A 249,126-nucleotide genomic window follows, 5' to 3' on the forward strand; every position below is an offset into this window, starting at 1 on the left:
TGCATTATATTTGTATTACTTTTATTTTTTGATGTTACTGTTCCTTTAAACAACCTCCACAGATTGACACATTTGTAGTAGAATTACGTTTTATGGTCCACATTCCATTGGCTGCCTCCCCCTTTCCAGTTCAGACAGAAAGGTAGTATACTCCATTGTTCAACATGAGTTTGAGGAGTAGGGCTTGCACTAAACATACTTTTGCCTGATGTAATGTAAAAAATAAATGGATTTTGCTGTGCTAAACAGTGCAAGTTTTGAGATGCTGATTTCAGTGCTTTGGATGTACCTTTCTGCGCTGACTAGATGTTCTTTTCCAACAATGAAAATAATTTGGCAAATGACCATTAATTCATTGTTCATATTTACATTTCTTTTGAGGAGTACTTACATCCTGCAATCCACCAAACCACATACAGTCTATTCAGCTATGTGCTGTGAGAACTGGAATAAAAGGCATTCAGGAAAGCACTGTTTAAGGAAGGAGCAGCTAAGGCTTTCGTGGCTTTCACCAATGTGTGAACCGAAATAGCAACCAGTAACTATATTCATCTAGGACAATGGAGACCATTTAACACAACAGTGCCAGATGCATACAGAGAGGCTGGACAGGGTGACATCAGACATGCATGCATTTGTTACATATGAATTCATTCTCAATGCTAAAAAAAGAATATGTCTTATACTGTTTTAAACCATTATTTTGTACTCTTGTGGATTTAAGGAATCAAAATACACCATAGTTTAGTTTATTTGTACACAGCAGATTCATTTCCTGGCACAAGGGCCTGAAATAAAGCATTTTTCCATTTAGATGACTGGGAACAAGATGACTCAAGCATTTTGATTGTCACGGGTCTTCCTGAGAGGACTGTGGCCTGAGTAGTGTACCACTATTGGATAACTAATGACATGTTACCACCACCTGCATTTAAGCAGGTGTTAGTCATTGTATCCCACAGGAACTTTATTTGACGTATATGAAATATATACTACAAAACAGTTTTCACTTGGAGAATTGTGCAGTCCAATAGACATACTAGAATGTTTCATTTCATACAAGAAACAAATTACATTAACACTTTGATGTTTGATAAAACTTTTTGGAATGAAATTAATTTTATTAATGTGAGGGAAGGAAAGAAGCAATTTTCATCCATTAGAGCATGAGGTGCTCAAACAGTTTTTGGGGAAAGTGATTTATTATGGTTTGAAAATGTTACAGTCACTGTTATGCTTAAAGTGATACTGACACTAAGTACATTTTAAAATATGAATGTACATTAGGTGGCCGATTCACCAAGGGTCCAATATCGAGGGTTAATTAACCCTCGATATTCGACTGGGAATTAAAATCCTTCGACTTCGATATTCCCAGGATTTTAGCGCAAATAGTTCGATCGAACGATCGAAGGAATAATCCTTCAATCGAACGATTAAATCCTTCGAATTGAAAGATTTTAATCCAACGATCGAAGGATTATCCTTCGACCAAAAAAACTTAGGAAAGCCTATGGGGACCTTCCCCATAGGCTAACATTGAGTTCGGTAGGTTTTAGATGGCGAACTAGGGGGGGTCGAAGTTTTTTCTTAAAGAGACAGTACTTTGATCAAATGGTCGAATAGTCGAAAGATTTTTAGTTCGAATCCTTCGAAGTCGAAGTCGTGGTCGAAGTAGCCCAAAAAACACTTCGAAATTCGAAGTTATATTACTTTGAATCCTTCACTCGAGCTTGGTGAATTGGCCCCTAAAAGTTACCTATAGGTTATGTTGATCGTTTTTTGCTGAAAGGTTTGTTTTTGTAAGCAATTGTTAGTTGAATTTTCTAAAGCTGACTGTTTTGCCAAACTGACTGTCCCATCTCAGCCTGTCAGTTAAAGTAATGCTAATGGACTCCTGCTGCACAAATATGGCAGCCCCTCATACAGGAACATGGGGCATCAGACAGGTAATATAAAAGCATTGTGAATACTTTATCTCAAAGGTTTAAGTAGCTTTCAAAGGCACTATTACGATAGATGTAAAAAAAAGAGTTTAATTTCTGGTGTCAGTATACATTTGAGGGGTAATTTATATAACCTCCAGACCAGACAGAAGTAAAAGTGCACCCCTTAGTGCTCATTCAAAGAGGATTTCTTTCAGGCCTCTTGTTGCACTCTACATCTCACGCCAGACAGAAAATCCTGCTTGAGGTATTGAGTACAGTTGAGTACAGCTTGAGTACAGCACCAGTGGGTACAAGGCAGTGCTTTTGATATCACCTGCCATAGGGCCAGTGCCAGGGGCGTAACTACAGAGGAAGCAGACCCTGTGGCTGCAGGGGGGCCTAGGAGGTATGGGGGCCCCATGAGACCCTAACTAAAGAGCAATTTCAATATATATTGGTAAAACAGGACAACCTCTGGATATGTTGGGGGCCCTCAAATTAATTTACTGTGGGGCCCAGTAACATCTAGTTATGCCACTGGCCAGTGCACCTCAATTAGTGTGCCTGAAAGATGTTCTCTTCTTCAAGACAGCTCTATAGAAGGAAGGCAGTGCTATATTTCATGGGGGGGGGGGGCAGAAGGTCTCTGCACTCATTTTTGTAGCACAAATACTTGCAGCAATATTCTGCATGCAGGTCAGGGTGCAAAGTACAAAAACCATGACAGGTTGTAAATTACCATTATGGTGTTGTTGAACTTTTTTATGGTATTTTATGCTATTCGATTTACTTCAGCCACTATGCATTCTAGACTGGCTGCAATCATTACACATACATTTTAAGATAATTCTGTTGACTTTAAATAATATGTGAAATCAAAATGAATTATATATGATATTTAATATAATTAACCTCTAATATATTCCCCTTGACTTTACAAACCATTCTAAAGAGATGATGCTTACCCTGGGATACTCCAAGGCCTGATTCTTCTCTCCAATTATGTGGATATTTTAAGCTGCTAGAAAAATTTCATGGAAATTCTTTTATTCAAAGGCATGCACATGCAAACCTATCTGCATTGGCTAATACCCATGACAATCACAGCAGGAACTTGGTGGACAGCAGGCAACAGTGAAAGAAACTAAGCTGCAAACCACGAGAAACTTTGTTGGGGAACATTTTTTTGAAATTGCTGTGTATGATGTATACAGAATCCTTTCTGGATACAAGCCTATCTATTCATACCTAAGAGATAGAGAGCGTGGTAAATAATCTTTGCTATATTCATGTGACATGTTTAAATGTAATTAACTGGTGTGGAGTCAACATAAAACTCAAAACTGTATTTGCTGGAATAGACTTTGCCTTACTTTCTAACACTGCTATTTGTATAAATAATTATAGCTCTTTAAAGCAGCATGACATGCAAGATAAAACATTACTTTCTCCTTTTACTAAAGATACTTTTAATTGTATTGCCTTTGGCAAATGCCTAACCAAGAAAACCACTTTTTATTAACAAATCGTTTTTATGCTGCATAATGGTCTAAGGATTCTGGCTTTTTATGCTTCAGAATTGCTGTTAGATTTTCAACTTTTACAAAACTGAATCAGAACAGTCCAAACCAATGTATGTAAGGAACACTTTACATAACCTTCATGTTGAATAATGAAGTTTTAGGGGTTCCAGACCACAAGCTACTATAACCATAAAATACCTGCCAGTGACACTCTCAACCATGTGCCACAGATAACTCACTCTGGTTGCTGCCCTTTTTATGGGTAGATAGCTTTTCAAACCTGAAACAATGTCATGTGCACAAATGCCTAATAACTTTCTATGGGTTTCATTAAAATTGACTAACTATTTAGCATTAACCTCTCTGAATCAATTTTGACTCACTAGCCAACCAATAAAGGGTGCAAATTCAGCCATTATAGTTTTTCATTTAGACTTGCTATTATTAGGCTTCCCCAGTCAGTCTGATCTCTGACAGGTTGAATAAGTGCAGGCTGTCTCTCATGCTCCCTCTCAGAAACTGAAAAATCTCCTTCCATCTCCTACCACCTTTGAAGCTTGCTAGGTGTGCCTGTTGATTGTGCTGCATTTCCTGACATTATTGGGGCATACAACTGGATCAGGTCAACTGGTTCAGATGCAATTTTATTCACAAATAAATTGCACCTGGTAAAGGTAACCTCAAAATGAGATTTTTGCAAAAACTGAGCCAATAAATACAGGTCAAGTTCTGCTTATGACATTGTGGGAGTCATGTAAGATGGCCATGGGATAACATGCCTTTCTATTGCACTGGGTATTGCATGGGTAAAAAAGAGCAAGCACAATTGCAATGTGCTAAGGGAGGTTGCACTAATTACATGGCTGATGACAGATAAAGAAAATATGGCTCCCTTTTGGCTATACATGCTGCACACTGCATTTGCATTAAGAGAACAGTGGTGCTAGGTACAAAAAAATGCAGGTGTTGGATAGATACAGACAAGCAAAATTTCACACAAAACAAGTCAATGAATGTGTCCCATCACACATCACTAGTGTTGGAACCACAGAGACCACGAGAAGTTTGCAATCTGGCTCAGAAAGCTGATGGGGAAAGGCATGCATACAACCACTTTATAATGGGGTTAGTGTTGAGTCAGTGTAATGTGTAGTGAGTGTTTTTATACAAATACAATGCAAATTCCAGTGTGAAGTATATATATATTTAACCCCTCTTCCTCAAAAACCATAGCAATCATTAGATTTGTGCTTTTATTTTTCTTACTGTAAAAACTGTGTTGGCTATGGGCAATGTTGCACTGAACCTACTACCTAATGATATGCCACAAGAGTATAATTACTAGCTTCGGTTGTGTTTGTGTATTCTAGACTGATTTAGAACATTAATTGCTTTCTGACCCTGGCAGATATTCTGCTTCTTTAGATACAGTTTCATGCTGTTACATTTGCAGCAACAAAAATTTCATGATACAAAGTTCAAAGTACAGGTTGTCCCTTTGAAATTAGAAAAAAGTTGGCAGCTAGATATAGTATATATTTGCATATAAACCAGGATATATACATATATATATATATATATACTGTATATATATATATATATTTGTATATTATATATCTGTGCCACCATATGTTGGACAGCACTGATGTATAATATTATGAATATATGTGGCTGCATTATTACCACTGTGTTCAGGGAATGACGCACAGTGGATATTATACAATCACCAATTTAATGGAGCATGCTGACCTGGGCCATAACCTATCTCTTGGCAATATATACATGTGACATCACAGGCTCTACCAACCAGGAAGTGACTCAGACCACTGAAAGCTGCTTAAAAAAGTCAAGCTGTCTGGAATCACAGTGCTGTAGATTGTGTGGCTATGGGGATGTCTCTTATTGTGATTCTGTTCACCAGATGCTCATTGCTTTTAACACATCATAACAATTTGCATTCATAAAGGGTCCTTCTCCCAGGACGGATAACAAATAACATCTGCTTGTCAGACACACCAATCACTTACAGACAGAACAGAAACGTAGACAGTCATTTAACCCTTCTGGTTCTGTACTTTTGCAGTGTTTGACTCTAATAACATAGAGTTATATTGTGCTACACTTTTCTTTTCTAGGAAAGTAACACACTCTGAACAGCAATTCTATAATTTAAAACATGTTCCCCCTCAGGTTGACTCTTTCTATGTTGTGAAGTGTAAAAAAATGTTTGAGTTGGATGTACTAAGGCACAAATGTTGACGCCTAGCTATAGAACTTGGCAATAGTAATCACCAACATTATGTCAGGTGGCCTATTAATCATTCTGGTTAGTGATATATTATATATATAAATATATAAATAAATATATATATATATATATATATATATATATATATATCATTTAAGGCATGTGTTTAATGACTGGATCAGGGCCTTATTTATCTGAGGGGGCCCCTCCAAATGCTGTGCTTTGCTTTTTTGTTTTTATGGGATAGAATATTTTAACGTAAGTGTTGTATAAATAAAATGGTATTATATTTTATGATTTCGCTGCACATAGTCACTTAATTACAATACTAGATACTCAACCAGAATATAGTTTTTAGCTGATGTGGTTGATATATTCCATGTATTAGACACTGAGCAGGCCCCAAATTTCTAAGATGGTACTTGTAGTTCATCTTTATTGTTGATAATGGATCTGGACTTTAGCTACACATTTTCATGGCCAAAATGGCGAAGAATCTGCCTTTTTGGCTGTTATGATGAATGGCAGATCTGCTCAACTGTAGTAAACGTAAAGCCTTTTCATAGAGTACTTCACAGAGTAGAACCAGTGTGTTTAGGAGCAGCAATAAGTCTGTTTCTACTAGTTTGTACATAAGAAAGATTTCACTTTATATTGGTTACTTTCGCTGTAATTCGGTTGTTTTTTTTTGACAATTTGCATAAAATAACATGATCTTTGGGATCATATCTAACGTTGTTGCCAGAAGGTAGTGGAAAGTAGCAGCATTATGCTTGTATATACAAACCACTTGAGAAGCGACTAGGCTGGTGCACTTTGTCTGCCACTTGATTCTGCCAACCTCCTCTTTCATATCCAGCTTAGCAGCACAAAGGACCCTCTGTTCAGCACATAACACATTGCCTTAGGCTTGTCACTAGACACAAGTTAGGCACAAAACTAGTTAAAACCAGGCAATTTCATCTTATGTTCACTGATTTCTCTGGAAGTCAGACATGTTTTTCTTGTGAGGCACCAGTTTGCTGCCTTGTTTTTCTGCCTAAGGCAAGGCACTCAATTTACCTTGTGGCAGGCCTCCCCCTGGTTCTTTGCCTTCTTCACCAACTTCTGTTCTTTTGTTATTGTCTGAAGAGAAAATGCTTTTTGAATGGAAATTTATTTTTCAACGTTTAAGCTTCTTTGATAGCACATTTTGACATTTTGGAAAATAAATGCTGTGACCTTTATTAAACAATATTGGTTTTCTTAGATTCAGGACTTGTGCTGTTTATATGACTATTTTATCACTTGACTAAAGCAAATGGACACCCAGAGAATGTTTTCTGCAAACACTACAGAGCAGTACAAACAGATCCAGAGTATGTGTAAACGCACAAGCTTCTATACTCTGGCAGTAGGTGCCACAATCCACCAGTGTATTTGCAGAATGTAGTTATCTCACATGCTTGCAAATACACGTATTACTTTCTGTGGGCCTGTTTATTAAAAGGGGCAACAAAGTAATTCTCTGATGTATCTTTAATATGAGCACTATACAGTTGGTATGAGACTTTTTATCCACAAAAACGAGAAAGAAACCCTGTACCTGTATGTATCTGAACATCATGCAGGACTTTCAAGTGTATCCAGGAGAGCAAATGGCCATTCTCCACAATTCTCACTATACCAGCCAGCCCCACAGTTTGGGAACCACTGCTCTAAATGCATGAACTTGAAGAATTATCAAGAGGTACTGTTCCTGATACTGGTCCTGTATGTTACAACAAACCATAAGCATTCGTCATGGTCATTTTTGGTTTTAAAGATTAAATCCTATACTGGATTATGAGTATTCCAGATGCGATAATTACATTGTTTTTACAACAATCTTAAAAATAAGTGTTGGTTTTTGTACCTTTGAACACAGATGGTAAACCAACATTAGTTGTAAAACTTGCTTTAATACTATACAGCAGGTCATAACATTTTTAACACTTCTTACATTTTACTGAAATATTGGCCTAAGTTCACAAAAAACTTGTTTCTCCAAGTAATTTAAAACAGTCAAAGGTCAACCAAAGCTCTTACACATTTTTCATACATGCCTTTAAGCATACGGGGGTTGTTCTACATGTTCTCAGCACAAGCCTAACACTGGTGGGTTGTTGTGTAAAAGACCTGCCCATAGAGGAGACCCCAGTGATAATGTGCATATGTGAAAAGGAAATAGTAGCAAGGACAGCCAAAGTATCATGCCTGCTCCAGTGAATAAATAACGCAGCACAGATATCACTCTCTAAATAAATATTCATTATATTAAGTTCTACTTCTTTAGATCCCTCAGGAGGACTTTATATTAATGTATCCTACTCATCACCACATTGTATCACCATCCTGCCTCCTAGTGGAAAGACAGTTCAACTGCATAATACAGTATTTAAAGTGCACAGCAAATTATCTGAGGGCAGAATCAGCCTGACTTATTTGGTTTTGATTAAAGGGGTTGTTCACCTTCCAAACACTTTTTTTTAGTTGAGTTGTGATTGTTCACTAGAAATGTTGCATTACATCTTTTATTTTTTACAGATTTTGCAATATTTAAGTTTAAAGTTCCTTTAAACATTCCTCCCTCTGGTGTTTCAGTCTGGCAGCTCAGTGATCCAGGAGCATTCTGAATTGTTACAATTTGCTACATTTAGTTGTTAGATTAGGTGATACATTTCTCAGCAGTATGTATGGATTATTATCAATAATTGTATCAATTCTAACAGCTTTGAATTTAAGACAAACCATACATTGAAAGGTAATGTTTATTTCATACTTTCCAGACATCAGTATCATAACTAGAAGTTACTGGGCTCACAAAATCATTTTACCATTATTAGCTTAGTTAGTCTTCACTTGAATATGTGTATTATAGGCTCCTTGCTAATTCTCCCAATCTGTATACATTTTAATACAAGAGAGCATGCTGGTGCCCTGTGCTGCTGCTGTTGGCTGGCATTGCTTCCTACAGCATTGTTATCCACAAGTGCCCATGGGTAAATATTCTTCAAGGATTGACTTTGTCCTATTATATATACCCAAGGGTTAAAAAAATGAATTTTGTATTAAATAAACATATATGTTCATACATGGGTGTACATTAAGCATGTTACCATGCACTGGAGACATTATATGTGAGATAGGGTGCTCTCTGTGTGTTTGATTATATACAGTAAATATATATATACACACGTATTGTGTATGTCCTATAGTATTCTGTAGTATTATAGATTAAATTTATGATGTAATGCATACTTGACATAGGGTGACATTTAGGCTCGTATGAAATACGCTAAATATAAATCTTTATATCTATCAATGTGGATACTGGAAAAAACTTTATGGCTGCGTTGTGCGTAAAACACAATTCACAGGCCAGTGGCGAAACTATCAGGGGAGCAGGGGGTGCGATTGCACCAGGGCCTGCACTCCCTCAGGGCCCACTGGCGGGAGTACACCTGCATTGCCAGCAAGAAAATCGCTGTTGGAGGTGGGGGGGGGGCCCGGCTGCATGGCCTGCACCTGGGCCTGGCTTTGGCTAGTTACATTACTGTCGCAGGCAACTAGATTTTTTTGCTATTGGATAAGAATTGCTTATTCATCAACTGGAGTTTTCATTTCTCTCTCTGTTAAATACATGTATGGATAAATGGGGATTTTATATTAGTAGCTATTTATGCCTTAAAAAATGTTGCCCCAAATACCTTTTTTTTTAATCTTGTTAATGATACAATGCATGAAAAGTATTTAGCTGTCAGACAGAGAGATAGCTAGATAATAATGTATATAATATAAATAATAATTAATCCAAAGAATGTATTTCATATGGATCACCACCTCCAGTACCACGGGCATACTTTTTTTCTTCTTTCAATAATTCAATAGTGAATGCTACCGAGAGTTATCTTATGCGCATGTGCAGGATCATGGCACGCCATATATTATTCGCTTATTTTCACATAATAATATGAGCAGGAAAAGTATGATACACATTTGCAAGTCACATAAATAGACATTGATAAATAAGCGACTAAAATATTTAATCACCATTAGAGAATTCAGTCGGAATGAGGCGTGCAAATGCGTATTTATGTCCGGAAAAGCTTGCAAACCTACAAGTTTCATGCCTCAAACCAGCGTGAAGACCATAAAAAGGATGTAAGCTCATTTGTGAAGTATAAAGGTTGTTCAGATTGTTCAAGTATATCATTGATTTAAGTTTTTTGTTTTCACAATGACATATACTTGTACCTGAAGGAAAACACAAGTAGCAACAAAATTGTAACCATTAATATTAAAAAAATAATATTCATAGGATAATGCTACCTGCACCCACAGGAAAACAGTCAAAATCAGCAAAAAAGAAGGAATAGTAGATAAGGGCAGCCAAACTGGTCTGCAGGTTGCTACGTACTAGTAACAAATATTTAGTGGGGATGAGTGCATTGTAGCCTTCAGGTGTGGATGTCCCTAAAACTGTTCAGGGTGTTGAAATGGAATGCACAGGGTTATATTCATCACAGAAGCAAGTGGGTTAAGCCCTTTGAAGTTGCACTCAGAATGTTGTTTTTTAAGAAAAATAATAACCAAAAAGAATTTTGTTCCCTCTTTACACAGGGCCAAAATTGTCCCTCCAAGAGATTTCTTATCTTGTCAAAATATTTCAGCCAAATTTACTTTTAAAAGCATTCTTCAGACAGGACAGTGTCTAATTACTGTATGGCAGCTAATGAGAAAGCGTTATTATCATCTTTGTGTCATGGTAGAAGTAGCATAAAGATAAGCTACTGCAAGTGCAGGCAGCACAAGGAAGAAAAATTATTTGGTTTTGTGACAATGTGAGACCTCTGTGCCTGGGTTGCAGACCCTCCAATTAGCAGCTGCAAAGTGCTCTGCACACCCCATTTCAAAGCTGTGCTTGGGTCCCAATATCAATAATGGTCAGTATTGCCTTAGAATAGTGCAGGTGACAAAAACAGTGTGTGCCATTTTCCTAACAATAGATTGCAGATGTTTTTAAATTTTGTATTTAAATATTTGTTTATTAAACACCTGCTACAGTTTAATGAGTTTTTAGTAGGTCTCTTACACATTACACCCTATATTCCCCTGCGGCGGATCTCTCCTGAGTTCCACTGTAAGGGCTCTTACACACGGGTGTTTTTTTCTGCATTTAACATGCATAAAAACGCAGAAAATGGTGCATGTAAGACGCAAACCTGGGTGAAACACAGCATGTTGTGCTCCACCTGCTTTCAAAGCTTACATGCATCAGTGTGAGGATGTCCCATTAAAGAAGAATTGCCTGCTTTTGGACCTGCTCTCCCCTGTGGTTGAACGCTTTTTACCAGAACGGACCGGAGGTGTATACAAGTCCTGAGGCAATGCAGGAAGAAAAACAGACCATTCTTCTGGATTACTCTGTACTCTGTATTCACTGCAGGGAAATGCAGGATGAGGCGCCTGTGTTAGATCCTCTCTTGTAAATCATAATGTATATCTGGCTCAGAATCTTTACTATTTCCTCAATTTATTGCCAATTCCAGGCACTGCCTTTTTACAGCATTATCTTTATTTTTATAACTGCTATATAAACGCATTCTTAAATTGAAGATTCTGTTGGCACATTTCTGAGACAGGATTAAAATACGTTTCTACAGAAAAAGTATTTGAAGCTAAAAAAAAATAAGCATACTTCTGACAAGATTTTACAAAGAGTATTGCAGCATTAAAGGAAAAATAACACCAAAAAATTAAAGTGTTTTGAAGTAATGAAATTATAATGTACTGTTGTGCTGCAGTGGAACGGCTGGTGAATTTGCTTCAAATACTTAACACAGCTGCTGTGTAGCCATGAGGCAGCCATTCAAAGCACAGGATAAACAGCAGATAAACAATAAGCTTGGTAGTAATACAATGGCATCCTTCATAACTTATCTGTTACCACTTTGGTTTTCCGAAGTTGCCTCATGAGTAAACTTTGGGCGACTTCGGAATACAAAGTGATACGTATGCCATCCCATCGGCGATTCGCATTCTTGCTGACGGAAAAGGCATTTGAGGAGATTAGTCACTCACATTAGAGAAGATTTGTCACTTGGCGAATAATCTCCCCATATGCCACTACCCTTAAAGTATATAATCTGAAACTAATGGCCTCCTACCCAAATCAGCAGGGTGTAGAAATAAATATATGCAGATAATGCAGTTTAGTGAGATTTTCAATTAAAGGCAATGCCAGGCTGTCAGCATTTATGGCTCTGAATTCAGAGACTATGCTTCTGAAGAACTGATAAAATGTCCTCTAGGACAGTGCTGTCCAACTTCTGTGATACTGAGGGCTGGAATTTTTCTAGCCATGTGGTGGAGGGCCAATAATGTAAGCCAGTTTTGACCACTCCCCCTTTTAAACCACACCTATTCAAACCACACCCATGTTATCTCAAGAACTTTTAAGACCATGTCCACAGGTGATAACATACCAAAAAACGAAATGGTTGGTGTTTTCACTCATATGTGAAAAATGTAAGTCATGCCCTTAAATATACCATAAAAATATCCTTAAATCCATATGCTGCCTTCTCCCTTGTGGATAACACATCACCCCATCCGCTTCTTGTGCGCCCGCTGCTGCCGCCTCATGGTCCTGGCGCCGGCCCCACAGGGTCCTAGTGCCGGCACTGCCCGGACCCTCCCCGCACGAGAGCGAGCAAGTTTGCTCTCATGCATCTGAGCACTGGGAAGCTTCGAGTCCCCAGTGCTCCTTAGGGAAGCGGCTGGCCGGCATACCACCCCTAAAGTTTTGCCGCCCTAGGCTCAGGACTTTGTGGCCTCCCCACAAATCCAGCCTGCTCAATATTAAACACCTTAGGGGTCCCTAACAACAATTTCTAAATGCTAACAAACCCCCAATACAAATAGTACTAAGCTCACGTCTCACAGGGTACAGTACAGAGTAGGGCAGGCAGAGTATGGTACACACAGGGAGCATAGGACAGGCAGAGGATGGCACACACAGGGAGCATAGAACAGGCAGAGTATGGCACACAGGTAGCATAGGGCAGACAGAGTATGTCACACAGGTAGCATAGGGCAGGCAGATTATGGTACACACGCAGAGCGTAGGGAAGGCAGAGTATGGCACACACAGGGTGCATAGGGCAGGCAGAGTATGGGTACACACGCGGAGCATAGGGAAGGCAAAGTATGGCACACAGGGTGCATAGGGCAGGCAGAGTATGGCACACATTCAGATGCAGGGGACCACAGTAAGAAACACAACCTATTGATTTATAGGGGCCTGTACTGGCACATGTGCTGACACGACTGATGTACTGACACACACAAACAAGGATCTGGTCCCTTCAAATAGTGTGCTGTTGCGCATTTAAGGCCAGGTTATGCAATCCACTACGACAAGGCTACCCATCAGTCATCACCTCTCAGCTGTCTTTGGCACTGAATGGCCTTGAAGTGAAATGTTAAGTAATACACATGCAGAGAAGGATTGGCCATGTAAACTGACCTATAAATGGATGAGTCCCAGGGGATGTTTGGTCAACCCACTGGACATACAAAGCCAGATAACAGTAGGTCATATAGATTACAAGAAATGTATTATTACCACCTATAGATTACAAGAAATCTAGAATTCCCACCTGCTTTTAAAAAATGAGAAGGTTTTATACATCGTGACGTAACTAGCCACCCATAATTTCCAAGATGGCAACAAATTGCTTGTAACACACTGAATAACCATAATAACTGAGCATCGTTTGCCAAATATATAGACATGTGGTCTAATATACTGAGGTGAGTTCATACAATTATATTATTTGAATGATGGCAGTGCACACATCTATTTTAAGTTTACATTACCCCAATTTTAATGGGCGGTGCGTGAGATAAATTTAATTAATTGGAAATTGATAAAAAGTAATTCTTTTTTCGCAGTGAGTTAATGCAATCTATCCCATTACCACAAGATGGCGGTACCCCCTTTGGAAAATAACTAAAAAGACTCCCTTTTGGTCCCTATTGAGGTTTTTTAAATTCCCCATAAGAAAGACTGTAGAGGCATAAAAGGGTGTAATCTGTAAAGGAAAGATGGCAACAGTGGTGGTGGATTAGTTTGTATAATATGCAATAAAATATAAGCAAACACACACATTTCAGTGGGAAATTATATCCCTTCTATTAAAATATGTTATTATACTGTGCGGGAAATGTTATGCATGCAGCCAGCCTACAATTACTGCATATATCTGCATATATCTCAACATTTAAAGGGTTCCAACCCTTTGTTTTTATAGCACAATGTTTCTAAGGGTATTCAGTGTGGCAAGCCCCCTCACAGGGTCCACACTGTTGCTTGTATCCACCTCCTTACTTTTGAAGTTGACTCTGTTAGGGCAGAGACACACGGTCAGATTTGGGGAGATTGGTCAGGGGCAAATTTCCTCTTCTACGGGATGACTATTCTCCCAGAACTGCCTTCCCGCCGGCTAGAATGAAAATTGGAGCGATTCACTCGGAGCGATTCGTTTTCCGAAGTCGCCTGAAGTTGCCTCACAAGGAAACATTCAATGTCCAAGCTCCCTCCGGAGCACTGGAGATTAGGTGGGCAGCAGTGCATCCCTACTGCTTCCGAGAAAACTGGAATTCAACTAGGCAACATGCTGCCCCTAAAATCTTAACGCCCTTGGTCCGGGCCTTTGTGGCCTTGCCATAAACCCAGGCCTATGAATTAATTAATATTTATATTGAATGAATCAGAATAATTAACTTCCCACTCATCCTGGCACTAGTCTATGTACCCAAAAACAAATTCTCAATGCACCAGCTTAATAAATGCTCAATAAATGAGCATACTGTATGCTACTGTATCTGACTTTGGCAAGTGATATATGTGAATTAGAAAGAACACAGAAATGATGAGTAAAAAAAGCACAACAGTCAAGCTTGCTGGAGGACAAGCAAAGAGGAAAGTGTCAGAAATAAAAAAAAATATATACAAAACAATACTAGAAGACAGAATTGACTCTCACCACTGTGAACCTACAGTAGAGGCCAAGGCGTCTTTATAAACAGAGCCATTTTTAAGTAGATTTAGTGATGTGCAGACAAACAAAATCAGCAGCATCAATAAAAGTCTTGAACAGGTGGTACAGAATGACATCAAGACATTTCTGCATTGCTAAAGCCCTGTAGCAATCTCATTTGAGAACCCTTAACTGACACGGAACAGTAATGTAATTTAACAGTAAAATGCAAAACTGAAATGTGGCTCTTGTTTTTCTTCAGTTCGATGCTTTGCTTCTCTTACCCCTCCCTATTCAGGAGGCCATAAAGGTGTTACAAACATATCAAATATTTGTGTAGTAATGCAAATTTGAAAAAAAAAAACATTATTATATGCACACGAATGGGGCACAAATGGGTCACAGGCAGCACTTCATTTTAATCAAAAGTCTTTATTTTCATATTAAGGACAGTAGGGAACAAAGGGCCCAGTAGCAAGTTCCGATCATTGGCCTTATTTTTTAGTGTATGAAGAATGGTCTTAAACATCAGATGTAATATTCCTATATTGGACACTCATGCACATTTATATATAATATGACGAACAACCCAAGTCAAAATGGATTTGTCAATAGAATATTATAGACATAGTATTAGAAGGGACAACTCTTAAAGTGCTATCATACATACATGGGCACACTTGTGCAGGGCAAGAGGTCTTTCCCCAAACCATCATGGTCTCATATAAAGTGCTTGTTGCATAAAGAAGGGCACAGAATTTATAAAAAAAAATAAACATAAAAAAAATTGTGAACCCTCTATATAGTGTGTGAAGAATATATGAACTTACTAACCTATTTGATTAATGTTTTTGTTTGATTATTTTGTGACATATTACACTGAGGCTGATTCTGTATTTGAAGTTTGCCTATGAAATGTGCTTCTTCTGTTGCAATTACAATAGTAGGCAGCATTTTCAAAAGGGATCATATGGGAAGGCAGTGTGCAAAGTGCAAAAATCAGGCACCATCTGGCATTTTTTGCACATTGCACTCTGCCTTTCTACAAAATTTAATTTTCACAGATCTCTGTAGACATCCCCTACAACCCCCTATGTGTCCTCTAACTTGTGAGAAATTCAGATGTGCAAGTTAAGGAACAGTGGAGTGAAGTGCACAAAAGTGGGGTCTAAAGGAAAATTAAATAACTGCAGGAGAGATGATACCCGGGTGCACTGCCCTGAGCCTTCAGCTAGAGTGGATCCATCAATATTGTAGTTGAGCAGGCACAAAAAGGACCAAACTTTCCAACAGGCATGTAAAAAGTATATTGAAATTTATTTTTTAGCACAGACAATGCTGCCTGCTCAACCACAAAATGAATGAGGCCACAACAGGGACCCTGTCTTTACTGCCTGTCTGCAGTAAGTCCTAGTCTTACCAATAGTGCACTTTTTACCTGTTAATGGATTTTATTTTTGGCATGAGGTGCAGAGCACTCTCATTCCCAGGTCAGAAGTGCTCTGTGCATTAGCACTGCTTGACAAAGGGGCGGAGCCCCGAAACGTTGCACCACCGCAGTAAAAACTTTTGCAAGGGCTCGCCCTGCAGATACAAGTCTCGTGTGCCGGTGTGTTCTTTTGTTCTCATTAGCACTATAGGACACACTTTTGCATCCATTAGTGGCCTTGCACTTCAGCACAAGGGCATGGCAAATGCCCCCAAAAGCTTGGGGAAAATGGTGGGTGAAAAACTAAGCTTAATCAAAGTGACCAGTGGACACTGAAAAGCAGTGATCCCCAACCAGTAGCTTGTGAGCAACATGTTGCTCTCCAATCCCTTGGTTGTTGCTCCCAGTGGCCTCAAAGGAGGTGCTTATTTTTGAATTCCTGGCTTGGAGGCAAGTTTTGGTTGTATAAAAACCAGGTGTACTGACAAACAGAGCCTCAATGTAGGTTGACAATCCAAATAGGGGCTACCAAATGGCCAATTACAGCACTCATGTGGCACCCCAAGAACATTTTTCATGCTAGTGTTGCTCCCCAACTCCTTTTACTTCTGAATGTTGCTCACGTGTTCAAAAGGTTAGGGATCCCTGCTGAAAAATATAATTTTCTTAAAATTTTTTAACTGCTTCCTCTTAGGTAATTAAAATATTAATTTAAATTATGTAAAGTGTGACATGAGCTCATTTAGGTGGGTTCATGTAAAAAAAAGTTCCATATTTGCTTTCTGAACTTTCAAAAATAAATATAAATGTATTTTTTCTATTGCACAGACATACCTAATTTGACAGATTGGAAAGAAAGTCTGTAAACTTACTTGGACCAGTCCCCCAGCCCTTTTAATTAGCGTAATACAACACCTCCCTTACCTTGACCCATTGTGAGGTGATGGTAAAAGACATATCAGGGGTAATTTACAAAGAAAGCAGCATCAGGAGGTGCAACTAGCTCTGTCCTTAGCCTTTGACTGTGAGACCATGGCCCTGATGTGTGCTGTGTCTCCTGCAGCTCTTTACATTGCACCGTTGAATGGTGTCCAAGGTACAGGGCGGGTAGGAAGCAGGAGAAGGGATGCCTACGTGCCTCCACAGTCAGCTCTGCATTAGGGAAGGGAGCCTATGGCTGTTTGCACAATGCCCCATACAATGTGCAAAAAAAGTTTACCTCTTTTTGCACTTCACACACCTTGTGGGACATTGTAAATGAGCCCTATTGTGTTTATATTAACACATACTATGCAATTCAAATGTTTAGTGACTCTCCTTTGATAAACTGAAGCCAGAGATATCCTCAGGTAACCTACAAATAAACAAAATAGAAAATGATGGTGAAATGGCACCATGTGGTACAGAATTCAACTATTTTATCTTACTTTACTGATGCATATTTTTTTGATGATAAATGAAGTGAAGTACACATTCACTTTAAGGTGTTGCGAAATCACAAATTCTTCTTTTGAAAGATTTTTATAGGTGGAGAAAAATGAAGATTTAGAGAGGGTCAACCTAATGAAAATAAAAAGAAATCATGAAGTATGCCACAATATGGACCATGGATGAAGCAGAACTCAGCTTGAACTTGAATTCTGGGAAGGCGCCCAGTGGAGCGATAAACTCACTGTTATTATACTGTACAAGGACACCATATTACAGGGCAGTTTGCCATGTTTAATCCAGGATAGTTCTTTCCATGGTTATCATTTCATCCATTGCTTTCTATCTTGCCTGGACCATTACAGATGATTAATCCTGTGGAGGATCATCAATTTGGCCTTAAATAAAGCTTTGGCAATAAATATTTTAGTGACTTTATCCAGTGATATATCTGAGTCTATTGTCAGGAGGTAGATTCTGAAATTCTTTTCTAATTCTGCTGTTGGTATTGCTATAGGCAAGGACAGCTCCCAAGAGTATGGAGCAAGTTAACAGTATCACTGTTACATCTCATACAAATTAGTTTGCAACTTTCATGGTATTGAGTCTATGAATATTAAAAAGCTTTATATATGAATTCCTTAAAGGAACAAAGGCAAAGTCTGAGGTAAGATCCGAAGCAACGAAGGAAGATGCAGTGGAAAGACCCGAAGCAACGGCAGCGGAAAGACCCGAAGTGGCAGCAAGACCTGAAGCCAAAGGAGCCAAACAAAGCTGAAGAATCTGCCAGTGCCAGAGGACAAGGAAGAAGAACCTAAGGTAAGTTCCACTGAACCCCAATGTTTTTTTTTCATTAAACCCCTGACACCAATGTTTTTTTAAATTTTATATAGGGCCACTGACTACCAATGTTTTGTTTTTCCTATGAGGGCCCCTGACCACCAATAGCATTTCTAACTTGTAGGGGGGGCTTGGCCACCAATTTTTTTTTAAAAAAACCTTCTATGGGGCTCTTTTTTAAAAACTTTTATTGGGGGCCCTAGCAACAATGTTTTGTTTAACTTATAGGGGGGCCCTGACCACCAATGCTTTTTTTGAAAAAACTTTGATGGTGGACCCTGGCTGCCAACGCCAAAACTTTTGTGGGGGCCCTGATGCCAATGTTTTTTTTTTTGTAACTTATAGGGGGGCCCTGAACACCAATGTTTTTTTTCTAACTTGTATGTGGGCCCTGACCACCGCTGATATATGGACTTTTTACTGTGGTGTGGGTGGGATCTGGGGGTGGGGCTTTGGAGCCAGGCTGGGGTGGGTGGGGACCAGGGGGCCCAAAAAATGTTGGTGTACGGGGCCCCGTCATTTCTAATGGCGGCCCTAGACATAACTGTTCAGTGAGCTCACAATTGATTCTTAGCATTCAGCTCAGATTCAAAAGCAACAGTTATGACCCATGCCCCCCTCCTTCAAGTGATTGATTGATTACTGCCTGGTAACCAACAGTGGAAACCAAGAAAGCAGAAAAGCAGGAAGTATAGTTCTGGCTATTATGTTAGACATTCAGTCACTCCAGCCTTTATACATTAGATTTTTGGCTAACTAACTATATTAGAAACATTTTTTATTTTGCACAGCCTAATCTATTTAACCATGTTTTATTTTTATACTGAACAATTCCTTTAAATCAGTGCCTAATGAAAGTATAGTAAGTAAGTGTACCACAGCACATGGAATAGTTTTTTAAGTGCTCAAGTGTTTATTGGCTCCATGTGAACATAATAATGGCAATGTTTTAGGCCTTCTTCAAAACAATTTAGTGTGCTGCAGTATACTTTGTGCAGTTCTATTCAGGTGTAGTTTAGGGGGACAGCTACATTCACCTGACACTATATAAAGTGCATTGTACACTTGGGTCACTCTCCATCATTAAGTAGGAACTGAATAACAAATGTCCAGAGGGGACCTTAGAATTAGACCCTATCATCAACTTCCCAGGCCATGTGCATGCACCAATTTCCTCTTCCAAGTATCTGGCTCTGCGCAGGCCAGGGTCAGCCAACAGAGCCACCGGGTTTTTCCCAGGGTGTGCTGTCCCAGTATCACCCTGCTCTCCTATATCATAAGCTTTAACAATGCCAAAGTAAATCACATCCACTTCTGCCCTGAGGTCTTGGTTTCTGCTCACCCCTCACAAAAGGCAATTACATCTATGTAATTAATCTACCACACACGGACAAAACACGAAGAACCTTTATTTTCCCTATTTGCACTATTTAGCTCAAACAAATAGGAAAAATTAAGCAGCTCAATGTTTGGGCCTTGCAGTGTGGATAATTATTTTACAATACAGTTACAACAAAGTGGAAAAAGAAGGGGTAGTAAAGTGGTAGTCTGAAAAAGTTGATGTTTTACTTTTTGTGACCCCATAGATGCAAAATTTGTGGTTTTAGAATGGATATTAATAAAGGGATGTGAGACATATGGGTGTCCAGTGACATGCCCCTGTCTATCAATCTACCCAAGCCAGGACATATAAGGTGCTAGGGATCTCTAGTCTTACTCTCTGTGCATGTGCATTAATCATCCTGCACTGGGATGGCTGGCAGCATCCTTTCATTCTAGCACATATTGGCTTTTTTCCAGATCTAGAAAGAGAGCTGGTTACTAACAACTAACAGAACCTGCAGGTCAACATTCCTCATGCAATAACTGTTGGCATTACCACACTCCCCAGATCAAGGAGTTTAAAGAAGTAAGAGATATGCTGGCAAAGAAAAACACAACTTGTTCAACAGATATAAGGCAGAGGTATGTGTGGGTTTGTTATGAACTCTCCATATTTCATATCATTTGAAATATAAACCATAATTTATTAAAACTAAAAATATATCTATATTGTATATTTACCACAGCATTCATAGGCTATGTGCCATCAATGTGCCAGTAATTAACTAAACTATTATTCATGCATAATCATTACTGTCGATAAACAGAGAAATATATAGAATCATAGAAATATTTATTGTGATATTTTTATATTACATTGGTAACTGCATCAAACATCTGCTTGGCTTGTTGCCCCATCATTTGTTAGAATTAAATATAGTTTATAAGCAGGCATTATGATTCAATCTGTCCCTTGCTAGCAGTTGCAGCCAAGCTTCCTATGCAGAGGTGAGTGCATAAGAGGAAGGGTGGGGGATAAGTGGTGGGTGAAACTGAAAAACATGAGTGGCAATGTTCCCTAAGTTGTGTATGCATATATATGTACATAAATTGTAAGTCTGCCGCACAAACTAAATTGTGCTGCACTCAAGGAAAATGTGCACAAAAGATGATATATGCACACACAGCCAACATAAATTAGAGGGAAGACTGATGGGTAGAACACTGAGCATTATATTTGTGACTGAAGAAAACTTAAAAAGCCATCATAAGATGAGTGACAATAGGGGGGAAATGTATCAAGGATTATCCTTCGACCAAAAAAAGATAGCCAAGCCTATGGGGACCTTCCCCATAGGCTAACATTGACTTCGGTAGCTTTTAGGTGGCGAACTAGGGGGTCGAAGTTTTTTCTTAAAGAGACAGTACTTCGACTATCGAATGGTCGAAAAGTCGAACGATTCTTAGTTCGAATCATTTGTTTCGAAGTCGAAGTCGTAGTCGAAGGTCAAAGTAGCCCATTCGATGGTCGAAGTAGCCAAAAAAACACTTCGAAATTCAAAGTTTTTTTTCTTCTATTCCTTCACTTAAACTTAATGAATGGGCCCCTAGTGTCAGATAAAATAAAATTTAAAGGAAAGGTAGCCTACCACAAACCTGGATGGACAAATATTTATCCTCCAAAAATAATGACAAAGTCCTTTTTTGTGGCAAAAAAAGGTTGCTTTATTTAGTTTTCAACATTTCAAACAAAGGATTCCCAAACCCCCAAATGCATTCCTCAGCTACACTAAGCCAGTTGGTCAAAGTGCCTAGGCCAGATGCACCTGCACAACATCTAGCCTCAAATGGTTGAGCATTTGAACAATCCCTTTTACCAAATGTCGATGTCAGCCATAGATGAACAGGTAACATTCAAGTTTATGTATGAAAATGCAGGATCTTATTATATTTACTTTATTTATTATAGCAAACTTGCCTTTCATATAAAGGATGACCACTAACGATTTTACTGAGGTTGTGTTTATTCGGATAAAGTTGCACTATATCAATGCATCCTTATCTTGCTTGTGTGTCTTCTAGCAGTCCTTGCCAGATTCCCATCTCAGGCCATACTTACCCAACCAGTGCACATGCAACCCATGGAGGTTCCCAGCTGAATGTCAAAGTGCCTTTTTATGGACTCTTCATTTAAGCATACATTGGATCTGTAACTTCAAGTTTTATTCAGGAGATCTGATAACCTGAGAAGGACGGCTATATTATTTTTGTATTATTTTGGCACTGAATGAACCGCCCACCCCCAATACTTTTCTATAAAAAGCTATTATGGATTTAGAGCTGGCTTGTTTCACTTCTAGCTTTTCACTATTGTATTCTAACTACCTTCTTATACACATACCTAGATTTTATCAGGCAGTTTGGATCATTTAGTTTGCTCACACAACACTATTCAACATGGATCAAAGAGCCAAACACAGCATTAAGTTTTTACTAGCTATAGGTCTTGTCCTCACCCTTAGTATCTGAATCACTAGAAAAACCAGAGTCATCATCAACAGACAGAACAATGGTATGCTTACTATGCAAATTTAATGACTTGCATGATTCTTCAGATCTCAGGTTTTCATGACTTCTTTGTTCTCCTCTTATATTCATGCTGCAGCATCACTCACTTTGTTGGGCCTACTCCTCAGATGTTACCTTACACTGTGCCCTCCTCTTCTTTCACTTCAACCACAGAGTTGTTAACTTTGTCTGGTTCTGTGGCTTCCTTGCATTACTGCAGCCTTCCTTGCCATACCAGCAGGCCTTTTAAGACAATGGACCTTCTTCTGAGTCCCCTGCCTCATCATCTACTCCTTGCTGTCCCATACATAGACTGCACTGGAGATGTCAAGGTAAATGAGCAAGCCAAGAACAACACCAAAAATTAAATCTAATTTTTTTGCCTCCATGCAGTGATCAAAGTGCAATTTTGTTTTTTAGCACAGTGCAGCATTTATTCCCAGGATTTCTAAATCATTGCAGATGTAAATGGGGGATTCACTAGGCAAAAGGGATGCAGCTGTGCATGTGCTTCATTGCAATTTGAGTGCAGTTGTTCCCTATTCTTTAGCTGCAAATGTGCTGCGCCTATTGATGCAGGGCGTTAAGGGCAGTGTCGACCTGGCCCACCAAGACACCAGGAAAAATCCTGGTGGGCCCAGGTGTTAGTGAGTCCAATTGCTTCTACCTATTTAGCCTATTTCTTGGCCATTCCATATTTCTGTATGAGAACAAAGAGATGGAAGGATAGATTATAGTATGTAAAGCAAAGAGACTAGGAGAATAAAGAGATTGAGCGAGGAGAGGAGCAAAAGTATTTTGGAGAGTGGGCCTGTGGTCTAGGTTTTCTGATGCGCTTCAGCTTCCCAGTCTGACACTGGTAAAGAGAACCGCCTGGTCAGGAGGTGCCCATAGCTACAGGGCTCTTTGCCCTCCTAACAAGGTGTCTATGGCAATATTCTCTTGCTTTGAAAGAGTTAGGGAAATGTTTTTATTTTTCTGTTTTGTGCCAGCCACCTTACTCGCCACCAAATTTAAATCCTGTCACTATCTCATGGGCTGTGTGATCTTTATAGATGTTTTCCCAAATTGCTCAACTCCCTGCTCTCTAGCATGATGGCCTCTCATTATCTAGTATCCTGGCTCTTTTATTCCAGAGAGGATCAATGCTTGCAACAAAGCACAAACCATTTTATTCTGGCTATCTGAGAGTTGTTGTGGATTTAAAAACAATATCCCTCCCTTGCATTTTCCTCCTCTTGCCTGAAGCCCGCCTCCCTTTACCTTGCTCTTCTGTCTGGGGAGGGCGAAGGCCACAGTACAGCCTTCCACAACTCTGAGCCAAGGCTCACCCCCTCCTCCTCCTCCTCCTCTGTCACACCCAGCCCCTGTCCCTTATCCATGCTCACTTTTAGCCGCCTTTGCTGGATTTCTTGAAAGGTCTACAACCTGGGAGGGAAGAGCTGGAGACAGTCCCTTTTCTAGGGGGCAAGGTAAGAAATGTGATGAACACTAGGACAGATGTCTTGAGGCATTAGACTTAGCAACTGACTCACAGCTGCACAACAAAAGGCAGGCACAGTGCTGAGTGTGGGCAGATGAAAGTCTGTGGCTGGCTGGGTGCAGGGTATTACTTGCTAAATTAATCAGCATTAATTACTCTAATTCATTTGAAAAATATAATTCAGATGGAACAGTGTGTAGAGGGAGAGGCAGAATATCCTCATAGAACAAGTACTTGATTTTCATTAGCAAGGCAAGCAAACAGAGTTTCTCCCAAATGCTTTACATCCTTAACCTGACAAGTTCTGGATGGAGCAGATCTATGAAATCCGCTAACGCCATATGTACTGGGGGCATAAACTGTGGGAGCATAGACGTGTGACAGGGAAGTAAACTATGTCAATTAGATATTTGTTTCCATGTTTTTCACTACATTAGGTATGTCACTGCAAATTCCTCAGTGGTTGCTATTGGTTACTGCACAGTAAAAATTTACACAATTTTAGTACATTATCCCAGGAACTGATGCAAAATTGTCATAAATATTTTAAGAAAATCATGTGAATTATCACACTTCTTAGTCCATCAGTTACAGATTATATATTTAAAGCATTGTGTTGTGAGTTCTGATATGCATGTGGCCACTTTGTATTCAGCTTCAGGGATCTGTATTGCGTGAGTAGCAAATATTCATATGTTAATAAATACATTACCTTATTATTATTACTATTAAATAAATATGTTTTATAAATACCAATGAAATAATGCAACACTAGACATGTATTTATTATTATTTTTATTACTATTATTATTGTTATTATCATTATTATTATTATTATTGATAATAATAATACATACAGTATGTGTCTAGTGGGGAACTATTTCATTGGAATTTATTAATCATATTTAATTTTACCAGCATTATGGCATCTCCTACTTATATTGGTGTATAGAAATATATAATGTTCTCTGCACTGAATGTCCTATAGGCTCTACTGATAATTTATAGTAAAAGAGGGACAAAGTAAATATATATTAACAGGCTAGTGTTCCCTTTAACCCCTTCCCTACTGGTTCTCTAGTCCTGCTACGCCACATGTTAATAGAAAATGCACAAAGCTTCATAGATCTAATAGGAAACCAGGAGACATAAAATCTACATTGATGGCAGTGTGGTATTTGACAAACAGTGTTACAGATTTTACAGTCTATGGCAGGTAAGCCGTTAACAAAGTTGATTTTCTGATACTTCCATGTCATCACCACAGATTCTAGTATATATAGCACTTAAAGAAAAACTATTCCCCAAAATGAATACTTGAGCCACAGATAGTTTATATCAAATTATGTGGCATATTAAAGAATCTTATCAAACTGGAATATATATTTAAGTAAATATTGCCTAATATTATAATAATCTCTTGCCTTGAACCACCATTTCGTGATAGTCTGTGTGCTGCCTCAGAGATCACCTGACCAGAAATACTACAACTCTAACTGTAACAGGAAGAAGTGAGGAAGCAAAAGGCAGAACTCTGTCTGTTAATTGGCTCATGTGACCTAACATGTATGGTTTGTTTGGTTTGTTTGTGTGCACTGTGAATCATATGATCCCAGGGGGGCTGTGCTTATTTTTTAAAATGCCAATTTTCTATTAATGATTACCCAATACCATTAAAAAAGTATATTATTATGAAAATGGTTGATTTACACAGGGTCGGACTGGGGGGCCTGGGGCCCACCGGGACTGCTGTCCAGGGGGCCCCCCTCCGGCCCCCTGCACCCCTACTAAAATGCGTCCGCCCAGCAAACACCGCCGCTTGGCGCGAATGCGCAAGAGCGCCGTTCGGCGCGCATGCGCAAGAGCGCCGTTCGGCGCGCATGCGCAAGAACGCCGTTCTGCGTGCATGCGCTGGCGGCGCTGCGCATCGTCGGAAATTTTTTTTTTTAGCTAGAAATATCTAGAGAAGGGTTCTGGCCCGGCGGGGGCCCACGAGGGTCGGGGCCCACCGGGTTTTTTCCCGGTTTCCCGCCGGGCCAGTCCGACACTGGATTTACATGAAGCAGGGTTTTACATATGAGCTGTTTTATGCAATACATTTTTATAGAGACCCACATTTGTTTGAGGAGTATAGAAGGGTTTAAATTGAAACTATACATACATTTTGTGCCATAAGCCACCCATTCTGACTTTCAGGATACAGGGGAATCGAGGCTGGGGCTGCTGCTGCATGATGCCACCCCCTTTCCCACTACGCACTTAAAACATCAATCGGAGTGGGTCAAAGGGGGGCTGCATCGCTATTTCAAATTCTAATTGGCCAAGCTGCATTTGCAGTTTTTGTATGGCAACCCAGATTTACTTTACCAACAAGTTGTTTATTTAATGTTAGTGACTGAAACCAAGCATGTTGGTAAAAAATCAGGTTAATATGCACTTGTTTGGTGACATAGCCAAATGAGCAGATCTTAAAGTGAATGTCCACTAAACTGTGTACAGTTTATGCTCTGACTACTTGCTGTAGACCTTGAGATTCTACTGCTCTGATTGGTTGCAGCTCTGTTGACAGTACCAATGCATAACATATTGGGTTAAAAAAAACCTTTTACATGCAATAAAAAGACACATAAAAATCTATGTCATATACGTTTTTAATAAGAGTATACTTAATTTGGTTTTTAAAAAAAAGCTGTCATAGCATTGAAAATTCAGCATTAATCGTCACCGAGTAATAAAGCTTAGAGTTTATTCAGAGCTGTGATCACCCCAGCCTGTAAATTCTGGATGCAGGAAGAAGCCATTCCCTCAGAGCATCACACTTAGTGCCGAGCTGTTTATCTGGGCTCCATGGAGATATCCTTCTCTTAGTAACCCATATTTAACCCCCGAATAAGAAAACATTCCAAGAAATTGGCAGTTCTTCTTAACAAAACATCATTTTAAAATATAATGGCAAAAATAGACTTTTTTACATTACTTTTTACTTTCCTTCTCCTCTCACGAAAAAACTCTGTAAGTTAACGTTCTAAACTGTTAAATGTTAATTTGATACATTTTTCAGAATAAAAAAAATACAGCAATTAAAGTATGTGTTTTGTTACAGATTTTAGTAAAGTTTGGGGAACATGCTCACTAGGGGCTGAAAATTCTGCTGTTTCTCATGTGTCAAATTGGCATTGTTTATAATATCAGCAATCTGACTTACTGAGCTGCTGCTGCTGCCAAACACAAGAAGGGGCAATTAACAATTTTAGAAATAAAGTAAAAACAATTAGAAAATAGAAAGCAACTGAAAAAAGCCATTTTTTTGTGGACTATTTAAAAACAGTTTAAATGATGGACTGCCTCTTTAGAGCTGGATACATACATCACTAATGTAATTTGTTGTTTCTGTAGTGCAAGCACCAGGGTGCAGTGCATCACTACAAGGGGTTAATATAGCAATAGACATGATTTGTATGCAACATATTTTAAATCCAACACCATTTGTAAGCATTAAGTGGCATCCACTTATATTTTCCCCAATTACTTACTGTTCCTTTGAAAGTTTTTAAAAACATTTTCTAAACACAATTTTGTGGAACATTTTAAAATGATTCTATAAAATGTTAAATATTTTATATTTTTGGTGATGCAATGGAGATTGTGATTTGGCACCCTGAATATGTATTTTGTGGCAGTGTCCACATTTTCTGAGCCATGGCATGGCTAGGGGTGACCATCTTACAGCACTATTATCCCAATGTGCAGACCTGCAGACTGTAACCTACAGTACTTAATATCCCCCAATTTGAGTGTGTAAATTACCCTTCCATTTAGAGTAGAATGTAAGCTCTATGGAGCAGGGACCTCCATACTTTTGTCTCCTTGACACTAAGCACTTGATCTGTATTGTAACTGTACTTTATATTTATGTGTATTGTATTTTTGTACTTATTTGTATTTAATATTGACTCCCTGTTAGTTCTACTAATTTATAATTCTGCTGTACAGTGTTCTGCCCTCAAGGGGTTCTGCACAAATAAAAATTATACCTTCAGAGGGGACCTTCCCTCTGGTGGCAGTAATTTAATATTTTCAGTGGAAATGCAGCTTCTCTAGTGCAGAGAGCACTGTTATGGAAGCAGCACAAATCACAGATTCTGAAATTCAGCCTGTATAGGTAATTCCTCAACATGTGGACTGATGCTATTTTTCCAAGAAATGAATCTCATCCCTAGAAGCGGTAATGTGCATGGGTAACGACTGACGTGACTAAATTGCTTTGAAGTATTGCATTGAGTAGGACTAATTGCTGCCATTATGTCCCCTAGCTTAACAACTGGGCAGTTTGAGTGCTGCAACCCTATTATCATGTCTAATTAGCAACACATTTAGTGCAAATGACTCTTTTTAAGTTAGCATGCAAAGAGATCTAATAGAAGAGAATGGTGGTGGCTATAATTGCCTTTGTTGCTTTCTGTATGCTGTTTACTTTTAACATATGCTAATAGGGGAATTGGCTGATGAAGTCCCCAAGAACAAATAAAAGAAGGTGACCCAGCTATAAATAAGGTGGGCGCCGCATTGATTTGGCAGAAGATTAGAAGCAGTTATATGTTCTTGTCAAGCTGGTAGTTAACAATTAAGCTAAATATTGTGGCCAGTGTCCAACACTAAGCAGGTGAAAATGGCAATCAGTAAGGCAAAATAATGCACTTCTAGTCCTGTACAATATTTTGATACATTGTCACAATGGCATATCATTGATACAGTTCATGCAGTAAATTTGTGAGGAGGTGGTGGATTCTGCAGAATACTGGTATAAGACACAGTTATACATGAACTCATAAAAACATCCTCAAAAATCACCTATATGAATCTTTGCCCTATTTTCTCACTGTTCTTGTTCCTATTCATGTTCCTCCAATCCTATCTCCATTCAGATTTTCCAGTTCACCCTGTACTATGCCCTTAGCAATTTCCTATTGTTTTTCCCTCTACATAGACATATTTCCTGTTGTTTTGATCATTCTTCCTTTACTTTGTTCAACACTATTAAATAAATTGACATTGGTTTCTACCTTTTTGTCATGAAACGGAAATCATGGCTTCCTTCTTTGCTGTAACTGTCCAATTTGTTATGCTACATTTCATTAGAATTAAATTCATTAATTTAACACATCAGCATATTGTACAGTTGACTTTTCTGAATCTATTTTGTGTGTTTGTTTAATTAAGCATTGACTGAACCAATAAAGGATTCTGGGGAATACGTATGCCGCAAAAAGATTCAACTGAATCCCCAAACCTTCATTCAGCATATAACTAGATAAGAGCAAGTGTCAGTGTAACTTTACCCACTTGTAAGCTTGCCAAGCAAGCAGCATGAGTCATAAATTGTCTGTTAATATTGTAGCAACCAGTCCCAATATGGCTGCCCACAACACCTTTTCCCCTGTAGTCAGCCTGTCTGACTCTTTATTTTAAACCAGTTCTGCAACTTTAGTAGTACTGTATTAGAAACAGACATTGACAGACATGCTGAGAGCATAACTTTATTAAATAAATCTTTTCTTGCTTTTGACATAACTAAACTTCAGTTTAGTTATGTCAAACAACATTAATATATTAAACTAAACTATTAAACTAAACTATTAAACTAAACTGGAATATTATTTATTGGTGTGACCTAAGAACACGAGACATGCTAGCTGATGCCATAAAGCTGGCACATACAGAACAAAAAGCAGTAAAAAGCAGCCCTGGGAAAAAATCAAAGCAGCCCACATATAAATGTGAGACTTTTTCAGCCAACCCCCACCATCAAATTAAAAAATAAAAATTAGTGGTCAGGCCCCCATAAAACTAAGAAAAACATGGTGGCCAGGGAAAAAAAGACCATTGGTGTTCAGTGAAAATTACCTTTAAAATTTGTCAGGCAGTCTTTTTCCTCCTAGGTGACAGCAGCTTCTTTTTTGTCTCTAATGCGGAAGCTTTGGGTTTGACTCCCATTCGGCAGCTTTGTCTCCCATTTGACGCCTATTGCTGTGCAGTGGCAGATTATCACCTGGCATGAGTCATTGTTTGGGGCCCAAAGTTCCTAGGGGGCCTAGTTCCAATTCCAAATTTTCAATCTGGACAAGGCACCGCAGCTTCAAAGTAGGGATGAGGTTCAGCAAAGGGCCAAACAGGAGAGCCTTTGTTTTAGGTTGTGCTATCATCATTGGATGATAGCATAACGTAGGGCAAATACACTCCTGGTACTGTATCTGGCACTCTAGTCTATCTAGTCCCCAAACTAAGGATCTCACTGCAAATACCCTTATAGTAATAAATATATGTGCAGTTTCTAAAAGAGCCATTCAGAGCTGTAGCACTTTTGACATTCATCATCAAATTCCAACCTGTTCAGTGTCGGACTGGGACACCAGGGGCCCACCAATTAATCTTAGACCAGGGGCCCACTCTACCTCTCCTTTCTTCCTCTCCTCACTCAACCTCTATTTCCTAGTCTCTTTTCTTTACATACTATACTATATTTTTCCAACTATTTAGCCTCTTCGTTCTCATAAAAATAGGGAATGGCCATAAAATAGGCCAAATGTTTAGCAGCATGAGGGCCCACTGACACCTGGGCCCACCGGGACTTTTCCTGGTATCCTGGTGGGCCAGTCCGACACTGAACCTGTTAACATTTATATGGGATAATTATATGAGATGATGCAGAGGTGCAGATTTTCCTGTGCAAGTAAATCAGTTCCATGCTTTTCTGAAGCCTGAATTTCTATCTATGCATCCCAATATTACAGAATGGACTAGCTCCTGGTTGCTGAAAGTTATCTTTTTACACTGAGTCTGGCAGGACTTTCCGATTGAGTATATTGTGGTGTAGGGGGTCTGGGTAGAATCAGTAAAATAATGCATTTACTATAAATTATTGTCTTTTAAAACTGTAGTCTTTGCACTTTTGTAGTTTAACTACACCCAGGGTGCCAGTACCTTTTCCAGCTGAGTTTCCCTCATCTTCGGGTTTCACTCCCGTTTTGCGGCTTTGGCTCCCTGTCGGTGGCTCACGGTGTCGGCTCCCAGTCCCAGCTTTGTCTCTCAATCAGCGACTCTTGGCTTCTATTCGTCGGCTCCCCAGCCCACTTTACTCTAAGTGGAGAGGCCCACTGGGCATTCACCCGATGGACAAATTACCTGGGAGCTATTTTTTTTTTATTTATTATGGGGTTCAGCTGTGGTGTGTTTACACTAGAGTCTTCACAGCAAAAATAATGGTTTGGGGGTTATATGCACATCTTTATTGCAGCTTCTCTCTACCTGTATATCTTTGATTTATTTTGTTCTGTCTCTACCTGTCTGTCTTCTACTATATTCATGGAGAGATGCTGTAGACATCTCAGGCAACTCTGGTTGCATGGTTTCTTATCTTTCACAAGGAGTAGGTTTGTTAATGGTGGGGATTGTGGATCTAGTAATTTATTCAATGGGAGCCAATAGTGCATTATTTTATATGTTCCTTTATTTGGTACAACAGATACATAAGAGTACCAACCTGGAGTTTTGATGCAGGAAGCTGTGTAGCAAATCTGAGGCTATGCAAACTTTTTGATATCACTAAAATAACCAATGCAGGACATGCTGCTTCCTGTACCAGTTCATAGAGAGAGAGTGCTAAAGGCAAAATATACATGGTTGTTACTCATCCTTCTGTATTTTTCAGTGAGCGTTGTAAGTACAGATCATCATAGCTTTATAAACAAGTAATACATACATACGTTTATGTCATCCTTACACATTGACATCTTCTCTCCGTCTTAGTGACCCTTTAAAATCCTGGCACTCCTCATGGCTGTTTTTTTTATAGTACGACACCTTAAACAAATGGGAAACTGCTCATGAACAGTAACAGGTTCAAGGTGCATCAACAAAGCCTTGCAGTTGTGAAGCACAGTATATTCATCCATTCAATAATTACCTGGGCTGGTGAACGAGGTCTGAAGGGAACACTCAGCTCACATTACATCTGTCCAATCTCTGACAAGCTACCCTTTGCCTGTAACATGCATTGCTGTGTAGCAATGACCAAGTCTGGAATCCTGGACACTGGATAACCATCCCATGTTGGTTATTCTCCCAGGGCAGTCCAAAGGAGAGTCAACATGTTATATTCTGTTCTTGATATATGTACACTGTCAACTTTTAATACACCATAGCCAGTGTGTAGCACTGTTTTTCTATTCTCTAGTTTCACTCTGTGAACAAGAACTAGCATTGGAAAAACATGTTTTGGGTTATTGAATATACTAAACTACTTTACAGTCACTGTACCTTTTTAACTGTGACAGAACATATAAGGGTATTAATGTAACAGACATATACTTGTACCAAAGCACAGGTATATGTGTTTATTTATCAAAATCTTATTTATCAAAATCTGAAATTTTCTCACTATTTTCTGAAAACCACTCCAACCAAATCCATAAAGACTTCCCCCCTTATTTATCAAAACATTTTCACTAACATTTCATGTTGGAAAAAGACTTGATAAAATCGGAAAAAAAACCCCAAATCATATACATTTTTCGGATTTGTCGCCAAAAACTGCGGATTTGATGCCTGAAACCTGCAACTTTTTTGGATTATCGCCTGAAAACCAAAAAAAATCTTTGGATTGTTGAACAAAACCCTGTGCAGATCAGGATATCTTCCAATTGTAAATGGGAAGACTGCCATTGACTTCGACATGAACTCGGCAGGTCTGAGATGGGGTACTTTTGTATTCTGACTTTTAAAACCATCGGGCTATATTTTCACAATAAATGTGTAATCTATACCCTTGTGTATTATATTCAGAAATAGAATTTCCAGATCCTAACAAAAACAAATGAAAATCAGGAATATAGGGGATTTCTGTGCATCAATGATGGTTGGGTTTATTATTTTGTATTGCTACCTTAGAAATAAGTTGCTCATTGTTTATATGTCATTTTATATGCATTTTAAGGCATTCCATAGGCACTCCAAAAATTCAAGAAATGCTCCAGAAGTGTGGACTTTTACTGCTTAAAGGGATCCTGTCATCGGAAAACATGTTTTTTTCAAAACGCATCAGTTAATAGTGCTACTCCAGCAGAATTCTGCACTGAAATCCATTTCTCAAAAGAGCAAACAGATTTTTTTATATTCAATTTTGAAATCTGACATGGGGCTAGACATTTTGTCAATTTCCCAGCTGCCCCTGGTCATGTGACTTGTGCCTGCACTTTAGGAGAGAAATGCTTTCTGGCAGGCTGCTGTTTTTCCTTCTCAATGTAACTGAATGTGTCTCAGTGAGACATGGGTTTTTACTATTGAGTGTTGTTCTTAGATCTACCAGGCAGCTGTTATCTTGTGTTAGGGAGCTGTTATCTGGTTACCTTCCCATTGTTCTTTTGTTTGGCTGCTGGGGGAGGGAAAGGGAGGGGGGTGATACCAGTCCAACTTGCAGTATAGCAGTAAAGAGTGATTGAAGTTTATTAGAGCACAAGTCACATGACTTGGGGCAGCTGGGAAATTGACAATATATCTAGCCCCATGTCAGATTTCAAAATTGAATATAAAAAAAATCTGTTTGCTCTTTTGAGAAATGGATTTCAGTGCATAATTCAGCACTATTAACTGATTCATTTTGAAAAATGTTTTTTTTCCCATGACAGTATCCCTTTAAGCAACTTTGTGGCTGAGTAGCAAGTGGAGGGAGTGACCTGTAATTCACTCTGCTACCTTCCAAACTCCCATAGGATCTAGAGTTGTGAACTTTATATACCCACACATAGCAAGAATTCTGTTCTTACCTTTGGTCACATATTGAGACACACCTTACATTCTGTATAATAATCAACTGGCTCCCACACACTTTCATTACCAATTTTGTAAGTGCCGCAGAGGTAATGCTGTAATATTGTTCACTACTATTTTTGTTAATGGGATAAATAAGAGAAATATATTTTATTTTAAAGGCAATGTACATTTTATTTATAAGTATTGCTTAACTTAACTTTTTTCTAAATGTTCTGTTAAATAAAAACAGCATAAATTCCCCTCCCTAATGGCAGCACGCTGTACCAGTGGGTGAGTAACACACAGGAATGCAGAAATCTGTTATCAGTACAGGAGATATCAACTCCTGTGTCAAATAAAAAAAATGAATTTTCTGTTCTCTCGTTTTTCAGGAACAACCCTACCCTATTCACAATGCCAAATATACCGATCAACTGGAGGCCTTTTTTTCAGTGCAACCATTACTAATGACCTAGGCATATCCACACTACAGATACTGGTGGTCACCAATTTACCCGATATGTCTGGTAAGTATATGTACAGGTTGAATTATTGAAAAACAGATGCACACAGAAATTTCTGCAACAATTTCAACATAGTTATGAAATCAGATGGACACACAACTGTAGTGAAGCACAGTATATTTATGGAACAGGATGACAATATAGATGCAATACAGGATATTTGTCTGCAGGCTAATTTTACACCAGAGTAAAAGTCAATTAAATAAAACAGGTTGATTACTTGTGTGGCACACACTCTCATTAGTGAACCTAGTTTGCTGTTAACACCTTGAAAGACTTATTTAAGACAAAAAGTAATTATTACGGATGCACTAAACACAGGATCTAATGCGATTAAGATTCAGTCAAGGACGTATTGCTAAGCAAAACCCAAACCCAAGCTTTAAAAACTATGTAACTTCAAAGCAATGATCAATTGAAAATTAAGTTGATTTGGAGAGGAGTGACTTTAGTTAATATTAAGGGGCATATTTATGATTTGAAAAAACTTCGAGATTTGAATTAAAAAAGACCAACCGAAATTAAGTCTTCAGTTTTTTTTGGTCGAATAGGTACATTTTCGATCGAATAGATCCATATTTGGCCAAATTCGAATCATACGAATCGAAGGAATAGCGCATTCAATCGAATTCGTTTAAAGTTTTCCCCCCAAAATACTTACATTTTTCCACCAATTGACTCCACCAAAAGTTCACCAATTGACTCCAAATAGGTTCTAGGAGGTCCCCCATAGGCTAAAACAGCAATTTGTTAGTTTTAGATGGAGAATGGTCAAATTTTTAAAGAGACAAATCGATAAATTTCGATATTCGAATTTTCTTATTTTTTTTAAATGTGAAATAAATTTGGTCTATTCCCTAGTCGAAGTACACAAAAAATAGCTTGAAATTCAAATTTTTTTCATTCGAAAATTCACCTTGACCATTGATAAATCTGCCCCTAAATATGCAAATTAGGATTTGGATTGGGTTTTGTATACAGGTACAATATGTGGTGGATTCTGCCTTTGGCCAAATTTAAAAATAGTATGCCAGTAATGGTATCTAAGTGGGGGCTTTAGTTACAATGAGAAGTCAACAAGAAGGTGAATTTTTATTTTATTTAAGGTGTTTTTAGCTCTGCAATATTATGTACATCTTGTTACAGAAGCTCCTTTTTACTACTCTTCAACTATTATAGGAAAAAAATGGCTTCCATGCTTCAAATTTCTTTCCAAACCTACAATTGGACAGCATCTTAGATAGGCAGAGGCATAGCTGGTGAGGGTTCCCCAATCTAAAATAGAATGCGAAATGAAGCACACGTATAGGGGCATATTTATCAAGGGTTGAATTTAAAGTTTATGGGAGTTTTATAAAAACTCCCATAAACTCGAAATCTGAAAAAAAAAAAAATGACCAATCGAAATTTATTAAAAAATTAAAAAATGTTACATTCGGGTGAATAGGATTGACCTGCAAACTCTAATCGAATTCGATTAGAGTTTTTTCACCCAAAAATTATTTTTTTCTTTAAAAAAAAATCCGATTTTCAAAAGTCCACCAAACGGCTATCCAAATTGATTGTAGGAGGTCCCCCATAGGCTAAAACACCAATTCTGCAGGTTTTAGATGGTCAATAGTTGAATTTGAATTCTTAAAGGGATAGTACATGATAAATATTGAAATTCAGATTTTTAATTTTTTAAAACTCGAATCAAATTTGGATTATTCCCTAGTCTAAATAAACTCGGAATTCGAATTTAAAAATTTAAATTTTCAATTCGATCCTTGATAAATTTGCCCCATACAGCAGTATTGTCTTAATTAACAAAGATAAGTAAAAAAGCCCATAGTACCACACAGTGTTTAAAAATGGTGCCTGGAGAGCTACTGTATATTGCAGAAGATCCACCACTGTGATACTCTTCAAGATTCCCCCTTTCTTGTGACTTTTGGTGCATAAAATAATGTCAGTCCATTTTACCAAAGCAAGTGTCTAATTGTCTCAAAACAAAAAACAGATAGAAGGTGGAATGTGAAACCAGTATCATAAAAATACAATGTATTACTTATATAATCTCTAAAACACTGGCTGGCCAGGAATCACAATGAATAATTTAAGAATAAATATATACAAAACCAATAATATATTCAATCCAGGTGGGTAATCACTTTTCCTGTAAAGAAAATTCAAATAACTGTTCCTTGGTTGTGGTGTATGCTTGTAATTTAAAGGACAAGAAAAAGTTGTGAGTTGTAGTTCAGCAAGACTGAAAAATTATTTCACTTGGGATTATGGCCAAGATTTTCCCAATATGGTGAAGCAATGAAGTATGCAGAGTGCTTTACTGAGTAAATTAACAGGCAGATGGATGAATGGCTAAATATAGAGAGCAGATTTTTTAAGGGATGTATTGAGGCATCCCCCACTCCCTACTCCTTGCCAGCTGTAGAAGCCCCCCAAAAAGAAGTTGGAATGGTCTCACAGTCGGGTTTGAACTCTCAGCAGCCTCAAGCCTGTTTCACGAATTCGCTTCTCTCCTTTTCACGAGGATCCAAGGTGGTGCACCGTCTGTTTTAGTGCGTGAGCTCCACAGCGGAACGCAAACGGAGCGCACGCACTAAAATAGACGGTGCGCCATGATTGTAAATTACAAGCATACACCACAAACAAGGAACAGTTATTTGAATTTTCTTACAGGAAAAGTAATTACCCACCTGGATTGAATATATTATTGGTTTTATGTATATTTATTCTTAAATTATTCATTGTGCTTCCTAGCCGGTCAGTGTTTTAGAGATTATATAAGTAACAAATTGTATTTTTAACATACTAGTTTCGCAATCCACCTTCTATCTGTTTTTTGTATATTGAATTTTATCCCCAATAGGACCTTGGGGGTTGAAGGTGTACAGTCTTGACAAGTATAATAACTTTTCCCTCCCTGTCACAAGACTCTTATTTGTTTTTAATTGTCTCTAGGGATGGGTGAATTTGACCCGTTTCGTTTCGCCAAAAATTCGCCGCCATCGAAATGTCGTCGACACCCATTAAAGTCTATGGGCGTCAATTTTGTCGCGCAGCGAAATTTTTTTGACGCACGTCTTTTTATTTTGACGCACAATGCCATACAAGTCTATGGGCGCCATTTTTTCAGTGAAACAAGGCGAAAAAATTCGCCCATCCCTAGAGTGTCTCAAAACACCTTCACTTTCTCAGTCAACAATAGATCCCTGACTGGTACATGTCAGTTTTCACAGTAGTACCACTTTAATAAAAATCCTTAGTTAATTTGATTCCTGTGTATCACATTGCACTGCATACAATATAACATTTATATAAATGAATTCTTCTATTTAAGGTCACCAATGTGCAAGAACTGGGTTTCTTTGGCTGTTAGTGGTGGGAACACTTGCTAAAGGAATTGCAGACAGCTCATGTAACTGCATTATCCTGGAAAGTTTATCTGACTGGCCTGATCTGGATTCTGAGCCTTGTTGCCTGAACCTCAGCCTTTCTGTGGACACAATTGACTGGAATAATTTTACTACAATATCTAACTTGCAGATTCTTGACCTTTCTTACTCTGGCATTAAACAGATCAAAGATTTAGAAGAAGGGAGAAAGTTAACAAACATTGAGAAGCTGTATATAAATCACAACCATCTAAAAGAGCTACCTGATGGATTTTTGAGCAATGCCCCCAACCTGAGGGTTTTGAATCTTGGATATAATCAGCTTGGCCATCTTCCAACAAACTTTCTGCTAGTTTCTAACAACATAGAGGAGATAGATCTCAGCTACAACAACTTAACTTCATTCCCACCTATCATTATTAGACCTTCCCTCTCTGTGCTAGGTTTCCACAATAACAGCTTGGAATGTACCTGTGCCCTTTATGACCAAATTGAACCAACTTTCCATGGCAACAATGGCAGTAGAGTTCTAGAGGACCTGATTTGTTCCTCTCCAAGAGATGTTACTGGATTACAGATTATAAATGTTCAAAGAAATAACATCTGCAGGTCCCACAGCCTAACTGTCGTGCTAATATGCATCCCTCTCCTACTTGTCTTAGGATTCATGTGTTGGTATGTCTGCTGTCGTAGACATAAAGGCAGTTACTCTAAAACAAGGAGAGAATGTAGTCTGGCTACTGTTGATCGCAATGGAGCTGGTAACATAGGAGAATATCACCATTATGAGTCTCGCCAGCAATTCATCAAGGACAGACGAGAGATTGATGTCAACCAGTTGAATGACCCAATACTTTTAAAGCCCTCTGCTGCATTACTTGGCAGCAGCAGAGATCTTTACGAAGAAGTGGAGATAAAACTGGGTATCTCTTCAGAATCCTTAGTGGAAGGAGAAGGTCATATTAACAGAGACGGTCAAGGATTAATGCTGGCCGTGGAGGGGGAAGATGATATAGATATAAAAGCAGGAGATGAACTTGAAGTTGAAACTGTAAGTGTAACAGAAGTTATGAAGGACTCAACAGATCGTGAAAAGCTTTATCTGAACCAGGCTACAGACTACTATAGCCTTGTTCCAGGAATTGAGTTGGAAGACTCAGATCATTGTGAATATGAGAGTGTTGACCTCTCTTGAGAGGACCTTTTTGATACTACTGAAATGGGAGCTAGCTCATGTGACTATTAGTAAAAAGGTAAAATGCCTTGAGGTCTAAAAGTGCACCAAGAGCAACTGTCTTCTCTATTCCTGTGACTACTACTAGACAAAGGAAAATACTGACGATTTTTTGTTTATTATGAAAACGTACAAGTATTATGTATTTCCATGATCTTATAAATGTTTGCAAAGATATTTATTTTGAAACATTTCTTTATGGTTAAAGCTGAACAGACCCAAGGGGTTATTGTGGGGCATTTTGCTTAGGTTTATTTCAATGTGCAACCCATATACAGTAAGCCTCATGAAGACAGTGAAGCTCTGTTTAAGCAGATATGTCATTAAATAAAAGTTGTTAATCATAAAGGTTTCTTTAGTTGCAGGACCTTTCAATTTCACAGGCTATGTTGTAATACAAAAACAAATGTTGTAATGCTTTAAGCTGGCCATAGATGCAAAGATCCGATCGTACGAATCCTTGATTCGTATGATATTCGGACCGTGTGTGGAGAGTCCCGACATTTTTCACCCCATGGAGATCGGTCGTTCAGTCGATCAGACAGGTTAAAAGACTTCTGTTGGCTGCCGATAATATCTCTGAATGTATTGCCGATCAGATGATTTTCAGTGGGAGACTGTCACTAGCTTTTGTTGGACTTAACTTTCGTACATTTGCTGTAGGGGCAGAACATCGGCTGATCTGTTCTTTCACTACTTTATTTGATCTGAAAGGTTAGTGGCAGGTCTGGAGATGGGGGAAGTCTGATTGTTCAAGGATACGAACGATTGGATCTTTGCGTCTATGGCCTGCTTTAGACTATACTTGGAAGCGCCATAGATACTTATGACATAATAAGCACAAATGAACCAAAGATTACACTTCAAAAGAAGGGATAGCTACCAGCTTTCCTTTGAGCCACAATCTGCATTACAATTTATAAAATGCTCTCTTTTTGGTGTCTGTAGGTGTGAAGGTACACATAGATATGGAAGCATGTATTGAACTGGATAAAAAAGAAGTTAAATCTAGCTGACAGAGGGTGATTATGTGTCATTCATTGGGAAGATGATGGGACCATATGCTCCAAGTACTTTAAGGACCAATAACACCAGAAAATAAAATTCACTAAATGCAGTAACTGTCTTACAGTACTGTGGTACTTTCAAAGCTTCACACTGTATCCAGTGTCGTAACTAGATATCACTGGGCCCCACAGCAAATAATTTTTCAGGCCCCCAAAATGTCTAGGGGTTGACCTGTTTTACCAATATTTATTGAAATAGCATATGAATGAAGGATTCATGGGGCCCCTATACATCCCGGACCAACCTGCAGACGCAGGGTCGGCTTTCTCTGTAGTTACGCCTCTGACTGTATCTAGAAAGAATGACATTTGTAGCCATTAAACCATTAAGGTGCCAGGGGATTGTAAAATCTACAACACTGGTATAAAGTACCTCTACCACCTGTTAGTGCCTTAGATTCTAGTTTATGGTTTAGTGGCAACATGCAATTTTACATTAACAGAATGCTTTGAAGCGAAAAGGGAAAATATTTTCCATATTGAATTCATGCTTTTTTTTTCTGAATCAACCACAGGTAGGGGGTATTAACTGTAAATTTGTGCCTGTATGTCTGTTCCTTTTCAGTGCTAGATGAACTAATAAAGGGAGGGGATTGTTTTGTTATTGGTGGTGTTTGTTTTATGCTGTTTGTTTATCAACAACATCAAAAGGAAACAAGCAAAAATCTAATAAAAAGCCCCCTCCCCACTCTGTGAATATTACATGCAAATTCAGTAAACGAGGAAACAAGGTTATTAAGCTGATCTCATTGCCTAATTTGCCTAACATCTTTCTTGCTGGAGACAATATGTTGTCTTGCTGCTGATATTATTTGCCTGACTGTGGAGATTTTTTTTTATCAGTAATCACAAGTATGGCAAAGTCTGTAGCACTGGCACCTAGGTGGCCTAGGGAATTTACGTTGGGCATATTTTATTTTTGATGAATGAGGTGGGATACACTGACCTTCCCTGGATGGGGGTGGGAACTCACAAGTATTATTACAATTACAATAATTTTGGCAATATATAACAGTAATGTGGTATATCATGTGCTTTTGTTTGTTACAATTCCCTGCACCAAAAGCCAGTCAAATGTGTAGCTTCAGTACTGCCTCTGTATGCAAAGTACAGCTCATCATACGCAGCATTCCATTAGCTCTTTCTTCAGTATGTAGGTATCACTGTTGAAACATCACACTCTGTTATCCCTCTGTGTTATTGTTCTTGTGTCTATGATGCAGAAGTTGCAAATGATTATTAATTACTGTGGGAAATGCATGAATATAGGAAATCTGATTAAGTAACAAATGTTACTGGAGTAACGACTGTGTTAACAATATATCTTTTCCACCATTGGCTGCTTTTGTGCAGTTTTTAGCTAACCCATGGTCTGGTAATTGTCCTGGGTATATCTGCTTCACTATTCCTGGCTTTTCCCTATCACAGTTCCCTGCCTCTGACCTTCTTTTGATACTATGTTTGTATCCAGAGACAGTAGCTTGATTTAATTCAGCCTATAAATGTCTACTCCCAAGGATAAGACGGGTTATAAAAACAGAGAGGATGTTTTTTTATCATTATGAATATAAAGGTGTGAGAAGAATTGGTGTAGGAGACACAAAGCATTTTGGAAAGGACAACTATATAACTATAGACAGACATGTCATGGGGACTTAGGGATTCTGTCACGGAAAAGCATGTTTGTTTTTTCAAATGCATCAGGATCCTGCACTGAATTACATTTAAATATGACATGGGGTTAGACATATCTTAGTTTCCCAGGTGCCTCAGCCATGTCATCGCTGTATGGAAAGTTGGAGTGATAGCACCCCCCTCCCTTCGCCCCCTCCAGCAGTATATCAACAAAACAATGGGAAGGTAACCAGCTCCCTGACACCTTCATTTCTATAAAAAATGTTCCTATCCCACACCAATGGCAAAGTGGACTCCTTCTCTTGCTGAAACAAAATGCTGGAGTGCCACTAGGGTTGCCAACTGACCAGTATTTTACCGGCCTGGCCAGTAAAAATGATGGCTGATCCCAATGTTATTAACAGGGAAAAGAGATAAATATATAGGAAGGCTTGTATTTTTTTCCAGAAAAGGTGGCAACTCTAAGTGCCACGTGTAATACTGGTTTGGTGCTAGTGTCTGGAAAGCACACTCTGCTACCTGCCCTCTGAGTTTAGCAAGTCAGAGGGATGTCTGGGTTTAAAGTTGCCACTTTTTTCACCACTATACTGGCCTTCAGGTTGGGGGCGTGATGTCATTTGAGGGCAAGGTCATGACGTATCAGGGCAGGAAAGGGTGTAAGGGGTTGGAAGTGAGCAGGGCAGTATAGGAGGTGACATTGACAGGTCTGCAACTAGGAGATTAATCTGGCATTTGAGGAGTTAAGAGATGGGAGGAATTGATAGTTTTAACTATATTGTCAGTATATTTGTAATACAGGTGCTGGCCCTAGCTACTGATTTACCATCTGGGGAGTTTTCTGAATGATGCCTAAGGTAGAAAGAATCTGCTACGCATTTCATTTCCCTGTATGCAGTGTTGCTGACTAAGGTACAACTTTTTACCCTCTTTTTACCCAGTTCAAAGACTGCACACAAGAGGGTACCTTGCCCCACATTAATGAAGCTGCCAGTGTCCAAATTACTCACTTGGATCAGCTGGGTAAATGAGTGCACACAGATGCATAATATTTATATTGTTGTGCTTCGTTACTCACAAATATTTAAGCTACATCCAATAGTAGATTGTAAAATGTTTATATTAAGAACCCTTTAGCCAGAAACCACATTTCGTTGTAAAAACAAAGTCATTGTTTTCAGAGCTGGAGTCAAGCCAGAAAGGGAAATAGTTGTTCTGGGTTGGACCCTTTCGCTCACAAACACCGGGACTCATTTAAAGTGGGAGTAGCTGCTTCCCTTTTCCTGAACGTCTCAGGCAACTTTGAATCCTGTAACTCCTTTTATCCTGGATTGGACACCAATGAATATTTAAGAATGTTGTGTCAACACTGCTGCAAGTGGAAGTAATTTGTAATTCCTCACTAAGCTTCGTATTGAATCCTACTGAATGAGTATGTGTTTTGTGCTACAATACGGCTGTGAGGCTGAATTATATTGATGGCTTGCAGCATTTTGCTTCTGCATTCTCTGCTCCCCCAGCTTCCCTTTCCATGTCTATTGTTTGAGTGATTTATTAGAGGACATATTTTTCCACCACAGAGACAGACCAAATCATTCAGTTTCTTTAGTTCCATATGATCATCTAAACCAGTATTTCTTTTTTTGTTTTTTTTTTAATGTGACCCAAACTCAGTCTGTCATCTGTCCTAAGGACCCACAATTCAGTGTAAAATTAATTTTCTCTCTCCTTTTAATTATTATAATCTGTTGCAAAAGTACATTTTTATTGTACTAAAGTGGATTATGGGGACTCTAAACAACATAGCAACAAACTATGGGACCCTACCCACAGGTTTAGAATCACTGTTCTAAGCCTTCTAGAGAACTAGAGACTCTTCCAGTTATGAACTTAAGTTAAACTGCATTTTTGTATTTGAGTGTAAAAAAAATTAACTCATTTTGCAAATGTATTAACTAATTTTGCAAAGGGCCAAATACTTGCTGTGGGTCCTAATTAGCTTCTAGTTATGTCACTGCTAATATGCTTTGATGTAACTACCAGGGGCCACCATAAGCCTTATTGTAAGAGGCAGAGCAGGGGGGAATTATTCTGCTCACGCCGGAAGTGCACCACTGAACTATTCTGTAAGAGAGGGACTTGGTTGGGGGGCCCAGGTGGTGGCTAGTTATACCTCTGAATGTATGACCTCTTCATACTTATCGAAGAGCTGCAAGACTTAGGGCAATGACACACTGGGTGATTATTTTTAAAAACCTGATCAAAGTGACTAATTGCCATAGCGCTAGTAAAGTTGAATTGTACTGGCGACTTACCAACAACTATATATACCTAGTGTTCAGCAGTAAGGTTTATACACACAGCAAGTTGCAGCAGGTCCTATTGCTGTCCCAATAGTGCTCCGTCCAGGCACCCAATAAATCAATATAAATTCAAATTGTGGATTTAACTGCAGATTTAGCTGCTAAAGTGCAAATTTATTATGGTCCACACGACATGTTTCAGGCACATCTGCCCTTTTTCAAGTGTGTTATAGATTTTGTGATTTGGAGCTACAGGACTAGAACTGTGTATTTTACATATGGCGACTTATATGTTTGTGTATGGAAAGGGAACTGTGACAATTATTTGCTGCAATCAGGGTTTTTGTCATTGCCCTTAGCAACAAGTAAAAAATACAGTGGTGCAATCAAATACTTAAATTTCACCAAAAGTTATATTGTTATTATTTAAATAGTGTCAATATGATGTACAGTGTGATTTATAATGTATGTCGGTTCCTGCTTCAAAGCTCCAGGGTGCTCTGTGGAAGACGTTTATCTATTAAAGGGCAACCTTTACCCAAAAAAATGATTCATAATCCTATTTTATCACATCAGTCAAGCAAAATGAACTTTAATTACACTATATAAATTATTTGAATCTTGTTTCCTTCAGTCTGGGAATTCATAATTATAGCAAGCAGGCGGGAGCCATTTTGTGGACACGGTTATTAAGGCAAGTCTTGCATCAGCTCAGAATCTTGTTTGTGTATCAGAATGGGGGACCCGATGTCCATCCCCATGCCTTGGCTACACAATTAAACGGTGAAGAGAACGGGGGAATGTGGGGAGAGCAGCGATTTCTAGGAAGTGCTGAATGGAAAGTAAAAGTAATTGTCAGACAATATTTGATTGACAGCTGAGATGTTTAAATGAGCTTACAACAGCTATGAATGCTTTAATAAAAAATAATAATTGGATTCCATGTTTAATTTGAAAAGGAATTTTATTATAAATGAAAACAGCAATATTACAACTGTTAAAATAATACTGTCACCATAAAATGACATCTTAATTTCTGTGTAAGCTACTGAAACAGAAGAATTACAGCTGTCAAGCAGCTGAATTGACTACTCATCTCCTACCAAAATGTTTTTTAGTCTGTAGGTGCAAAACCATCTGGTGTCAATTGAAATTCATGGTCACACATAAAGATTTAATTCCATCTCCACTCACTCATTATTTTCATGTGCAAAACATTCTTTTGCAGTGACCAAGCATTTTCAGGTTCACCAATATAACAAGTCAAAAACAATGTGGTAACTATTTAACAGTTTCTTAGCTCTGGAAGCCGTGTCACACATCACTCACATGTTGCCACTAACAGTACATTAAAACAATAATATCAGGTTCCCCTTCACATGTTGCTATTTAGGCTCAAGGCACACACATTGAATTCTCCATTTCAATATACCACACTCTTAGTTGACATTTCAGATATCCAGATCTATCAGTATACAGCCAGCAAAACAAGTATTGCATTTGTAATTGACTTACTTACATTTTTAACTCTCCCGGTCTATATTCTTTAGCAGACTGGTAAATTTAACAATATAATTGAATTTTGAAGGAGAAATATGGGATTTCACCAGAATACAATGCCGTAAAAAGGTATTTGCAAAATCCTTCTCGCGAGTTGAAATTACTCAGCGCAAAGTGTATTTCCAATCCTGCAGATCCCATATTCAATTATATGTAATTTCCTCGGCGTATTGGCGTTTCTACTTAAAAACGCAAATACTGGTGTCTTGTGGCGGATGTTGGCTCGCAAGTGCCCCGTGGGAATTGCTATAGTGCGTATTCCATTATTTTCATTAGGGCTTTATTTTGTGCATATTTACTCTCGACTGCATGTTTTTTTTAAAACGTAATGTAAAAACGTCATGTGTGACCTTGACCTAAGGCTGGGTGGTCATTTTGTAGTCAAAAAGGTACATGCCCAGAGGCTCACATGCACAAGCACAAACACGGGAAAACATTTCAAGTGTTTAGGAAAGCAATAGATATAGAAAGGCGCACACAAGCAGCTCTAGTTAATCACACACGTCATTACTGTAATGCATCCTTTTAGTGAAGGTTCATGGTCTTCTGACACAAAAACTTACAGTAGTACATATTTGTGAATTATATGGTCAATCAAATACTTTTTTACTGTTATAGGCTAGATACTTAATGGGCTAGCAGTTTGCTACGGTACAAAGTTGTTCCAATTCATAGCAACTAATTAGCACTTAGCTAACAGTCGGAAATATTCCATTGAATGCCAGATTGGTTTCTATGTGTTTGAGACTGATAGTGTCAATACTCTGACTAAGGATTTCTTTAAAAATGAAAAAGAGTGAAAAGTTCTCGTGCAGCTGAACTGCCCGTTACTCTGGGTAGCTGTGGAGATAATCTGCACATTTAGTAGATGGATGCAAATGGGCAAGAGCAACTGAGTGCAGGTGTGTAAGCATCTGGCATCAAAAAAAGAAACAGCTCCTGTTTTACCCAGATTCTTCTCAATGGCTCACATTCAGAGCAGCCCATGAATGGGTCAAGAGTTCTCCCCCTCTCCCAAATAATACAAGACCTCCTTGTTCCCGCTGACTTTAGTTCAAGCAAAAATGCCAAGCACAGATATTGCTAAACAAAGCAGCTGCCACTCTAGAGCATTATAGGTGCCCCTTGTACAGTGGGGTCTCTAATAGCCCTATATACAGACTTAATTTGGGTCAGACAACTGAATGCTGAATATTCAGCAAGAATAATTCTAAAATAGATTTACTGTACAACCAGCTTTTCATTTTGCTTTTGCCTAATATACTGAAAAATGTGTACTTTGAATTGAATCCTTTCTCAATCAGCCACTGGAATGCACTGTACTGCTCCTCTGGACCACGGTTCATGCAGTATCTTTAAACTATTTTTTTTCCTAGCACAATTTGTATTTAAAATACATGTTGTTGCTCAGTGCAGTGTATTGATAAACTTGGTAACAGGGCCTGAACTAGGGGTAAGCAGCAGATGTACTTGCCTAGTACAAATACTCTGGGACTGTTTTTTTTTCACAAATGTAATTGTAGGAAAACCTAAGAGTGTGTGCAGATACAGCGCTAATCCCTGAAGATGTCTGGCAAGGCAGAAACTGATGAATTATAATATATATATTATATATATGTTGCTTATTGTCTTTTTGATATTGCACATTCTAAATTTTGTCATAAATTTCTTGCAAAATGTGAGTTTGACTGTATGAATATATATATATATATATATATACTAGATGTCTTCTTTGGGGTCCTGTCACCACCAAGCACTGCTCCACCTCTATCATTCCCCTGACATTGGTACCTTGAACGCAACCTTTTTACTTGTTTCTGGTCCCATCACACATCCCTTTGATCTTGATAGTTTATAATGACAGCCAGGAACTCTACATGAACATCATTGGCTTGTTGCTGATTATTTTTCATTACCACACGTGGTCTAAAAAAAATAGGCACATTGAGGCACATTTTCATCTGTACCACACCTCCCAAACAAGAACTAAGAAAAATGTTGGCCTGACCCCAAAAGTGTCCAAAACAGATACTCCCAGAAGCCTAAACTAAAAACTAAAAGTGATTCTGTTGTTAAAAACATTTTATTTTGTTTTTAAACACATCAGTTAATAGTGCTGCTCCAGCAGAATTCTGCACTGAAATATTTTTAAAACAGCAAACTGATTTTTTTTTTATATTTAAAGGGATTGTTCACCTTCAAACATGTTTTTCAGTTCAGTTGGTTTCAGATTTCACCAGAAATAAAGACTTTCTCCAATTACTTTCCATTTTCTATTTGAGACAGTTTTTCTAATATTGAAGTGTAAAGTTTCATTTTTCACCTTGTAAGGCAGCTCTAGAACGGGGTTCACTGACTCTTTTAATGATACATTTAGTTGATACATTTGTTATCTCTGGCCATGCTGAGAAGAATCCTTGAGTTCCATTAAAGGCAGCTGTTAGAATTGATACAATAGTTACTAATATTCCACAGATACTGCTGAGAAATGTATCAATTAATAGTATCAACTAATGTGGCAAATTGTAACAGTTCAGAATGCTCCTGGATCACTGAGCTGCCAAACTGAAACACTAGCGACACGAACATTAACTTTAAATCTAAATTTGGGGAAAACAGTTAAAAAATAAAAAATAAATAAATAAATAAAAGATGGAATGCAATTGAAAAAAAGTATTTGCTTATGGTGAACAATCTGAAAACAAGTCAACTAGAAAACGTGTTTGGAAGGTTAACAACCCCTCTTGAAATCTGACATGGGGCAATTTTTTCAGGTACCCTCAGTTATGTGACTGATAAACTTTAGTCACTCTTTACTGCTGCACTGCAAGTTGGAGTGATACCCCCTTTCCCCCAGCAGCCTATCAACACAACAATGAGAAGGGGGAACAGCCTGACACCTGCACTGCTAAAAATTCTCCCATGCCCAACTTAATGGTAGATGTGAGAACAGTGTCCAATATTAAAATGTCCAATCCCCACCACAATTCCTCCAGTTACACCTAGAAGCAGAAACAATAGCATATCTGAAAGTATTTTCATTAAGTATTTGCTCATTCTGACAATTCAGAATCAGGCACAATGACCTGAGATGCCTGCCTACACACCAATATCACAGCTTAAAATACATTTAGGGGTTTAAGAATAAAAGTTTAAATGATAGAGTGAATCATTTGTAATGTAAACCGTGTAATTTTGAAATAAAAACGACACCATAAAAATCATGACAGGATCCCTGTGACCTTTTTTGTTTTTTTCTTGTCTTTTCTTCTCTTGTCTGCCCTATCCTTCTTTCCCCTTTGCTGTCCTACATATCATTCATTCTCTTCTTTTCAACTGCCATTTTCCTTTATACTTTTCCTGCTAATTCTATGTTTTTCTATCCCCTTTCACACTTACAAAATATTTTCCTTGGACCTTTGCTCCTTTTTTGTGAGTCCATTCAACTGCTTTTGCTGAGTTCAGTCAGTGTTTTTGTGCAGTGTCTCCAGTCTTTGTATAGCTATATCCAGATATGTGCATACAGTGGCCGGATATGCAGTCAGTCTCCAATATCTGCATTCCAGTGCAGGGAAAACTGAACAAGTTATATTAAATTAACATCACAATGTCCCCAAAAATGCACCACAGTGACCCCTAAACATATATTATAATAATACAAAATAATGCAGAATAATTCTCAAATCAACACAGGTCCCCCAACTCACTTTTACCTTGCATAAAGTAATATTATTTTGCATGGATATTCTAAGTGATAGGAAAAAGTAGACATGTTTTCTGTAAATTCCCTGGATTGGAAAGTACCCTTATGCAATATTTTCAATATTTCATTATTAAATTAAGAAACCTGAGGTATTTAAAGGCTGTGATCAGCAGGAAATGCATCTACAGGCTGTCTGTTTTTTTCTTTTTTTCTTTTTCTAGAATGCATCCAATGGGCCACCAGTTCAGCTCTGGACTATGAGAAAAAAATGGCAGCTTCTACTCAGTCTCATGGGAAATCCTACATGTGCTGTGCTTTTTCCTGTTCAGAGAAAATTAGATCCTTTTCCCTGCCTTTCACACATGCACAACAAACCCTGTGCTATAAATTACAGATATCAGTTTCCGGGAAATTTCAACCATTAATAAACATACGCCAACTATGACAAATTATGCCCTAACCATAGAAAGTTACATAGTAACATAGTAAATTAGGTTGAAATTAGTTTGAAAAAAGACACACGTCCATCAAGTTCAACCTTTAAGGTCTTACATGCCTAACTGCTAGTTGATCCAGAGGAAGCAAAAAATCTAAATTGAAGCCACTTCAATTTGCCTCAGAGGAAAAATTCCTTCCTGACTCCAAAATGGCAATTGGACCAGTCCCTGGATCAACTTGTACTATGAGTTATCTCCCATAACCCTGTATTCCCTCACTTGTTAAAAAGCAATCAAACCCCTTCTTAAAGCTATCTAATGTATCAGCCTGTACAACTGATTCAGAGAGAATTCCACATCTTCACAGCTCTCACACTGTAAAAACACCTTCCGAATATTTAGATGGAACCTCCTTTCTTCTTCAGAATGGATGCCCACGTGTCAGCTGGAAAGACCTACTTATATATTTATACATAGTTAATAATGTCCAGTTTGAGATCTGGAGACCAAAACTGTATGGCATATTCTAGATGGGCCTTACCAGTGCTCTATACAGTGGAAGAGTGAACCCCTCCTCCTGTGACTCTATGCCCCTTTTAATACAGTACAAGACCTTGTTTGCCCTTACAACTGCTGTAGCATTGCTTACTACAGCCAGTACAGCTACAACCTAGTGCAGTCCCATTATATGTGTCTTGCATATTTTTACATCCCAGGTGCATGACTTTACATTTATCAACATTGAATCTCATTTGCCACTTAGCTGCCCAGATTGCCAGTTTGTCAAGATCCTGTTGCAAGGATGCCACATCCTGGATGGAATTAATTAGGTTGCATTGTATTGTGTCATCTGCAAACACTGATACATTACTTACAATACCCTCCCCTAAGTTATTAATGAACGAGTTAAAAAAAAGTGGACCCAATACTGAGCCCTGAGGGACACACACCACAAAAAAATCTTTCTCCAAGTAGTGCATATACCATTAATAACCACACTCAAGCAGTTGTTTTGGGGCACGGTATCAAATGCTTTGGCAAAATTTAAATAGATCACATCTACTGCTCCCCCACTGTCCAGCATCTTAATTTCCTCTTTATAAAAAGCAATCAAATTTGTCTGACATGACCTATCCTTCATAAAGCCATGCTGGTTGCTGCTCATAATGCCATTCACTAGGACAAAATTTGTTTTTACTGTTAATATACTCAAATTAGGGAGTCTATAGTATACTCCTATAATTAATTTGCTGGACTTTTTACAATCAGTGAAGAGCTCCATCCATAAGACTTCACCTCCCTTATTTTTTTAACATCACCTCCTCCTTTATATTTGCTTTTAAATCCCGCATAACTAACAGACATACCCCTACTTCTTTTCTATTGTCCCTCCGAAGCAAAGTATAGTTGCTGATATATTAACTGCCCAACAATGCAACTCATTCAGAGCCATGTTTTAGCCACACCAATCACATCATATTTTCCCTCAAGCACCAGCACCTCCAGCTCTCTCATTTTACCAGTCAGACTCCTTGCATTTGAAAACACAAGCAATTAAACTATGACCCTTGCTCCACTTAAGCCTCGTGTTTAAATATGGGAGAGTTGACAGCTCTAAACAAAGAAGCTCTGACTAGCTTGTGTTGTAGTGCCACCTAGTGGAAACGTTTCCACCTGCAGTAGACTTTTGTTGATTAATTGATATTTTTATTTAAGCAATTTCTTACTTATACATAGATAAAAGCAGACACATTAGGTTATGGGATGGTGTTCCAGGCCTAAGATGTTTAACATGGAGTTCCATAAATAATTGCTTGCCAACATTTTTAAAAATATATTGTCTAAGGCAAATTTAATTGTGATTGGCGTTTCCACCCAAAGTTCTTCTGTTATTTTAAAAACTCAGAAAGTGTTATAGGTGATGGGGACTTATATAAGTATGAAGGCCATAATGTGCTTTTACTTTAGTCTGTAGTCTCAAGGCAATCTAGATCAAAAGCCAGCACAACAGGTGGCTTTTCATCCTGTGCCAGGCTAAAGCTAGTATTTTTTTTTTGTTTGCCATTGATATATCTCTTCTTCCTTTCTGGAGAGCATGTGACTTGCATAGACCATACAGAGTGCCTTCCAAACAGTGGCGGAGCAAAAGTCAAACCATCTCCCCCCCACCCCAAAGAAATGTTAATTGACCAAGAAAAGCCAAACTTTTCCTATATTTCCAACTCTCTTTTTACCACGTGAGTCCCTTAAAATGTACCCACACATTGCATCAGTGGTAATTCTGGGCATGCTTCAATAATAATTCCTGTATCTGACTCCAGAACCAGAGGAAGCCAGCAACTGGTCAAGTAAGAGAAAGAGACAGACATTTCTGCTCTGGGACTGGTTGCCTTCTGCAGAGCCAACGCACCAATGATAAACAAATTAGCGGATAGTTATGGGGTGCGACATCAATGTGCCAAAATGGTTATTCATCTAGGCTGGAAGACCTGGTACAAAGTGCAAAAACATGGTGGATTGTACCTGTGTATGCCCAGCATTCCAATCATAAATTATCCTATGGTATTACTCAAAACTTGCCAAAGTATCATCTACTGACTGTAAGACATAACCGACAATCTTAAGCCAGTAAATGCTATTGGTGAGGCAGCAGCCCCAATGCTGCCCCCCTCTCGCTCTGAACTTTTAGGGTCAGAGTGGGTCCAGGAGGGGTTGCATCGCAAGTGTAGTGAGTGCTATTGCGCTTGCTGCACTAGCAGAGCCAAATTTCTGTGTTAAAAAATGGAAATTTGCCTCTTAAAGTTACCAGAGGTGGCCCTGGGTGGAGGTCATTTTTGTAAGATGATGCCGCGTAGAGCAATATCCAGAGAATGGGTGGCAAGGTTGATAATCAATTCTTAAGGATGCAGATAATGGAGGTGAGTATTTTTCTTATGTTAATAGAGCAAGAAATATTAATGCAATCTGCAGTATCACAGATGAATAAAAAGATATGTTTGCTTTTTTAGTTCTGTCATATAGACATTGTATGCAGGTAAATAGAATGGCCAAAATGACTGCAATTTCACCTAGCGATAAAAGTGTAATCTCCACACTTAACTACCTTTTAATGCAAAAAGAGGGTATGTGGAAGCACTCTAAGGCTAAGTAAAAATATATGAATACAATGGAGGTGCTACTGATCTGGCCCAAATAACTACAAGCATATGGGGTTAACCTTGACGTGTTATGGTGGCTTAACAATTTTATGATCATAAACTTGAATAGATACAAGATTACTTATGAGACAGGGGACCAGGGAATGTGCATTGATCAATGTTTACCTACCTTTTAATTGCTAACGTGGTACAACCCTCTAATAATCACTCTAAAACACTAACCAAAAGTGGTTCTAAGTCATGGCAGATGTTTCCATTGCCCATTATTTTTGTTACAGAGAAAAGGCAAGACAGAAAGGCATTTTCCCTAGTCCCCTAGATTCAGAGGGTGTCCCATGGCCAGAATATGTCTTTGACCAACTGTAAATTGCATATTATATTGTGTAATTACTGAGGTTATTAGTATATGTGTGATCCCTGATTTCCCTAACTCCCAGGAAGAGTCCAATTCAGAGGTGTGCAAATTTGCGTGGGAGTTTCTAAAAGAGGAACAATCTCAGAGAATAAACTGCCACCAACTTCCTCATAATAAAAGCTTAATCTGTCTTCTCAGAACCCTCAGGAGACCAGAGAAAGATTTACTACTCATGTACAGTGCGGGTGACCAGCTATAAACTAAAGCAATGAACTAAATATAGCATTAGAAGTCCTGGGAAATATGTAGAAATATAGTTAATCTCATATCTAATAATACAAGTAAAACACAAACACAAGTAATACACAAATACAGGGCAAGGCAATATCTAGAGTAGTAATATAGCTTATGTGAAAGATAATAACAATTATTAATTACTTTTTTGTCTGTACGTTTTCTTCAGATGAACAAATAGGAACAGTGGGGTGGAGACAATATCACTGAGGGCTCATGGTATAATACAATGATCTGTAATCCCCCCTCCCCCTTCTTCAGTAAATCAAAATTATAGTATTACCCCAACTTTGGGCCCAGTACCCTCTAAATTATTTGACCCAGTGTCACTACATTGGCCTTACTTGGATCACTCATACCTTAGTATCAGCAAAGAAAAACTTGAACTGTCTGTAAATAAAAGTCTTTCTTTCATCATTGTGACCCTTAAGAATCTGATTTTTTCCCATGAACTTTCTGGCAATCCAATAATTCAAATATTTGATTCCTTATTTACTGTACGATCTTTCTATGTCCCATTGCATGCTCAAAAAAGCTCTCCTTGCCTAAAATTTGGGGGCTCTAAAAAAGATTTGTATGGACAAACAGAAATTCAGTCTTTGGTTATAAGTACTTTAATTTTTGTGGGCAGACTGCCGAGAACAGCAGAATATCTCAAGGTGCTGAGGGACTTTCTATCATAATAGAATACAAAAAAAAATACAAATCTAAAGATGCCAATAGAACCAGTCCAGACCCAGTCCAGAGCAACAACATAAATGGACATTAAAGGGGTTGTTCACATTTAAATGAACGTTTAGCATAATGTAGAAAATGATTTTAATTTTTATTATTTGTGGTTTTTGAGTTATTTAGTTTTTTATTCAGCAACTCTCCAGTTGCAATTTCAACAATCTGGCCAAAATGAATCTAGTAACCATTCACTGTTTTCAATAACAGACTGGAATATGAATAGAAAGGGGCCTGATTACAAATGTATTTTTGCTACTGATTTTTCTAGTCTTACAGAGCATTTGTTGTTAAATGGGGTCAGTGAGTCCATTTACAACGCTTGAAAGAGTCAGAAGAAGAAGGCAAAAAATTAAAAATCTATAAAAAAGAAAAAATGAAGACCAATTGAAAAGTTGCTTAGAATTAGCCATTTTATAACATACTAAAACTTAACTTAAAGGTGAACCAATGCCAAGCCCATCATGTAACTGAACAAGAAACGAAAACGCAAATGCTGAAATAGAAAATAGCTGCATTTGTTGTTAAATGGGGTCAGTGAGTCCATTTACAACGCTTGAAAGAGTCAGAAGAAGAAGGCAAAAAATTAAAAATCTATAAAAAAGAAAAAATGAAGACCAATTGAAAAGTTGCTTAGAATTAGCCATTTTATAACATACTAAAACTTAACTTAAAGGTGAACCAATGCCAAGCCCATCATGTAACTGAACAAGAAACGAAAATGCAAATGCTGAAATAGAAAATAGCTGCATTTGTTTTACTAAGTTCTTCTATTCACTTAAAGTGTCTCATTATTGAATACCCCACTCACATATGTGGATGCTAAAACATGATTTTACAATAATACCTTGTCAAAACATCTGAGAAAACTTGCAAAGAAGAAAAAACATGACAGAAGAAAATGGACCATGTGCGTGCAAACGCAGAGATGAAAGTGCAAAACACACAAAACCTGCATGGATGCCGCAATCTCTATGGCCAACAGCATAGGAGAGGGCTTTATTTGTCATATCAATGTGTGTGGGAACAACCTTCTAGACACCAGTCTAAATGGCTGCCTGTTGCAATGCAGTGATTTATGGATTCATGCCTGATGTGATTATATCATTAAAAGTGTTCTGCCAAGGACATAAACCACATTTTCTGATCACATATTCCAAAAGTACCGCCCCCCCCTCCCCATTATTCTGTTTCATTTAAACAAGTAATCACAAGGGGCACCTAATATAAATTGGAAGCTCAGTTTTTAACAGTAGTATTACAAACAACAAGGTGGTGTTGTAAGTAGAGGTTGCTGGGCTCCACAGCTTAATTTTTTCAGGAAATAGCAAATCTTGGGGAAATCATTTATTTTATACACATATAGGTGCAGTAAGGGTACTCACAAGCAATATTTAGTGATTGTAAACTGCACGACCATCACCAAGCACTTGTTTTATTATCTGGGTACAAATAGTTAAAAAAAAAAAATATATATATATATATATATATATATATATATATATATATATATATATATATATATATATATATATATATATATAGATAGATAGATAGATAGATATTTGCTGCAAGGTATAGTGTTTGACACACTGCAGTGGCTTATATACACAGCATTGAAATATTTTAGAAGATTTTACTGTTGTCTGTATATGTGGATTTGGCAGATATCAAAGAGTTTAATGGGAATATCCACAAGGCTCAATTTGCAGTTATCACGGCTAGGTAGTAAATCAAAAGGCTGGCACATCCCTATCCATAGTATATAAACCTGAGGGCTGTCAGCAGGTTTTTCTCTGTTTACCAGAGGCACAGGTAAGAGCCCTTGCATGCTGCAGCCTGAGTAATTGTAAATTAGTGCTAAAGATGTCACTGCACAATTAGGAATTAGAACGGTGTTTTAAAAGAGTTAATAATGCATTTGGAAGGAAAATGAAATGGCTTTGTTTAGTTGTTGTACATTTTCATTTTAGATACTGTGGCTAAGTTCCAAACACTGGGAAGACTTGCCTGCAGTAACCCCCTAGAAAAATAATAGAATAGGAATTTTAATTGGTTGCCATGGGTAACTGTGCTGGTGCAAATGTTCCTAGTGTTAGAAAATGAGTTTCACTTTTTTAAGATTCACTGTATTATGATGATGATACGGACATTACCGTCAACTAGTAAATATTAATAATTTGATGTGGGGCCTATTTTTTAAAAGTCAATATTGCTTTTTTTTCCTGCAAATTGAGAAAATCAATGTGAAAACATTTGATTGCAAATGTTTGGAATTTAAATGTTGAAGATTTATCTGTTGAAAAAATCTCAGAAATTCAAATGAAAAGATATCTGCCAGCTAAAACTTTGCAAGCCTTTCTAGAAGTTAATGGGAGGTGTGTTTTCAACATCCATGCCATTTTATATTGCAAGCTTCTTTTAAACAGCTGAATTTGTAAAAATCAATGGTGAAATGCAATGTGATCATGTTTTTTTAATGCAACTAACTGCAACCGAGTTGGCCTCTGTGTTTTTGTGTGAGGTTTTGGATTTAAAATGCAATAAAAACTATGGGCCTATTTACTAGCATTCAAATTTTTTTTTACGAATCTCTAAAAATGTGTGTTTTTTCTGAATTCCTTTAAAACTCCAAATATTCAAGATTTATTAAGTGTAAAAATAATGGAAAACTTAAATACAATAATTTGCCATGTAAAAGTGGTCAAAGGCTCATGGAAGTCAATGAAAGTTGCTCTGATCCTATTGGACCATTTTTAATCAATTCTGACTTTTAGAGATTTTTGGGGGGGGGTTTTCACTAGTAATTGAACGAAAAACTAAAATTCTTTAGAGGTATTTGTATTTTTTTAAGATTGTTCAGTACTTTTTTTTTGTTAGTGCTTTTTAAATTCGGAAAATTGCATGGCATACATGGTTTTATCGAATGTGAGTTTATTTGTGGTTTCAAAAAGCTCTAAAATCACTAAAATGAGAATGTTGAAAAAGCTGGACCTAATTCCTAACCTGTTCTGAGAAGTAAAATCAAAGTATTTTTGAGCAATTTTTTACTGTGTTCATTTTGACTAATGGAAACAAGCTGTGAAAACTGAGAAACAGAGGTCTGGTCTGCTTTATGTAATGACTAATCCCATTGTTATCTTATGTTTTCTATGTATAGTTCCTCTGTATACCTCCCTTATTATCTTGCTGATTTGTGACTTTTCCTGCCAGGATTCAAAATGACTGTGTCCTACACGTTAAAAGTAGCCAATGCCAGCTTTGGGTGCTTCTTCAAGTTGCTCTTCAGGTGGAAAGGGAGTATCTATAAGTTGCTATACAAAGAATTTATTGTCTTTTGTTGTCTCTATGCCATGCTGAGTGTTACATACAGGTAAGCTGTTTATTTATTCTCTGAGTTAATAATATGCCATGGATTTTTTTAAGAAAGCTCAGACATTTTTAGGACACTTTTCTAGACATGTAAAATATATTGAAAAATGTATGTAATTAAATGTATTCCAGATTCCAGTGATCTTGAATTTTATTCTTCTTTCCTGAAATGATGAATAACCATTATGGCATAAATGTATATAAATGTATATAAGTAAAATGGAGGCCCTGTGTTTTGTTAAATTTTTTCCCCCAGGCCAGAGCATTTTTTGAAATTTTCTGAAAAGGAGCATCATGCCTAGAGAAAAAAATAAATGATTGTAATGACTGGGGGTGGTATAATTCAGGTCAAGGATTTAAAGCCAAAAATACAATTTTGCCTTATGAAAGACAAGACATAATTTCAGTGCCTTGTATGCTTCTTCACAGGGTAGCTGACTTTTATTGAAGGCACTTACATGTGAATGGTCTTGTGGTTACCCTTGTGGTGGCTACCCATTGGCTGGACTCCGTTCCAGCCAAAGTCTGCTACGTCCCAATAGAAAGTAGACTGACGGGAGCCTTTACAACCACGGGTGAAAATCAATGAAAAAACTTTATTACCAAGTAATCATTAAAAAACAAGAACAGGTATCACTTTAGAGACCTTTAACTAAACCATGCTGTGTCTAGTCACCACAGCATGGTTTAGTTAAAGGTCTAGATAAAGTTTTTTCATTGATTTTCACCCGTAGTTGTAAAGGCTCCCGTCAATCTACTTTCTATTGGGACGTAGCTGACTTTTATTACTTTGTTTTAATAGTTATAACCAGCAGTGCAAAGAAAAAAGCAAACACGGAAATACTGTTTTTAAAAAGAAAATATCTAGAAACCTCTGACTAGTACATATACCTTGTACAGATACTATATATTCCGCATTTGCCTTTTTGACCTTAAGATTCGCATTGTAAAAGACGACCAAAATATGTTTCATGTCAAGATTCATGATTATTTCGAATTCCTGCATTTTTATTCATAGGTTTATTCATAAAAGGAAAAGCAGAATATTAATTGTAGTTTTGCTTATAGGTGCCTATTAAATGAAAAGCAGAAGAGTGAGTTTGCGCAGCTGGCCCGATACTGTAACCAATACACAAACTTGATCCCTGTTTCATTTGTGCTGGGTTTCTATGTTACTCTGATTGTGAACCGTTGGTGGGCTCAGTACACAAATATTCCCCTCCCTGATCAGCTCATGTGCGTGGTCTCCAGCAATGTCCATGGTGGGGATGAAAGAGGGCGCATGCTGAGACGTACCATGATGAGATATGCTAATCTATCATCAGTTCTTATTCTGAGGTCCGTCAGTACGCGGGTGCTCAAGAGATTTCCAACCATGGAGCATATAGTTGAAGCAGGTAAAACACCCTTTATTCCTATATATATTATGGCTGCACCAAATCCAGGATTTGGTTTGGGAATACTAGCATGTGTTCAACTGAACCAAAATGTTATGTCATAAAAGGCACAAAGTTTGCCCAGGAGCAGTAACTAATAACAACCAGTCAGCAGGAAGCCCTTACTGGTCACCTGTTTAAAAGCAGCATCTTATTGGTTACTATGGGTTACTGCTCCTGTGCAAATGTGGAAGCTTATTTGCTAATTTTTGAGGTACAGAAAGAAAGAACGCCAGCACGAAGAAAAAAAAACTGCAACAAAACTCGTGTGACTTTTTTTCCCCGAATGCTAACGTAAGAAAAAAGGTGCAGAATATTCCAATGTTTTTTTCTCATAAAAAAGGTTGCACAGCAGCGAGAATCACATTGTTCTATTCATTTTTAATGAGGCTAAAAACTCAAATATTTTAATGAACCTGGGAAATAAATATATAATTAAAGCTGTTAGAGACAATTCCCATTGACTCCTATTGAACCTCTCCAGCTTTTACGTGCCAAGTTTTTTCTGGCAATTTTTCGTGATTTAATCGAAGTTCCAAAGAATATTCTTGAGTTGAATATATTTGCATATTTTGACCCTACCTGCTATAACACCAAAGAAAACCAGACCATCCACTGATGCAATTTAATCCATGTATTGGCTAACTGTGCAGCAGCCAGAAGGAAAGTCTAAATCATTGTGGGTGCCAAATATTATGCACACCTAGTGATACCCTGGGGTCTTGCTTTTGTTAGCAGAAATCTGCACCAGCCTGGGGTTCTTCTCAATAAGCACCGCGGAGCAATCTTTAAGGCACTGTGCATACAACTTGATTATATGTGATTATTTTTTAATGAAATGTACCACAGTTTGGTTCAGCATTAAACACGTGTAACTTTATGGCTAGCCTATTTCTAGTTTCTAAATGAAAATTATTCTAAATTAAAATGAACTGAAATTAAGCAAGAGAAAATATGACAGATTTATGTACCTTTACCATGACTTTAGTCAAGCAAAGTTGACATTGAATCAATCTGTTCCTCTCTAATGAACAACAAGGGCCTTTAATAAGACACCTCAATCATTCTATATTATTTTGGTTCTGTCTTTGTTTCTCCTTTCTGGCTTAGGTTTTATGACCCATGAGGAGCTAAAGAAATACGAGTGTCTCTTCTCAGATTATAACAAGTACTGGATCCCCTGTGTGTGGTTTACCAACCTGGCAGCCCAAGCTAGAAGAGATGGTCGAGTGAGGGATGATGTGGCACTGAAATTACTTATGGATGTATGTTATTATTCTTGTTAATGTAATTAATAACCTTTATATACAGCTGGCATGTTATATAACATTGTATATAGATTGCTTATTATTCGCATTGACTCCTTCCCAAAGCAACTTGCATCTAACATCCCTACTGTCACAGTCACACTGGGATCAGTTTAATCAGGATCCACATAGCATAGAGAGTTCAGTGTTCCCAGGGTCTCTATCTTTCTCTCCTTGCTGGCTCATTCTCCTCCATGTATACATATGCCATTGTCTCCAATTCTAAAGTAAGAGCCAGCGAGTTTAAATGGCCCAGGAGAAGACAAATAGGAAAAACTAAAATATAGTATTTTTCTATGCAGTGGTACACCCTTTGTCAGAGCATGACTTATAACCACCATGCCCACACTTTCATTTAAATTACAGGTATGGGGCCTGTTATCCAGAATTCTTGGGACATGGGGTTTGCCAGATAATGGATCTTTCCATAATTTGGATCTTCATACAGTATCTGAAGTCTACTAGAAATTCATGTAAACATTAAATAAACCCAATAGGCTGGTTTTACTTCTGATAAGCAATAATGATATATTAGTTTGAATCAATTGCAAAGTACTGATTTATTATTTCATAATAATAATAAAAACCAGGACGGCCTTTCTGTAATTTGGAGCTTTCTGGATAATGGTTATCTGGTTAAGGAGCCCATACTTGTAAAGGAATGTCATAAGTGACTCTCACAACACCAACATTTATCCAGGAGGTGGTTAATATTCCCTTTAAGACAATGTACAATATATTTACACCATGTGGGGTAACAGGAGGGTACTCACAAATGTTTGAAATTCAGACATTGCGTTAAGAAACAACTTTCTTTATAGTTCCAGGCTGCAGCTCCACCAAGATTATGGAACAGAAGTACTAATAGTGTCAAAACTTAATCCACACGTAATAATCCACAAGCAGCACCTTTAATGCCGACACCAAAGAGATACATTGAATAAGGAGATTTTAATGGCACAACTATGTGTATGTAACTTTTATGTACACATATTGTTTAGTAAAGGTTATTACATTAATAGCGCTTCTGTTTTATATTCTTGGTGGTGCTGCAACCTGGAACTAAAAGAATGTTATCACTTAAAATGATACTGACACTACAAATTTTCTTTTCAAAATATTAATGTACATTAAAAGTTACCTATAGGGCATGTTGATTGTTTTTTGCTGATAGTTCTGCTTGTTCTTACTTTAAGTTCCTAAACCTGACTGTTTTGCCAACCTGACTGTCCCATCTCAGTCTGTCAGTTAGAGTTTCTAATGCTAACAGACTCCTGCTGCACAAATATGGCAGCCTCCTCATAGAGGAACATGGGGGTAAGAAGGGAAATGTAAAAGCATCAGGCAAATCCTTTTAAGGCAAAATTAAAAATAGCATTTAAAGATAATGTCATCATGGATATAAAAAAAGTTATTTTCTGGTGTCAGTAGCTCTTCAAGGCAATCTGAGCATGAGCGAGCAGGGAGAGACTTAGGAAGTGATGTCACACCAAGCTAATATGGCAGCTGCTATCCTAAACAAACAGAGAGCTTCTAGAGCTGTTTACTGGGGTATGGTAAAGAATTCTACAGCATTAATATATATTGTTCTAGCTTGCATTATTCTGGTTAATCTATTGGTGATATACTTCCTTAGTAGCTTTCCTTCTCCTTTAAAGGAAATATTAACCACCTATATTTTTTTGTGGGTTGAAAGTGAAAACCCCATCCAAAAACAGGGAGAATAACCAATCTCCATATAGTATCTTTTGGGTTAGATTAACTTATGTAGTACATAGCATGAGATCTCTTATGTGATATAATTAAAGCTCTGAATTAAGGTAAGGCCATTTCCCGTAAAGTCCATTTAAAAAAAAAAAAAAGTTTTAAAATGCTCCCTTTTGTCTATAAAAATACGGCAATTGTACTTGAGCCTGGCTAAGATAGAATACATCAATATTGGCAGCAAAACAATCCTATTGGGTTTATTTAATGTGTAAATGTTTTAGTAGATTGAGGCATGGCGATTCATATTATGAGCATTCCAGATAATAGATAACTCATCAACATAGCAATATTTCTTACGCATATTTCTTGGTTGATCTCTTGATATTGCTCTTTATGTTTCAAAAGCTCAGTTGCAATTGTTTGGCAGACTCTTGATGTATTTAGCTCTGTCACCCATACTTGCAAAACTCTGATGAGCTTTGTCCCATCTATATATGGAAATTTATATTTACATTGTTTTTTAATGTTTAGGAAACACATGTTTCCAGCATTGTCTAAGCTGTACCTTCTCTAATTCAGGAACTAATTAATGATGTAACAAAGGCAAAACCATTCTGTGTAGAGTTGTAACACAATAGGTATTATTTGCAGTTCTAACATATTATAAGAAAGGAAAAGGCACATTACCCATTAATCTAACACTGGAAAAGGCCACCTTAAAGGAGAAATCAACCTGTTCTGAAAAAAACCCGTACCCCCCACCCCAGGTAGACCCCCCTCCCTCCTCCTCCCAGGTTAACTACCCACCCCAGGGAGATGCCCCATACTCCATACTTACCCATCGCCACAGATTCTTCCAGCGAAGTTCCACGCGTCCATCTTCTGCGTCCTCTGTAAGCTGACTGCGAGATTGGTATTTCTGCACATGCGCTGTTGGAACAGTTTGCGCAACTGTGCATGCGCTACATTGCATGGAAATTGCCAATCTCTCAGTGAGCTTAACGAGGATGCAGAAGATGGGGGGAGGAGGGAGGGGGTCTACCTGGGGTGGGGGTACGGGTTTTTTTCAGAACAGGTTGAATTCTCCTTTAAAGGAACAGTAGCATCAAAAAATGTAAGTGTCTTTGAGTAATTAAAATATAATGTACTGTTGTCCTGTACAAGTAAAAGTTGTGTGCTTGTTTTGGAATATATAATTAAGTTTATACAAACAAACTGCTGGGTTGCTGTGGGGACAGCCATTCAAAGCTGAAAAAGGCACATGATACATAGCAGATAAACAGTAGTAGTAGACAGTGCTTTTCTGTTATCTACTATGTGTCCTGTGCTTGAGTTATCTTCTTGGGGTTTTTTGTATGAAAAACTTGTGCTATGTGATATTTCTCTTGCAGGGCCATCGGTTTGTGGGACGGAAATAAATAATAATAATATAATAAAATATGACTGTTGTCTATTTCTAAATAGTGTGACAGTTTTATAAGACACCAGACCACCTTTCTGGTGTCTGCACAACTCTGTGTACATTTTATTAAGAGCTTCTTTGTTTCATCTCTTTGCAGGAGTTGAATAAGTACCGTGGAAAGTGCAGCATGCTCTTTCACTATGACTGGATCAGCGTCCCACTAGTATATACTCAGGTCAAGTCATTTTAACTTTATTTATATGTATAGCATTACGAGGATGGGAAGTTTGCTATATGTTCAGGATGCATATAAACTTACTTCTACAATGATTTGCAAAAAAATGTAGATGCACCTTTTGGCCTGCATTTATTCTACAGCATGCTTGAGTTCATTTTTATAGGCATGGGCATTGCATACAGCTATCAGGGTGATCTTTCTATGCTTTCACTATTAAATGTATTGTAATAAGGAAGCATTTATGCACGAAGCTGCCCTCAGGAATCACTGGGCCCCATACCACTTTTAGCAGGGTTTCCCCCGGAGCCTCAATTATAAAAGGAACAGTAACATCAAAAAATTAAAGTGTTTAAAAGCAATAAAAAAATAATGCAGCGTTGGCCTGCACTGGTAAAACTGGTATGTTTGCTTCTGAAACACTACTATTGTTTATATAAATAAGCTTCTGTGTAGCAATTGGAGCAACCAAGCTCTGTAGAACATAATAGTGTTATATGTTATCCATTAGTTAACCTGTGGCATATAGCCTTTTTTTCAATTTTCGCCATTGCTACACAGCAGCTTGTTTATATAAACTATAGTAGTGTTTCTGAATCAAACACACCAGTTTTAACAGTGCAGGGCAACACTACATGATATTTTCATTACTTTAAAACACTTTCATTTTTTGTTTTTACTGTTCCTTTAAGTCATGGGTTACATGTGTCCTGGGAAAACAGGGCCCCAATGATAAAAAGGCCTGTTTGACAGCAGAAGAAATAGTTTATGTAAATAGTGTTATTTTGGTTCAAGTCACTAGATGGTGCTGTTAGATAGGAGATACCCAAAGGAGGTTCTTCACTTTGAGAAAATGTCTCGGGAGAGGCTATATAAGGGAGAGATTAGTGTGCTTGGGAGCCTGAAGCTTGCCACCTCAGTTTGGTACCATTGGGAGTTGATGAAAAAACAAATTACACGTGTGGCCTAATAAGAGGAGTAAATGTGCTGCATTAAAAAGACTATTCTATAAGGGTGATTTACTATGATCACAGACAGGGCTGCCATCAAATCATGGGGCCCCGTACAACAAAAATGTCTAGGCCCCCATGGGTCCCGACCCCCCCCCCCCGCACCACAGTAAAAAAGCCACACAAAAATGGGCGCCAAAAAACCCATGGGTGGCCAGGGTCCCCCCCACAAGGTAAAAAAAAACATTGGTGGCCAGGTGGTCAGGGCCCCTCCCCCCTTACAAGTTAAAAAAAATTGGTGGCCAGGGGCCTATAGTGTATTAAAATAATACATTGGTGGCCAGGGGTTTGATAATATTTAAAAAAAAAACACATTGGTGTTCAGTGGAACTTACCTCAGGTTCTTCTTCCTTGTCCTTGGCGATGACCAATTCTTCTGCTCCTTTCATGGCTTTGGGTGTTTGGGACTTCAGGTCTTGAGGACTTTAGGTCTTCGGGTTTTTGGCGCTTCGGGACTTCGGGTTAAACTCACAAGGGGTTAAAGAGCAGCACAGCCAGGCCCCCTTTTAGGCGATGGCAGCTTGTTCAGCTCCTTTCGTGGCTTCGGATTTCGGGTCTTTAGGTTTTCGGCACTTAAGGTCTTCGGGTTTTTGGGACTTTGGGTTCAGCTCACGAGGGGGGCCTGACTAATTCAGAAAGAGCAACACAGCCCCCCCCCACACCTTAGGCCCTGGCCAACTGTACCCTCTGTGCCCCCCTGATGGCGGCCATTATCACAGACATTCAAAACATTAATATGGGCAGTACTGTATTCGGGGGGGGGGGCACAAGTGTCTGTCTGTGCTCCGCAACAGAGCAGGGTGCAAACAGCAAAAAAATTGTAAATTGCATTTTTTTTAATATATAAATTTATATTGTGAATAATGTACTCTCTATTATAAGGTTATTAGAAGTCACCAAGTAGTTCAGCCTCATGTTTACATAAAAGATCACAGTATTTATAGATGATATCTAATAGCATTACAATTTTATTAGGAAGATACATTAATTCCCAAGAAACATGACTTAGACGTTTAGTAAAGTAATGGCTATTTTGCACTATTTTATGAACGATAATGAATTTCATGCAAAACTCACAGCATCTTCACTTTTATATACAAACCCCAGTGCAACTGACTTCTTTTGTTCCCCCACAAGTTTCACTTCTTGCTCTGCACCTTCCTCTGCATCCCAATAATTGCCTATCTATCACCTTATCTGGATTTGTAAGTAGCCTCTGTAAGAACACCTTTATACCTGTGAACAAGTCTTCTACTTCCCCAGCACCAGCCCCCCATATACAGTAAATGTTATTTATATACAGTAGCATACTCCAAGCATGTGCAAATTTTAGCTTTGGATCCCAAATCTGCAAAGTAGCAGTGCTAACCACAAAGCTACTATGCTACACAACTCTTTTAGGGCTCTGACATACACATGGACATTCCCTCATACAACCCCCTGCAGTGGATTTTTTATGAGATCCACCACAAGGGAACACATGAGTTAAAGGAGCCAAAAAGAGGCTCTTCTGACTGGACCATATAGAACTGCCAAATGTAAGCGAGATACATGCTATCAGATTTGTACTTTAATTTCCATCTAAACTTTTGCTTGACATTTTTCTTCTGATTTGTCTCTGACACTACAGGTAGTTACCATTGCAGTTTATTCATTCTTTGGTGTTTGCATCATTGGAAGACAGTTTCTGGAGCCTGAATTTGGAGAAGAAAAACCAAATTTAGATTTGTACGTCCCTATCTTCACATTGCTGCAGTTCTTCTTTTATTCTGGTTGGTTGAAGGTTAGCATTACTTACTGTACATCTGTATACCATGGACTCAACTAACTAGTGAAACTAACTTGCTCTTAAGTTTTCAGTTCACATAAAAAATGTCTAATCCTCCAGCAAAATGTTCACCTGTTTCGTGCAAAATTCTGTGTAATAAAAACCCTGACAATTAGCCTGTCTTACTAGCGCAATTTAATTATTGGGCTAGGTATATCGCACCGGGGGGGGGGGGTACTGCAAATCTTCCCTTGTGATCAAAGACAGTTAGCTACACTAGATATGTCCACATTGTGTGACCTGAATACATTTGTGGCCCCAACTTTAAGTGCTTAAAAATGCTGCTGTGTTAGGATGTGACAAAAGTCTCTAGTTTCTCTTATAAATATAGTTCATGTCAGCCATAATGCTCCTTTATGACTGAAAGGAACAAGATTTAACCTTTAAAGAACTCTACTTATGCATGCGCCAAAGTCGCTTTATAAAAATATAAGAATACAATTTCACTAAAAATAATGCTATTTACTGCACATTACACAGAAATCAATTGTTAATAGAATTGTTAATAGAATCCGCATAATGATTATTCCAATCTAGTGTAAAGTTAAAATAGGTGGCCATGCTGTTGGCTGGCATTTGCTGCTGATCCAGCTACTATAGACCAAATCAGCAGTTTATTGGCCTGTTTATGACACCAACAGAGCAGCCTGCCAAACCATTATCTGGCCAGGTCTATTCCTACCTGATGAAATGTAATGACCCTATCAGATGAGAAACATATCTGGTTGTCGTACTTTCACTAATTCTATCACTTTGCACAAATTCCAGGTCGCCCAACAAATCATTAATCCTTTTGGAGAGGATGACGATGATTTTGAAACCAACAGATTAATAGACAGGAACTTGCAGGTAAGAAATCCCTGTAGCTCTCAAAGAGGATTTCCAAAATGTAATTATAAAGGATTTAAGGACCTCCTTATAGTAGGAGTACGTTCCTATTGGTCCATGAGGGGTTGTGGATGCTTATAGAGATCCTGATTCATGAGGCCACAACAGGAGCCCGAGATATAAAAGTAGACCAGACCTTATTGGAAGACTGGGGAACCCTATGAATGAGGGTTTGTTGTAAGTGATAGCTTAAGAACTGTCATAACATAGTTACATAGTTAAATAGTTAAATTGGGTTGAAAAAAGACAAAGTCCATCAAGTTCAACCCCTCCAAATGAAAACCCAGCATCCATACACACACCCCTCCCTACTTTTAATTAAAATTCTATATACCCATACCTATATTAACTATAGAGTTTAGTATCACAATAGCCTTTAATATTATGTCTGTCCAAAAAATCATCCAAGCCATTCTTAAAGGCATTAACTGAATCAGCCATCACAACATCACCCGGCAGTGCATTCCACAACCTCACTGTCCTGACTGTGAAGAACCCCCTACGTTGCTTCAAATGAAAGTTCTTTTCTTCTAGTCTAAAGGGGTGGCCTCTGGTACGGTGATCCACTTTATGGGTAAAAAGGTCCCCTGCCATTTGTCTATAATGTCCTCTAATGTACTTGTAAAGTGTAATCATGTCCCCTCGCAAGCGCCTTTTTTCCAGAGAAAACAACCCCAACCTTGACAGTCTACCCTCATAATTTAAGTCTTCCGTCCCTCTAACCAATTTAGTTGCACGTCTCTGCACTCTCTCCAGCTCATTTATATCCCTCTTAAGGACTGGAGTCCAAAACTGAACTGCATACTCCAGATGAGGCCTTACCAGGGACCTATAAAGAGGCATAATTATGTTTTCATCCCTTGAGTTAATGCCCTTTTTTATGCAAGACAGAACTTTATTTGCTTTAGTAGCCACAGAATGACACTGCCCAGAATTAGACAACGTGTTATCTACAAAGACCCCTAGATCCTTTTCATTTAAGGAAACTCCCAACACATTGCCATTTAGTGTATAACTTGCATTTATATTATTTTTGCCAAAGTGCATAACCTTGCATTTATTAACATTGAACCTCATTTTCCAGTTTGCTGCCCAGTTTTCCAGTTTAGACAGATCACTTTGCAAAGTGGCAGCATCCTGCATGGAACCTATAGTTCTGCACAATTTAGTATCATCTGCAAAAATAGAAACAGTACTTTCAATGCCCACCTCCAGGTCATTAATAAACAAGTTGAAAAGCAAGGGACCTAGTACAGAGCCCTGTGGTACTCCACTAACAACACTGGTCCAATTAGAAAATGTTCCATTTACCACCACTCTTTGTAGTCTATCTTTTAGCCAGTTCGCTATCCAGGTACAAATACTATGTTCCAGGCCAACATTCCTTAATTTAACCAGTAACCTTTTGTGTGGCACTGTATCAAATGTTCTGTAACATGCTCTAGGCTAGGGTGTGAAATAGGATTAGCTAATTAAAGTGCTTTGTGCTCCAACAAGCAGATTGTAGTGTGGGTTAGGTCACTGTCTAAATTTATTGGATGCAGTCACAAACATCCTGGGTTGTGGGGAGCAGACACCTGTTAGTGTATGAGATAACTATATGTTTAGCAACTACTGTGATGACATGTGGATGATCTGTTATTAATGTAAAGTGTACAAACTGAAGTACCTTATTTTCTTCCTTTTGTTTTTTTAATAATTATGCTGTTTTTGTTCAAGAGCCACTGGTGCCCAAAATGTCTTTTCACAGTATAAGTGGAGTTGTAGTTCAGCATGGGGACTTAAAAATACATTGGCTAAACTATTCCTGTAAGGGGCCATCTGAGAGACAGTATTACAGTATGTATCTACCTGGAAGTCGCAATGTAAATATACCTCCATTTCTATAGTCACACATACATTTATTCACAAAGGCTTGTGAAAAATACCAAAAGAAACCTCACCAACACCCTGAACACCTTGAATAAGCAAATCTAAAATTTAAAAATAATTAGTCTGGAAACTGCTTTTTTAAACAACACGGGGTGAATTTACAACGTAAAGACACATAAAAGAATCTATGTATTAAATAATCTTGTCCAAAGTAACTCTTGCAGAAAAATAAAAATGAACATTAGCTTTGTCTCTTTGAATCTCTAAGAAACATTCTACGTAGAATCATTTTAAAGTTCTGTACTGTTTCTGGAGTTTTCAGGGTAATCTTCAGTACTGTCTGTTCCTTTAAGGAATTTGTTTGTCTTCATGCAGTTTCTTGTCCGAGTAGGTTATTTTGAAAAACAGTTAGCTTATACATTGTCTAAGCAAATAATGTGTATGACCTGTACATTCAGACAATGGGTGTAGCTTACACAATATATATGTAGAAAATAATGTACCCCCTTTAATCTATTATAAGTCATGCGGAGTCCCATAACATATAAAAACACAGGGCCAAAGATAGAATGTGCTATACTTTTTGTTGATATATAGATATATATATACACATATATATATATATATATATATATATATATATATATACACAGTATAAAAGTCTTGTATATACTGTATGAACATTATTCCTTGCCTATCACTTATCCCAAAATAATTTTCTTTAATAGGTCTCCTTGCTATCTGTAGATGACATGTATCAGAATCTTCCCCCCTTAGAAAAGGACAGATACTGGGATGATCAGACTGCAGCTCCCCCCTACACCTTGGCAACTGCAGCTGAAACTCTGAAACCATCATTCATGGGATCTGCTTTCGACATGCGGTAAGAAAATTCTTGATTTCTGCTCATTAAGGAACATTATTCATATTAAAACATAAATAATTATCTGAAAGCATACTGGTCATGTCTCACGCTGCTAATTGATAATAACTTTATTATACTTCATAACCTTTGCGAGCCAAGCACATTACTTCACTACAGACAAGTCCAAACACACTCTTGCCTTCAGTGGCTACTGAAATTTGTTCTTTAAACGTATTATTCAACAGTAGGTCCTTGCAACAAAAGTAAGGTAATCCATTTAGATTCCATTTACAGAAAGAAGTGGGAAGATCTGTAATCCTCCTGGTGAAGCAGTAGTTGTATTGGCACATATATTAGATCCAAGAAGAGGTTGTAATCTCTAATGTTTACTGCTGGCTATATTAACCCTTTACATGCCTCAGAATGAAGAAACCATGTTCTGTGGATAAAAGTACCAAAGTGTCACAGAACATAGATTCTGCAGCACATCCGAGCAGGGGTGCGGCTTTTAAAGCCGCGGCCTCCATTCCCACACGCTCAGAAGCCCCTAGGCAAAGATCTGAGCGGTCAGAAAAGGGCCCCCAGCAGCACAATCGCCCTAGGGCCCCAGATGCACATGCAGACATGTGCATCTGCTGCAATAACTTCTGCCCCACCCCCAGCCTGGATCTTTGTGGTACAACTTCCTGCAGCGCTTCCAGCCAGTCCAACATCTCAGAGGACAGACCTGTTGCCTGCGACCCCATGTTAAGTGTTAACACACTTTTTTTACACTATTACACACACTCACATACATTTTTTGGGGAATCAGGGGAGTTTCACAACACATACTTGTATACACACACACATGCACACAACACATTTTGCCAAGTGTGCACACACATTTACAGAAATTTGAAGCTTTTTTTTCTAACTGCATCATGTGTTGTTTTGTCTGAAAATAATTTTTTATTGCCATTAGAGTATTTGCTAACCACACTGCGCAATACCTTTTGTGTTATTTCAGCGATTATATTAAATTTTCTGAGATTTTGTTGCATTTTTAGCCGTTATTGCATTTTGGACATCTTATTGTTTTGTTTGATTGTTTCTGTCCGTAAAATGTATTTGGCCAAGTTAAAATTCATCCAAACGATGTTTCTGACTGTTGACTACACAAAAGGAATTGACTTTAGTGGTTTTATTGAATTCTAGCAGTTTTATTGCATTCCGCATTATTCTTTGATACTTGATTTTGTTCATGGAAATTTTGTCTGCTGTATATCCATTTGGTGGTCTCTGTATACCGCGTAGTTTGGCAAATCTTTTCATATCAAGCATCAAACTGTTCAGTAGACCCCTGGCGTTCATATTTAGGATGCCTTTTGCTGGTACATTATGAAATGTGGGGTATATAATTCTCTAAAATGCAAGCTTTGTGACAATTTCCAGAAATTTCATAAAAAGTGTTATGTTTAGCATTGCTTTGCAGTTTGGTAGTTTGCAGTAGAAAGACATCTACGCATTTTAGATTCGTCAGAATGTGTACTTTCAGAAAATACATGGATATCTGGTATTGGCACAATTGAGAGACACAAGGCTTTCCATATCATTTGGATATACATGCATAAAATGAAACATTTTTCTGGTATAAATTCATATATTATGAAAAAAAAAAAAAAAAAAAAAATATATATATATATATATATATATAGGTATTTAGCGCTATTAATCTTTTTGCAGGAGTAGAAATACACAAAAACTTATGTAGATTTAGAAAGCTCAGGTTCTACCAAAAAAAAAAAAAAAAAAAACATTGCATAGTTTTCCTTGCTAAACTAAAGGTTTCCCCTCAGAAAATGCCCCTAAATTGGGAGATCACAAAATGTTCCTAAAACATCTGGATGCAAATGAAATTTGAAATCCTGCTTGGTTAACCCTTTAAATGCCACAGATCGTAGAATCTACGTTCTGTGGCAAAGGTACTTGAAATGCCACAGAACGTAGATTCTACGTTCTGCAGCACTTCCGGGTTCAGAAGCGGAGGAGCGGCTGTTAGAGCCGCTCGCTCCGTTCCTGCTCGATCCCCTGCCCCTAGGCAACGAGCAGAGCAGGGGATCGAGTGGCCCCTGGGGCGCGATCGCCCAGGGGCCCAAAAACAGCAGCAGGCACGTGTTACTTACGTGTCCTGCTGCTGCAGCCTGCACCGGATCGTCGATCTCCGCCCCCACAGCACACAGACAGGAACCACGAGGCAGATGTCTTCCAGGGGCTCTTCCTGATCGCCTGCAACTGTCTTCAGCGATTTTTTCAGGTTAGTGCAACAATTACACACACAAACACACCAACACACACTTATTACAGTAATACACACTTAGATTCACACTTACACACACTTACACATACATTTTTGGGGATTGGGGGGGTCACTTACACTCACTGCACTTACACACATGTGCACACGCACACAAGCACACATAACATGTAATTTACCATTTGTACACACGCACACGCACATACATGGCATTGTGGCTTTTTTTTTTTTTTCTTATCGCATCGTCTCTTTTTTTGGCTGAAAAAAATGTTTTATTGCCATTACGAATAGCGTATTCGCTAACCGTACTGTGCAATACCTTTTGTATGTTATTTCGGTGATTATATTGCAGTTTTGGGTATTTTGGTGCATTTTTAGCCATTTTATTGAATTTTTAGCCATTTTATTGCATTTTCAGCTCTGCATATGTTGTGTTCACTTGTTTCTAGCCGTAGAACCTGTTTGGCCCAGCTAAAATATTCAAACTGTGATTCTGACGGCCGATAACACTAGTCTGGAAAAAAAAACATTGATTTTTGTGGTTTTATTGGATTTTTTTGCATTTCACTCTTTACTGCCTTATTTTGTTTTGCCTTGTAAATTTTATATACTATATATCCATTTGGGGGTCTCTGTGCACCACATAGTTTGGTATATCTATGCATATTGGGCATCAAAGTGTTCAGTAGACACCAGGTGTTCATATTTAGGATGTTTTATGCTGATACGTTACGAAATGTGGGGCATATAATGGGGTAAAAGTCAAGCTTTCTGCCAATTTTCAGAAATTTGATAAAAACCGTTATGTTCAGGATTGCTTTGCAGTTTGGCAGTTTGCAGTAGAAACACATATTTACCCATATTGGATTCGTCAGAATGTGTACTTTCTGAAAATATATGGTTTTCTGGGGTCTCTGTACTGTTAGGGGGGTCTAATGTCGCATAATACACACACCAGGTGCTTATATTGCAGCAGCCAGCGCGTCAGCCGTGAAAATGTATATACACTATTGTCATTTGGTGGTCTCTGTGCGCCACATAGTTTGGTATATCTATGCATATTGGGCATCAAAGTGTTCAGTAGACCCTTGGCGTTCATATTTAGGATGTTTTATGCTGATACGTTACGAAATGTGGGGCATATAATGGGGTAAAATTCAATCTTTCTGACGATTTTCAGAAATTTGATAAAAACCGTTATGTTCAGCATTGCTTTGCAGTTTGGCAGTTTGCAGTAGAAACACATATTTACCCATATTGGATTCGTCAGAATGTGTACTTTCTGAAAATATATGGTTTTCTGGGGTCTCTGTACTGTTAGGGGGGTCTAATGTCGCATAATACACACACCAGGTGCTTATATTGCAGCAGCCAGCGCGTCAGCCGTGAAAATGTATATACACTATTGTCATTTGGTGGTCTCTGTGCGCCACATAGTTTGGTATATCTATGCGTATTGGGCATCAAAGTGTTCAGTAGACCCTTGGCGTTCATATTTAGGATGTTTTATGCTGATACGTTACGAAATGTGGGGCATATAATGGGGTAAAATTCAAGCTTTGTGACAATTTTCAGAAATTTGATAAAAACCGTTATGTTCAGCATTGCTTTGCAGTTTGGCAGTTTGCAGTAGAAACACTTATTTACCCATATTGGATTCGTCCGAATGTGTACTTTCTGAAAATATATGGTTTTCTGGGGTCTCTGTACTGTTAGGTGGTCTAATGTCGCATAATACACACACCGGGTGGTTATATTGCAGCAGCCAGCGCGTCAGCCGTGAAAATGTCTATACATATTGTCATTTGGGGGTCTCTGTGCGCCACATAGTTTGGTATATCTATGCACATTGGGCATCAAACTGTTTAGTAGACCCCTATGTTTATTTTTAGGATGCTTTATGCTGGTAATGATACATGGACAATACGATGCTGGAAAGTTGAAGCTTTGAGGCAATTTCCAGATATTTCACCCAAACCGCCAAATTTGGCAAAGCCTTGCGACTCAGTAGTTTGGAGCAGAAAGGCATGGGTACCCATTTTAGATTCTGTAGAATGTGTACTTTCCAAAAATATATGGGGTTGGGGGGTAAACATATATTTCTGTGTTTTTACCCCACAAAAATGCAGTCAATGTGTTGATTTTTCATTAGCTGAAGTTACCCACGGGACTGTTTGTATGCGCTAACTTCATTTTGGGGCCTCTAAATGCCAGATACTTTGGTAAACTTATGAACAATGGCCACCAAAATGTTCAGAGGAACCCTGGCAATAATATTTAGGGTGCTTTTTCTTAGTACGCAATGACACATGGGTGATATGGTGCTGGGAAGTTGAAGCTTTGAGGCAATTTTCAGATATTTCACCAAAACCGACAACTTTGGGAAAGCCTTGCGACTCAGTAGTTTGGAGCAATAAGACATGGGTACCCATTTTAGATTCTGTAGAATGTGTACTTTCCAAAAATGTATGGGTTTGGGGGGTAAACATATATTTCTGTGTTTTTACCCCACAAAAATGCAGTCAATGTGTTGATTTTTCATTAGCTGAAGTTACCCACGGGACTGTTTGTATGCGCTAACTTCATTTTGGGGCCTCTAAATGCCAGATACTTTGGTAAACTTATGAACAATGGCCACCAAAATGTTCAGAGGAACCCTGGCAATCATATTTAGGGTGCTTTTTCTTAGTACGTAATGACACATGGGTGATATGGTGCTGGGAAGTTGAAGCTTTGAGGCAATTTTCAGATATTTCACCAAAACCGACAACTTTGGGAAAGCCTTGCGACTCAGTAGTTTGGAGCAGAAAGGCATGGGTACCCATTTTAGATTCAGTAGAATGTGTACTTTCCAAAAATATATGGTTTTGGGGGGTAAACATATATTTCTGTGTTTTTACCCCACAAAAATGCAGTCAATGTGTTGATTTTTCATTAGATGAAGTTACCCACAAGACTATTTGTATGCGCTAACTTCATTTTGGGGCCTCTAAATGCCAGATACTTTGGTAAACCTATGAACAATGGCCACCAAACTGTTTGGAGGAACCCTGGCAATCATATTTAGGATGCTTTTTCTTGGTGCGTAACGATACATGGGTGATATGGTGCTGAGAAGTTGAAGCTTTGAGGCAATTTTCAGATATTTCACCAAAACCGACAATTGTGGGAAAGCCTTGCGACTCAGTAGTTTGGAGCAGAAAGGCATGGGTACCCATTTTAGATTCAGTAGAATGTGTACTTTCCAAAAATATATGGGTTTTGGGGGTAAACATATATTTCTGTGTTTTTACCCCACAAAAATGCAGTCAATATGTTGATCTTTCATTTGCTGAAGTTACCCATGGGACTGTTTGTATGCGCTAACTTCATTTTGGGGCCTCTAAATGCCAGATACTTTGGTAAACTTATGAACAATGACTACTAAAATGTTCAGAGGAACCCTGGCAATCATATTTAGGGTGCTTTTTCTTAGTACGTAATGATACATGGGCGATATGGTGCTGGGAAGCTGAAGGTTTGAGGCAATTTTCAGATATTTCACCAAAACCGACAATTTTGGGAAAGCCTTGCGACTCAGTAGTTTGGAGCAGAAAGGCATGGGTACCCATTTTAGCTTCAGTAGAATGTGTACTTTCCAAAAATATATGGGTTTTGGGGGGTAAACTTATATTTCTGTGTTTTTACCCCACAAAAAATGCAGTCAATGTGTTGATTTCTCAGTAGCTGAAGTAAAGTCCTGAACAATTTGGATGTGCTAACTTCATATTGGTGTCTCTAAATGCCAGATACTTTGGTAAACCTATGCATAATGGGTATCAAACTGTTCAGTGGACCCCTGGCAATCATATTTCAGGTGCTTTTTCTTGGTACCTAATATAGTTTGGGATATGCGGAGCAGCAAAATAAAACCTTTGAAATGATTTTTCAGAATTTTGAATTTTTTGTTGAAAAACCGCTATGTTCAGACAAGCTTTTATGTTTGGTAGTTGGGAGTAGAGAGACATAGTTACCCATTTTGTAATCGGCAGAATGTGTACTTTTCAAAAATGTATGGTTTTCTGGGGTAAACCTACGGTTTCAGGATTTTTTGCCTTGGAATCTAAAGCATGCCGTTTTCTGCCTTAGTGCTTTCAAAATTCGTTAATATACTGCAGGGAGTTTTTGAGGTACAGAAGTCCTAAATCTCCCTAAAACTATACATATCTGGTATTGGCACGTTCGAGAGACATAAGGCTTTCCAAATCAGTTGGATTTTCCTCCGTAAAATGAAATATTTTTCTGGTATAAATTGATATACGATGAAAAATGGTAATTTTTCTTTTTTTTGGTATTTAGCACTATAAATTTAGATTTAGAAAGCTCAGTTTCTACCGAAAAAAACAATGTATAGTTTTCCTAGGTAAACTATAGGTTTCCCCTCAGAAAATGCCCCTAAAGTGAGAGAGCACAAAATGTTTCAAAAACGGCTGGCATTTCGCGTAACCAAAATGTGAAATTCTGCTGGCACTTAAAAGGTTAAGGATGCTTTGTCATTGTATACATAAATATTTTATAAAAACAAACAATTTCTGCAATGCTTTGCATCCTGGAAATTTGACATATAAAGACATGCTTATTTTGTATTTGCCAAAATGCATAGTTTTAAAATTATATGGTTTACCGGAGTCTTATTAGAGGTTTTTAATACGCAAGCAGGGTACTGGTTTATCAGCATATTGGCCATCAAACTGTTCATAAACCATAAATTAATAGAATGTATAATAAAATGTAGATTCAGAGGTGCTTTTACTTTTCAAAAAATAAACCTGTTTTTGTGTAATTATTTTTCAGTTTTGTAGTCGATTCAGATCAGAGCCAACAAGTGGCTGCTACCCCCAATATGAGAAGGGCTCAGACTCCAATGCTAAGCCGGTTCCTCTCCTCCGCCCCATCACCTGCTGTAAGCTTGAAGAACTTTATGGGTCGTGGGGCGCGAGGTCACAATCTGGTACGATTCAGAGGAGATGGCTACCCCTCTCCTTATCCCAACTCCCGCAACAGTGATCTGGAACATGATTCTGTGGGTCGCATTGATGAGGAAGAAACAACAGAGGATGAAAAGGAAAGCCGGGCAAGCGAACCTCCTACTCCAAAGGTAACACTGAGGGTACCTCGCAGGCTAGAGGCCTCGGAGAAACAGAAAAAGAGGGAGCAGCCCAAACCTCCTCTGGTAATTATAGTTGACGAGCCATCAGATGAGAGCCTAGATACAGAGCCATCTGAGTGCTAACTTTGACAGTTGCATGGGACGGAAGAGCAGTTTGTAAAAGAGCATCAGTGAAGAATAAAACATATTTACATATACGTGTTCAGGTCTGTGACTGAAAATAAAAGTGGATGTTCCTAGTCCAGGAACAAAAAACCAAGAGCAATTTTTATATTCACCTATTCCAACAAATGTTCTGATGCAGATTTAGCAACTGATCGATTTGTATTGCAATGTATACCATGTGGGAGGTTTCTGGTACAGTATTTTGATCACGGCTTCCTTGTGTTGATAAAAACAACTAATGTGCAGTGGTTCTAATTTTAGGACCAAAACCAAAGGCCTATAAACTGAGCAGGGTTTTATGCATTTTTATGTACCAAAGGCAGGGCTATGCCACCAGCTTAAAAAAAAGTTTACTGGCTGAGCTAGAGTATTTTTAAGGACAAACAATTTGTGTTAAATCAATTCATCCAGCATACATTTTATTTGCAACAAAAAGTTAATTTATATGAAAAACTAGTTTATCTTCGTGGGAAACCACTGAATTTTATATACTTATCTGCTATCACCTATGGAAACATGTCCATTTATCTTATTCAACATGAACATGCCTACACAGAAACTTGTCTATATAAACAACATTAGTGATCCTGAAGTAAACCAACTCTAAACAATTTTTTGGTGTTTCTGGCCCTTGAAGAGGGCATGTAATTATAGTATGCAGTGTTGTCACTGATGGACATGATCAACAAAAGAGCAATCATTTTCTAGAAATGTTCCCCAAACTTTTACCCCAAAGACAACACACCCTAGGCAGGTGCTTCTGCCTACACTAGTTGTGGTCTTGAGATGCACAAATTTAAATGTGGGTAGATTAGAATGTTCATGGATTCCCTTAGAACAGTGGTCCCAAACCAGCAGCTCGTGAGCAACATGTTGCTCTCCAACCCCTTGGATGTTGCTCCCAGTGGCCTCAAAGCAGGAGCTTATTTTTGAATTCTAGGCTTGGAGACAAGTTTTGGATGCATAAAAACTAGGTGCACTGCCAAACAGTCTCTTTGTAGGTTGACAATCCGCATAGGGGCAACCAAATGGCCAATCACAGCACTTATTTGGCACCCCAAGAACATTTTTCATGGTAGTGTTGCTCCCCAACTCCTTTTACTTCTGAATGTTGCTCGCAGGTTCAAAAGGTTGGGGATCCCTGCCTTAGAACGTGAAGCCATAGCATACTCTATACACAAGACATTTACCTCTATATTTAAAGGGTTGGTTCACCTTTAAGTAAACTTTTTAAGTAGGTTATATTATGGCGAGTTTCAAGCAACTTTTCAATTAGTCTATTTCAGTTTTTTTTATTTTTTTCAGATTTTTCTTTGTTCTTTCCTGCTTGCAAATGGGGGTCACTGACCCCATCTAAAAAACAAGTGCTCTGTAATGTATTGATATTGCTACTTATTACTCGTCTTTCTATTCAAGTGACTCTCCTACTAATATTCCAGTCTCTTATTCAAATCAATGCATGGTTGGTAAGGTAATTTGGACCGGAGCAACCAGATTGCTGATATAGCAAACAGGAGAGCTGCTGCATAAAAAGCTAAAGATTTCAAAATAAAAATAATTTGCAAATAGCCTCAGACTATCACTATCTACATCATACTTAACGTTAACTCAAACAACTCCTTTAAACATCTGGATAGAAGTCACTGAACCATTTATGTAAAGCACTTCATATGAGGGTATCATTAATTACTGCATCTTTGCATTAAACCATATCAATGAAAAATGCCACTGTATACGGAGATTTTATGCAGATGCTGTATGCATAGATTCTATGTAGTCTCATTCATTCTATCTCCATTACCACAGATCCCCAATCAGAAACTTGTGTATTTCTCAGGGGCCACAAGCGTGACAGTGGCATCCCCTTATCCCCCCCGTCTAGCAGAAAGAATCAGGCCACAGCAAGAATTTGCTGGAAGGGGCACACCATACCAGAACTAGATTTCTCTTGTTAACCTTTGCCATTTATTTTTGAATACTTTAACAATTGTTCACCAACTTTTTGCAGACAAACCTAAAATGCTGTCTCTAGAACACAGCATTTGTATCTAGAACACTGCTGGATAGAAGTTAAAGAGCTAGAATTGGATTTTGTATAAAATGTTACTCAAAAAATAAAAAGTTGGGATAAAATGGGAGATGGCCTTTACATGACTCACACGTATAGAAACGGATCCGCACACACGAGTTTATGCAGTCGGAGGAGTGGACCCCTTTTATTTTGCTACCAAACACAAACGTTTTTTTTTGGGGGGGGGAACACCCTGATGAAAATGATGCGTTTGGTGGCAAAATAAAAGGGGTCCGCTCCCCGACTGCATAAACTCAAGTGTTTGCGGATCAGTTTCTATACGTGTACGTTGCCAGGGGACCAGGCAGGGTCAATGGAAGAACACACCACCATTGCAGGACTGGTGAACTACAGGTGTGCGGTAGGAAAATTACATTGTAAGCAAGCTTTACATGACTCTGCTTTTCAGATAACAGATCCAGAACCTGGATTATCTGATGTATAGCCTAAACTGGAGACTAGGATTAACATACATTCAGAAACTCCCATAGTGAAGTGTCATTATGTCACTATACCCCCTACACCTTGATAAAAATAAATGCATCTTTGCAAGTAATCTGCTTATGACTCGCACAGAGCAAACATGCTGCCACATGAAAATGTGTGATAAATGGGTAAAGGTAATACCAACAGCCAATACTTATTTTCATTAGTAATGATAGGTGGCCCACACCAATACATGGCATTCTTAACCACCACACATTACTAACAGACAGCTGCATCATTGTGATGGCACTAATGTATACATTTCTACATCTTCCATCAAGAAGACCACACAAACAGAAGAGGTAAACCATCATTTTATTTTATAATCAATATAAAGATTCCTGGAGAAGACATACCCGTGATGTGGGCACTTTGATAACGCACGCAAAGTTCATATTAGAATTTCAGTAAAAATTTTGGCAGCATAATACTGGCTCGAGTGTTTCTTTAGCAAACGACTCAACCAGCCCACATTCATTGGATGGCAGCGGCTGGGACCCATCGCCAGCAAGTTATTAGCCATAAAATTTTATTTATATCTGTGAAAAATTGTTATGCGGTTCTTCGATACATAACAGCCCCACTAACTAATGGATTAAATATATAATGCATAACAGAGGAACAGAACTAAGAAAACCAGCAGACTGAGTAGTGCAGCAGCTCACCTGCAGGAGAGAACAGGCAAAAGTCCAAAGAATGTACCCAACTCTCGGAAAGGTCAGGCTATAGTATACCTGATCTTTCTGCAAGAAGGAATATTATTCTTGCACTGGAATGAGACTCCAAGATCAAGGAAAGGACCATGAAGACACTTATCAGTGCACCTTTATACGAAAAAAAAGTAGCAGTACCAGGCACCCAGCAGAGCAATACAGAGGGCAGACATTACACACAAGCAGTTTACCCCCTCAACATGGAAGGATATAGACCACACACAGTAAAATTGGTTTATGCATTATTTATTGCAAATTAAAAACATAGCATAGCAGCATAGTCACCACAGGAGCACTTCTCTTGTTTGGTTGGTTACCTGGAGGGAGGTGGAAAAAAATGTTATACAGAGCAAACCCTAGTAAAAATTAACATTTATGATCAAGTTGTCTTCTTCAGATTGAGTAATATCATCTTAGTTTCAGTAGCAGAACTGGACAAAGTTATCATCAGCAGAAGGCAGTGTCCACATATTAGATACATGGCAATTAAACCCAATTCAACAATTCATCATTTACAGGAAGCTCAGCAGAGATAATTAAAATCCTCACCTGATTAAAAGTATGGTGCAAATTCGCAGACAATGGTTAATTCAATGGTCCGTCATGTTTTTAACTGGTTCAGTAAAAAAAAAAAAAAAAAAGCAGAAATGTAATTATAAACCATTAAACTGATTGTCAAGACTGATAGAGTTTAACTTAAACTCTATCTTGAAATCTAAACTTGAAATCACTTAAAAAATCTAAAAGCTACACTGCCATTTGCAATGTGTTTTGATATGATGTTCCAAGCAAGACTCACAAAGGCACATCAATTCTTCCTTTGATGTTGAACATGTATGCAAGGGTCAATATTTTGATATATAGGGGGGGTAAGGAACATATTGGTAACAAACATTTAACATCTAACTGCCCCTCCCAAACAAGTAGCACAGGCATCTATCCTGTATTTGACCAAAATCAATAAAGTAGCAATTGGCAAATTAAGTCTTCTTCAGTACCAAAGGTTTCATCGCTTGCCATTCAGTAGCAGAACTGGACAGAGGTTTCATCATAAGAAGACTACAAAAATTAGCAAAAAACAAATGAATACACGAAAGACATATTCAAACACTGTTTGACCCTGCCACCTGCAAGAGGATTTTCTACCTGTGTGTCTTCATCTCTTTGGTTCAGATTAAATTCTGTAGCACAACTAGGCTAGGAAAACGTAGTGGATTCCATGTCTTTCAAGGACAGATGTATATCTAAAACAGCCCCTGGCTCCTCTTATAAGTTTATTGTAAGTCTCGTTATGCAAGAATGACGCAACTGCACACTGCAGGTGAATCTAATGATACAGCAGTCACCTATGTCAGGGGTCCCTTAGCAGACAGATTGCACATTTAGGGGCAAATTTAAGATTGGAGAGAAAAAAAAAAAAAAGCAACTGAGGTTGTTGATTAGATTTTTGCTTGTGTGTTCCCACTTGTAGGTGACAAAATCAAATTGCTTGGAATGAGCAATATGACCAGCAATGTAGCAATGTTAATCATGGGTGAATCAAAGACTTCACAAAGGATGCTAGGGGTAAAAAAATATTCACTATGGGGGAAGGGGTTGCTAAGGGAGAAACATGTAACATATTGGTACCCTCCAATGAATAAGTTTCCTTTAAAGGGGAACTATTGTGAAAATGAAAATAACATATGCTTCATCAAAAATTCAATAATGTATAACTTTCGAAACACAATCAATTAAATTCTGTACCATTTCTGAAATCAAGTTTAGCTTTACTATATCAGCATTTGCTTCACTTCATTCTGTCTTCTTGCAGCAATTGGGTGTCAGATATTCGTTGACGTTAGATCCAATATATCTCATGGGGGAGGGAGGCTCCCTTTCCTACCAAATGTATTGGAGCTCATTCAAATAACCAATTCCAGTATAAACAAAATCTAAAAATAACTGCCTTTTGCACAAGTTCTACATGTAGAGAGGATGTCTCGTGATTTTAGGCAAAATGTGCCCCCTATAAGATATATTGGATCTAACTGTCAATGATTATCTGACATTAACTCCTGCATCAAGAATATTGCAGTGAAAAAGTCCAGGAATCCCCCTTCCATACCCACACATTGGCATTTATTTGACAGTAGTGTACTCAGCGTTTGCAATGGGCAATTTTGTGCTGTACAATCAACCCGAGTTGTGAGTAGGGTGTTCCTGCTCATCAAACCAATGACAATGCGCAGACATGTAGGGGTAACTGTTGGTGAATATGCGAGATTCATGATAGCATCATCAATCCCACGCTACAATTAGACCTTGGGATCTACAAGATAAATAGGAATATTTAAGAATAGCATCTTTGGCCAGGCACCATCATCCACATGCAAATAACCGGAGTGCTCAGTTCTCCAAGGTTGTTTTCAACACAGCAAGTTAAGAATTTTCATTTGTAAATACAGCCAGGGCCAAACTTAAAGATGGTTTGCCAATTTGTTTGTAAGCCCTCAGTCATTAGCCCTTTATTTCTCCTTTAAACACAGCATACTCACCTCACAGAAGAAGAGACCAATAAGTAGGTGTTCTCCACTTGTTTAGTTACTTTTCTGGAGGGATACAAATACAAAAAAAAGGTGTTATACCGAAGGACGAAAATCTTTTTAACTTATGATCAGGCTGTCTTTTTCAGATTGAGAAATATCATCGCATAGTTTCAGTAGCAGAACTGGACAAGGTTATCATCAACAGAAGACTTATCTCCACTATTTAGATTTAAAGGCACTTCAAATTAAACAAATAGTCATTTATGCATTACACTTATTGATACTCACACAATTGGACAAAAGACTAGGGAGCAGGTGTTCACCGATTTGGTTGTTCTGACAGGAAGAAGAGGGGAAACATGAGCATTATGGAGTTGCATAAAAAATGGCTAAATAAACTAAAGCTACAGGTCCAAAACCTTACACCATTATTTATGATCAAGCTGTCTTCTTCAGATTAAGAAATATCATCGCATAGTTTCAGTAGCAGAACTGGACAAAGTTATCATCAGCAGAAGACACTACAAGCTATATACAATTGCAATTAAACCTACTACAATATATCATACTAAAATGATATTACCACAATAGGTGGCTCTGTAGAAAGAAAAAACAATAAGCATTTGACTCAAGTGTTCCATGTAGGGTTTTTACATATATTCATGGTTTTAGTTTTTTTTTTAATTCATCTTTATTCTGCCCCCCCCCCCCCGGCTAGATGTATAGCTCCCATAGTGCTTTTTAACTGGTTATTTGTTAGAAGAAACTAGCAGAGAGACTTTTGTGCACTTTTAAATGGTGCATACTGTAGAGATAGTAGTCACTTAAGTGAGATTCAGTATTTTGAGGCAAATTCCTATTTTTATTGAACACCAAGTAAATTAAATATGGAATGAATAAGCCACTCAAATACCATGCTGGAATCTAAATTAAGAAGATTTTATGCTCTACAGTGCAGAGACTTCCTGTTAGGGGTCAAATGTTTGAAACAACAAAATGGATGGAAGAGCGATCTCATTGATTGCTGCTCAACAGCTTATTATTAAAGACAGCCCAAAGTCCTCATCAACAATAATCTGAACACACCTCTATGTGCCCACCTTTGCTTGTCCAAGTTGCTCCCATCATGCTGGTTGTGTGAATTCAAGAAGCTGTCCATCAAAACAATATGCATACAAGGGAAGGGGGCTGGCTGGGCTGTGTTGTAAGTTGTTTCATGATGACTTGCTCTTGCCCACACTAGAAACAAATCTACAAAGTGTACAAAAACATTTAAAAATAGTACTTTTTGGCAGACACCAACCATTCGTTAAAAACAGAGTGCTCAGTTCTCCAAGGTTGTTTTCGACACAGTAAGTTAAGCTTTAGCAGCATTTTACATCATTAACACTCTGGATGAGAAGAGAATACAAAAACTAAGCTAAAGATAATGAACTGACACTATAGGTATTTTGTATTGACCATTAGTTTTTCTATGCACCCATAAATTGGAAACTATCAGGCTAACAGGAGATAGCCCTCTGTTAGGACATCCTTGAACATTTCTTAAATATCCAACATACCGTATATACTCGAGTATAAGCCGACCCGAGTATAAGCCGAGGTACCTAATTTTACCTACGAAAACTTTGACTCTAGTATAAGCCTAGACACAACTACAGCCCTGTCTCCCAGCAGCGCACATTCTGCCAAAGCGACCCCCACAGCGATCAACCGGACTTCTTTGCAAAGTTGATGGTGACAGAGAATTGCCAAACGGATTACTGTGCGCATTGTCCCACTGTCCCACTACCATGTGCAGAGGGTGCTGTTTGATATTGCCATCACTGTTAATCTTTCGTATAACCAACAGAGGGCGCTGTGTGATATTGCAGTCACTGTTATTCTTTCATATAACCAACAGAGGGCGCTGTGTGATATTGCAGTCACTGTTATTCTTTCATACAACCAACAGATGGCGCTGTGTGATATTGCAGTCACTGTTAATCTTTCATATAACCAACAGAGGGCGCTGTGTGATATTGCAGTCACTGTTATTCTTTCATATAACCAACAGAGGGCGCTGTGTGATATTGCAGTCACTGTTATTCTTTCATACAACCAACAGATGGCGCTGTGTGATATTGCAGTCACTGTTAATCTTTCATATAACCAACAGAGGGCGCTGTGTGATATTGCAGTCACTGTTATTCTTTCATACAACCAACAGATGGCGCTGTGTGATATTGCAGTCAGCGTTATTCTTTCATACAACCAACAGAGGGCGCGGTGATATTGTAGTCACTTATTCTTTCATACAACCAACAGATGGCGCTGTGTGATATTGCAGTCACTGTTATTCTTTCATACAAACAGATGGCGCTGTGTGATATTGCAGTCACTGTTATTCTTTCATACAACCAACAGATGGCGCTGTGTGATATTGCAGTCACTGTTAATCTTTCATATAACCAACAGAGGGCGCTGTGATATTGCAGTCACTGTTCTTTCATACAACCAACAGATGGCACTGTGTGATATTGCAGTCACTGTTAATCTTTCATATAACCAACAGAGGGCGCTGTGATATTGCAGTCACTGTTATTCTTTCATACAAACAGATGGCGCTGTGTGATATTGCAGTCACTGTTATTCTTTCATACAACCAACAGATGGCGCTGTGTGATATTGCAGTCACTGTTATTCTTTCATACAACCAACAGATGGCGCTGTGTGATATTGCAGTCACTGTTATTCTTTCATATAACCAACAGAGGGCGCACTGTTATTCTTTCATGTAACCAACAGAGGGCATTGTGGGATATTGCAGTCTCTCCCCAAGTGTACTGTTGGTATAGGAATGATTAAAAGTGACTGCAATCTCAGCTACTCTGGTACCGCTGACCCGAGTATAAGGAGGTAGACTTTTTCAGCACATTTTGGATGCTGAAAAACTCTGCTTATACACTGGTATATACAGTAAGCAAAGAAAACAATATCCCCGATTTGTTTTCAGCCTGCCTCTACTCAAGCAACCTTCACTTAAGTCTCAAAATCTAAGTGGACTAAATGGGAAGACAACACACACTCACCAGCAGCCTTGTGAACTCCACCATATCAAATAGTTATAAAACGTACTTAGCAGGAATTTGAACTTGGTGCATATTTACTTCACGCAGTTGTCCCGCTCTGAATCAAAAAAAAAAAAAAAAGTTGTAAGCAGACATTTTGGTCACGAAAATCCATGAAACATGCTTTCACCATGTGTTAGTTTAATTTGACTGAGCCACCACGTTTTACTGGATGCAAAATTCTGTGAAGGTGGCTCATTGTAAGGATTTGACAGAAATAGAAATCTATTTTTATTACTAAAAAATTACAAGAAATTTTGTGCACATATATATTTTAAGTTAGTCTTCCATCTCCAAATTATTCCTTGCATGCTGGGGGTGGGAACCATCCCTAGTGAATACAAGAATAAAATCAAAATTCCATTTACATGCCCTGTACACTATTGCCCATCTTTTGTTCACATGCCGTGCGCTGACTGATTACAAGTACAAGGTATTACAAAATGTACCCAACTCTCGGAAAGGTCAGGCTACTTTACAACCTGATCTTTCTGCAAGAAGGAATTGTTCTTGCACTGAAACAAGACTCCAAAGTCAAGGCAAGGACCAGAAGACATTTATCAGTGCACACTTGGTAGTGGCACATGGGATTAGTTTGCCATGCTTAACTGCAATTGCCAAAAAAAAAAAAAAAAAAAAAAAAAAAATGCATTAGCCTGCTTATACCAACAACATAACGATTCATAGGTTTCAGTATCGGAGGTAGCAAATGGCAACCTATGCAAAGGTATTTTGGGGGGGGGGGGGGATTTGTAACCCATGGGTAGGAAGATTTCCCACAGGACACAAATTCCCCAGTATGCCATAGCACCACATATTAGTAGCACCAGGATGATGTAGATGTAAACAATTGGTTATGTACTAAAAGCAGCCACCACCCTGCACTATTACTCCATCTAAGCAGACTGCAAGAGAACAAACAAGTAGTCTAGCAAATTAAAACACTGCATACTCACTCTGTAGCATAATGAGCGATGTGTTCACAGATTGTTACGTTATCTGAAGAAAGGAAGAGGGGGAAAAAATAAAAAGTAAAAAAACAATTCAAAGCATTGAGTTGAATACAAAAAAGACAAATAGTCAGACCCCCAAACTAGCTCTTATGATCAACTTTTCTTCAGATTAAGAAATATCAAATAGCTGCAGTAGCAGAACTGGACAGTTAACAGAAGACATCACAAATTACAAAAAGAAGTTAAACATAATGCAATATATCATTACATTTTCATAGGGGACTCACCTGGTTAAAAGGAAGAACCATGGTGTAAATCTGCAGTGCCTGGATACTAATTCAATGGTTCATGTCTTCATCTGAATACATCAGACATACTGCTAAAAATAGGAACATGGTGTCCAGAAATGGAAGCATAAACAATTAAGTGTTGTCAAAAGTATACTTATCTTAAAGGAGCGATGTGTGATCACAATAAAAGTCTCCTCTGCAATTCATCTTGAGTGTTCCAGGTACACCAGCTTCCTTATCCTTCCATATATATTCAAATGTCAAGTAAGCAACTACCAGAGATGGGTTTTCAAGTAAATAGGATTTTTTTGCCCCGCTAAATGGCGCATATGCATTTTTAGTCAGAATTAGTGTAAAGACAGCCTTAATGCAATTTGCTCCTTCATATTCTAGTTCATCTATAGATAAGAGAAGGGCCATAACGCTCTAAAAATCCCTTAGCCCACTGATGAACTTTTGGCTAAATCTGGAGGCAGAACAGAGAGAAGGGGTTAACCTCCCCCCACAATTGATATGCATACAGATTTGTGAAGATGGGGATGCAGCTGCCAGCCTAATGCTTAGGGAATCCCTTAACCAAAATTCCTCCTTGCATAAGAACACAGGACAGGTTTTGTTGTCTGGAGAAGTTTTTAGCAATACCATTTTCAAATGTAGTTGAAACCTTTTCTGACCTAGCAACAAGAAAAAATCTAAAGTTTGTAATTAAAAAAAAAAATTAAGTACAAGTGTGAGTATTATGTCATGGGCTATAACGGCAAAATAGTAGCAACTGCTTCCACATGTATCATTTAGAAAGATCACAAAAACAGGTAACTTTTTCAAGGTAAGGAAAAGCCAACAGGCATCCATGGAAAAAGTGTGCCGTCAGGATCACCACCTCACTCAAAGTTGTACTGTATCTATTCATGCTATTTTGCTGAAGTGAACATTTATACCTGCAACTTGCAAATTGCAATGTGGGGGAAAAAAAAAAGTGCACATAAAAGGCAAAAAGGTTTTATATAGTACCAGGCAAACTTCCTTACATTGCATGGCAGTATATGATCTCTTGAGAGTGGGACAAATGAAATAAGAAAATCTTGTGGCCAAAAAAATGCAAGGCAAATTAGCCAGAAGTCCTGTTCTAAAACATGCTTTATAGCACTGTCTAGTCCTCAGGCTACAGTAATTTCTCTGTAAAAATTAAGACCAGAACAAATGCAAATAGTTTTATCAATCCCCAATGTGGAGAACACAAGAACAAAAAATGCCTACACGAGTAAATTCACACATGTTTAGTCAGTACATAACGAGCCCTCTTTGTTTAAAGTCTGACATGTTGACAGTGTGTTACGGTATTGTACAGAAAATAAAGATACACAATGTAAAAAACTTGTTTTAATAACATTTATTTGATGATAAGGGTGTTAACATGTTTATTTGCCCTTTTTAGCCTTGATCTTTCTCAGGTAGAACTCCAACTCCTTCCCTTCCAGTACATAACCATCAGCTCTACCACATTGACCTGGTCTGGATGCTATGCATGCTGCAAAACAAACAAAACCAAGTGGTTATAGAAGCAAATATAGGCATACCAAGCATGTACAAGGTAAGCATTATATCCACTTAAAGACCACCGCTGTGTTTAAAAGGAGTTCAAAGAATAAGGCTTGCATTGATTAAGTTTCTTGACATTTAAGGCATGCATGACTAAGTGAGGAGTATCCCACCCTTGAATAATAGGATATGAAGCACACCATCCTCAGGCTTTGCCTTTAAAACATTTTATTCCAGCGGAATTCACACAAGCTTTGGGGGGAAAACCCCTTCCTCAGGTGTGTATCCCACCAGTCACCTACTCACAAATGTCCACAAGTGGGCTGGGTAGGAGCAGGGGGGAGGGGTTTACAATCTCTGATAAATATATATTCCTAGGTGTGAGCCCCTATATGGAGAGGCACACTGCAATACAGAACTGGAAATTTTATTGTACATTGATACATCTATTTCTGATTAACCTAAGCTGCTTGGAAATAAATAATAAGACAAAGATACTGAAGTTCTTGCCTGGGTCTGTCAACATTATATTGGAAGGTATACAATTGTCTGCCAGTTTTACCAGGATAACTTATGATATGCGCACATTAACCCCTCTACTCTTGTAAAAGGAGCTTGCATGCTAACTGGAGTGTGCTTTTTGTAAATCATCACTACAAAAATAAAATGTAGCTTTGAGCTTCTGCACTAAAAATGTTACACAATTGCATTTGATATTCAGTAGTAAGAAACCAGTGAAGATTTTGTTTTTTCTTTGGTGCCAAACAAGGTGCACATGTTAGATCTTGGATAATATATCCTTGAAAAATTAATCTGCATAGACCTTAAGAGGCCAGCTTGCAGCATTGAGGAGGACTGTGAATAGCAAAACCTAACCAGTTTAAAGGAAAACTAAAACCTTAAAATGAATACTGTGCGCTCAGGTCTGAATACAAAATTTGAGTTTTCACACAATTCTTTGTAAGGCAACTTCGGAAAACGAAGCACCACTGGAGATTTTTCATTATAGCCGACGGGAAGGTAGAGAAAAGCAGGTCGGGGAGATTGTCGCCCCGAAGAAAAGGCGATTAGTTGCCGGGGCGACTAATCTCCCCAAATCTGCCAGTGTGTCCTTACCCTAAACGAGTTATCAGGAAAATAAAGAAAAGACAAGGAAAATGTGTACTCAAGCACTTTAGAATACCCTCAGATTTGGTTAATTCGGATCAACGAGGGAGGAAGTGGTGCAGAAGGGTCAGGGGATAAATGCCAATGGTGCATGTGCAGTACACATAGAACATAAATGTCACAATATAAAGTGGATTAGTAATACAGATAATTGCTACATGGCAGCATCAGAATTTAACAATCAGCCCTGTAGCATCAGCTTATATTACAGTAAACAAATTAATTTTCTGCTTGATATTTTGCGACGACCCCTAAGCTTGGCTTCTCAACAGCTGCTCAGAACCAACTGAGTGTCGCAGACACTTTTCCAAGATGGTGACCCCCTGTGACAAGTTTGAACTCCAGGACCATTGCTGCTATTGAGGAGCTGAAACTTTAGGCTGGTGCAATCAGTTCAGAATATAAAATATGGTGTTTAGCCACATTTATCTTTAGGGTGTAGTTCTCCTTTAAGGGGTTGTTCACCGTTAAACTTCGTATGACAGAGCATGATATTTGAGACAATTTGCAATTGCGGTATATATTTGCGAAATGGGGTCATTTTAACCTTTTAAAAGCTCTGGTGTGCAGTGCTTTATAGTATCTAGACTTTAAAAAGCATATTACTGAAATAGAAAAGGTCCAAAACAGCAGCTATGGCAATAAAGTTTACAGCTGACTAAGTTGGTTGGGAATGTTTACACTGGAAAAAAAAGGTGTTCAAGGTGGATAGGATAGCTATATATAAATATATTAGAGGGCTATACATTAACTGTTGAGATTTTATTTATCAGTGGACCCTTCCAGCAAACAGCAGATGCTGAGATTAGAAGAAATGAGGTTCCATATGCAATATAGATTTTATTCCAGGAGATGTAAAGTTGTGGTATTATAATCCTGAAGTGGCTATGCTGCAGGTATCTTCAAGGAAGGGTTTAATTTTTTTTTTTAGTAAGGAAGAAAATGCAGGGTTACCGAAATTGGCTCTTGGCACAATGATTGTTGAGGAACTGCTATTTTGGAGTCAGATTTTTTTTGCATTCTTGATTAACTAGTCGTTAGGATAGGTTCAAATAGGTTGAACAAAGACTTATTTCACCTAAATTACTGTACAGGTATGGGATCAGTTATCCGGAAAATATTAATCCAGAAAACTAATTACGGAAAGGCCACCTTTATAAAATAATCCAAATTTTTAAAATTTCCTTTTTCTCTAATAAAATACATCGATCCTGATCAAATAGATATAATTATATCCTTAATGGAAGCAAAAGCAGACTATTGGGTTAATTTAACATTGACATGATTTTCTAGTCCACAGATGTCTGAACATTCAGAAACAAAGATCAGTTATCCAGAAATATCAGGTCCCAAGCATTCTGGAGAACAGATCCAATACTTGGGATTACCTTCTATTAACTCCACTGGAGCATGGACTGATGGCAATATACAGATGTCACCATTGGGAAAAAAAAAAAAAAACACTGCATTTCACCAAGGAGAAGGTTTTAGAAAGTTACTGATGGATTAAAAAGGAAGTTTGTCTGACCTTTACACAAATAACTATGCTCAAATATAAACACAAAAAGTAACTAAGGCAAATATGAACCTTATACAAATTCTGATATTATGCCAAGCATGCCAACACAACTGTTGGAACTTACAGGACAAGCAGGGGGTAGTAGCAGTTTGTATTTGTTAACCGCACATCACAGTTCAGCCAATCCTCAGATGAAAAAAATATACTTGTGCAAGATACTAATCGACCGAGTGCCACCCCACCATCTTCTCACTTGTCAGATATCCCTAGCAGCTGCCCTGAGACGTATACATGAACAGTAGATAAGTGGTTCTAGGTCACATTTTTGCTCTATTTCACTTATAATCACTGAAGACTTCCAAATAAATTTTCATTTGTCTTAAGGCTACTGCATACTAGATATTATAACTGTGGGCTCCTCTGAATCATTTAACTATCAAGATAATGATAGACGAATGCAGATCTTACTGCACTGATCCAACTTAATAGCAGAAAATGCACGATTCCACGCTTTTTGGATGCAAAGTGTTTTACGTGTGGCTATTTCCATTCTTCTAGATTAAATGTTGGATGCAGTCACCCATGGGACAAGTGATCAATAGGCAACAAAGCACTACATGCAACACTGCCCCTAACAGTGGAAGCGATATATGGCAATCCCAGCTATTTTCTACAATTACCAATAATGCAGAGCACAACAAGCAAATATTTATCACACAGAGTCACAGCCTCATTGCACCCCACCTAATGGTTTTAAAAATTAGTGGTGAGCACAAATTTCCCTTGTTTGTTATAAATATATATTATAGTTTTGTACAACAAATGAAAGCCCTAACATGGATTCAGAAGCTCTGCACACAAATTTAACAAATGGCTCAGGTGCATCATGTCCTGAGCCCCTCACATAGAGGTGAGCCACAAGGAACAAACTTTGGCACTTGTGCACTGCTTTAACCCAAATCACTGCTTCTACAGAGAAGCTATAACTCACGATTTAGACCTAAGGTGCCAAGCCCTGAAACCCATTAACTTAAGCAGAAAAAGGTCCCGCTTCTTTCAAAGAAATTCTGCACTCTGGAACTCTACTTCGATGCAGTAAATTTAATTGCTTATTTTATATTCCTTTAGTTTAGATGCATTTTGCACCTACTAGTGATACCTATCAATATGCACCAGAAGGTGCAAAACAATTCTAATGGATTAGGACATAAAAAATCCCTTACTAAATCTTGCATCCAAGTGGATTTCTGGATTGTGCGATTTCACTGAAACAAGCTTGAAGATTGAAACATTCTGTATGCGATTAGAAGAAATTACATTCAGTTGTACCTTACTCAAAATTTTAAAACTCACCAAGCAGTTTGCCTTGCTGGAACTGTTCTTCCAAAAGTGGGCTTATTTTTGCGGTCTTTTTCCTCTCCTCATATTTCTTCTGCGTTTTCTTGGATCGTTTCTTGTTCAGGATTTCTTCCTCTTCGGGGGTCTAAAATGTAAGATGTTAAGTATAGCAAACATCAAAAAATGTATAATTTGTAGCAAAATTTATACTCAATGTACCATACTATAGATACATAAAGAAATGCAATCACAGCTATCTGGAGGCTTTTACATAGGGAAGTTATCAGGTAGACTTCTTGTCTAATGAACTGGGCATAAAGTGGAAGCCTACCATAGTTAAACACTTATCAAAGAATTTACTAGCATGAGCTCAGTAAAATGAATGTTGCTCAAAAACCTAAACAGCAAATTGTAAGACAAAGCTGTGTTAAACACTCACAAGTTTGGCTCCTTTCTTGCGTCCTAGTGGCAAAGCATAGTGGGCCTCAAACCACTGTCTGAAAGGAGTGCTGTCAACCAGGAGAATGCAGTTCTTCACAAGGGTTTTGGTTCGAACCAGCTCATTGTTAGAAGCATTGTACACCACATCGATGATTCTAGTTTTACGTGTGCAACCTGAAGATATATATTTCACAGAGGTCATTACATGTATTATATGTACATGAAGTAAAAGTCAGATATAAGGATGAAAGGTTTTAGTAGGAGCATGTTGATTCTGCTTGCAACATTCAGAATTTTGTAGCTACCTGTAAATCTCTGCATAATAAAAGGGTGTAATACCCTCTCTAAAGTAGTTGAGGGGATTGGTTTAAATCCACACACAGGGATTTTTGCTCAGGCCCCCTTAACCCAGCTCCAAAGTACCTTAAAAACGCAGTGCAGTCAGAGTAACTATGTCTTTTCCTAACACAGAGAGATCCAAGATCAAAAGATCATCGAAAGCTCCCATAAAGCTAAAGTTGTCATTTGCACTGCTGACATATAAACATATGCCAAACACTTGTTGGGAAGCATGGGGGGGTAACATAAGGTCAAGTTGGCTGCCAAAGATAAGGGAAGATATGGTGATGCTAAACATTTAGCAACAGATATTTGACACCTGATGTACTCCATTCCACACAGCTATTCATGCTTACATTGCTCATCCTAGTCAAAACAGAAATTAATCTGTTCTTGTGACAAGTAAAATGTTTTGGCGAAAAACTACACCCAACGGGTGAAAAAAAATTGTTGCATCGAGCAACAAAAAACAATTTGACGCCCAAAGATGTCAATGCATTTTGGAGAAGCGAGTCACATTCGCCCATCACTAATCAGTTATAATTTAACTTAGTGACTCCCTGAGAGGGGACTTTATAAGCCTGTGCCTTGTACACAGATCCTGATGACAGCCAAGTTCACATAGAGGGGATATACAAATCTCCATACATGTCTCGGGTGCTGCATCTGGCTCTTATGCCTTCAGTTTAAATGCTGCTGCAAATTATAATGAAGCTAGTAAGATTTTTATATTTCCCCTCTTAAAGGGATTGTTCACCTTTAAGTTAACTTTTACCAGGTTTAAGAATGTCATTCTATGCAACTTTTCAACTGGTCTTCATTTTGTGCAGGTTATAAATTGATTAGCATTCTTCTTTTTCCAGTTTTCACGTGGGGGTCACCGACACCAGCAGGCAATAAACTGCTCTGAGGATGCAATGTTATTGTTACTTTTCAATTACCTTTTTTTCATCCACTACTCATCTTCCAGTCTATTATTCACACAATTACCTGGTTGAAAGGGTAAACTGGAGCCTAGCAACCAGATAACTGCTGAAATTCAAAACTGGAGAGCTACTGAACAAAAAATTAAAAGCCCTAAAATAAAAAAAAAAATCGTTACAAATTGACTCAGAATATCAGTCTACATCATTTAAAAGTTTAGCAGAAGGTGAACAAACCCTATAAGGATTCTACTTCACTAACTACCCACTGGACCATGCTTTTTGGGAAAAATGCACCTGCCATGGGATCTTCTGGTATGATTGTGCAGCATTAGTGCCATGTTTGCTAATGTGATGAAAATCATTTGCATAAACAAAATACAGGTACATTAAGTAATCGCTTCATTCTAATATGCCTATAAAGTCAAAAGTTCAGGCTAATCAAATTGGTAAATGCATACTTTATATCACTAGCACTTTAAGGAAAGCCTTAAAATCTATTGCTTAACACTAAAGATTTGAACTTACACTCTGAGCCCCATGAAAAATTGCCAGCATCCAACCTCAGAGCACGATACTTTTTGTTACCACCACGGACTCTCACAGTGTGGATACGGCGAGGACCGATCTAAAATATTTTGACAGCAGAAAGTGTTAAGAGAATGTTGACCCACAGCAGCTTTTTTTGTATAGATCTAAAAGCAATTCATCAGTGTAACTATGACAGGCCTATCACTGGCAGGCAGCAAAAAATGGGCCAAGACGGCCCTAACTGCAAGCCTAAGGACAGTGTTTCATCACAGATTGCCGTAAACATGAGGAGCTTTATAAATACCCATGCAAAGAGTCGCTTAGTTTTATTATAAGCAAAAGCCATGAATATCTTGTAAATGATATCCTTCTAAATGGTGACGTGATTTCATCAGTTGTAAATGGTGAGTAGTGATGTCATTTGTCACATGACTCACTAAAACTTATTTTAATAAAGTACCCCTTGTTGGAAAATATAAGGTTATTAAGAGTAACCTCAGAGTTCCATGACCTGTACAAAATTATTCCACTCCACACATGGAACTACTCGGTGACTTAAAATATCCTTATATTTTACAATTGGGCTACTTTATGCACTATATACGCTATTATACTAGAATTGCTGCATTGCAGACAATAATATGGCTGATGTTATTCTGTTGGCAAGGCACAGGTTGCCAGCACTTCATGTATAGCTAAACACACTATACATCACCAGTAATGTGCCCTACAACAAGATGAAACCAAGTTAGTGCCATTCTTGTAAAAAAAAAAGTGCTTTTTGTGTATTTTAAATCTAACCTTGGTGTTAGCGGCAGGACGGCCAAGTTCATACTTTCTCTTTTTGTGGTATGGCTTCCTTTTGCCTCCAGTCTTGCGGCGCTTGTGCCAGTTGTCCCTTGAGATACCTGTTTAAGGATTCGAATGAAATCTTGCATTAAAAAGGAAAATAATTAAAAAAAAAAACAAAAAAAAAAACAGTCTAGTGTCAATCCCAGGAGAAGCCGCCATCACTATGGGCTCAATTCTGCACCAGAACTATAAAGTAAAATAGCCAGTACTTGGCATGGTCTACAGATAGACCGTTTGACTAAACTAAAAGCTGAATATTTGTAAGAAACAGAAACAAAGGAACTGAAAAAATGCTAAAAACACAGCATGTGATTAAAGGATTTAATTGCAACGTAAAGGCCTTACAAACGTCTTGCGTGTCACATTAGCAGTTCGGACAGACGCTAGAAATATTTAAAAGTCTCCTTTCTATTTCACTGTGTAACTTGACTCAGCGCGGCCCACCATGACAAATATCCACAGCGCCAATCTCTCGCAAAGGTTTATTAAGACAAGGCTCGGCGATAACATTTTGATCCAATTTGCACGGCCCTGGGTTTCCGTAAATCCCAACTATAAAACCCCACGACGAACGACCAGCTGATGTTCGACAACCGGGGAGATGGATGCAGATTGTAACTAAAGCTTTCGCAGACAGCACAGCGGCCATGACTTACCCATTCTCAGGCGCTGGCTGGAAAGAGGAAACGCAATGGATTTCGGGACGGTTTGTTACTTCTACAATCTCGCGAGAGTGCATGCAGTATACGTCATAAAAGTGTTGCGCTTAGTTCGAGACTGTTTTGTTTTGGGTTGAAGTGATGTTGTCAGTGTTCCAACGTTGCTGCTGCGCGCCCTTACCTGATAACAAAATTAAACATGTGTGAAACGTTACTGTATTAGCCATACAACAATATTTTTGTCGTATCTAGAGTATTAAATAAATGTTCGCCCCAAATTTCACGCTAAACTTTACGCAGGACTGACTAGAAAAGTTACTTCACAATTTAGGCATCAATTTTGGGGATCGTTTATGCTTTAATTAGACGTACTTTTAAGCACCTTTTAACAAGGTTTCATTGGCTTTTCGTAGCACGCTACAAACACGGCTATTCAGTCCCCTTTAAATGAGTAAAGGGTAAGATAATTGTTGGACATTGGCTATTAGATTTACAGCTAATGTTCATGTAGGGACCCCTACTGGGTAATCTGCCCTGCAGCTTTAAGGCCCCCACCTTTTTTTCTTAGAGTGATCTGCCAGGAGAGAATGACACTCCCCTGCTACACTGCTATATAGTGTGTGTAGGGAGTGGCCACTTCCTCTTTGGCCTGTGGATGGTGATCCAGCTGGGTGTGCTCAGGAGAGCCTGGGCACAGCTAGGCCCAGAAAGGCCCATGTGCTTTGGAAGAAGAAGTCGGGGACCAGGTAACCCCGTGAATGAGGAATAGTTGCACTAGGGCAGACTTGTTATAGTCTCTCTAGGAGAGAAAGGCAGAGAGGTGAGAGAGAAAGAGCAGCTGAAGCTCCAACAAGGATTTGCAGTAAGGGAGTAGCTTCCCAGAGGCTTTATGTGTTGCCTCCAGTCAGGGACCTCAGTGAAGAGGGACTGTAGGGTACAAGCTGCTTTCCTGACAACTTCCAGGAGGGAATGTGTGTGAATACTGCAAATGCCTAATGGAGACCTTTCCTCTGTGAGAAATGCCTAATGTCTGCAGCTCTGTGTGAGAAATGTGCTATTGCCTCAGCTCCTGTGTGAGTACTAAACCTGTGGTCACTTGCCTCGTGCATAGTTAAATAAACCGTTTTCTGTTTTACTGCAAGAACCTCCTGGCGCCCATCTTTTGTTGTATGCACAGTAGCCTGGGGGGATGTAGTTGCACTACACCATAGAGGGAACACTTCCACATGGCGAAGGCCCTGACCCTGTTGTGTGAAGTCGCGTGTAACCCATGCTTCTACTGCTAGCTGGACAGTTTAACTATTTGCGTGCTATGCAGCCCAAATAGGTGTTACATTTTGGCTGCCCAACGTGGGGCTCGATTCCCTAAATCCAGGCTGTGCATTGTTTTGTTCGAATCGTACGAATGGATGTACGAATTTGTCGGAGTGTACGAATGGATCGTACGAATTTTTCGAAGTGGATAAACGGAACGTACGAATTCTTCGAATCGTATGGATTTCCTTCGAAGTATTTGGCCGTGGGTTCGGGCTTGGAGGTTCGCCCCGAATTTCACGAAGGCCTGCGGATGTCAGTTGGATGGGAGGAAGATGGATGTCCCGGATGGAGCCATTTCCTGCTCATGTGTGATCCCGGATCATGGATCTGGAAGAGGAGAACCTGGAGGATGGATTCTTCTGATGTTTGCTACAGCTCTTCTATGGACTCCTGCAGAGTGAGATGCCTAGAGTGTTGCTTGCTTGTTTTTTGTGGCTGGAAGGACTGCTGGACTAAGTGGGTTCTAATTCAGGACTATTGATCCCCACCACCATTTCTTCTGCCTTCACCTACTCGCTGAGTAGTGTTTCTGCACCCAAGGACTGGCCTGTGTGGACCCTTGGGAGGGGGAGAAGTATTTTTGCTGATGTGTAATAAAGTTGACCAACTGCAATGTTTATTATGCAATTGAAAATGTTTGATACAGTATTGTGCATGCTGTGTTTCCTTTACAGTGACCATTGTTACCAGGTATGCCTTAGGAGAGGATACCAGAAGTGGATGTGATGGTACTGTAAGTTGATATATGTTGGGGATGTTTAAACCATTGTCGGGACGAAATGGGTTTTTCCCCCGGGTGTATGTAGGGACCCCTACTGGGTAATCTGCCCTGCAGCTTTAAGGCCCCCACCTTTTTTTCTTAGAGTGATCTGCCAGGAGAGAATGACAACAGAAAATCAATACATACTTACCGAGATTTTCGTTTCCTGTACTGGAACATGGCAGTGGGCACTGTAGGGTTAATCCCTCCTGTCGCAGACGGAACAGGAACTTCCTAATGAATAAATTAACCTCCCTTCCCCCGCGCCGCCATCTTTTGATTTCTTGACTCCCCCAAAACGAGGGTTGGGAAGCTTTGCCCACTGCCATGTTCCAGTACAGGAAACGAAAATCTCGGTAAGTATGTATTGATTTTCTGTTTTCCTGTTACTTACACATGGCAGTGGGCACTGTAGGGACATACAGAAGCAGACAATACATGGGTGGGTTATGCCAAAGAAATTTTAATTATTTAGAGCACAGTTAAGAACTGCAGAGCCAAAATTAGAAAGACTCTTTGAGTAAACATCAAATTTGTAGTGTTTTATAAAGGTGTCCCACGAACTCCATACTGCTGCTTTGCAGATGTCTTCTGAAGTTACCTGGGCCCGGAGTGCCCAGGATGCAGCTGTACCTCTGGTTGAGTGTGCCTTCAGCTGAGAGGGTACTGTGTGGGACTGGTGTGAATATGCCATTCTGATGCATTCCTTTATCCAGTTAGACACCGTTTTTTTGGTAGGTTGATTACCTAGTCTTGTACCTTGAGTAATGATTAGCAACGAGTTAGTTTTCCTGATTTCCTTGGTTCTTCCAAGGTAGATTTTGAGGCATCTGACAATATCTAGAGAATGCCACTTCTCCTCTTCCAAGGAACTAGGGTTCTCAAAAAAGGTAGGTAGTATAATGTCTTGAGACATGTGAAACTTTGACACCACTTTTGGTGTAAATTCATCCAAAGTTCTTAATATCACTTTATCATTATAAAAAGTGATTTTGTCTGGTTCTGCTGATATAGCGTGAATTTCACTCACTCTTCTGGCAGATGTTATGGCAAGAAGAAACGCCAGCTTAATGTTAACCATTTTAAGAGGTACCTTGTCCAGAGGTTCAAAAGGAGTCTCTGTTAGGGCTTTCAGGACCAGACTTAAATCCCATGGGGGAACTTTGGTTTTAGATAAGGGTCTCGTTCTTTTTAGGGCTTGAACAAACCTTTTGATTAGTGGTCTGGAACTCCAGTTTATGCCTGAGAAATGCGAAATGGCCGTAATCTGGCCTTTGAGGGTCGAATTGCTCAATTTTAATTCCACTCCACTTTGTAAGAATTCCACTATTTGTAATTCGGAGTTCTGTGTGGGGAGTGTATTCCTGGTGGAACACCATTCTGAGAATTTTTCCCAGGTCTTGTAATATTTTTCAGTTGTAGAGTGTTTTTGGCCGCTAGCAAGGTGGTGATTGAGCCTTCTGAAAGGCCTAGGGATCTCAGTTTCTCACTTTCAAACGCCAAGCCGTTAAAGCGAGTTTTTCTGGATAGGGATGGACCCGTGTCTGCTGAGTGAGGAGATCCTTTCTTCCTGGCAGTTTCCAGAAATTGCCTTTGGCCAGTCTGAGAAGTTGAGGGAACCACACTCGTCTTGGCCACCAGGGAGCAATCAGGATTACATTGGCTTGATCGTCCAGTATTTTCCTGATAACTTTCGGGATCAGTACTATTGGAGGGAATATGTACAACGGCCCCCAGTTCCAGGTTATTGATAAAGCATCCGTCAAGGTGGCCTCTGGATCTTGTTTCCAAGAGCAAAATGTTTGCATTTTCTTGTTGAACCTGGACGCCATCAAGTCCATCTTGAAAGGACCCCATTTCTTCCAAATTGTTCTGAAAACTTGGTTGTTTAGTTCCCATTCTCCTTCCATTGGGGGAGATCTGCTTAATTTGTCTGCAATCTCGTTGTTTTTCCCCGGGATATGGATTGCTTTCAGATATAGTAAATTCTTTTCTACCCATGTAAGTATGGTCATGGTCAGGGATAAGAGGCTCCAGCATTTTGTTCCTCCTTGTTTCATGAGGTATCTGACCGCTGTTGTATTGTCTGATTTGATCAGAACTGCCTTCGATGATATTAGAGGAGTGAAGGCTAAGAGGCTCAGGTGGATTGCTTTTAACTCCCGCCAGTTGGATGATTTCTGACTCTCTTCTTTGTTCCACCAACCTTGTACTTTGTGTTCCCCCAGGTGGGCTCCCCATCCTGTACTGCTGGCATCTGTGGTAATTGTGATCCCATAATCTACCAAGAGGGGCATGGGGACTGACAGGTTCTCTGCTTGCGTCCACCAAGTTAGACTCTTCAATGTTTCTTTCCCCAAATAGATGAGTTGATCCTGCTCTTGCTTCCTGTTCCATTGGGACAGGAAATCGAACTGGAGAATCCTGGAGTGTAGCTGTGACCATTTGACACAGTCTATTGTGGAGATCATTTTCCCCCAGTAACTTCTGGCAAATTATTGTTGTTGTAATAGGGTGGCGAATGAGTTGGTGTGTTTGTGAGATTAAGTCCTTCATTCTCACCTCTGGAAGGCTCAAGAGCATCTTTTTGGTATCCAAAATCGTGCCCAAATATTCCAGTCTCTGACTGGGGATGAGTATGGACTTTTCCTTGTTTATTTTCCAACCTAACTGTTCCAGGTAGCTTTGTACTATTATTAGATGAGTCTTCAAAGTTGCCACCGTCTGTGCTTTGAGAAGGATGTCGTCTAAATAGGCATAAATTTGGATTCCCTTGAGCCTCAGGTTTTCTAGTACTGGGGCTAGGATTTTTGTGAAAATCCTTGGAGCGGTTGCCAGCCCGAAAGGCATTGCTGCATACTGATAATGTTCTCCAAGAATTTTGAACCTTAGGAATCTTCTGTGAGCTTTCCAAATGGGTATATGTAAATAGGCGTCCCTTAGATCCAGCTTGACCATCCAATCTCCTTTGGATAGGGCTGCAGTGATTGATCTTAGGGTTTCCATTCTGAATGTAGGAATCTTCAGGTTTTTGTTGAGGTTTTTTAAGTTCAAAATAACTCTGTATTCGCCATTTACCTTTCTTCGTAGGAAAAGATGGGAGTAAATTCCCTTGAATCTTTGATCTGGGTGGACTTTTGAGATCACTTTGTTCCGCCATAAGTCTCTTATTATGAGTCGGAGATGTTTTGTGGCTTCTTTTGTTCTTGGTCTGTCTGATGAGATGAAAGAGTTGTGGGGTTTCCTTACAAATTCCATTTGATATCCTTTTGATACGACCTCCACCGCCCATTTGTCTCTTATGTTTTGAGCCCAAACTGTCTTGAAACTGTTCAATCTTCCTCCTAGATAAGACAGCTGGACTCTCGCACCTTCATGCTTTTTTGTCTGTTTTGGGCTCTCTTTTGTAACCCTGTGATTGGAAATTTTGGCTTCTGGATTTCCATTGCTTAGGGTTGTACTTTCCTGGTCTATATTGCCTTGCATCTCGAAAGGAGTTACGCTGATTTTTGTAGTTGAACCTTTTATCTCTTCTTTCTTGAGGTAGGAATGCAGATTTTCCAGCTGAGGCTTTAGAGATGATTTGATCCAAACTGGTTCCAAACAATAAGTCTCCCTTAAACGGTAAAGAGCACAAGTTGTGCTTTGATTGGGAATCTGCGTTCCAATGCCTCAGCCAGAGGGATCTTCTTGCCGCCACCGCGAGACCCATTGATCTGGCTGCCAATTTGACATTACTGAGTGAGGCTTCCGCAGAATAATCATTGCCTATTTTGATATCATGGAGCATTTCCAGAAGTTTGGATCTTTCTGTCCCTGTCTTGATGGCATTTTCCAGCTCATTTATCCAGATTTTATTAGCTCTGGTTGTTGTAGTATTAGCTACCTCAGCCTTACAAATAGCCCCCGTCAAGAGGTATAATTTCTTTAAGGTGGCGTCTTGCCTTCGTTCCATTGTGTCTTTGAGGGATACTCCCTCATCTACTGGTAATGTGGTTCTTCTGGCCACTCTGGTAATGGATGCGTCTACTTTGGGTATGTTATCCCATGTTTTCGCATCTTCCTCCGAGAAAGGAAACATTTTCTTAAATTTTTTGGAAAAGGTAATTTTCTTATCAGGTGTTTCCCACTCCGTTTCCATTGTTTTCTTAATAACCTCGTGCAGAGGAAATAAATGGTTTTTCTTCGCTGATGATTTAAACATTTTGTCACCTTTATTAGTTATAGATTCATCTCTTAGGTCTAGTGTCTTTCTAATTGCTTTGATTAGGGGCTCCACCATCTCTGGTGATATGTCTGATTCCTCTTCTGAGTCTGACTCCGAAATTTCACCTTCAGATACTGGGGAGATCGTTTCTCTAGGTCTGATACTTATGCTTTCATTTGTGCTATGTTGTTCTGCATTAAGGTTACTTAAGACTTTGTCCGTGACTTGTGAAACCATATTGGACATGGAATTGTTAAATGAATCTTTCATCCACTCCATTAGGTCTGAGAACTGTTTGGAGTTGACCCCCGCAGCCTCTTCCAGGCACTTTTTGCATAATCTTTTGTCTGGCAATGCTGCATGTCCACATGAGGAGCATTCATTTCTACTGGATTTCCTCCTTTGATCTTCCCTGATTGGAGAACTTCTGTAGAAAGGATAGTTTTATTAAAAATCTAGCACATCTCTTTAGTATTTGTGATTTTTTTAAACAAACCAAATACACTCACCCCCTTGAGCCTGAATATGAGCGTCTACAACTCATCACACCAGTCCCCTGTTGAAACAATAATTGTACTGGTGCTTAACCTTATCCTGTCCGTCATGAGGCTAATGCGTAAGTATAAGGGTGTCTACTTACAGTTAGTACACCTAATATCACTTGTGGCACAATCCAACTGTTTGGCAGCTTCACAATATCCTGGAGGGGGAGATAGAGACGCAGTATTTCTATTACACATACTTTGAATTTTTCGCGCCTGCGCATTACCTTTCTGCAGGTTGCGGTCATTCAGCGGTTTATTGCGCATGCGCCGATAACCGGCATTGCGACTTACTACACTGATCGGCAACGGATGGCCAAGGACTCGCCAGTCCCCCCAGAAACGCACACAAGCACAAAGGCTCGGTCCTGGAGCTTCAGCGCAGGAGATGTTTACCACGCTGGCACTTGTTGGGGGAGTGCAGGAAGAAAAAAGATGGCGGCGCGGGGGAAGGGAGGTTAATTTATTCATTAGGAAGTTCCTGTTCCGTCTGCGACAGGAGGGATTAACCCTACAGTGCCCACTGCCATGTGTAAGTAACAGGAAACTCCCCTGCTACACTGCTATATAGTGTGTGTAGGGAGTGGCCACTTCCTCTTTGGCCTGTGGATGGTGATCCAGCTGGGTGTGCTCAGGAGAGCCTGGGCACAGCTAGGCCCAGAAAGGCCCATGTGCTTTGGAGAAGAAGTCGGGGACCAGGTAACCCCGTGAATGAGGAATAGTTACACTAGGGCAGACTTGTTATAGTCTCTCTAGGAGAGAAAGGCAGAGAGGTGAGAGAGAAAGAGCAGCTGAAGCTCCAACAAGGATTTGCAGTAAGGGAGTAGCTTCCCAGAGGCTTTATGTGTTGCCTCCAGTCAGGGACCTCAGTGAAGAGGGACTGTAGGGTAGAAGCTGCTTTCCTGACAACTTCCAGGAGGGAATGTGTGTGAATACTGCAAATGCCTAATGGAGACCTTTCCTCTGTGAGAAATGCCTAATGCCTGCAGCTCTGTGTGAGAAATGTGCTATTGCCTCAGCTCCTGCGTGAGTACTAAACCTGTGGTCACTTGCCTCGTGCATAGTTAATAAACCGTTTCTGTTTTACTGCAAGAACCTCCTGGCGCCCATCTTTTGTTGTATGCACAGTAGCCTGGGGGATGTAGTTGCACTACACCATAGAGGGGACACTTCCACATGGCGAAGGCCCTGACCCTGTTGTGTGAAGTCGCGTGTAACCCATGCTTCTACTGCTAGCTGGACAGTTTAACTATTTGTGTGCTATGCAGCCCAAATAGGTGTTACATTCATGTTATTGAATTGAATTCTAAACAGTACTGTGTGCAGCAAACACGAATTTGGTGTTTTTCTTTGCTTATATTTAATGGTGTACATGTAAACCTCCCAACATTTAGGAAACAAAGAGGGACAAAAAGTTTTGGCGCAAGTAGTGCGGCGAATTGTTTTGGCCATGCCCGTTTTTGTGGCCACACCCCCTAATTACCATGTTCATTTTACATAATTTGGCAGATTATGAAAGTTTGAACACATATCTGTGGTTTTTATATGTTATAACAGTTTTGCAAATGAAGGTGAATTGCCCTTTAGGATAAGGGCACACCTGGCGATTCGGGGAGATTTAGTCGCCTGGCGACTAATCACCTGTTCTTTGGGGCGACTAATCTCCCCGAACGCCTTCCCTCTGTCTTGTGCCGGCTATAATGAAAAGTCACCTGCGGCATGGCAAACGCGGCACTTCGTATGCCGACTAAATCTCAACGAATCACCAGGTGTGCCCTTACCCTTAAAGGACCAGTAACATCAACTTGTTTTAAAAAAAAACTTGTTAGTATACAACGAAAAAAAAACACCAAGACATTAAACTTTAAAATAGCAAAGCCTTTATTAAGAAATAACTTACAGAAAGTCCACTTCCTGTCCTCTTCAGAAAAGGCGACAGGGCGACCATCCATCCTGTGGCGCTCTATTTCTCCTCCCTGGCTTCCCTCTCTCCTCCAGCTCATGCTGCTCTCAGACGTGGCCACGCTGACACTGGGGATCTGGGACTGAACAGCCTCTCCTCCCGGGCCGTACCTGTCCCTGCCATCACCTTCGGCTCCAGCCCGCAGTAATAATGCCAAACCATTATATGTTTCTATACAGAATGAGAAATATAATTCCCAAAGAGCTGCTCCTGGGCTAGTTCTGCACGTGTCAGGCACTGGCACTCTCTGCAACGGAGAAAGAAAATATTTAGTAAGGAAATAATGACTGCGCCGAGTTGTTACCTAGACTTGTGATTAGTGCACCAACTAGAGACTTGATCATAAATCACATACACCTAAGAACTGCGCTACTGATTTGTCACATTTAAATTCACAGGCACATGGCTAAAGGAGTTATTTGGGCCGCTTGATACCACCCCCTTTTTTAATCTTTATAAAAAGTAGCAGCAGTCACAGGATAATCAAACCTCCAAACAAATCGAGAAGTTTTTGTAAGGCCATGAGATCCACCTTGGGCATATGTATGGGTAGAGATAGGAAAATATATAGTAGTTTAGGTAATATACAAAGATTAAGGATGTTTGAGTGTAGCGGAACTCACCATTAGCTGTGCAGTCTCTCAATGTGGATCGCAGCTCTCGCGGGACCCAGCCACTTCCGTACGGTTTGCACGTATTGGGATGAAACCCGCTATCCGGCGCTGATCCAAGTATCAAGGAGAATCACTGTTTGAAAATGCGGCTTTATTCAAAAACACAGTGCGAAGTACACTTTATTTTTGAATAAAGCCGCATTTTCAAACAGTGATTCTCCTTGATACTTGGATCAGCGCCGGATAGTGGGTTTCATCCCAATAGTTTAGGTAATATAACCATCTTAACAGCGTAAATGTTCCCTAGCCATGATATTTTATATTTATTTCATTTGGTTAGCAAGGCCTTCATTTTCCTCCACATTGGAGGATAATTCTGTTTGTAAATGGTAGATAAGTCAGAAGTAAGATTTATTCCTAAATATTTCAAATGTGAGGTTTAGAGTGTTTTTATTAGACTTAGGGGGATTTATCGTTTGAATTGATGTTATTCTATTTTTTTGCACAAAAACTCACAAATTCGAATTATATTTTGAAAAACTCAAATGTTTATTTATTAAGCACAAAAAAACCCTCACAAAACTTTGGCATCTAAAAGCTTGCACATGTAGAATGTAGAAGTCAGACATGTAGAAGTCAGTGGGCGTTAATTTGAGATTTTCAAGTTTTCCAGAACTTGTAAACTCAAAAATTTAAATTTTTCTTCACGATTGTATTCAATCAAGGTTTTTATTTTTGGATTTTTTAACAATTAGATATTCTTGTTATTTTAAACTGTGAGTTTATTCAAAGTAGAAAAAACCTCTAAAACCTCACAAATTCAAATTTTATAAGCCTATTAAAGTATGGAAATCCAAATTACTGAAAGATCCTTTATCCGGCAAACTTTAGGTCCCAAGCATTCTGGATAAGCTTCCATACCTGTACATACAGTGAGAACCAGGAGTGGTTTTGGTTGTCTTCGGTCTAAAACAACTTATTTAAATCAAATTGGGAGCAGAAATAGTAAATACTATTAGTGAGCATGTTGGAGACCTCTAGTGACCAAAAAGAGGCAAAACCACAATCTCAATAATTTCTCCAAAACATGCTATTCAGTAAAAAAATATATTTTATTCACATCAGTAGTTAAAAAACATGTATAGTAATCCCTCTAACGCCTAACGCGTTTCATGCTTACCCAGCACTTAGTCATAGGCAGAATCCAACTAGTCTCTCTTGCTTAGTTCCTTAAATACTAGCACATATAGTCCCTCCCCTTAGTAAAACCAATCACATACATATGTTACAAATGCCATATATCATCCAATGGACTACAGGCTTTGTTCAAATACAATGATCTATATGTTAGATAATACATGTTACAGGGCATATACAAAAATATAATTCACAAAAAGTCATAAGAAAATATAATTAAATATAGCAAGTCACATCAAATGTGTAATTGAGGCCTAGTGGCAACCTGGTCTGTAGGTGAAAGATCCAATATACCTCTCTTTTCTTTAATTTCATCAGGAGGTCACCCCCTCTAATGCCTGTCTTAATTTGTTCTATCCCTTGTATAGAAAAATACTTTAAATTACTGTTATTACATTCTTGGAAGTGCCTAGTGACATTGGTTTTGCTGCTTAGTTTAATATTGCTCACTTGATTGATATGTTCCCTGATACGTTCTTTCAATGATCTAATAGTACAACCTACATATTGCTTGCCACATTTAGTGCAGGTAATGAGGTAAGCTATCCCCCTACTGCAACAATTGATATAATGTTTGATTTTGTATGTAGTTGTAGTCACAGTTGAATTGAACTCTCCAGAGACTTTTAGATATTTACATGTGACACAGCGGTTGTGCCCACACTTAAAACAACCACTGTGTCTCAGAAAATCTTGTTTACTGCTATTTTTCTCTTTGAATAGGCTCGGAGACAATGAGTCACCCAGAGTATAGGCACGTCTTGCTACACAGCCTACTCCTGGATCCAATGCCCTACAGAAATCCCTATCGGCATACAATATAGGCAAAAATCTTAACAGCGTAAATGTTCCCTAGCCATGATATTTTATATTTATTTCATTTGGTTAGCAAGGCCTTCATTTTCCTCCACATTGGAGGATAATTCTGTTTGTAAATGGTAGATAAGTCAGAAGTAAGATTTATTCCTAAATATTTCAAATGTGAGGTTTAGAGTGTTTTTATTAGACTTAGGGGGATTTATCGTTTGAATTGATGTTATTCTATTTTTTTGCACAAAAACTCACAAATTCGAATTATATTTTGAAAAACTCAAATGTTTATTTATTAAGCACAAAAAAACCCTCACAAAACTTTGGCATCTAAAAGCTTGCACATGTAGAATGTAGAAGTCAGACATGTAGAAGTCAGTGGGCGTTAATTTGAGATTTTCAAGTTTTCCAGAACTTGTAAACTCAAAAATTTAAATTTTTCTTCACGATTGTATTCAATCAAGGTTTTTATATTTGGATTTTTTAACAATTAGATATTCTTGTTATTTTAAACTGTGAGTTTATTCAAAGTAGAAAAAACCTCTAAAACCTCACAAATTCAAATTTTATAAGCCTATTAAAGTATGGAAATCCAAATTACTGAAAGATCCTTTATCCGGCAAACTTTAGGTCCCAAGCATTCTGGATAAGCTTCCATACCTGTACATACAGTGAGAACCAGGAGTGGTTTTGGTTGTCTTCGGTCTAAAAGCCTAGGTTCAACATTTATGTTTTGCATTTACTTCTGTTATACTTCTATAACAGAAGGGCAATAGTATAACCAGGGGATAAATCTACCCCTATTCGCTCTTTGGCTCATTCTTTAGTGTAGCAGTGAGGTTTTCCTGGTTATATTCTCTTATTAACATAAGAATAATTTACAATGCCCCCCACTGTGTCCAAAGTGCAGGAAAAAATGGAAGCAGTTGCCCATTTTTGTAGTTTGTCCACTTTGGGGGTAATTTGCAAATAAGTGCAGGTCTCTCTGCTCCTAAACAGAGTACTGAAGACTGCACCCAAGAGATGGGCATAGGCAGGTATGTAGGTGAAACTTCCTTAGAGCAAAAAGAAAAGACAGGACCCTGGTGAGGGCTGCACATCATATTTTGCACAAATAACCTGCAAGGTACCGAGTGGCAGGATAGGCAAGCTGCCCCAGGGACCTATACTTACCACTTGCTATAAGGCAGTTATGCAATTCAAAATTGACACCAATATTAGTTATTTTTGAAGATCCATTGCCTGTGGGTACAGCAGATATCACACAGGCAACAAATCTCCCAATGTTCCATTACTTTTAAGGGCAGGGGCGGGGATATTTCGCTTGCAGTGATAATAGGGAGCATTTCAAATATATTTTCAGGTACTGTTTAAGATAAGATGACAAAACAACCCATCTGCCATTTCCTTAAGGGCAACAGCATGAGGAGAGGGTTTGATGTGGAATTGGACAGGGGCTATAGTTAATACAGGTGGTTATAATTCATAAAGCACTGCAACACCATCATATCTTATTTCCAGGATTCCTCAGCGTGGCTTGTGCACAGGTCCGGACTGAGAATTAAAATAGGCCCTGGCATTTCAGGTACACAGAGGCCCAAACAGTCCCCACCAGACCATTAAATACTGACCTTCTATGGCACCTTATAGCAGCCCCTCTGGCATTTGCCAGAACCCACAGATTGCCAGTCCGGGCCTGCTTGTGCATGTGCAGTAGGAAAACTCTCATTTTACTATACTGAAATGACATGTGATTGTTAGTCAGTGCTAGGGACACCTGGAAAAGTATGGATTCACTGGGGTGCCAAATGTATTGCCCCCACCCCCCGCACCCCATAAATCGGACTATTCTTGTTCAATTGCTATACTTTTTTACAGTTTTTAAAATAAAATTCTAAAAAATAATTCGATCTAAACAATGAACTAGTGTTGTATTCTCCACCTCATGTATCCCAGATTTAGCTAAGTAAGGGTTGTTAGCAACTCTCTTCTGAGCCTGAATTCTCATGTTCCTTGTGTTGGTTGTTCTATTGTTCTATTGCATTGTTTTGCTTTTGTTTGACCAAAATTCAGAGGCCACATTATTATTAACAAGTCCCCTTAATTCGTGCAAATTTGCCGGATCAATTGGAATTGCTGCAAAGGAAATTTTAAAAATTATATCTCCTGCGCATCCCCAGTGTTTTTGACCCAATTTGGGTGTGGTTGGGCAGCATGCCGCCCTAGGCCCGGGCCTTTCTACAAATCCGGGCCTATAGATAAGGGAGAGTTTCTTTATTCTGTCAGGTCATCTCAAGTTTCCAATAATCATCTAACTTCTTTTATTTGTTCTTACTTTCAGGATTATTATTCTGGTTCCTACATTTGGTGGAATTTAGTGGGGCCCAAAATTATATGTAATATCATTTTTGAAATTATTTTTATCTGTTGCCTGGTAAGAGCAAGATATCTTGAGGGTGACAAAGTTCGACATCTGCTATTTCCCTATGGTCTACAACACGGTGAAGTAAGGATGGTTACCACTATTGCGAATGTAGTGGAAAATTCGCACCTCAATTAAATTGTGGCGTAACGATCATTCTACTGTTTCCTGAGTGAAAATTCGCCTGGCAAAAGGGTGTGCAACTTCTTTAGCATGGAGCTATTTTGCTAGTGAATTGTCCTCTACGCTGGTCAGTAAATTGGCGATATCCCTTCAAACTGACATTTTGGCAAGTTTTCTCTAGCGACAGCCACTTTACCCTTTAGTAAATTTGCCCCTTTGTTGAATTTAGCTGAATGCGTCGTTTTCAAAAATATTTGGTTTCAGGGGATAAACCTACTGTTCCAGCATTTTTTGGCTTTGGAATCTAAATCCATAATTTGCTGTAGTGCTTTGAAATTTCGGTAATTTACTGCTAGGAGTCTTTTCTATAGAAGTCAGAACTCTCCATAAAACTAAACATATATGTTATTCCAAATCAGTTGAAGTTTTGTTTATAAAATATTACTATGGTTCATCCCTGGCAGCATAATAATAACCTTTGGGTATGCTCTCTTCCTGTTGCACAAGCAGAAGCACTCCCCCCTTCTTTTTCTTCTTCTTCTGTGGGGAAGTAGAAGTTGCAGGTAGGGCACTCATGGATTCTTGTAATCCGATCACTGGGTGCAGTTCTACAGCTCCCTCCACCCGAAGCTCTGCCGATATATTACTGTGCAGAGGCCCCTTCAGCTGAGGCAGGCTTGCTTGTATCCATACCTAGTGCAACCTGCAGTCGCATACCAGAATTGACGTCACTGGTGGGTCTTTTGATCCCAAACAGCATGGCTTCAGCGTTCTGTGCTTATGGAGTCCTTATAGTGCTATCAGGCTGCCTTACAATCTACTGGGTAAGTGCCCTACCAGCATGTATATTTATTTTAGGGTTCTGCGAAAAGAGCTGTTCATTTATTATTACTCTCATTGTGCCTTAGTGACCCTGTCCCTCCTGCTTCTAAAAAATGGCACAGGAGGGATGAGAGTGCAGATTTCAGACCCTGTAGGGCATGTGTCAATCCTGCTATAAAGCATAACAAACTTTGCCAGACATGCTTTCAGGAATTTGTTGTGCATGATAAAAAAAAATATATATATATATATATATATATAAAAAAAGTTTGCTTCTACTATATCCTTCAATCAGGAGTCTTATGCAGAGGATCAAGAACGCTGTAGCTGATACACTAAGGCATTTTATGGTTTCTAAAGAGCCTGTTTGTTCTACCTCTGTTGTTTAAGATTACTTATTTCAGAGGATTATGAATCCCATTCCTCTGAGGAGGAAACTGAAAGTTCAGAATGTTTGAGACTAATTGATTCCTTCCCTAATTCAGCTGTAAGGAATCAAGGCCATAATTGGCCAGGAGTGGGTGAAAGGCCCTAAAGAGTTTCCTGTTGAGAATAAAAAGTTCTAACCTTTATCTTTGTTAGGAGTACCTGGAGATCGGGGAAAATCCGCTTACTGTGGATGCTCCAGTGGCCTGTCTGTCTAAAAAGACTGCACTTCTGACTAACATTTAGTTCAGCTATTTCTGTTTTTAAAGCAATGTCTGGGCAGAGAACATGGATTAGGCTGTTGTGGAGAATTCTCCTAAGGAGGCGTCTGTGAAGCCATTTCTGAATTGCAGTAAGCAGCGGAATTGTTCTAAGGCAACAGTAGATTATCAAGATTGCCAGCCTGTATTATCTAATTACCACTGTGGCTGCAAGGGCATTGAACTTCACTCCTGGAATGCGGATACAGCTTCAAAAAATACTTTATGTAAACTTCCCTTCGAGAGTAAGAGTATTTTTGGTAAATCTTTGGACAATATTATTTCCAAATCTTTGCCGCAAACTAAGTGCTTTCAAGAGAGAAGACAAGATGGGTTCTTACAGGCACAGAGAGGAGGCTAGATCCTACAGGCCTGGTAAGGAATACAAGTCTGCCTGGCATTCTAGTCTGTTGTGATTTTTTTCATGCCTCTATGGCTGAGAATTCCAGATCCGCTAAAATTCAACCAAAGCCACAATGAGATGAGGCTGGCCCTACTTTTTACAAAAGTCTCAAGACAATTTTTAATTAGTTTAGTATTTGTCTGGGAAGGTCGACTCTTCTACATTTTGGTTGGGTTCTGAATTTAGAGAAGAGTCAACTAGTATCCACAAAGATTATTTATATTCCTGGGGGCTCTCTTCAACACCAGGCTGGGATTGGTTCTTTATCCCAGCAGAGAATGCTCAAGTTACCTCCAAGGTGAAGCGTCTCCAGAATCTCAACTCTTTGCAAGCCAGGCAACTCATGAGTTTCTGGGTCTTCTAACTTCTACCTTCAGTCTTGTGAAGTGGGCGAGGTGGAGAATGAGGCCTGTTCAGAGGTGGTTCCTGGCTCACTGGAATCGGTCAGAAGAAGAGTTGAAGTGCAGGAAAAATCCACGGCAGTAGTCTTAGGCTGCAAATATTTTATTGGGGAAGTGAAAATCACTTCTAGATTTTTCTTTGTATGTTCCTGCACCCTTTATCAAGTGTGCAGGAACATGCAAGAAAGCATTCTATGACCTTTCACTGGAATCAGTGTCTCAAGGATTGGTCACAGAAAATCTCTCTCTAGTTCAAGTCTCATCTGATGTGGTAGCAGGACCCAGTGAATTTTTGTAGGGGTTTTTCCTCTGGTGGAGCCTCAATGGATAAAGGTTTTTACCGATGCATCTGGCACAAGCTGGAGAGCACATACAGAAGGAGTACAGAAGCCCAGGGAGTGTGTAAGAAAGATTTGTTACACCTGCCAAACATTTTGGAGTTGAGAATGATTCCGAAAGCATTGATTGCTTTCAGGCCAATCCTGATGGGCCTGTTAGTGAAGATCAGGTTGGGCAATGCCTCAGTGTTGTCATATATATATATATATATATATATATATATATATATATATATAAGGAAGCAGGGAGGCACAGGCAGCATCATGCTCTTAAAAGAAACTATTACAATCGCGGCTTGGGTGCAGGAAATGCCCCAAAGTGAGAGCACAAATTCTGCTGGCACTTAAAAGGGTGAACAACCTCTTAACTGTAAGTCATAACCAAGTTTTTCTTTTAGTTATATGTGATTGTGATTTCTAGGTGCGCCACTCTCAGAAAGGATATCCAAAATAGGTCAGTGGATACAATTTCTGAATGACCTTGTCTTTCCATCTTAACTTGCATAGAAATCTGGGAACTGCGATAGGATTAATACACTGGATTGTAAGGTGCTTAGGTCTGAAAAGATAAGGCAAAACTATGCATTTTTGTTTTACAACCTGCAAAGCGGTATGTGAACTATAGGAACCAGGCAAAAATAAATTAAAATGGAAATGCATTTGCCTCTTGCTAATGCACCAATTTCAGGTTCATAGTCTGATACATGAAAACAAACTAAGCCAAAGCATGCTCTCTCTCTCTCTTTAAAAAAACAATACATTTTGGGGGTCCGATTTTTTTTCTGGTCAGGCATTTAAAGGGAAACCCCTATTTTTTTGGGGGGGGGGGGAAGATTCGTGATTTATTAAACTCTGATGGTGTTAAAAGACCAAATAAAAAAGTACTCCCACTCAGATCTGCCGAGTTCATGAAGAAGTCAATGGCAGATATCAGACCTCAAAACCCTCAAACCTCTGTTACTGCTGCGGAGCGCTGATCAAAGCATTCTTGGAGTCTGGTAGGTTAATGTATCGGCTTTATTTATGCACTTTTTAAAATTACAAAGGAGGGGATTTACATTAGATGTAAATCCCCTCTTTTGTAATTTTAAAAAGCGCATAAATAAAGCCGATACATTGATATTAACCTTAATGGTTTTGGGCCTCAAATCTGAAAAAGTTGGAGATTTTGGCAACTAATGCGAAAAATTTGTACCATTAGGATTTTTTTTCCATGATTTTATCGAGTTCTTCCCCGCCCAAGAAAAAAAGGGAGGTCTGGAGTATCAGCAACAGAAAGCTTGTCACGCAGTTATTTGTAAAGAGATGTTTCTGAAACCAGTAACTGCGTCCTAATACATTTAAAAAAAATAGTTTATTGCCATGTTTCCCAGCCCTGCATATAAAAATGTGAACTCCGTAAAATGTTCTGGTTACCAAGGTATGCTATATACAGACTTTATTTAAAGCACTCGAGATTAACAAATATAAGTAGAGAGTAAAAATAGAAACAATAAAATCAGACAACAAAATGGTATTTATAAAATTAACAGAAATTGTACTGTTTTACTTTATTTATTAGATCTTTTCTTTTTACTTATTTGCTTGCTGGCCTGTTCTTCCACTTGCAGGGCAAGACGCAGAGAATTTATGCTATCTGCAAAGCAAGAGCATCATATATAACAGATTAATAGAAAACAGTAATATGGGAAAACAAGTATGGTTTCTGAATGAAGTTTATAAAGTTAAAAGATCAATTAAAAATTCAGGGATATGCAAGCTGCTGGGTTTCATGTAAATTAAACGCAAACCCAGACAAGTCTTACATAATTTTGAGACTTTAAGGGCTCTTACTCATGAGCGTTTTTACCTGCGCTCCCCTGCGTTCCATTTTTCGGCGTTCAGCCGCAGGGGAGCGCAGGAATAGACGCATTTCATTATTTCAAATTGGGCTGTACTCACACAGGCGCGTGTAGGCGCCGAACGCAGGAAAAATGCAGCATGTTGCGTCTCAACCTGTGTTCGCCTACATGCGCCTGTGTGAGTACAGCCCCATTTGAAATATTGAAATGAGTCTATTCCTGCGCTCCCCTGCGGCTGAACGCCGAAAAATGGAACGCAGGGGAGCGCAGGTAAAAAACGCTCATGAGTAAGAGCCCTTAAGAGCCACTATACTCACTCATTAACTAAGGGCATGAATATATGATGCATTACACAAGCACTTACTTAAACACTATCTCCTGTCAAAGTTAAAAAAAAATTTTTGGCACAGTCATGTCAATAAATGAATGTGCATGTCATAAAATAGTGATTAAAGATGTGAAACAGCTATATAACAAATATTTTATGAACTTGACCACCAGTAATGTTAATGTAGATAAAGTGTAACATGGTGGTCCAGGCTTAACATTATAGGTAACAAATGAAGAGCCCTAAATCAGCTTATTAAGTGCTCCTCAGGCACAACACATACAAGGCTCTCTTATTGCGAGTACATTTCTTTAAATAAACACACTTTTGTGATCCAGATTTAGTTAAAATAATGCTATACTTATTTAAAAGGGGATGCTATGAAATAATGCTATGAATTGAGAACAGAAGGTGGATTTTCTTTCCGCTCTTGGATACATTTTGTTTAATTTACTCTTGAGCAACTCAAACATGTTTATATTGTTTTTACAGCACATTTATTGACACGTAGCTATTTCCTATACAATGGAGTAAACAAACAGTGATTCGACTATCACTATTAGGGCAGCTTTTAAGTATTTTTAAAACAGGGCTGCTTTAAAGATCAAAACATCAAGGAAATATTAGTTATACATACATGCAGCCCAAATTATATTAAAAGTATTGTCACATTAACTTCTAGTTAGCCTCCCAAATTACTTCAACCCCTTACTTACCTCCCAAGGCAATTAACACTTTAGAGCGCTCCTGGATGAGGTATTCTGCCTGCATTACAAAGTTTTCTAGGTCATAATCTGGCTGCTCGGTCATCTGCAACAAGTTTGTCCATTCTGGTTCTTTCTGTTTGGCAGATACAAAAGGAAATATTCAAGAAATCAAGTATTCTCAGTAAATTCATGATATGCAACAGTCGTTGCAGATTATAGTTCGTACGCATGTGTGATTCAGATAGACTGGCCCAATCTGAGGTTTAAAATTCTGGTGATGGCAAGGAAAGTGCATTTTCCAGTGCCATCATCACTCTGCCTTTAATAAACTAAATGTTTGGGTGAACAGTGTTTAGAAAAAAAAAAAAAAAGTAAAGAACAAAAACGGAACACTTAGGGCCAGGGCCATCAGACATTTCTCAGCCCTCTAATTATATGCCCCCCCCCCCCATTAACACGAGTGCGCAGTACAAACATTTTTGGCCATGCCCTTTGTGTGTGCTACACAAATGATCAACTGGCAGGTGAGTAGGTTTTGCTAGGATAAAAGTGAACTTGTTGGATGTATTTTTTTTTTTTAAACCACAGCTATCATGATGCAAACTCACCATTTAGGGGTTTAACTTAAGGAAACAGATCCTGCAACTGCTGTGGGGGGGGGGGGCAGAAACTGTAGGGGGCCCCATGGGACTGATAAGCAGCTACAATATAGAAGGGCATGTGTACCCAAAACATGTAGTGAGATATCCGTCAAATATATGAAGTTTGCAGAATAGTTCTGCCCCACTGCTTCCTCCATTTTTTCAATTTACACTGAATTTGTGGTGCCTGGGCAGGAGCACAGGAGGTAAGCCAAAAGAGGATTAATCATGCCAAGAGCCTACTACAACTGTTCATTTTATTCAGCTACAATATATGTTTATGGAAAGTCTTGTTTCCAAAGTTGAGGCCCAATTATGTGACTGTGGATGTAACCAATGACGGTGGACGTAACTGGTCATTCCCCTGCTGAAAAATTCATGTAGAAGACACATAAGTAAATATATCCAAATAAACACAGTTGCTCTATAATGAGCAGTAATAAATATAATTGATACTCTTAAGTAAGGGCAAACCCACTGAACTGCCTAAGTTTAAACTGTATACTTCTGACTGCCTCTGCTCTGTCATTGTGCAAGCTGTGCAAGTATAAGGGCCCAATGATCTTGCGGAGGGGTCCAATAACTAGTCAGTAGTGGTTCATATAAACAGTAAAAATAATTAATGTGCTTATAACTCAGTCTGTTTATTGGGGAAAGGCAGCAGAGTTTGCCCAAATTTTAAAACTACCTACTCTGCCCTGCATTATAAATTGAAAACCTGTAGGGGTCCCAATGATGTTGTTTTGGGGGCAAGCAAAGTTTATTTAGAAGATGCTCATAATTCAATAGATTCTAATCATATATCCCATCATAAAAATATACATCATGTTACCATAATAAGCAGTTTATAGAATTTGCTAATGTGCTAATACATCAGTCAATTCATTGGTGGCCATTTCCCCTGTCACAGTTCTTTGCACAGCCTTTGCTGGACAGGCAAGTTCAGATAGCTTCTACATAAATTACGCAAGTTAGCAAAGTTTTTGCAGACAGTATGTAAATTTAATGCAGATTTTCAAACCTGTGTTAATGGCTTAAAAAAAATAAAATAAAATCACAGGGTTAATTTTTCTTAACCACATTATAAAGAAACCGTTTAATTTTAACGCAATGTTTGTAAACTTTCTAACACCCAATAGCAGAAGAGTAGTTCAATTGCTCAAAGCAGTATTGGTTACTCTCCTACGCTTAGCAACTTTTTTTATTTATTTATTTTTATACAGTATTAAACATTCATCTTCATTTTCTGCCTTCTTCCAACTTGCCATTTTAAATGCTATTTGGTTGGTGGGGGTCACTGTCCCTAGCAACCAAAATACAGTCAGATTATTACAGGAAGTATCCATTAAATATTATATACACATTGCATTCTCTATACATAGAATATAGTTGTACTGCTCTGTGCATGACCTATAACAATTTGTCTGAATAAATAGTATGGCTCCTCTTGAACTGTACCATGTCAAGGTACACAACTAAGGATTTTTGGTACCTAACCTAACATTATACCAACTGAGCAAAAATGAATGCCACAATTAATTTTGCCTAGTCTGAAGGAGAGAAAAAAACAAAACAATAGGTAATCATTACCTGCACAAGTTCTCTCAACTCATCTACCGCTTTATCTTCTAGCTCACCAACGCGGTTAAGAGCATCCTGGAAACTGTTATGTGTTGACAGCTCTTCATCTTTCAGCAGGAACTAATAGAATTAAATATTTAAAGTTTAATACACAATGTAAGATTGCATATACAAAAAGGTATGACCGTTAGTACAGCAGAAAGAAAGACATTTCTTCACTTGCATTAGTCCACTTATAGTTAACGTGAGCTCATTGTTATTGGATTCAGTCAAACGTAGTGGCATTGTACAGGTTTAGGAATTCGGACCCGGTGACAGATAATTTGATTAGCAGAAGCAAATATTTTATTGAGTGTGCACAAATACGTACGTCATCCTGCAGCTGTAAACCTTCTATAGACGCATGTGATCCACCACTATCCTCCATCTGCAGATTATCATCATTAGTTTCAGCATTTTGTGGACTCAGCTCTTTGACTCTACATAATAAAAGATAATGGTGAAGTAGGTATTTTAGGCAAGTGTCAGAAAGGGCAATACGCTTGCAGTAAACCACAAGTTTTTACAAATGTAAAGACAAATTCTCAAATTAACCAACAAGCTAAAAAACACGTGCTTGTACCTGTCTGCATATCTTAGAGTGTTGAGAGTATATTCACAGGAGTTAAATCCAGGCGAAAGCATAGCAATCTGCAAATTGAAAAGAGGTTAAGCACTAAATAGCAAACAAACTATATTACAATACGATGCACTAACTTGCTTGTTAATGTAAACACTGACTGTTACCTCAATTCAAGTTCAGTGTCATTTGGCAGAGCACAAAACTGATTTTATTCTTCTTATACAATTTTAAAGGTACCATATACAATGAATAACTAGGGATTAACTAGGAATCCACGATTTTGGGAATCAACCAAATCCTAAACCACAATTTTAAGGTTTCGATTTTGCCAGGCCCTTGTACTTGACCAAATCCTGTTGATAAAGGCTGAATACTGAACAGAATTCTAGATTTAAAAAAAAAAAAAAATGTTCCTTTAAGTGTATTGTGAAGACTTTGGCTTGCTGCCACCAAGGTGTTTTATTTGGTCAGTTAAGAACCTCTGTGATCTCCATCTGTAATCTGACACATGAATGTTCAGTACACTGGCAGCAAACTAAGCATCAGCCTCAAACTTAAATATATTTTCCTTTTCTTTTGAGTGTTAAGCACCGTGCAACTTAGATTTAAAAAAGATTTATGACTGTGTTAAATGTAATACGGTAGATGCTATTCATTGAATGTAAACAACAACATGATTAACTTCATGATGTCACAATGAACATACACTGCACGGCTTTCACTATGTTACTGAATTTTATACTTAATTACTTATGAAACTACAATAAAACAGTTTATCAAAAAAAAAAAAATGCTCTGGACCTGAGGTTTTCCAAAAACGGTCTTTCCGTAATTTGGATCTTCTTACCTTAAAGGGATCCTGTCATCGGAAAACATGTTTTTTTCAAAACGCATCAGTTAAACGCATCAGTTAATAGTGCAGAATTCTGCACTGAAATCCATTTCTCAAAAGAGCAAACAGATTTTTTTATATTCAATTTTGAAATCTGACATGGGGCTAGACATTGTCAATTTCCCAGCTGCCCCATGTCATGTGACTTGTGCCTGCACTTTAGAAGAGAAATGCTTTCTGGCAGGCTGTGGTTTTTCCTTCTCAATGTAACTGAAGGAGTCTCAGTGGGACATGGGTTTTTACTATTGAGTGTTCTTCGATCTACCAGGCAGCTGTTATCTTGTGTAAGGGAGCTGTTATCTGGTTACCTTCCCATTGCTCTTTTATTTGGCTGCTGGGGGGAAAAGGGAGGGGGGGTGATATCACTCCAACTTGCAGTACAGCAGTAAAGAGTGACTGAAGTTTATCAGAGCACAAGTCACATGACTTGGGGCAGCTGGGAAATTGACTATGTCTAGCCCCATGTCAGATTTCAAAATTTAATATAAAAAAAATCTGTTTGCTCTTTTGAGAAATGGATTTCAGTGCTGAATTCTGCTGGAGCAGCACTATTAACAGATTCATTTTGAAATTTTTTTTTTCCCATGACAGTATCCCTTTAAGACTTTAGCAGCCATGCCTTAAGCAGCAATAACAGGCTAGAAGTTGTTATAAGCGATAATCACCATACATGTTCTTGAATTCTCTCCTATGAAGGAATCCCGAAGAATCTGAGTAAGTTTACTTTCCCGGAAAGGGGTGTGAGATTTGTTCTGTCCCAAAGCACGTATGCATTCCTAACAGAGAGAGAGGAAAAAAAAATTAAAAGAATTTATTTTACCAAGAAATGATGTCTGAAGCTTATTTGACACAGCCCTGACAGCTATTTAAACAGGTCTGAGATGCCAGATTTTCAGATTCAGACTTTTCCATCCTCAGGGTTTAATAAGTTTCAAGAAATGTGTTTTTTATTTAAAAAAAAAAAATATATATATATTTTTGCATTCAGAGTTTAGTAAATAACCCCCTTAGTATTCCACATTGTAGCCAGTCTCTACATGTCACTTGTTACATAGGTTTGTGTTGTACAGTCAGAGCAGCGGGGTAAAAACAGTCTTTAATCAAGCAGTGCTAGATTCTCTTGTCAGAGAGCAGGGAAGAGAAAATAAGCAGTACAGGATGACTAGAGTCCTTCATTATGTGCAGTCTTTTGGAGACATTGGTGTAAATGTCCTGAATTGCTGGTATGCTGATAATCTTACCACAGTTTGCATGGCTCTCTTCTTGTGTGGAGCAGATGCTGTACCATGATGTAATACAGCCTGTGAGGATGGACTCCACAGTGCCCCGGTAGAAACTGGCATGGACTGTGGTGAACATCCGGGGTTTTCTCAGACTTCTGAGAAAATGATCAATGGTGCGGAAAACGTGAGATGGACTATAAAAAGTTCTCGATACCTAATCGTCTAGAATTCCTGCAGGAAGGCCTGTCAATGGGTCTCTCCCACGGATCACTCAAGTCACAAGTTTCAGCTCTATCGGTCCTTTTTCAGAAAAGACTAGCAATCCTTCCAGACGTCAAAACATTTTTTACAGGGTGTTGCCCATGTAATCTCCAGGAATCAGTTGCCACATGGAATTTAACGTTCGTCTTAAGGGTATTACAACCACCATTCGAACCCATGGCTTTGGTTTCCTTACAATGGGTCACTTGGAAGATAGTTTTTTCTGCTGGCGATTGCATCAGCTAGAGTGTTTCGGGACTTAGAGCCCTATCATGCAGATCTCCCTTCCTCACTTTCCACCATGATAGAGCAGTCCTTTGCACAGTACCATCTTTGCTGCCTAAGGTAGTTTCAACCTACCATCTAAATCAAGAGATTACCATTCCAACATTTTGCCCTGCACCGGCCAACCCCAAGTAATTGGAGCTGCATTCCTTGGATCCAGTCAGGGCCATCAAGTTCTACCTACACAGATTTCAGGATATTCACAAATCAGACTCACTATTTGTTCTCCCCTCCAGACCACGAAAGGGCTCAGTAGCATCAAAATCTTCCATCACCCAATGAATAAAGCAGGCCATACACAGAGCCTATTTGGCACAAGGCCAGATGCCACCAGTCAGAATCAAAGCCCACTACACCAGGGGGATGAACACATCCTGGGCGCTCAGGAATCAATAAAAATATTTTTTTTTAATCATTTTGCGGCACTGGACATGATTCGATAGGAAGATTCTACAAGCCATGGTGGTATCTACTGCATAGAGCTCGCTCTCTCTCTCTCTCTACCCGCCCTAATATCAGGGGACAGCTTTGGTACGTCTCTACTGTTTCCTGTGTCCCCCAAGCAGACAATGGAGAAAAGGAGATTTTGTGTACATAGTTAAATCTCTCTTTAGTCACTGGGGGGGGGGGGGAGACAGGACTGACCTCCCTGAATGGAGGCCCTCGCTTCTGTTGCCATGGTTTGGCCTTGGCCAATAGTTTGTTTTTTCTTGTTGACTTGAGTCACATTCAACCTTCTTTGGTACAAACTGATTAGGCTCCACTCACTGGAGGGGTATAGCCAGAGGGGGAGGAGCAAGCTATTCTTGTTGCGTCCTGTTTCCTGGTGATACCAGCTAAACCCCACTGCCTCCTGTGTCCCCCCAAGCGACTGAAGAGAAAGATTGAACACAAAATCTCCTTTTCCCTTCAATGTGCCGACAGCCCTGTAATTATCTTTGGTGGTTTCAATTGTCATACTGATGATTCTGCTCAATCCTGGCCTTCTCAATTTCTCCATCTAACCTCTTTTGAACCCCAGAATTGGACAAAAACAATCCCGATTTGCAACATGCTCACTGTTAATATAACAGCTCTCATTCTCTCAGTTCTAATTTTTTTCAGGTCTTCTTTGATTCTAATTTTCTTGTAAATACCTGTTGCTCAATTCCATCATCCACAATCAACACCTAAGCCCCTCTGCAGTCACAATAGAGCTGTGCCTGTAATCTCTTGTGCATGTTCTGCAGAGTGCATTTGAAGGAAATCCTGTATAAAATTTGAATTTCTCACGGTAGGCCTCAATGTTGGCCTCTCCCAGGTTTAGAAAGTTTACCATAGTTCACTCAATTAATTAATTCAAATCATACCTAATTTCATACCTAAATATTTTTTTTACATCGAAACACTCCTCAAAAAATCTTTTGCTCTTTTTCAAGCCCATTTAAAAAAAAAAAAAAAAAAAAAAAAAAAAGTCTGGAGCAGTCCTGTCTATCGATTGTTCAGTCTCTTACCGCTAGCTTTTAGAACATATTGTGTTCTCATAACTTTCTATGCACCAATAATCTTCAGATAACCAATAGCCAACTGCCTCCTAGTAATCTCCAATGAACCAACGCCACCTCAAACTCAGCCTAGTTAGAACAGAGCTCATGTTAACTTAAAAGGTGAACCACCCCTTAAATTCCACTTATTCCCCCTGGTCATTCAGCAGTCCCATTCTACCATTACTGTAGAGAAAGAGTCCATAACAAAAAAGCTTATTACCTTTAATGCAAGCAAACTCCTATTTATTTCTGCTCCTTCCATGCGGGTAATACGATCAGCGCTGGCTGTATCAACACCTCTTTCATTTCCAGCCAAGTCCACAAGGGAAAACTTGCCATGAAGCTTACTTCCCCTTCGCAGAATTATTTGCAAACAGGCATGGGAACGTGAGGAGCTAGTATTGGCAAAAGTCTGGCCAGAAGTTCTGTTGATGCAAGAGATTACTACACTGTTGCTATAATGCTACAAGAGAGAAATATGACAAAACCACAACACCCCATAACTTTACCTGCAAGCACTGCCAATTTCAATCATCTTAAAAACATCATCTGCAGAAATCACTTGTTTTTCCAACAACCCAACGACCTGAACTTCTTGCTTTGCATCTTCCAATACACGCAGCTTTGTCTTTTTGTTCAATAGATCAAAGACCTACAAAATGGCAGAGCAGGGATGAATTAAATAATAGTTTTAAATCCAGCTACCATTGGCATTGAAATACTAAGCAATTTTCAACAACGCAGGATAAACTGGACAAATAGTTTTCCAGAGTAGAGAGAAATATAGTATAAACATTTTATATACATGAAACAACTTCTTTATGAAAGACGATTTGTCTAAAGTGTGCCAGTACATAGTGCGAGTGTGTGTGTGTGTGTGTGTGTGTGTGTGTGTGTGGTATTATGAACATTAGACTTGTATAGGTCAAAAGAAAAGCAGAAGAAAAATCACACTAGATTGCAATGTCTCAACAATGTATTGTATAAACATTGGTGACAAACATCACCGATGATGTTACCCATTGCAACCAGTCAGCAATTACATTTCAAGAGGCATCTACAAGTTAGAAAACAAAAGCAAAGATCAGATTGGTTGCTATGGACATCACCAGTGATGTTTGTATCCAAAGTTAATAAATAGGTTCTGAAATTGACAAGAGGGCATATTTATTAACATTGTAAAATGTAGACATTGCACTGAATTCAAAACATTGTACAGCTGTACCATATAATTATTATAGTAATTTCGATTTTTTTTTTGCTGTTTGGTACAAACTTTAGTAGCCGACACTTAAATTCCTACAAATAAGCCTGCATTTTAGAATGCAGATTTACGAACATAGGAGATAATCTAAACCAGTATAGTTATCCATAGCAATCAGATCTTTTCTTTAATTTTCTAACTTGAGGTAGACTGCTCAAAGAGGATTGCTTTTAGCAACTTTATTGTGCAGTTTAGTACCCATGTTATTAAAGGAGATCTTATATATCTTAAAAGCCCTTTGCATTAACTCCAGAAAGCCATGTATACAGAAGAACTCCCACATTTTTCAGGTGGCCAAAAGATCTAAAGTAGTTTTATATTCAACTGCTCTTATAAGCAGAGGGGTCAGTTTCTTTGACATTTAGAACTGTGCTAATGTCTAGGTTAGAGCAATATAGAGAATTAATATTTAAATTATGAGACAGCACTTGTAATGTAAAAGCCGATAATTTGCTAGACAAGAACAGGAGTTCTTACAAATGAATTAGGAAAATTACCTTTCCATTATAAATTTCAAAAAAGGTCACAAAAACATCCAGGTCTAAGTGCTTATATCGAGGTTGGTCCAAAAGGAGAAAAACATCACGTGCTGGGGAAAAAATGGAATGAGATTATGTAAACAATTTAAATTATTTATGCATAGGGATGGATATATCTCAACTGCCAAATGATTAATAATCCTCATATTAATTTTATGGAGAACACCACCAAAAGAGCAAGATTACAGAAGAAACACTGTTCAGGATTCATGCAAATAAATAAATAAACAAACACACACCCAAAATACTTACATGCAAAAGCATAGACTCCTTTGGAAACATTCTGACTTTTGCCTGAGAAGTCACCTCCCATTGTCTAAAAGAAAAAAACAAACACCCAATGTCAATAGAAAAGTAGGGTTTAAAAGCACTAGGGCACATGCCAAGGCAGTGTCCCATTGGTGTCTCTATCAGGGGGTGAGGAAGAAAGGATATGTGTGCATGAAAACTTAAGATACGTAACCCACTCCACAATGGCCCTGCTCATTGTACTTAATACAAGAGGAAACTTATGGCATATTTCAAACTGTACTAGAGCAGTTTTCCTCTCAAGCCTATAGAAATTCCTTTTACACTGAAGAAAGGCTATGGCTAAAGTTCATATACAAGACAGGTAACTTTATTCAAAGAAATACAAAAGGTATACAAATATAGAAGGTAAAAATAAAAATAAAATGAGTGAATTTAAACCATTACTCTTTGCATGACTATAGGATCTATAAAACCTGGTCATTTTACCCACATGAGTTTTTCCACTTCCCGTTTGCCCATAAGCAAAACAAGTTGCTTTCCCTCCTTCAAAAATGGATTGAACCAATGGTCTTGCTGTAAATCTGTAAATACATGTTTGAGACATATGACCAGTGAGAAATTAAGTCTAAAATACCAAAATTACGACCATGAACATCAGCGAGCTATACATAACTTCCACAACCTTGTTAAATGAATACCTCATCTATATGCAGAATTGGCCCTTAATGGCCAGATTAGAAACATAAGTAATAAAAAGCAGCAGTACATCTGTAGCCTTACTGAGCATTTGCTTTTAAGATTGGGTCGGTGACTCCCATTTAGCTGGAGTCAGATGAATACAGCAAAAAACCAAATTGAGAAGTTTAGAATTAGCCATTCTTTAACATGCTAAACATTAATTTAAAGGTGAACCTCCTGTTTAAATCTCTTTAGTATTCCTTTTACACTTATTTGGTATACAGAACAAGTAGCAGAGACAGCAGCCATCACTTTCTAATATAGATATCGTTATTTCTTATTGCAACTGCGTACACTAACTTCTGAATTAGAAATTAAATTATTGTAGCATACCTGTAAACCACCTCATTTGTGGCAGTCTCATCAAATGAAAAATCAAATCTAAACGCCTGGTTCTCCAAATACTTGGTCAAGTCCACCTTCAGCTTTGGTTCATGAACAAGAACAATGTTCTTGCTTGGAACAGAAATGATATCAATCTCCTTCTTTGAAAGCTCTGTGAAAGTAGGACGGTTAAAACACGGAATTCAGAAATTTCCTGTCCCAATGTTACAGACTATTTAGACACTCCCTGTCCCGTTTTCACAGATTCTCACCTTGCTTGTTCAGCGGTCGCTTCCTAACACAAACGCAGATCCGATGCTCTTCAGCCTGGAAAATAAGCATTGATAATTTTGAATGTTGAATATTGGTGTACAATAACATCAAAATGTAGCTTTTGCAATGTTTTGAAGTAGTCAATCTTAAATGGTGATTATCCGATTTAGGGGTCCCAGACAACGTACTTATAAAAAAATAAATAAAAAAAAACCCCTGCAAACCTTTTTTTAAAACTTGCTCAAGGGTTGTGATTAGTGATGAGAAATTTTTTGCCAAGTTCCGCCACAAAAATGATGCCCAAATGATGCCCATAATGTCGCGCATAACAAATTTGTAGCCATAGACTTTCATGCAAATTTTTGCAGAAGCGAAAACGGTCAGATTTGACCATCACTAGTTGTGAAACTTATGCCAGTACAGCCTCAACTATTTTAAAGTATTAAAAATATATCAAACTACTAAAGTTTACATAAACATGCCACTGTGTCGTTCGTATACACAAGCTTTGTAAAATACAATGGAATTGTTCTTACAAGGGAAGACGGGGAAAAATGTCAATCATGGCTTCAGACTGAAAACCACTGCATTTTGGTGGCAGGCACAGCATTAGCTAGAGGGCAGCTACACAGAGGTGGGCCCAAAGAGTGAAAGCACTAATTTTTGGGTTCACCGCCACACATTTATAAAACGTAAAATAAAAAAAAAATAATGTAAATAGTTAAGCTATGCTGGGGTGCAGCCAGCAGGTGGCACTAAGTCTGCTGTGAGCCTATACAAGACCATGCCTTACTGAGACACTTCCTGCTTTTGGTCTGTAACAAACAAAAGCGGCCAGTCCCTTGGTCGAAGGTTGGTGCCGTAGGGCTAGCTAGTGGATAGCAGGGGCAAGTAAGTTCGCTCCAGGAGTGAAAGACAGAGAGGGCAAGTGAGCACGGACAGCCTGTTGTCTCAACAAGGAGTATTAGTTTGGTGTTAGAGACCTGACCTGAGGTGATTGTACACCAGAGAGGGAAGTGTCCAGAAGTAGGTTAGGGGAGATCCTACACGAGAAGCTTGGGCGTTGTATGTGAGGCCACCACAGAGATCAGGGGCAATAGTCTCTTAAGGTGGCCATACACGGATAGATCCGCTCGTTTGGCGATGTCGCCAAACGAGCGGATCTCCCTCCGATATGCCCACCTTGAGGTGGGCAATATCGGGCTGATCCGATCGTGGGCCCTAGGGCCCAACGATCGGATCCTAGCGTTCACCAAACGGGCGGTCGGATCGCGGGACCGCATCAACGAACAGATGCGGCCGCGATCCGACGGGATTTTTAATCCCATCCGATCGAGATCTGGCCGACTTTCGGCCAGATCTCGATCGGGGAAGCCCGTCGGGGGCCCCCATACACGGGCCAATAAGCTGCCGACACGGTCTGTCGGCAGCTTTTATCGGCCCGTGTATGGCCACCTTTAGTCGCAGAAGCCCATCGGACAGATAACTACACTCCTGTTGGTGTATCTTATAGGACAAGGACCCTGGAGACTTCAGAGGGGAGAGCTCTGTGGCGTTTGTGAATAACTGATATTGTATGAAGAATACTAGGAAACTCGAGCCCCGGTCAAAAAGTAGTGTTTGCGTTCACCGCATTTCTTGTGACGGACTTCCAGCTCCAATTTAGTTAAAAAGAGAACTAACCCCCCCCCCCAATAATTAAATCCCATACCCACTAGTTTACATGCCCCCCTGCATAGGAGATTACCCCTGAAAGTGCCCCTAATTCATTACTTAGGCATAGGTGCGGAGTAAGTGCATCGGAGCTCATGGCGCCATCTACCGGCTCTTCTGTATTCTTCAGGTCCTCTTCCTTCCCTTCGGCAATTTCTGGCATGCACAGTTGCTACGAACCAGAAGACTGCACCAACTGTGCATGCGCCAATACATCGATCACTTCCAAAAGAACACTGAAGAGCCGGAAGATGGCGCCCATGAGCTCCACTGTTTTTACTCTGCACCTATACGCAAGTACTGAATTAGGAGCACTTTCGATGGTAATCACCAATGCGGGGGGAGCAGGGACTATGTAGGGTAGTGGTTTTTATTATTGGTGGTTTACTTCTCCTTTAAGTCCTATAAATTAAATAGTCCTTTGTTACACAAACCTCTCCTACAATGAGTAATCCAACTGCAGTGACGGTTACAATGGATGTATTTTACTGTGAATCAGCAATTGAAAGAGTGAATTCTCATTCCCAACAGGAAGAAATGGGGCGGGTTTTAGATTTATCCTGCAGTGAATGATCCAGAACATCAGTACCTCAACCTTTTCCAAAAATAGCTTTGCTATATGAAGTCCCGCTATATGAAGTTGAGAGAGCCATCCACAACATAACCATGAAAGCACCTCAATGGGAATGAGTTGTCAATTGTTCTGGGGAGAACACTGCAGCATATTTATATTTAACGGTAACATTGAACATCCTAGGCACATACTGTGGAGCTGTGCAATATCAATAGGGCAGTTAATACACAATCCACATTTGTGCAAAGGTTCTGTGAGGAAACCCAAACCAGATAAATGTGCCGACTTCAAGCCCAGTTCCTTTAAATCCTATAGACTACTTGGGTCTCTGATTCAACACAACCAAGCTTGACAGTGCAAACGTCAGTTGGCACTGTTTATATAAACAGGCTATTTAAATTCTTATTGAAAACATTGGCCTTAATCTAGGTCATGTCCGATGCAATATTTCCTTCCCTGAAAACACCTGCAGCAAAACCATAAGCAAATTTACCAACATACTTACTGGGTCTGCCATACTTATTCTATGACAGTCCATGGTTGCTCGAAATTCTTTAATCATCTTCCCAAACTCCCAGTTTGGTACACTGGTGTCATAGTCCTGTATATCATAAAAAATGTAAACAAACAAAAAAAAAAATCATCTATACAAACTATCATCCTGCACCCTTCAGACAAGTATAAAAGACAAAAGGAGAACAGACCAAAAACCTTAGAGCCTGACAGAAAATTAATGTAAAACAGAGGAGAATATACAATAAATAACTGGGGGAGAGAATATAAAAGATGGGTAGGAGTGACTAGATAATATTGAATGAGTAGAAAAGAAAGTACATATAAAAAGTGGAAACATCCTATAAGTTTTAACATTTAGTTTAATAAACTAGTATAAGCAAGAGAAATAAAGGTATGAGAAAAGGGCAGAACAAAATAGAAAGTGTAAAGAAAGGGGCATGAGAAAAACAAGAAAGGCAAGTTAAAGGGCAGAATACAATTGCAGAAGCAGAAAATTAGCCAATGACAAAAAAAAAAAAATATAAAAAAGGGCAAAACCACAGACCAAAACAGTTTCCCAATATTTACCCAGATTCCCAAGCATCTTCTGTAAAAGTTCAAGCTTGGTACACTAGCCCAGAACTGTTCCATTTTATAACAGAAAAGGGCCCCCTAGTCAGGTAACGCTCACTTTCTAGTGACTAATCGCTTACCTAACCCATTGGCATTTACCCCATAGGGACTGTAACTTTCTTTGTTCTTTACAACAGTTGAACCTTTCAGAGAATAAAGCTGGCCATAGATACAAAGATACAAGTTGTATGAATCGAAGGTTCGTACGATTCTCAAACCGTGTGGATCATTCCAACATTTTTCGAACCATGGAGATTGGACAGCTAAGAAGATTTCTGTGAGCCAACGATAATATCTCTGCATGTATTGCCTGACAATATTAGTGGGTTATTGTCGTTTCTATTTGTTGGATAGAACTTTCATATGACTGTGGTCTGCCCATTAATGGCCAAAACATTGTCTGATTTGTTATTTTTAATACTTTATTCTGAAGTTAGTTTTAGGTCGGTAGATTGCAATGAACGATTGAGAATAAAATATGCCCGTCTATGGTCAGCTTTAGTCTTTTCAAAAGTTATTGCCATTGTTGCCAAACTTTATAGACAAGGCAGCAAGTAAAATTTTGTAACTGGACCAACATACATTGTACAGGTATAGGACCTGTTATCCAGAATGCTCGGGACCTGGGGTTTACCAGATAACTTATCTTTCTGTAATTTGGATCTTCATACTTTAAATCTACTAGAAAATCATTTAAACATTAAAACCCAAAAGGCGGGTTTGCTTCCAATAAGGATTAATTATAACTTTTTTTGGATCAAGTACAAGGTACTATATTATTATTACAGAGATAAGGAAATTTTTAAAAAATGTGAATTGTTTGGATAAAATGGAGTCTATGGGAGACAACCTTTCTGTAATTCAGAACTTTCTGGATAACTGGTTTCTGGACAACTGATCCCATAACCTTTATACAGATTCACTATATTCCAATAGCTCTAGATCAATAAAAATGAAAAATTCACTGGAAAACTTCTCACCAAACTCTGTACTATGCATTAGGCCAAATAATCTATATACCCCTTTTTTAAGATCCCCCCGCACATAAACATAATGAACCAAGCTTATGCTGAAAAAGTTATTTTGCCCATTTATTTAATTAATTATAAATGATCTAACTAAAATGTGTAATCTGACCTGGGGTAATTATGCATGCCAGCAATATTTAATTTTTATCATATGTTTTAAGGGCTACATATACCTATACACACCTTAATGGAGAATTTAACCAGTAATAAAAAAAAAAAAAACCCTCCCCCCTACCCTGGGTAGACCCCCCCCCCTCCAGCCAACCTGCCCCCCCGGCAAATGCCCCTAATTTTTTACTCACCCCTCCATGCAGATTCTGGCATCAGAGTTCACAGCAGCCATCTTCTTCTCTGGCAATCTTTGCGTCTTGGCTTTTTTGGCGCATGCGCAGTTGCCTGGGACCGGAAATTTACTCCAACTGTGCATGCGCCGAAACTTCCGAAAGACAGAAGATGGCTGCCATGAACTCCGAAGCCAAAATCTCTCCTGTAATCAAGTTTGGTTAAATTGAGAAAGGTGTTTATTTATAAAGGACTCGTTATCTCGATCTGCTTACATAGAGTTAATTATAGACAGGTCTCTGTAAGCAAGTTAATTAACACCTCCTTTTCCAACAGCTTCTCCAAAGATCCCAGAAGCAAGAATGTGAAAGTAATATTTTAGTCGATGCCATGTTAAGTGCAAGAACAAAAATTATATTAAAACAGGCAAAAATATGTTCAGCATAAGCCCTATTTACTGAACTTGTGAACAAAGGGGGTATATATTGCCCATTTAAAACATCTTAATACACACCTGTGCACGTTTCATTCTTCGTTCATAGTTCTGGGCACGCTGTTCTTCCCTTTTGTTCTTCATTTTTTCCATTTCTTTAACAATATTTGATTTTCTCCTACCTAAATTTTTTTACAAAAAAGGACAGATGTGGTTTGTGCAAAACCATACACAACTTTCATTTCTATTCGGAAAGGTAATTTTTTTTACCTTGGTTATTTCTGCCAGAGGGCAGAGATTCCTCTACAATCTCACTAATGCGTGTCTGCAACCTAGGCTCTTCAGCAATACTCACTTTGGTAGATCGAGACCGTGCTGGTAAAGAATTTAAACACAATCCACAATGAACACACATTTTTAATGCTTTTTAATGGCATGCGAGGAAACATGTTTAAGGGCTCTTACAGACGAGCGTTTTCCCTCCGTTCCGTATTTCTGCGTTCAGCCGCGGGGGAGCGCAGGAATAGACGCATTAAATTTTTTCCAATGGGGCTGTACTGACACAGGCGCGTGTAGTCTCAACCTGCATTCGGCGCCTACACGCTCCTGTATGAGTACAGCCCCATTGGAAAAAATGTAATGCGTCTATTCCTGCGCTCCCCTGCGGCTGAACGCAGAAAAATGGAACGCAGGGAAAACCGCTCGTCTGTAAGAGCCCTAAAAGTTTAGAACCTTATTAGAATAGGGAGCATTTACAGTTTTTCTTCTTGGAGTAATCCTGGAGAGGTGCTATATAAAGCCAATATTGACATGTATTTATAAAAATATCAACATATTCTGCAGCATTGTATAATAAATATTATTTAATGCTTTATAATTCAGTGATATTTCTATTTAACCTTACTATGCACACCTCAGCACATTACTAGTATTTTGGTAGAATGCGCATATAGATTTATTTTTTAAAAAAAGGAGTCCAACCACTTTGTGTTCATAATAAAGACAGCCAAGCAGATTAAAAAAAATATATATATTTTTTTACAAATAATTATACACAAACTATGCAATAAACAAAGGAGTTAATTACAAACTATGTCCTGTTTTCAAAAATATTGCTGAACCACTAACCTTGAACAGAATTTTGCTGTATGGGTAGCGGAGTAGATTCTGCCTCCATCTCATTTTCATAGGGTAGCGTTTCATGGATAGCAGTCATCCTGGTGGAACGCTCACGAAGCACTAACAAAGTATGTATATGTTAACCTTTCACGGTTCAGTTAATTTTTGATCTCTGTTATGCTCATTTGTCACAGCAAAAACAAAAAGTTCTCTCCAAGCAGCAGAACAGAAAGTGTAACTTCAGATAAAATGTGATATTATAAGGAATTTAAAAAAAAATGGGGGGGGGGGAAGGGTTTCACTTTTTTGCTTTTATTACAGCAAACTACACATTAAGCTAATAATGCAAACCAATGTGAAAATATACATTTAATAGTTTTCTGTGAAAGCTATCGTACCTTGTGTTTTCTTTTACCAGAGAACCTTACAGAACAGCAATGGTTTAGATACCGGTACTACTATTTCAAGATGAACAGCAGTCTCCAACAAAAATCAAAGCAAACATGCAGAGAAAGGGTTCTACTTAGAAAGCAGGGAAAAATTAAGCAAAATCTCAATTTTACATCCTCTCATTTTGCTTTTTCTTTTTTTGTGGTGCCACCTTTATATTATGCATTATACATTTCCCTAATTTTACACTGTTTTCATGGCCCCCTGAAAAACAATAGGGGTTTCTAATGTAACAAAAAAATGCCTACTAGAACACAGACTACAGATGTTAGCCAAAGCTATTCCCTAGCGTTTTGCCCCAAACGATTACCCCTTCTTTCTCAGATTCGTTGCATCATTGTAACACAAAATAAGTTGTATGGTATAATACAGAGTTAAGAGTGTGTGGTATTTAGCCTAGTTTGTTGTAATTTCTCTTGTTTTCAAAAACAAAAATATAACTATTATTTGCATTACATATCTCCTCCACCTTTACAGTAGAGACTGTAAGCTCTACAGGGCAGGGACCTCCTTCCTCCAGTCTCTTTTACCACACAACAATCAAGTCATGTCCTTATATAAGCTCTGTGTACATTTATTGTCTGACTCCGTGTGTACTTTTATAGTCAATATTTTAGGAAATTTTGATATACCATATAAAATATTTTCTCTCTTTATCTTAACAGGGCAAACAGAAGCTCCTCTAATATTTGGTCTTTGCTAGGTAGATAACTAGATTACCAGATACAGAAAAAACATCTGTATTATAAACATCTGTTAAAAGGAAAACTATACCCCTCAAACAATGTAAGTCTAAAAATATATTGCATAAAACAGCTCATATGTAAAACCCTGCTTTATGTAAATAAATCATTTTCATAATACTTTAGTAGTATGTGCCATTGGGTAATCAAATATAAATCTTCCATTTTAAAAAATAAGGGCTGCCCCCTTGGATTGTATGATTCAGTGCACACGGACATATCAAACAAACCATACTTGTTAGGTCACATGAGCCAATTAACCGACAGAGTTCTGTCTTTTGCTTCCACACTTCTTCCTGTTACAGTTAGAGCTGTAGTATTTCTGGTCAGGTGATCTCTGAGGCAACACACAGGCCATCACAAAATGGTGGTTCAAGGCAAGAGATGTAAAAGCGCAATATTTACTCAAATATATATACCAGTTTGGTAAGATTCTTTAATATGCCACTCAATGTGATAAACTCTGTTGCTCAAATATACATTTTGGGGGGGGGGGGGTATAGTTTTCTTTTAACAAAACGGACGCTGAAGGGAGGAGAGGCTGTATACTGGGAACTGAATTATCAGGCAAAGACCTAACAGTATCTTCAGTTTCCCCGGTTTAGCGGAAAAAAGTTATATTAAGCACAAACACTGTTCTTTGATCTCACATTGAACAAGTGAGGGATACTGCCCCTTTAAAACGTAAATACAATATTTTGGAAAAGTTTATATTTTTTATTTATAACATCTGTCTCAACAATTTCCAATGCAAATAAATGCTATAGGTGATTTGTATAAAGTGTGTGCCCATAAAGACAAAACGTACCTTAAAATAAAATTGTGAAATCAAAATAAAATGACATTGTTTTATAGTGGATGAGGAATTTTGGATAAATTGAAACATGTGGGACAGAGAAAGCTACATCAAGACTGATTACCTGACTGTGCTCCAGATTCTGACAAAAGAGAATTCTTTGCAGCCACTAAGAAGAAAAAAAGTGTATTCTTAATTAACAACTCTACCACTTCAATTAAAGACAAAAACATAATGGGAAGAGAAAAAACCACCACCAGCAGAAATTTCATTTGTTTTGAACATTTTAGTGGCAGTTACTGGGAAGGAGATTTACATTTTTGGCTTACCTAGGAAAACTTAATTTTTTTCAGCATAACCTGATTTTCTGTATATGAAAAAAAAATAATTGTGGTTGTGCAACCTGAAGTTTGTGTGTAATTATGCTTCTCAAACAAAATATGGGGCTGCAAATACAACTTTGTATTGCAATTTTTTAAGAATAAAGCGATATATCGATATAAAACATTGAACTAAAACTGCTGATGCCTCATGTCCTAAACAGGACAATATGAGATAACAGTTATGGCAATTTGACATATTGACCAAAAACTCCCAGTTGTACACTACAAAGTTTTCAAAACAGCACCACATATATCCATACTGTATATATTTGGTCTTGGAATCTAAAGTATGTGGATTTATGAATGAAGTTAACATTATGAGAAGCTAAATGGGTAAAAGGTCTTTCTGGTCCAAACTACCAATATGTATACAAAGAGAAATTGCCTTAAAATGGTTTGCATCATCTTATCTCACACATGTCATAAGGTATCAATATACACTGATTATCCTATGTATGCTAGGAATCAGTCTTCAAAGTATTTGGTATGTAAATGGTCATGGAAGTCACTTCACATTCTGCAAAATGAAAACATTTACTAAACTGTATGTGGGGGTAGTCATAAGGTTAGGTTCGCCTATTTTATTATTTTATGCATGGAAAAAGCGGTGCAAATGTGGACACCAAAAAAGCTATACATTTTAATTTCCTGCCTAAATCCAATGGGTAAAGATTATCAAACCAATGTTGTTTGTCCCTCCTACTAAGAAGTGTAGCATTATCTGTTGTCTGTGGCCTGAGACAACCACACCCCAGGGGCACATAGAGAATAAAGCTGGCCACAGACGCAAAGATCCGATCGTACGGATCAATACGTTCGGACTTTCCCATCTCCCCACCTGCCACTAACCATTCAGATCATAGTCTTACCATTCTGACCAAATAAAGTAGTTAAAGAACAGATCAGCCGATGTTCTGCCCCTGACAGCAATCGTACCATAGACAAAAATAGTGACAGTCTCCCACTGAAAATCGTACGATCGGCAGTACACGCAAAGATATTACCCGCAGCCGACAAAAATTTTCTAACCTGTCCAATCGACCAATCTCCGCCGGACGAAAAATGTCGGGAGACTCCACACACGTTCCGAAAATCATACAAATCCTCGATTCGTACGAGGAGATCTTTGCGTCTATGGCCAGCTTTAAATGTTTTCTTTAATTGTTTACCTGTGCTTTAACCATTTAAGTAAAATTAAAAAGACAAAAGCATTTCATGATCCAGCAGCAGGTTTTCAAAAAAAAATTTTAGCAACCAATTCCTAACCTACTTACAAAAAATATACGACACACCGTGCCAAGCAATAACACTGACTGACAATTTTGTCCTACTAGTTCAACAGTAACTGAATTGGCCCAAAAACAATGATCGCCCTTCTCAATAGGAGCACTTGGTCAGAAATTTGAGACCTTAGTAAGACACGGAGATAAGTAGAAAAACACATCAATGAGCCTAACTAAACAAAGCATGAAATGTATTAAGACTGCAAGAGGAACATTTTTTTCAATGTTATATGATTGAAGTGTGTGGAGACTATAGGATTTATTTACAAATGCAGTGTGTTCTGGCAATTTGCATCATGGTTAAAAAACAACTGGTTTTCCCCACAATTCCATTCCATCCGAAATCATTGCAGCCAAGCAGTAATGCAGTTACCACAATTACAGTGAGTTAAAATAAACATAATTGCAGGTGCAGGCACATTAGAGGTAATTGCATCCAAAGTTGGTCAGTTTTGGGATGGTCTCCAGTATTCTGCATTATGGTGTTTTGAGTGCGATTTACTGAACACAAGTGTCTGCACTTATTGGTGCAATGCACAGAAGGAACCCTGAAATTAACACCAGCTTGAAGTTGGAGAAAGTTTATGGGTGTTCTGCATCAATAGATGTACTTGCAGATTCCAAAGTGGTAGGATGGGTGGACTACTGCAGTCAACTATACAGAAATGCAAGAGTCTTTGGACTCAAGTACCTTTCATGAAAGGCATGTGTAAGTCCATTTTGCATGGCAGCACCCTTAGCCGGAGCCACTGGTTTTGTTACATCTGAAGGCCTATCTAGTTGCAACAGTACATCAAGGACTTGGCCTACCAAAAGTGATTAAATCACAGTTTGCTTAACTCAAGTTTGAAGGTAGTTGCTGCTGGCAGGCTACAGCCTAAATGGAGACCGTTATAGATAGCAGAATACACTGCAAATAGAAGCGCAGTAAAAAAAAAAAAAAATGCTTGTAACGAGTGGGAACTGGGAACACAACTGAACTTTAGCTCTATGGGGAAAGCTGCAGCTTCTCTGACTAATGTGACATATTACAAGTCAAGGAGCACAGAAATATGGGCAGGACTTGGTCAGTCTAGATTAGAAGCTAGTGATGTTCAGGTTGACAAAAATTAGACTTGCACGGACCCGAATCCACCCACCTGACCAGCACACCAAGCTAGCCATGTGGCCTAGAGGGGGTGTGGCAGTTGGGAGTATATAAATAAGTGGGGGGATGAGGAGGAATCTGAAATCATGAGCATGGTGGGGCAAAAGACAAAGTTACGTCCACTGGAAAATCAGTACACTGGTCCAAACAGACTGACCCATGGGTTTTCGGCTAGCTCACACAACACTACAGGGAGCAGAAAGTAATGGGGCAGGGATTTGGGCTGCTATTGCATTGTTCCCATTGCCATTCACTGACCTAATAAGGTTACGCAAATAAGAAAAAGAGCCTTTGACTCTCCTAGAGATGATTTTGGGGGTAATTCTTTAGAGAGAATAAGGAGAGCACCAGATTTCAATGAACTAATTGCAGACTTATACAGCACATCTGATTTGTGGTGCTTTGCAAAGAGAATATTCTATGGTAAATGGTTCGGCCTATGGGGTTGATGCACCAAACCGAAATGCAGGAAGGCCGTTTGTTTGAATATCTATTCTTAGATTTTTGGGGGAATTGGAGAAATTCACCAGAATGGTATGCTAAACACAATGAGATAGATAGATATTTATTTATTTATTAGACCATGTCAGAGCTAAAGGGAACCTTCATTTTTATTTATAACTATGGAACACTTACATGCATACACACAACCGAATTCATGCAAATGTGCCCTTATTAATTTTTTCCTACTGATATTTCGGTAAAAAGGCGTACCACCACTAAAAGCCATTACAGGTGTTCTACAGTTCTGGATTCAAGTAGCATTTCCTGCAAATGCAATAGTACCTCGGCTATTAACACAAATGACTTAATTTTATCAAATTGGGACTTTGGATTAGTACCTTACCTTCTTTGGGAGCAGGAATTTTTGAAATAGTTTTCCGTTTATGATTCTGAAAGTTAATGTAAAGTGAAAAAATAATCAAGAACAATGTTTGAGACAATGGTTGTACAGTACAGTGTAACGTATGAGTAAAGAATTTAGTTTAAAATGTAGGGGCAGATCAAAATGTGAATGATTTTAATAAATAAAACTCACCCACGTACTAGTCAATCCTATGGAATTTTTAGAAGGATATTTATCAGTGGGTGAAAATTAGAACTCACTATTTGATAAGTTGAAAAAAATCCCATAGGAGTGAAGAGAACATTGGTGAGGTTTTATTTATTAAAACCTGAACATTTCAATAAATCTGCCCCTTAATGTGCACATCCAAGCATCCCTTTGAAGTTTGTGGAAATAGTTGATAAGGCTTTGTATGCCATCAAATACCACAGTTTAATAAACATTTTTACATACACACACCTTACATTGTGTTCAAACTTTTGAAACATTTGTATAAATTACATTTTCCTATAAAAGGTATGGAATCAGTTATACATAAACCTATTATCAGAAAGCTCCAAATTACAGGAATGCCATCACCCATAGAGTTTATTTTAATCAAATAATTAAAAAATTTAACAGATTTCCTTTTTTGCTTAAGAAAACAGAACCTTGCATTTGATCCCGACAAAGATATAAATTAAGATTATATTGTCTTCAATAATGCCTATTGGGTTTATTTAATATTTAAATAGACAATGTACGGAGATGCAAGTTACAGAAAGACCCATTAAATGGAAAACTTCAGGTCCCAAGCATTCTGGATAACAAGTCCAATGCCATTACTTTTATAGACACCTACCTGAGAAGACACATTCCTTTGTGGTGGCATGTTTTCTTTTACATTTGTTGGAGCCAAAACAGCATCTAATAACTCAGGGTTTACAGATATTACGTCTGCAAAAGATATCTAAAAGATATGGAGGGGTGGGGAGGGAAAAAAAAAAAAAAAAAAAGCTTATGAGCTCACATGAAATGCCACATTGATCTGTTCACGCGTTTGCAACACCTCACAAATACTAAATAAAGAGCAATGCACTTCAATAAATATATAAAAAACATCAGTAACAGCAATAATGCTCCATTGCTAGAGTCCAAGAAAGAAGTGATTAATAGCTAGTTACTATTTTGCTGAACGTAGTGTAGTTAGGAAAACAGTCTGTTCAAATGACAAGCAATGAAATCCTCAGCTTGTAATGCAAGACACAAATATACTAGCAATCTCAGCACTTCCGTTCTTCCACAGATACCAAGCTGCTAATCTTAGCAAAGCTCATCCTTAACCTCTTACTAAATAGACGGTAGGCTGGTTGTTCCGTTGATGCAGAAGGCAGGCTGCATAGCCAAGTTTGGGCACTTAAACAGCTAATGCAACATGTGTCATTAGGTTGTGGTATTAAATATTCTGACTCCATGAGATTATATGTATTTTTCCTCAGACAACGTGAACATTGTATGCTAAAGCATTTAAAAGAATTTGTTCATGTGTAAAATGGTACACACATTTATTCTTTTTTTTTTCACCCCTGAAACTCTCCTTCATGTTAACATGGTGGTGGTTCAATATACGATACATTGCGTAAAATAAAAAAAGTATAATTTTTAATTTCACTGTTAGGAGAGAAAGGAAAGCAAAGAAAGGAGGGATGCTGTAATGTCTTGTCATTTATTACGGTAGGTAGGGGTTGAAGGTGATCCAGTCCATATACTGTCAAAAATGTTTGAGCATCCCCTGGCAAGATAGGTGAACTTGTACAGTTTTAATTGAATTGATCAAGGTGATACATTTGCCAAGTGATGGGATCTCATTAAATGTCCGTGGGAGTCCAGGAGGCCTAATAGGCATATTGCCACAATGACAGCTCAGCAAACAAAGGTTACAACTTGTATCTGCACTTCTGGGCAATCCCACAGTAGGGGAGCTTTACATGTCGGATAGCTGGGGGAAACAACTACCCAAATGATGTGCAACTTTTGGGATACAGTGTAATTTTGGGGAATAATTATGAATTGTATAAGATTGCCATAAACACTTACTAAAGGATGGTTTCGATCAGGGCTGTCTAACTGGTGGCCCATGTACCCCCCCCCCACCTCATGAAAGTATGCCTGCTTTGACTGCTTACCTTGTGAAAGCTTTAAAAAGTAGCAGTACTGAGATTAACTGCCCACTGCATTGTGCAAACCTCAAATTCAGACAGTAATGCTCCTGCATTGCTCACATCTGTAACCCCCCCTGCATTTTTCACATGCGACACCTTTATTTTTCACATTCCTAAAGCCATGTACTGTTCACACCTCTTCTGGAGGAGCAACAGCATTGTGTCACTGTATGTAGCACAGTATGAACTGTCCATGTTAGAGTCCTGGTAGGTTTCCCTGTCTCCTGCTCTATGCTGCCTGCCGTGTGTGTGGATATGGATTTAAGGGTATGTTTATGGTATATTTAAGGGTAGGACTTACATTTTTCACATACGAGTGATGAGTCATATCCCTGCAGTGAGCACCAACCATTTGGTTTTTTGGTTGTGTTGCCACCATTAATGTGGACATGGTCTTAAAAGTAATTGAGATAACATGGGTGCAGTTTGGGGAGCAAAAACATTTGTGGTAGAGTGGATGTAAATTGTACTGTGCAGACATGGGTAATTTGCATATATCTAAATTCTGACAGGTCAGACAGGGAAATCGCTTGTCAGAGCTGTGATAGGGTGTGCAGTTCCAGTTTGTATAAAGATGGTTAATTCATTTCACATCTAGCTTAGCCCAGGTATCCGTTTCAGGGAATATTGCAAAGTGTGAGAGAAAGTGTGGTTACCCCATAACGGTGTGTTGGGGAGAACCGTCCCAGTTTGTTAATTCAGTACACCATATTATCCCATCCTCTTTTGGTAGCATCAAGGACAAGTAAAAGAGGGGCAAGATCTTTCCCAGTTCTGTACAGAACATTATGCAGGCTTTCACTTGGTGAAATATAGGGCTTCCAAAATTGAGGCTTGGTTTTCAGAGTCAAATAACTTTCAATTGGCTATAGAAGTCTAGGAGGCCAAGTAATACAGCTCATAAAAAGTGTTGCTAGTCCTAACTTGTCATGGGAGGGGGGGCGTTAAAACATCCACTCCTTCCAGACCAACTCTTGTTTCCCCAGATACAGTCAATTTGCATTCAGTCAGTATCTTGTAGGGCTTCCTATGGTATGTGACAGGGGGGTGAAATAACATTTAGGAATTTGGGTAAAAATGATGGGCCAAAGCCCATTTTGGTGATGACCTCCAAAATATACAGCCAGTCAATAGTCAAATGCTTTGGTAGTGTCGAGAGACACTACCAGGGGCGCTCCACCAATGAGGCGAGTTGAGACACTCGCCTCAGGTGGCAGCGTCCCCAGGGCAGCCATCGGGGGGGGGACAGGGGGGAGAGTTGTAGGGGGCCCCAGCCACGCCACACTTACTTGATTAGCTGGGCACCCATCTTTCTGAGAGCTGCTGACTTCGGGAAGGCATGGACTATTAAGGGGCCCTGGCCACCAATTTTCTCATAATGTGGGTGGGGGGGGGGCCTGGCCACCAACTTTTTTTTCTCATGTGGGGTCCTAGCCACCAATAGTTTTTTAATGGGGGGCCCTGGCCACAAATGTTTTTTTTATGGGGGGCCCTGACCACCAATATCTTTTTATTTTTTTATTAAAATGTTGGAACCATTTTTGTTTTTTTACTGTGTGGTTGGGTGCAGACCTGTGGGGTGGGGAGGGCGGACCTGTAGATGGGGCTTGCGGTGGGTGCAGCCCAGGGGGCCCAGGAAATTTTGTCGTATGGGGCCCTGCAATTTCTGATGGCGGTCCTGAGCGTCCACCCTGGTTGCCAGGGGCAGCAAAAATGTTGCTCCTGGTAACGAAGAGCCAAAAAAGCCAAAAGTGCCGTGGGGAGGGGTGGTGGCGGCGAAATAAGGCCGCCTCAGACGGCATAATAGCAAGAATCAGCCATGGACACTACCAGTCTGAAGCCCGGGTTGTCGTGTGCTATTTGCAGGTTAAGGAATAGCATCTTGAGGTTAAAGCTAGTAGATCAGTCATGCCCCAATGATTCACCCAAACATTTCTGGGTAAGCAAGCCCTCTATAATAAAGTATGTAAGCATTTTAACTTTTGTTGTACCCTCTCACAATTTTTTGCCACAGCGTAATGGCAGAATTTATATAGATGTTAGGTTCTTGAGGCATTACATGACCATATAAACAATACGAAGAATACTTTTATACAGAAAGCGTTTTATACATTCAGCTTTTAGTGACACCTGGCACACACAAGGCCCATGTGTGCTAACACAGTGACAAATGTCATGAAAATTCCATCCCCTTGCTTAAGCTTTGGATCTCCTCATGTGAAACATACATTACTCTCCTAAATTCTGCTTAATCACAGAAAAATTATTCCTTTGCATTTTCCCATGATTACAGCAACACATAAAAATTAAGTGTCCTAAAGTAATGAAAATATAATTTACTGTTGTGCTATACTGGTAAAATTGGTGTGTTTGCTTCAGAAACACAACTATAGTTTATATAGCTGCATAGCCATGAGGGCAGCCATTTAAGCACAGGATACATAGTAGATAACAGACAGCACTGAAGAATCTCATTGTATGCTACAGAGCTTATCGGTTATCTGCTGTGTATCCTGTGCCTTTTCTCTTTTTTCATGGCTGGCCACATGGCTACACCATTATTATTATTACCACACTTATTCGATTACTATTCAATACATTCGATTTTCATTACTTCAGGACACTCATTTTTAAGTGTTACTGTTCCTTTAAGCAAGTTTGCAGTGAGAAACGTGCATTTCGCTTGCAGCAATCCAAATCTTAAGCAAAGTGAAAAAACTTTCATGAAATTTGTTGTTTTCAGCTCAGAACTACCACATACCATACAAGTTTCTCATGTGCCAGTGGTGTCCAAATATCTTTACAGATTTCAGAAGAGCCAATATAATCTGTTATAATAAACATGTGTAATTTCTACTCACTGAAATATCACATTTGGATCAAATTCAGATTTTTCTCAATTCAAAACAATATATAGCTGTTTAAGTAATAAAGAGAACAAGAGCCTCAATGTACAAATAAATCTCCAAACCTTCAGTTGAGGAGGCTCCTAAGACCCATGTTCAGACATCAGGCTGGCACAAAACTGCAACACAATCCTTAGGCGTTTCGTGGGACACTTAAAAGGCTATGATTAAGTGCCCTGTGTAGGCACAAAATGCTTAAGGCTTTTATCTTTTTGCACAGTATAATTGGTATTGGAGCCTATTTTAAATAAAATGAAACAGTAACTATGGACTGTGGTCTAGTTTTGTGCAAGCCTGTCTTCTGAACATTGGTTTCAATTGAAAACAAGCCAGACTGTACTGGAACACACACTGGACTTTAAAAAGTAAATTGATGGATCTGCCACTATAACAATTAAGCTTGTTCTCTATGATGGGAATTATAAGTGGAAGGCAGCAGGGAACCTTATATGACATAGGATGATTATGGCATGGCGATGCTGTGCACTACAACCGTACAGCCTTTATACAGGGGTTGAAGGCTACACTACTCTCAGCCTGTGTATTTTTGCAGGCTGAAAGAAGCAGATCTGCTCAGTGTTCCTGCGTGTGCACACGCAGTGGATCAGAGATTGGACAGGAAATGCCTGCTTTTTCTTCTTTGGGATGACCTTCGCTTCGGCTCCTTATCTGCGTACGCAGGCAGATTGGATCCAAGGTTTAGTCCACACGAGGAGATTTGGGGAGATTTAGTTGCCTGGCAACTAATCGCCTCTTCTTCTGGGTGACAATCCCCCCGAACTGCCTTTGTGTGTCTTCCCATCCGCTATAATGAAAAGTCACCTGCGCTAAAGCACATACAGCGCTTTGTTTTCCGAAGTCGCCCGAAGTTTCCTCGCGTGTGCTTTATAGTGGATGGAAAGACACACTAAGGCAGTTTGGGGAGATTGCCGTCCAGAAGAAGAGGCGATTAGTCGCCAGGCGACAATCTCCCCGAATCGCTTTGTGTGGACTAACCCACAATAAATAGAGAAGGGACATAGAATTGATCTGCTTCTCTCAGCCTGCAAAAATCTGCACACAGAGTAGCAGAACATTCAACCCATGTGCCCAAGGCCCATTACTAGTGTGCTGGAATGGATAAAGCAGACATTTTTACATTACAGGTATGTATAAAAAAATAAGTTAGTCATTAGTACTGCAGAAGCTTGAAACTCACTTCTTTTCCTTTGTTTGCTTCTCCCTCTTTCCATTCAACATTGACCGACGATCTGTCCATATTTACAGAGGTTATGTTTGCATTGTGTATTACTCCTGAAACAAATAAATAATCATGTAACTTTCATTGTATTTCTTATGCTAAGTGAGAAAAATTTATTTGTGCACATAGCAAGCAATTTCTGTGTAACAGGTGTGCGGTTGTGTAATAAATGAGTCAGTTAAAGGGAAAAACATACCCTCTACGATCGTGAAAATGATAATGTAAAATCGCTTCATCACACGGAAATAAGAAGCTTTCTAAATACAATCAATTAAATATTCTGCATTGTTTCTGAAATAATCAAGTTTATCTTCACTATCTGTTTCTATCTGCAGCAGTTGCGTGTCAGATATTCATTGACAGTTAGACCCAATATATCTTATGGGGGGGGGGGGGCTCCCTTTCCTAGCAGATGAATTAAGAGTTGACTCAAACTAGTACTAATAAAATAACTGCCTTTGCACAAATCCTGCATGTAGAGAGACATGATATCTGGTGATTTTAATAGAGTGAGCTCTAATACATCTTCTAGGCAAAAGGAGCCTCCTATAAAAGATATGTTGGATCTAACGTGCAATGAATATCCGACACCCAACTACTGCATGAAAAGAGAATAAAAAGAAAAAAAATGCTGAGAGGGATAGTGAAGATAAACTTGATTATTTCAGAAATGGTACAGAATTTTTAAATGATTATATTTAGAGAACTTCTTATTTCAGTATGGCGAAGCTTCTATTACATTTCCATTTTTGAGATAGTTCCCCATTAAACACTGAACCAGATATTATTATAAATGTATTAGAACCCCTCCCTCACCATGTTCCACTAGAAAGTGATTCTCGGACTTTAAGGCTCTCTGTATCCATAGGGTGTGGTGTATAGATTCTCTGGGAAGAAGAGGGACTTCATGTCTAAGAATCTATCACTTGACAAGGTGATGAAGGAGGTTTATTACACGGTTAAGCCCAAGGACACACACAGTAAGCTGCCTTGAGATGCAATGAACTCACATTTAATGCAAGATATAGCACTAGGTTACATTTCCGTAAATGCACTACTGGGCTAGGAGTGGTTGGAGGGTCTCACATGCTGTAGTATCAGAATAAGCAATATCCAGCTTACCACATCTTCACGCTTAAGGTGGCCATAGACGCACAGATAATATTGTACAAAAAATTTTTCGGCCAATATTCTTTGCGTGTATGGTGGAAAAAGAGCTGACCGATATCGGCAGAAGACTTGGATATCGGTCGGCTCGTCGATCGGGCTGGACGGAAAATTTTGATCGGGTGCCTTTGAAGGGACCTAGACATCGCCCATTGTTAGTGCTGAATCGTCAGATACAGGTAGAATTCCATTGTTTCTACCTGTATATCTGACGATTCAGCTCTACACGTGTGTATTGAAACGAATGATCTTTCTTGGAAAGATCATATCCAAGAAAGATCGTAATTGTTACATCTATGGCCACCTTTACACAGCACAAGCTACACCAAGTCTGCAATGACATCTGGTGTGCCTATAATAAACTCTAAAGGTTTCTATATACAGTATTAAGCAAATGTTTATCTGTGCACCTCTGCTACCTAAATATATTAAAGGGATAAAGTCATGGGAAAAAAGAAAAAATTCAAAATGAATCAGTAGTGCTGCTCCAGCAGAATTCTGCACTAAAATCCATTTCTCAAAAGAGCAAACAGATTTTTTTTATATTCAATTTAAAATCTGACATGGGGCTAGACATATTGTCAATTTCCCAGCTGCCCCAAGTCATGTGACTTTTGCTCTGATAAACTTCAATCACTCTTTACTGCTGTACTGCAAGTAGGGTTGCCACCTTTTTAAATAAAATTACCGGCCAATGGTGGGGGCGGGTACTAAAGGGGCAGACCGTGATGCAAAAAGGGGCGGAGCCGGCAGTGACAACCCTAAACACAGCCCACAGTCCAGAATTGCACCTTCCATGTCACTTATGCACCGTGACAGGCGCTGCATAGCTGGGGGATTTCAATCAGGGAGGGAGGATTGAGCAGCGAAGCTGCTCAAAATTAAGTGGCGGTTCCTCCCCTCAGAATTTTACCGGCAATGTATTTGCCTTTTTTTTTTTTTTTTTTTTTAATACCGGCACCGGCCTTGAGACCCTTTTTCTGGCTGGGCTGGTTAAATACCGGCTGGGTGGCAACCCTAACTGTAAGTTGGAGTGATATCATACCCCTCCCTTTTCCCCCCACCAGCAGCCGAACAAAAGAACAATGGGAATGTAACCAGATAGCAGCTCCCTAACACAAGATAACAGCTGCCTGGTAGATCTAAGAACAACACTCCATAGTAAAAACCCATGTCCCACTGAGACACATTCAGTTACATTGAGAAGGAAAAACAGCAGCTGCCAGAAAGCATGTCTCTCCTAAAGTGCAGGCACAATTCACATGACCAGGGGCAGCTGGGAAATTGACAAAATGTCTAGCCCCATGTCAGATTTCAAAATTGAATATAAAAAAATCTGTTTGCTCTTTTCAGAAATGGATTTCAGTACAGAATTCTGCTGGAGTAGCATTATTAACTGATGCATTTTGAAAAAAACATGTTTTCCCGATTACAGGATCCTTTTAAGAAGAGTTGTCCAAACTGAAGCCAGGGCTGATTGAAGGTGCCAGCAGGCCCATGGCAAAGATCTCACTTGTGGCCCCCTTGTAATGGTCTCAATAAATTTTGAGATAGGGTTACCCTCAAAGAAGCGGTTTAATATAATAACAACAATTAAAAATAGCCTTTGGAAGTGGGGTCCAGGTGCACCGTTTAAAGGTGTTGTTTGCCTTCTAAACACTTTTTCCAGTTCAGTTGTTTTCAGATTGTTCCCCAGAAATAAAGACTTTTTTCAATTACATTCCATTATTTATTTTTAACTCTTTTTCCAAAAACTAAGTTTAAAGTTAAATGTCCCTGTTTCTGGTAGAGATGCACCGAATCCAGGATTCGGCCGAATCCTTCTGCCCGGCCAAACCAAATCCGAATCCTAATTTACATATGCAAATTAGGGTGGGAAGTGAAATCGTGCGACTTTTTATCACAAAACAAGGAAGTAAACATTTCCCCCTTCCCACCCCTAATTTGCATATGCAAATTAGGGGTTGGATTCAGTTCGGCCAAATCTTTCACAAAGGATTCGGCCGAATCCAAAAAAAGTGGATTCGGTGCATCCATAGTTTCTGGTGTTTCAGTCTGGCAGCTCAGTAATTCTGGTGCAGATTCTAAACAGTTACAATATTTAGTTAATACATTTCTCAGCAGCATCTCTGGAGTATTAGCAACTATTGTATCAATTCTAACAGCCGCTTGTAATCAAACTCAGGATTCTGCTCAGCAGGGACAAAGATAAGAAATGTATCAACTAAATGCATCTATTTAGAACAGTTTACAGGGTCGGCGACCCACCTCTCCAGAGCTGCTGTAGGTGAAAAATGACACTTTACACTTCAATATTAGAAAAACGGTGACGCATAGAAAGTAGAAAGTCATTGGAAAAAGTCAATTTCTGGTGATCTATCTGAAAACAACCCACTGTTTAAAGGTGAACAACCCCTTTAAAAATAAGAATTTTGAATTATTCACATCTAGTTCGGTTTTGCGGAGCTTTCCGAGTCATTTAGGGTCTGTCATTTCCCCCTTTTGACCATTTAGTAATGCAGCCCTGGCCACAACTGTCATATAAACACGGACACTCAGTACACGTGACAAAAGATAGGTAATATTACTGCGCAACGGCACACAATAGAGACAACGTTTTACCTGAGTCATAAAAGAAACTCACCGTTACTGCGCATTATTTTAACAGCCAGCCCGGTAACCAACCGAGTTGCCACTAGTCGCTCCATATTTTTACAAGAGACAGGCAGAGGATGATAATCAACCAAATAACCTACACGTCCAAATACCGCAAAGATATTACTTAGTACGGCAGCTTCACGTTCGAATATTTTACCACCTCACACTATAACCGCCGCCACTTTTTAAACGGAGCCAGCCTCTCTATAAACGTCATCACGCTATTGTGCGTGCAGCGAGAACTGCAAGACCCACAATTCTTTATGGCGGAAGTTTTTTTTAGCGAAGCGCAATACGTAATCCGAGAGACGTTTGACGCATGTCTAAATTATCCTGGTATTTTGATTATCTATAATGAGCGGACAGATTCCTGTTTTCTTTTTACGCCTTTTATGCGTTGATTGGGTTACCAAAAGCGATGTTTAATAAGTTCACTTAAAGAATACTTGGAAATATTTAAGGGGAAGTTTTTATGTAACGCAAGGACGTGCTTTCATGGATGACATTTTGACCGAAGAGGTGGGAGGAAGTTCACGTAAGGGGACTAGTCACGTGGTTTATTCACGTATGACGTATGTAACATCCGCCTGAAATCACATTTTCACATTCAGCTGTTCTCCTTCCTGTCATGTCACACGGCTCCACACTGTCCAATCAGCACTGAGCAGATTGATGCTTTCTCCCATCTCTTTAAAGGTACAAGCATGTCTAAAAACGAACACAGAAATGTGACGTATACAAGAAAAAAGAAGGAAAGTATCCCCTTTCAATCAAGAAAACCACCCAAAGTAAATGTTTATCCCTATATCTTTCGGAATTCGATTGGACTCTTTGATCCCGTGGCGCTGTATATCTTAATTGCCCACTTAATAAATACTCCCACAAAGTGCAAGTGCTTGATTTACATAAATTAATAGATTTCTCTCTTTATAATAGACTTATAAATCAATTACAGTGGAGACCACCCATCTTCAATTTCTCTTTCCCACTTTCTCATGGAATCAGAGCTAAATCTGTACTGTAATTGATTTATAAGTGAATTTATCACAACCTGTTGGCACTTTAGCACTCAATATTGGTATTTTAATTGATTTTTAATATTTCAATGTTCACTAATACTTAATGAACTGTTTATGAAATACAAATTATAAAGCATATATATTAATTAATTGAAAATCTATTTGATTTTTAATTCTACTTTCATTGAGCACTTATTCACTCTATAAACATCAATTCATTTTTAATAAACTCAATTGAGGCTAATCTATTAATTTATGTAAATCAAGCACTTGCACTTTGTGGGAGTATTTATTAAGTGGGCAATCAAGATATACAGAGCTACGGGATCAAAGGGTTCAATCCAATACCGAAAGATATAAGGTTAAACATTTACTTTGGGTGGTTTTCTTGATTGAAAGGAAATACTTTCCTTCTTTTTTCTTGTATAAATCCTTAAAGGGATACTGTCATGGGGAAAAATTTTTTTTTCAAAATGAATCAGTTAATAGTGCTGCTCCAGCAGAATTCTGCCCTGAAATCCATTTCTCAAAAGAGCAAACAGATTTTTTTATATTCAATTTTGAAATCTGACATGGGGCTAGACATTTTGTCAATTTCCCAGCTGCCCCAAGTCATGTGACTTGTGCTCTGATAAACTTCAATCACTCTTTACTGCTGTACTGCAAGTTAGAGTGATATCACCTCCCTCCCTTTTTCCCCCCAGCAGCCAAACAAAAAAACAATGGGAAGGTAACCAGATAGCAGCTCCTTAACACAAGATAACAGCTGCCTGGTACATCTAAGAACAGAACTCAATAGTAAAAACCCATGTCCCACTGAGACACATTCAGTTACATTGAGAAGGAAAAACAGCAGCCTGCCAGAAAGCATGTAAGAGAGTGAATTGTGTTGTGGGTGGGTGAAAGAGTTAAAATGTTATTTGTGAACTATGTGATGTTATTGAGAGTTTGTATGTAAAACTGTGTAAATGGTTATTTTAAAAAAACACTAGGTGGCAGTAGAGTGTTATAGTTAGAAGCAATTCTGTTTTTCTACCACTAGAGGGAAATTTCCCCAAATTGGGTATAAAAGGGCAGCCACACCCTAATCAGAGGCTTTTGATGGGAAGAGGCGAAGTGATGAAAGAGTTTCGTTGAGAAGAAGAACACTGGCCCGGAATCAGGTAGTTAACTAGATAGGAAGTTTCAGTAATAGCTGGCACTAGGTGTCAGATATAGAAAGAGAAAGAAAGGAGAGTCTTTTGCCCCGACAAGGAGCATAGTCAGATTAGGATCCGGGGAATAATTCCCAAGATAGGGTGATAGTGGTGAGGTTGTTAGGCAAGAGAGGGTGGAAGTAGAAGACTTCAAGTCAAGGTGGCTGGTACCCGCCGGAGTGGTCAAGGGGCACTAGTCGAGTGCCGGATGATCGAAGCGGGGGACTGGTGGAATGGTGAAGGGGTGTAGTGGTGCACCGGATCACCGAGCCAGACCAATGAGGATCAGCAGGTTGTGATTAAAAAGAAAACCCTATTCTAATCGCTGAGTGGTAATGCACAGACTACTAAGTCGGAAAGCAATTGTAAAACTTTAAGTGGAAATGACTGTTGAAAGGTCTGTTGAGTTTTGTATCTGACTGCCAGTGACGTACAAGAAAATAAACAATTTTTTAAGAGCTGGTGTTCTCGACTTTCTTATGTTGGGGGCGTGTGTTGAGAAATTCCCCTTACAAGCATTTCTCTCCTAAAGTGCAGGCAGAAGTCACATGACTGGGGGCAGCTGGGAAATTGACAAAATGTCTAGCCCCATGTCAGATTTCAAAATTGAATATATAAAAATCTGTTTGCTCTTTTGAGAAATGGATTTCAGTGCAGAATTCTGCTGGAGTAGCACTATTAACTGATGTGTTTTGAAAAAAACATGTTTTCCGATGACAGGATCCCTTTAAATACTGACAGAAGTCAGATCCCCTTTTTTCAATCAATACTATATATCTGACGACAGATAATTTCCTTTTAATTGAACAGAAATGTGACTGTAATGGAAACAAATATATATTTTCCCTCACATATCTTGTGATATTTATGCATTCCTATTTGGTGCTTTCCTGTTCTTCCCCACACCTTTTGTCTTCTGACCATTCACTTATACCTCCCAACATTTAGGAAACAGAAAAAGGGACAATAAGATATGTCGCACATAGCGCAGAGAAATTTTTTAGTCACACCCATTTTTGTGGCCACGCCCATAATTGCCATGTTCATGTTTCATGATTTGGCAGGTTATGAAACTTTGAACACATTTCTGTGTTTTTTATATGTTATTACAGTTTTGCAAATGAAGGTGAATTGCCCTTTAAGCTGTGAGTCTTCGTTCTTATCTTTTCAAATTGTTACAAAAGTATCTATTCTGGGCTGTCTGCCAAGATCCAATTAATTTAGAAACTTTGGGGCAGATTTATCAAGGGTCAAAGTGAATTCAAGGGAATTTTCGAAGTAAAAAAAAAAAAATCAAAATTCGAAGTAATTTTTTGGATACTTTGACCATCGAATAGGATACTACAACTTTGACTTCGAATTCGATTCAAAGTAAAATCGTTTGAATATTCGACCATTCGATAATTGAAAACTTCGATTTCAATACTTCGCCAAATTAAACCTGCCGAAGTGCTATGTTAGCCTATAGGGACCTTCTAGAGAATTTTTCTAAGTTTTTGGAAGTCTAAGTAAAATCATTTGATCGATCCCTGAAATCCTTCGAATGTTTAGAGTCAAAGGATTTAATCGTTCGATCGAACAATTTTACTTCGACCACAGGATACCCAAATTCGATGAAAAAAACTTCGAAATGCAAAGTCAAAGTATTTCAATTCGATGGCCGAATTTCGAAGTATTTTTAACTTCGGAATTTGACCCTTGATAAATCTGCCCCTTTGTATCTGTTTCTGGCTGTTCAGTGCAGCAGATCAAAGAGAAACTCTGGACTTATCAGTACAAATCCGTGACAGCGAGTTGAGCTGTCAAAAGCGGGACTGTCCCACTCAAAACAGGACAGTTGGGAGGTATGCTTCCTTATTTCAATTTCCATTCTGTGCTGCCCCCACCCCTGCTTTTTGCTCCTTTTTTTTTTATAGGGGTATAGGGGTACAGAAAGAAAGAAGGGGGGATAGGGAAAAAAAAGGGGGGGCAGAATGCATATACAAATTGTACAATAAGTGATCTTTCATATTGAAATAACATAATCACATTTAGATTATTTTAAATGCAGTTGTAAGAGAGCATAATCAAGTTTTAGCGTATCTTTGAGTAAACATATTTGAGAGAGAGCACAATGGTTTCTTATTTCTAGCAAAGGACAAGTTGTTCTATCTGTACGGTTTTAACTCTATAATGAGAAGGTTTGTATAGCATTGGAGTTACTAGGTGAATCCTTCCTATAACTTAATCAATTTCAGATAATTGATCCAGGGGGACCATGTCTGCAAGTATTTAGTATTTTTATTATGAATGATTGCTGTGATCTCTTTTAATTTCCTGGTTTCTTCCAGGATCCATTCCTGACATGAGGGTAGTGTCGTATCCTTCTATTTTTTTTTGGATCAAGGCTTTTGCTGTCTGCATCATATGTAACAGCAGTTTATTTGTAATTATGGAATTTGAGACTTGGTCATAATGAAGTATAAGTTTTGGTAGAAAATTTGTGGCTACCATTTCCCCAGTTACTTTCTCCATGATCTTAATTACCTTGTGCTAATATCTGTGCATTACATTGCATTGGTACCAGATATGTCTGAACATGCCTTCTTGTTGTTTAGATCTCCAACATTGGCTTTGGGCTTCCTGGAAACATTCACTTCAGTCTGACCGGTGTATAATACCATCTGGTTATAAGTTTATAGACAAATTCCTGTGTTTTGGATGCTGTAAATGATTTGTAGGTGGAGAGGTAAATCTTTTTCCATTGATCTTGATGAAGATTTAATTTTAGTTCCTTTTTCCATTTTACCTGGTGCAATGGAGTCTCTGCTGAGGTGCTTTTCAGTAGCTTTTGATATATGATTGACATATTGTTTTTGAGATTGGTGTTATTGGCAATCACATTTTCCCAACAAGTATAATGAGTTCTTATGTTATATATCTGACAGGCATCAAGGTAGTGATGGATTTGATTATAATTCCATGAGTCCCTTGGATGTGTACCCCATCTTTTTTGTAGTCTCTTTAGAGAAATAAAAATATATAATGTCAATAACATATTACCTTTTATTCTATACCCATATGAACTGTCTAATACAGGACCGTTTAGGACAATAATATTAAGTAACTACTCTGAACAAACTTCCTCAAATAGTTAAATGTATCTATCTATTCTTGGGTACAGAGCTTTATACAATGTGTCTGATTTTGCGACTTAAACTATATGTGATACAATGTTGCACTCAGCCTGGGTGCCTGGGGAAGGATTTGATGTTCTGACATTATAGACAGAATTACTTTTGAGAGTATAGAATGTTTCCGTTTTTGGTATTCCAAACTACATTTTAAACTACATATGATACACTGTAGCGTTCGGTTTTTTGGTATTCCAAATTATATATGATACACTGTAGCATTTAACCAGATGCCTGTGAAAAGAACTGATGATCTGTCATTTCAGGCAGAACTGTCTTTGACAGCATCGAACAAACCCTTTGCCTATGACGCAAAATTCCCTTGCGACGCTTGTAAGCTCATTCGCTACTGAGACGTGACGCTAATTACGTCACTGCGCTCTCTGATTGGTCCATTTCAATCGGCACCGGCTGTCTCACGGTTATAAATAGAGGTGCAATGACGGCTCTCCATAGATGCCTTTGACAAAGCCCGTGACTGAACGGGCGAAACGCGCGTCAGGCGCAATTTTAGTTTTTGGCTAGGCAGGCGTCGGATAGAGACAATGCTCATAGCTTGGGAATAACGGATCGGGAGGGTACGTCTTGAGGGTGAAGGGGTTGGTTATCGGATGATCCGTGGGGCGAACATACTTGCTAATTACAATTTACAATCACTTGCCACTAAGGCTGCTTTTTAGGCCTCGACATATCAATCACCCTGCAGGGTGTTTGTAGACCTGAAGGGAGGGATCCTAAGGTGGGAGAAGGGGTGGCATGTGGGGAACTGATACCTCTCCAATAGCATTAATCGTCAAATAATCGCAAGGACTGAGTGGTTCGCTCCAACCGACAGTCACTCTCAGGTTACCTTATCCCTCCTATCCCTGGCTTATCAGTCAATCAGCCTCCTGCCTAACCAACATTTTAATGTTGTTATCTAGATATAATTTTATTGGTCATATTAAAAGTTAAGTTTTAATCATTACTTCATTTGTTTGTTCACAACATATGGATGGGAAGGTGCAATGTAAAGGGTCATTTCTTTCTCTTTCTTTTTCATTATTAACTATTATCTGACCCTGCACACCATCTTTCACTTTGGATGATTGGTGCTCCCCAACTCTCTACCTATTTCATCTTTAGAGAAATAACTTTATTTCGTTTTACAAAGTCTTTCATTAGCGTTGATCTATTCTGATAGTTGCCCCTCTGTCAAACATTTTCTCTTCTAAGCTCGGGGGGAAGTCATGTTTCTCATAGCTTTTTTGCCAGACCTTGAGAGTGGCTGATATTTTTGGGTGTTGTAGAATATAGTGTGGGGGTTGAAGTTTGTGTGTCCATATATGATTTATCAATGGTATTTTTGTGACAGCTTGTTCGACCTCTAACCATAGTTTCTCTTTTTCCTGTAGGTTCCATTGTAGGATGTGAGAGAGATGGATTGCTTTATAGTAAAGGTAAGTGTGTGGGACAGCGAGTCCACCTTCTAGTTTAGGGCGTGTGAGCAGGGAGTAGGCTATTCTTGGGTTTTTATTTGCCCAAATAAAGTTAGAGAATATTGTTTTCAGTTTTGTGAAGAATACTGTAGGTATTAGTAGGCATTGAAGTATGTATAATAATTTTGGCAGTTCTATCATTTTGATTGCCTGCATTCTTCCAGGCCACGAAAGACATATGTGTCGCCAGTTATTCAGCATTTTTGGGATGCTCGTTGAGAATGGTTAAATATTATCCCTATAAAGTTTGGTTAGATCATTTGAGAGAAAAATTCCTAGGTACTTTATCGGTTTGACTGCCCATTGAAATGGGAAGCTGCTGGATAGTTGTTGTACGGTATGTTTCGGAAGATTTATGTTTAGTGCTTCAGATTTACTGAAATTTATTTTGAAGTTAGAGAGAGATCCGAGAGTTTTGAAAATGTTAATTAAGTTAGGCAGTGAAGTGTTGGGTTTTATAATGAATAATAGTAGGTCATCGGCAAAAGCTGCTGCTTTGTGCTCAGTTTTGTTGATTACTAGACCTGTCACATCTTGGTTTGCTCTAATGGTATTTAACAGAGTTTCCATAACCATTATGAATAGGATGGGAGAAAGAAGGCAACCCTGTCTAGTCCCATTGTGGATGCGTATACTTTGAGATAGTATGCCATTGGTTCTCACCCTAGCTGTAGGTGAGTCATACAATGTCATGATTTTTGCAATTAGACTTTCTGGGAGGCCAAATGCTAATGTGAGTTTGAGAAAATCCTAGGAGACCCGATCAAAGGCCTTCTCTGCGTCTGTCGTTCGTTAATATGAGAGATGGAATGGATTTAGTTTTGGAATGATGTATTAATGAAAGTACTTTTGTTGTATTTAGTAACTATGCCGAAACATTAAAACATTATTAAAAACAAGCAGTACTGCATCTAGAGAGAGGGCCCTCACCCAAAAGTACTTAATGGTTAGCAATGGTTAGTAAGCATGTTAGGCTACTTGCCGTCCCAGTGCGTCCCGGTGGTGCTGGTGTTAAACCTTGGCATTGATGTATGACTGCTGGAAACTGGTCGGATTGAATCTGCAGGGGCAACGTGGTCAGTCCCATAAAATATTGCAGCGATTCAGCTCTCGCAATAATGTGGAGGGTCAATTAGACTCCTTTGTACTTGATACATCTCACCTATTGAAAAGAAATCAATGGACTAACCCTGGATTCAGATTGTATACTAGTAGGGTTAGATGTGGAGGCCCTTTACATGAGTATACCACATTAGGATTAGAAGCCATCAGGCTAATTGTTGAAAGAATTCACAAACCAATCACAATACAACATAATTTCATTTTACAAGCCCTAAATTTTGTTTTACATCACAATGTTTTTTTGTTTGATGGTATTCATTACTTACAAAAACAGGGCGTGGCCATGGGTGCCAAATGTGCCCCGAGCTATGCTAATCTATATTTTGGCGAGTGGGAGCGCCACATATTCACATCAGAGGATTATGACATGTACCTCTGTGACATCATCAGATGGCACAGGTACATCGATGATATTATGCTAATTTGGCAGGTCCCCGAATATCTTTTAAAAGAATTCATGTCAAAACTCAATACAAATAACTTTAATCTATCTTTTACAATGAACTATGACAGTTCTAAACTTGATTTCTTGCATATAGAAATCAAAAAAGATTCATGGGGACTTGTGTCCACTAATTTATTTAGGAAACAAACAGCAAGTAATAGTCTTTTGCATGCCAAGTCCATGCATCCTTCCAAATGCTTTGAGGGCATTCCCAGGGGCCAATATGTTAGATTGAGGAGGATCTGTTCTTTGGATGAGGACTTCAAGCAGGAGGCCTACAAATTATATCAGAGATTTAAAACACAGGGTTATAAAACTCGGTCCCTTCACAAAGCATATCAGTGGGCCCTGGCACAAAATAGGGAGGACCTACTCTATAGTTGTAAAAAACTTAGAAACTACAAAGAGGGTTCATCTCATCAGGGTCAAACTAGACTCATTTTGACCTATAACGATAATGATAGAGATATTAGATCTATAATACACAAGCACTGGGACATTTTGTCCAAAGATTCAGCCTTATCCAATTTGGTTCCCCCACGCCCATTGTTTATGTACAAACGCAATACCAGTATTGGGGATATGTTGACTCAAAGTCATTTTCAGAAACACACAAGAAAGACCTGTTGCAGGACACCTGGCAGCTTCAGATGTGGTTCCTGTGAACAATGCCGTTTCATCAAATTGTCTAACACATTTCCACCATGCCATGGAGAGCTTTAGTGATACTATTGTAGCCATTGGAGCGTGTACCATTGCCTCAATATATAAAATATTGCACCATTATGGATTCCTGTATCACACTTATGCACAGCAAAAATTTAGGCTGTGGAGCCAATGGACACTCGGACACAATGATTGGACATTGGATTCTATTAAAACATTGTTTGGATTTAACCAATCACTGAGGCCATTCATGTCACTAATGGTTGCTGTTCTCTTTAAGACCGCGTCATTTCCATTATTCAGCCTCTTGACTAAGCTACTGTGGTAGCGAAACAGCTGTCGAGGCGCAGTCCTGCGCGAAGAGGAAGGGGGCCCCCATACCCATGAACCTGTGGAAGAAGCTCAAGGTGCGGCTCATTACCAGTGCGGACCCTTCGAACTGTTGGTGATCTGGTAGTGACACTTTCGGATGCCTGGTCTGTATAAACTTTATTTTTGCTTGCATCTCGCTGCACTAACACTGGGAGCGCTAGTGGCTGTACCAGTAACATAGTAACATAGTAAGTAAGGTTGAAAAAGGACACACGTCCATCAAGTTCAACCTTTTTTTTTTTTTTATATCTGCCTAACTGCCAGTTGATCCAGAGGAAGGCAAAAACCCATCTGAAGCCTCACCAATTTGCCTCAGAGGGGGAAAAAATTCCTTCCTGACTCCAAAATGGACTAGTCCCTGGATCAACTTGTACTATGAGCTATCTTCCATAACCCTGTATTCCCTCACTTGCTAAAAAGCCATCCAACCCCTTCTTAAAGCTATCTAATGTATCAGCCTGTACAACTGATTCAGAGAGAATTCAACGTCTTCACAGCTCTCACTGTAAAAAACCCCTTCCGAATATTTAGGCGGAACCTCTTTTCTTCTAATCGGAATGGGTGACCTCGTGTCAGCTGGAAAGACCTACTGGTAAATAAAGCATTAGAGATTATTATATGATCCCCTTATATATTTATACATAGTTATCACATCACCCCTTAAGCACCTCTTCTCCAGTGTGAATATCCCCAATTTGGCCAGTCTTTCCTCATAGCTAAGATTTTCCATACCTTTCACCAGCTTAGTTGCCCTTCTCTGTACCCTCTCTAATACAATAATGTCCTGTTTGAGTGATGGAGACCAAAACTGTACGGCATATTCTAGATGGGGCCTTACAAGTGCTCTAAACAGTGGAAGAATGACCCCCTCCTCCCGTGACTCTATGCCCCTTTTAATACAGCTCAAGACCTTATTTGCCCTTGATGCTGCTGACTGGCATTGCTTGCTACAGCCAAGTTTATCATCTACAAGGACTCCTAGGTCCTTTTCCATAATGGATTTGCCTAGTGCAGTACCATTAAGGGTATAAATGGCTTGGATATTTTTACATCCCAGGTGCATGACTTTACATTTATCAACATTGAATCTCATTTGTCAAGATCGTGTTGCAAGGATGCCACATCCTGGATGAAATTATTTGAGCTGGATAGTTTTGTGTCATCTGCAAAAACTGATACATTACTTACAACACCCCTCCCCAAAGTGGACCTAATTCCGAGCCCGGGGGACCCCACTAAGAACCTTACTCCAAGTAGAGAATGTACCATTAAAAACCACCCTCTGTACCCGATCCTGTAGCCAGTTTCCTATCCATGTGCAAACAACTTCATTAAGCCCAACAGATCTTAGTTTAGAAAGCAGTCATTTGTGGGGCACAGTATCAAACGCTTTGGCAAAATCCAAATAGATCACATCTACTGCCCCCCACTGTCCAGCATCTTACTTACCTCATCATAAAAAGCAATCAAATTTGTCTGACATGACCTCTCCTTCATAAAGCCATGCTGATTGCTGCTCATAATGCCATTGACTAGGACAAAATTTTGAATGTGATTCCTTAACAAGCCTTCAAATAATTTGCCCACCACAGCTGTCAAGCTTACTGGCCTATAATTGCCAGGCTGAGATCATAATCCCTTTTTAAATATTGGAATTACATCAGCTTTTCTCTAATCCAGTGATGAAAAGTGAATGTGAGCTGATGAAAGTGAATGTGAGAAAATCAGAAATAGGGGCTGGTCTTAAACTGAACTAAGCTCTCTTAGAACCCGGGGGTGTATGCCATCAGGCTCTGGAGCCTTGTTTACATTAATTTTTATTAAAGCTTTATGAATCATATCCTGAGTCAGCCACTGACTAGATTGAGCTGAGCCATTAGTGCAGCTATAAAGTGAGAGGGAGAGTGTACTACGGAGAGGGCTGCAATATTTTATGGGACTGACCACCCCTGCAGATTCAATCCGACCAGTTTTCAGCAGTCATACATAAACGCCAAGGTTTAAGCGTTATATATAACATTGTAAAGCCTAATACCAGCACCAGCACTGGGACGGCAAGTAGCCTAACATGCTTACTAACTATTGCTTCTACTAACTTTGAGGAATATCCTTGAAACTTTACCTAACACCTAGGTCTTGTGATTAATTTAATATATTATAGTTGGTATTGTTTGTTATAAAATTGTCCAGGAGGAGAAGTTTTGGGGGTTAAGTCCCAGTTTCAGCATAGTTACTATTTACATACTTGTTTGAGGACACCCCAACCCCTCTTTACTCTTGGCTATTTTCATTAATTACCTCACTCTGCTTATCCCTAGATATGTCTTAATTCTTTTGTTGTATTGTCTTTTCCCTCTCTTCTGGGTATAAATCCGCATTGCTCCGGGTGTATTAAGTTGGGTATCAGGTTTTTTAATCTGTTGGCCATCAGTTTCGCAAATATCTTCAAATCGAAGTTTATCAAGGATATCAGTCTATAGTTTCCACACTGGGAGTGGTCTTTGTTAGATTTGGGTATGATAGTTATGTGTGCTTCCTGGGACTGCTTAGTTATCTTACATTTATCTCCAATAGAGTTTAGATATTTAAGTAGTGGAGTGTTGATCAGATCTTTAAAAGTTTTGTAGAAGCAGGCTCCATAACCATCAGGGCCAGGGCTTTTATTATTAGGGAATTAGTTAATTGTTTCCTGTAATTCCTTCTCGGTGTATACTGAGTTAAACCACTCAGCATTTTCTTTTGAAATTTTTCTCAGATTTGCCTTAAAAATGAAGTCCGCCATTTTCTGTTGTGTTTCCAAAGAATTCGGTTTTGTTTGTAATTGGTATAGCTCCTGGTAGAATTCTTGGAAGCATTTTGCTATTTTGGGAGTTGTATATTGTGGTTGTTGTTTCTTATCCAGTACCATTGTTATATGTTATATGAGTCGTGTTTTGTGCTTTTTTGAGAAGCTTAGTATGATCTTTGCTTACTATTCAAATATGCTTTTTGAGTATTGAGTTCTAGTAGGACCTTAAGTTGTGTATGTTTGCTTTCTAATTCTAGTAGAGTTGTTGAGGCTAGTGTAGCTTTGTGGACATTTTTTCAGTTTGGATCCCAGTGATGTTAGATGGCCTCTAGTTACACATTTAATCGTTTCCCATAATATGCCTGGGTCTATTTGAGGTGTCTCATTTTCTTTTATCGTTTGTTGTATTTTAATTGCTAGCAATTTTTTGTTGTTTTTCTCCATGAATTAAGTAATTGTTCAGTTTCCAGTTGTATTCTGGTTTGGTAGAATTTGGAATATTAAATTCCATGATTACTGGTGCGAGATCTGAGAGTACAATTTCTCCGATTTGTGCTTTGGTGACCAGGTGTAGCCAGTTTTGTTTAATGAAGATATAGTCTATTCAATCGAAAGTTTTAGAGTAGCGGGTATAGTCTTTTGTTTTAGGTTTCATTAATCTCCAAGTGTCAATCAGATGCATTTCAGAGAGGGATTTTTTCACCTGTTTAAGTTTTCTGTAGGAGATATTGAATTTATTTTCTGGAGTCCCAGGTTGGATTAAGTGCTAAATTTAAGTTTCCGCCTAGGATGACTAGACCTTCTGCAAAGGATTTAAGATCGGTTAGTCTTTGTCGTGTGTGATTAACTTGACAAGAATTAGGGGCGTAGATATTGGCTATGCTTCATTTGGTGTTATTCACCATGCCTTTGATCATGATGTATCTGCCTTCTTTGTCCTGTTTTACTGCAGCAAGTTTAAATGGGACTGATTTATGTATCATGATCATTAATCCTGTTGCCTTTTTCAGAGGGCTATTGCTCTTATATATTGAGCTGTAAGTGTGTGTAGGTATCTTTGGAGCTTTCGTTTCTTTAAAGTGAGTTTCCTGTAAAAGAACTATTTTTGCTTTAGCTTTGGAACATTCTTTAAAAATTTGTGCTCTTTTCTTTGGTTCTTCAAACCATTGGCATTCAGGGAATATACAACACATTTATCCAATACCATTTTAAAACCTGTTGAATAGTGCTTTGAATTTTTTTTGCATTTCTAACACCACTGTCTTTTGAAACAATTGTCTCTCTGTAGAGAGTGGATAGAATAGGTAGAGAGATAGAGAGAGTAACTGGGTAGGGGATAACAGGTGTATGGTCTACTAGCTGCACCAAAAAGGGTTCAGGAATTACCCTGAGAGTAGTTGGGTTCTGTGGCGGCTTAAAGGTGAACTTGGGGGGAATGTGGTCGCCCATGTTGGTGTCGACCTCACAGGGTGTTGGTATGGGGCACATTATTGGACCTGTCCACTTCAGTGGCAGGCCTAAGTCATAATGCTTGTTTCTTATAGTGTTATGAATAAATAGCAGAGTTGTGACTTAAAGACACTATAAACACTGTGTGTGACACAATGTATTGTGTATTATTTATTATTAGTTATTAAGTGGGCAAATTCAGAAGGTAGAGAGAGGGTAAGGGGAGGCAGAACAAGCTGTTTAGTGTAAACAACTTTTAAACATTGCAATCAAAATATTACAACCTTTAAACCAAGAAACAGAAAAAATGTGGTATCATATTGACATATATTATAATTCTAATTACAGCATTTACTGATTTGCCTTTGCAAATGTCCATGATTCAGTCATTAGGCCTATTCTCAGCTTGGTCAGAGATCCAATGGGGTGTGCGTCTGGGTGTCACTGTTTTCCATTCACCCTGCAGAGTAAACTCTATTTCGGGGCCTTTGCTTCCTGCTGTGTCCCATCCTGGTAATGCAATTGGCTCAAGTTGTAGCTTGTGAAGAAAGGATTCTGTCTCCTGTGAAGATCTCAGAATGTATTGTATTTCATCTTTCCTGGCCATGTGTAAGGGCCCGAAGGCACAGTAGGAGTGCGGACCAAGGAGGAGGCAGGTAACAGCCGAGTTGAGGTAACAGAAGGATAAGGCAATAGAATAGTCGTAGTTCAGGCAAAAGGTTCAGTCCAGGCAGCAAAGGGTCAATCCGAATAACAGGCAAGGTAGGTACACAGGGAATCAGTCAATAAAATCACACCCAGGAATTCACGAAGATAAACCTATACTTGGGCAATGTCTGTAATGTCCAGAGGGCTTTATATAGGCCAGGTTTGGCGCCAAGGTTTGAGCGCAATGGCATGCTGATGCTGGCGTCCTGGCGCTGACGCTCTGACGCCAGCGGCCATTCTGACGCCGGCGACTATTCCGTCGCCGGCGACCAATCGGCAAGCGGGAGGACGCAGGCGTCATAGTGCTGCGACCAGCAGGATCCACATGGTGGGGCCAGGAGTCGCCATCTTGGACGCCGTCACCATCTTGGGAAGAAACCTCTATTTCCATTACAGTGCCCCCTTCCTTAGGGGGGGCCTCAGGACCGCCATGACTAGGACTGGATGGAAACTGTTTGTGAAATCTTCGGATAAGGGGAGCATGGACGTCCGAACTTTTCACCCAGGAGCACTCCTCAGGACCAAACCCCTTCCACCCAATCAAATACTGTAACACACCCCTGGAAATCCGAGAGTCCAGAATCCTCTTGACTTCAAACTCCTGGTGCCCATCAACAAGAACAGGAGTAGGAGAGGAAGAAGAAGAAGAAGAATTTGTTGCAGGCTTGAGGAGAGACACATGGAAGACATTAGGAACCCGCATTTCGGGGGGAAGCTGAAGACGAACCGCCACAGGATTAATAATCTCAATAATAGGAAAAGGACCAATGAACTTGGGGCCAAGTTTGGGGGTAGGGACTCTGAGACGGATGTTTTGTGTAGAAAGCCAGACTTTGTCACCAAGGTTATATTGAGGAGACGAAATTCTTTTCTTGTCAGTGAATTTCTTCTGAGAAAGAGATCTCTTTTCCAAATTAGCCTTAGTGGCGACCCAGATAGCGAGCATGTGAGCGGCTTGATCATTGGCTGCAGGAACGTCTGTGAGAAGAAGGTCTTGAGGAAATGCTAGAGGATTCAACCCATAGACACAAAAGAATGGAGATTTCTCAGAAGAAGCGTGCATAGCATTATTGTGAGCAAATTCCGCCCAAGGGAGAAGATCTGCCCAGTCGTCCTGGCACAAAGACACATGGCAACGAAGAAATTGCTCCAAAGCTTGGTTGACAGAGGAAAACTGGAGAGAGATATGAAGTGCTTTACATAAGGATCTCCAAAATTTGGAAACGAATTGGGAACCTCTGTCGGATACCACTTCAGCCGGGAATCCATGAAGGCGAAAGATATGCTGAATAAATAATTTAGAAAGTTCTTGAGCAGAAGGCAGCTTGCGTAGAGGAATGAAATGGGCCATCTTGCTGAATCTATCAATCACGACCCAGATGACCGTATGACCGAGGGAGACAGGTAAATCCTCAATGAAATCCATCGCCAAATGAGTCCATGGACGGGAGGGAATGGGCAAAGGTAGAAGCAATCCCTTAGGAGGAGAGTGACCGGACTTGGAAGCTGCACAAATGGAACAAGAAGAGATAAAGTCTTTGACGTCCTTTCGAAGAGAAGGCCACCATACCAGGCGAGACAGAAGTTCAGTAGTCTTCTTGATTCCAGGGTGGCCGGCCTGTTTGGAATTATGGGACTGAGAAAGGATGGAGTGACGAAGATCTGGAGGAACAAATGCGACTCCCAAAGGAGTATCACCAGGAGCAGAGGACTGTGCAGATAACAACTGGGAAGCCATGGTAGGAAATAAGGCAGAAATAATCTTGATGGGAGGCACAATGGGTTCAGGATCTTCGGAACTAGTATCTTCGGGAATGAAGCTTCTAGAAAGAGCGTCTGCTCTCTTATTTCTGGACCCTGGACGAAATGTGATAATGAAGTTGAATTTAGAGAAGAAGAGTGCCCATCTAGCTTGCCTGGGATTAAGACATTTGAGAGACTGGATGAATTCAAGGTTTTTGTGATCAGTAAAGATAGACACAGGCACAGAAAAACCTTCCAACAAATGTCTCCACTCTTCAAGCGCCAGTTTGACAGCCAACAGTTCACGATTTCCCACGTCATAGTTCTGCTCAGGAGAAGAAAACTTTTTAGAAAAGAAAGCACAAGGATGCAATTTCCCATCGTTAGAAGACCTTTGGGACAAGACAGCTCCGGCCCCGACATCAGATGCATCCACTTCAATGAAAAATGGTAGAAGAGGATCAGGGTGTCTAAGGATTGGGGCCGAAGAAAAAGAATCTTTGAGAATCTTGAAGGCTTCTAAAGCTTGAGGAGTCCAGCATTGAGGTCTTCCACCTTTCCGGATGAGGGACAGGATAGGAGAAATTTTGGACGAGAAGCCCTTGATGAACTGTCTGTAATAATTGGCAAAACCAATGAACCTCTGGATAGCTTTAGTGCTGGTGGGGAGGGGCCAATCCTGGATCGCCGAAACTTTAGCTGGATCCATCTTGAAGCCTTGTTGGGAAATTATGTACCCCAAAAAAGGAATAGAGGAGACTTCGAAGGAGCATTTTTCCAGCTTGGCGAAAAGATTATTTTTTCTTAGACGAGATAAGACTTCCCGCACTTGGATCCGATGTTCGGTAAGGTTTGAAGAAAAAATTAGAATGTCGTCTAAGTACACGACCACACTTAGGCCAAGTAAGTCCCGAAAAACATCGTTAACAAGTTCTTGAAAAACCGCAGGAGCGTTAGAAAGTCCAAAGGGCATCATGAGATACTCGTAATGCCCATCCTGAGTATTAAATGTGGTTTTCCATTCATCTCCCTCTCTGATCTGGATGAGATTATCGGCCCCACGAAGATCTAACTTGGTAAAAATGCTGGCACCCTTGATCTGGTCAAATAACTCGGAAATGAGGGAAAGAGGGTAGCAATTTTTCACAGTTATCTTGTTCAATCCGCGATAATCGATGCACGGTCGTAAACTGCCATCTTTCTTTTCAACGAAGAAGAACCCTGCCCCAGCAGGAGAAGAAGATGGACGAATGAAGCCCCTCAGGAGATTTTCCTGGATGTACTCTTTCATCGCTGCGGTTTCAGATGGAGAGAGCGGATAAGTACGTCCTCGAGGAGGCATAGTACCAGGAAGAAGCTTAATAGGGCAATCATTAGATCGATGAGGAGGTAGAGTTTCGGCAGACTTTTTGTTGAAAACATCAGAGAAATCTTTATAGGTAGGAGTAATTGCAGGATTTGGAACAACAGAAGATACCTTGACCAGGGACTGGGCCGGAAGACAGTTCCGTTGACAAAAGAAGCTCCAGCGAGAAATTTGAGTTGCAGACCAGTCAATGACAGGATTATGGATGCGCAACCAAGGAAGTCCTAGGACTACAGGAGTCGATGGGCAATCAATTAGCAGAAACGAGAGTCTCTCAGTATGCAAGGTGCCCACTTTGAAAGATAACTCCTGAGAAGACTTGAAGATGAAGGCAGAAGAAAGAGGTCGGTCATCAATGGCTAGGACTCGGAGTGGAACTGCCAGACTTTGAAGAGGAATAGAATGACTTTCTGCAAAGGCTTTGTCCAAGAAGTTTCCAGCTGCGCCGGAGTCAAGGAAGGCTTGAGTAGTGATGGTCTTGGAAGCAAACTGGAACTGTACTGGAAGAAGAAAGCGATGAGCAGAGGATTGGGGAAAATTATCAATTCCGCCCAGGTAAGTTTCCCCAAACTTACCTAGGCAGTGGCGTTTCCCGACTTCACAGGGCACTCATGGGCAAAGTGGGATTTGCCCCCACAATATAAGCAGAGTCCCGCAGCCCTTCTCCGCAACTTTTCCTGTTCGGAAAGACGAGCACGACCAATCTGCATAGGCTCTTCAGTGGTAGTGGGAGAAGGAACCGGAGCCGAGGAGGAAGATGAGGCAGTGCTGGGAAGAACCTGTCTCTGGAAGCGAGGAGCCAGGGGTGGTTGAAACTTTCTCACTCGTTCTTTAACAACTTGGTGTTCTCTCTGACGAGTATCCACCTTGACTGCCAAGGCCACAAGATCCTCCCAGCGTGTAGGTAACTCTCGTGAGACCAAATCGTCCTTGAGGCGCATGGACAACCCATTGTAGAAGGCAGCATGATAACTGTCGTTGTTCCAGTTGGTCTCGGCAACCAGTGTGCGGAATTCGATAGCATATTCGGGCACAGAACGTGTTCCCTGACGAATCTGGAACAGGCGGGAAGAGGCAGACGCTGCCCGGCCGGGAGCATCAAATACGGTGCGCAGATCACGGATAAAGGCCTTTGAGTCATCAATCAGGGGATCCTCTTTCTCCCACAGCGGCGATGCCCATTCCAAGGCTTTACCAGTCAAGCGGGTAATGATGTATCCCACCTTGGCACGTTCCGAGACATATTGATGGGGTAGCAGTGTGAACTGGATCTCACATTGATTGATGAACCCTCTACAAGCCTCAGAATCACCACTGAAGAGCGGAGGTGCTGGAATGCGAGGTTCAGAGACATGAACCGGCGCCACTGGAATAGTGGCCGAAGCGGAGGCAGGAACCTGAACAGTAGGAGAGAGAGCAGACAATTTCTCCAAAATGGCCTCAAGGGCTTGGCCAAAGTGAGTCTGCCGAGCTTCATATGCCTCCATGCGTGAGGCTATCCCACGAAAAGCTCTTCCGAAGTCTGGTTGAGCCGAGGCCTCCTCAGATGGGTCCATGGCCCAAGTATAATGTAAGGGCCCGAAGGCACAGTAGGAGTGCGGACCAAGGAGGAGGCAGGTAACAGCCGAGTTCGAGGTAACAGAAGGATAAGGCAATAGAATAGTCGTAGTTCAGGCAAAAGGTTCAGTCCAGGCAGCAAAGGGTCAATCCGAATAACAGGCAAGGTAGGTACACAGGAAATCAGTCAATAATATCACGCCCAGGAATTCACGAAGATAAACCTATACTTGGGCAATGTCTGTAATGTCCAGAGGGCTTTATATAGGCCAGGTTTGGCGCCAAGGTTTGAGCGCAATGGCGTCATGACGCTGGCGTCCTGGCGCTGATGCTGGCATCCTGGCGCTGACGCCGGCGCCCATTCTGACGCCGGCGACCATTCCGTCGCCGGCGACCAATCGGCAAGCGGGAGGACGCAGGCGTCATAGTGCTGCGACCAGCAGGATCCACATGGTGGGGCCAGGAGTCGCCATCTTGGACGCCGTCGCCATCTTGGACGCCGTCGCCATCTTGGATGCCGTCGCCATCTTGGGAAGAAACCTCTATTTCCATTACACCATGAGGCTGAATGGATATCCCCATTTGTATTAATTTCCTTTATCTCCTAATACATCAGTAAGAGGCTTTAGCTGTTTCCGCTGTATGAGTGTGAGTCTGGAGATATCTTGAAACAGGGATATTCTGTTTTCTTCATAGGATATTTCCTTAACTTTCCTTGCTTTTTGCAATATTTCCTCTTTTTCTTTAAAATGGTCGACGCAGCAGAGTATGTCCCTAGGAGCATTTAGAGGTGCTCCTTTTGGTTTAGGTACTCTATGCTCTCTGTCTATTTGAATTTCAGTTGCAGGGTCTCTGTTTAATATACTGTTAAAGATCTGCAGCAGCACAGCATGTATTTCTTCAGCTTTAATCAGTTCAGGGACCCCTCTCACTCTGATATTATTTCTCCTTCCTCTGTTTTCTAAGTCATCTATGTGACGTCTCATATCTTCTATGTAAGTGTTTTGCTTTTGCAGCATATTGTTAAGCGCTTTTTGGTTGCAGATCGACTTACTTTGATTTGTCTCAATGTGATCAGTTCTTGTGGTCAGTGTCAGCATGTCTCTTTTTATATCTTGCAGGTCCTCTCTTATGGTGGATGTTACCTACTGGAGCATTGTTTTAATATCAGCTTTGGATGGAAGACTTTTCAGGTAGGAGTGGATGTCCTGCTCCTCTTTGCATTCACTGTCTACCTCAGACGAGTCCTGCTGCACTATATCAACATCCTCAATGCGCGTATTTGTGGCGGCCGCCATTTTGGAAAATGCTCCTGTCCTTTTTTTCTTTAAAAAAAGAGGAGCCAAGCTCACATATGAGGGAAGAGGGTGCCCACAGAAATTCGAGAAGGTCTGGGCCCCGTGGTTGGAGGCGAACTCAGCGGATCTGGCGATTTAGTCCGGCTGGGGAGAACTATAGCCCTAAGTACCAAATCAATGACCCCTCAATTTGTAATGGTTATGCTAAGCGCCCACTGTGCTGCACTGACGAGGCTTTATTGCATATCTGTATTGTTAATGCACGAGGAATTTCCTAGTCTTGCCTACATTTAAATGTGATGGTTCTTCTTTGTTGATTCTATCTACCTGTCTGTTAAAAGCAGAAATAAAATCTTTAAAAAAAAAAAAAAGAGGAGCGATGTCGTTTTTGGCATGCGATTTTTTGTCTGCTGGGGTGGCAGACGTGTGACCTCTGCTTCTGGCTGATTTGCCCATCTTAAATCGCTTGCTGAATTTTCAACTCAGGCCTGTGTGGATCAAAGCTTTTTCACTATGCTGCTATCCACTGTCCAGGCAAGCCACGCCCCCCACCTTTTCATAGTTAAACATGAAAAGAGGAAACCCATGAAACACCTCACTGCCAGCTGATTTGGTCACTTGCAGTTCTTTTATTGCTAGACAGTTTTTGAAAATGTTGTGCTCTTTTATTTAGGGGCCTTTCCTTGGGGGTCTTTTAGTTTACAATTGTGTTTTCAGAGCAACCTAAGCATTCAAAATATGCTAGAATTGTAATGTAATTTTTAATATAATTCCATATATTAGAAACATAATTTTTAGGGGCCTTTCCTTGGGGGTCTTTTAGTTTACAATTGTGTTTTCAGAGCAACCTAAGCTTTCAAAATATGCTAGAATTGTAATGTAATTTTTAATGTAATTCCATATATTAGAAACATAATTTTTTTAACACACAAAAATACAACTGATTTGTAGTCACATGTCTCCGGAATGTTCCAATATCAAATCTATATAGTTTTATGGAGATTTCTGACTTGTATAGGTAAAAACTCTCAGCAGTACATTACCACTTTTCCAAAGCACTGATCCAGAAATCTGCAATCTTTAAATCTCAAGGCCAAAAATTAGGTTTACACCAGGAAACTATACATTTTTCTAAATCACATTCTACAAAGCCAAATTGGTTAAATGTGTCTTTCTACTCCAAATTAACAAACTGCAAAGATTTTCCAAATTAGAGATTTAGTAGAATTATTTTTTTTAAGTTTTGAAAAATTACGAAACTTCCAGTTTAAATTTTTTTATAAAACATTCTAACTTTGAAAAGTGTAAAGTGGGCCAGACTCTGTTAAATTCCTCTTTCCAACTAATTTTTACCAGTTAAACTTATCAAATATTCCCCTTTACAAATTGCTTTCTTTGTCTTTCCAGGGAAGCAATGCAAGAGGTAAGGATCTGACTAGCAGATAGCCTTCCCCTGCGCATTCATTGTACTTCTGAAGTTAGTTGTGGTAGGAGAAGTTGGCAGTTGCACTTAGAGGTTGCACCCCCTAGCAGCAGTAACAGGCTGCCTGAAATAATTTTTTTTTAACTTGCCAGTGTTAGTTCCTCTGGGTGCCAAATGACCTATACTGGAAATAAATGGCAGCTTGTCCATAAAATACACTTTCTTGCATTTTATTCTTGGCTGCATAATGTGCTAGGTGTTTATGAATAAATTATGATATTATAAATGTATATAAGTTTGCTTCTAACTGTTACAGGACTAAAACTCCCTGCAACTCTCAAAGGGGTCCATTTACTAAAGTGCTTTAAAAATATTCTCACAATATATAGACAGAATTTTCGCCAAATATGTTATCGCCAGTTTACTAACCTGCTGTAAATATAAATTTGCGAATTTTCTTGCGCAAGAATAATTGTTCGCCAGTTATCGCATTCGCTGAAAATAACGTTACGTACACATTAACACCTGGTTTACTAAACCGCGAAATGTGCTAAAGACAAAATTAACGCCAGAATTTTCGCAAACTTTTACCACCACCTATGTAGTGGCGTAAAAGTATTTTTTTCGCCAGAAAATTCTCAAGGGGCAGGAAATATCCCATAATACTGTTTTTTTTTACCCATCATTCTTTGCTGACAGGAGAGAGATCTGTAGCTATTGCTGACAGGATGTTTTGGCTTCTGCTTCTATCTGGTGCAACAGCAGCAGTTTCAGCTCAGAGGCGTATTATTGGCAGTGGGCATCACAGTCCAAGGATTCGTCAGCCTCTATGCTTTTTTGGTTTCATTGTGATTGGCTACATTAAACTGTGCATTTCTATGAAGCAGAGAGATTGACTGGTATCATTTCTTGTTCCAGAAGGGTCAGCAGCATCAAGGGCAAATAAGGTCTTGAGCTGTATTAAAAGGGGCATAGAGTCAAGGGAGGAGGGGGTTATTCTTCCACTGAATAGAGCACTTGTAAGGCCCCATCTAGAATATGCCGTACAGTTTTGGTCTCCATCACTCAAACAGGACATTATTGTATTAGAGAGGGTACAGAGAAGGGCAACTAAGCTGGTAAAAGGTATTGAAAATCTTAGCTATGAGGAAAGGCTGGCCGAATTGGGGATGCGCTTAAGGGGTGATATGATAACTATGTATAAATATATATAAGGGGATCCTATAATAATCTCTCTAATGCTTTATTTACCAGTAGGTCTTTCCAGCTGACACGAGGTCACCCATTCAGATTAGAAGAAAAGAGGTTCCGCCTAAATATTCGGAAGGGGTTTTTTACAGTGAGAGCTGTGAAGATGTGGAATTCTCTCCCTGAATCAGTTGTACTGACTGATACATTAGATAGCTTTAAGAAGGGGTTGGATGGCTTTTTAGCAAGTGAGGGAATACAGGGTTATGGGAAATAGCTCATAGTACAAGTTGATCCAGGGACTAGTCCGATTGCCATTTTGGTGTCAGAAAGGAATTTTTCCCCCTCTGAGGCAAATTGGAGAGGATTCAGATGGGGTATTTTGCTTTACTCTGGATAAACTGGCAGATAGGTAGTTAATAAAAATAAAAAAAAAAGGTTTAACTCGATGGAGTTGTGTCTTTTTTCAACCTTACTTACTATGTTACTATGTTTATATGATGCATACATGTTTGATTGGTGTCACGCTGGTAATGTTGCTGGATGGTATAATCATCAGTCAATAAAGTTTTAGAGTTTTGAAGATGCATTTCTGGCCATAAATGTCACAGTAAAAATTGCCATAATAACCGCCATAAAACAAGACTATTTTATAGCATAAATATTCGCAAAAACGTAATTTTTCACCAGAAAATTCCCAACTCGCAAAAATTACCGCTAACGTAAGCTGATTCATTAACATAGTTACCGCAATGACATATGGCAATGACTTCTGAGCGCATCGCTGTTTAGTAAGCTTAGTCGCTGCAAATATTCTCAGCAATAACATGCGGAAACATGCGGAAACTTAAAGTCAGATTTACCGCACTTTAGTAAACGGACCCCAAAGTCTGTAGCTCCTCATCCATTAACTTATCATAATTCAGAGCTGGATGGAGTTGCCATATAGTTTTTTTAGACAGTACACAGCATAAGGATATAGCTTATTGTGTGCCCAAAACATTCCTTCTTTGTATATTTGTATTTATACATATATGAAAAAGACAGAACAAACAAAAGCAGATCTAAAAAAACCTTTACTTGAGAGGCATTCAGTTTGTCTTGCCAATTTACCTTTGCTAGATATCCCTTCCCAAATTGAACCCCCAAAATTCTAACTACATCTGGAGTCCAAATCTATGGCACCTTATAGCAGCCCCTCTGGCATTTGCCAGAACCCACAGATTGCCAGTCCAGACCTGCATTTTACAAATTCTTCCGAAATCTGTTTCTAAGCAAAACAGCCCATAGATACTCATGATTAACTTATTGAAAGCTTTTGCTTGGTCCAAAGATAGAAAATATTTTCCCCACTGCCAAACCGTACACCTTTCCAGTGCCTCCCATAAAGAAAGAAGAACCACACGAAAAATGTTTCTACCTTCCTCTGAACAGAATTAAGAGTAAGAGAGAAGAGACCCAGCCACCTCACCCAACCTCCGTGAAAGCATCCTTGCCAGAATCTTTTTATTACAATTGAGAAGGGCAATCAGTCTCCATTTTTCAATATGCCTCAAATCCTTCGCCTTCAATTTCAAAACTAAAGAGGAGAGGAGTGAGAAATGTTTTTCCAGTGGGCAAGCATTAAAGTCTTGGGTTAACACTGGAGCCAGATCTTCCTTAGAGGTGATATAAAACTCTGCTCTTAAACCATCTGGTCCGACATATTTCTTTTTCTGCTGTTTACCAATTGCCTGCCTCACTTTCTCCTTTCTGATATTAACAGTAAACAGTCCAAAATTAACATTATGAAATCTTTTCCCTATTCAAAACCTTTTCTTTGAAATGGTCAGCATAGTAGGACCTCACAACCTGCAAAATGTCATCCCTTGACAATTTTAAATCACCCTGGGGATCATAAAGGCCTTCAACCAGCTTTCTCTTAATTGTCTCCTTACAGTTCTAACACATGTCCCTTTCCAGAACCAGGAACCTAAGCCTGTTGTACTGACACTGCCTTAACTTGAGTACTTGAGCCAGATAACTTTTTCCTTCTTCTGAAACACAGCTCTCAAGTTTCCTTCTCAAGGACCAGTTCTCTTTTTCCTTTGGCCTTCTTTTTGTAAAACAGGCAGAAGCGAAAAAGATCTGACAATAATCCTTAGCCGAATGCCACCACTGTTCAACAGAATTTTTTTAAAAAAAATCTATTTTTGAAACCTGCAATTCAAGAAAAACCCTTAAAATATACCTTGACCTATTCCAGTAACCCTTTCCCCAGCCTCCATAGACCCGTGCCAACCCCTGTACCATCTGCACTACCATAATGAAAAGATAAACCTACTGTAAGTGGTCAGAAAATTCCACCACATAGTAGCTAGCTAGCTCTCCCATTACGGGTTGCTAGATCCACTAAATCAGCATCCTCAATCAATTTTTTTGAAAAATAAACTTTCACACTTTTCTACTTTATTTTCTATGTCCTATCTTTTTCCCCCAACACCTGATTAAAGTCTCCTGCAAATATAATAGGCATGGATGTGAAAAGAAAAGGTTTTATATCAGACAATAAGCATCTCCTTTCTGAAATATTATGGGGCACATAAACCATACCTCCCAGCTGTCTCGTTTTTTGCGGGACAATCCCAATTTTGGCAGCTCACCCTACAGTCCCAGGTTTCTTTAAGAAATGTCCTGAGCTTCTCTTCGATCTGCTGCACTGATGCCAGAAAAAGATACAACATTTTTTTAAAACTTAATTTAAATAAGACAGCCCAGAACAATGAGCAGCTACATCTTGAAACATTTGTAACAATTTAAGATAAACAAAGATGCAATTGTAAAATTTGGAGAAATCATCCCTGAACAGAGGCCGGGGTCTTTGAAACCACCATCAGGCAGCAGTTTCTTGGGACTTCTCCACCTCTGTACTATTTTCTTTTTCCTACTTCAATTTCCTAAATGCTAGTTTTGGTATTTTTCTCCTTTTTAAATATTTAATGAATTCATGTTCTCAACACCTAATAGCTTAAGCTTTTTTAATAAATAATTTTGATTATTTTTTTCACTGGCAATCTGAGATTGCAATTAGCATTAGCACTCGCACTTTATTTTTAAGCAAATTATTTTTGAAATATGTACAACCTAAGGTTTAAGAGCATTTGATCCTACATAGGCAATTAATTAATACACATTTCTCTACCTCAACACGCTATTAATTAAGCACAAGCACTTTGATCAGTTAATTTATTTATTTGACTTATTCCTTATTAACTAATAATTAATTATATTTGAGAAGTTATTTAAACTTTTGATAACTGCACTAAGCACTTTGTCAGTGGGTAAAATATTGAGAATCGGTGAGGTGGTGGAGAGAGGGGGGTTTTTACTATTTTTCTTTAATAAATTAAGTCACTATAATAATGGCTGGTATTGCATGTTCATTCGCAAAAACAAAGCACATAATTCAAGGTGCAATTGCTCCTAAAGCATTATCAATGTGAGAGGTGTAATTTCAAGTTCGAAAAATATTTTCCAGTGCTGATTACTAATTAACATCCAGACAAATAGCAACAGATGTTTTCAGGGTCGGATCAGAGCATTGAGGGCCCATTGGGGCTGCGACACCAAGGGCCCCCTGGCAGCCGCAAGGGGCACCTTCTAACTCTGGACCTGAACCCCGCTCTCAAGTGCGCATGCCATCTCACACACCACACTTTTGGGGGAAGCCAACTTTTGGACCGGGTTTGGACCAGCAGGGGTCCAGCTTTTTCCTGGATTCCACTGGCCCAGTCTTACCCTGGATGTTTTGGATATGGTAGCTTGTGCATTTATTAAAGCCCAGGATCTATTTGAGGCTCAGTGGCATAACTAAATGTTTCTGGGCCTCACAGCAAATTTAATTTAGGGCCCCAAAATATTGATAAGTTCTACCAATATATACTAAAGGTACTCATTAATTAGGGACTCACTAGGCCCCCTACACTCCTGGACCCCCCCAATGCAACCACATGGTCTGCTTCCTCTGTAGTTATGCCTCTGTTGAGGCTTTTAATGCTATTCTTAAAAACATAATGAAGATTGGAACATGTGTGCAACATATGCAGCAGATAATGCTGCCAATATGCAAGGGAATCACATCACTGTACTATCAAGCATAAGGGCAAGTCAAATGTCTGAGAAAAAATATATGCTGTGGACCCCTCCGTTTCATGCTGTTATATGTAGACATATCGAAATTCAGCATGCGATTAAACGTTTTAATAGACGCATTCATGCTGGTTGGATCATAGGTACTTGCCAGTTTAAATTTGTCCCGAGCTGCATTGGACCCAGACAAAAAAGAGAATGTTAAAAATAAGAAACAAGACATCTCTCAGCAACCAGTGGCAAAGCATTGGGCTGAGGCTAAGCACAGTCCGACGTCATTCAGGTGTGTGCCGATAGAGCAGGTCCCCAAAAGAGTGAGAGGGGGTGATTACATGGATACATGAGTTGAACTGTGTAACACCCAAGGCACTAAATGGGCAACAAGTGTTTAGCTGTTTTTTAACCTGAAGTAGATTATTTTCCCTACCAGACGTATATTATGTATGTTTTTTAATTGATGGCAACATGTTACAAATGTAAATGTTTAGTGATATAAAAATTGAAACATAAGTAACAGACACATGACAAAGATTTTTTATTTGCAGATGATGTTACAATGTATTTGCTGATTCTGGAAATGTAGTGAGCGATATTGGAACTTTTAAAGTGATTTTACATGGATTTTACACATGGACATTTCACTCTTGGGACTGAGGTGACACCTAGTGGAGGATTTATATACTTTTAATGGCTGATATGTCTTTCACCTGTTTTTAACATGTTTTACACTAATTGAATAATTGAATAATTTTATTGGTAATGACGTCATCTTTGGCGCTTTTTTGGAGGGTTTGTGGGTATTTAAATGTTTGATGTAACGTACAGCACTTTATCCTTGATAAAGGCCCCAAAGTGGGCCGAAACGTTGGAGACACTGTGATATTACAACAAATTATTGAGTTTTGGAAACGAAGTGCTGGTCCACAATTATTTATATACTATTTTGACAAAGCACCCAGAAAATGGCATATTGTGAAGGAGTGCGGGTATCATCTGCATTATCATTATATATATATATATATATATATATATATATATATATATATATATATATATATATTGAATAAAGTACCCCCTTTTGTAAAATATAAGGATATTATAAGTTACAGAGGAGTTTCATGACCATATAAAAGCACGAGGCCGAAGGCCAGTTTATAACTGATGACATCAGAACTCACCGTTTATAAGGATACAATTTACAGGAAATGCATGGCTTTTGTGTTTTATATATAGAAACAGATAGGGCGCCCTCCCCCAGACAAACTCAAATAGATACATTGGTGAGACAGAAGATTTTACATTTTTTTTTCTTTTAGATTTTCTTTTAATTCTCAAATGAATTGTTCAGTGTAAAAATAAAAACTGGGTAAAAAGGCTGTGCAAAATAAAAAAAATGTTTCTAATATAGTTAGGCAAAAATGTAATGTATAAAGGCTGGAGTGGCTGGATGTGAAACATAATAGCCAGAACACAACTTCCTGCTTTTCAGCCCTCTTGGTTTCCACTGACTGGTTACCCTGGTGACCAAGCAGTAACCAATCAGTGACTTGAGGGGGAGGCACATGGGTCATAACTGTTGCTTTTGAATCTGAGCTGAATGCTGAGGATCAATTGCAAACTCACTGAACAGATATGTCCCATGTGGCCCCCCTTCAAGTCGCTGACTATCTCAGAAGTAGTGTTCTGTCTACTATGTTACACATCCAGTCACTCCAGCCTTTATACATTACATTTTTGTCTAACTAACTATATTAGAAACATTTTTTATTTTGCACATACTATCTATTTACCCAGTTTTTACACTGAACTGTTGCTTTAAGGCAAACAGGTTTGGGAAAGCTTAGCCTCTCCAAGTCTTAATGAAAATCCACCTATGCTTGCTTCCAAAATGAATATGTTCTCCCAGTCAAAGGGGCATATATTATTAAAAGGCTCCTGTTATGTTATCCCCAACCAAAGGTGCAGGCTAATAGAGCCTGCATTCCGGCTGGGGATAACATTTAAAAAAAATGCCCCCCACCAGTGCTACACTACCCGCACCAGGAGGGAGCTGCCGGTGTGAGCAGCCATGTTGTGTCACTCGCATGCATATAACGCACATGTGACGTCATGCGCATAATGAGCAATTTGGGGCACATTTTCATTATGCACATGCGAGTGACACAACATGGCTGCTCCCGCTGGGGGGGGGCATTTAAAAAAAAAAAAAACTGCTGTTACCCACAACCGGAATGCAGGCTTTATTAGTGCGCACCTTTAGTTGGGGGACATCATTTTTAGCCAACAGGTGCCCTTTAAACCTTGATTTTTTCTGGTTGAGTTTTTAAAGGGGAATAACAACATTTTTGGGGAAAAAACTTGAATCTTTCAATATTTATTATCCTCTGAAGCTGCTAAAAATTATTTAAAAAATACTCCCACTGAAACCTGTGAAATCATGTAAAAATCAATGGCAGATGGTTCCTTTAACAATTGGAAAATGTTTTTTTCCTTCAGGATTTTCGGTTTTTGGCTGTTTACTGCTGGTTTTCATTCGATAATCTGATACATTAAACTTGTCGAGGCGGCAATTCGAAAAAGGCCAATTTTTCTCAAGGTGATTCATTGGTAAATTAAGGGGATTCGGGTTTGGGAGTTTGGTCTAATTTTTTTTTTAAATTATAGTGAGAAGTCAATTTTTAGTAAATACCCCCCTCCCCAAGTGTCACCAGTGGCAGCCTTTCCCCCCCTGCTGAAAATTGCTTAAAACTCAAATGTTTCCAAACCACTTTGAGGTACAAATGTAGAATTGTATTGCAGGACCTGCCTATCAGTTTTGCATCTAACTAGAGGGGTGTGTGCAGGCCCGGACTGACAATCTGTCATTTCGGGCAAATGCCCAAGGGGCCGCCAATATTTTGTTGAAGTGGGCCGCTTCTCACCTGGAACACTGCACTGATTGCCTTCGAAGTTTTTTCAGCTTCAGTGCATCCGGCGGGCTCTAGGACCGCTCCTCCGTCATATCTCCCATCCTGGCTCTGCCCCTCCCTCTCCTCTGTTGTCGGTTGCTACTGCTGCTGCTACCTGCTGTGTGAGTGTCCCAGCACAATCAGCATTGGGGTGAGAGGCAGTCCTGTCCTAAAGGGGGGAGGCAGCCCAGTCCTGTACTGAAGGGGGGTGGGGGGCATTCCTGTCCTGTCCTGAAGGGGGGGGGCAGCCCAGTCCTTTCCTGAAGGGGGGTGGGGGGCAGTCCGGTCCTGTCCTGTCCTGAAGGGGGGAGGCAGCCCAGCCCTGTCCTGAAGAGGGGCAGCCCAGTCCTGTCCTGAAGGGCGGTGGGGGGGGGGCAGTCCTGTCCTTAAGGTGGGGGAGGGCAGCCCAGTCCTGTCCTGAAGGGGGGGCAGTCCTTTCCTGAAGGGGTTAGGTAGCCCAGTCCTGTCCTGAAGGGGGGGGCAGTCCAATGCCCGGGACCACCTCCGCATTGCAGAGTCACCAGGTGCCTTCTTTACGCCACTTCTCAGTGCCCAGGCTTCTCGGTGCCCTGCTAGCGGCTCACCTGTGAAAAGTGGGGCTTCACTCCACATTATATATATAATGTACCCCGCTATGTGCTGCCTGGCCCCCACTCCCACTGGGGACTTGTGCCCTGTTGCCTCCTGCCTACCCCGTCAAAAAAAAAAAAAAAAACAACAAAAGAAAAACTAAAAGGTTGAACTTGATGGACGTGTGTCTTTTTTCAACCTTACTTACTATGTTACTATGTTACTATACACTATGTTACATTGTTCCTCGTGGCCCCTGGCACTCTACGCACATGCCGCTTGGAGGTAGGGTAACAGGTGCTGCTTAGCTCAGGCTTTTACCGACTGCACATCGAGGCCCCGTTTACGAGATCATACGTTTACATGTGGGCTGCTTTGATTTTTTTGCCCGGGCTGCTTTTTACCCCCAGTCCGGCCCTCGGTGTGTGTGTATCAGGTGAAACCGGTCTAGGTCCTCTATATCTACTGCATATCTTTATCTCTTTCTCTCTCCATATGCCATAAGCTTTTCCTCTCTGTTTTTTCTTTATATTTCTTTGCTTTACACTTCCTTTTTTTTTTTACAATTTATTTACTACAGTGGTTAATACACAATTCCATATACATGAACGCTGATGCTTCACAAATATGATCAGACTAGACAAGATGAGGTATTTGTGTACCTGTTTATTGGATTTGTACAGCACCTTACATGACAAATGTATGTTTTGTTAAACTTATTTTTTTAAAAAGTTTTTAAATCTGAAGCTCTCAATATAATCTGAGGTTGGGTCCTTTTCTAGCAAGTGAACCAAGTGTGCAGCTGGTAATTTGGGGCATAAAGCCACAACTAACAAACAATCTATCAGACATATTAATGATGGCAAATAAGGGACGGCTTCTCACAGTATCAGGAGTATATGCTATTATCAAACCAAATATAGATTATAATCTACATACAATGGGAACAATGAGATGGATAAACATCGTACCAAATATCACAAAAACTCATATTACGACAGCATATACTTCCAGGATGTGGCTCTAAGACTCCTCCACAGAGTGTATGTGTCACCTAAAATAGCATACAAGATAGGCCTAATACATACATCTAACTGAACAAAGTGCAATCACCCATAGGCCACATTGGAACATGTCTATGGTCATGCAAAAAACTGAATTTAGTCTTAGCACAAATCACAAATTTATGCTGAATTATGGTAACTCGGACAAACCCACAAAAATTACTAGGACTATATCCTGCGCCTTTTGACAGGACCAACAAGGGTAACAACTAGCGTACATAATGACATTAACAACAGTTAAGACCATCCTAGAATTTTGGCCCGATTCACAACCACCCCCAATAAAACTATGGGAACGTAAGTTACTATACACGATGCAGCTGCAATGGGTCCTAGCATTACAAGACAAGGAATCTAAAGGCTCACTTTTCTTTGAACAAGTATCTAAGCACACTTGAGGGACAGAAACAGCATAAATTATTAGCCCCCTTCAGATATACTAAGTGGTGGGCAGAAGCCTCCCTTAGGGGAGAAACCACATGAAAGTCCTCGAACATAAGAAATAAGAAAAAAATTTGCCTTCTCCAACGCTCATATATGATATAATGTACCTCACCTTCAGAAGACTATGAAAGACACGGAAAAGACAACCCCCCCTCACCTCTTCCCTCCCTCTCTTACTTACTACTTTCTTCTCTCTGTCTATAATATGTTTTCCTTTTCTTTTGAGTGTTAAGCACCGTGCAACTTAGATTTAAAAAAGATTTATGACTGTGTTATGTAATAGATGCTATTCATTGAATGTAAACAACAACATGAATAACTTCATGATGTCACAATGAACATACACTGCACGGCTTTCACTATGTTACTGAATTTATTTAATACTTATTTACTTATGAAACTACAATAAAACAGTTTATCAAAAAAAAAAATGCTCTGGACCTGAGGTTTTCCAAAAACGGTCTTTTCGTAATTTGGATCTTCTTACCTTAAAGGGATCCTGTCATCGGAAAACATGTTTTTTTCAAAACGCATCAGTTAATAGTGCTACTCCAGCAGAATTCTGCACTGAAATCCATTTCTCAAAAGAGCAAACAGATTTTTTTATATTCAAGTTTGAAATTTGACATGGGGCTAGACATATTGTCAATTTCCCAGCTGCCCCTAGTCATGTGACTTGTGTCTGCACTTTAGGAAAGAAATGCTTTCTGGCAGGCTGCTGTTTTTCCTTCTCAATGTAACTGAATGTGTCTAAGTGAGATATGGGTTTTTACTATTGAGTGTTGTTCTTAGATCTACCAGGCAACTGTTATCTGGTTACCTTCTTATTGTTCTTTGTTTGGCTGCTGGGAGGGGGAAAGGGAGGGGGGTGATATTACTCCAACTTGCAGTACAGCAGTAAAGATTGATTGAAGTTTATCAGCGCACAAGTCACATGACTTCGGGCAGCTGGGAAATTGACAAAATGTCTAGCCCCATGTCAGATTTCAAAATTGAATATAAATAAATCTGTTTGCTCTTTTGAGAAATGGATTGCAGTGCAGAATTCTGCTGGAACAGCACTATGGACTGATTCATTTTGAAAAAAATTTTTCTTCCCATTACAGTATCCCTTTAATTCACTTAAAGGAGAACTAAACCCTAAAAATGAATATGTCAAAAATTCCACATTTTATATACTTAACTTATTGCACTAGCCTAAAGTTGCATCTTATTAATAGCAGCAATAATCCAGGACTTCAAACTTTTCACAGGGGGTCACCATCTTGGAAAGTGTCTGTGACTCTCACATGCTCAGTGGGATCTGAGCAGCTGTTGATAAAACTGAGCATAGGGGTTGTCACAAATTATCAAGCAGAAAATGAGGTTGGCTTATAATATAAGATGATGTTACAGGGTTGATTATTAAATTCTGATGCTAGTTGCAGTGGTTTCTGTGCTGCCATGTAGTAATTATCTCTATAAATTACTGATTAGCCTCTTATTTTTGACATTTATATTGTATGTGTACTGTATACTGTGAGTTGGTCCCTAAGCTCAGTAAATGACAGCAGCAAAGAGCATGTGCAGTGAATCAACAGAAAAGAAGATGGGGAGCTACCGGGGCATATTTGAAGGCGCATATCTTCCCTGCTAAAGGGCTATGGTTGCCATAGGTTGGTACAGAAGCCCAAAATATAATGTACAACATTTCTAGCCTACTTCTTTAGTTAAGCTTTAGTTCTCCTTTAATAACATTTGCACATTAAATAAACACAACAAGCTTGTTTTGCTTCCAATAAGGATTAAAGGGTGGTTCACCTTTAACTGAAAATACTTAGGTTTGTGCTACTGCCACATGACAACAAATATCTATGGTACCACTCAACAAATAAGTATTAAATGAAAATACAAAAATATGATAGTAATAATAAAGGAGAATACACTCACAGTTCACCTCAGTCCCAAGGTGCAAATACCAAAAACACTGTATCCAAAAGGATGTGAGGATCTCCAAAAATAAAGAAACAAATGTAAAAAGTACATGCCTGTTGGGGCACTTACTCATAGGCCTATGAGTAAGTGCCCCAACAGGCACGAAACGCGTTAGGTCTTCATGTCCTAATAAATTTTTCTACTTTTTACATTTGTTTCTTTATTTTTGGAAATCCTTACATACTTTTGGATACAGTGTTTTTGGTTAACTTTATGTATATTGTGAAATGTTCAATTCTAAGCAACCTTTTAATTGGTCTTCATTATTTATTTTTTTTAAAGTTTTTAAATTATTTGCAGACAGTTTTCTCCTGTCTCTTTCTAGCTTTCAAATGGGGGTCACTGACCCCATCTTAAAACATATGTCCTGTAAGGCTACACATTTACTGTTATTGATACTTTACATTACTTTCTATTCAGTCCTTCTTCTATTCATATTCCTGTCTCTTATTCAAATCAATGTATGGTTGCTAGGGTAATTTGGACCCTAGCAACTAAATTGCTACCACTGAAAACTGGAGAGCTGCTGAATAAGAAGCTTAATAACTCAAAAACTTCATATTACAAACTACAAAAAAATTAAACCCAATTGCTAATTGTCTCAGATGTAGTAATTAACACTCTATATCATAGTAAAAGTTAATTCAAAGGTGAAGAACCCCTTTAATTATATCTTAGTTTGGATCAAGAAAAGGTACTATTTTATTATTATAGAGAAAAAGGGAATATTTTTTCAAAATTTGGATTATTTCATTATAATGGAGTCTTTGGGAGAGGGCCTTTTCCATAATCACGAGCTTTCTGGATAACAGATGCCATACCTCTAATACATTAATGGTTTTTGGTTTTTAATAGTTTTTATTGATTTATAACTATTAAGAAGGTTGTGCAAAGTCCTCAGTGAATAATACAACAGTGTAAATATACACAAACATCATTAAACATATACAACCAGGTGAATTCTAGTTTTGTCCTTTAATACTGAAAACAGTGTTTAAGATAATCTGGTTTAAAACCAGATGATAAAGCAGGTGATCTGAGATAATAATTTATTACCCAGATCACCCAAATGACTTAAAAGGTTTTTGGGTAAATTGACATTGATTTAGATCTAAAACCTTTATAATGATGTAAAAACATCTCATCCATGTATTATGCACATTTCTAAAACTGTACAAGAATTTACAAAATCCACAGTGGCCATTGAAAATCAAACCTGCCTGATCAAGATCTGGATGATTTCTGGCCAGAAATTGGTTGGGGGCCCATCAAAGTGCCCCATACACTTGCAGAAAAGCTGCCAAATCAGTATAAAGGACCCTGTGTATGGCCTCCTAAATACTGTCCTGATTCCATTCACCACTTTCTAAAGGAACTATAACCTTTACTAGTAGGAACAGTATTATACAGAAAATATATGGCCTCTACAGCAGCACAGTCCAACTGGTGGCCCATAACCCCCCCCCCCTTGTGTGGCCCTCCACACTTGTGGCTGCTTTGATTGCTTACCTTTGTGAAAGCTTGAAATTGTATCAGAACTGAGATTTACTGGCCCATAGGCAGCAGAGATGTTTTTGGCTGGGGGCCAGAAAAGAAGTAAATGCCTCTGACCACCTCCCATTTGGGTCACACCCTTTAGACGCCACCCATTTTACCGTGGCTTTCTTTAACTTTTCAGGAAAACCAAACCATCTGATAACCCTGGACAACATGATATTAATATTATAAATGCAGTACTTTAATCTTTAATTGTGTATTTTCTGTATGCCCACAGAACTCACAGCAGGATGGCACAGTGGCAATTCCATGTATAAATACTCCCAGAACCCATAGCAGGATGGCAGAATGGCAATTTTATGTATAAATACCTCCAGAACCATAGCTGAAGGGCAGAGTGGCAATTTCATGTATAAATACCCCCAGAACTCACAGTAGGATAGCAGAGTGGCAATTCCATGTATAAATACTCCCAGAATGCAGCAGGATGGTACAGTGGTGATTTCATTTATAAACACCCCCAGAACTCATAGCAGGATGGCACAGAGGTAATTTAATATATAAATACCCTCATAACTCACAGCAGGATGGCAGAATGGCAATTTCATGTATTAATACCCACATAACTCACAGTAGGATGGCACAGTGGTGATTTTATGTATAAATACCCACAGAACCCATAGCTGTGACAGATTCATTCAAGGCAAGGAAAAAGTTAATGGATTCACTGTGAGAGAAACACTAGGCAAATCTATGCAAGATATGAGTTGATAAGTGAATTGTTTTGGTGGAAGTGTCAGGGATAGTAGTAACAGTTGGGGTCAAGTTCCCATACAAAAAATACTTTCCCTCCCCTCACCAACAAAACCCAGTGTGTATTTATAGTGTAGTTTGAAACCATGAATCAGACTATCCAAAAAACTCTATAAGTCCAAATTGATTAAAGCCAGTACAATCAGATCAGCGCAACTCCCAGTGATTCTATAGCACCTTGACGACTTTTACTTAGCAAAGTCTGGCATTCGAGGTTTTCGTATTTTTTTACAATAAGGGGGTTATTTATCAAAATTCGAATTTATCCCATTATTCTCTGAAATATACTCTGACCAAATCTGCACGGGTTCTTTACCCATATTTATCAATACATTTTCCCATAAAATTCCTGTTCGGGAAAAAAAACGTGTGATTTTTTTCGGATGTTTGCCCAAAACCCATTGCATATCAGGATATCTTCGGGAAGTCTCCCATCAGGGTCGGACTGCATATGGGGGGCCCACCGGGTTACTATACTCCGCGCCACTCCGCGCGCATCCTCGAACGCCTGGGCACATGCCGACGAGTATTCACGAACATCGGTTTACACATCACCGCGTGTGTGCAAACACCAGCGTGCATGCGTGAATGCCGACACACATGCGCCACCGGCGCCACTATTAATTATAGGATCTATTATTTGGGGGCCCGGAGATCCTGAAGGGAGCTGGGCCGGCAGGGGCCCATGAGGACCAGGGCCCACCGGGTTTTTTCCCGGCTTCCCGACGGCCCAGTTTAACGAACTCTCCCATTGACTTGTATACAACCTTGGCAGGTCAGAGATGCTGGATTTTCAGATTCAGACTTTTTTCCATCCTCAAGGCATAATAAATCCCAAAAGATTCACGGATTTTTTTTACTAAAAATTTGTATTTATAGTAAAAAAAAAAAAATAAAAAAATAAATAAAAAAAAAAACTTTTAAAAGGGATACTGTCATGGGAAAAAATTTTTTTTCAAAATGAATCAGTTAATAGTGCTGCTCCAGCACAATTCTGCACTGAAATCCATTTCTCAAAAGAGCAAACAGAATTTTTTATATTCAATTTTGAAATCTGACATGGGGCTAGACATATTGTCAATTTCCCAGCTGCCCCATGTCATGTGACTTGTGCTCTGATAAACTTCAATCACTCTTTACTGCTGTACTGCAAGTTGGAGTGATATCACCCCCTCCCTTCCCCCCCCCCAGCAGCCAAACAAAAGAACAATGGGAAGGTAACCAGATAGCAGCTCCCTAACACAAGATAACAGCTGCCTGGTATATCTAAGAACAACACTCAATAGTAAAAACCCATGTCCCACTGGGACACATTCAGTTACATTGAGAAGGAAAAACAGCAGCCTGCCAGAAAGCATTTCTCTCCTGAAGTGCAGGCACAAGTCACATGACATGGGGCAGCTGGGAAATTGACAAAATGTCTAGCCCCATGTCAGATTTCAAAATTGAATATAAAAAAATCTGTTTGCTCTTTTGAAAAATGGATTTCAGTGCAGAATTCTGCTGGAGCAGCACTATTAACTGATTCATTTTGAAAAAAATTTTTTTTCCCATGACAGTATCCCTTTAATTTTTTGGCATTTGGACTTTAATAAATAACCCCTTTAATATATTTAGAATTTTTTGAGCTTCTTAGAGATAGGAAAACTAAACTTTTTCAAGATTTGTGGGAAAAAAATTGCAATTCGATTGTTCACAAATGGGCTCCTTAGAATATAATCATAAACCCTACAACTTTTGTCAATTGGTCAAGTGTTATAATGAAGGAATTATCTTTTTAATGTCATTGAGTAATAATAGAGCAGAGACAAGGCCTATTTTGCTTTGCATTGGGCCCTAGGTACCTGCACCAAGTCAGCTACGCATTGATTACCCACAAAGTGGTCAGATTTTGGGTAAAAATTCACTGATTCCCAGGCCGTGCGGGCAGACCATTGGTAACCCGACTGGGTACCCTGCAAAGATGCGGGTTTAAGCCCTCCAACCCTCCCCTATGGTTCCAGCATTTCTTTTACATGTTCGTACAGATTCTGCTCCAGAGTGACATCATTTCCAGTCCAAAGTGTCATCATTTCCGGGTTTGCATGTCCCTGGGTCAGAAGATAAGTCGGCCTATTGCGGGTAGGGTTGGGTTGCGAATCAGTGGGGAAAAATGGCTGGTTGCGGGTCACTATTATGGGTCAGGTACTTGTCTAATAAAATGGATCCCAGCAGGTCTCTACCCTTAGGTACAAACAAGCTGGAGTAAGTGGTTTGGGGGAACTGGTGTATATAAAAGTAGTTACATCTAACTACTATCTAACTTGATTGGATACTAAAAGATCAGATCTTCATATAAAATAACTCAGCATTGTCCTAAGGAGACCAAAATTAAAAATTAGAATTTTTTTTTTAAGAAAACATACATAGCTTATTTCCAGTGGCTGAGAACAGAAGGTCAAAGTGTCAATAACACCAAAAATAAAAGTAATTTTAATGTATTTACATTAGGAGACTTAAATATCAAAACTCAAGTTTTTGAATATTTGTAACTCAAACTTGAATGTGTGCTTATTTATGAAAAAACTGGAATCTTAAAAACTTATGACATGTGAAAAATGTAAATACAGCAAAATTGTATTCTATTCATCTTTTCCATTAGTCTACCAACTCAAACATTTTTAAAGGAGACATTTGTGTAAAAAATAAGAATGTACTAGTGCATTATACTCATCAGCAGCTAGCAGGAACTTATAGGGAACTGAAGTCTGTCTTTGCTTGTGTGACTGCAGGGCTGTGATTGGCTGTGCTTCTGGCACTGACCATTAGGACACACCCACCCCTCATTTGAAACACAGACAGGAACCAGAGAACATCTATAGGGAGCTCCAATAAAGGGCTATTTTTTAAAGATAATATTAATTTTCAGCACCATGTAAAAGCAACATCATATATTACTTATAATTGCCTACAAAATCAGGGTTTTTCCATTTATCCTATATGTCTCCTTGAACCAATATTGCATACCCCCAACTGTCCTGCTTTTTGCGGGACAGTCCCACTTTCAGGTGCCGGTCCCGGTGTCCCAGAATGTGGACTTAATGTTGCTTAATGTTGCGTTGCCTACCCCTGCCCCAGTGTATATTTGTCTTTTGCACCAGACATGAAATAAGATAGCATTATGGCCACTATTACCAAGGGTTTCAATTACTTGCACATTTGCAAACATGTTCTGGGTCATTAGAGATCACTAGATCCAGAATAGAATTTTTTCTGGTTGGCTCCTCAACAAGTTGTGCCATAAAATTGTCATGCAACAAATTTATAAACTTGTTCCCATTAACTGTCCTCGCAGGACTGTTGCTCCAACCCAACCCAAGAAGACCTTACATTGTCTGACACTTTCCATCTCTCTCTCCTGACTCACTAACAAACACTAATTTCATATCTTGGATATTTATGGGTAATACATGAAAGAAGCCACATATCACTTGCTTTTTCTTTTCTGACATCAGCAATTGATTTATTTTGTGCAAAGGCCCAGCAATTTAATGAGTACATGCCAAGTAAGCATGCAGGTGATGCTGAGAATTGTAGTTAAACAATAACTGTCTTTTAGGCATCAACTTGCATAAAACAACAATTTGCCTTATGTAAATCTTATAATTAAATGTTGTAAGAACAATAATGTGTTACTGTAGTTACTCTTTCATATGTATGCAACTTATCCATAGCACAAAATACAGCCTTTTCCAAAGAATACATGGCCTGGATTCAGACAGGGTCATAATGCATTATCCACTAGATATTATTATTTTTAATTATTTTACTTTGTTTCCAAAGTAGGAACCAGTAATCCTCACTCAAACGACAGAACAACCAGGTCAGGGGAAAAAATCATTAGTAATAAAGTTAGGATATATAACTCAATAACTGCACTACTTATTATTGTGTGAGACACAAACTTAGTGTCAGACACTTTTATGTTAATAATCATGTCTGAGAAGGAACACAGTGTTTGTGCAAATATTTCCCTTGTTTTGTCTATACACCATCTGGCACAGTTCAGTCTCTCCCTGTGTCTAATGGGCTAGGCACAAATCCCTACCTGTAGGAGAGTGAATACTACAGATTGAATTGCAGGGCCTGATTATCTGCAGAGGTCAGAGGCTACTGTTTGGGGAGGTCATGCTCCATGGCAATGAGAGGTGATCACTCCACTCCAGTGGTAACCCTGCTCTGAGGGGATGATGGGAGAGTCTTGTGCTGCATTATAAAGTTTGGTGAAGATGCTGTCCTGGTGTTTGCTTGGGTGAAGAATTATGTTTGTGGTATTGCTAAGAAGACTTTGGACAAGTTGGCTTTTGTGGTGAACATCATCCTGGGATGAACGAAACTCATGGTCGTTGCTCTCCACGGAAATCTTTAGTAAAAGGCGAAAGATTTATTCAATTTGAAGAGAAACCAGAGTATACCGTCAATGCTGCCAGGTGAAAGGCGACCTGCGAAGCAGGTGGCGTGCACTCGCTGAGAGGCAAAAGGTGGCCTATCTGGATGTTCCCAAAACAAAGTTCCTTTGACAGGATCATGCCGACAACTGAACAAGCTCCCTCCGAGACCGAGTTAAAAGGAGCGGAAAGGAGAGGAGTCCAAGAGAACAGCTACGGGCGCGCACCGAGCCGCTCTTAATGCAGCATGGGTATGCAAATGAGCTAAGCATCTAGAGGCTAGACTTGCACGGGCCGGCTGCGAGAGCCCTTTTGCCTGCCCCTCCTGCTGCTGCTGCTGCTTGCAGCCGGCAAGCAGACACGCAGCCAAGCACAGCCTTTCCGGCTCTGTCAGTGCCCTGGCTGCTGGATAAGCCAAGCTTTTTGCCCGAACTAGTCAGCCCGCTCTCGCTGCCATTTTGTCATCTGTCTTTGCAACTGTTATGAGTAGCCTGGTGTGAACCAGCTTCAAAAAATTGAACGAAACTCATGGTCGTTCCTCTCCACGGAAATCTTTAGTAAAAGGCGAAAGATTTATTCGATTTGAAGAGAAACCAGAGTATGCTGTCAATGCTGCCAGGTGAAAGGCGACCTGCGAAGCAGGTGGGTGTCACTCGCTGAGAGGCAAAAGGTGGCCTATCTGGATGTCCCAAAAACAAAGTTCCTTTGACAGGATCATGCCGACAACTGAACAAGCTCCCTCCGAGACCGAGTTTAAAAGGAGCGGAAAGGAGAGGAGTCCAAGAAACAGCTACCGGCGCGCACCGAGCCGTCTTAATGCAGCATGGGATGCAATGAGCTAAGCATCTAGAGGCGAGACTTGCACGGGCCGGCTGCGAGAGCCCTTGCCTGCCCCTCCTCCTGCTGCTGCTTGCAGCCGAAGCAACACGCACAAGCACAGCTTTCGGCTTGTCATGCCCTGGCGCGATAAGCCAAGCTTTTTCCCGAACTAGTCAGCCCGCTCTCGCTGCCATTTTGCATCTGTCTTGCAACGTTATGATAGCTGTGTGAACCAGCTTCAAAAAATTGACGAAACTCATGGTCGTTCCTCTCCACGGAAATCTTTAGTAAAAGGCGAAAGATTTATTCATTGAAGAGAACCAGAGTAGCCGTCAATGCTGCCAGTGAAAGGCGACCTGCGAAGCAGGTGGGTGCACTCGCTGAGAGAAAAGTGCCTATCTGGACAGGATCATGCCGACAACTGAACAAGCTCCCTCCGAGACCGAGTTAAAAGGAGCGGAAAGGAGAGAGTCAAGAAACAGCTACCGGCGCGCACCGAGCCGCTCTAATGCAGCATGGTAGCAAATGAGCAAGCATCTAGAGCGAACTGCACGGGCCGCTGCGAGAGCCCTTTTGCCTGCCCCTCCTGCTGCTGCTGCCTTGCAGCCGGCAGCAGCCCACCAAGCACAGCCTTTCCGGCTCTGTAGTCCCTGGCGTGGATAAGCCAAGTTTTTGCCGACTAGTCAGCCCCTCTCGCTGCCATTTTCATCTGTCTTTGCAACTTTATGAGTAGCTGTGTGAACAGGCTTCAAAATTGAACGAAACTCATGTCGTTCCTCTCCACGGAACTTTAGTAAAAGGCGAAAGATTTATTCGATTTGAAGAGAAACCAGAGTATCCGTCAATGCTGCCAGGTGAAAGCGACTGCGAAGCAGGTGGCGTGCACTCGCTGAGAGCAAAGGTGGCCTATCTGATGTCCCAAAACAAAGTTCTTGACAGGATCATGCGACAACTGAACAAGCTCCCTCCGAGACGAGTTTAAAAGAGCGAAAGGAGAAGTCCAAGAGAACAGCTACGGCGCGCACCGAGCCGCTCTTAATGCAGCATGGTATGCAAATGAGCTAAGCATCTAGAGGCGAGACTTGCACGGGCGCTGCAGAGCCCTTTGCCTGCCCCTCTGCGCTGCTGCTGCTTGCAGCGGCAAGCAGCCGCGCAGCACAGCCTTTCGCTCTTCAGTGCTGCTGCGATAAGCCAACTTTTTGCGAACTAGTCAGCCCGCTTCGCTGCCATTTTGTATCTGTCTTTGCAATTTTGAGTAGCCTGGTGAACAGTAAAATGAACGACTCATGCGTTCTCTCACGAATCTTAGTAAAAGGCGAAGATTATTCATTGAGAACCAGAGATCGTAATGCTGCAGGGAAAGGCGACTCGAAGCAGTGGGTGCACTCGCTGAGAGCAAAGTGGCCTATCTGATGTCCAAAAAAAGTTCCTTTACAGACATGCGCAACTGACAGCTCCTCCGAGACGATTAAAGGACGGAAAGAAGAGTCAAACAGCTACGGCGCCACGAGCCGCTCTTAATGCAGCATGGGTATGCAATGAGCTAGCACTAAGGCGAGACTTGCACGGCCGGCTCGAGGCCTTGCCTGCCCTCCGTGCTGCTTGCAGCCGGCCTTTGCAACTGTTATGAGTAGCCTGGTGTGAACCAGGCTTCAAAAAATTGAACGAAACTCATGGTCGTTCCTCTCCACGGAAATCTTTAGTAAAAGGCGAAAGATTTATTCGATTTGAAGAGAAACCAGAGTATGCCGTCAATGCTGCCAGGTGAAAGGCGACCTGCGAAGCAGGTGGGTGTGCACTCGCTGAGAGGCAAAAGGTGGCCTATCTGGATGTCCCAAAAAAAGTTCCTTTGACAGGATCATGCCGACAACTGAACAAGCTCCCTCCGAGACCGAGTTTAAAAGGAGCGGAAAGGAGAGGAGTCCAAGAGAACAGCTACCGGCGCGCACCGAGCCGCTCTTAATGCAGCATGGGTATGCAAATGAGCTAAGCATCTAGAGGCGAGACTTGCACGGGCCGGCTGCGAGAGCCCTTTTGCCTGCCCTCCTGCTGCTGCTGCTGCTTGCAGCCGGCAAGCAGCCAAGCACAGCCTTTCCGGCTCTGTCAGTGCCCTGGCTGCTGGATAAGCCAAGCTTTCTGCCGGAACTAGTCAGCCCGCTCTCGCTGCCATTTTGTCATCTGTCTTTGCAACTGTTATGAGTAGCCTGGTGTGAACCAGGCTTCAAAAAATTGAACGAAACTCATGGTCGTTCCTCTCCACGGAAAATCTTTAGTAAAAGGCGAAAGATTTATTCGATTTGAAGAGAAACCAGAGTATGCCGTCAATGCTGCCAGGTGAAAGGCGACCTGCGAAGCAGGTGGGCGTGCACTCGCTGAGAGGCAAAAGGTGGCCTATCAGGTCTGGGATGTCCCAAAACAAAGTTCCTTTGACAGGATCATGCCGACAACTGAACAAGCTCCCTCCGAGACCGAGTTTAAAAGGAGCGGAAAGGAGAGGAGTCCAAGAGAACAGCTACGGGCGCGCACCGAGCCGCTCTTAATGCAGCATGGGTATGCAAATGAGCTAAGCATCTAGAGGCGAGACTTGCACGGGCCGGCTGCGAGAGCCCTTTTGCCTGCCCCTCCTGCTGCTGCTGCTGCTTGCAGCCGGCAAGCAGCTTTTGTACTCCATTACTCCATTTTGGGTCTTGCAACAATAATTTATTTTTTGAAATATAGAGCATGTAAGAAGCTTGACTATTTGTCTGTAATAGTCACTTTTATCTTATATTAATGTCCAGCATTTAAAAGTACAGCAATTTATTTTCGAGATAAGTGCTATTCCTGCTAAATCAGCTCTAATAGTTCTTGTCTTCTGTAATTCACCATTGAAATCAGGTGTTAAACATTTTAAAACAATTACACAATTACTCAATTATTCAATTGTGGGGTATGTGTAATATATTCTATTGTTATTACATTTATCCAGCAACTTTCCTATTTGAGTCAAGGGTTGGTATGTCTATTTAATTACCACATCTGGCTAAGTCCCATTAATTGTTTATTTACTGATGTTCTGTTTGATAACCAGACTATGAGATTCTTCTATCTGTAAAGTTGTCTTAATTAATCAGGTGCCGGCCCTCATCCATGTGACCCCCTTGCTGTATATCAGGACATTCACTTTAGGGGAAGCATGGCAGGGGTGAGCATGGCAGGAGTAACAACTAAGTCAACAAAACAAGTCCAGCAAGTTAAAGTACAGAAATTTTAAGTACAGCAAATAGAGTTAGACAGAGTTGGACAGCAGTTGAACAGAAGATACATTGGAAACACCGGCAAACATTGGACATCTCGTTGACACATCACTGCTCATCATTACTTCTTTAAACAAGATAAGTCTGGCTAAAGCATTTAACTATGATTCAAATGATTGCCTTCTTTGTCTCTCTCCTTCTTTCTCCTCCATATATCCTCTGTACTCTAATATCCATCAAACTATACTGAAATTCTAATCTTCTCTTCACTGCTCCCATCACCCACTCTCAAACTAAGCACCCTGTCTTGCATTGTTAACTTGTGTATCCCCTTACAACCCATCAAACAATACAATGCTTGCACTGGTAAACCTCGGTCACACCTTGTGTCACTTTCTTTATTACCGTTACTTGCGTTTAGGAACATCGCCCCAGATCCTTGTCCCACTCACTCGTTTCCACCCTCAGCTATTCCCGCTTTTTAACACATTTAACAATGTCTTTTCCAGTCTCTAAGACCTTACACACTTCTAAACCTCACATAAAGCCAGTCCCTCTCTGCCTTTCACATGTTCCCCCTGGAATCACTTTGCAATAAATTTTCAGCAGTCCATAATCTTTTATATCCAAATCTCTTCACCTTCTGGCTATCATTGAAACATGGATTTCTCCCACTGACAATGCTTCTCCTGCTGCCCTCTCGTATAGAGGTTTCTGATTTTATCATACCCCTAGGTTGGGAGATCATCACGGTGGTGGGGTTGGATTTCTTCTCTCCCCCAAATGTAGGTTTCTAAATCTAACCACACCAACTTCCTTTGCTTGAAGTCAACAGCATACGTTTGTTTTCTCCAATCTCTCTGTGTGTCTCTGTCATATATAATCCCCCTGGTCACTACTCTACTTTCTTGGATCACTTTGATGCTTGGCTTCCATGTATTTTTCTCCAGCAAGACACCTGCTCTTATTTTAGGTGTCTTCAATATTCCCATAGGCATCTCTGCTTCTCCAGCTGCTTCCAAACTCCTCCTGCTAACAACTTAATTTGGTCTAAGTGGACCGACTCATCTACCCACATAGAGGTCCATGCTTTTGATCTTATATTCTGCCACTCCTACCACCCATCCAACCTTACTAACTCTCCCTTACCCCATCTGATTATCACCTACTCTCCTTTCAGATAACACTTTCACCTGCGTGACCACAATCATCCCTCTCCACCCACATGTACAAATACTGTAACACATTTGATCCACAACAATCATCAACAGTAGCAGCACAACCAATCTCTCATATTAACAACCTTTCCTGTCCAAATAGGCAGCTTCTCTCTACAACAATGCTTTTTCAACAGCTTTTGACTCCCTTGCTCCTTCTACTACCTGTCACAGTCGACCAGCAAAATCCCAACCCTGGCACACTACTTTAACACAGTACCTTAGAAAATGTAGTATATCGGCTGAACTACAGTGTAGAAAGTCAAAATCTGATCCTGACTTCATCCACTTGAAATTCATGCTCTCCTGCTACAATCAAGCTATATCAATAGCACAATAGAACAGTACGTCTCCGATTTAATCTCCTTTTCTATCCTCTAAATCGCAGTGACTGTTTGCCACATTTAACTCACTCCTATGCCCCCTACACACTATCCACCCATTAAAGTAACTGAACAAAAAAATCAACCTCATTAGACTGAGCATCCTATCTGTCAACAATCTCAGACTAATTTGCACTCCACTAACATCCAATTTGCACTCCTTCACCCTGTAACACTACATGAAGTTATCAAACTTCTAGCCTGTTCAAAACCCACAACCTGCTCCATTGACCCCATACCCAGTCACCACCTCCATCCAATCTCTGATACACCCTCGCCTGCTTGATCTAGCATTTCACTCACAACTCCCTTATCGACCCCCTGCAATCAGGCTTCTGCCCAACACTCTCATCTGAAACTGCCAGGAGAAGATAATTGGTAATTTGAGTGCTAATTCTTAAGGTCACTATTCCATACTCATCCTTCTAGATCTCCCGGCAGTCTTTGACACAGTTAACCACACACTCCTCCTAGGTATTGTATACTCAGATGACATTCGTGACACTGCTCTTTCATGGTTTATCTGTATTTATAAACAATACTTTTTGGATATGCTCTAACATTGCACCCAATAATTTTAATACAATGTGGTAACACACAAAAAGCCTCCTTAAAATTGCTCACCCTTTAACTGGGTGGGTCCAGGTGCAAATGCCACGGACCAGTCGCTTAAATAGTTACTCTCATAAGCATTCAAGTCATGTTACTCACCACTCCAGGACTCTGGCTCGGGTGCGACGCTCCGAACCCATAGCTTAGGGAGGTCTAGCTGACAATCACTTCAAAACTGCTGCGTGCACTTTCACAAACCAGAGGTCAGCGGTGGATTAAAAAGTAACTTTATTTCCCTAACATTTCTCCTCCTAACGCGTTTCGTGTGTTAACACATGTAGTCATAGGCATTACATCTGCCTGACCATTCCTTTCACGTTGCTTTCTCTAACTTTATTTCTACTACGTTCCCTCTCTCTGCTGGAGTTCCTCAAGGCTGTGTTCTAGGTCCTCTGCTACTTTTCCTTTATACTACTTTGCTAGAAAAATGTATTCAGTCATTTGGACTTCGGTATCACCTTTATGTTGATGACACCCAACTCTACTTGTCTACTCCTGACCGTTCTCCTTCTGTCCTTTCCCAAGTTACAGACTGCTTTTCTGCTGTCACCTCCTGGATGTCTCAGCGCCACCAGAAACTAAATCTTTCTAAAACAGAACACCGCCTTTCATTCAAGCACACAGGCATGCTGCCTAGGAATTATCTTAGACTCACATCTGTTGTATTCAGCTGTGTAACATTGCAGATTCAAAACTTATCCAGTGTCTCATTATCTCCCGCCTTGACTACTGCAAACTACTCCTCACAGTTATTCCACCTTTCACAACTCCAATCTGCTCTGAATGCTGCTGCTTGATTTGTACATATGGAATATTGGAATGCTGCGTTATCTGTGTTGATCCAGTCTAGTAACAGATCCTTTTCCCATTTTAGAATATGATTCGGTTTTTCCTGGATATGATGATCCCATAGAATCTTGTATATGCGTGATATGTTTTTCTTTTGCCCTGGAGATTTAAAGCATATTGCTTCAAATGCAGTTTGTTGTTGTGAAATGTCTTTTAGATATGGAGATATAAACTGTAAAATTTGAAGATATTTGAATAAATCATGTTTCGGTAGCTGATATAATTGTTGTAATTCTTCAAAACCTTTCATTGTTGATTGATTTAGTAAATGAGCAATAGTCGTTAATCCTTTTGCTTCCCAATTTTTTTTTTTAAGGTCCGGTATCTTTGTTTCTAATATATTAATTGGAGTATCCCTTGCTGGGAATTTATGGATATGGGGTTCAATACGAATTTGATTCCACATCTTCAATGCAGTTCTCATCGTATGTTGTACCAATATGTGTTTAACTGGTTCACCTGACCACATTATTTGCTGTAGTGTTTGCAGATAAGATTGCTTGTTGTTCAATATATAACCACTGTTTTTGATGTGTGGGAAGGTTCTACACTACAGTGTCATTTGATCTTCTAGAATCAAATTCAAATTCTCACACTTGAACCCTCAACAGCCACAATTTTAAAGTGATACTGACACTAAAAAAATATTCTTCAACATATGATTGTACGTTAAAAGTTACCTATAGGTCATGTTGATGTTTTTTTGCTGAGAGGTTTGTTTTTGTAAGCAATTGTTAGTTGAAGTTTCTAAACCTGACTGTTTTGCCAACCTGACTGACCCATCTCAGCCTGTCAGTTAGAGTTTCTAATGCTAACAGAATCCTGCTGCATAAGGCTAAGGCCACACTAGGCGATAGCGCCGCGATTTGACTCGCGGCGACTTTTCGCCGCGACTTTTAAGCCGCAATCGCTGGGGAAACTTTTGCGCTGGCGTCTATGGGGAATCGCGAAAAATCGCCAGCGTAAAAACACACGCGGCGATCTTTTTTCTATTGTCGCTCGAAATCGCCTAGCGAGGCAATTTCGAGCGACAGTAGAGAAAAGATCGCCGTGTGTGTTTTTACGCTGGCGATTTTTCGCGATTCCCCATAGACGCCAGCGCAAAAGTTTCCCCAGCGATTGCGGCTTAAAAGTCGCGGCGAAAAGTCGCCGCGAGTCAAATCGCGGCGCTATCGCCTAGTGTGGCCTTAGCCTAAATATGGCAGCCCCCTCATACGGAAACATGGGGCATCAGAGAGGTAATGTATTTGTGCAAATACTTTATGGCAAAGTTATAAGTTGCATTCAAAGGCAGTATTTAGAAAGATGTAAAATGAGTTTAATTTCTGGTGTCAGTATCTTCTTAATTTTACATTGTGTTTTTGCAGTCCCACCTATATATTATGCATAATATATTTCTAAATAATAATAACTATACAACCACTTAATAACACCAAAGAGTTTTATAGAATATTGTTTTGTCAATACCAAGCCTAAAAACCAGATAGCAAGACCCTAATAACCAGACAAATGTTATTATCCATTCCATCGAACATGTTTATGCACTGCTTTATGGCCCTAACACATGGGCATTAACACATACATTCCCATGTAGTGGCATATTTGTGATTCCAAGGCAAAGGAATTTAACATTTAATTGACTCTCATTATTCTCTATGGGACCACGAGCCACTGAAGCCCACTAAAATGGCAAGCACATGTCAAAGGTAAGAACTCACAGTTTACCTTTAGTCAGCATTTCGATGCATTCACATGGGTTCCCATGGAGGAGATTTGGTTAAAAAAAAGTTTTGCCTTTCTATGCAGTGGTAAACTCAAAAAACCTCCATATGGGAACACAGTTGTTAACACCCATTTGTAAGATCTGTTACAAAGATCATTAGAGAGCTGACAGCCTGTGGAAGGCAAGGCCAGTTAAAGGAATTGTTCACCTTCCAAAAACTTTTTTTCAGTTCAGTTGTTTTCAGATTGTTCTCTATAAACAAAAGCTTTCCATATTTTATTTTTTTACCGTATTCCCAAACTTTAAATTGAAATTTTATGTTCCTGATTCATTCTGGCAGTTCAGTAATCCAGGAGTATTCTGAACTGTTACAATTTCCTACATTAGTTGATACATTTCTCAGCAGCATCAGTGGAATGCTTGCAACTATTGTATCACCTGCCTTTAATGAAACGCAGGAATTCTGCTCAGTAGGGTCAATAATAACAAATGCATCAACTAAAGGTATCAATTTAAAACAGTTACAGAGTTGGGGACCTCCCCCTACCAGAACCAGAAAGAAAAATGATACTTTGCATTTCAATATTAGAAAAAAAAGTCACAAATACAAATTAACTGGAAAAAGTCTTTATTTCTGGTGAACTATCTGAAACCAAATGAACTGAAAAATGTTTTCAAGGTGAACAATCCCTTTAATAGTTACAGTGTGATATGATGAGTGAATCATAGATCTATCAGTGTTTTGAATTAAAAATTTTGCCACAATTCTATTTTCTTTGCACAAACACTCACAAATAAGTTATAGTTTCAAAAACTTAAATTTATTCAGCACAAAATGTGAAAAATTCATTTGGAAAACTTTGCCATCTAAAAGCTTGCAAGTTCATGTAGAAGTCAATGGGAGCTGTCATTTTTTTAATTTGATATTTTTGAGGTTGTTTGAGCTTGTAAACTCTCAAATTCAAGTTTATTAAGTTGACAAACTCAAAAATTTGCGGTATTTGAGTTTTGTTCACACTTGTATTCTATTAAGTTTTTTCTATTCGCATTTTTTAATAAATAAGCAAACGTTCCAGTTTTTTAAATTGTGAGTTTTTTTGCAATGTGTAAAAAAACAAAAATTTCATTTTTAATAAATAAGCCCATTAGCATCATCTTGGGCCATAAATTATCATAAATATTCTTTATGTTAATGTGGCATGATTTAGTTAATTACTGGCTATGAGCAAGGAAGTAGAGGGCAGAAGATTACCCAAAGGTACCAGGTCTGAGGAGATGGGGTGATAACAGAGTGATAACAGTTTCAAGATGTTATGGGTAAAAGAGAACATTTTTTTTTTGGAATTCCAATAATGCTCCATCACCCAAGTACAAAGCATAGGAAGTGCAGAAATACTAAGTCCATAAATACTCTTAGGGCACTTGGTTACAAGCCACAACAATCCTGGGGTTCCTTCATGCCTGCCTTTGTTCAAGGATGAGGCCAGGCTCCTTTATCCCTAACCTCCCCATACAAAAGGACTGCAAAAGGCAAGGGTCTTTAGACCCCTTTGCCACAAGGCTAGGGGGCCCATTGTCCATCAACATTCTACTGGGAGAAATGGCACTGACAGTAACAATGGCTACACAATATGTTATAGACTAAAAGAGACAGGGCTTTCCACTAACCCCACCTAATACACATTTCACCTTATTTAGCAATGCTAAATGTATTTGGTCCTTTCAATAAAGCTCATTTGAGTTGATGTGATTTGAATGTTTTATGCTAGCACTACCCACTTAAGTCTTCCCCAACTTTTAAATGAGCGTTCAACTGTAGCATTAGCCCAGGATGATCCAAGCCTTGGAAAATGTAATGAAACACATGGTTATGCCTGTTCATGGGATTCTTCAGTAAAATGCAAACAATGTAGTTGATTTGAAGAGAAACCATAGTATGCTGTCCATTATACCAGGTCAAAGGCTAACTGTGAAGCAAGTATGTGTCCACTTGCTGAGGTCCGGTCTTGAACTCCCAAAACAGAGCTCCTTTGATAGGAGCATTTGCCAATAGTTGGCAACAACTGAACAAGCTCCCTCCGAGTTTGAAAGGAGCATAAAGCAGATGAGCCAAACACAGAAACTACCACCACACACCCAGGCACTCTTAATACACCATGGGTATGCAAATGAGTTAACAATCGGGAGTAAAGCTGACCATAGATGTACAGATTTCACCCTTGTATCGGACAAATGATCAGAACAAATCAGATGATGTTCTGGCTGTGACAGCAATCATACTAAGTTATGTCCGACAAATTCTAGTGACAGTCACCCATTGATATTGTCAGATAGGCAATACATGTAGAAATCTTTGAACTTGTCCAGTCGCCTAAACGAGACCGATCGCCATGGTCCAAAAAATGTCGTGATGATCCGCACATGGTCCAAAAATTGTACAAAACTTAGATCAGTTTTTACCAGTGCTAGTATGAATCAGTTTGCTTCAGAAACACTACTATTTAGTTCATATAAACAAGCTGATGTGTAGCAATGGTGGCAATTGAAAAAAGGCTATATGGCACAGGTTAAATAGTGGATAACCAATAACAACATTATGTTCTACAGAGCTTATCTGCTATCTGCTGTGTAATCTGAGACTTTTCTCCTTTGAATGGCTGCCCTCAGTGCTACACAGCAGCTTATTTAAATAAACAAAAGTCGTCTTTCTGAAGCAAACACACCAATTTTACCAGTGCAGGGCAACACTGCATTGTATTTGTATTACTTTAAAACACTTTAATTTTTTTGATGTTACTGTTCCTTTAAAGACTTGCATGGGCTGGTTTTGAGAGCTGTCTTGTCTGCCCCACCTCCTCCTGGAGCCAGCAGACAAGCAAGCAAACAAGCTACTTTATCACTCTATTACTGTGTTGTACTACTTAATAACAAGATTCTGGGTCTCGCAACAGTAACTTATTTATTGAAATATGGTGCATGTAAGAAGCATGGCTCTTTATCTATAAAGCTCACTTTAATCAGCTTAAGAAGTTAATCCCACCTATCTGCTCCCTTGCAATAAGAAACGTTATCAAAATTAATACACACAATTACAATCATTGCTCCTCAAATAACAATGATTTTTGTGAATATTTGTAACTCTCTATTCACCTTTTTGTCTAATTTTGCAACTGTACCAATAGCCTGGTGCGAACCAAGCCTCAAAAAATTAATTGAAACTCATAGTTGTTCCTCTCCACGGAAATCTTTAGTAAAAGGCGAAAGATTTATTCGATTTGAAGAGAAACCAGAGTATGTTAACCATGTTTTTAGGTAAAAGGCTGCCTGTGAAGCAGATGCACGCAAACTCACTGAGAGGTAATAGAGCCCCTGTCTTGAACTCCAAAAACAGAGTTCCTTTGACAGGAGCATGCCAATAACTGAACAAGCTCCCTCCGAGACAGAGTTTGAAAGGAGTAGAAATCAGAGGAGCTGAGCACAGCATTTACCGACATGGATATTCATACATGCATTCCAAGTGCATCATGGGTATGCAAATAAGTAAATGAGGAGGAGAGATAAGCACCAGCCAGTTTGTAGAGCTGTCTGCCTGTCCTGCCTCCTCAAGTCTGGCAACCAGGAAGTTAGCTGATTTTCTGCTATATTACTACCGATACATTACTTATTTAAAAAAAAAAAAAACATGGATTTTGCCAACACTAAAGATTGGACACTCAAACACACTCTAATCTTAGATCAAATATAGGGTTGTCCTTTGTGTAATCATCCGTGTATTTGTGCTTCTAAACGAGCTGCAAACCCCGTGCCGGAGTGCAAAAGATTTCCAAGTAAAGAAGATAATAGCCGGAGAGCACGTTTTCCTGTTTTAAAATGTCATCTCTTTATGTGCAAGAAAATGTGCTTTCCGGCTATTATCTCATTTACACACTCTAATTTTCTGTATTTGAACTATATCAATAGACTGATATGAACTAAGCCTCATAAAATTAATCTCATAGTTAATAGTTATGCCTCTCCATGGAAATCTTTAGTAAAAGGCAAAGGATTTCTTTTGCCTAAATTAAAAGAGAAAGCAGTACATACATACTTTTTGTGTATTTAGACAAACACTGCTTGTGAGGATTGTCTAAAGACAAACCACAAAATGGTATACTATATTGCAATCCTAAAACAGAGTCCCTTTGACATAAGTATGACATTTACTAACCAAACAACGGTGCATATTTGTGATTCCAAGGCAATGGAATTTAACAGTTAATTATTCTCATTGTTCTCTATGGGTACACAGGCCACGGAAGTACGCTAAAATGGCAAGCACATGTCAAATGCAAGAAGCCACATTTTACCTTTGTTCAGCATTGCAATGTATTAACCGGGGTCCCCATAGAGGAGATTTGGGTAAAAAAAATTCTGCCTTTCCATGCAGTGGTAAACACACAAAAAAACTCCATATGGGAGCACAGTTGTTAACAACCATTTGTAAGATCTGTTACAAAGATTGTTCATCATTAGAGAACTGACAGCCTGGGATGGGAAGGCCAGTTAAAGGGGTTGTTCACCTTCCTAACACTTTTTTCAGTTCAGTTGTTTTCAGATTGTTCTCCATAAACAATGGATTTTTTAAATTCCTTTCCATCTTTTATTTTTTACCATATTCCCAAGCTTAAAGTTTTATGTTCCTGTTTCTAGTGTTTCAGTCTGGCAGCTCAGTAATCCAGTGGCATTCTGAACTGTAACAATTTGTTACATTTAGTTGATACAATTAGTCAATACATTTCTCAGTTTATGCATACTAGCAACTATGAAAAACAGCTAAAACATCAAATTAGTGAGTAAGCCCATTAGTGTAATCTTGGGCAATAAATGATCAAATATTCTTTATGTTAATGTGGCATGATTTAGTAAATTACTGGCTATGAGCAATGAAGTAGAGGGCACACTATAGCCCCAAAGCACGAGGTCCGAGGAGATGGGATGACAACAGAGTTGTGATAGACAGTTTTGGGATGTTATGGGTAAAAAAGGACTTTTTTTTTTTTTACTTAAAGTTTTTTTTATCATTTGAAATATACTAAACAAGCATATTGACATTGCTTATCAACCGTGCGTTTACATAATCTTCTTCAATTAAGTAATATACATAGTACCGATTTCTCATAAGGTAGCGATATGAAAAACAAAACATCTTTTATGGTAACGATACCGAAAATACTATAGCATGGAAAAGGATATAATATAAAAAGGGGAGGGGAAGGGGGAAAATGAAAAAGAAAGGAGATGTTTAGTTTAAAGTATCATTGAGACATCAAAGCAGATATAGCAAGACAGGAAGAGACCCAAGTTAAGCTCTGTGTTGAGATCAGGAGAGGATCGGGCATGCAGCTTAATTCTTTGATTGCATAGAGAAATAAAACAAATTAACAAATACAGTCAGTTTTTAATATTTCCATTAGGTAAAGCCATATAGAAAGGTATATTCACCATTTAAAATAAAGAGCAGCACTTGTATAACTATCACCTTATAAGCAAAACAAAACTTGGTGTCTTAGTGTGAGTTAGAATTTCTTCCAAATGTCAAAGGTTACACCACCTAAGGGTTCTTACACATGGCCCTTTTTACCTGTGCTCCCCTACGTTGCACTTTCTTCCGTTCAGCCGGAGTAGACGCAGTCAATTATTTTAAAAGGAGCTGTACTCATACAGACGCATGTATGCGCAGAACGCAGGTGAAATGCAACATGCTGCGTCCCAACCTACGTTTGGCTGCGGCTGAACGGAAGAAAGCTCAATGCAGGGGAGCGCAGGTAAAAACGGACGTGTGTAAGAGCCCTAAAGCAGGAAATAGCAGTGAGCAGAAGAGTGCAACAGAGTGCAACTATTTATGGAGAAGGGACGGCATAATTTCAATATATATTCATGTATAGCACTACAAAACGTGAATGGGTAATCATTAGACCATCCCTTTTTCTCCTCCTCGTGTCAACTGGTCTGCATCCATCACTAAGTCTTACACACTGGTGTAACGGTAGGCCTATGGATTGGGGGAGGCACAAATAATCACCTTTTCCTTGAGTACCTTTGCTCAATTGTGATGTCATAATTTTTCTCTTTGTGTGTTCGCATATGGCCGTGTGTCGGCTTTTGGTGTGAACACAATCAGCAAAATGTAAAGTCTCGTGTTTTTTTGACAAAGTCCGCAAAATATGTTTGCGACACAGGGCTTCCAAACGTAAACACAGAAGAGAATTCAGCTAGCAGTCAGGGGATGAAATCGGCCTTCTGATTTCAGCAGGCTGATTTTGGCCTAGTCTGGGCCTAGCCTAAATTTCAGAGCTGTCTGACCTTTTGGCCAGAGGATCAAGGTATATAATTCCAACACGATTTGTGCTTGTTCCTGAGTTTATTTTACTTTATTTTATATTTTACAATATTCAAAGTTTCTCAGCTGAATTAGCCAATAGCCAACACTCCCTACACCTACAGCCCTTACACATGGGTGTTCAGCTCTGAATTCCTCTGCGCCTGATTACTCCTGCATTCAACTGCAGGGGAGCGCAGGACAATATGCATCCTATTCTTTCTTATGGGGCAGTACTGACACAGGCGCATCCAAGTTCTCAATGTAGGTGAAACCCAAGATGAAGCATCCCACCTTCGTTCAGCGCTTGGAAGCATCTGTGTCAATACTACCTGATAAGAAAGAATAGGATGAAGAAAGCAGGGAAATTAAGCAAAGGTAGGGTGTAGGCTAACAGCAGACCTGGAGACAGCCTGCATAAAAAAAGTAGGCAAAAAATCACTCAGGCATCTGTCACCACCTGAAACCACTCAACCTAGGTACAGGCACACACAGCAGATTTTGGAAACGTCAGTTTACATTTTGACCCCAAGACCAAGAATCTGTCATGTCTAGCATTTGCCTTAGGGCTACGGCACACAAAAAGATTAGCAGCCAGCAATAAATATGCTCTACCACAGGCAACTAATCTCCTAAAAATGCTTTCCCACAGGCAATACTGTAAATTGCCAGAGGGAAAATACTGTATATGTGTCAAAATAGCCAGTTGTGCTACTTCAGAAAAGTGAAGCAACTTCTTTACTTTCCCAATGGCTATTTACCTGTCCTTCAAATGAGATAAATTAGGATCATAAATAACCTCACTGACATTTACTACTGCACAGAATGTTACTGTGCACACATCTTTTTTTTTTTTTTCCAATGTTTCTTCCCCTGCTTATATTATTATTATTGCAAACATAGAAGAACTAGTGGGTCAAAAAGGTAAGAAAAATGTCAAAACATGTCACTTAAATGCACAATCTATTTATTGAAAGAATACAAGAATCACATTGCTTACCATAGATCTCACACACCAGCTCTTTGTATTATTGGCCAGATTTGCCAATATTTGGAGATGTTTTAAAGCTCCAATCTTTTTTTGTTTCCCCAAATTGTTTAATCCAAGAATTTCTAGTAGTGTCAGAATGCCCCCATCCTCAATCAATTCAACATTATAGCGGTTACTATAAGACAATGAAAGAAAGGAAAGAAAAACATATCATCTGATAAGTCACATGGTACAGAGCAACTACTTTAACAATAAACAATGTATAAATTGGAAACATAAGCTTAATTTTCTTACAGTATAAACTGCCTTAAATGTGTCAGTCTTGAATGTCCCAGTGTTGTGCACAATTCAAATAATCAACAATTTTAGTCTGTGTTCAGAGCTGCCCTAAAGCATAACTAAATACCTCTCCAATGTTGAAGGCAATAATTAATACTATATGGTGCTGGTTTTACATTGGGCCAAACAATAACATTAATTTTAATGTTAATTGGGGCTCCCTGTAGATCTGCTATGTTCCCTGTCTGTGTTTTAAATGACGGGAGGGGTTGAGATGTAGCTTATACTAAATGTTTACTTTCATAATAGTTCTCCTTAAAATGATTCTATATTACTCCTTGTTGGTGAACTCATAATACATAGCAGGTCTTACAAACTATTGCATATCTACCTTGTAAATGTTAGGGCTAATTCATTATTACACCAGGAAAAGCACAGAAGCAGAAACGAGTACAAAATTGCACCCCAAGTGGTCACAGACAAAGCACATAGATTTGGGGCAACAGCTGTGCCATCAGCAGGACTGCATTTAATTCATTAGGTGCAAATCTGTTGTGTAGTGTGTAGGAAAAATTATCAGAGAAAATCCTGGAAGTAACCTCCTATAGGTGTACAGTAAGGGACATTTTGGCACCATTGCATGAACTGAAATAAGGTAAGAGATAGAAATGTCGGATGAAGTCGCAGCATTGATCCAACGCGACACGACTGTCGGATGCAGACGCAGCGTGCAAAATATGATTCTGAAGCAGACATAAATATCCCAGGAGAATCTCACATAAATATGTTCCAAACATATATCTTTTAAAGAGCAAACTTGCTATTTTCATTGATGCAATTATACTTGTGCCTTTTTTTTTAATTCAGCTTATAAATTTGCCACAAATGCTGGCTCCATGGTTTTGTGCCACTCGATAAAACCTCCCTGCAATTACCCTACATTCTAATAAAACATCAGGAGGTCTACATAGTTCTGTGTTCAACACGAATATGACTGCGGTTTCAAACACACAACATCCACAGTATGATAAAGATCCACAAATGAAAATGTTGGCAATGTCTAATGTATGTGATTAAATTTGCTCCAACAGGAAATTATTGGACTTTCAATTTAAAGGAGAACTAAAACCTAAAAATAATATGTCTTAAAAAATGCCATATTTTATATACTGAACTTATTGCACCAGCCTAAAGTTTCAGCTTGTCAATAGCAGCAATGATCCAGGACTTCAAACTTGTCACAGGGGGTCACCATCTTGGAAAGTGTCTGTGACACTCTCAAGCTCAGTGGACTCTGAGCAGCTGTTGAGAAGCTAAGCTTAGGGGTCGTTGCAAAATATCAAGCAGAAAATTAAGTTTGTCTGTAATATAAGCTGATGCTACAAGACTGATTATTTAATTCTGATGCTTATTGCACTGGTTTCTGTGCTGCCATGTAGTAATTATCTTTATTAATTACTAATCAGTCTTATATTGTGACATTTATATCATTTTTGTACTGTATATTATGTGCTGGTCCCTAAGCTCAGTAAGTGACAGCAGCACAGAACATGTGCAGTAAATAAGCATAAAAGATGGGGAGCTATTGGGGCATCTTCAGAGGCACAGATCTTTACTGCTAAATGGCTGTGGTTTCCTTGGGCTGGTACAGAAGCCCAAAACACAATTTACAATATTTCTAGCCTATTTCTTTAGTTTAGCTTTAGTTCTCCTTAAACGCAATGGACTTTTTGCAAGAATATTACTATAGCATGGAATTGAGGGGTGGACTTGTCCCGTCATTCAAACATATCACATGGTTAACTAAGAGGGAGGGGATTTGTGGACTTCACCCTATTTAAAGTGTTTATAATTGTTTTTTGCTATCACTTGAAAAAGTGACTAGTTCCCAAAACATGTTGTGATAAACACCAATAAAGGGTGATTGTAGACTAAACAGACAATAGCCAAAAGAATCTTGCTTATATAAAAAAAAAAAGTTTGTAGCAAGAAAAGAAAAAGCCATGTAATCAATCGCGCAAAGAGTGCCACCCTGGGAGAACTCTTGCTTAAGCTGAGGTCATCGCCGGATTTCGTGGACGGGCACCCCGAGGCCGCACGGTCCTGGTGCCCAGCCACGCGGTCTTAGCGCCCGCCTACATACTGCTTCGCTCCCCAGAAAGCAGCTGGGCGGAATGCCGCCCCTAATATTTTGCCGCCCTGGGCCTTTGTGGCCTTGTCACAGCAGAATTTCATTTTTTAACAACACGATTTATTTTGTAGTGCTTAAAGGAACAGTAACACCAAAAAAACAAGTTTTTTAAAGTAATAAAAATATCATGTAACGTTGCCCTGCACTGGTAAAACTGGAGTGTTCATATGAACAAGCTGCTGTATAGCAATGGTGGAAATTGAAAAAGGCTATATGACACAGGATAAATAGTGGACAACAGATAACACCATTATGTTCTACAGAGCTTATCGGTTATCTGCTGTGTAACCTGAGCCTTTTCTCCTTTGAATGGCTGCCCCCATTGCTACACAGCAGCTCATTTATATAAACAATATAAACAATAGTATAATAGTGTTTCTGAAGCAAACACAGCTATTGTACCACTGCAGTGCAACATTGCATTATATATTTATTATTTTAAAACCCTTTAATTTTTTGATGTTACAGTTCCTTTAATGAATGTTTAAGCCAATGTTTGATGAAATTAATATAATGCACTTAGTTGCATTTAAAAAAAAAAAAACATGTATAAATAAAATGTGTTTTGATATGCTTTATTACATGCACAAAAATGTCCACATGCAAGACACAAAGCATAATCTTCTAAATTCACTAAATATCTCAAAGATCTCTAGATTCACCTCTTACTTTCTATATCATTCTATAATTATGATATGAGCAGGGTAAGAAATGTCTCACATGTGGACTACAGTACTAACACAGACAAAATGTCACTGGATTCTAAGTGGGGTACAAACTCACTAATGGGCCTGGGAACCTTAAAGGAGAATTCAACCCATAATAAAAAAAAACCCTCCCCCCTATCCTGGGTAGACCCCCTCCCTCTTCCCCCCAGGCTACCTGCCCCCCAGGCAAATGCCCCAAATTTTTTACTCACCCCTCCGGGCAGATTCTGGCCACGGGAGTTCACGGGCGGCATCTTCTTACTTCTGAAGTTTCGGCGCATATGCAGTTGGAGTACCCTTCCGGTCCCGAGGAGGGTCTACCCATGGTAGGGGGGAGGGTTTTTTTAAACTACTGGTTGAATTCTCCTTTAAAGGCTGGGAAGTGGTGGGAGTGCTTATGCCTTACCTTTTTATAATCTGTGATGTGCATAACATTTACACTTTCCATGTCCTTTAAAGCTTGTGTAAGAAATTATAATAAAAGTGCAATTTTACAGTATGCGTTTAACTACCACATGAACAAGTGGCCAAGTCGCCTGTACCGTGACCTGCAGCATGTCATTCGGCTTTCCAATGACATAACACCTATTTCGTTGGAACCTCTACCATTTGACACCTTGTGCACTGCCTCATACCTCCTCGATTGTGAGTGCGAGAAAAGTAAACAAGGTACAAGGCAGTGGGGGGGGGGGGAGTGTTCGGCAGGGGACTTGGGGGGTTGCGCCTAGGGATGGGACAGGGGATGTGCCTGATGCTGGGGCCAAAAACTCAAACAAGCAGTTAAGGGCCGCCTTTCCCAATATGTTCTAATTTGAAGGTTTTGTTCACCTTTAAAGGAACAGCTCAGTGTAAAAATAAAAACTGTATAAATAGATAGGCTGTGCAAAATGAAAAATGTTTCTAATGTAGTAAGTTAGGTAAAATGGAGTGATTAGATGTCTAACATAATAGCCAGAATCCAACTTCCTGTTTTTCAGCTCTCTAACTCTTGAGTTAGTCAGTGACTTGATGGGGGGCAACATGGGACATAACTCTTCAGTGAGTTTGCAATTGATCCTCAGCATTCAGCTCAGATTCAAAAGCAACAGTTATGACCCATGTGCCTCCCTCAAGTCACTGATTGGTTACTGCCTGGTAACCAAACAGTGGAAACCAAGAGAGCTGAAAGCAGGAAGTTGGGTTCTGTTCTGCTGTTAGACATCCAGTCACTCCAGCCTTTATAAATAACATTTTTGCCTAACTATATTAGAAACCTTTTTATTTTCCACAGCCTATCCATTTACCCAGTTTTTATTTTTATTCTTTACAATTTCTTTAAATTAACTTTTACTACGATGTAGAGAGTTATATATTGAGACAATATGTAATTGGTTTTAATTTTGTATTATTTGTGATTTTTGAGCTTAGGTTTTTATTCAACAGCTCTCTAGTTTGCAATATCATCAATCTGGTTGCTAGAGTCCAAATTATCTTAACAAACCATGCTCTGATTTAAATAAGAGACTGGAATACGAGAGGCCTGAATAGAAAGATAAGTAATAAAAAGTGGCAGTACCAATATATCTGTAGCCTTACAGAGCATTATTTGTATAAATGGGGTCAGTTACCTCTATTTGAAAGTTGGAGAGAGTCAGAAGAAGGCGGGCTATTTAAAAACTGTAAAAACTAAAAAATGTAGCTCAGTTAAAAATTTGCTTAGAAGTAGCCATTCTATAATATACTAAAAGTTAACATGAAGGTGAACCTCCCTTTTAAGCTTAATGGCTGTATAAACAAAACAAAAGAATTCTCAGTTTCCTTAAAGGAAAAGGAAAGGGGTGCCAAAAGTTAGCACCACCAAATGATTATATATATATATATATATATATATATATATATATATATATACAGGGCCGCCATTAAAAATCACGGGCCCCGTACAACAAAATTTTTGGGGCCCCCTGGGCCCCGCCCACACTGATGACCAAGCTCCACCCCATATCCCGCCCACTCCACATCGCAGTTAAAAGACCACACAGACATCAGCGCTAAAAAAGTAAGCCCCCCACACAAGTTGTAAAAAGCTATTGATGATCAGGGCCCCCGTATAAAAAATTGGGGCCCCAAAAAAAAAAATTTTAAATTTAAAAAAACAAAAAAAAAAAAAAAGACATTGTGGCAGGGGCCCCCTTATAAGTTAAAAAAAACTTGGGGCCCCAACAAAAAAAATGTAAAAAAAAAACAAAAAAAAAACAAACATTGGTGGCAGGGGCCCCCTTATAAGTTAAAAACAAATTGGGGCCCCAAAAAAAATTTGAAAAAAAAATTTTTTTAAAAAAAACAAAAACTTACAAGTTACAAGTTAAAAAAAATTGGGGCCGCCAAAAAAAATTAATTTTTTTTTAAAAAAAAACAAAAAAAACAATGGTGGCAAGGGGCCCCGTACGAGTTAAAAAAAAAAATTGGGGCCCCAAAAAAAATGTTTTAAAAAAAAGATTGGTGGCAGGGGCCTATAGAATATTAAAATAATACATTGGTGGCCAGAGGATTAAAAAAAAAAAAAAAACACAAACTGGTGTTCAGTAGAATTGAACTCATGGCTTCAGTACTTCAACTTCGCCACCTTTCGTGACTTCGGGGTCTTTTTCACAGCTTCAGGACTTCAATTTCGGCTGTTTTCGTGACTTCGGGTCTTTGCGCTGCTTCAGGACTTCGGCTTCGGCTGTTTTCGTGACTTCGGGTCTTTTCGGCGCTTCGGGACTTCGGCTTTTTCCGTGACTTCGGGTCTTTTCGGCGCATCGGCTTCGGCTTTTCGGCACTTCCGCATTCGGCAACGCAAGAAGCAGACGTACGGCTCGGGCGCTCGTAAGGGGGGCCCGGATCTTCAAAAAATGCAGCGCTGCCGGGCCCCCCTTCATGCCCGGGCCCGGTACGCTTGTCCCCCCTGTCCCCCCCTGATGGCGGCCCTGTATATATATATATATATATATATACACATACACTTACTTGACACCCCAGGCTGGCGCTCCTATCAGCAGAAAACTGCACCGGTCCAGGGATTCTTCCAGTGAGCACCACCGAGCAATTGGCTTCCTTTCCCAGGGCAGACGCATGCGCAGTAGAACAAAATAGCCGACTTCTTTGTTAAAGTTTGGCTTTTCGCACTACCGCGCATCTGCAGTCAGAAAGAAGAAGGAATCGGCCGATCCGTGGTGCTCGCTGAAAGAACCTCTGGACCGGTGCAGTTTTCTGCTAAGAGCACCGGCCAGGGTGTCAGGTAAGTAACTTTTGGCACCCCCAAGTAAATTCAGTCTTTCCTTCTCCTTTCATTTATTTCATGTGAGAAATCACAAAGCAGAATCAACAAAGTGTACACTATCAGACATTATAACAGAGGGTGACTAGAAACAACACAGCGACAGTAGCCCCAGCCCCATAATTACAAATCGCACCATCGAAACTCGAGTCCGCAGTTGCTGGCAGACAGGCCTGGATTTGTGGAGAGGCCACCAAGGCCCAGGCCGGCAGAATTTTAGGGGGCAGCATGCTGCCCAACCACATCCACATTAGTTCAGAAACACTGGAGATGTGCAGGAGATAGTTTTTTACATTTATCGTGCACAAATCCCCATTGCTACGGTCCCGATAATGAAAATTTAAGCAAATAAAAGGGAAGGGCAATGAACGACAGCGGGCCCAGGGGTGGCATCTCTGTAAATCAGGCCCTGCTGGCAGCATCAGGGACCAGAATAATATAGAGGGGCAGAGTGAGCTACACATGGTTAGGGTTGCCAACTAGCACTCAATGTTATTAATAGGGAAAAAATTAAATATTATTTCCAAAAAAGATATAGACCATCACTGCTACTACCTAGGCGCGGTTACCTTCTCGGCCATGTGATTTATAACTTTTTAGTGGGGCCTAATTAGCATTCTAACATCAGTATATTAGATAACTAGATCCAGCGTATTGTCGACTACGGCTTTGTGCACCCCCATAAGCTTCCGCCCGCCATACCTAAGCTTACCTCCCAAACAGAGCACTAAGCACTAAAACGTGTTCAAATTCAAACGTGTTCTATGATAACCTATCAAGCTCCGTTATCAGCAAAGTGGGAGGGGCCCAACTAGCACCACTAAAAAATGTTCCGTGGTCTCGTTGGTACGTTGCCTTGCAACAGTCTCTATAGACGCTCGTCAGAATTAGAACGCCTGTTCTAGAGAGAGAACGTCATACCATCACGTGATGTCCGCAAGGTTTACTGAACGGCGCAATGACTTCCGGTGATATCGGGACTTACTTAAAAAGTCCAAAGAAACAACAGACAGATCGCGGGCAAACATGGGGGACTCGGAGCTGGACTATACGATTGAGTTTCCAGAGCCGTCTCTGCAAGGTAAACTGAGCTTCAGAGTAGCGGCAGTCATACTGGCAAATGTAATATTTAATCTTTTTGCGCCGCTGATATCGGGCCCTCCGGCCAATGGGATATGAGCTGCAATCACTCCAGCTGTAACCATCCTTCTTAATCAGTTACCCCCCCCATTAAAAAAAATGCCCTGTATGGCTTCAAATGTATTGCTATTGCCACTGTTTATTACTCTTCTTTCTATTCAGGCCCTCTCTTATTCATATCCCAGTCTTTTGTGCAAACCAATGCATGGTTGCTAGGGAATTTGAACCTTAGCAACCAGATTGCTAAAAATAGCAAGCTGGAAAGTTTCTTAATAAAAAACTCAAAAAACCCCAAGTATTTAAAACCAATTGCAAATTGCCACATACTGTCACTCTCAACGTCATACTAGGAGTTTGTTTAAAGGTGAACTTTAAAAGAACTGTTTAGTGTAAAAATACATTTGTGTAAATAAATAGGCTGTGCAAAATTCATTTGATTTAAAGGCCAAGGAAAGTCTTAGGGGTAGATTTATCAAAGAGTGAAGTTAGAGATCTCCACAGTGCGCAGAGTGAAATACCGCCTCTCTCCATTCATTTCTATGGGATTTTTAAAGGCGTATTTATCAAAGGGTGATAGTGAAAGTTTAACATTTGATGAATGCGCCTTTAAAAATCCCATAGAAATGAACGGAAAGAGGCATTATTTCACTCTGCAGATTATGGAGATCTCTAACTTCACTCTTTGATAAATCTACCCCTTAGGCTAATGCCAGATGTGGTGGATTCTTGGCATGTGGAAAAAAAGCAGGCCAACAATCAGCCCCCAGGCTGCATCAACCCTCTACCTTGAGTGCACCGGGAATCATTGTGTGAATATACTGGGGGAGTATACCCCTCGGTGAATTAGACTTATCTTTCCTTTTAACATCTTCAAAAAAGGGAGCATACAATAAATTGCACTCGGAATTTCAACCTAACGATAACATTAGGTTGGGAGTCTCTCAGCAGCTTTCACAGACTGATGGCCTTGGGTACTTTGATGGGTCCTTCAGGCTTAATGTTAGGAGCAGTACACTTCCAATGCTTTTTAATGGAGTGTTAGTAATACATACCTATGCCTATGAGTACGTGTGAGACCTCATGAAATGCGTTCCGAGGATTGTAGGGTAAATAAAGCTGTTTTCTTAAAAGTCACCGCTGTCTACTGTTTTGTGCAGTGCGCTCAACATTGGAAGTGTACCGATCGTGAAGTCTCCCTAAGATGCAGGTTCGGGGCGCTGCACCCAGACCAGAGACTCGAAGCGGCAAATGACCAGTTAACACTGAATGCATTTGAATGTAGGAATTTAAGATACCGGTCCGGGGCATCTGCAACCAGATCCACTCAGTTATAGGGTTAATAATCGTGTTGAAAATTGGTTCATTAAGGTGGTTTGGGTAGATCGCATCCAATTCGGTGTATTCTGTTATTTAATGTTAGGAGCCTTATGAACAGAGAAGTCTGGTACTTATAGAATGACCCCTTGGGCAGTAGGAGCTGTCAGTTAGGGAAAAAAGCTTACAACAAAAGTTTTTAAAGAACAGGAAATTTAGAAATGCACACAATAACAATTTCGTTGTTGTTATAGGCTGGCCATGGGACCCAGAGCGGGAGCCAGTGGTTATTTTGCTTGGCTGGGGAGGATGCAAAGATCACTATCTAGCTAAATACAGTGCCATCTATCATAACCAGGTAGGTAGTATCCAAAAATGTTTCCCTCTCTTTATTCTTAAAAAATATATTTCTTTCTTTAAACAAAATGGTGTAAGAGTGAATAGAGAATATTGTGCATAGGCAATCTTGTACAAAAATGGGGGGTTGTGGGTGCACACCTGAGGCCAATTTCAAAACGTTTAGAGCCCTGTCTAAATGATTCAAGTAAATATGCAAGTGCATGTAATTTTGAAACAGGGTTTTTTTGTCACAAAGTTATGATCATACTATTGATAAGCCACCATACCACGTTAAACACTTTTCTATTACACAGACACATTACACTTATTGCATTCTTTATTTAGTTTCCCTTTACACACTTTCATTCTATGCATACATTCATACACATTCCCAAATACACACACACTTTCCCCTTTTCACTACCATACACAATTTCACTTGTACATGTATACACACTATTGTGCAACTGCACATATCACTCCACTTTGATTTTAATTACAGCACTTTACTTCTTTTTTTCTAAAATGGGCGTTGGTTTAGGTCTCTCCCTCTTAAAAGCCGCTCAGCAGTTGGCGGGGGAGGATTTAGCACAGAGTTTGAAACCAAGGCACAGGAGATGTTTACATAAAGAATTGTTACTAAACAGAGAGGTAAAATTCATTTTCTACTATGATTAGAGATAAATAAGTTAGGGACCACCATCTGGGGTTTTACCTTGACATGGTTTGGTGGCTTATCAATATTATGATCATAATTTTGTAACAAAAAAACCCTGTTTCAAAATTACATGCACTTGCATATTTACTGGAATCATTTAGACAGGGCTCTAAACTTTTTGAAATTGGCCTCAGGTGTGCACCCACAACCCCCTCAACATAGGCAATCTTGGGCATTTATTGAATATGTAGCTGTAAAGTACCTTTTGCCCGTAGCAGCTTTAAATAATGCTATTTTTGCTTAATTATTTTTACAGATCATTATTCAAGCCCGCTGACTGTTTATTTTATAGTCGCAACCCAATATAATAACGTCTTAATAAATGGCCGTTGTTGTCTTTTTGTCATTTATAAACAGTCTTGGATACTTTTATGCTAGTGTGTATTTTTCATCTGAATTTATGGGGAATTGAACATAAGCAAATAAAAATCATTTTTGCAAATGTATGAATTGCTAGTACCAATGTTGCCAAACATTTCCCATTCAAGAGAATAGAAATTGGCTTTCTGGCATTTTCCACTGGCTGAAATACTTTGTTGTCAGCCTCACAATCTTACTTTGGTGCCAGCAATACTGGGACATAAAGAAACTTACATTAGACCACATAACATTGCTTTAATTATAGCAAGAAATTAATGTCTGGGACCAGCTGTAATTAAAAGTCAAACAACAGTTTCAAATTTTGTTAAAACACTTGTGATTTTCTTCTTCTTTCTTTACTTTGCTGGTCTTGTTGTTTATCTTTGTTTACCTAATGTGCATAATTTGCTTTTTTACAGGGTTGTACGGTTATAAAATATACTGCAGCCTGGAAAGCAGTTTTCATCACAGAGTCTTTGGGCCTCAACTCACTACGTGAAGATGCAAAAAAGCTTCTGGAGTTGCTCTTTGACTATGAAATTGAAAAAAGTCCCATTGTGTTCCATGTTTTTAGTAATGGTGGCTTCATGTTATACCGATATATTGTGGAGCTGCTACACTCTCACTGCCCCCTGAACAAACTGCATGTAGTGGGAACCATCTTTGATAGTGCTCCAGGAAACCGAAATGTCATTGGCTCAGTACGAGCTTTGGATACTATCCTTAGAACTTCCACTAATAAGGCTTTTCGCTTTTTAGCTTTAGCAGCTTTTGCAATTCTGGTAATCATTCTAAGGATCCTGCTATACCCATTGACAAGGTTCCTGCATGAGAATCACTATGACGCTATGAAGAAGGACCCCTCGCGCTGGCCTCAGCTTTATTTGTATTCCCGGGCTGACCCTATTATCTCGTATCTTGATGTAGAGTCTATGATTGCTGCTAGAAGAAGACGATGCCTTCCCACTGAGACTTTGGACTTTGGAAAGTCAGAACATGTCAGTCATTTCCGTAGGTTTCCACAGAGGTACTCTGAAATTTGCACTTCTTTTTTAAGGGACTGTGTCAGAAAAGCATCCATATCTATGCTGAGGAGTGAACACCCTGTTTCCTTTTAAATGTCAGAACAAACCTGTGTGGACTGTGACAAATAAATAGCTGTTTGTTTGTTTACCCTGTATGCATTATTTTATTTTTTGTCCTCTGTAACCTACCATTCACAATGATTATGCTTAATTAATGCACAAAACACACAAACATTTTTTCAGTCATAGCATTAGGAAGAAAAAAGTTGGACAGAAACTTATAATTTTATATAAATTAAAGGTTTGACAGTTCACCAAAAAATGTAAATTTAAACCCCCAAACACATTGAAATTGCTCAGAACATCCTTCTAAGCACTGTTGCAATGTACATAATTTTTTTCTGGTTTTCAAGATATTAGCAGTTGTCAAATTGCTTATATAATAAATCTGAACAACAACAGCATCTGCTAGTCATTTCAGGTTACCGCCAACAGTAAAAAAAATAGAGCTTGAGATGATGCTCGGGCAAGCAGAGAACAGTCGTCTGTCTTTCTCTGGTCACAGACTTTCTCTGTGAGCAATAATTGAAGCCATCTCCAACTTGCCACAGAGGGGGAAATTCATTTTTTTGATATTGTTTCTTTAATAAATAATGTGTTTTTTAAAATAATGAAAAATAATGTAATGCACTGGTAAAATTGTTGTTTGCTTAAAAAAACCCTACTGTAGTTTAAAGGGATATTGTCATTGGAAAACTTTTTTTTTTTTTTTTCAAAATGCATCAATTAATAGTGCTGCTCCAGCAGAATTCTGCACTGAAATCCCTTTCTCAAAAGAGCAAACATATATTTTTTTTTTTATATTTAGTGCTCTGATAACTTCAGTAACTCTTTACTGCTGTACTGCAAGTTGGAGTGATATCACCCCCCTCCACCCCCAGTAGCCTAACAACAGAACAATGGGAAGGTAACCAGATAGCCGCTCCCTAACACAAGATGACAGCTGCCTGGTAGATCTAAGAACAGCACTCAATAGTAAAATCCAACACATTCAGTTATAAAGCAGTTCCATCCTAAAGTGCTGGCTCTTTCTGAAATCACATGACCAGACAAAATGACCTGAGATAGCTGCCTACACACCAATATTATAAATTAAAAAAAAATACACTTGCTGGTTCAGGAATTACATTTTATATGGTAGAGTGAATTATTTGCAGTGTAAACAGAGTAATTTAGAATTAAAAACTACACCATAAAAATCGTGACAGAATCCCTTAAATAAACAAACAGCTGTGTAGCCATGGGGGCAGCCATTCAAAGCTGAAAAAGGAGAAAAGGCACAGGTTATGCAACAGAAACTCTAGCATACAATGGGGTTCTGCAGAGTTTAACTACAGTGTATCCTGTGCTTGAATGGCTGCCCCCATGGCTACACAGCACCTTGTTTATATAAACTATAGTTGTGTTTCCTTGACTATATAAAAGCACGAGGCCAAAGGGGTACTTTATTATAATACACAAGTTTTAGTATTGTGACAAAAATGACATCACTAAGCTCTATTTATAACTGACATCACTAAGAGCCGTTTATATCGTGAATAAAGTACCCCCTCTTGTAAATTATAAGGATATTATAAGTTACCAAGGAGTTTCATGACCATATTAAAACACGAGGCCCAAGGCCAAGTGTTTTTATACAGGTCATGGAACTCCGAGGTAACTTCTAATATCCTCATATTTTGCAACAGGTGGTACTTTATTTTAGGTATGCACCGAATCCTTCTACCCGGCCAATCCGAGTCCTAATTTGCATATGTAAATTAGGGGTGGGGAGGGAAATTGAGTGACTTTTTGTCACAAAACAAGGAAGTAAAAGATGTTTTCCCCTTCCCACCTGTAATTTGCATATGCAAATTAGGATTTGGTTCGTTATTTGGCCGAATCTTTCGCAAAGGATTCGGGGGTTCGGCTGAATCCAAAATAGTGGATTCGTGCATCCCTACTTTATTTATTATAATACACACATTTCTGTGAGTCTTGTGACAGAAATGACATCAGAACTCACTGTTTATAACTGATGATATCAGTACTCACTGTTTATAAGGATATAATTTACAAGATATTCAGGGATATTGAGGCAAAAGACGCCCATCTGAAGCTAATTTCCTCAGAGGGAGGAAATATACATATATACATAAAACAAGACATTTACCAATAGCTGTGCTATTAGGAGATGTAAATAGGGAAAGGGTAGGGGAGTCCACAGGGCCTAAGTTTTATTTTCGCACACACAAGAGGGGATTTAGTCCTCTTCTTTCTCAAGGCTGCCTGGACGTTGTAATCTCAAAGCAAACTGTGGACCAGCCTTCGTCAGTCTTGAATAGTCATCTGTTTCCCCCTTAGAATAAGGCAATTCCTGGAAAACCACAAAAAACCTTAGCACAGTCTATTAGTTTCCAGGATTCCAGAATTGTCCCTTCTGTATGGATGTTCTGAAACAGTCAATAAGCATGTTATGTTAGAATATTCCTGGGTACACAGTCTCTAAATTCATAATTCAAGGCATCAAGCAGGGCCTGTGCACATGGGTAATCCCAAAAAGTGTGCAAAGCTTTGGTGGTACCTGAACAGTATACAGGCATGCATGGAGGTTTTAAGGGGAAGTCAATATTGGACAGCCATCCATGCAATGTCCTTGTACTTGTTGTTGTAACTTAAGGTATCCCAAAACCCAGAACAAACACCAAGGCTGCCTTTTGCTTTGGGAGGAGCCCTCTGCTACTCAGATGCCGCCAGTAAGGGCAGAGACACTGCGATTCGGGGAGATCAGTTGCTTGGCGACAAATTTCCTCTTCTTATGGGCAACTAAACTCCCCAAACTGCCTCCCCGCCAGCTAGAATGAAAATGGCCGGTGGGATGGCACTCGGAACGTTTTTTTTTCCGAAGGAAACTTCAGGCGAATTCGGAAAAAGAAGTGCTCTGAGTGCCAGCCCGCCGGCCACTGTTATTCTAGCCGGCCGGAAGGCAGGGGAGGCAGTTTGGGGAGATTAGTGGCCCTGAAGAAGAGGAGATTTGTCACCGGGCAACTAATCTCCCCGAATCGCAGCGTGTGTCTCTGCCCTATGAGTGAAGAAGTGAGAAGACCAATGAGAGTTCTGGGCAGACAAGGGAACCAAATATGTACAGGAAGGACGGGGAACAAAGGAAATAGTCGAAATCCCAAGCTGAAGTCAATACCAACCATCGCACTTGATGGAAAAGGAGATGTTATCGGGCAGTGCTTGATTTGGAAATTACTTAGTACTTAACCATGCAGTCTGTGGGAGTATCAGTTAATAGCTGTTAAGTCAGCCTATGTATGGGATAGATTTCAGATTGCATGTAAAAAGTGATGGTTCAGTTCTATCTATCAGTTCTGGGGTTAAAGCTGATCATTCATTTTCTGCAGTGAATACTATCATAATGACTGTGTATTTGAAGCGAAAATAGGACTGGTTTTGCTAAACTAGACAATCAAACACAGTCCACTAGCAATCAACATATCACATTTATACCAACCTTATCATTAAACATTTAATAGATTACTTTTAATGTGACCTGTTGATTCCTGTTGGGCTGAGTTGCAGTTAATAAACATGGAAATAACAAAATGGCTCTGCTTTAGAGTGGGCAAAACCAGAAAGTATTGGTGGATGAGGCAAAGGCTAGGGCCAGGCAATTGTGGATTTTGGCCTGCAGACAAACACAAGGCTAGAATCCACTCCCTCCACTGCTTCCTGCTCTGTCTACACCCAGAAGTATTGTTTCTGCTCCAGTGTATATTTCTGTGCCAAAATCCACCCTGCCTGAAAGGGCAGCAGGGCAGAGAATTTCCACAAATAGCAATTTTAGGAGAACACACGATCCTGCATGCGCTCTCCTAACGAAGAAGTATGCAGACTCGCCTCTTTCTGATCCGAAGAGGCTGCCGTCACACCTCCATGCTGCCCACATTTGCTGTTGCAATCTCCCCCTTGTGTCTCATTCCTCAGCCCTCAGTACAAGTGCTCTCCGTCCTCAGCCCTCCCTCTTTAGCTCTCAGCCCTCCCTTCTCAGACCTCAGCTCCTAAGCCAGACTGATGAGGAATGGCTGAGGACTGAGAGCATTTGTACTGAGGACCAAGGACGGCAGGCTGATGGCTGATGGCTGAGGAGGGATGGCTGAGGAGGGATGGCTGAGGAGGGAGAGCTGATGGCTGAAGGCTGAGTAGGGAGGACGGAGGTGCGACTGCAGCCTTTCAGGATGGGTTAGAGAAAAAGCAGGCGATGCTGCATTCTTCTGCTTTAGGAGATTGCATGCAGGAGAGCAATTTCCCCTGAGGATGTCCTAAAATGCTTATCCCCTATGGTAGTAACATGTCCTGTCATTCCAAGTACAGAGAGGCCCAAATAGTCCCCTGACAATTGCCACAGCTCCATCTGTTGGTTGCAGTCACAAGTTTAGTCTTATCAGCTAGTGCTAGGGTTGCCACCTGGCCGGTAAAAATGATGCTTGATGCCAATATTATTAATAGGAAAAAAACTGCAAGAATATAGGAAGGCCTTTTTTCCCCCCAGAAAAGGTGGCAACCCTAGCTAGCACCTCAGCGGATTCTATTTCAATTCCTCCTCTTGTGGATACATGTGCATGTGTGTGACACAGCTCAAATCCTCCGCTCTCATGTAATATTCTCACAATAACAGGGAACATCTGATGTGGTACCATAATAATGCCTGTAAATTTATTATTTGTTGACCAGAATGCTAATTATAAGCCTAAATGCATAGGGTGACTATATTTTGCAAACTATTCTCAAGTTGCAGCCTGTGTTGGTGAAAATCTGAAGCAAACAAGCTTTTGTTACAACACATTCCTTTCTCTGCAGTGAAAGCTGGTAAAGTACATATTTCACTGTGCAGACCGTATGGAGGCCTGTAAACAGCTTAAAAAGTTCTACTTCTTAAGATCAACAGGGACCGCTGTGAGTTTATGGGCAAACTGGAATGTGAGCCATTCATACTCAGGTCAGGTAAACAGTGCAGTGCCATCTGTTGGTTACTGTATCAGGGAAGCCATGCAGTGCCCTCTGTTGGTTAACTTCACAGTTAAAGCACTGCAGAGCCCTCTGTTGGTTACAATAGTAGGGAAGAAATACAGTGTGCTCTGTTGGATAACTAGGCATAAATGCACTACAGCGCCATCTGTTGGTTAAATTGACAACATGCAGCACCCTCTATTAATTAATTTAAAGGGAAACTATCACGAAAAGGAAAATAAGAAACTTTCTAAATACAATCAATTAAAACTTCTGTACTGTTTCTGAAATAATCAAGTTTATTTTCACTATCCCTCTCTCAGCATCTGTTTGTCCTCATTCTCTCTTCATCCAGGAGTTGGGAGTCATATATTCATTGACAGATCATCATGTCTCTCTACATGCAGTCTTTAAACAAAAGGCAGTTATTTTGTTAGATTTTGTTTGTACTGGAATCAGTTATTTGAATGAGCTCTAATACATCTGCTAGGAAAGGGAGCCCGCATAAGATATATTGTATCTAACTGTCAATGAATATCTGACACCCAACTGCTGTATGAAGACAGAATGAAGAGAAACAGATGCTGAGAGAAGAATAGTGAAGATAAACTTGATTATTTAAGAAATGATGCAGAATATTTATTTGGTTGTATTTACGTTTCTTATTTCTCGCAATAGTTCCCCTTCAAGCAAAAGGTACTGCAGCACCCTCTGTTGGTTCCTATGCCAATAAAGCACTGCAGCGCCACCTGTTGGTTAACAATTGCAGAGGAGCCGTAAGGGGAGATCTGCATTTTTTCAATGGCTAACACGGTACAACATCTCAAAACTATGGAAAGTAGTTGGGAAGAACTGCTGCTCCCTCTGTTGGTTTTCATGGCAAGGTAATGAAGGTAGCATGTTCATTGCATTTTTTTACATGGCAACCTCGTCTGTCAATTAACATCGCAGAGAAACATTGTTGAGACGTCCCATTTATTTTGTACACTAATAGAATATATAAAAACCAAGATATATACAATTGTTTAATAAAGCACGAGAAAAGTGCTTCAAGTGCATAAAAACAACATGTGCAAAAAGAGAGTAATATTATTATTATTATAACGTATTTTTTAGCGCATCATATTCTACTGTAAAATAAACGTGTTTATACAAAGAACATACAGAATTATATAAAAGCAACCAGAAATCTATATTTTAATTGAAAAATCTATACTTTTAATATAGGTATATATAATATAAATATCTAAAAAAACAAACACTATAGATGAATCTTTTCAAAATGCAATACTATACAACAATAAAGCTACGGGGGAAGAGGGAGTGGATGGGGAGAAGTGGAGTAGGGATAGTTGAGTTAACCGGTCCAAAGCTTTATATTCCACCTAAAACACACAATGATGGGAGGATGGGTAGAAGGAGAGTGGGCCCACCATCCCTACTCCCCCAAAGGGGTTGGGGTCATTTGGACTCCCCTTCACCAAAGCTAGGGGGAGTCCCGTCTACACTGAGTTCTGCTAAAGCTTGCTGTAGTCACTCAGCAGACTGTGAATCAGTCTGCAGTAGCCTTGGATACTTGTCCTCTCTCTCCTTAGAATAAGGTGGTTCCTGGAAAATCACAAAACTTCCTTAGCACAGTTTATAAGGTGCCAGGCTTCCATAATTGCCCCTCCCATATGGGGGCTCTGAAACAATCCATACAACACTGCATAGTCAGTAACGAAGCACCTACGCACACAGTCTCTGAGTTCATGTTCCAGGGCATCAAGCAGGGCCGGGGGAAATCCACAATCCCAGAATATGTGCATAGATGTTTGAAATGAAATAGTTTCTTACAATGGTGGCTATATTTTGCAAACTATTTTTAGGTTGTGACCTCTGTTGGTGAAAGTCTGAAGCAATGAGATGTTGTTACAACACATTCTTTTCTCTGCAGTGAAAGTTGGTAAAATACATATATCACTGACTATGAAGATTTGCATTCATCCAGGTCATGGTATATCTAATATAAGTAATTCTGCAGTGCTTTTACGGTGAAGTTAACCAACAGAGGGCGCTGCATGGCTTCCCTGTTACAGTAACCAACAGATGGCACTGCACTGTTTACCTGACCTGAGTATGAATGGCTCACATTCCAGTTTGCCCATAAAACACACAGTGACCCCTGATGATCTTAAGAAGTATAATTTTTTTAAGCTTTTTATAGGCCTCGATACTGTCTGCACAATGATATATTTATCTAATATTAGTACCAATGTGTCATGCAACTCCTAGAACAGTAACTACACAGATCAACATCTCTGTGAATTTCTTCAGATGTCATCTCTCTGAAGAGTTACAACGTGTCATTGTGATTGGATTAGTGGAAGAGTTTATTTGCCAAGGACTTCCCACACCAGTCAGTTGAACTGAAGAAGCTGCTCGGATGAGTAGTGAAACGTCTTCATTGATTACTCAGCAAGTCCAGTTGTTGAGACATAAGTAATATATATCTTTTCCCTCCTTGGTTTAACCCTTTAGTCAGCTGTTTTTGTCTATATCTGAAACGGATTCGAAAATATCCTACATGTAAAAAGTGTTTCATAGGCGCTGCCGTGTTGAAACAGGACCCCTTTGTTTTCTGTGTGTGGATTGTTCCAAACTGAGTATAGAGTATACGCTGTGATAGACTGGCTCTGTACAACTCATGTCACACCAGGACTTGATATTCTATTAGGATTGTTTGAAACACATTGTTCTATTCAGATTGTGTGGGCTTTTACTAAAAATCTCATAAACTATGAAATTACCAAACCGCTAAATCCTACTAAGAATGTGCAGTTCTTGGGGCTCATTTATAAACACTGGGCAAGTCTGCACCTGGACAATAACCAATTAAATGTTTGCTTTCAAAGTTCAACCTGCAGCTGCCTGTAAAAAGCCAGTCACCGATTGGTTGCTATTGGCTACTGCCCAGGTGCACATTTGCCCAGTGTTTATAAATGAGCCCCCTTTAGCTTAAAGTCAACCCACAAAATAAAAATGTGCCTAATAAAAGAAATAAATAAATAATAAAATAAATAAAGACACTGCTGGGATTTAGGGTTAAATATAAAAATCAGGAAAGTGTGTGCGAAGGGTAAAGTAGCTCAAGACTTTTGCTTGTCAAGAGTAGACTAATTGTTTAAATGAAGAGCAGAAAGCAGCAGCATTCTGGTTAAACTTTAGCTGTTACTTCTGCTAATACCGGCAAACGGAGCTCCTCATCTGACAAATGACACCCCCTCCCTTCTTCCTCCTCCGTGCTGATAAACCTTACCGATGTTGTGCTTCCCAGTTCTATCTGTGCTTAGAGCAGAAAGCAGCAGGACTAGTTAAACTTTAGCTGCTACTTCTGCTCTGTAATGCCGGCAAACGGAGCTCCTTAACTGACACCCCCTCCCTTCTCCCTCCTCCGTTCTGATAAACTTTACCGATGTGCTTCCTCATTCTGTCTGTGCTTTTGAACTCCTACACAAATTCACGCCCTATAGTCCTCCAGCCCCTGACAACTGCAGAAACTGGAGATATCGTGAGAGGAGTGTGCAGGGCTGATTCTACCCATGATGCCTTGCTCTCCAGACTTTCTGGAAAGTCGGGGCTTCAGTCAGTATCTCCTGGACATTTTCAAAAGTAGCTATAAATTGAGATTTGGTGAGATTTGAGTTGAATAAATTGAGGTATGTGGTTTGTTTTAACAGTTTTATTGCCTTCCTAGTATTAACTCAATCGAGACAGGTTTCCTTTAAGATTGTCATGGGCCACTGTGTGTTTTATGGGCAAACTGGAATGTGAGCCATTCATATTCAGATCAGGTAAACAGTGCAGTGCCATCTGTTGGTTAGTGTAGTAGGGAAGCCATGCAGCGCCCTCTGTTGGTTAACTTCACCGTAAAAGCACTGCAGAGCCATCTGTTGGTTACAATAGTAGGGAAGCAATACAGTGTCCTCTGTTGGTTATCTAAGCATAAATGCACTACAGCGCCATCTGTTGGTTAATCTGAGAACATTGCAGGACTCTCTGTTCGTTAATTAAGCAAAAAGTACTGCAGCGCCCTCTGTTGGTTCTTATGCCAATGAAGCACTACAGAGCCAACTGTTGGTTAACAATTGCAGGGAAGCAGTGCAAGCAGATCTGTTGGTGAATAGTTGGGAAGAACTGCTGCTCCCTCTGTTGGTTATCATGGCGAGGTAATGAAGGTAGCGTGTTCCTTGCATTTTTTACATGGCAACCTCCTATGTCAATTAATATGGCAGAGAAGCACTGCTGAGACATCCCATTTATTTTGTATACTAATAGAATATATAAAAAAAACAAGATATATACAATTGTTAAATAAAGCATGAGAAAAGTGCTTTTTAAGTGCATAAAAACATATAACACATGCAAAAAGAGGGTAATATTTTTATCATTATTATAATGTTTTTTTTTGAGCACCTTCATATGCCACTGTAAAATAAATGTGTTTATACAAGGAAAATACGGAATAATATACAAAGCAACCAGAAACCAATGTTTTATTGAATATAAAATATATATGAAAATATATACTTTTAATATAAGTATTTATAATATCTAAAAAGTAAACACTATAGATGAATCTTTTCAAAATAGCTATAGGGAAAGGGGGAGTGGATGGGGAGAGGTAAGTGGGGTAGGGATAGTTGAGTTAACTGGACCAAAGTTTTATATTCCACCTAAAACACACAATGAGGGGAGGATGGGGAGAAGGAGAGGTTTTTTTTAGTACTCTCTGTTATAGTTACTAAGCAGACTGTGAATCAGTCTTGGATGCTTGTCCGTCTCCTTAGATTGAGGTGGTTCCTGGAAAACCACAAAATGTCCTTAGCACAGTTCACAAGGCTTCCATAATTGCTCTGAAACAATCCATACAACACCACATGGTGCGTAAGGAAGCTTCTAGGCACACAGTCTATGAGTTCATGTTCCAGGGCATTAAGCAGGGCCTGCATTAATCCACAATCCCAGAAAATGTGCATAGATGTTTCTTCATAAATGATGCACCATTTGTCTGAAGAGTCGTTCTCCAAAACAATACTTGTAGTGTCAGCAGAGAGCACTGGAATAGTCTCCAACACATCCTTGGTTCTGAACATTTGGTTTTAGGTTTCCACATGTTGGGCTTGACTCCCTCCAGTTGTTGTTCCCTCACAATCTTTGTAACATCCAATTAGTAGGAGCATTACCATTTGTCCCATCCCAGAGCTAGACATAATGGTAAAAGGAAAACTCAGGACAGCAGAGTCCTTGACTTTTCCGGTGATCATTTGGCAGATGTAGTTACAAATAACGAATCTCCTCAGCACGGTGGGAATGTCTGGAACACCTTTCCTACTTTGGTGGGGCTCCTTGTAAATAACTGACCGCTTTACCCTGTCCATTTGAAACCCGAGATAAAGTGAAAAACTGTCCGTGTGATGGCTGAAGAGGGCCCTGCCCAAAAGAGCTTTCAATCTAAAAGGAAAAGTGGTGGAGACACAAGGTGTGGGAGTGGGCAAGATCAGCAGTAAGCAAGGTGAGAGATGTAATAGACTCACTTTTGGAAAGGCAGTCCCAAAAATTTGTGTCACCTGGCCAAGAGATGCAAAATGTTTGGAGCTTTCTTCAGATCTTTATTCGTGCAAAGGTTGGGGACCCTTTATCCCCAATCCCCTAGGCCAAAAAGTCCATATGGGGAAAGGGTCTTCATACCCCCTCCACTGCAAAGCTAGGGGGTATCTGGAACCATACAGCCAAAAAGTTTCCATGGGAAAAGGAAACGACTCTGGAGAAAGTCAGAAACTTTTGTGCTTTGGCTGAGCCAGATTTCAGGGGGAGAAGAAGCCTGATACACATCACCCCCTAATATCTAAGAGTCTATTGCACAGACCCATAAGGGCCAGGTGACAGATGTGAAAAAATTAATAAATAGGATAAAAATCCATAAAAGTGACAGTGACCTGCCCCAGCTTATAGGCCAGAATTAAAAGATTTGTGGCTAAAGCACATTAGTGTAAAGTGCACATAGTGCCATGATCATTGGTGCCTCTAATCCAGGCCCGGACTGACAATCTGTCAGTTCGGGCAATTTCCCAAAGGGCAGCTCCATTTACCTTTGAAATGGGCCGCTTCTGATTTGCGGCAGGGGTAGAGAGACTTACAGCATGCACGCAGTGATTCTGCTTCACACACACCAAGCAGCTGCGTGTTCCTCCTCCCTCCTCCCTCGATCAGTCAGGGAAAGGCAAAGGTGATTGGCCAGCAGACGGGTTGGGAGGTGTCAGAGTTCCCGTGCTGTTTCACGAAGCTCCTAGGAGAGGTAGGGGGGAGATAGGGGTGTTTGTGTTTGTGTGTCTCTGTGTGTGTGTTTGTGTCTGTGTGCCTCTCTGTGTGTCTTTTTGTGTGTTTGTGTCTGCGTGTGTGTGTGTGTCTCTGTGTTTGTGTCTCTCTGTGTTTGTGTGTCTCTGTGTGTGTGTTTGTGTCTCTGTGTGTGTGTCTGTGTGCCTCTCTGTGTGTCTTTTTGTGTGTTTGTGTCTGCGTGTGTGTGTGTGTGTCTCTGTGTTTGTGTGTGTATGTGTCTGTGTCTCTCTGTGTCTGTGTGTGTGTCTGTGTTTGTTTGTCTCTGTGTGTGTGTTTGTGTCTCTCTGTGTTTGTGTGTCTCTGTGTCTCTCTGTTTGTGTGTCTTTTTGTGTGTGTGTGTGTCTGTGTTTGTGTCTGTGTGTGTCTATCTGTGTGTGTGTCTCTGTGTGTGTCTGTGTGTCTCTCTGTGTTTGTGTCTCTGTGTGTGTGTCTCTGTGTTTGTGTGTCTCTGTGTGCGTGTGTGTGTTTGTGTCTGTCTGTGTGTGTGTCTCTGTGTGTTTGTGTCTGTGTGTTTGTGTCTCTCTTTGTGTGTGTGTGTGTCTCTGTCTGTGTGTTTGTCTCTGTGTGTTTGTGTCTCTGTGTGTGTGTGTCTCTGTGTGTGTCTGTGTTTGTGTGTGTGTTTACATGTGGGCTGCTTTGTTTATTTGCCCGGGCTGCTTTTTGCTCCCAGTCCAGTTCTGCTCTAATCACTGGGATCTTATGGCACCCCAAGTGTACTAGGCTTGGGGTGGAAAAAAATGTGCAGGTTTCATTAGCATTCAGCTCTATGGCCAGTGCATTAAGTGCCTTTCTGTCTTTCCATAGGTGCTCCAGACTTATACACCTAATTGGCATGCACACTCACCCAAGCAGATCCAAGGGCTATTTCTCCAGACAAAAAAAGTGCCAAAAAAAGTGCCATGCTGACCCCATCTGGAGTTAAAAGAATAAATAGGTTAAAAAAAAAAGCTTTGTTCTGCCCCATCCTATTAGCTGAATTTACAAAAATTCTATATACCTGGAGCAAAAAGGCTGGGGTAAAGAGCAAAGTGCATTCAAAGTGCTGTCAAAAAGTAGTGCTTTGAAAAACCATGATTCTCAGGCACCCAGCCTTTAACAGCCTGATACACAAATTACTCAAGCTTCAAACTGCAACCTTTGGTCAGAGGAGCAAGTGGTTCACTGCCCGCCACAAACATATGGGGACTTCCATACCTCCCTCAACTAGAAGATATCCCACCCGCTGATAAGAATAGATACTACACTTGATCTTAGCCAAAAGGCTGAGAAGTGAAGACCTATAGTATACATTTTTTTTAAATTGAAAGTATATACTTTATTATATATTATGAATATAACAGACAATGAGGGAATGATGGAGAAGGAGAGGGGTTTAGTCCTCTTCTTCCTCAAGGCTGTTGTAGTCATGAATCGGACTGTCAGCCAGTCTGCAGCAGTCCTGGAGTGTATTCCTCTCTCTCATTAGAATTAGATGATTTCTGGAAAACCATAAAACATCCTCACACTTTATAAGGCACCAGGATTGCCCCTTCCGTATGGGGGCTTTGAAACAGTCCATAAAGTACCATGGAGATGTGGTGTTTATGCAAAGCTAATACAGCACTGTTATACTCTACTCATCCTTGGCTACCCAAAAAATAACAGGAGTGTTTAAGAAAGTTTCTGGACACACAATCTCTGAGTTCATGATCCAGGGCATAAAGCAGGGCCTTGTCAAATGGACAATCCTACAAGTGTGCATAGCTGTTTCTTCATGAATGATGTACCATGGGCAATGCTGTACCTGCACAGGTTATGGACATGCATGAAGGTCTGAATGGGAAGTCCACCTCGGATAGCCATCCATGTGATGTCTTTCTGCTTGTTTGTTGGTCTGTCTGAATAAACATTTTATCCAGACTTTGCAGTGACAGAAGGGAGCCCTGTTATAGACTCCAACAAATGGCTCTGATCAACTTGTGGATTGTCTTTGGTTTCTACAAGTGGGCTTGACTACCTCAACTTGGTTTTCCCTCGCAAACTTTGTTACATTCTGGTAATACCGAGTGGTGGTCCAGTTGTAAGGGTAGGAGCTGTCCAACTTATCCCACCCAGTGTTTGCCAGAGTGGGAGTAAAATGAAGTGAGAGAGTACTTGTCTTTTTCAGTGACTGTCTGATGGATGCAGTTACATACAAAGCTTTATTAAAGCTTTTATACAAACACAGAATAACAAAAGAATGGGGGGAGGGGAGGAGTTTAGTCTTCTTTTTCTTCTAGGCTGTTTTAGATGATGTAGTCCCAAAACAGGCTTTGGATTAGCCCGCAGCAGTCTTATAATGATCCTTTTCCTCCTCAGAATGAATTGATTCTGGCAGTAACTTAATTAGAGGGTGCGGGTTCAGGCCATGCAGCTGGGTCCCCCTTCGGGAGGGATTTTTTCGGTGGATTCATGTTTGCATGAATCGCTGGTGGGCCTGAGGGGATGTGGGCCCTAGTTTCACCAATGGATTCTGGAGAGCCACAAACCATACTTAAAACAGTTCATAAGGGGTCAGGCTTCCAGAATTGCCATGGACTCCCTCTATATGGTGTTCCCTCACAAACTGAAACACTTTAAGGCTCCAGTTGTACGAGTAGGAGCTGTCTCACTCCAGCATGTAACGATTGGGAGAAGGAAAAAGAGTGATGGTGCTGCCTCGAATTCCAATTATGATGTGGAAAATGGTCCTCGTAATGGCTCTGCAGACTGTAGCTAGAAGAGGTAAAGCCATGTACTGCAGGATGGGAAGAATCTATTAACTTAATCTTTACCAAGTCCCATCTCCTGTGTCATATCTATCTTTTACCTGAAAGTCACTTCATTCTCATACTACTGATGTTGATACACTGTATAAGTGAGTACCCCATATATAAAGAATAAACGTCAATTTCATGGTTAAGAACCAACCTTATCACTGAAATCTCTGCATTAAAGTTATAGTACAACAACACCACCCATCCTCTAGTTACCATTGTAAGGGAGACATAGGATCACAGATATATGGATGTTCTGTCTGAAAGCAGCCAAGAATATAACTCCCAGGAAATTACACAGGCACTAAATTACATAAATATAGTTTGCAATAGCAACAAATCAGCAATTAGTTTTGAACTAAAAGTTAGAAAATGATAAGAAAGTCCCGAATGTGCAGTGGTGGGGCTGAGGGTACATGGTGCAACTCCATCTAGGCTAGACTAGACCTTGTTCAGTTAGGAAACAGGCAGAGCATAAGTTACATTTGACCCTCTCTCCACAGGATAGGCCTTCACTACAGGATGGGGAGATGTAGTTTAACTACAACTCACTTATGCTGTGTGACTAAATAGAAAGAATTGGATGGTACAAAGTTCTTGAACAAAACAAATAGTAATGCCTTATTCTTCCAAAGCACCACAAGATTATCATACTCACAAATTATTGAGGCTGTCACATATGTGTCAGGCACAAACACAGCATAGCAGCATAGCACAACCTCCTGGTGTCTCTGTGGAGCTTGTCTTACTTACAGATAGAAAGGGAGTAGATCTCAAGGGTGCATCTATAACGAACTTGTTTAAGCCGGAACCTAAGGTTAGGTTGCTGGTGTAGATCTGACACTTCTGTATAACTGGAGAGCCCAGCTAGTCCCTGTTTTCACTGTCGCACTTTTGGGGCCCCCGGAACTTTCTGCTGCAGTTCTAGCTGGGAAACTACCAACTTCTGACTGCAGAAATCCCAAAAGCAAGGTACAGGCAAGGGTTAAGCGAAGAGGATTTGGAAATAGGTAGTAACGGCAAAATATAACATAGCCAACAATAAAGATGGCCGTGCCGGCTTCAAAATGAGGAACCACACATGTCGTGATGTCATCATACACACAACGACGTGCATAGCTACTTTTCACCTGCGCACAGAGGAGTGCACCCACTGGCCGGAGCACTAGTAGGTAAGAGAGTGCACCGGTCTGGCGGGGCGCTTTACACTATCCTTCCTATTTGCAACAAAGGCTGCTCTTGCTAATAAGATTTGCCTCACATTCCCAGAAAGTGCTTCCTCAACCTAACAATTTAGAAGGAAATATTTTATTGACACATTGAAAACATTCAAAATCTTCGTCAATCTAATGAAATGATAAAGTGTTTTAGAAACAGAAAGCTCCACCTTTTGGCCTTGTAATTCTGCCCTTCCTTTTGATTAATGAGCTGGCAACATGTCATTGATAAGGAATTACGCTTGATTGGACTCTGCGTCTGTCTCCATAGGCCTTGATAATAATGTGGCATTGATTAAACTGCTTTTGGATATAAACACAGTATAGCCAAACTGCGCCAGTCCAGCACTTTCTGTCACCTCTCTTTTTGCCATTGCCTTTATCTAGGCATCATTTAAAAAATAAACTATTTTATATAGTGCAATTTCACTGTGTTTTTCAGGAATATGTTTTTTTAGTTTTACTTTTGCTGGAGGAACTGGGAGTTTGAGCTTGTGGGTACTGTGCCTCTATGCACAGATGAGCCTCTTGTTGTAAAAATGCACCATGCTATGTTTGCACACTCACGGTACCCAGATTATTATGCTTAAATCTTTTCACTGATTTTTACATTTTTTCTGATTTAACCAAATTTTTTTGTGGTCCCCTAAAAAAGTAAAATGGGGGTTCTACTGTAGCTCTAAGGCATTATGTTGGCTTATACTGTCAGTGACTGTGTACAAAGAACTAGGTGCTGCTTATTAACAAAAGGCAATGGGAATCCTTATATTCTCTGAGTAGGTTTGGCACAATGAATGCCATGGTTGGATGCAAATGTTAAACTTAAATGCATAAAGCATATATTATTCTCAAGATCAAATTAAGCTGTCAATTTGTTTTACTATTACCTCCAGCAACCCCCCCCCCCCTTTTTCTGGTGCTAGATGATCATTGTATTTTTTGTTCAATTGCATTTATATACTTTATATACTTTTATGGCACTATTTCTGCTCAGTGTTGATGAAACTATCAACTGAGGGTGGACCGTGATGTCAGCAATGGGGAAACTATTCAATGAGGGTGGGATTATGATGTCATTTTTTGGATTATGATGTCATTTTCATATATATGTTTGTTTCTCTTCAGTTTATGATATTATTATTATGATAGAAGACCCCAATATAGAGAACAGTTGATTTCTAATTGCATTTTCTTTTTTGGTACAAGTCCTGTGGAGTACTGAATGTTTTGCATTATGAAAACAGAAATATACAGTAGAGAGAGAGAGAGATAAAACAGGGTTTTGAGTCATTGGTCAACACAATAACATTGTGAAGGTGGCCTAACTCTGTGTGAATTATAAAGTATTGTTATTATTGTGCAGAAACTGTACACGTTTAGTATAGATTTTTTGTATTTTAGCTTGCAACTTAAATTTACTTTAAAAGCCAGACCAGAATTTACTAAAAATATGTTTTATAGCTCCCAACAACTAATCTTTGCTGCTTTTTAAGGAAAGCACACAATCACAACATAAGCCAGTATCCTGCCTCCCCCCTTTATCTACTCATTAGGGGAAAAAAATGTAATCAGAAATCTTAGCAATAATCAACTCCTTTCTGCTCCTTGCTTCTTATTTTTGCTGCAATCTGTGTTTGTTTAATTAAGTGCTTAGCCTGCTGGGAAGGGTCTTATTTCCATAACAAACTCGGGAGTCTTTCTTAACGCAACTTACCTCATTCATTACTGGTAATTAGATATGGATTCCCCAACAACTTCATCCTTTTTGATGAATTGCCCCCCAGACACTCACTGTCACACTATTAGCATGTTTTCATTGTATTCGATAAATCATTTCCTTCTGCCTTTTTTGTAGGGTAGAGAGTATATATTTTAAATAAAATATTAGCAGTCCATTTGTGTGATTTATGCTTTATCGATGGCCTGGGATCCCTCATCTCCATATGAAGTGGTGAATTATTTACTTTTATTTCTGCTATTGAAATCTGATTTTATTTTAATTCTTGCTCCTTAGAGAAAATGTAAGTGTTGGATTGTAACATTCATAACTGCTTCATTAAAAGTCATGTTGCAGAATGTAAGGTATTTAAAACCTATTTCTTCTTTTAAATAGTGCAGGCCTGGCACAAACTGATAAAGAACATCATTGTTTCCTTCCACTGCCCCATGGTATCTTTCTCTTTTAAGCCTCTGCAGTGCTTGGTGTAGAGTAAAAGCAAAACCATAATATCATCTGATAATCCTGAGTCTTAGTTTAGGCCCAAAGTCCCGCAATACAAAACGTTCAGACTGCCTGGCGGTCATTTGCAGTATTTGATTTGCCTCTAGGATCATTAAGGTTTAAATTCATTCCAATTTTTGCATCAAATTCAAAACAATCTTATGTCTTTTAGAAAGAAATACAATTTCTCGGTTCCAACATTTAATTTATTGTATTTGTGCTGTTTGCACTTAAATATAAAGTTTAAATCATTTGCAAAAAAAACATTCTTTTTATTTACATTTTACACAGTGTCCCAACTATTTTTGGAAATTAAGTTATACTCCATAGTCACCAGTCTCATTTAAGGTAATGTTTAGTATGTTATAGAATGCCTAATTCTAAGCCATTTTTCAATTGCCTTTCATTTTATATTATATAGTTTTTTAATTATTCGCTTTCTTTTCTTACCCTTTTTGGGTTTCAAATGGGGGTCACTGACCCCATCTAAAAGCAAATGCTCTTTAAGGCTACAAAGGTATTGCTATCACTACTTTTACTTTTTTTTATATTATTCATCCTTCTATTCAGATGTTGTCACACTCTATAAATGGAATAATGCCAGGTGCTTTGTAGCCCCATTATCTCCTTGAGAAGAGCTAGAAAGATAAAACACCACATCATTAGTCATCATTACAAAAGGACTACCAGAACTTATGAAATGTAACAGTACAGTATTGTAGCTAAATGCAAGCTTTGGACCCAAATCTTTTCTACTCTTCACAGGTTGTGCTACAAATCTCATTCATTTGGCTTTTAAGGACACAGCTTACTAGAATAACCAGCTCTTCTATGATCACTTTTAAATAGGCCTATAATCATTTGGTTGAAGAACATGTGCTATACTAAGAAACTTGCTTGAGTAGGACAGCACTGACTATTATTAATACATGTAAACTGAACATTACAAAAATATAACTCATAATATGTCACTATTACAATGTTAACATCTAATGGTATATGTATAAATTACTATGTTGTCAGAGCACTGCCTTGGAGCAATTTGGACATAAAAACCTTCCAAAGCAGCGTTGTCCAAGCCAAATGTTTCTATACTGGACTCACAGCACTCTCCAGCATATAATCCATCAGTAAAGCATGATGGGAATTGTAGTCAAGCAACAGCAGAGGTGGATTCTTAAAGCAATATTGCACAATTTGTTTCCATGAGTCCTTCATGGGCAATGGCTCAACTGGTGCAAAAGTCTCCTACAATGAGAATTCTTTCGAGGGGTGCTACTACCATGCGGCAAGTTGAGAAACTTGACTCAGAGGGCAGCAGCCTAGAAGTTACCAGTGGTGACAAAAAGCTTAAAGAGCTGAAACCCTGATTTGTCTGATGCTATTGTGCCCTCTGAACTAACAAGATTTCATAGGAATGTTGCAAAAGGCATTTGACATTTTTTCTAGCTCTGAACACCTAAACAGACTATAGCTGCCCTTCTTAAGATTGCACTGTAATACTAAACTGTTAGGTAATTTAATTCCTGACATGCTAGAAGACAGAATGGGGCCACATGTCAACACACTGAAGGGAGGCAAGATTTATTCTAATGGTTTAGTGTGGCCTAGAAATTCAATCTGACCAGATTCAAAATAGGTCCTGGCACTTCAGGTACAAACAGACCCCCACAGGCCCAATAAATTGTGAATGCTTATGTCATCTTTCAGCAAGACCTTTGACATTTGGTAGAATCTGTCATGTAAAAAACTAGGAATATTAATTATCTAAAAATCTAGGAATGTTAATTATGGCATGAAATTGGGGATTACAGTGGCAAACTTCCAAAAATACATTTCAATATATGCATTGTTCAGATGGACTGACAACATATACAGTATTTGCATGTTTATGAATAACTATCCATTTTATTTCAGGGTGGGTTTAGAATACAAATATTGTAGTGCAACTTGGTTCATTTTAGCTGTTTTTCAGGGAAAGCTCCATTACTGCTACTTATAGCCTGCCTATTTCAATGGTGGGTTCCTCTCTGAAAATCTGAAAAAGCTAATATATAATATCCATTGAGAAGCAAGCACTACATCCAGGACAGGGAAATATAAAACAGGAGGGTCAGGCTATTCTCTATTCCTTTTCTCTCCCCTTGGGCCACAGTCCTACTAACTGAATCAGCAGCACCTTCGTTGAAACTAGAGATCCCAACTTGTATGTTTCTGTGCCAATTGAGGTGTAAATTACCATTGGAACAGACAGAAAATATAATGAAGGAACTGTGATGACAAGGGACGGGAAGCACAGCAGCATCGATCAGTCTAGAGAAATGTTTGTAAACTAGTAATAGTGGCGCCACACTGTACAATCCCAAGGCACCCCAGATCCTGACCTCCAAATGTAATTTCTATAGATCTGCACCTGAGTGGTGTATAACTCAGGTACCATAACACTTAGGATGTAGCTGCTGTGTAAACTAACACCATGGTCTCTGGCCTACTAATGCAAAGTATATAGATCTGTTTGGCCTGCAGATTATGTTTCCTCCTCTCCGTCCCTCTTGTTCTGTCAAGGAAAATTGCAAAATAATACAGCTACCCCGACTTCATTACCGCTGGGTTTAACAAAACCAGCACTTATTCACACATCACTCCTCCTCCTCTTCCTTTTATTTTACTCTGTCCTCCAGCTTGACAATAACCTTTCACCTGTCCCAAACCAAATTGACAGGGTCAGGGGGCATCACACACACGCCCAAACCAATCAATTGAAATTGGGTTTCCATATCTAATTTGTGATCAGGGAGCAATTTAACTCTCCCCATGCGCGTGTGTTTGTTTAAAATAACGTTTGCCCATCAGTGATAACAAGAAAATTGATGTGGGTTAAACCGCTTGTTGGCTTTCACTTTACTTTCTAGAGCAGCGTCCAGCAAAGTGAACTACTGAAGGCCAAAGCCACAACATCCACCGTCACAACTTTAGTAGCAGAAAAAAATTGCCAATTCCTAACAGGTCACACATCTTACAAGTGATATAGCACACCTTTGTTTGAGTTTGGCATTGCTTTACCGTGATTATCCTTTTATATTGGATATATGCTTATATATTTGTATAGTGACACTTGTGCTCACATTGTTGTATATAAAAACAATGCCTTAAAGAACCAGTAACAATAAAAAGTGAAAATATTTTATTTATATTTAAAGTCTGTTTATCCAGTGCCTACATAATAATATACAGTAAATATATACTGTGTTGGCAACAATCGTCCTGAGAAAGGTTTATTATTCTATAGTCCTGTAAAAAGTCATGAATAGCATTTGACCCCTGTTTATCTTCTTGTGTAAGAGTAAACCCCATCATGTTTTACAATGCCAGGAGTGCTGCAGCAATGAAGTGAGTTAAGAAACGTACCTTGGGTTGCAGCAAAAAGTTGCTCCTGTTCCTTTAAGAGTCTAAATTTTTTTAACAACTGTGCTCTGTGCACAAGAGATGCCCTTGACCTACAAGACACTCTGATCAGAAAGTTATACTTAGGGGTGGTGCATTGCCCCAATGCAGAGCTTATTTGTTTTCTGCTTGGTAAACCTGTGCATTTTCCATTATTCAGCATGAATGGCTGCCCCCATGGCTTACACAGCATTCATATAAAAATGTATACAGCCATGTGACTAAAAGCCCAGATTTACCAAAGACAGACTGTGTTGATTATATTATTATTATCATTTATTTATATATTGCCAAGATTGGCTCAGATTAAACACCAACTGGGGTGAGGTTTATGGTGAGTGCTTATTGGCTATGGTTGCAGTTAGGGTTGCCACCTGGCCGGTATTTTACCGGTTTAGCCAGTAAAAATGGTGGTTGATCCCAATGTTATTAATAGGGAAAAAAGATAGATATATAGGATTTTTTCCCCCAGAAAAGGTGGCAACCCTAGTTGCAGTTGGAACTATATTGGGGTGACTGGCACAAAAATATTTGTATTTATTATTTATCCTGTTATAAGGTAAGATCCACAAATGAGGAACAAAACCTATAAAGTCTGTAACCCACAGGATTAAGCTCTTTTTGCCAACAAAGGCCTCCATTTCTCATTATAGGGATTAATACCTGCCAAAAAAGACACCACTAACAAATTCCCAAGTAAGCTAGGCATTGAATTCAGAAGGAAGATGGAGAGGATCATATTCAGTCAGAAAGTGTATACTGCTGTATTAATTATGTAACTGATGTAAAGGAAAAGCAGGATGTAATTTGGAATTTACAAAGTTGCTGAATTAAAAGACCCCCCACTTCAGTCATAGTAAAAAATATAAAACTGATATGTTGGATGGTTATTTTATATGGTGAAACAGCCAACAGGTGGCAGCAGAGGTTTGGCTGAATTTCTGAATCCAGAAGTCACTTTATTGATGTAACAGCCAAGCACCTACTGTGTTGTAGCGTTGTGAGCAAAGTCATCTAATTGTCATAGTTTAATCCAGTTTGGGAACTTAATTTCAGGTTTTGAGCAATATAACACCTCACTTTATATATACAAGTAGTTAAAATGTATAATTTTTGCATATTGGCATGCTGAACAATTTAAGTAAAAGGTGATGGTTATTATAACCAAGCTTTGTGTGGCATCCTAGTACTGAAGCGTACCCATAGAAACAAATTATTGGTAGAATCAAGAAAGCAAATCTCTGATTGCCATGGATTGCTGTACTGGTGTACTTGCTACATGCTTTGTTTATTATCCTTAGTTTATAGTAACATAGTAACATAGTAAGTTAGGTTGAAAAAAAGACTCAAGTCCATCAAGTTCAACTTTTTAACTTTTTTTTTTTTTTTTAACTACCTATCTGCCAGTTGATACAGAGGAAGGCAAAAACCCCATCTGAAGCCTCTCCAATTTGCCTCAGAGGGGGAAAAATTCCTTCCTGACTCCAAAATTGCAATCAGACCAGTCCCTGGATCAACTTGTACTGTGAGCTATCTTCCATAACCCTGTATTCCCTTACTTGCTAAAAAGCTATCCAACCCCTTCTTAAAGCAATTTAATGTATCAGCCTGTACGACTGCTTTATATATAGCACAGACACATTTAGACAGCCTTTTGCAGATATAGTTCATCATTTGCATTAGTCCCCTGTCATATTTGTTCATGAATGAGCCTCAGTGTGACTACACTACTGCCAGCTGGACATGCAAAGAAACTGAGTGGTGCGCATGGAAAAGTGAAGGGGGGGGTTTTGTTGAATTCACCAGCTGAACTGGACTCAGGGTTGCCACCTTTATATGGCTCATGTTCCAGACAGGAGGTAGGGTCATGATATCACCAGGATGGGTCAGTGACATTGCAGATGGGTTGTGCTATGTCAAGTTAGAGGGGCTATGATGTGCCGATCAGCGATTGGCTGATCGCCTATGTCAATTAGGGGAAATCTTTTTGGAAAACCGGGCGAACTGCCTTGACCCAGCAGCCCTTCTGAAAACTGGGCTGGCCGGTTCAAATCTGGACAAGTGGCAACCCTAACTGAACTTACTGGCATGGAAGCAAACCCATTAATCTTGTAGGCACTTGTGAACTGCTAACTAGAAGATAGTTTATCAGAAAAACCCATTGACCATGCATAAATTAAACAATGTTAAAATAATGCACTTTCTATACACAGGCAGATGTGGCCTCTTCCGAACGAGTCAGTGTATGCCTGTGTATGGGCCCTATACGACACTCTATGCGTAAAAATGTTTAATGTTTTTAACAGGGATGCAAACAAATTAATACTTTGCCTTAAAAATATAAATCTAATTCTGAATACATTTATAGAGATGCATCAAATTCTCTGTTTTGGGATTCAGCCGAACCCCTGAATCCTCTGTGAAAGATTTTTCCGAATACTGAACTGAATCCTAATTTGCACATGCAAAAATCATTTTGCTTCCTTGTTTTATGACAAAATGTCACATGATTTTAAGGATTCAGATTTGGTTCAGCCAGACACAAGGATTCAGGTGAATCCTGCTTAAAAAGGCCAAATCCTGACAGAATACCAAACCGAATGCTGGTTTCGGTGCATCCCTACAAATTTTCAGTATACATTAATTCGACATTTACAATGGTTTTAATGGTTTAATAGTTATTTTGGTGAAAACAGATACTAATAAAAGCCATATCTCTCCCTATTTTATTCTTAGCCAGGCCCGGATTTGTGGAAAGGCTACCTAGGCCCGGGCCTAGGCCGGCAGGATTTAAGGGGGAGCAGCATGCTGCCCAACCACACCCTTATTGGTTCAAAAACACTGGATGCGCCGGAGATACAATCATTTTTTAAATTTCCCGTGCGCCAATCCCCATTGCTCCGTTCCAGATGATGAAAATTTGCATGAATAAAGGGGAGGGGACAGGGGCGATGAACGGTAGTGGGACTAGGTGCACCCGCTATGTAAATCTGGCCCTGTTCTTAGCCCTGGTGGTTTTGACTTTTGCAACAACCTAGCAGAAGCCAACTCATAAACAGATCTGTGAAGAAGCATTAAAAGCTGACTTCTACATTATTTCAAAAGCCAGAACCAGCAGTGCAGAGATTGGCTTACTGCTTTCAATTAATAATTTTAGAACCACTGAAATGTTATGATGTGTTTTATGAATTTGCTTAGAATTACATTCTTATTAAAGGGATCCTGTCTTTGGAAAACATCTTTTTTTCAAAAGGCATCAGTTAATAGTGCTACTCCAGCAGAATTCTGCACTGAAATCCATTTCTCAAAAGAGCAAACAGATTTTTTTATATTCAATTTTGAAATCTGACATGGTGCTAGACATTTTGTCAATTTCCCAGCTGCCCCTGGTCATGTGACTTTTGCCTGCACTTTAGGAGAGAAATGCTTTCTGGCAGGCTGCTGTTTTTCCTTCTCAATGTAACTGAATGTGTCTCAGTGGGACATTGGTTTTTACTATTGAGTGTTGTTCTTAGATCTACCAGGCAGCTGTTATCTTGTGTTAGGCTAAGGCCACACTAGGCGATAGCGCCGCGATTTGACTCGCGGCGACTTTTCGCCGCGACTTTTAAGCCGCAATCGCTGGGGAAACTTTTGCGCTGGCGTCTATGGGGAATCGCGAAAAATCGCCAGCGTAAAAACACACGCGGCGATCTTTTCTCTACTGTCGCTCGAAATTGCCTCGCTAGGCGATTTCGAGCGACAATAGAAAAAAGATCGCCGCGTGTGTTTTTACGCTGGCGATTTTTCGCGATTCCCCATAGACGCCAGCGCAAAAGTTTCCCCAGCGATTGCGGCTTAAAAGTCGCGGCGAGTCAAATCGCGGCGCTATCGCCTAGTGTGGCCTTAGCCTTAGGGAGCTGCTATCTGGTTACCTTCCCATTGTTCGTTTGGCTGCTGGGGGGGCAAGGGAGGGGGGTGATATCACTCTAACTTGCAGTACAGCAGTAAAGAGTGATTAAAGTTTATCAGAGCACAAGTCACATGACTTAGGGCAGCTGGGAAATTGACAATATGTCTAGCCCCATGTCAGATTTCAAAATTGATTATAAAAAAAATCTGTTTGCTCTTTTGTGTAATGGATTTCAGTGCAGAATTCTGCTGGAGCAGCACTTTTAACTGATTCATTTTGAAAAAATGACAGTATCCCTTTAAGCAACACTTTTGCCTCCCCCTTTAAATTATATGTAATTGAAAGCAGCAGTTTGTTTATGCTTTTCTGTTATTTGCGCTCACTCATGGTTCTGACTCTTGAAACAATGTAGCAGAAGTCAGCTGGGTTCGGTTTCCAAAGTCAGAACCTGCAGTTCAGAGTTATACAGTAAACAGACAGATTCAGCTTTCACCAGCTATTACATAAACATTTTGAATTTTTGGGACCTGAATAAGGGAATCTTTTCCAAATATGAGATATTTTCATAATATTATCACCAGAACTTAAGTCTGCTAATCATTTAAACATTAAAGGGATACTGTCATGGGAAAAATTTTTTTTTCAAAATGAACCAGTTAACAGTGCTGCTCCAGCAGAATTCTGCACTGAAATCCATTTCTCAAAAGAGCAAACAGATTTTTTTATATTCAATTTTGAAATCTGACATGGGGCTAGACATATTGTCAATTTCCCAGCTGCCCCTGGTCATGTGACTTGTGCTCTGATAAACTTCAATCACTCTTTACTGCTGTACTGCAAGTTGGAGTGATATCCCCCCCTCCCTTTCCCCCCAGCAGCCAAACAAAAGAACAATGGGAAGGTAACCAGATAGCAGCTCCCTAACACAAGATAACAGTTGCCTGGTAGATCTAAGAACAACACTCAATAGTAAGAACCCATGTCCCACTGAGACACATTCAGTTACATTGAGAAGGAAAAACAGCAGCCTGCCAGAAAGCATTTCTCTCCTAAAGTGCAGGCACAAGTCACATGACCAGGGGCAGCTGGGAAATTGACAAAATGTCTAGCCCCATGTCACATTTCAAAATTAAATATAAAAAAATCTGTTTGCTCTTTTGAGAAATGGATTTCAGTGCAGAATTCTGCTGGAGCAGCACTATTAACTGGTTCATTTTGAAAAAAATTTTTTTTCGCATGACAGTATCCCTTTAAGTAAACTTAACTGGATTATACCACCTATATGAATGTATACAGCTTAGTAAGAATCAGGTACTGTTTTATTACTACAGATAAAAAGTAAATTATTTTGAAAATTTTTAATTATTTATTTAAAATGGAAAGACAGTCTTCCCATAATTTGGGGCTTTCTGGATAGCAAGTTTCCAGATAACGGATCCTATATTTGTATATTGAAACTTGTTTCAAATCAATGTGTTCTACAAACATAATGTAAACACATTTTTTAGGTGGAGATCTCCTCTAATTTGTTTAAATGAATGAATCCACACAGTTTCCCCAAACTTGGTGTTTTTGCACATTTTGATGCAAAATTGCTTGTTTATATGCTGCTTGCATGAATTTGTACTTACTTTTGGAAATTCTTAGTTTCTGTGAGAAGAATAAGGGGTACAAGACGGTTGTCCACCAACTTTGCTTTGCTTTTTGGTAACAGGAAGGGAAAATGGGGGCTGTAGTTGTAGTGTGTAGCGAGTGATTTAGGAGGGTGGCCATCAAGAGATCTTAGCTTACGTAAATTGCTTTGTAAATTGTAAACCCAAATAACACCTTGTTTTATGCAAGAAATTTTTCAGCAACTTTCCATTTTACTTTTCAGCATTTTAAAGCTCTTTGTAAATGTAGTTATATCTGTCTGTATTTATTGTCTGGCATAATGATAATGTAATGAAGTCAGCTGATTAGCTGGGGTTTTGTTTACTGTTCGGAACATACATAATTTTTTATACCTATGGTAAAATAAATGGCAATAATTTACGGCATGTTACAAATTTTAGCATGCTCTTCATCATCTACATAAGATTCTTAGTATAAAACTACTCACATTTGGAATCTCTGCAAGGTTCACATAAAATGTAAATGTACTTTGTAGAATAAAGACATATTGTTGGAAGCCTTTTGCAGAATGTGTTCTTACATATGCTGTTTCGTGTCTTTTTTGTGTTCTCCTATAGGGAAGAATGGGGTCTGTTAACTCTGTGGTGGAACACAAATAAAAATACCCTGTGGACGTAAGAAATCGTATTACAATAATATAAAAGTGGAATATCACTAGACCAAAGAACCACCAAGAACAAAAACATCCACCAAATTCCTTCTGGCACAGTAGTTAAAATCCAAAGCTTGTATAGAATCCGTATTCACAAATTGGATTAAGGCATTTGTGATTTTGTTGTTCTTTTTTTATGTTCAGTTTAACCCCCGCAATATTTTTTATTTTAGTTTTTATTAACTCTTCTTGCCACCCCCCTCCATTGTTACATGCAGTGTTTAATTAGACATTAACACTTTTACTGGCAGACAATTGCACCAAGCCACACAGCCCAGTAGCATCACAAAATCCATCTGTATTGTTCTTTTTTTTTTCTTTAAGCAGAGACAGCAGTGGCTAACCCCTAACTCTGACAGATGCTAAGGATGTGGGTCACTAACTCATACAAATTGACAAACTACAGGTCAACATGTTAACCTACTAATTCATTTCCTGCTGTTTCCAATACATTCCTAATAGGATCAATTTCCTATTAACTATTCCGGGTCCAAAGGGAACCAGTTGCACATGACTAAGCCTTGATTTTCTGCTCTGATCAGATGGCAAAATGGTCAATTTAAATTCCCCTCACACTCCATTTCTCACTCAGGCTTCTTCAAGCCAAGAACCCAGCTGTAGGTCTGTGCTGAAGCAAGTGAATAGGGGATGAGAGGTCTTTGTTTACATTTTAAAGACCGAAAGAATTTGTCTCCAAGTTCTTACAGTTGGACTGAGTACAAACATATGTTTACAGAGTAATAGCAGTGAATAGATGTGGAAGTAAAATACCTTTGTATTAACCTAAACATTAACTCAAAGGAAAGAAATTTAATACTTTCAGTACTTCCCAGTGATCAGAAGTATCATGTTAACATAAAACTTGTATTTATTTATTTTAATCTGCATCGCCAAGGCAAATGTAACATTTTCAGAAATGGGAGCAATTGAACTCATAGGAGGATGGGTGGCAGCCCTAATGTGCAAAAATCACCTAAGCTGGAAATTCTGTTTGCAGTTTTTTTGGCTCCTGTTCTTGTGAGTTCCCTTTTATTTTCCCATAAAGTGCACCTGTTTATTACAGGCAACCAAACCCTATGGATTTTAAAAAAAAGTTGTAAAAGCAAAAGTTGTTGGTAGGTGCATGTAGGTATTAATAGACACATTTATGTACTGTTTCCTAAGAACAGAACATAAAACTGCATTTTCCAATAGTGAACACTAGATAACATTAAAGTGATTAACAGAACACTTGTTTGTAAAGACACAATCATACCCGCCCAACATTCCACATAGCAGTGAGTGATAAGCAGAAATCTCTGTAACCTATACTAGGGAGCAGATTTACATATGGTAGAATATCGAGGGTTAATTAACCCTCGATATTCAATTGCTGAATGTAAATCCTTCAACTTCGAAGACGAAGGATTTACTGCAAATAGTTAGATTGAACAAAAATCGTTTGATCGAACGATTAAATCCTTTGAATCATTCAATTTGAAGGATTTACTCCATCGATCGAACGATTTTTCTTCGACCAAAAAAACATTAGAAAGCCTATGGGGACCTTCCCCATAGGCTAACATTGCACCTTGGTAGGTTTTAGGTGGCGAAGTAGGGGGTCGAAGTTTTTTTTAAAGAGACAGTACTTCGACTATGGAAAGGTCGATTATTCTAACGATTTTTAGTTCAAATCGTTCGATTCGAAGTTGTAGTCGAAGGTCCAAGTAGCCAATTCGATGGTCGATGTAGTTAAAAAAAAACTTTCGAAATTCGAAGTTTTTTTATTCTATTCCTTCACTCGAGCTAAGTAAATGGGCCCCTAGGTGTGTAGAACTACAGTCTTGTAACTGTCATTTTATAGGACTACAACGTGTGGCACATGTGAAATATTCTCCAGCGGCACTTTGCTTTTAGGGGACAAGCACTTACTGTACCATTAAAGCAAATGCAGGTTTCCTGGGTTGTTTCTGGAGTTTCTCTTGTTGTCCACACAGCATTTTACTTCATCTTTCATTATGATGCATACATGTTGTTCACTGGGATTAAAGTGTGCAATAAAAATACATATACAAAAATGTTTTCCTTATCACTGGCCTCTGGAAAGTTGCACTGTCCCTATATTGCCCAGCTCTGTGAACTCTAACCCTATAGCTATCATAAATACTGTTTTTTTTAAAATAAAGATCAGAGATGCACTTATTTACATGCAGATGTACATGTATTTACTAATCCATTCTGTGTATGTGCAGTCTCTTTGCAAGGAGTGTTAACTCAAAGGGCTGCATGTTTACCATTACGAACTGAGTTGCCCACATTGCCCTTGCATTACAGTTTGCAAATATCAACATTATACTAAAAGCTAATTTTAAGGTGAACATTTTGCTTGCAAACATTTTCTACTAGTACTTTTTGAACAGTAACTGGCATTTTCAGGGAGTGAGTATACTTGATGGCCCTGTACAGATCCCAGATTTAGAAGTGAATGAATTGGAATGACTTCTTGTGTACAAGACCAGATTTATCTGCTCAATGGGACACTCAGAGGTCATATCCATTGTCTTCTGCTAAAGTCAGAATGGACTCCCAAGAGTGAAATTGTGTGCAGCACCTTTGGTGCCGTTCTGCAAAGGGAAAACTACAATCTACACCATTAGAGATTGTGTCTGACTTCACTAGAGGTCACTGGATATTGCATATAAATCTAGTATCTAAACAAAAAAACTGATGTACATTTTTACTCTCTATAAAATAAAAAAGAACCCAAAAACGAATGAATGTGAGGCAGAATGTAAAGCAGGGATCTTTATAGAGGCAAGTGGATGGCAAAGCTGTGCTCAGAAAAGCAGAAAGAACTTCTTACTTCAAGAACTTTTTGCATTCTTTTTACATGGAACAAGGTGAGGAAGGAAATGAATCTGGTGGATGGGAAAATTATCTTTTCCAGTTAGGGGCAGGAAATCGCTTACCTAACGTGGTTTGTTTCAAACAGTCGAATAAGATGTAAAAAAAAAAAAATGTTTGTATGTGTATATATATATATATATATATATATATATATGCACTTTTTTTTTTTTTTAACATGAGCACAGCTGAATGAGCTCATGTAAAAAAGGGGGTATATTTTCTCTTTAAAAGTGAAATACCCCTTTAAAGGAGAACTAAACCCCCTTTCTTATAAAAACTCCTATCCTCCATAGTCCCCCCCCTCTCTGCTCCCCCCGCATAGGAGTTAACACAAGTAATTACCCCTTCTGGCAGAGTCAGCACAGCGGAACTCACGGGGGCCATCTTAAGCCGCTTCGGTAATCTTTGGGTCTTTTTCCGGTACTTCAGTAATTTTCGTCACTTTGGGCGCATGAGTAGTTGTAGCGAACCGGGAAAAAGCTCCAACTGCGCATGCGCCGATTCGGAGTTTCCTTACGGAGATTACCAAAGCAGCTAAAGATGTCCCCCATGAGCTCTACTGCTTTGACTCTGCAACAAGGGGTAATTACCGCTTTAGGGGTATTTACTTGTGTTAACTCCTGTGCAGTGGGGACTATGGAGGGTAGGGGTTTTATTAGAAATGGGGTTTAGTTCTCTTTAAGCATTGAGCAATGTTTCTGAAAGCCTTCAATGCACAGCTTCCCACACTTAGGCTAGAAGTGGTTGTATTTTCTGAATATCACAACATGCTTCGAAGAGATCTGCTTCATAGAAAAACGACTTTCATGGATACACATCTGGCATTTCATATATGCTCTATTACAAAAGACTTTTATTACAGCACCAAAGGTTGAGTTAAAAGGGTGTTCTCACATTCCTTGCTTGGGTTTCCACCTACAGTCAGGTTGTATCTTCTGTTGCAATTGACTCATGTGACTTTGCATGACTAATATCCATTATACAAGCTGTATAACTTGCACATACTGTTTAATAGTGAATGATAAAAAAAAAAAATGTTAGGTTACAAATGGAGGGCCATGTATGACTTCCTTGACAAGTTTTTTTTTTTTTTTTGCCGGTCCAAGCCTTACCCCGCCATAAGGCTCTAGAGCAATGAATACATTTCACTCTGAAAGCAGCAGGAATGAGCTTGTTGTCATTGTATTTTTAGAAATGGCCTGCAATAACTTTTGCAAAAATGTAAAGAAATAACATAGAAGAGGAATGTCTGCAGCTTTCTTTGTCGCTTTAATAATAAAACAGTACCTTGTAGTTGATCCAAAGTAAGATATAATTAATCCTTATTAGAGGCAAATCCAGCCTATTGGGTTTAATGTTTAAATGATTTTCTAGCCGACGTAAGGTATGAAGATACAAATTATGGAAAGATCTGTTATCTATAAAACCCCAGGTCCCGAACATTTTGGATAACAGGCCTCATACCTGTAATAATGGACCTGCTAAGTAATACTTGCG

At 39.4% G+C, this 249,126-nt stretch overlaps 5 protein-coding genes, 1 long non-coding RNA gene, 12 other non-coding genes and 4 pseudogenes across 19 annotated transcripts; 4 read left to right on the forward strand and 18 right to left on the reverse strand.

Moving 5' to 3' along the window:
• Positions 1-23,615: 23,615 nt before the first annotated feature.
• LOC108715566 lies at positions 23,616-38,975 on the forward strand. The gene is made up of 3 exons (XM_018260843.2): positions 23,616-23,824; positions 34,035-34,169; positions 37,510-38,975. Exons 2-3 carry the CDS (start codon positions 34,163-34,165, stop codon positions 38,757-38,759), a joined length of 1,257 nt encoding a protein of 418 aa, XP_018116332.1. The 5' UTR covers positions 23,616-23,824; positions 34,035-34,162; the 3' UTR covers positions 38,760-38,975.
• Positions 38,976-57,251: 18,276 nt separating this feature from the next.
• On the forward strand, positions 57,252-77,659 carry best4.S (bestrophin 4 S homeolog). The gene is made up of 8 exons (XM_018260845.2): positions 57,252-57,409; positions 58,477-58,805; positions 59,955-60,109; positions 63,418-63,495; positions 66,136-66,288; positions 67,102-67,182; positions 69,822-69,976; positions 77,085-77,659. Exons 1-8 carry the CDS (start codon positions 57,258-57,260, stop codon positions 77,521-77,523), a joined length of 1,542 nt encoding a protein of 513 aa, XP_018116334.2. The 5' UTR covers positions 57,252-57,257; the 3' UTR covers positions 77,524-77,659.
• Positions 77,660-80,816: 3,157 nt separating this feature from the next.
• Positions 80,817-80,946, reverse strand: LOC121393458. Its single transcript, XR_005961078.1, has one exon. It is a non-coding gene; the product is annotated as a small nucleolar RNA SNORA35 (small nucleolar RNA).
• A 277-nt stretch (positions 80,947-81,223) lies between these two features.
• Positions 81,224-81,292, reverse strand: LOC121393491. The gene has a single exon (XR_005961104.1). It is a non-coding gene; the product is annotated as a small nucleolar RNA SNORD38 (small nucleolar RNA).
• A 528-nt stretch (positions 81,293-81,820) lies between these two features.
• Positions 81,821-81,891, reverse strand: LOC121393490. Its single transcript, XR_005961103.1, has one exon. It is a non-coding gene; the product is annotated as a small nucleolar RNA SNORD38 (small nucleolar RNA).
• A 1,608-nt stretch (positions 81,892-83,499) lies between these two features.
• Positions 83,500-83,572, reverse strand: LOC121393492. The gene has a single exon (XR_005961105.1). It is a non-coding gene; the product is annotated as a small nucleolar RNA SNORD38 (small nucleolar RNA).
• Positions 83,573-83,810: 238 nt separating this feature from the next.
• Positions 83,811-83,881, reverse strand: LOC121393489. Its single transcript, XR_005961102.1, has one exon. It is a non-coding gene; the product is annotated as a small nucleolar RNA SNORD38 (small nucleolar RNA).
• A 799-nt stretch (positions 83,882-84,680) lies between these two features.
• LOC121393486 lies at positions 84,681-84,754 on the reverse strand. Its single transcript, XR_005961099.1, has one exon. It is a non-coding gene; the product is annotated as a small nucleolar RNA SNORD55/SNORD39 (small nucleolar RNA).
• Positions 84,755-86,914: 2,160 nt separating this feature from the next.
• Positions 86,915-87,042, reverse strand: LOC121393459. Its single transcript, XR_005961079.1, has one exon. It is a non-coding gene; the product is annotated as a small nucleolar RNA SNORA35 (small nucleolar RNA).
• Positions 87,043-89,100: 2,058 nt separating this feature from the next.
• On the reverse strand, positions 89,101-97,048 carry rps8.S (ribosomal protein S8 S homeolog). The gene is given in 6 exon segments (NM_001087374.2): positions 89,101-89,244; positions 93,295-93,424; positions 93,719-93,894; positions 95,511-95,610; positions 96,315-96,421; positions 97,022-97,048. Coding segments are annotated over 6 exon segments (627 nt in total). The 5' UTR covers positions 97,026-97,048; the 3' UTR covers positions 89,101-89,134.
• Positions 95,686-95,788, reverse strand: LOC121393493. Its single transcript, XR_005961106.1, has one exon. It is a non-coding gene; the product is annotated as a small nucleolar RNA SNORD46 (small nucleolar RNA).
• Positions 97,049-115,035: 17,987 nt separating the features above from the next.
• Positions 115,036-149,245, reverse strand: kif2c.S (kinesin family member 2C S homeolog). Its single transcript, NM_001086845.1, is given in 22 exon segments — positions 115,036-115,265; positions 116,515-116,638; positions 118,737-118,847; positions 119,098-119,206; positions 119,350-119,417; positions 120,907-121,017; positions 123,757-123,961; positions 124,046-124,188; positions 125,298-125,389; positions 125,592-125,655; positions 126,082-126,172; positions 126,663-126,825; positions 126,926-126,980; positions 129,719-129,814; positions 132,166-132,266; positions 132,355-132,459; positions 133,213-133,323; positions 135,317-135,361; positions 138,853-138,898; positions 139,694-139,801; positions 145,158-145,252; positions 149,011-149,245. Coding segments are annotated over 22 exon segments (2,193 nt in total). The 5' UTR covers positions 149,075-149,245; the 3' UTR covers positions 115,036-115,179.
• A 126-nt stretch (positions 149,246-149,371) lies between these two features.
• On the forward strand, positions 149,372-158,708 carry LOC108715568. Its single transcript, XR_005960964.1, has 3 exons — positions 149,372-149,720; positions 155,807-155,851; positions 158,404-158,708. It is a non-coding gene; the product is annotated as an uncharacterized LOC108715568 (long non-coding RNA).
• A 31,110-nt stretch (positions 158,709-189,818) lies between these two features.
• On the reverse strand, positions 189,819-189,905 carry LOC121393479 (annotated as a pseudogene).
• A 464-nt stretch (positions 189,906-190,369) lies between these two features.
• On the reverse strand, positions 190,370-190,482 carry LOC121393476. The gene has a single exon (XR_005961092.1). It is a non-coding gene; the product is annotated as a U5 spliceosomal RNA (small nuclear RNA).
• A 438-nt stretch (positions 190,483-190,920) lies between these two features.
• On the reverse strand, positions 190,921-191,028 carry LOC121393478 (annotated as a pseudogene).
• A 401-nt stretch (positions 191,029-191,429) lies between these two features.
• LOC121393480 lies at positions 191,430-191,537 on the reverse strand (annotated as a pseudogene).
• Positions 191,538-192,331: 794 nt separating this feature from the next.
• On the reverse strand, positions 192,332-192,446 carry LOC121393474. The gene has a single exon (XR_005961090.1). It is a non-coding gene; the product is annotated as a U5 spliceosomal RNA (small nuclear RNA).
• Positions 192,447-192,900: 454 nt separating this feature from the next.
• LOC121393475 lies at positions 192,901-193,016 on the reverse strand. The gene has a single exon (XR_005961091.1). It is a non-coding gene; the product is annotated as a U5 spliceosomal RNA (small nuclear RNA).
• Positions 193,017-201,899: 8,883 nt separating this feature from the next.
• Positions 201,900-202,014, reverse strand: LOC121393473. The gene has a single exon (XR_005961089.1). It is a non-coding gene; the product is annotated as a U5 spliceosomal RNA (small nuclear RNA).
• An 11,365-nt stretch (positions 202,015-213,379) lies between these two features.
• On the forward strand, positions 213,380-217,584 carry tmem53.S (transmembrane protein 53 S homeolog). 2 transcript variants are annotated; one of them, NM_001095350.1, is made up of 3 exons: positions 213,517-213,621; positions 215,249-215,352; positions 216,831-217,584. In NM_001095350.1, exons 1-3 carry the CDS (start codon positions 213,567-213,569, stop codon positions 217,527-217,529), a joined length of 858 nt encoding a protein of 285 aa, NP_001088819.1. In that variant the 5' UTR covers positions 213,517-213,566; the 3' UTR covers positions 217,530-217,584. The 2 variants fall into 2 exon arrangements, with proteins under 2 accessions (XP_018115202.1, NP_001088819.1); XM_018259713.2 differs by lacking the exon at positions 215,249-215,352 and having other exon boundaries at positions 213,380-213,621.
• Positions 217,585-230,020: 12,436 nt separating this feature from the next.
• Positions 230,021-230,143, reverse strand: LOC121393467 (annotated as a pseudogene).
• Between the last annotated feature and the right edge of the window lie 18,983 nt (positions 230,144-249,126).

This window comes from Xenopus laevis, chromosome 4S (genome assembly GCF_017654675.1).
Source record: "Xenopus laevis strain J_2021 chromosome 4S, Xenopus_laevis_v10.1, whole genome shotgun sequence".
NCBI lineage: Eukaryota > Metazoa > Chordata > Amphibia > Anura > Pipidae > Xenopus > Xenopus laevis.

Excerpts from the sequence above, each read along its gene's own strand:
- best4.S (XM_018260845.2), top strand. The coding sequence starts at position 57,258 with ATGACTGTGTCCTACACGTTAAAAGTAGCCAATGCCAGCTTTGGGTGC. Across the intron at positions 60,110-63,417 it reads CACTGAAATTACTTATGGAT|GAGTTGAATAAGTACCGTGG; the intron begins GTATGTTATTAT and ends ATCTCTTTGCAG. Across the intron at positions 67,183-69,821 it reads TAATAGACAGGAACTTGCAG|GTCTCCTTGCTATCTGTAGA; the intron begins GTAAGAAATCCC and ends TTTCTTTAATAG.
- tmem53.S (NM_001095350.1), top strand. The coding sequence starts at position 213,567 with ATGGGGGACTCGGAGCTGGACTATACGATTGAGTTTCCAGAGCCGTCT. Across the intron at positions 213,622-215,248 it reads TCCAGAGCCGTCTCTGCAAG|GCTGGCCATGGGACCCAGAG; the intron begins GTAAACTGAGCT and ends TTGTTGTTATAG. Across the intron at positions 215,353-216,830 it reads GTGCCATCTATCATAACCAG|GGTTGTACGGTTATAAAATA; the intron begins GTAGGTAGTATC and ends GCTTTTTTACAG.